General features: G+C 40.6%; 4 protein-coding genes across 16 annotated transcripts; 2 read left to right on the forward strand and 2 right to left on the reverse strand.

Moving 5' to 3' along the window:
* The first annotated feature begins 13,187 nt into the window (after window positions 1–13,187).
* On the forward strand, window positions 13,188–82,963 carry APBB1IP (amyloid beta precursor protein binding family B member 1 interacting protein). Of its 2 annotated transcripts, none has more exons than XM_082310406.1 (14): window positions 13,188–13,289; window positions 30,463–30,534; window positions 33,329–33,416; window positions 35,238–35,530; window positions 41,387–41,464; window positions 44,297–44,456; window positions 48,096–48,217; window positions 56,417–56,491; window positions 57,841–57,984; window positions 61,462–61,572; window positions 74,554–74,652; window positions 75,597–75,714; window positions 79,206–79,297; window positions 81,682–82,963. In XM_082310406.1, the coding sequence occupies exons 2-14, from the start codon at window positions 30,463–30,465 to the stop codon at window positions 82,213–82,215; spliced, it is 1,986 nt and encodes a 661-aa protein (XP_082166532.1). In that variant the 5' UTR covers window positions 13,188–13,289; the 3' UTR covers window positions 82,216–82,963. The 2 variants fall into 2 exon arrangements, with proteins under 2 accessions (XP_082166532.1, XP_082166531.1); XM_082310405.1 differs by having other exon boundaries at window positions 79,206–79,303; window positions 81,682–82,961.
* Window positions 82,964–88,528: 5,565 nt separating this feature from the next.
* On the reverse strand, window positions 88,529–115,307 carry LOC309586726 (protein adenylyltransferase SelO-like; the record flags this gene model as incomplete). Its single annotated transcript, XM_082304086.1, has 19 exons — window positions 88,529–89,152; window positions 89,489–89,568; window positions 95,379–95,422; window positions 96,293–96,372; window positions 99,332–99,424; window positions 99,515–99,596; window positions 99,684–99,728; window positions 100,396–100,525; window positions 102,531–102,614; window positions 103,385–103,457; window positions 104,086–104,155; window positions 105,980–106,067; window positions 106,773–106,840; window positions 112,193–112,291; window positions 112,391–112,447; window positions 112,551–112,615; window positions 113,370–113,498; window positions 113,745–113,863; window positions 115,103–115,307. 19 exons carry the CDS (start codon window positions 115,305–115,307, stop codon window positions 89,030–89,032), a joined length of 1,734 nt encoding a protein of 577 aa, XP_082160212.1. The 3' UTR covers window positions 88,529–89,029.
* Window positions 115,308–115,817: 510 nt separating this feature from the next.
* PDSS1 (decaprenyl diphosphate synthase subunit 1) lies at window positions 115,818–139,195 on the forward strand (the record flags this gene model as incomplete). The annotated part of the gene is made up of 11 exons (XM_082311325.1): window positions 115,818–115,949; window positions 117,656–117,720; window positions 118,609–118,732; window positions 119,099–119,229; window positions 126,101–126,242; window positions 127,027–127,138; window positions 127,227–127,336; window positions 134,086–134,166; window positions 134,360–134,473; window positions 138,030–138,110; window positions 138,860–139,195. The coding sequence occupies 11 exons, from the start codon at window positions 115,818–115,820 to the stop codon at window positions 138,998–139,000; spliced, it is 1,233 nt and encodes a 410-aa protein (XP_082167451.1). The 3' UTR covers window positions 139,001–139,195.
* A 758-nt stretch (window positions 139,196–139,953) lies between these two features.
* On the reverse strand, window positions 139,954–222,287 carry ABI1 (abl interactor 1). Of its 12 annotated transcripts, XM_082318747.1 has the most exons (12): window positions 222,007–222,272; window positions 198,023–198,190; window positions 169,787–169,963; window positions 159,838–159,852; window positions 159,015–159,115; window positions 155,638–155,778; window positions 153,322–153,422; window positions 152,037–152,117; window positions 150,204–150,380; window positions 147,234–147,320; window positions 142,842–143,027; window positions 139,954–141,144 (listed from the first exon to the last, which is right to left on the reverse strand). In XM_082318747.1, the coding sequence occupies exons 1-12, from the start codon at window positions 222,121–222,123 to the stop codon at window positions 140,969–140,971; spliced, it is 1,527 nt and encodes a 508-aa protein (XP_082174873.1). In that variant the 5' UTR covers window positions 222,124–222,272; the 3' UTR covers window positions 139,954–140,968. The 12 variants fall into 12 exon arrangements, with proteins under 12 accessions (XP_082174873.1, XP_082174869.1, XP_082174876.1 ...); XM_082318743.1 differs by lacking the exon at window positions 152,037–152,117 and having other exon boundaries at window positions 139,955–141,144; window positions 222,007–222,287; XM_082318750.1 differs by lacking the exon at window positions 147,234–147,320 and having other exon boundaries at window positions 139,955–141,144.
* Window positions 222,288–241,997: the final 19,710 nt, after the last annotated feature.

Consider the following 241,997-nt stretch of genomic DNA (forward strand, 5'->3'; position numbering starts at 1 on the left):
TTTCTGAGAAACTGCACCACTTTGAAGTCTTAATTTGTCCCAATTTAGAATGAAAACTGTTAAAACATTTCCTAGGAAATAGACATTCCAGTAACAACTTCATTTGGGAAACAAAGATCCACAGCAGTTCCAAAAAGCAACAATTTCTTCTAGAGCAGTGGAGCCCTGAATCCCAGGAGGTCCTTGTATTCCCTGGATCCCCGAGACAAGGAAGAGGCCACCGTACAGGAGTAGATCTGACTGAATGGAAAACTGGCAGCTGACCCGCCTAGCAGAGAACTACCAGAAGTTATCTGTATTCCATTATAAGGCTCGCTGAGATAAGCTTTCATGAAATGTTTCACTCTCAATGAACCAGCAACTTTTGACAGAACACATTCCAGCAGAATGGCGTTTCCAGAGATGCATCCATAGCTGGATGACACAATGATAAAAACATCTCAGTCTTGGCTACACTCGCTGATCAGCATCAGTTCAGTACTACAAGTCTCAGCCTCCTGAAGAAAGAACCTTTAGGTCACCTTCTTTTCTCCTAATGGCTGACTGCACTCCTTCAGTAATGCCACATGTGAGCACCAGTAGCGCAGCACAGAACCCTTGTCAATGTATTCATACTTGGATAGAGATAATCTCCTGGACAGAGATTTTTGCATTCTGCTTTGAAGGCTTGTAGGCAAATACAGATTAGCAGGCTGCCCAGAAATTCTCCTGATCAAACTGCCTTAACAAGGAGTCTGTCTTGTTCCGCAGGGTCCCTATATCATGGCAGTGGGAACAGCATGCAAGTGATGAGAAGAGATTTCTCTCAAGCAACTCTAGAGTTAAGTTTTGGAAGACCCTATTGTTTTCACAAGCCTTCATACAGAAGGTCTTCTACACACATCACAGTAATGTACATTTGGGCTACCGTGAACTGTGGAGCGGGGTCCCCTGCTGGACATAAATAATGTTTTTAAATGAATGTCATCTAGTGCAAGAGATACCTGACTTCCATATGAACTGCTACCTAGTTCCACATTAACTGCTCTATTTCCTTCCATATATTGTTTCTAATGGCTAGAGGGCAACCTCAAATCTAACCTGTTGTCTCTCTTTTTCACTACAGGTGTAGCAGAAACTATCACTTACTAGTAAAACTATCTCAGATTTTCCCATTACAAGATCTGGTTTGAGTTTTTTACACTTTTGCCAGTTTTCAACCGTGTGGACCGATACATACTCTGGTAGGTGTTTGCCTCTGGCAGTGGTCTATGGAAAAAAGCGTAAAGGCCATATAAAAAGCTATATACTGTATGCAAAGAATGTGACAGAAACTAATTTACATCAGCAGTCTTAATTCTGGCATTTCCTAAGTCATGAAAGTTTTATTTTGCAGCCTTAATAAAAGCTTTGGTATTGTATATGCTTATGTGTTAAATATTTGGTATAAAATAAATCACTGGCAGGTCACCACCTATCAAAACTCCATGGCCCCTGCAAAAGTAAACATATGTAAGTATGGTATAGGTTGGACTAAAATGTACCAACTAATTTTGGACCATCAAAGAGCCCTGAGGGAAAAGAGATGGGGGTTAAAGAAAATGTTTTTAAAAGCTAATACGAGTGAAAAATGAGGAAAAGGTCCTGGATCCACTAAAGTCAATGGTAAAGCACCCAGAGCTATAAATGGTGTCAGGATTTCGTGAAAAAAACAAAGCAGAAAAAAACCCCAAACGCTAGAAAATCTGGAGCTAGCTGGGTGCAAGACTGGATTCTTTATCTTTAAAAGTCTTCAGATCACAAAACAATGTTTTTCCAAAACAAAAAATATTTGGCTTAGTACAGAGTGTATGTGTAGAGGCTTTTGACTTGTGTTATAAAAAAGAACAGACTAAGAGATCTAACATTCACTTCCAAAACTTCTGATCCAGGACTTGTCAATATGGAAGTAAGACAAGATGGTCCTGTTCATATTTTACTTTAGTTGCTGGATTCTGTTAAGATTAATCTTCTTGAAACTTAAAAAAAAAAAAAAAGCAACTGTGTTTGAAATCATATACTTAACGTTTTGAGAAGCTTTTGGCAACGTTCCTTCTTATCAATTTATGTCTAGCAGTCAGAAACAATGACTATGTCAAGCACTGGCCAACAATGAAGAAATGAAATCTAACCAAGGAAAGTGATAGCTGTGAAATCTTCCAGTGAGCACTCCAGACCAGAGACACATCAGGTATGAATCTGATAATATTTCTCCATCGTTTTAGACAAGTGTACAATCACTGTTAAAAATGGGGGCTTGAACCTGGAATTCAAAATGACAAAATCGTGAGTGTTGTCTATATTTCACTAATGCTGAAAAATATCACCATTCAGTCTCGAGGCTGCCAAAGAGAACAAAAAAGAAGACAGCTAGATCCCAGATAATGTTTATGTACAGAACTTATAGCAGTGTAATTTCAAAAAAGCCAGGCTGCAGAGTTACAAGAGACATGGGAATACATCTTGGTGCCTTTTGCCTTCAGGGGGAAAATGGGAAGAAAACTCTAGTTGTAATAATTGCTACGGCCACTTTTTTCCTTTCTTTTAATTCATAAGAATTTCTTGCTTTCCAGACTAACGGGGAGAAACAGCACAGGAGTGATACCACGGAGCATTTATAGATTTCTAGCTCTTTATCTTCGTTCATCCAAGAACAACTGAGGTTTTTCATATACAGGAAAACGTTTTTCAGGTATACCCAAGGAAAGGACATTGCCACAAATGGCTTCTGCAAAGATAGGCAGCATTGTAGCAGCTGACACGTTAGACCTGTGCATTTCCATATGCAAGCTTAGAATTTTAAAAAAAGGGGAGTTATTCTCAGAAAGACGACTAAAATAAGACTGTTTAAGCTACTAAATACTGCAGACTTGATCCTCATTTACCCCATGTGAAGGAGCTTTACTACAGATGTGAATCAGGTGCTCTGTGTGTTTTCCAACCTGTTATGAAACCTCTTGCAACAAACTGTATATTAGCTTATCTTAGTGCCTTTCTACCAGTAAGAAGAATTCAGTTTTCTCCTTAAGAGAGGAACTACACTCTTGCTGTGTAAGAGAAAAGCAAATTAGCTCCCTCGGTTCCTAGTGCAGAATTCTGCACAGTAACTCACAAGGTTCTTCTCAATAATGCTCCAGTGTCTGGTGGTCTCTCAGATCCCCTCTGTAAACAGTTTACATTGATCTTTGCTCCAAGCTGTGAGATGTTTATGGATCTTTTTTCAGTATGGCTATTTGCCCACCATCAAGACCCAGGGCCTTATTTTGGTAATCCTAAAAATAGGCTAGCATCAATTACAAAGACTTTTCCTCAACAATGTACTTTTAAAATAAATTTAAAGCCTAAGGTTTTGGCAAAAAAACACATTAACAATCAAACTGGAAATGTTTCAAACACTGATTGATCAAGACCCAGCTGAGTTTATTCTACTCAAGATAGATTTTCATCAGATAGTCCAAGAAGAGTGTTTGTTTTGGCCTCTGTTTCTAGAAATAATATTAACCTGGCAAAAATGTTGTTTCTATAAAGAAAAAGGCCGTTTAGCAGGCTAAATATCTGTGTCTTTCTTCTCATGTACTATACTAGTTTCACTTACATCCTGTGTTTGCTCAGTGTTTTCAGGAGGTGTGTTAGAGTTTATGTGCTGTGGTTAAATCACCTACCTAGCTCTCTGACGTACTTACCTGGCCAGAGTTTGTGAGGAGGTCGCAGTCCTGCAGGTATGTTCAGAACGCATCTGAGACCAAAAGAAGTGTTTCCTCCCCATTCTTCACCCATAAGGATTTGATTCATAGATAGTTAAGGTGCAGATTTCCAGGCGTTTAGGCACAGTCACATGGACCCAAATATTTTTTACAATCTGAGGCGATATTTAGCTCTTTTGACATTTTTAGGTGGCTTTAAATGCCTTTAGCAACCTGGCTACAAATGTCCAGTTGCAGACTCGAGAAACCAACTCAGGCTTTCCAAACCCTCGTTTAGCTCCTTCACCTCACTCTCCCTTGCTTTATGACCAGTCTTCTGTGCTTTACGGGAAAGAGCAGGCTTCCTTACCCTCTAGAAATGTTTGAGGCAGATACATTGAAGAATGTGACACCCAGAGTTACTAGAGGAAAAGAAGCCCATAAGAGAGATTAAACCTATAGAAATTTTCATTTTTAGTTGAAGAAGATTACACTTTTCATTTCATATGACCCTTATAGAGGAAAAGCGGTATATAGCATTGTCAAGCAAGACTACCTTCACTTTATGAGACAAGAACATACTTGCAAAGTTGAAATGTTTAAGACTTTTTTTCTGGATATGTTCACTTAAATGAGACATTCCTGTTGTATGTCTGTATCATAAGGCAAGGAATTCTTTCTGCATAGGAAAGGAAAAGAAAACTGAATACAGAAAAGAATTATGACTAAACATGCTGCATTGGTCTCTGAAAGTCCTGTTACCGTTACAATACTCTGCCACCAGAGCAAAGTGCAGAATTTGCTTTTCACAGCCTTCACAAGTAACAAATCAAGTGTATACCATGTACGTGACAATACTGACTGCTTCAACAATCAGTGCATGCCAGTTGCTCAATTTACTTGGAATGCACATTTATATGTTCCAGGTTCACTTGCAATGTATGCTTTTCAACTTTTCTCTTTATCCAGCTATCAACTCAAGCTCAAGTTGAGCCAATGGAGAGATTTAAGAAAATATTTGCTTCCACATGCTTTCTGTCCATGCTGTAAACTGGGCATCATCTTTGACTCAGACATATAATCCAGATCCTCCCGGATCAGCTGTGTCTAGAGATTGCTGATTATTTCTTTGCAGCACTAAAATAGGTGCCCTCTTCCCATACGTCCAAGCTTGAAGCAAGGCTCTAGTTTCATATCCTTATCCTTGGTCTCCAGATGTGGTCTTTCCCTTCTCATTTATTCTTTCTTGCTCTGAATATTATTTTCCAGGCCCAATGCTTTTATTGTATCACTTAGTCTTTGCATTCCTTAGCTGGCACTGGCTTCCCACTTATATCAAACACGAGCTGCTGATCTTCACTTTCCAGTCCCTCTATGGACTCTCCACATTCCACACCACCTCTCTGTCACTACAGACTCATCAGCTCTCATCTCTCCTTTGCCCATTTATTAAAATTTACAAGAGGCTTCACATTTTATTCTTCACATCTGAAGCTTCTAAAAAGCCTCTTCAAAAGTTTTTTTGAAATCCAGGGACAATGTAGTACACATACTTGCTACTCTGCTTCTGCCACCAGTACTTAGCAAGGTCTCTGTTAGCTGGGGATGATCTAAATGCTGCTGCAAAGGGTTTTCATTTGAAAATGAGCAAAAATAATACTGAAGAGTGAAATGTGAAGAGTACACAAACAATTTGGACTATCTTCAGAGATAATCCAAGAGATGAGAATAGTGTTACTGAGGCAAAAAAGGAGCAGGAACAGAAACTTCAGCATGAATAAGAAAGCACAGAGTATAAACACCAAACATGGTGGACTGAACATGGGTATGGGACAAGCACTTCCTTGATTGCTTTGCTGAAATACAGCATAAACCAGAACATGCCCCTTTTCCATAAAATCCTAGACAAAATTGGTTAAGAGCTTGAAGTTATTTGTTAAGTCTATTTGAGAAAATAATCTGCTTACTTTCAGAGAAACATTATCAGCCAAAAGATCTTTCATGCCTATCATATTTTCAGAGCAGAAGGAACAGTTTTCTCAAAGGCAAGCTACATTATTTGAAATACCTTCCGGAAAAATTTTACCCAAAAACCAAAGCCACATCCTGCAAGAAACTCTTATAATTGCCACTGACATAGCTAGTACATAGCTCTCATCCCCAGGAACACGAAAGACTAGTAAAGCATATGATTCCGGCTGGAATACTTAAGCTGTATAATGATTTTAACTACTGTTGCTGGATCAAAGCTTGCTTTACCTTATTCTCACAGAAAGCTCTGTTGTGGTCAGCAGATGGTTGTGTCACTAGGCAAGAATACAAATGTTTGACAATTGGACACTTGAACTATCATATGAGGAAAATATGACTAAAGTATTAAAAGTATTTAAAGTATTTAAAATATTATTTATAACCATATTCTAAAAATAATACAAACCGTACATTGCAACTGGGCAGTGTAGAAACTTCAGTTATTAAATGGAAGAGGAAGTGAGAATTCACTTCCTCCTACTAAAATTAAAAAAAAAAAAGCTACCAAAGGAAGTACAATGCTATTGTCAAGTTCCTCTTTTACGTATTATTGATTCTACTAAATTCAAATAGAGCTCATATTCTACTTGTATTTTATGGAAAACTACATTGTCAACATCATCTGGAAAACACTGTTAGCTTATACATCTGTCTCAGTAAATCACTCATTGTCTTATGCTCTTGTGAATCATGTGAGATGCCAGTCTTGAGTAAAAGTGATGCAACTGGTCACAGGTGGGGTGATGTCATTTCTTTGCGCAGTGGCAGGAGGGTCTCACATTGACTCTTGCCTGGCTCACAGCACCAACTATAGGTCATGGAGAGCTGTAGAAGAAGAGAGGATAGAAAGGTCAAGGTCTCCAAATTCTTAATAGTAATATTCAGAGCTCAGCGGTACATTACCCAAGCAGGGTATGTACTACCCTTCAGATAATCTACAATTTTATGGAAGTGAATTTTAAAGGACTCGAGTGAAATAAAAAAGTTCCCTGGCAATCTTATTTATCAGCAGCAGTGCAAACCATCAAGCACGAGCTGAGACCACCGCTGCAGTGTGTTAAGCTGTAGCAAGTAGCTCTGCTAGCATTCACCATACAAGATTGTGGTAGGGTGGAAACTGATGATTATTTATTTGCTTAACAATTGTCCTGTATCTTACACAAATCTAACATAATGTTCTGAGGTGGCCGAGACAGGACAAAGCTGTCATGGTAGGACAAAGCTCTTAGCCTCAAATTTTTGTATTACGTGTACCTTTTCTGTAGACTTAACTTGCGCTGCTATGACATCACTTGGTCTGGCTCACTGGGACCTACCAGAAAGGATTGTCTGTGTACCCAAATTCCATCTATTAATTTCATATGCATGAGCTAATTTCATGCGCAGGTCCCTTCGAGGTGGGGCAAGAAGATGAAATTCTACCAGTTTTCCCCATCTGTTTCTATATTTAGTTCAAGGACTTGAGGCAAGTTCTGCTTCCCACTTTGGCCCCTTATGACCAGTAAGGGCCACACAGCTAAAACCTATTCTGCAGGTACTGTCAGGATCTTCTGCTGTAGAAAAAAATAGGTCTGAAGACTATTTCTGAAGGTTTCCTTCAGTTCCTTGCAGAGAGTGCTTACACTGATGGGAAACAAGTGATTGTGCAAAACCTCCACTTCTCACTTCTTCACATTAGAAAAGAAAATACAGCTAGTTTATAGTGCTACTTTCCTCATACTATCCCTCACCCTATACGCACAGTACGACTGGCCAAGTGCTACACACTGTACATATGCTCTAAGTGACAGGCATATTTACTATAAACAGCAGAGAACTTTGCAGCCTAATATTGACATGCAGCTACAGAAAATCACGTGCATGTGCAAAAAGATGTAACCTAGCATTTGGATTTGAAAACTACCCACTGAGATGGAAAGATGAGTAAATACATACTGAGATTTTGGGCATACTTTCTGACGAGCAAAAAATACTGTCAATTATTTCCATAAAGCTTTCTGTAAAACACTGTGAAAATTATGGGTGATGGGGGGGGGGGGTGATACAGGTTTATTCTGAACCCTGAATAACAGAAAAAAATCTCAAAATAAAATTGTGAAGTTGTTGTCGACTACTATTATGTAGTCAAAATAAGACCGTTAAGTGTTTCAAAGGCTTTCCATGGACCTCCAGGCAATGGGGTAAATTTTAATATTCATGTGAATGTAACCAAACGGTCAACAGGGAGCAAGTAAAGGAGAAAGTTTAACACTGGTGTGATCAGAGGACCAACTGCAGAGCTGGCTCTCACATGAGTTAACACAGGTTGACCTTTGGATGGAAGAAACTTCAAGTGAACATTCTACCTGTGTAAATCACGCTTTCAACATTTTAACCATCAGGAAAAAAGGTGCATAGGGAAATAAATCACAGAGGAAAGAAATGAGTAAGGAAAGGGTTGAACAGCTTGAAACGAGTAAAACACATCATTAATTTATTTCTATTAATGGAGCCAGGTAATGCCATCTTCTTTTGTCTTCAAATGCCTTTTATATTCACTTCAGTAAGAAGCTTCAAAACCTTGCTCATATCATGCTTAGTTTGTCATACATGTGAAATCTAACACATGGCATTAATAAAATCAAATGTCCAGTTTAAAATGATGCTTCTCATTAAGCTAACTTTTGTACACATTGCTCCGAGCAATAGCTAAAAGCCTATCTTGTAAAGCTAAAGAAATAATGTTGATAATAAATGCTGACATTTTCAAATGAAGACCCTCAGGTTACAATTTTCTAGTTAATAACAAGTAGCATTCTGAATAAGTTAGATGAGATTTCAGTATTCCATTTCACAACACTTACAGGTTTCCTTTTAGGGGTGCAGACAATTTCATTTTATCATAAGATTAATAAAGCTAATAAACAAGATACGGTAGTCAGGCTTTTCCTGCCTCAGCTGCAACATGTGTTAGATGCTCAGCTCTCACAGTGAAGAAGCGGGCTGACTTGAACAGATGGTCTTGAAGAACAGAAAGGGACATATATCCGCTATGTATAAACAGTCACAAGAAACACAGATGTACATGGAGTTGTATTTATATGTGAGAGCTGGGAAACTTAGGCTCTGATCAAAACTCACTGAACCCAGGGAAAAAAGCTCCCTCAGGCATCTCTGGCTTTTGAATCAAGGCCTTTGAAATTTTAACAGTGTAAACCCTGGACATGTAAATTGCTGCCTGAACATATTATGTAAGTAGAAATGGAAGCCATTGACTAACCTGAGGCTCTACCTATCATACACAGAGAAAAAAAAAGTGGAAATCCATCTTCAAATCATCATAGTGGGCAGAACTCTAGTAACTAAGCTTTGCTCATAAACTTTTCAAAAGTACTTCTGTCCTCACTTCCTGCAGTTAAAAGTGTGAATCTGCTAGCTTCACTGCTGACATTTTCAGATGGACTTCGAACCTTGTCTTCAGCTTTTCATCCAGGTAGAGGTTTTGGTTTGCTTTTGGTTTTCCACTGTAAGAACCAACACAAATAAGCTTTCCTATGAACAGTTATGGAGAAAGAATTATATTCTCAGGTCTGAGTTGCTTAAAGATGTCATCAAAAGCATGGAAGGACAGATGGGCAGAAATAAATTGATCTGGCCATATACCTGCTCTTTAGCACGTTGAGTTTTAGCTTCTTCATTTGTTCTAATTTTAAAGAATCATATGTGATGTGCTTGTTAACTAGCTTCTGTATTCAATGCGGTTGTACTTTGGTTTTCTGTGATTTTTCAAAAGCTATTTTTGGTAATTTCTTCCATACAAACTCTCAGATGACATCCTTCCATCCTTCTCATAAGAAGTTTTACAGTTTACAGGTCTTCCATAGTATTGCACAATCACAAAGGAATATAAAAAATCCCCAACCTTAAATAGAATTAATTCTTACTGGAAGAACACAAGACCTACAGTTGCTATTTGCTTATCCCTATACTTTCTGCTCTTGGCCTTATCATCTAGGAAGATGGCAAACAGAGATAAAAATTTTTCCAGAACGCCCTGACATCGCAGTGTGATGTGGTGCTGTGATTCACTTCGCACTAATTGCAACCACTTTAAGGTTTCTGGAAAAAACAGTGTCTGAGTGAAAGAAATTATCTGGTGTACCCCTGAGGATCATCCAGTCACCGTACCAAAGATTTTCACAGTGTCTGCAGAGTACCACTTGAAAAGAGGATAGTCCATTCTTTAGATATCACTTACCTTAAACTGGTACTTTTTCATCCTAGTTTGTAGCTTGTATCTATGCCTTTGCCCTCTATGATCAAAACCTTCATTCTTCCATCATTCTGAAAGTTGTTTTGTTTAAACAACAACAAAACAAACCAACCTTTCAACTGTATTTTATGTGTTTTGCTATGACAAAAGATCTAATTAATATACTGATTAACATTTATTTTCCTTTTGTTTACTGTTGGCCAGTGGCACAATGGCTTGGCAATATTTTACGTGTCTGCAGCCTTTCCATTCGTAACGCTGAGGGCTACAGGCTGATCCTGCGTTACTCTGGGCAGGTAAGATCCTAGTCAGCGTAGTGTCACGTTTACCCTGCAGAGAAAATGAAGGTCAGTCTCTAAAGTCATGTCATTATCAGTGTATGAAGTGATGTCAATGAAACTTAAGGGAGCACATATATGGCAAAACATTACTTTTTTGCCAATGAAGTGCTTGTTTTCTGAAACTAGAAATATATCTATTTGAATAATTTGTATAATATATCTATTTCAAAAACAGATGTGCTGCTTTAACTCTAAATTATCTGCTGCTTTATAGAAATTTACATTACAAGAAATGCAATCCACAAGGACAGTCGAGGTTAATAAAGCTCCCCCGCCCTGAACTGAGAGTGTATAATGACAGCATATCTTCCCAGTGATCTACTCTCCCATGATAAGAAAAGGAAAAGAGCGATTTGTAATTGCATGCGTTAGATCTTGAGTCATGCAACTGCTGTGAAACACACGTGGGTGGGGTGCATGTCTCTTCTTTCCATTAGAAAACGAAAAAGCTTTTGGAGACGAGCAGAATGGAGGGCTGGAATTCAGGGGAATGATTCTGCTGCACATTCATTTTAGCTGAGAGAGGAGAAAACGAATTAGGAAGCATTACATATTTCCACCTACTCTCGCCACAAACTTTGCTTCTCTCTAACATTAGGACACACACTGTTAATCAAGTCCATATCTGCCGCAGCGTTTCCCTCACCACATTTCTTCCTTATGAACACATGATGGCCTCCACCCATCCCACTGGAGCACAATGCTCAAGCTCCTGAATGCAGCCCAAAAACTTTTCAGATAGCATTCAAGATTTTCTGGGATTTCTATGATTTTATCCTTGCTTTCTAGAGATGTGCCGTTCTCATCTCCACTGTTCCTCTTAGAATGATGCCTATGTGTTACAGCCAGGTACAAGGAGAGCTGGAAAATACTGCCATTCAACTTTCTCAGCCTTGTTTCGGGATACTCGGAGAGGGCAGGAACAAATCTAGATACAGAGAAAACAAAGGCTCATGTGCACAAGCAGAGGAGATGTTTTCTACATTATCGTAAGAAATATCTTGGTCATGTATTTCAACAATAACAAAATAAGTGTGAAACCACTCGTCTAATCAGGGTGTGGCCATGTTACTGATAGGTCACATACAGAAGTGAAATAACGCTTTTTGACAACAAAATGCACCATCAAATATTATTCTTTTAATACATGCAAAGTGTTCACTGCAAAGTGCTGATTTGAACACTGACTTTAGGATAATTAAAAAAAAACTTAATTGCCAGTTGATCATTTGAAATTACCTCTTTGCTCGGTGCCATAATGATCCCAAAAGCCAAAAGGAGCAACTGCAAAGAAAGTCGGCAAAGGAAATATGCAGCATCCATGGAATCTCAATCTCCCATGCTGCTGAACTAATAACTGTTTATTAACTATATGCATGGTTTTTCAAATTCTAAGAAGTTTGCCAAATTTAGATGTATTTTCACGTGCCTGGCCAAAGATGCAGTTCTGACCTCAGCAAAATCTCTGGTAAATTTTAGCCAGCTTCTCAGTGAAATAACTTCGGGGTTTTTTACATAACATGAACAGAACAACGTACTATTCCCTAAATGCATTCTTAAATGTGGCTGAGCTGTCTCAGCTGGAATTTTTCAAAGCAATTACCCCTTAAAGCATTGAAACATATTTGCTGTGCAAAACATGGTGGCAATTTAAAATGCTACCATGCTTCTGCCATAATTATTTTATCTCCAGCAGTGCTGGAGGAATGGAACATGGGATTTCTTGACTGCTTTGAAGCAAAACCTGGTGTTTTAATATAAATTGTCTGTAAACACAAGATTAAGCTAAACTAGCTGATGACTTTTCTAAACTGAAGTAACAGAAGTAGGAGATGGTGACATCTTCACCTTCATTCACTACACTGTCTTGTCAGTGCCTTAGATATCTAAGAAAAATTTAGCTAAAAGCATTGGTTTGGCAAAGTTATGGACAATGAAAATAGGATTTTAAATCAAGAGAGGGGTCTATTTGCATGCCGCCTGCAGCACTTAGAATCTCATCTTTTTAACTTGATGACATTAACCCCACCAAGGCCGCACTGAATTTTCTGACTGATGTTTGCCTTTTTAACTTCAGATGGAAACACCTGAGATTTTATTTTTTTCTCCCTGTCTTTTTATGGAACTTAACATGTTATAAAATTATTTCTACTCAGTGAATAAAATCGAAGTACGCTTCAAAGCAGCACTTTGCAATGCTACAAAATGATGTAAAAATGCCATAAAAGCAATTTGCTGCCTTGCGGCAGCATTATTCAAAAGAGATGTAGAGTCACTAAACGGAGTGGAGAAAGAAACACGTTTCTGTCTGAAAACCAGAGAGTGCCTGGCAGCGCTGCCTCGCCGAAAGCCACCCAGCCCCGTTGCGGTGGCCCAGGAGAGGCTGCGGGAGAGGAGCGGTGGAGGCAGGGCTGGGCTGCCCAGGCCTGCCCGGGGCTCCTGCCTCCGCACCGGCCACCACCTCTCCACCTGGGCCTCCAGCCTCTCCGGCCTTCCCTGGGCGAGTCTCAGGCTCCATTTTGTGGGCAGCCCAGGTGCCCCTAAGGCTCCGGGGAGGAGGAGGCCTCTCCACAGCGCGAAGGGACGCGTCCGCCCCGGCTCTCCACAGCCCTCGGGTGGGCCTGGAGCGGCGCGTCCCCGCCAGGGGAAGTGGTGGCAGGGAGCGGGCCCGGCTCCTCCTGACCCCGCTGAGGGACCCTCAGGGCTCGGAGGCGCGGGTCGCCCGCCCGGGCTCCGCGGGGCGCCTGCCGCCGGGCCCACGGGGGAGGGCGGCGCTGCCTGCAGCGGGGCGGCTCCCGCGGAGGTGGCCGCTCCGGGGCGCCCGGCAGCCCGCGGGGCGGCCCCACTTCCCCACAGGCGGAGGGCGGGTGAGGTCCCGCCGCGCAGGGGTGTCGCAGAGCCGCCCCCCGCCTTCTGCTCGCAGCGCCTCTGGGAGCCGGCGGCCCCCGCTGCCCGCCCGCCAAGGTAAGCCGGGCAGGGAGGGATTAGCCGGACCCCCGAGGGCTCCCAGCGCCAGCCCGGGAGCCCGACGGGGCGGGAGGGCGGAGGCGCGGCCGCCGCGGGAAGCGTGAGGCGCCCGGCTGTGGCGTGGCGGGGGGCGCGGGGTGTCCTGCTCGCTGTGGTGGGAAATCATGCCGGCAAACACCGGTGCTCGGGGTGGGGAGTTGCGGCAAACCCCGCTCTGGGCACGGCTTCTGGTGCCCCTGGAGGGCGGCAGCCCGGGGTGGGCAGCCCGCCAGCCCCCGCCGTGCCGCCTCGCCGCCCGGGAAGCCTGTGGCGGGAGCCACCGCTCACACGCAGGCCTCCCCCCCGGGACAGGGAGCCTTCCGACGGCAAACGTGGCCTCGGCGGGCTTGAAATGGGATCATGGGGTTTAAGGTGCTGCGGTGCTGGGTCCCGGTGTCGGTTGTTCTCTTCGGTAGGGTTAACCTGAGTCAGACCTTCGCTGTGCCCAGACCCTGAGGGGGCGAGTAGGAGACCGATGGTTTGCAAGGCAGGATTGCAAAAGCTTCCCTGCAGCCTCGTGAGGCAGGTGGGATCCGGGGGACGCACAGTGCCCTGTTTTAGGTGGATGCGTTGGGAGAGTGAAGGCAGGCGGGAGAAACTGCAGACGAGCGGCCAAAAAATACAGCATGTGAATATGCTAATCCATCAGTCTTAAACTAAGCACATAAGAAGGTGGTGTGGTTGTGGCAAAACAGCCAGTACAGGCTTCCAAGGAACACAATTTACATCTCTCTGCTGGTGGTGTATTTGACTATGTGGTTTAGAGAAGAAATAGATGTGTCTCCTGACTTTGAGAAGACCCATCCTGCATGATACCCTCATCAGAATACCATGGAGAAGTAACATAAATACAGTTTCCACAAGCTTGGGGTGTTTTTTTCTATCCCTTGTGCACCATGCATTCATCCATGACACACCAAAAGAGAAGTTATTGAATCCATTCATTGTCACACTGGGAAGGTGTATCCGGTAGGGTCTTTAGGCAACGTTATCATCTAGCCTGTCTTAACTGTCATTGAAAATTTGGATGCAGGAATATAGCCTACAAACAAAATATGCAGGGTGCCACCAAACTGGCATAGACAGCTTGACTTTTTGAGGTCCCTTCCTGCCCCAGATTACTCTGATTCCGTGATTAGTGTGGCTCCAGCTTGACTCTACCCCTCAAAACTTCTGTTTGCAGGATTTTGGCAGTCATTTTTCCTCTTCAGTTCTAATTCTCCTTTGTGAATTACAGGACATGCACGTTTTGTCATCTGTTCCTGACTTGCTTCTAGAAAATACTCATTTCACATATGACTCTATTGATGTCACTGTTAATTAATTACCCCGCTGCTGCACTACAGTGGTGTAAATGTAGTGTTTCCAGGACTCAGTTTAGTTCATCTGTTTCGTTAGAGACAAATAGGTAAGCCCCAGTGCTTCGGAGGGCTATACTAGGTGACCTGCTCCACCTGTGTAGGCTCCTGCTCATTGTGTTCACTAACTTTCCAAAGTTTTTTTCTAGAAACTTTGTAAAGAATATGAACTTAGGTTAAAACTTTATGTTTAAAACAGAATGTTTAACTTTTTGCTCAACCTGTTCAGTTCTGTTTTCTCCTGTGGGCTTTCTAAGGAGACTATTACATTTAATTGTACTTCATGCTTCGTGCAAGCATTGCTTAAAAATGGAGATAATTTGGTTTGAAATATGGATTACAAATGTCTTTGGGAGGTTTAATCAATGGAGCATTACAGGTAGCTGAGTGATCTTTGTTTTATATTCTCGGAGAATTCTGATCCATCTGGGAGCACACATAACTGGAAAAATGTACTGTCTCTGAAAGGGTACTTTTAATCATTCCCTGTGTCTTCCCTTCCTTCTTTAAACGCCTCCTGTGGGTACTACAGACTCTTTCGGTGATTGGAGGCAAATATGACTGAAGGCTTAAAGTAATTATTGAGTAAATTGTGTTTTAATTGTTCATGCTGGAATTTGTGATTATTTGATGTGCAGTATCATCAAGCAGGGTATGATGCCTTTGAAGTGCTGGTTTGTTTTATTATCAAGTGTATTTATTCCAGCTAAGTTTGATTTTTACAGATTAAAAGTCTGATTCTCACTATACTTGAGCAGTGTCTCCTAGGTCACACACTATAACTCATGCACCTGTGAATCAGGCTGTAAAATTGATTTTTTTTTTTTTTTTTTTAAATTTGCAAAGCTTTAGAGACTAACACATTTGGGAGGGTAACATTTTGCACAAAGGGGGCAACAGTATGAACAGAGGGGCCTGCTGGATGTTGGAACAGCTTAACTCAGTACTGCAGCCTAAGATTTCTTAGGTAGTAAAGAATTTACCCAACCGACTAAGATTTTGCTTTTGCTGTGCTTCACCTTTCCTGTTAGAAGAAATGTCTTACAGCAATGAGAGGGATAAGAGGCAGAAAACTTTCCTTCTCTTGCTCTGCAGTATATGGTGAAGGGGGAGGTAGAACTCGGATAACCTGCCGATGGAGGGATCAGCTATTGCACCTCTTTGGCCCTACACAATGTCTGAGAAAACTACCAGTCTGGAATACTGCTGGGGCGGAGAGGAGGGGTTGCCTTGTTCAAGAAAGGACCTATCTTGTTTGCGGATTCATGAACATCTGTCCTTTGAGAAGATGATCTGGGAACGTGGATTTTCTTGAAAGAGTGTTTATGTTTCAGAGGTGGCTTTACAGGAATGTAGCTGAATTTGGTTTTCCTGCATATCATTCAGATATCAAGGCCCCTATCCTTTCCTGCTCTCTCTGCAAACTACATGTGTTTTTCTTTCCCACAGACCTTTTTTTCACCTTTCATTTCAGTATGTCTTGACTTGTTTTGTTGTAGGCCCATCTGACCTGTTGTGATCGTGACTTTGCGTGGTCAAAGTGGGTGAAAGTGAAAATGAGACCTCTTATTTGCCTGCAGCAATATAGAAGCTTTAGCTTGTTTCTTTTGGAAGGTCTCTAGTGACAATGGTAACTTGTATCCATGCGGATTTTCCAAAGCATTTCTTGGACTTTATAGGCAGGATCCTTCTCACCCAACCTTAGACATTAGCATTTTAGTTAGTCATCTGAGGTTCTGAGTCACCTTTACAGTCAATGGAGAGAGACAGATACTGCTAAAACTTGGTTCAGCTGCCCAGTTTTAGACAGCTACTGTGAATCATCCTCTATAAAATTGCCTTTCTTTCCCTTCATTGACTAAAAAGAGCCTGGGATGACCAGGTCAGATGCAGATGTCATAGAAACTCCACCATATGTCTTTTCATGATTAGGAGTGATCCATGATACAGTAAAATTGCTCTCAGAAAAGCAGGCATTTTAGGCAGCTTTCCTTATCATCCAACCTATTGATTCATGGCTACCCTAGATATTAACAGTATAGCTGCCAGCGTAGAAGATAGTATGTTGCACTGTGAAAGAAAGAAGCTAGGGTGCCACTTTCTTCTTAAGTTTCTTTGGGGAGACTTTTGAGCATCTACTTGAGCATACGTGAACATGTGTTCCTCACCACCCCTCAATATTGATTTATAGCATTGCTCCTGGGCTGTGAATGAAAAGGAAACACAAATTACTTTGATCTGACTTACAACTTTAATGTGGGAATTCACAAACTAGTTTGATAATGACTGTTTAAAAAGTTTAAGTCTGTCATTAGTTTCAAAGCCTTTCTTCCAATAAAGGGACCTTTTAGATCTGTGACTAGCTAATTGCTGTCATAATTTTTGCTACCAGAAGCTACGTCAGCCTGCACACAGCACTATTTCTTCTTGTTGAGCATAGATTCAGCAAGCCATGAGTTTAGGCTCAAATAAATTAGGGCTACAGTTATTAGGAGTATTGGGAGTATTTTGGGGAGTAGATGCATTATGAATCCTAGAAGAAAAAGAACTTTCAGTATGTATGAACCAAATTTTTCTGTGATACTCTGTTCAGAAATGCATACAGAGTATGCACATTTCTGATAGTTTTGCACTGGATGCATCTCCTCAGTCCATTTCCATTTTTACTTTCACTCTGTATTTGCTTGTAATCTAAAGCAGTGGGTGTAAAAGTGTGACACGTAACACTGATATTAAAGGATGAAACTTCCTGTGTATCTGCTGTCAGTGATGGGCAGACACTACATGGCTGATATCACTAACAACGGAAAGTTCTCAGTTGTCCTCAGACAATCCAACTGATATAATAAAAATTTTGGTGCAAATCTTGTCATTGTACCTACACCTCTCAGGGAGAGTGGAGATGTGTGGGGAGCAAATCTGCTGCAAACAGCATTGCTAGTCCATCAAGCATAGAGAGAACAGCTAGGAGCCAAAATCAGAGGCACTCACCACATGCTTTTGCTGATAAAAATTGCAAATGACCTTCTGAGTCTCCAGTTTTAGGCAAAATACTGTGTCTGCCTAGAAGGCAGCTCACCAAGAGAGTGGGCAAGCTCTGCAGAATTGTCATTTACCTACTGCATCAGGTCCGCATAGGCAGCAAATGAAAACTTGCTCCTCAGTGGCCTTAGTTGATCCATTTCGGTACTCTCACTGCAGCTTCAGCAGCCCAGACTGCAGATACATGATTACTTCTTCTGCTTCAGAGCAAGATTTTGATGTACTTCTGAAGATTTTCTAGTACTTTCTAACGGTACTAGAAGCCCCCATTCTCTCACTTGGTATGGGAATTGCATTGAAGCACAGAAATAAGAAGGATGCATCAGTCCAAAATGTGTTTTTGAAAGTTGATGTGTTTTTTTGTTTCTGATCGCAAATTTTAAAAAACAATCATTTAAATAACAGTCAAGTCTACATTACTGTTCTCTGTGCTTTTTGATGAAATCTTATATTTGGAAGATCTGCTGTACATGTAGCTTGGAGGGCCTAAGTTGCTGAGATAACCCTGAGCAAGTGAGAATACATGCTAAAAACCTGAACACAGATAACATTCCAAAATACTTGTTGTCTTTACATCTTAGTTTTATATTTTGGTGACCATGTCTTCATGACTGAGGGGAAGCCGGCAGACCTAATGTTTGAGAGAGCAAATACAAATGAGCCTGTGGTTTTGGGTGCCAGTCCTAGGAAGGGATTCAGCATAAACTTAATTGCAGTTTTGTCCCATGGGGGCCATGTTCTTCCATGAAATTCAGCAAAGCCTTTCTTATCTGTCACTAGACTGACCTCCTTTGTCTCCCCTGTGTCATGATGGAGTTGCTATCTCTGACCAAATCAGTTGTTCCATCCCTCCTCCACTTGGTAAGGAAAAAAGAGAGGGAGGCAGTGGCATTTCCATCTCATGGAAAACCTTACAGAAATGGAAGAATTACACTGGAAATGTCACAACGTCCTCCTTCTGCTGCGTTTTCTTATAACTGTTTCCTTTGTGCAGTTCAGGGCTTGCTGGCCTGTGGCAAAGCAGCCACAGCCATGCCAATATAACATCCCATCTGTGATGACTCCAGGCTTTCACTTTCCGTACAGATCTTCATCTGAAACCCACTGCTTATAGCTGTTTGTGATCACTGTGCGTGATATAGACTGAAAGAAACAGCCTCTCTAGGTGGAAAGGTAATAACGGGCCTTGAAATTGTACCTGACTCTTCAGTCAGTAGTAAAGCTGAGAAAAAGGTTTAGAAAAAAAAATCTTCATTTAATTTTGCTACCACTCACTATGGTACTGAGCACTGTACTTTGGTGAAATACCTATAAATTCATATTAAAGCATTACTTGCTTCATTTGATTTTAATACATGAACTGTGTATGAAACAAACAGATGAGTTCAATAAAATTTTTACAGTTTTGTTTTCACCCTTTTGCTTCACTCTTATCTGTTAGAGCGTTTTATGCTAGTGTCTTTTCCTCTTTCAGTCTTCCTTTCCCATACCGTGTGTGCTCTCCCTTAAACATTTCTGGCAGTAAGAAGAACATGTGATTATAAGAGATAAGATGGTGTCTTAGAGCTTTTGCCAATGACTAGGGCGTAGGAATGAGTTACTTGTATGGGTAGACAGTTCTGTCATGGAGTCTTATAGCGTATCTTGCACTTACTCTAATGGCTCATTGTGGGAGGGAGTGAATGTTGGGAAAGATGAGCCATTGATTATTCAGCATAGTAGCTCCTGCACTTAAATTTTGTACTGTGACTTTTCATGCCTTTTTTTCCCTCTTCCTAAGTTTGTGCCACTATTTTCATTATTCCACACTTAACAACTCTTGATTCTATAGGGAGTTGGGGAGGGGAAGGATCTTTCCCCATTGTGGATCCCTGTATGCCTTCCTCTCTCATCTGTGGGCTTCCTTGTCTACCGTTTTGTGCTCATTAGACAATCTATTCATGTGGGATCAGCCTACCTTACAGATTGTGAAGCTAAATATCAAAATCTTCATTTAGTAGAGCGCCACAAGACACACTTCCCATAGCTCAGTGACCTGAGGATAAGGGAATTCTGGGAGGAGTTCAAAAGTAGCAAATGGGAATGAAATGCTTATAGCCCATCTGCTTCATTGCAGGGTGGAGTTAGGCTGAGCATTCTGCTGGATCAAAAAATTGTTAATAATTGCACTATTCTCATTTACTGGCAATTTTTTTAAGTACCAGACAGTCTCTTGTTGTTATGTAAGTTCCGTACAGCAATGTTGGGTAACTGGAAAAAACAGGAAGGAAAACATTACACCAACATCAGAAAACTACAGATTATGGGAAGGAATGTGGAAACAGAACAAATTTGTGCTACTCAGACTTACATTACTCTTTCACTATTCTGCTCTTCCATCAAGGCAGGGAATGGGAGGAACCTGAAACTGTATATTTTCTGGTAACTTGTATGTCTGCAGTTGTTTATACATGAGTAGAGCTGAAGTAGACATGTCGTCAACACAAGAGAGATGAGCCTAGATCAGCTGGTGCTTCATGAGCTGAATCCAGCTCAGGGGACGCACTTCCATCCAGCTTTCTGCCTTTCCCAGGAGAAGATAAATTGGGGGAATGGAGATCTTGTTCCTATGTGCCAGTAATCTGGCACAGTATAGGGAATTGTTTATTCTACCAATCTGTGTGAAGACGTAGGACTGGAAATGCATCTCCTCGTACCATTTCATTCTACACAGAGAGTTTGTGCTGCCTGTATGGCTCATGGGGAGAAAGTCCCCAAACTGGACCATTCTGCAGTAAGTAATCTGTGACAAAGGAAAAAGAAGACCCAGTCTGTAGCTGTACAGTATTTCTATAATGTTCTTAGACCCACAGGCCAGACTGAAGCACATTGTATTCTGGGAGGATACTATATAAAAATGAACAGAAGTGGCACTGCTTTCGAGCTCCGTAAGAGCAGTCCCCTTTGGGAGGTGACAGGAGGCTACGAAGTGAAGTTCTGGTACATAGAAATTGCTCCCCAGCTTTCTCCTCCCCAAATTTGTGCTTTACACTGGGGTTTCTTTTTTCCCCTTGCATAAGGTGCTTTTGACTTACAGTCCCCAGCTGCTCAAGTACATTTGGGATACATTTTCTGGAGCCCAGGATCCAGACTGTGTGTGTGCCTGAGAGTGATTCTGAAGAGGAGCTTGGTGAATGAGATGTCTTGCACCCAGCCTGCGTGCCATATCCCTCTACACTCCTTTTCTGTAGCCATAGAATGTGCTGCCTGTCACTGGTTAAATGTTCTTTCTGTCCTCTCTCATCTTTGCATGAGAGCCCTTTGCTAACCCTCTCCTCTGGCTTTGAGTAACTTCCTCCTGCCATACTGGGGATAAGCTTTTAGGTAGTCCCTTGTTCCTCTCAGCCTGCCTTAACCGAGGCTCTGGGACCATTCAGTAATCTTGCCATCTTGCCTCACCCTAAGAACAGGACCCGCTGCTGCTTCTCCCAAACACCACGCTCAGCAAGTGGGATAAAGAAGAGAGTTTGTGTTTGGGGCAGTGCATGGGGGAGAGGGGAAGGCTGGGGAGCACAGAGGGGATGGATGCTGAGGCAGTGTCGTCTGAAGGATGGCCTCAGACTCAGTGTCCCGCGGTGCTTTACAAACATACTAAAACTCTCTCTCTCTTACTTTCAGCAATGGAAAATGAAGTGCTCAAATATATATCACTGAAAAAGATGGTGGTGTACTTGGGCTCACTTGGTGTACTCATGCACAGGAGTTCCTGTGGTGTTTAAATTATCATTATCAACTTGGCAAAAGAAGGGTAAAATACAACTGCTGTCATCATTGAAGTGCAGCAGTATAGTTTTCAGGTCTATGAAATCTGGGTCTTTTGGACTAATAAAGACTTCTTCCAAATTCAGTCCTAACTGCAGGTGTGTTTCTGTATTACAAGTGAGTTAACTGTGAATTTCCAAAACAGCAAAAAAGGGATCAAGCTTTCAAGAGGTTTAATTGTATAAATGGCATAGTTACAATTTCTGTGAAACAGAAGTAGGATCTGTGAGTTTGGGGTGCTCTGATCTAAAGATGTTTGTGCTTACATCTGGGTGGATGATTCTGGAGTTAGTAGAGTATGAGTTATAAGCTTAATTATCAGGTGTGCCTTTAGTCTTGCTAGAGTCAGTTTGAGCAATGTGATACAAGATAACAGGGCAACTGGAGTCAAAATCAGTTACACAGTGTATGCAAAAATGTGTCTGGAGCAATCAATAGAAAATGCTGGAAGTGTTTTTTGTGGCATGGTCACCTGAAGAGACTCGAGTGCCCCAGGTTCACATTAGAAAAGGATTCTCTCACATGATTATATTTATCTGCCATTTGTATTTTAATCCAAAGCCAAATGTGACTTTCAAACTAGGAAGGATACTTTGCAGTTGCATCAGTCTTCCTGCAGCTCCTAGTGTTTTAGTGTGTCGCTTTTATTCCATCATGAGCAGAGTTATGACGTGTCACACCCATCCCTGAGATAAATACACAATGTAATTTCAGCTGCAGATAAACCTACAGTCATTGACACACCAGAGTTCCCAGAAGAGTAGGTGATATGAGTAAGAAACTGCTTTCAGAGTTATCTATGTGTACAAGCTTTTTCTTGGAAAATGCCACACTTATCAATGTTAGGTAAGTGCAGTGCTGGAAGCGATCTATTGCTTTTGATCCATCCTTTTCAAAATATGAGTTAGTATTAAAACAGAAGAGAGTTACAGGGTCATTTTATGTAGGTAAGAAAGAGAAAAGTCAACATGCTAATTGCCAAATCTGATTGTGATTTTGAAAGCTTGGGGGCAGCTGCCATTTCTACTTCATCAGTCCAAAACTTCAATTTCCTTTCTTAGTATCTACTAGAATTAGTAACTAATTGGATTATTCTTCTAGCCTGAATTCTGGAGAGGTAGATGTTCTCTCGTATTCTACTTCATAAAAATTGACCTAGATGTCTGTTAGGGACTTTTTGCTAGACATGGTGCAATAGCTGGTTAAGAAATTTCCATCCTGCCTCACTTAAGTATATGAGACATTTGAATAGTCAGAGTTTTTCTTGACACCTTTACTGTAAAATCATTGTAAGAAACCTAGTTAGACCTATTTCAGACCTGCGGTCAACTTGGCCAGCAAGTTGTCCTCAACAGTGGCTAGCGTCATGTGCTTCAGAAGGAGGTATGAGAAATCCTGTGCTAGAAGGTATGGTGTAATCTGTCTATCATGAAAGCTTTACTCTGGTTCCAAACTGGTGGAGCCTTTGTTTTAGGTCTTGAAACATGAGGTTCACTGTCCTTGCCTGAAACTGTCTGAAATATTAGCACTTCTAGCTATAACTGCTAGTAGAGAAACCCAACTCCTCAGCTTGCTAACTCACCACTTTTGATGAGTTTCACAATTACACTGTGCACGTTTCCCTGGAACAGTTGTGCAGACTTTCATTTTCATGTATGATCCCATTGATTTTGTGTTATAAGCCAGGACAAAATGATACCTCAGTAACGTTCCTCTAGGTTTTGATGCATCTTTTTATCACACTACTTTCGCATCTGTTTTCTGTGACAATCAGTTACCCTCTTTCCAGCTTTGCTCTTTATGGTGGGGCTTCGGTCACTTTCATCTCTTTTCCCTAATTCTCTTTTTTTCTGTCTTTGATATGGGGTGAGCTACTTTGCATAGTCTGCCATAGGTAAGGGTGAATCTCTGATTTGAGTGATTTAATCATTGGGCTGCTGGTGGTTCTTTCTAAAACGTTAAAGATTTCTTCATTCCACGCCAGAAAGCATGTAAGGATTAAGTGTTAGCAGGAAGTTACAATGCTGGTAGTGGTCATCCGGGTAGTCAAACAGCTGGTGTTCATTTTGGTGGACCTGGTACTGCAACACTTACACGCTGTAGTGCAGGAACTAGGAGGTGAAGGTGCGCTTTTGATCTTTCTATGTGACTTGTAAAAAATATACTTCATGTATTTTTATCCTTGCTATTTGCATATGTAACAGTTTAAGAATAACAACAATGCTTTGAATTTAATGAATGGGTCTGTAACTGTTCACCAGATCACTAAGTGGACTGGTTCCTAATACTGTTCGTAGCATGAATCCACTGTATGTCTTTGTTCTACTGATACCATGCCGTTCCTCGTTCCTGTTTTGTTTGTAGCCCTTAGGTTGATTAAACTGCATCAACTCAACTGAGACTGAGTTGCAGAGATGGTAATCTCGTGTGCGCACCGTTGGTGTTTCCTGTTCGGTGTTGCACAAGGGCTTTGAGCTTGTTTTCAGATTGCAAGTGCAGAAGCTTTGTTACCACGTGGCTTAGACCGCTCTTCCTGTTGAAAGGGACTGGCTTTCAGTAGTTCTCAGAGCTATCGGATGCTAACAGTTCAAACCGTGCTTAGTATAGTACCATGCCTGGCTTTTTTGAGCTACATCATATGAGCACCCCGTCAGCTTTCATGATATTTTTTAACAGTTTATTTTTTAAGCAGGGTGAATTTTGCTGCATTGGTTCACTACTCGTTCTGTTAGCTTCCCGCCAAGTGATAATGATTCTGTCAAACAATTCCATTTCCTATGTATTGTTCATAGACATAGTGCTGTTGTCTTATGTAAGTGTGCAAATCACAAAACTTTCTTCATTCTTAAAAAAATAAAGTTGTTTTATTATTCTCTCTACTATCTTAACAAATCAAAATGTATGCAACCATGCAGAAATCATATCCTGATTTTAATTACAGAGTTCGTATTATAGACCAGGAAAGGCAGTTCCCTCTCCACCTGTCAGTGCATGACACCAAAGTGCAACAAGGTGGACCACAGAGGGTTTCCCGTCCACCTCTGTGGGCTAGCTTTCTTTCTGTGCATTTGCCAGATTTCTCTTGTGTTAGAAGTGAGATAACTTAATTCCAACTTCCTGGCCCATAGCTCAAAAAATGTAGAAATTTACATTTTAATTTCAAAATAAGGGTATATATCAAGTAGATATGTAGGAGAGGGAAGAATTTTTGTGTCTGTCTGTTGCCAAGTTTAGAAATACAGTGCACAGGAGTATTGTATTGTCATCCAGGGCAGCAGGGCTGGTTCTTGTGAAAACAAAATGGTTGGAGGCCTCCTGACAGGGGCACCTGAATGGATGTAAGTAGGTCTGTCGAAATGGCAACAAAGTGTGTGACGGAGAAAAGACAGACACTAACAGGTAAGGAGAAGTAGGAACACATATGCAGAAACCCTATTTTTTCATTGGGTGAGCTGAAATACAAAGATGCTAAAAGTACAAAGAGTACAATAAAATACAAGAGTTTTGTTATCCACATCTGAGATTTAAATTATTTTTATCAGCAAAGAGGCTGCTAAATCTGAAATTGGGAAGGTAAAAAAATAAAAGGTCTAGCAGGTCTGGGGAACTTCTGGTAAATGATGGGGTGAATAAATGTATCGATGAGTCAAAATACAATGAGTCGATATTTATGTATTATATAAACCTGTGAGAGTTTCATATGCATGAACTAAATAGTGAGACTTGGTGGTTAGAATAGCAAGCTGAAGAGAAAATGCCCCAACCCCTTAGATACACAGTATGAGAAATGTGGGAGTATTTAAAAAAAAAAAAAAAAAAAAAAAGTTTTTCATAAGAGAATCATAGAATCGTTAAGCTTGGAAAAGACCCTTAAGATCATCGAGTCCAACCATTAACCTATCACTGCCAAGCCCACCACTAAACCATGTCCTCAAGCACCACATCTACCCGTTTTTTAAATACCTCCAGGGATGGGGACTCCACTTCTCTGGGCAGCCTGTTCCAGTGCCTGACTGCCCTTTCGGTGAAGAAGTTTTTCCTAATATCCAACCTAAACTTCCCCTGGCGCAGCTTGAGGCTGTTTCCTCTCATCCTATCGCTTGTTACTTGGGAGAAGAGACCGACCCCCACCTCGCCACAACCTCCTTTCAAGTAGTTGTAAAGAGCAATAAGGTCTCCCCTCAGCCTTCTCTTCTCCGAACTAAACACCCCCAGAGCTCAATGAAGATTTGAGAATGTGAAATTTGGGGGAAATAAAATACAAGGAATACCTTTGCCTGTATGCTTGGTGTTACTTAAAAAGGGCGTCTAGAAGACATCGATTTGAAAATCAATCACTTTAAAAATAGATTAGGTTTCACATGTATGCCTTCCCACAAGCCCCTCCTTAGCATGTTTATTCTTGACAACCGCAATTTCCTCTTTTTATTTTAATTTTGATTTTTTTCTCTGCTTAAAATCTCAGGCATGACATGGGAAACATTGTAAAAGTACTGTCTTTTTTTTTTTCTCCTCAGTTTATCATAGTTGATAGTGATTTTAAGAGTTACTAGTATTAGTACTATATACAGAAAAAACTGACAGAAAAGTTACTGTTTAGTGGATATAGAGGAAGACTGAATATGAAACTCAGTATTCTTCTGGGGACTTCGGTAAATCTTTTCCCCTTTTTTGTTAATAATAGCTCATACACCTGCAGGTTTAACTTTGAGTTTCTCGTTTGATTACGTTCAAGGCTATTTATAAAAGTCAAAAGAATTTGCTGGTCCAAAATGCAGCAACATCTTTTGTGAATGGGATAGTTCCCAAATCTGCGTATTGTTTTGTCTGTTTGTTCCTCCTGTGGCAATCAAATAAAAGAAATGGAAATGATTGTGGAGAGGAGTCAAAGAGGAGGAAAGTGGATGGACACTCTTTTGCGGTTCCACATTTTGGGGACTCATTTTACTATCTTTTGCTTTTCTATCTCTTGACAAAATCCCTGATGAATTTGGAGAGTTCTCAGTTTAAGAGATCGTTCAGTGTGTTTTAACATAAAAATATTTTCAGGGTATGTGGTGATTATGATGGGAATTTTGTCTTCCTAAACCCAATCAATAAAAATGCAAGAGAAAAAAAAAAGCTACCAGTAGGGGCAATGGCTTGGTGACAGCATGGTTTTATCAGTCTGGTGATGATGATGGATGTCTGTTCATTGAAAGGGACACTTGAAAGGGACACTGACGTTATTTCCTTCTCAAAATACATGTTCAGGCCCTCTCCCTTCCCCCGTGTGCTTAAGGTCAAAAAAACCCCTGTTATTAAATGCCATTTATTTGAATTGATAAGGAAAAGTCATCAGTGACTAACTCAGCTCCAATTTACAGTGGAAATTCTTACAGAATTAAGCACATTGCTTTTTCACTTTATTTTCCTTATGAATCGAATGTATCTGAAGATTCAGAAAATCATATAATTGCAAAGAAAGAAGCTCTAAATTTACTAAAACCTGTAAAAATCCCATAATTTGGTGAAAGTGTTGTATAATCCAATATTCAGTTCTCTTGCCCTTTTTTTTTTTTTGTTAACTACTGAAGAGGGTTCTTAGGTTTGTTTTTTTTTTTTTTTTCCTTTTTAGACAGTTCTAACTCCTCCTCTTGATAAGGTCTCCTGGTTCTAACCCAAGAGTTTTGCCATTTTTATATTTCTATTCTGGAAAAATATAGCAAAGCAGGATTTCAGTTTGTCAAAGGAACCAGTATGAAGACTTTTTTCTGAAAGCAGATCTAGCCAGTGCTTAAAAAAAAAATCACAAAAACATACAAATGGCTAGAGCTAATAAGATTCCCCCAATAGATATTTTGTTCTCCTAAACCAGAAAACAGGAAAACATAAAATTATTCAGTATTATTTAAGCACTGATGAGATACTTGTCAGTATGAACTTCAGCTCCATTTTTTGTCACATAACAAATCTGACTTCACTCTGCCTGATCAAGTGAGTGCCATTTTATCTATCCTTTTCGTGCAAATTGATTCTCCAAGTGCCAGGTGTGTAGGAAGCTACACAGCTGTACATTCAAATAAATGAATTAAGATTCAGTAATCATTTACCCAACCAGTATACAGCTGAATCTACAGAAATGGAATTTTATATAAAAAGCTCTATATGATAACTGTGATACATACAGAGAGAGTGAGCCATCCAGTGTGGGGCTGTCAGCTGGAAATGAAGCAGATAAGATGACTTTAGCTCTCCATTCGCTCAGTCATGTGTGACGTGTGTTCCCTGTTGCATGGGCGTAGCTGTGCCGTCTCCGCCATCGGGCTAGGGTTACCCTCAGTCCTGCTAACCACATCCTATTAAAATGTCTTTAACAGCATCCAGTTCCCAGATCTTTAAGTCTTTGGTTTCTGGGATCTGAGAGAACTGTGGAAGTTCGAAGTGCAGTTCCTGGTTGCCTGTGCCTTATTTAGTTACACCAGCTACAAAAGAAGTCTAAAGCAGGTAGAATATGCCCTGAGCCTGACTGACGAAAGCTGTACAGGCCTACTCCTAATGAGTTCTGGTGTCGGGGATAACACAGGTGGTAAGAGGACAAGTGGAAATCAGGCCAGTCTTGCTTATGTAGATGCCAGAAAGACCAAGTCCAAAGGAGGCAGAGCAGCTCCGATTGCTCCAGTATTAACTATCGTATTAAAGACATGCTACCAAATAATTCTCAAACAATAGATATTGAGTTTAGTGGTTCGGTGGCCTTCATCATTTAACTACAGCGTAGTTATGTGGCTCTATTAAAGGAAAAGCATTAAGATTGAAGAACAGGATACTTGCTTGTCTTCTTTCCTTGCCAGTCTTTATAGTCATTAGAGTTTTTCCTATCCTCAGTTAATTGCTTTCTTGCATCAGGTTGGTCCTCATCCTGTAAGGTGCTCTGGTGGGTTGACCTTCGCTGGCTGCCAGGTGCCCACCAAGCTGATCTATCACTCCCCCTCCTCAGCAGAACAGGGGGAGAAAATATGATGGAAAAGCTCATGGGTCAGGGTAAGGACAGGGAGATCACTCACCTATTACCATCACAGGCAAAACAGACTCGACATAGGGAAATTAATTTAATTTATTGCCAATTAATAAGACAGTAGGATAATGAGAAATAAGAACAAAAATAAAAACATCTTCACCCCACCCCTCCCTTCTTCCCAGACTCAGCTTCACTCCCAACTCTTCTACCTCTTCCCCCTCAAGCGGCACAAGGGGATGGGGAATGGGGACTGTGGTCAGTTTGTAATGCTTTGTCTCTGCCACTCCTTCCTCCTCACACTGTTTCCCTGCTCCAGTGTGGAGGCCCTCCCATGGGAGACAGTCCTTCACAAACTGCTCCAACACAGGACCTTCCTACAGTCTACAGTTCTTCAAGAACTGCTCTAGCATGGGTCCTTTCCACGAGGTACAGTGCTTCAGGAACAGACTGCTCCAGTGTGGGTCCCCTGTGGGGTCACAGGTCCTGCCAGAAAACCTGCTCTGTGTGGGCTCCTCTCCATGGGCTGCAGCTGCTGCCAGGAGCCTGCTGCAGCGTGGGCACACCGTGGGCTGCAGCTTCCTTCAGGGCATGTCCGCCTGCTCTGGCACGGGGTCCTCCATGGACTGCAGTGTGGATATCTGCTCTGGCGTGGTCCTCTATCAGCTGCAGGGGAACAACCTGCTTCATCTTGGGCTTCACCATGGGCTGCAGAGGAATCTTTGCTCCAGCACCTGGAGCATCTCCTCCCCCTCCTTCTTCACTGACCTTGGTGTCTGCAGGGCTATTTCTCTCACATTTTCTCACTCTTCTTAGAGCTGCTGTGCAGCATTTTTTACCCTTTCTTAAATATGTTGTCTCTGAGGTCCCACCAGCATTGCTGATGGACTCAGCTTTGGCCACCACCAAGTCCATCTTGGAGCCAGATGGAACTACTGTCTCTGACATGGGGGCAGCTCTTGGTGTCTCCTCACAGAAGCCACCCCTGCAGCCCCGCCACTACCAGAACCTTGCCACATAAACCCAACACAGGTGCACACAAACCCAGTGAACACATAGGACTACTTACATGTTTAAAGTTTGACCCTAGGTTGAAGCCTGGTTTTATGTGATCAGTACCAGAGTTCTCAATCCCTTGCAGACTTGAGCCTCTTAAGAACATGATGTTTATAGTTCTTGTCTCTGGCAGTGTTGTATGTCAGACGTGCTTTTACACTACTTCTCTCCCTGCAGAGGAACAAATTTATGAGAAAGAGGAAGAGGATTATTACAGAAGCTGTATCTCCCCAGTATCTCAGCACCACCAGTGTGTGGTGCTTTCCTCATATCCCCCTCTTGCAACAAGAGCCACCATTTACTGTCGTGCAGCATGTACTTATTTTTCTTGTCTCGGTGCTCTCCCTCAGATGTCTTGAGGTTAGGTAAGACTGGAGTATTTGAAAGAAAATAGGGAGAAATATTGAGACAAAAAGTTGGTCATGTACCTAACCATAACCAGGTCCTGCACTAGATAACACCTAATAAACTCTTGTTGTAGTAGTTGTCCAAGCCAAAGAAAGAAGGCTTTCAAGATGAAGCATTCAGGAATTTCTCAACCTCAAGCTTTGTTTCCCTCTCCATCTCTCACTAGCTACATTTCTCTGATGTTTAAGATAAAACCATGGTTCATTAGCTAGTGACTTCCTATGAAATGTAAGTAATACAAGGACGTTACTGGAACTCCTAATGAGTGTAGAGCCCAAGTGTGTGTTTAAGCATATGTTAGTAGTTATTTCCAAACTACGGATAGAAGGTTTTGCAAGTCATGAACAGTTGTTTTAAAGTTAATTGGGAACGCAATATAAAAGAACGTTGCATATCCTCTGTTTTTGACCGTTGCTGGCTTTGAATTGAACTTGTGATGATTTCTTGTCTATGGATTTTTTTCTTTCAGATGGAGCAAACATGTGATGATATAGATGAAATGTTCAGCAATTTACTTGGGGAGATGGACATGCTGACCCAGGTACATAATTCTTTTTTTCCATCAAGATTAGAAACATAGCTATTATGTGTTAGAGGAAAGAGGGAACTTTTCTACGTTTTTCATGTACCTCAACTCTGAATAAATATAGATACATCATTTTGAAAAACCTTCAACTAAATTTCTCTGCTTGACATTTAAAACAAGTGGCCTGAAGAATAAGATAATATCAGTGCAGGCTAGATTGTTAAAGAGAGCTAACTGCTTATGAAAGACGCTTTCTCCAAAAAAACAAACAAGCAATTTAAATTCCTCTGGACTCAGTCCCAAGAAATTGAAAGATTCTGTCAAAACAGGAAGGGTTTGAGTCAGAATTTTCAGGTATGAATGCTTTGCATACATGGGTAAATGGGATGTAGCCTGAATGTCAAATGTAAGCTTTGGAAATGAAAGCAACATTTGAATACATGCATAAGAGTAATCTTTAGATGCGCTAAAATACTAAGTTACAGCTCGGGTGGCATTCAAGAATTTCTGGAGACATTATTGCCAGTGCAGAACATACTCTTGAGACAAAACTATAACACAGCATGAGCCTATTTCTAAACCTATAGTCATACTTCCTGCAAAACCTGATGAAAGGAGAATTTTTATTTCAAAAAAAAAACCCCATAAAGTCAATACATTTGTTGTATTTTAATAAATGTATGATTAAAACACTTAAGCTGTCATCTTAGATTCTGTGTGAGTTTGATTTCTTACAACCTCTGTTTTGAGGGGTCTTTCCTCTTGGTGAGTCCCAGTGCTTGCCAAATTAAATACCAATAATTCTGAGCCACAGAATAGGAACTATGCTTAAAGTGTGTGAAAGCCAAGACTTCACATGATGTTCTTAGCTGTCAAATCACAATACTTTGCCCCTTGGTAGCCTTTCTGCTTTTTAAGGGCTTTTTATAACCATGCATATTTATTTTATATATATCTGTATATAAAGAGGGAGGGGTTTAGGGTAATTTCATTTCATTATTATGCCTTGAAAATTAACAAAAGACTGCTTGTGATAAATTTTACCTCCTCAGATTGGACACAGCACTGTTATGAGTGCAGGTGATGGGAAGAGAGCAAGAGAGTGAGCCTCTTCTGTCTCTGCTCATTGGTGTAGTACTGGGTGGGATGGGATGTGTTCCTAAGATGGAGACTGACTCCTCCTCCTCTCTAAAGTGCTGGCATCACCTCTTACCTGAACACTGTATGGGAGAAGGAGACCGGCATGTCTGAAAGCCTGAAGACTTACAGTTAACACAGAAACAGTGTTTAGAGTTATCACTGCTTTGGTTTCCAGCTCAGTATAACTTCAGAAGAAACCAACATGTCCTGGGTGGGAAACAGGTGAAAAGAGCTGCCAAGAAAAACATTTGCATTAATTTTCGTGGAAAATGCCTGTCAGTTTCAGGCAACTCTGAGAAATGTAAATGCCTCTGGTATAAATTCAGTATGAACACCAGTAGACAAACATCTCACAGGGATGTATGAACAAGGGTATAGCTTGTGGGATATACGAAGTAATCCTTCCATTCTGCACACCATTGGTAAGACCTCAACAGGGAAACTATGTCGAGTGTTAGCACTGCATTTTGAGGAGAAGGAGGGTCGACTGGAGAAAATCCAGAGGAAAGCAATGAGAATGACGAGAAGGAAAAGAAACATGAGCTATAAGAAAAGATTACACAAGGTTGTTTAGTCTAGAGAAGAGGAGACTGATAACAATCTTAAAATTCATCAAAGGCAGCATAAGAACAGAAAGAAACACTTGGTTCCTCATGTCCATGGAGAGCAGGACAACAGGGAATGGTCTTCAGCTGCAGCAAAGGAAGTTTAGGATGAGCATCACAAGAAAGGTTTGATGGCAGGAATAGTGATCTCAATAGTGAAGCAGTGGAACAGATTGCCAGAGGTGATGATGGAATTTATCTAATAGGAAGCTTTTTAATCAGGTTAGGTATACATTTTTCAGGTATGACCCAGGTATAACTGACCTGCCTTAGGACAGGTGCATGGTCCAGACAGACTCTTGAAATTCCTTCCAGTCTCATCTACAGTGTTTGCTTATTAGAGCTATCACCTTTCTCACTGTGGAAGGGAGAATGTATCTTTTTCTGTCTCCACTGTATGCACTTTTCCTAACTTGTGAAGCAGTGGTTCCCTGCCTGCTTCCTAAACAACAAGCTGCAAACTAGGAATTCTCTATTTAACTATGTGGATTTGCAGTTTACATTGCAAACAGCAGCATGTTTTGTTATTTGTTGTGTTTGTTTTTTCTTTGCAAACATCATGAGAAAGTAACAGCTAGGTTACATTTATATCAGTAAATAAAGCACTCTGGAGCAAATGGCACTGCATAGCTCAAATATGTAGCTCACAGCTAAACTCTTTCAATGCTATCCTTCCGCCCCCCTTCAAAAAAAACACCAAAACCTAAAAATCAGTATGTCTTTATCCACTGTCTCTATTAGAAACAGCCCTAGCCTCTACTGTTCCCCACACCAAAGCTGGGTGTTGCCTGACAAGAGTTGCAGTTAGCATGGGTCAACATTGTATTGAGCAGCATGCAAACTATTAAACGCTTGACATGATTGTGAGACCGTGCTTGAACCCTTGTCCTGGCCCTATTTAGTTTACAAGTCTAGGCATAATCCCAGAAACTAGTGTGTGTCATTCTGTTCCTTGAAGAAGAATTTATTTCATTAGACAAATTCGCGTAATTGATTTACAAATGTTAATGTATGTAATAGTAATTATGTCATCAGATACCTGTTTTTTTCTTCTACCTTAACAGAGTTTAGGAGTGGAGACTGTACAACCTCCATCCCCCAAAGTATCCAACAATGAATGTAGCTTTACAGTTGGTTTTAAAGATTTAAACGGTAAGTAGCTGAATGGACTCTTTCATGCTTTTTATGCTTATTTAAAACACCTCACAGCAACAAATGAGAAGAAAAACTTCAAACACCCTTGATCAAAAAAACCAAACCAAAACAAAAAAATATTTTGCTGGAGTGGGAGGTATATTTGTGTGTCTCAATTTAGGAAACTTCAAAGGGGCCAAATTTTTTTTAAAGGGATATGCTCAGTCTTATATAGGAGTCAGACTTTTTAAAATGTCTTGAGTGTGGAGGAAAACAAAAATGAGAAGTCCCCCAAGTAACTTTCTAAGATGCAACCTTTTTTTTGTAAAGATTTAACTTAATAGAAGGCAAAATTCCTCAGTGTGAGGTCGGAGCTGCATAAGCATTTTTGTCCAGTGGAAGTATCGACTTCAACTGCTTCCGCTTTACATTGCTTATTCTCATTCTGGTTTGCACTGTCACTTTTGCATGTACAGCTGCTTGTTGAGGCTGTATGACAAACTAAATGAGGGAATTTATCCGAGTTTTAAAAAAGAACCCTCCCTTTGTTTTTGTTTGTGGTGTTTGTTTGTTTGTTTTACTGGGGGCTGGTTGGTTGCATTTGCCTGAGTTGGTTTTAACCTGTGTTTTTGTCCCAAAATCAGTTCACTATTAAGCTACCTAGTGCCTCTACCAGCAAATTGGGTATAGGTATGTAAATAGAGAGGATCATAAGCCACCTTTCCAACTGAAAAGAAAAGCTTATGAAAATACTCTATTAGCATAACAGGTAAAGCAGAGTAAACTGAGACAGTCTAGTGACATGTTCACACTTAGCCTGATGAATGATCTGTTCTTTGTTGGACTATATTAGCATTTTTGAGTATCTAGTTCAGCCCTCTCCATCCCTTTCCAAAATCCCATTTAAAGCTTTCCCAGTTTGTGATTATTTTTTTTTTTTAACTAGACTCTTCAAAGAGATTTAAACCACTGAATCTGTTGGTTCTTAAAGAACTCTTCTCTTCTAGAAAGCTAAATCATCCTACAGCATGTTATTCCACAGGATCTCTTATACCATGGCTAGTTCAAACAACCAAAGAAGAAATTGCATATGAAGTTCCAGTGTAGGATTTTGTCTTATACTCTGACAGAGTAGAAGACAGAAAGCAAAAGTTGTAATATTTCTATCTGGTTGATAAGATGCTTTTGAAAAGAGATTGTCTTGTCTGTTCTTTGCTTAAAGGATCCTCAAAACTCTGTATATTCCATGAGGCATGTCACAGATGTTGATTACACAATTACTGATATGCTACAAATGATACCATACAGTTTCTTGAGTCTTAGAGCTCTCTGATTCTGCTTCATGTTAATTTTAGAGTTGTAGAATAGTAGTAATACATGAAGATATTCTTGATCTAGGCCTGTTACACGGTTTGTTGTGTGCTATACCAAAACTTACTAGGCATTTATGTATGTACTTAACTTAAGTAAATAGCCTAATGGGAGCTAATGGAATTTCTTGCATCCATATCACTAAACACGTGCCCGGAAACCGGGCTGGATCAGGGCCAGGTTTTGTAACATCATAAGGGCCTGAGACTGTATCACTGAAAGTGAAGCTTCCTGTCCTGTTTAATTTGTATTCATAGAGTTCCTTGTACTCTGAACTTCAGTATGACCAGATTAATGGCTATTCCTGAAACATGTTTGTTTCTTGAACCCATTTAAAATGTTGTTTCCTTTCCCATAACCCTTATATCTTACAGTAACCATGCGTTCTGCAATTTAATCTCCACTGAACTGGAAACATAGTGTTTTGCAATGCACTCACTCTGACACATTTTGTGGTTTTCTTTACAGAATCCTTAAGTGCCCTAGAGGACAAAGACCTGGATGCTTTAATGGCTGATCTTGTAGCAGACATAAATGATGTTGAACAGAGAACTTTACAAGCACAGAAGACTTCCTCTGGCAACCAGCAAAGTACGGTCACTCAGCCTTCAACAGGCTTGGATAGTGACATTTATTGTAAATCAAGTCCCTATGTTACCATTACTGGACGGTTTGGGGATGATTTGCCCCCTCCACCTCCAGACCCTGATTTAGACCTTCCGCCACCACCACCACCACCTCCTCCTGAGCCACTCACCCAGGTAAGTCTGGGTGGAACCTTGTTCTAAGCGTTCCATAGTTCTTGTAATTTTGCAAATGGTATTTGGCATTGGAACAACAGTGGATATCCCAGGTAGAAACATCTTGGGGAAAGTTCTACAATGATGAAACATGCATGAACTGTTATTGTGGGCTCAGCAATTTCTGCCTGTTCCTTGACCTATTGCCAATTCCTTTGCCTTTCTAATCATTTTGATAGCCCAAGACGGGCATAAATCATTGCAAATGGTTTACTGTAATGGAAAACTTGTCACTGAATTTTTTTAATAAGCTCTGATCAGTTAATACCTTCTCATAGAGAACTTGGCTTTGGCATCAGTGCAAAGCATGGCCAAAGATCCCACCATTTTGTGAAGATGTCACTGTGTTTGTTCATTGCAGTTTGTGATATTGGTACCGATGAGATGGTTCTGTGGATGTTTCCCAGATCCATCCCTGGCCTAGCTGGTTTCTTGCAATAGGAAAAGCTGTTCAGTTGTGTAAAACTCACCATTTGCTAGGAGACTAGGTGCAAGGCTGAGCACAAGAAGTACCTCACCTAATCCCAACACAGAATCACTCTGCTCTTTTTGGTCTTGCCTTTGAAGGGAAGTAATGAAGACCATCTGCAATATGGGACAAATGCTCTGTACTTAGGAGGTGCCAAAGTTATCAGTAGGTACTATTTATAAACAATTGGCTTACCTGTACGCCACAGTTTCACAACCTCCTCCATATTTGTGTTTCTTGCAGAGCTGTTTTAACAACTGAAATCAAATGTGATATTTGTAGTAGAAGCATTAGAAGTTCATGTCTTTGACGTGAGATTGTGGAGAGGGAGATAATGTAAGAATTCTGCCCTGTCACAGCCCTATGGGGAACTACGTGCATTAGAAGAGTGATGTAGCCCAAAAAACATGAACCTGAAATCATGAAAGATCTAAAAGTATCTCTTTCAGTATTCATATGCATAGTAACTAGGACAGAGAGAAGATGTTTACATTTAGGGAATGGAAAGATTTTAGGGAACATGAAAAGTGTTCTGTCAGCCCATGCAGAACTGTACTGATCAGTTTTGCTCAGAACCATGGGCAATTCGTTTAAAAGTCCACACAAACTTGAATATGAATCATCTCAACATCACTGCTGCCCCTGTGTTTAGCATCATACAGCAGACATTTAGCAAAAGGAACAGAAAGTTTGGTAGGAAGAGGACCTTTCTGATTATACGGAAAGTGATTCACTAGATAAAGCTTCATTTGGTGCATAGGACCTTTCAGTGCTGTTTGAAGAGTGAAAGTCGTAAACATGTGGGAGGAACTTCACCATTTTTCTGTGTCTCAAAGATAATAGTTAACTTCCTATCTTAAAGAAATATCAACAGTTGCAAAACCAGCAGCTAGACAGCTTCAGAAGCCAAAGTCTTTCATTTAACTAGTATAATTGATATAGAAGAGATGCTATCAAGATAAGTTCTATCCATTGTCCTACAAACATGTCCCCATCTTGATTTAGACTCATGACCTTTAAGGAAGTATCAAGCTTCTAAATAGTCTGGTTTGGAAGCTGAGGAAGTATGGTCTGGAAGGGTAGCTGGTTACACAGGCTGAGATTGGCCAAACTGCCTGACTCAATGGTTTGCTGGCTGGTAACAAGTGGGATCAACGCTGGGGCTTGTATTCTCTAACGTTTTCATCTGTGACCTGAGTGATGACATAAAGAATCATCTGCAGATGTGCTGAAGATGCTTTTAATTAAGGGCACTGACTGACAAGATGAATGGCAGAACTTCAGTGCAGGGCGACCTTAAGAAACATGAGGACTGGGCCAGCAAAACCCTCAGAGACCCAGCAATGTACAAGATCCTGTACCTGGGGTGGAATAACTCCATGCATTTGTACAGTTTGGGAGATGACAGGCTGAGCAGCAGCCCTGATGAAAAGCAGATGGCATCCTGGTGGATGCCACATTGAATAAGAACCACGAGTCCAAGGTCATCTCAGTATGGGAAACTGGCCTGTGTTGGGAAGAGCATGGCCAGCAGACTGAGGGAGCCATTATTCCTTCCTCTTGGCACTGGTGAGGTTACACCTGGAATACTGCACCCCGTTCTGGATGTGGAGATCCTGGAGAGTGTCCAGCAGAGAGCTACTGGGATGGCCAGGGGCATGGAGTGATCAGGGGCTAGCGAGGACAGGCTGAGGGAGCTGGGCTTGTTTAGTCTGACAGAGGAGGCTGAGGTGTGATCTAATGACAGCCTAAAAATACCTGAAGGGTAGCTGCAGAGCTGGTGGAGCGAAATTCTTCCATGGTAGTGTTAGGTCATATAACAAGGGGCAACAGCTACATGTTGTAACTTTGTAGTTTCAGACAGGACATTAGGAAAACCTTTTCCATTTCAGGCAGTGGTGTAGCACTGGAACAGGTGACCCAGAGAGATCACAGATTCTCTTTCTTTGGAGATTTTCCAAACTTTGCCAGGCAACATCATGGCTGACCTGACCTAGTGTTGGTGACAGTCCTGCTTTGGGCAGGAAGCCAGACTATGGGCCTCCAGACCTCTCTTCCAACCAGCGCTTTTATGATGCTGTGATCTAAAGCTCACTGAAATCAACAGTGCTGCGCAGTTCTTTCTTGAGTCTTGTACTGAGCTAATTCTCCATGAGCTGGCATCCTGCATTACCGGGGTGTCAAACAAGATTTTGGAGTGAAAAGAGGACGTGCTTGCTAAACACAACTGGAATTCTATATGCAAAAACGTAGCTGGAAGTCACTTCTGTCTCCCTCAATTAAAGTGTTCCTCTGAGATTGTGTGCTGAGTTAAATCTCTAGCAGTATTCTCTGGTCTCTTTCCAGATACAGGGCGAGGGCAGAGAAGGATGGGAACAGGAGGTAGAGGCATTTCTAAGTAATTTGTCTGCAGTAGTTGAGTTCCTCATTAAGGCACTGGTTCTGCTTTCTCCCGCAGCCCTTGCCTCGTTTTCTGATACAGGTTGTTTTCAAGTACTGATGGCATACCCATTGTGTGGCTTGCTGTCCACAAAATTACTAGAGGGCTATTGCAGAAGTCGCAGTGTGAATGATGGAGATAATAATGATTTAAAATTAATATGGAAAGAACTGATTTCAAATTAATATTCACTGTCTTGGTTAGTATTGGATTTGACATGACATTTCTACTCAGTAAAATGAAATGCAGCTGTAAATGAAATGTATTTTGTTTCATCAAAATCCATGTTCCTATTAGCCAGGATTCTTGATAAGTGATTCTTGAGCCAATCAAGGCTGACATTTTGTTTAACACTTCTGGTTGTCTGTAGTCAAATAAGAACAGTGTTAATTATTCCCAATGCACCTGTGATAGTAAGACTCTATTCTCTAACCTTTAAGTGTGACAAAATTAAGAAGTACAGCCTTTCTTTCAGGGGAGCATAGATTTGTCTCATAAGTTTCCATCAACTCTGACGTTTCCTTTTAAAACTGTCCTTAAGCTAAATAAGGCTTCTACATTTTCTATGACATTATCTGGATGACTTTTACATGCTTCTGTTTGAAGATCCAGAAAACCTGGTGATGAGACTGTAGTGGGAGAACAAATCTTTTAGCCTGTCAAAGCATTTCTCTAGCAGTGCTAAAATTTTGCATCTGATAGCTTATTTACATTGCATCATTTCCTTTTTCTACATGAAGACACACAAAGGTTGTGAAAACATGAAGGCTCTCAGGTGAGAGCTCTGTCACACAGATTTGTACAATGTGTGAACTCCGTTCAATACAGGTCACATGCAGAAGTTATACATGCGTAAAATTTTCAGCAGAAAGCCTGCCTGCCCCACACTCAACCACTTTGGTTAAGATGCTTTTCCTGCTTCTTGCAGAGAGGTTTTTTGAGATGGTAAGGGGAGGGACATAGTGTGAGAGGCTGTGTGCTCTTCCCTCTGTAGGACAGGCAGCCTTACTGTGAAAGCCACCTTTTTCCAACAGCTTCTGTTCAACTACAGAAGCTATTTTTGGATTCTTGAAGTTAAGCATCTCTGAGCTGTAGCAATGCAAATTTCCATAGCCGTGGAGAAAAAAAAAAAGACATTTTTTAACTGATTGTCTGGTATTTATAGTGGAGAATTTGACAACAGCAAACATGCTTGAAGCCATCTCTTTCAGGTTACACACCTCACCTTGTATTTTTGACATCCTAAAGGATGCTAGTATCAAGGGGAAGCAGTGATAAAACAAAAGATGTTTAGTTCAGTGAGACGGATGTCAGTCGGGTACTTTAGTTATGGTTGAACCTGCCTCAAAGCTTGGGATGAATACGATAACCTTTTTAGCTCTTTTTTTGCTCTGATTCTGTGATATCTCTGTAAGAAGGAAGTGGTGGCAATGCTTAGTTAGGCCTAGTTTCTTGCAAGTGCATCTCCAATGAGTTACAGCCATCCTGGGTTTCTCTTAGTCTGAAGACCACTAAAATTATGCCTTTAGGGTAGAAAATGGAGGCTGAAGGTAACACAGAGAAAAATCTTGTGTGGAAGCAGGGCAGGAACTTTCTCTCACAGTCATTGACTGGAAGTTGGGTGTGCCTGTGAGTACCGTAGCACAAAATCCTACCCCTTTAAAACAAAGGAAACTGCGAACGTGGGAGAGAGCAATAGGGACAGTAAAAATCAGCAAAGAGGCAAGAAAGCAAAGACAAGGCAGTTTTCAGTAGGGGGAGCAAGATTTAAAGTTGGAAAGAAACCGAACCCTCCAGTAGTACTAACAGTCCAAGGCAGCCCCAGCAACGGCAGTTACTTGCTGTCCAAAATGTACTTTTCCAACTCTGTACGTGACGGGGAGACTACTGGAAGACACATGGCAAAAAGAAACGGTCACAATCTATACACCAGTCACAGAGGCAACAGTAGGCACTGGCATCTGGTATGTGTACCTAAAACTCTTAGCAGCTGGGGATCCAGAGTCTTCTTGGATCACAGACCTCACTGATATTAAGAGAGAGGCATGATATTTCAAGGCCAGGCTGGATGGGGCTTTGAGCAACCTGGTCTAGTGAAAGATGTCTCTGCCCGTGGCAGGGGTGTTGGAACTAGATGATCTCTGAAGTCCCTTCCAACCCAAACCATTCTATGATTTTATGATATTGATACAGCTGCTTTGTAAAAGAAGAGCCAGGTGATACTGAGATTTTTAGGAATCTTACTGTGGCATTCAGCAAAAGCTGAAATGAACTTGAGTGTTCTATCTAACTGTCTGTGTTAATATGAATAGGTCCATTTCTAGAATAAAAAGCCATGATATCATGCAATTTAAGGAGGTGTTCCTCTCAGTAAGTATGCGTGCAGTAAGATCTCATACGTGGCAAGTGAAAGAATTCAAGTGAATTAATGTACTTAACAGAAAGTGTAAAATTATAAGTGGCACAATTGCAAGCCAAGTTTTCAGTAAGATCCTAAAAACTCTAGTTCTCTTAACGCTATTGAGAGGTGAGCTTTCTTCCAAGCAGCTGCATCCACAGTGCTGTTTCATTCAGGCTAGATCTTCCTTCATCTTCTCTTTTGTATCAGCTGTAATCCATATGGAAACATAGAAAAGTCCAATTTTCAGACATTCCTGTAGCATTTGAGGAACAGATCATGTAAGAGCTCTATGACTGGGCAACAAAAGGAAGTGCTGGACTTCTAAATCAAAGCTTTGGCTGGAGGATATTAGCTCAAGGAAGGCTGGGTATTCCCTGTAACTATGAAGTTTCCCATGACAAGCCTTATGTTCTGGATATAAATAGCAAGAAACAACTCTTTTCAAGTAAACATAAATTGCTGGCCTTACTTTACAAGAACTATACCAAATATCTTGTCTCTTTTCAGGAAGAACGAGAGGCACAGGCTAAAGCTGACAAGATTAAACTTGCATTGGAGAAACTGAAGGAAGCCAAAGTTAAAAAGGTGAGCCTTAAAATAGTGAAATGCTACCATAAGAGCTACCAGCTAAGTATCTATTATCATTCTTCTCAATAATAAAGTTCTTACTATAATTACCAGGCTTTTTCATATTTTGTCTGTAACTTGAGACATCTAAAGATATTCTGTGGAGCTGTCTTGTCATCCGCCTGAAGAGAAGTCTCTGAGAGAATGCTGCCTCTGAAGGACTAATTTTTAAGAGGACTTGGAAGGCTCTGCCTCTATTTTTTCCAGTGTTGGGGCAAAGCCCACTGTTCTGATAGGTTGCTTTAGAGAAAGTGGAATGTACATAAAAATGTTGCTTACTTATGCTGTACTGATTCTAGACATATTAAAATTTTCTTCTACAGTCATGTGGATTTAGCTAATCCCAATTAAATTAATGAGGGTCTTCACGCTAAATCTTTTCACAGCAGTATAGCAATGTACAAGGATAATAGAAATTATTTTAGACCAACAAATTAGAAAGTTTCCAGTCAGTGTCTACACAGTGCTGCAGTGTGTCTTGTAATTATGCCCACTCATCCCAAGCTAGTGTTCCAACTGAACTCAACAGAAGCTGCAGATATTCAGTAACTCTGAAAAATGTATGTGAAGTAAAAACAGTCATGACCTCTCAGTCTGGCTCAAATAGGAGATGGAAAGTGCTGGAGATCAGAGCCTGCAGGGCTTCCGAGAAGAATCGAAGCTTCCAATAAACGTGGGGGTGTCCAGACGTGAGGTGATGCCCACAGAACACTTTACATTCATGTACAAATGCTACTTCTGAGAGAATGTGTTGGGAGGATTTCACCAATGTTGTCTTTGGAAAGCTCTAAACTTATGACTGCTCATTGGTCACCCTCTTTTCCTTGCAATGGTAGCAATTCTCCTTTGGGAGGAAACATTTATTTTGAAGACACTATTTTTTTTCCACCCTGAATATCTGGAACCATAGGGTAGAAGTAAGACTTAATCTTCTTGTGGCTATGTCACTGTAATGAAATTACTATGTCATTCTTGAATTCTAAATTGACTAAATAATTGTCAAAAAAACTGCTCTTCTCTCTTTTACCAAAAGCGGAGGGCAGAAGCCAGGGAGGACAGTGAAAAGCAAGCTCACAGCCCTGGACCACAGGAGAGCAGACTTTGGCTTCTTCAAAGATCTGCTTGTAAGAGTCCCATGTGATAAGGCCCTGGAGGGAAGAGGGGCCCAAGAAAGCTGGTTAATATTCAAGGTTCACCTCCTGCAAGCTCAAGAGAGTTCCATCCCAATGAATGAAGGGCCACGAAGATGATTAAGGAACTGGAGCATCTCTCCTATGAGGAAAGGCTGAGACAGCTGGGACTGCATAGCCCGGAGAAGAGAAGGCTCTGGGGGGGTCTTGTCAATCTATAGAAATACCTGAAGGGAGGGTGCAAAGAGGATGGAGCCAGGCTCTTTTCAGTGGTGCCCAGTGACAGGACCAGAGGCAATGGGCACAAACTGAAACACAGGAGATTCTATCTGAACATCAGGACGCACTTTTTCACTGTGAGGGTGGCTGAGCACTGGTATGGGTTTCCCAGGAAAGTTGTGGAGTCTTCTTCCTTGGAGATACAGACAAGCCATCTGGACAGGGTCCTGGACAATGGGCTGTAGGTGGCCCTGGTTGAGCAGGGAATTGGACCACATGACCTCCAGAGGTGCCTTCCAATCTCAACTATTCTGTGATTTTGTGAAGATAGAAGCTGCAGGCATGTTTCTGAGCAGTCAACTATAACCAGACAAAACCACCCTTTTTTCCCCAGACATGTTGTAGATTATGCATGTACAACATTTCTTTTTCTCTATAATCTACACTATGGCTCAGTTGCTTATTTTAGAGAGGAAGATACTTACAAGGGTTGGAATCAAAACAAGTTCAATTTTTTTGTTACATTTGCTTTTCCTTTTCGGAGATAGTGTAGATTTTCTCTTGGGGATCATCACACTCTGCTTCTACCTGGTCTTTAACAGAGATTGTTTCTATAGTACCAAAGCTGCTTATGCACACATTTTAAAATAAGGAGCTATTTAAACAAGGCTATATAGAGAAGTCCTCCCAACTCACCAGTTTAGTTCCAGTTTCCATGTACAGATCCTGTAGAAAATTTTTCTTCTGTTTTCAGTACTAATGGAGCATTTTAAGTACTTTTCCTTATAATCTATTTGCTGTTCTTTATTACATTTTATGTACTTCAGCATTTTCTTGCATTGTTCCTCTCTGGAAAAAAGTGCATACTGTTTCTCAATGAACAAATACTTCATAATATGAAGAAATGATGAGTGTCTTAGGTTAATTTGGTCAATATAAGTAAGTCATCCGTTTGCCTATTGATGAATGTTGGACTACTGCCCATCTTAGTACAATCTGATTTCAGGTTAGTCTGTTGGCATGGCAAGATTCTTCCATTCTTTTTCTCATTTAAAATTAAACTTTCCACATTTCTAGCTTGCATTAAGGACACTCTGTCCTTTTGTACTTGGTTTCCCTATCAAGCATTTCCTTAATTGCACATCCAGTAGATTTAGAGAAGAGATTAACTTCTGCTTTTTCTCCATAGCAATTTCACCTTTCCTGAAGTCATGCACAGGACAAGGTTCAATTTCCTTTTTTGAGAAAAGGTCTTTATTTTGGTGGCAATGTAATGTGAAAGCTTCCAAGCTGTTTTCTTCCCTCAGCTCACTGTGGGACAGGGTGCCTTTGAATCAGTAATAACCTTCAGCCTTAATCTTTCTTATCTGTGTTAGCAGATTCAGACTAGCCTTTTACTTGCTTCTGAAATTAACTGACTCTTCTGTGACTCTCTACTCAGCTTGTTGTCAAGGTGCACATGTACGATAACAGCACAAAGTCACTAATGGTGGATGAGCGTCAGGTGACACGGGATGTTTTAGACAATCTCTTTGAGAAAACCCATTGTGACTGCAACGTCGACTGGTGTCTGTATGAAATGTACCCAGAGCTGCAAATTGGTAAGTGACATAGTGACAGAGCATATAGCAAATAGATATAGTGCATCCTATGCTATTGGTAATCTTGAAAAGATAATTAATAACATTTCTTCTGCCCCTGTGTCCACTGGTGTTGTAACATTACAGTCTCTAAGCTGAGGCGTGCTGCAGGAATGTACTTGGGCTGTTCTTGCTGTAGAAGTGAGTCATCCGTTCATCTGTGCTGTGAGCTGCAGAAGTCTCCTTGCCCACCACCATTTCCATTATTCTATTTTACACAAAATGAAGGGGCCATGTGAATTTCACTATGTTTGTCAAGGCAGTGACAGACCCAAACACGGCAGTACTCAACTCTGCTCTTTGAAGAGAGGATGCAGTGCTGAAGTGCTGTCAGCAGGCTGTTACATACTGGTCAAACAAATGTTGTAATTAAACAAGACTGACTGAGAAGCGTTTCAGTCATTTCTAGTGCTTTTCACTTGTGATAGTCCTTTTCTTAAGTGTAGTTGTGAACAGGATATTGCTCTCTGACAGGGCTGCAGCTCTGCTGGTGGTACCTTATGATTTAGGAAGTAACTAACCTGGCCTCCAGGTCCCTAGGAAACAGCTGTGCAAAACTTATGTATTGTTCGGTGTAACTTAATGAGTTTTGTTTCAAAAAGGCTTCAAGACCTGATTAAGAATGGGGTATTCTCTGATCCACAGTTGTTTCAGAATCTTTTTATTGTCCAGGCTGCAAAGGTATTCACATCAAAAGGAAAAGGAAAATTGCCACAATTTTCTTCCAGGGTAGCATTTGACCTAGAGAAACGGGAAATTGTCAAACAGCCTTTAGTATTCTCAGTTTACAGACTCCCAGCAGAGATTTAAAAATGCACAAAGAAAGTTAAATATCAATGTTGCACTTTAAAAGAGCACCAGGAATAATCATCGTGCTAAACTAAAACAAAGAAATGTAAAAATAGCGGAAAAAGCCTGACTGCTCATGAGCAAGGAGATACTCATCTGCTTGTAAGAATGGCAGAGACATTAACTGCCAATCTGTTCTTTCTACTCCATTAAGATGATACATGAAGCAATGTTGCTGCATTCTTTTGTACCTACTTATCTTAACTAAGGAAAGACTGGAAATGTCATTAGACCCTAGAAATGTCACAGATGTCACTTTTTGAATAATTTTAGAGTGTTTTCTTGTCTTGAAAAGTTGCTCCCTCTGGTCTACTGTGACTTGGATAAACATTTCTGAGTGTTGGGATGACAGCATATAAACAGATTGTTTTCTGTATCTCCATAATCATTAAAAAGAATGTACTTGTGTTTCTTCATAATCTGGATAGACATTTTTAATTCCCCATCACACAATTAAAACTGAAGGCATCAGGGAGATCGTGTGCTACAAACATCGGGGTTAATGGTTAGACTGGGTTTTTTTGGTAAGTAAAAATAACTCGTTACTTTAGTCCCAGCTAATGCTAGATGCTTTGGGTTAGGGTATTGGTATAGTAAGGAATTACTCTCATAATGAATAAAAACTATTTTAAAAGCCAGGACAGAAGAAGAGCAGGAAAGGGAATAAGTAAGTAATTGGTTCAGGAAAAAAGGAAAAGTCTATGCACTCCTGATGCAGAGGTCTATCACCAGGTCCAAATCAGCTGGGAATGGAGCCTTTTTGTTTGAAGAAGGGAATTTCGATATGAATGGAATGGTACATATTCTTTCTTCTGCTTCCAGTGCATAGCAACACGCAGTTAATTTTATTCAAAATCAAAACAATGTGAACTATTCTTTATTCTTGTCAGTATACTTCTTGGCAGTTCTAGATAGCTCTATTACTATCAGCATGCTTAGAAGACAGGCTTTCCTGCACTTTCCCTTTCTGCCTGCTTTCCCTATTGGTAATTTTATTCTCTTGAATACTTTTACTTTAAGAAGCAAATCTGAGCAGCAAATATTTCAGGCTGAACTGAGGGTCCAAGGTAGTTTTGTATCAGAAGATCCTTGACAGAGTATCCTATACATACTGTTATTTTGAAAGACTATCATTGCAAATAAAATAAACTACAGTTTTAGATTAATTGCATGTTAAATATCACAAATAATCTCAGTAGTGAGATGGTGATATAACACTGGGCTGCACATACCAGCATGTATTTTGCAATAAAGAGTATTGCCTTATAATAGGCATCCGGATTTGACTTTTTTTTTTAACAATAATTATAAAAAAGACCCTCCTGAAGGTGGTAAAATCATACCTTTTATACAAGAAAAGCCAAATGAACAAACGAAAGTATACGTGGCAAAACCTAGTGTTAAATAAGTAGTGTTACGACCTGAGAACTATTTTACGGCTATCCTGGACTATAAGATAGTGTATACCCTTCAAACCATTACTTGGGTTTTATATAGTGCTTTGTATTTCCAGTGCATTGCAGGAGTATCAGTTGCTAAATGAAAAGCGTTATGTAGCTTGTGTTGTTAAAAGTTACTGTGTACATGTGAACTGGCCCTGAAGCTCATCTCATTTTGTGAATTTAATTAATTCACAAAATTTAGTTTTGGTGGGACACACTTAATCCTCGTCAAAAGTAGCAAGAAGTGTTAAAGAAAACAGAGCATTGATTTTGTAGGCTATCTCCTTTTATACTAGGCCAATCTAGGCCATTGAAAGATGTGATCACCACAGACCACTGAAATGGGAGTACAGCTGTTCCCAGGGAACTGCCAAAATCATACTGAAAATTGGAGCAGGGTGAATTCCCTGCCCCCGTACTGAATTTGTAGAAAAACGTAGTTTGTGTCCTTCTAAAATTACCTGTCAAATTATGCTCGATTCCTTTTCCTTCCAAACGGGGTTTATGTGACTGTTCAGCTACTTTATACAAGTGAAACCGCAGAAGAAGAGATTGGAGTTACCTAACCTCAGCATACCCTGTGGCTTTCCTGGGTGGAGGATCTGGGTTAGATCAGCTCAGGAAGGGAGAGGACTGACACTAGGTCTCCCACATCTCTGGTGAGGTTTTTAACTGCAGAGATGCTGGGTGAAACAGCGTATCTTCACATCAGTTCTCAGTCTGTCTTCCCGTTCCCTCTGTTTTGCTATTTCTGCTTTTAAATACAGTTGCTTGAAACAAAACATTTTCTTTTCAGTGCATAGAATTCTTTCTGCTGACAAAAAGCAATTTTTCATTTGTTCCAATAAGTAAAAAGACAAGGAAATAAATTTTTACTATTTTTCTTCAATTCAGTAGCCAAAGTGAATCTATAACCCCCCCAGTCATGCTACAAACCTTAAAAAACAAAAGCAAATAAAAGCAGAAAGCCATTGAGAGACATGGGTGTAACCATGTGGGTCACTGTTTCCCACTCCTAGTGGGTCGCTGTTTCCATCCTTTGCAGTCTTTGGGCAACAGCATAGAGATGCAGGAGGAATCCAGGAGCATGCCAGAGCTACATAAGGCATCTTCTGTAGCTGATTTGCCCTTCCACATGACATATTTTCATGTGGTTTTGCTCCCTTCTGTGCAGTGGAAAAAAGTCCTGGGCTGTCCAGCTCTAAGCGAACATCAGATAATGATTATACTCTTACACAGGAATTTCTGCAGCCTCAGGAGAGGGGAGAGAGAGTTTGAGTGCCTTACATTACCTTTTCTGTCTCTCCAGAAAGGTTTTTTGAAGACCATGAAAATGTTGTTGAAGTGTTATCGGACTGGACTCGAGACACTGAGAATAAGATTCTGTTTTTGGAAAAAAGTGAAAAATATGCTTTATTTAAAAATCCCCAGGTAAGCTAACATGGTATTTGGATAAGAGTCTAAAATTATGTCATTAGGCTGTATGCTGCCTTTTGCGTTATTAATTTTCTTTCAGCTCTGTCAGTTTGGAATTAGAGAAAGCGAAACTTTCAACAAAAAAAACCCCAGAATGTTGATTGCAAGGATTTGAAAATTAGTGCTTTCTGTTCTTTTCTGATACTATTTTAAAGTCCCATCTGCAGTGGTAAAAAATGAACTTTGTAGTTCTCCAGTGGTACAAGCTGTTGCTTAGGCACAGCTCTCAGAACAGGGGTGAGATGGCACAGCTGTAAAAACTTTGCCTTTGTCATTACTGCAGTTTCGCCACTATTTCTATTGATGAAAATCAACATTTCCTTGAAGATCTACTTTCTGCCAGTTGTACATGAAACTTCATAAAGAGTGTGCTGAGTACTACAGAGTTTATCTGGATTTCATTTAGACTGGGGAGAAGAATTGGGTGAACAGTAACTTGTGCACACTAACTGTAAAAAGAGGGCCTGCGTACTGAATTGCATCAATTTATTCAGGATAGGTGTATGCACAAATGATTTATTTCTTGTGATATGTTGTCAAAACCATATTTACAAAACACCCTAGCACAGAACAGTTGATGGATTCTGGAGCACTAGATCTTTTCCCCTTGTCAGCAGTCTGTTAGCTCATTGAGCATCTGGTTTGTTCCTGAGGGCAGCAAGAGAAAAAGGAGCAATTCGGCATTGCCAAAAAAATGAGTCAAATATGTAATTTGGCAGGAAATCTCACCAAGCTGCTCATTAGGTTTGTTTTGTTTTTTTGAATGAGCCAGTGTTTCAAATAAAACCTGCAGAGAGGGAGTTTCCTTCATTGACATAACAAGTATCCACAGTCAGGGAAAGAAAACTTATCCTGCGGTGTACATGGATTGATGTTGATATTTAATGTGAAACAGCAAAGCCAAGTTTGGAAGTAAAACATACATGATAGCTCAAGATGTCATGCTCTCTAATGCACATAAACATACTTAGCAGCAGAGGTTTGACTGTACATTTGATTCGTATGATAGTAGTGTTATTTGGGCAAGTGGCTTAGGGCAAGTCTGTGAACCTCCCACAGGACATAAATCTTTGATGAAGAGTCTGGGCATTTAGATTGCAATGAACTTTAGAAATAAACGTGACCTAAACCCAAACCAGAATAAGAGTGTAGCTCTGTCCTCTCATTTCAGGACATGCTGAGCTTGATTTGGACATGTCTGCAGTCCTTGAGCTTCAGCCCCTCTGTGATAAGCTCTAAAATGAACAGCCTAAGGAAACTGGATCAGTTGCAGCTATCACACTATTGAAATATTTTGCCAGTAATAAAGTCTAACCATCTGTCAGGCTTAGTACAGATTGTGAGATAGGCAGAGTAGTACAGGCATATCAGCGGTTTGTCTTTTTGGCAGAAAATAACCAGTATTGTACAGGGAGAGCTCACACTAGATAATGAAACATGGTAAAATACATGATCTGGAGTAAGTCCCTGAAAAGGTAAACCAAGCAGAAATGCTGAGTTGGTGGGGGGCAGGGTGTGTGATTACCTAACCAACGGAAATTATGGTGTAACCAATGGGAAACTGAAATCCAGTGCTCTGATACTGTATTCTCAGTATAGTCAGCCGCCACCTCCTAGTTCAGTCAAGGTTGCCTCATAAACTCATTTTGTGAGTACAGAAATTGCAGAATACTTTTTTTGATGCAGCCAGTGCTGGTAATGCAGCATCAGTTGGATTCCTTGTTGGTCTTATTTAGTGCTCATTCTGTCGGAGGCTGACTGTGGAGATCTTGCAGTTTTGTAACTTGCAGATATTTTTCTGGAAAAAGAGAGGCAAATTCCAAAGGTGGCCAGGTGCGTATAATTTATTCTTAGAGAAATTAGTGATACAAAATTTTCATTACAGAGGTTTGATGCAATTAAGTGCTTTAAAAAAATCTTATTATAAAGATGTCCAGATGCGTTGCTAGAACAAATGGACCTCTGGAGAAGGTCTGTGACCTGTGCCACTATACATTGTTTCTTTCTGTGAACTAGCTATATACCTGGTATAGATTAAACAACAATTAATTGAATGTGTTTCATTTTCTAAGGAGGAACTGAGGTTTTGAAATGCAAGATTTATCCTCTATGTCTGTGCTAGCAACATGCTGCTCAGCTAATGCCAGTGGCTTTTTTTGAAGATTGTCATTCTTGTCATGCAATACTCTCTTAATATTTTTCTGCAGCTTTGTTTCTGAAAACAACTTTTTAAAGTATTTGGAACACGTTTTAGAAAAAGCATCTGCAAAATCCTCAGGTGTCCCCCTCTTCACAAAGACAGACATACTTTTGCCCTTTCCTCGCTGTGATATAATTTACCCTGCAGGGAACTCACAGTAAAAGACTGTTCAATGAATGGCATCAGTGACTCATCTACAGAGATGCAGCATCACAAGTCTATGACTAAAGAGTGAAACAAAAATACATATTGGTACATGTGCAAATAAAGAAAACCTTTATAACATAGAAAGGTGATGCTTTGTAATGTGGTTGAGTGATGCTGTGCTTGACTCTTGAAAGGAAATGTCATCAGGTCTCAACATCTCTTTCCAAAAAGCTCAAAGAATAATTGTCAGCTAAAAGAGACTCTTAAAAAAAAGGAAAAATGTAGGAAATGCTTTTGCTTCATTTAAACAGGGTTATTTGTAAGAGGCAGCTGAATCTAAACTCCTGACTGTAAATGCTGGTCACACTCTTAGAACACTATATTTGATTTTTGCTTACATGGATTTTGGTTTCCTGTCTTTTTTGCTGATACAAGCACACAGAATAAATTCAAACAGTGGAGGTGATACCATATGCACGTGGGTTTTTTTGGTTTTTTTTAATAATTTTTGGACAGTATTTATGAAAATCTGTACGGTGAGTACTTTATGCTTCTGCTCCCTCATATGTAAGCCAAAAGCAAGAGCTATACCCTCCAATGGAGAACCCATACACTGAATTGACATTTTTTTCCTTCTGAAAAGCAAGAGTACTATACCGTGTGAGAAGGAAGTGCAGCAAGAATTTGTAATGTCTTTCGTAACAGTACAGCTATAGTGAGTTTCATGCTTGAATATTTATTTTGAAGTCAGTGAAACTGGGCTGGTATCCACCAGGTAATACTTTTGTTTTTCACCACTTTGGCCACCTTTATGAATCAACGTTTTTCTTTGTCTCCACTGTTACCCAGTGAAGGAAACATAGAAGGGTGGCAGGGAACCTGATCATTGAGTGCTGGCAAGTGCACAGAGAAATAGGAGTGAGAAAAGGGAAGCATTTTTCACTGTACTCCCACTGTTGAGTAATCTTAATTTCTCTCTCTATTAGTGTATCTAAGACCATGGTTTAGTTTCAAGTTGAAGATGCTAGTTCAATAAATATTTTTATTTTTCTGCCTTGGAACTGTAACACAGAAGCAGTCTTTACACATTTGAACCATTTTGCAGGTGGCTTTTAATCAGCTTATTAAGTGCTTTGCTGTTAGCTGCATCCTAGCTTGTGTACATCTTTCATTTGTTCCATGTTCCCCCCTCTTGGATGATCAAGACTGTCATCCTCAAGGCGTGAAAAGTCAGCTGTAGCGATTTCTTCAAACATTATAAAATCAAGTAAACAGAGTTGAAAATCATTTTTGGGGGGCTTCAAAAGAGCTTTACCTTTAGCTTCATTTATTTATTTACATTTGTGATCTTCAGAGGTATCTTCTAATATTTTTAATGTGCATTTTTTTAGGGGACACATCATGATACGGGTTGCAGATATGACCGTGTTCTGTTTTATTTTTTCTGCACAAACCATGCTGCATTCAGTACGCAGTTGCAGTGGGCTGAAATGGGATGTGAGCTGGCCAGTTCTTGCCTCATTCCAGGTGTAGTTTGGATGAGCGTAAACAGGCGGCTCATTGCACAAAGAAAATAGTCATGAGTATGGAGCAGCTGCCTTGTTTGCTGCACGCTGTCTGATCTGTGCTGTTGCAGACCTTGCAGATCTTCTGGAAAAACAGTTTCAATATCTTGAAAGTAAAAATACAACCTAAGCAGAAGGGGAAGCAGAGGGAGGATGCTGCCTTGAACACCTATTTTTTGCTATATACTGACAAGTAGCTGCTGCATTCCAGCTTGGATGGGACTGTGTATGGAAAAAGATGAAAGGTATAAGAGGGGTGCTGTTTCATTTAGGAAATTCTTTTTTACAAATATAGAGACATGGAACATCGATCAGAGAGCTTGGCAGTGCAGTAGTTAAGGCTACTGTTTCTACCATGATCCAGGTTTGGATTGCTTCCATGCCACCAGAGATTTTCTTTGAAACTATTGAAAACACCTTCTGTCTTCCACTGTTTGAGGGTTATACAGTGGAGAGAGATACAGCCTTAGTATCCCTAAGTGGAAAGGCTGTATGCATAGACTAGTGGTTCTTTACAGTACAAAGTACAAAATTAACTTAAGCTGGCTGTAAAATCTTTACAGGATTTTCTTTTATGCATATGGAATTTCCTGCTAATGTAAAGCCATGGATGGGTTGTCAACTAGTTTTGCTGCTGTCCTGCATAAGCACGGGGAAATTCTGGTGTAATGTCTCTTAAGGATGTCATACCTGGCTAGCAGTACATGTCAAAACTGCCACTGTAACTCTGCATTAGTCTGAGTCAGGCAGAATGGCATGGGAGACCAAGTGGCTTTGTGTCAGCTTCAGCTGGCCTGGGGTGTGTAGGCACAGGGAATAATTCAGCAAAAACGCTTGACTGCTCATCTGCAGCAAATAACCCAAACCGTGCAAACAAAGGAAACCCAATGACGAAGTGTACCAACATACTTTGTTTGTTAAAATAACCCTTTATGTTTGCTTTCTTGTGTTATCAGCCCAAGAGGATGAATCCATCCTGTTAAGTAAGCTCAGCTCTCTATCAAGAGAAAGACATTGTCTTTTGAACATAAAAAATAGTTAATTCTCAAACCTGTAGACATATGCAGAGAGCTGCCCTGTAGCCACATCGTGTCCCGTTAGTGACCTGACGTCCCAAACCAAACATGCGTTTCCCAGTGGTGTCCTCAGACAGGAAAGAGCTTGCCTTTTATCATGACCTTTGACTACTGGACTTGGAATGGCCTCTTGAGGACACATGTCGTTTGCCTCCTATAGGATGAATGCTTCTGATCAAAAATAGGAGACCACACAGTGATAAAACAAGTACAGTGTACAGTCTGCTCCCCAGGTTTTTAGCCACTGACAAATAATAAGTACCATGTACTTCCAGATTTCAGGGCAGAGACATAAAGGAGGTAATCAGTAATAAATATGTGTTGACAGGTGAAAGATGACAGTGTACATCTGTGTAACGTTGGTTTAGGTGACAGAGCCCTGCTTCCCTAATGAAAAAGCTGCGCTGTTACAGATCCAGCATGGATATCATTACAAACTTTCTCTCTTTACCATTGATTATGTCAGTACAGGGTGGTCTGTGTTTCTGCTAAATAAATGCCAGATGCCTGAATGTGAATCAGTTGTAATCAGAGGAGCTTTGTTTTACTATCAGTGCACTGAAGGCTGACTGAGCCAGATGAATGCTCTCCCCACCGGTAGTGAAGCTGATGAGCCAAGCCTTGTTGAGACAGCGATAAGGTGTACTTACCTTGATAAATCTTCATTGTGTATTTTAGGGGTTGTACTATGTCTTTATAATGATCTATGGAAGAAGAAGGCTTAAAGCTTGCATGTCCCTCTACTTTCTAAATCCATCCCAAAGTCTGGAGGCCCAACCCAGCCTAACAGTGCCCTCTGAGGTTTCTCTTCATACCTTCATCAATGCAGAAGTCGGCGTGCCAACATCAAGCCAGCAGTGCTGTGGCAGTGCTCCCTGTCAAGACAAGCTGTTGCACATGTACAGAGGACTTGGCTGCAGCTGCTCAGAACAATATCTTTTTTTCCAGTGGGATGAATGGAGCATTGTCACTCAGTCAGAGCTATGGTTTTGGACTGCATAGGCAGGCATTGCTGTATGGGTTGTACTGAGAACACACTTCTAAGCGGGTTTTGTTTTGAGCTGGTTTGGTTTTTTTGCGCTATGAATACTGTCTTCAGATGTAGTCACGAAGCTGTGGTCCTTAGTGTTTGCTTACCTTCATCCATGGACTAAAAATGTGCCCAGGCAGTCTGGAGCCAGCTATGTGCTGCTGCATATCCTAGAGAACATTGCTGCATTTTCTAGCATAACTGTCTATCGTATTGACTGTTCAAGTTTCTTTTCTTTTGTTCATACCACAGACATGGCATCAGCATAAGCCAAATTGCAGGTGGCTGTTTCTGATGTCCCCTGTCTAATTTAATGTGAACCTTTAAGAAAGCGGTTTTTAAAGAACATCCACATCTCTTCCCCTTCCTCTCCTGGTGCCCCTCCAACAACTGCCTGCTATGAGGCTAGCGTTCTGGCAGACAGCTGTTCACAGCACTGCTTGAAAAAGAAGATGTGGTTGTGGGGAAGAGGAGGGTTTCACTTCAGATAAACCTCATTGCTGTAAACATGGTATGCTGGCAGGGCAGATTTGCTGCTTCTTTGTTTCTTTCTTATACTGTAGCAATAGCGTGTTCCTTCATTTACACACTTCTCATTTGTCTTTTGGTAATGTTTGCATTTGTGTTGCAGTTTAGTCTTTGTGGAGTTCAAGGCATGTAAATGTGTCGCCATGTTCTCGCAGTCTTGAGACATAAAAAAATGGAGAGAGATGAAAAGTCAGATAAACTCTTAGCTTTCTTCCTACAGAATTGCTGAGGAATTACAGAATTGGGAGTAATTTTTAAGTAGCTAGCTTTCAAAATTTGTCGTGCTTTTACAATTTTGTCTACGTCCTAGACAGTGGTGTTTGTTTTATGCCCTTTGTTCTGCAAACTTAGCTTTTTGACTAATTCCAGGGAAATCGGTAAGACTGTCCCATGCATCAGGTATTTTCCAAACCCAAGCTCCTCTTCTACATGTACTTTTGTTTAGAAAATGATAAAACACGAGAACTTTGGGTGTTATCATTCTGGCCTGAAGCCCATGGATCCAAATGCTACTTGATGCATGGCATAGCTCCTTGATCTACCTGCCTCCTTCAAGCCCAGCTGCCTTACTGTCTGCAGGCAGCCAGGCTCTGCTGTCTGGCCATGCTTGCTGTTGAGCAAAGCCACTGCACATGCTCGGGCACACAAGTCCTAGCATGGTCCTGAGCTACCTTCCCACTGCCTGAATTTGCACGTATGTCCAAGTGCTGTCCTCTTGTCCATCTGTACAATGCAGATGGATGCAAAATTGGTTTTGCTGTTTAACAGTGGGTGAATTTATTTTTACCGGTAACCGTGTGCATGAGGCGCTGTGCTTCCTTGTTTGCAGGGGCAGGCAGGCACTGGGTCCTTTGAGGGCGGCTGCAGCTTCACAGTCCTCTGTCAGAGAAGTGGAGGGTCATTTCAAGTGTAGGCTTTTGTTTCAGTAGGCTGCAGCACACGTGCCAAGATATCATGGTGATCATTTCTTCTGATTTCTTCTAGATTTTTTAATACCTTCTTCATTGCATAAAAATACTTGGCAGAGCATAAGAAGGGGTTTAAAAGTAGAAAGTAGAAACTTTGGATAAAGGCTTTGGCATATAAGCACTTTTATTAAAATTTAAGAGCTGATTTGTATCCAGAGTGTCAGATATGAAGTGTGCAAATTACCAAACTGGGTTGTTAGGAAAAATGCTTTCTAGCCTATTGATACTGCATTGTATTCATTGTATATCAGCATGCAATAAAATGTTATGTTTTCTACTGCCTCTAATAATATAGGAAGCGATGAAAATTGGAATAATAAAATCAAACCCATTGATCCAGAAAAACAGCCAAAACCATAAGTCAGTGTTTTTAAAATTTTGGGAGGCTGTATATACATAGGCAAAATTAATTTTGTATTACTTTTGAATTAGATTCAAAATAAAGAATTAAAACTCATGAGCAGGCAGCTGTGATTAAAGTTTTCTATAAGAAGAGTCCATAAACATCTGTCTCTTGCATCTGCTGGCTTGGATACTCAATATTGAAAGACTGAATAACTATTGAATGGGTTTGCAGTGATCTAGTTACTTGTATTGCTGTCTTTGTAATGAACATCAATTTCTTTTGTGTCTTAATCAGAATTTTTACCTGGCAAACAAAGGGAAGAATGAAAGCAAAGAAATGAATGATAAAAACAAAGAAGCTTTACTGGAGGTAAGCCAGCTTTCTAGGTAGATGATGCAAACATCACCAGAACTCTGCCACCATCTGCATCTGCTCTGCAACAACAGCATTAGTTCTTTGCGGGCAAATGGGTAGCAACAGGAAGTTCTGTGATGGTTCGTGTCTTTGTGTCTAAGATTTCATATGTGGGTTTTCTTCTGCAGCTGCTGCTCAACATTAAAAATGTAGATTGTATCCCCTATCAGAGAAATTAAATGATGGAGAATTATTTTGTTGTTATAGACCGCAATGCCATGAAACGTTTTTACTTAGTGTTTCTATGAAGAGTAATGCCATGATAACAATAAAAGCAGTGTTAGACAAATATGAATAAAAGAAGCAGGTGTGCTGTGCTGCACCCTTAGGCCGGCCCTTGTGACTTTATATTGTTAGTAAGGTTGATCAGCAGCAAACAATTATCTTTTGGGTTAGAAGTAGATGTACTTCTCACTACCTCAAATTATTACCTGTGCTACAACAGAAAAAGAACCTTTGCACTTTTCCAGAAAGTCTGTTCAGCCTCTTGCCTTTCCTGCTGAAGTTTTACTTCAGTTGTATGTTTGAGAGAGAAAAATCCAGAGCTATATGAAAGAGAAGATTACCACAGTTCTCCTCGCAAGCATTTTGACTTTGGTAAAAGTTCACAAAGGAAATGCTGTTCTCAGGTGACTGAGGATTCCCATCTCAAAATTAGTGCATCTCATGAAGGCACCAGATGTCAGCCAGCAGAAGTCCTGGCAAATTCTAAATGAAAACATTCGGTGATAAGCATGTTGGCATTAAAAATTACCCGACAGTAGGTCCTTCAAGCAAACAGTGAAGTATATTTGTTTAAACAGTGTTATAAATGCTAACATGTATTTCAAAGTGAAAGCAGAGATTGAGGGGGATTTTTTCTTCAGCTGTTTTTAGAGCTCTAAGCAGTCTCTAAAGATTCTCTCTACAGAAGCATTTCTCTACAGAACCTATAGATACAGCAACAGAGAAAAAACAACAGCAGCAGTACCAACCATTCTGTTTTATTGCCTTCACTGAGCACATCTATGTCTATTTAAAACCTTTTGTAGGTTTTTGCTTGACCCTTTAGAGAATGGAGGTTTTGCAAGCCGCCTTTTCCAGTGCGAGCACCCAGCTTGCATGGCCGCGTTCCCGCATTAGCTTGGGAAAGTTTCTTTTGCCTGTCTAAGGTGTTCATCTCCCTGGTAACTGCATTCCCCATGTTCGGATGTTCACTGTCACAGGAATTGTCTTTATTTTTCAAGGGAGCATTTTTCTGCTATTTATTAATAGGGTTGTGCTTAAATCAATTTATTTTGTGTATTATTATTCTTGTTGCACAGGAAAGCTTCTGTGGGACATCTGTCATTGTGCCAGAGCTTGAAGGGGCCCTTTATTTAAAAGAAGATGGAAAAAAGTCCTGGAAGAGGCGTTATTTTCTTCTACGAGCTTCTGGAATTTATTATGTACCCAAAGGAAAAACCAAGGTCAGGAAGCCAAATAATCCTTTTAGCAATAAAACAATTCATGGAGGTGAAAGTGAAGAACTCCCAAGGTGACACTTTAAGAGTGCTGTCTGGTGCATCTGTGAGGGTTGGGGTTTTTTTGGTTTAACTTTGACTACACCACTTGTGCAAATATTAGAATGTAGTCACTTAATCCTGTCATGTTTCTCTCCTTTTGATTTCTATGGATAGATAAAAGCATTAATGAAATAGCGCTCCTCCGGAAGTCAGTAGGGGAAAGAAAAACAGTACAGCACCCTTCAGCTGGTGTTATGCTGCCAAAATGCTTCACTGTTATATGGGTTCCCTTTGGAAGAATATTTTAAAAGTTCTCAAGTAAACTAATTTCTTATCACAAAAAAGGTGGAATTTTACTTTGTTTGATACTGACTTTCTGCACAACTAACCAGCATGCAGAAATGCTATACATTTTTTCCTACAGTGATCTTTACCTAGAGAATGCATTGTGCCTTTTAAGGCTTTTTAAGACTGCCCTTTGTGTAGAAAGAAGTGAGACAGAACCATCCACCTGGCCGAATCAAATGCACTGACATTTAGTATTGCAAAATATTTAGAGTCTGAATTGCCAGCACTGGAGAAGCAAAGGGGTCCTGGACATTTTGCAAGTAAGGCCGGCTGGCTTCTCGTTTCCACAGTGATGAGGTAGAATGATGGCTTCTGGGACTGGTGGTATTTTTTTTTAATTTGGAAACTCACTTCTGTTACCACTTACAGCTCTGCTAATGCTCCATATTTGAAAATTCTGGTGCTGATGATGGAGTTCTACTGTTATGATTTGTGCTGTGAAATTTAACTGTTCTGCTATTCCCTGACTAAGTTATAGAGGAAAAAAAAAAAGAAATTGATGGCTTGTCTAGGAATGCCATGCTGCTGCTCCAGTGACCTGTGTTTATAACCAAATCTCAGTGAAACACAGACCTAGATTACCTTGCTGCTTTCACAGCAATTTATTTTGACTTTACCTGACCCTGAGATAATGGCTTTCAGTCCTCAAATCATGTTGCACACACACAACATCTTATCAATTAGGAGCTAGAATGCTATTTGGAAGGCACTTAAGGTGGAAAGAGTATAAGAATAGTCAGTTGAAAAGTCCATCTTTGACATTTGCTTGTTGCCTGCCTCCAACGATGGCTGGTAGCACAGTGCCAAAGCATGGCAAGCATATACTGATAGTTACCCAGTCTTTTTTCATCATCCAGTGATACCCATTTCAGTGACTTTCCATCATAGTGCAAATGAGGAGAGTGCTTTCTTTTTTCAGGTGACAGACTGCAAACATAGGCTCAGGTTGGAGCCATGCAGTCACCTTCTAACAGCTGTTTTAGTTTAACGCTTTATTGCCTGTTAGTCGTTACAGCCTGTGTACCACCATGCCTATAACTCAAGCCATTTTAAGGAACTGCATGAGTGCTTCAAACTCACTATATTACCAATCACCCACTCACAGGGATTAAGGATCTTGAATCTAGTTCTTTAGGAGATAGTCACAGCTATCTTTAAAATGGTACCACAATCAACTGTTTGCTTCTGCTTCTGTTACAGCCTTCAGCAAAAGGATGCATATGTCCATGCCTCAGCCATTCCAGAGAAAGTCAAGTCTCTTAGCTCAAATCTGTATTTAATGGTGATTTGAGTTAGTTACTGTACTCTGTATTGGAACAGCTGAGGCTCAGGTACACATGTCTCTCGTGGAGACAGTAATCTCTGGTAGAAGAGCAGAATGCAGTGAGGGTGCTAAAATGTCTTAAAGCACTGCAGCAGAATTCAGTAGAACTCTTAAATTATGAGAGTTCATCCCATGTCAGGGTGGTATGAAGAGTGCTGCATGTGCGCCTTGCTGCAGTCATTCAGTTGTGGGTAGAGCGATCGTTCATTGAGGTACAGAAACAAACCGTTGGTGGACAATAATATCTTCAGCTGCTGCAGCTGTTTTGAAATTCATCATGTAATCATGTTTTCACTTGTTATAAAAAAGCAAAGTCTGGCATACCTTTGGCACTTCATGTTGGCTGTAAAATACATTGCAAACGTGAAAATACAGGAACACGTTCAGATAATTTTACACACACACCCCTTTGGTGTTTTTTGTTGTTTGGGTTTTTTTTGTTAACAAACCAGGCACCAGTCAGCACTGCTGTCTTAATTTCTTTCTTCAGCATTACTCTGCTTCTATCCCATTCAAAAACATGCTATTAATGGACAGGGTCACAAAACAACAGAATCAGAATTGCAAATACAATTTTAAAATTTGTTTCTGTTAATTGTGTTGCATTGTCATGTTAACATTGCAGTAATACTAGCAATAAGTGCCTTTGTCCCTTGCATAAAAATTTGTTCCTTACTTAGAAGAAAATAACTACTGCATTCGTATTGGTCCTAATTGCCACTACCTGGTTTGTAAAGGAAAGGAGCAACTCATTATACTGCATGGATTTGAGCACATTTAGGAACTTACAGTGTTGGAAAATCCTAGGTCCACACAGTCAATGACAAAATCCCTGACATCAGCTTCAGGGGAGACAGGGGAGAGAGAGAAGCCCTGTCTACATACAGTATGGAGTGCTTCCTCTCCCCACGAATCTTACTTGCAAACTCAATTTGTAAAGAAATCCAACTCAAGGGCATATTGTAATGAAAGTATCAGTAAGAATGAGAACAGCATAGAAGAGCCATCATATGTGGAAACAGAACCCCATTCTTAGGGGTAGAGAGGGTTCATTTTTTTTCTTTTTTCTTTTTTTCACAATTTCCTAATTTCTCAGTTTAGCCAACAGTGACCATATGACACGGCCATTTTTGCATTTCCACTCAAAGGATTGCAAAAGTTATGCTTTGTATGCAGAATTCTGCACTGAGAAGTGTGCCAGCAACAGAAACCTTGCTACTTTAGCAACATATTGTGAACAAGCAAATATTATCATAAACAGAAAAGGAACGATGCCAGGAAATTTGAGAAAATTCAAAGCAAAACAGATGAAACGTGTGCTTATTTCCTGATGAGAGTTTCTTACATATACCAAAGAAAAACAAGCTCCCAAAGCAATTTAGAACCCCAAACCTTTCTCCACTCAGAATTGTAAGTGTGTGGTTGCAAGGCCTATATCTGTTTTACTAAAGTTATTTCTTACTATGGTGTTCTATTCGGTCTTATTAGTCATGAGCCAAAATCTCCACACAAAGCAATAAAGCACAGCAAAACCAGAACAGCAGCAAAATGTTGCACTGTGTTATATATTATTCCTAGTATGTACTGACCCTCTTCCAATTGTTAGTTAAGGAATGCACACACTTAAAATTAATCTTTCTTTAGTCAACTTCATGACAGTTGAAAAAATAAAAAGCATTTGCATTCATACACTTGAAAAGTCATATTAACAAGTTTCACATCAAAATTCAGTTTGTTCTAACAATGATGTGCTTGGTTTTCATTTGTAGACATCACGGGATCTGGCATGCTTCATTCAATTTGAGAATATGAACGTTTATTATGGTTCTCAACACAAAGTGAAATATAAGGCACCTACAGATCACTGCTTTGTCTTAAAGGTAATGTACAAGAAAAACAAGTTCTGCAAATATCATACACAGTTTCTTTTATATGTAAATACGTTTAAGTTTGAAGCTCCAGGGATCTGAGAACTGGAGATAGATGAGATAGAATACCTCGTGCAAAATCATGTGTTTTCTTCTTCGCTTCATTGTTGATCAGCGACATACCTTTAGAATCTTTATTTTAAGGACTGGTAGTCCTATGATACACGTCTACACTGCATCTATAAAGTCGTCTTCAAAACAAGGCTGAATATGCCTCCAGTGACTGACTGTTCAGGTGACTGGACACGTCTGGACAAATGGCACACAAGCCAGATGCGTGATGAGAAGACCAGCAGTCCCTAATGTTGATGTTATGAGCGCTATGGACTATACACTAAAAAGTATGTCTACTTTTTATTTGCAGTGTAGTCATACCTGTTGAGTGGTTTGTTGAACTGAGATGCAAAATGTTGCAGGAATAGACATCTCAGATGGCATTTTATTGCACAACTATTTGTGGCAGGAGGGTAAAAGACATTGTTCACCCATTCATGCAAATCAGCGCTTGCTGTTGAAGTATCTCATTGCTGCCTCTCCAGGTAATAGCACTGCAAATAAGCTGGGAATTCTGCATTCCTCTCAGGAAAGGAAAAGAAGCCCATGCTTTTCACATAGTTCAGATAGCAGAAATGAAGCTCTGAGTTGCAGTAATTAGGCCTTGCTTGCTATCTGTTATTAATACAGATTTTGGAATACAGTGTGATTACTGTGTACAAGACGAGATAATCTGGTTGCTGCTTCTGTATTTAAAGGCCTGCAGTGCAAACAAGATATTAGAAAACACATTATCTTGCCATCTCAGAAAAAAAGTATGGGAAACATTCACATCAGAGGTCACTTATAATGCCACATTTCTGGCTGTAGCTGCACACTTACAGCACTTTTTTATTCAGTTTCAAAATGTCTGCTAGCCTAATTTACACATGGCCAAGCAGAAGTGGTTTATAGACCCAGACTTATTTTCTGAAGCAGATGTATTTAATTAACACAGATGAGCAGTTTTAATACTATAGTTCTCCGCAAAATGCTCTGCAAAAAACACTTCATCCTTTTTTGTAAAACAGAGGTGAGCCTTCTGAAGTTAACAGGTAAGGATTATTTCTGAAAAATACAACTTCTAATGAGAAAAGAAAAAAGGAAAAGGGGAGCTGTTTTAAAAAATAAGGGGAAATTGATTTTCTAAACAGATGACTGGTCCAAGAAGTATCTGCCTAATTTAATAACAGTTATTCACAATCTGTTCAGATCAAAATAAAAGCATGATTTTTGAAGTGTGTGTAGCAATGTGTTCAACTATTCACAATGATTAGGAAAACTTTCTGGACTTACTGCCATCTTTTGTGAAAAGAGGTATGCTATAAATAAGAACTTCCACAAAAAAGTCACAACTCAACTAAAATACTTGCCGTATTGGATGTGTGATGTTAGCACTGTACCTTCCACGTAAAATGTGACGAACAAGATCAAAAGCTCACTAGGGAAAGCTTTATGTGTAATAGGCTTATAAATGTATGAGACCTACTTAGCAAAACTGTTTGCTCTGATGCTTCTAAAATGTTTGTGGTATACTAGAATAAACATCATATTGATAAGATCGTTATATCCGAGCAACACTGCTTAGTGATGAATCGATTATGTTACAGTGATTGTTCTTCATTTTAATTCCCACAAATCGGCATTTGGTAGATTCCCGAGCAGCTCAGTTTCAGACTTGGCTTCTTTAACAGCTGTCTCTTGCAGTGACTGGAGTTGGTCAGGAAGTATGGGCAAGTATTGGTATCTTCAAACCTTCTCGCTTCAAAAGTGGAAGCCTTCCACTTAGGGTGGCTTTCTGAGGGTGATGCAATGGAGAGTTTCATATTTATTATAATTTCTGTACATAAATTTGAATTCTATATATACCTTTTTGACAGCATGCAACTGAGATGAGTTCTGTCATATCCTTCTCTTACCTTTGGAAGTTGGAGCTGAGGATGTAATACATTTTGAGATCTGTGGGCTGAGGGAAAGAACAAAGTTAAATGTTGGTCTCTCTGATTGGATGCTCGGTGACACAGAATTGTGTGGACAGGAGCATAGAGCCATTTATTACACTTAGACACATTTTGTTCCTGTCTGTTTTTATATGGAAGTCTCCCAGAAGAAAACACCTCTCTTGCTGGGAGAGACTTGTCCTGAGATACCGAAGGAAAACAAACCATCATCCTTGAGATATTTCTCATCCTGCCATATTTTGAGAATAAAGTCCTCAAGATGAAATGACGGTACTTTTGCAGACAGGTGCAGTGAGCAAATGACAATAGATTTAACAGGTAAACATTTGTCTTTATTATACTGGTAACCTAGTCATTTTGAAGGAATTTGGATGCCCAGCTCAGTCCAAGCCTGTTGGAAATTTCTCCGCAGCCGAGGCTGCACTGCTGGTCTTCACAGCTCTTCCATTCCCCTGTGTATGTCTTGGGACAGTGAGCTCTGCCGAGGTTCTCTTCCAACACTTGTTTGTGTTGGCTGCAGCAGAAGATTATCTGTCTTTAAAGCAAATGGGGGAAAGTAACTGGAAGAGTAGCAGCCATAGCGCATGCGAGCTGTTCACTGAGGATGGCTGTAAATCAAAGGAGATTTTCACGGTTTGGAAAATAGGTTAGTCTGCAGCCCTTAGTAGCTCCACCAAGCTGTAACGCCACTTGGAAAGTTTTTGAATAATAGCATACCACTACATTTTTTTAAAGAATTGTTGCTTTCTGAGGCCCTGCTTAGGAACCACTGTCTCAAAGCAGTGAGCAGTCATCAGCCAAGTTACTTGCTCTGCTGTGTTTGAAACTTAACAAAAGAAACTATCCAGCTCAGAGGCAAGAGACCAGCTTGTACTTTATAGTGCAAGAGAAATGCAAGGACTTAGCAGCTTCAGCAATATCTTGCTTCTGTGCTAGGTGGCAAATCCTGCTGAATTCAGAACCATACATAATTTCCCAGCATTGAGTTGTATTTATTTCTGACTGGTTAAGCTAATTGGCATCCTTACTTCACGAACAGGGGAAATGCCCTTTGTGCATTCAAACGGCAGCAAATGGCCAGTGAGGTGGGCTGATTTGGAGTTGAATATGGCCTCATGCTTGAAGGAAGCATCCCTTCTTTTCCTCCAGTACCTATTTGAATGATGAGCTTTCTAAACAAACAACTAGGCTAAAACCAGTAACGTTTGTACTTGCCTTCAAAGGTCCTGTCTCATATTAGGAGAGAGAAAAGATAGAACATTTCTTTTTGCCTCTCCCTAACCTTGGTCGTCATTATGGTGTGTCTTTATGGAGGGAAGAGCCCTCAAGAGATATTACAAGAATGAGCACAACATTCCTGCCATTTTTGCATCTATGTGCCAGGCATCGCCAAGAACTTTCGGGAAAGAGGAACCCTATAACTGATGTTAATCACAACGCTGGTGACTTGGTTTTAGCTAGAACAATGAGATTTCTCAGGTTGTCTGACACTGCCCTGATCTATATGGACTTTTGTCTCAAAGGCTTCATGATGTTTCTTTGAATGTTGCTTCACCTTGATCTCTCTAAATGGGATGTGGGCTTTTTCTCCAGTTTCTTCTCTTAGGCTACAGTCAAGTGAGGGGCTTGCAGAGACAGTGAGCCTTTGGTCCTAGTGCCTGTCCTAGCTAACATGCTTCCAGTCACCGGGAGCTGGAAGCTCCCTCTGTCCTGTTTCTTTTTTAATCTAGCCATTTAATTTCAACTTCAGTGGTCATACCTGGGTTACTTAGCTGATGCTGGCTTGGGTACTGGTGTTAATGTAGCAAAAACAAATCATGCACATCATGGGCAGATTGCTTGATAGTTAGCCAGAAGCTGGGGTAGGTTTTGCAGCCTGTGATGTTGGAGCTGCACCTAGGCTAGCTGTTTTAAACTAGCTCAAATATAAATGTTCTCAGCTGCAGATCTGTCCTGTAGGATGTTCCTCTTACAGCTAGAGAAGCATGATGTGTTTTGAGTGCTCCTTGCCTATCTTTTCTTCCCATTACATCAGCACCCCGTCGTATATACTGTAGCGCAGATCAAAAATGGGGAGTTTTTTGCTTATTTGTTAACCATCAAGACACTGAGGAGATAATGGGGAAGAGGGTGGTGTGCCAGAAACAGTTCAAAAGCACATCACAGTGTCTGCCAGCAAAAGAGAGAGCACTTTGCTGAGCGTATGCAGGAGTTTTCTTTCAGGATGATTCAGGAGACAACTGCAGTAACTGAACAAAGCAGCTGCTTCCTCATATCAGCTCCTCTCAGGCAGCAGAAGGCCCAGCTGGGACCAACCGAAAAGAGCATAGCTGGCTGGTCGGTGTCGGAGAGCGGGATCACCTTTAGCTGACCCTGTGCAGCAAACCAGAACCGATGTGGCTGGGTCCTGAGGATGAGAGTGCAGCCTGGCTCAGCGGCTCTGATGTGGCTGGCTTTCAGGAGTCCTTAGCTTTGGGGCAACTATAAAGCTTGAAGAACTGTTTTATTTCCCAGTAGCTACTTGGTCTGTGCTGAGCTATAACCTTCTTAAATTGAACTGTTCTATACCAGTGCTAAACAAGCCTTCCTCCCTCAAAGGAAGTCCCACATTTAAAAAACAAAAAAACAACACAAAGAACCCTCAACATATTAAAAATAGAGCCTCTGAATAAAATAAATACTTTTGGGGGCATCTGCTCTTGTAAACATGCAGATTCTTCCTATTTTCTCCTCAGCCTAAAGGTAACGCTTACAAAAATTTAAAGATCCCAGCCTTTACTTTGACATCAGATAAAGTGAGTCTTTTCTTAATAGAGACCTCCATATGCAGAAAAGAGGAAAGGAAAGGGCAGCTAAGTGTGAAAGAAGACCCTCAGCAAACCTGCATCTGTCAAGGTCAGATCTGCCCCTCTGTTCCAGGCAGAGGGGGTGGGAGAGGGTAGCACCACAGCTCTCCCCACCACCCTGCGGAGAGCGCTGGCCACTCCTCGGAGATGAACTCCTGGGAGACGAACAGCAAGGGAACAAAAATCTCTCTCCTTCACGGAAAAAGTAGTATCACACACCGCACACAGCGAGTGCACAAGTTGGAGTGGTTTGGTTCCTCGCAGTCGCCTTTGCATTTACAAATGCAAATTTTTATGCATAGGTTCCCTGTCGATCTTCTCTTTCACCATCTGCTACGTTACATGGGGAATGCTGTAGAAATGGGTGAGACCTTTTGTGATTTATTTCATATTCTGAAGCTGAAAGCCCTCAAAACCAAGAGATTCCGCCATGGAGGAAGGGGTCTGTTCATCGTGCTAGTGATAGCATCCATTGCGCTGAGCAGAAATTGTGAACATAATGGGGTTTTTATGCATTAAGAGTGTGTGTGTGTGCGCGCGAATACGCGCATGCTAGTCCAAGAGCTGGTTTTGTCACACCATGTTGAAAAATCTTTCAAAGCAGACAAATAGCAAGGTAATCTATATGCAAATTTGCTGGTTTAGTCAGTCTGATCTGCCTGTGACAAAGAGTGGATTTAATTATAGTTTATTGGTGCTGGTTGTGCTTGAGTAATCTGGAGGTAATGGTGCATAATGCTGAATTAATCTAGGATGAAAAAAATGGTTTCCTGGGGATAAACTGAGACAAAGGCAAATCATCGTCTATTTCCACAGCTGGGTACATTTTCCTGTGCAGTCTAAACAGCTAAGTTTTCCTGGTGTCATTTGGAAACTGTGATTTTTTTAAAAAAATTTCTAATGATCCAAAGAATTTTGGAAGTAAATTTTCAAGAAGAATAGCTTCTGCTTGCAACAGTGGCGTCATTCTAGAAGGTAATTTGGTATTTAGTTGCTCTGCTCCTGATGCCCTCCTCCCTCACACCCAGTATGCTCCGTCGCAGACTGAGTCATATACATAATGCATTCAACACAATGACAGTTAAGAAGGTAGAAGGTGAGAATTAGCAGTGTTTGAGATAGAAAATGGTAGGAAAAAGATGTAGGACAAATGGCTAGTGCAGGAAACAAAGATAGAAAACAGGAGATTTTCTGTTTCTTTATGTGAAAGATTTGAAAACCGTTGTGTTAGCTGAATGCTTCAGATAAATATTTCAGAGTAAAATTCATTGCTAGATAAACTGAAAAAGCAAAAGCAGAAATACAGAACACTTTCAGATATGTGGGATTACAGTCATAGTACATGCACACAGTTGTGCAAGATTAATGCATAAACAATGGGGAGAAGAAGGACAGAGAATGGACAGTGAGAAATGGAATATAATAGCTTTGGAAAATATTATTTGCTGCATAAAGCAGTCCTCTTTGGTTACAATGGCTATTACATATATTTTTAATGGCCTAAAAATTTTGCCTCACTCATTAGAGAAATGTAGGTCAAAAGAATAATTTCCTTATAATAGGACAGTTACTGTTTTGTCTGTACAGTTCACACATGTCTTCAAAAGATCAGTTAAGCCTGGTCATCTTAATGCAAGGAATGTCTAGCATAAGAATTTGACCACGTTTAATAGTAGACGGCAAATTTGAACCAATTCAGAGTGATTTTTTTGAAAGGCGATGAGTATTAATTCTGCTTGCAGTCATGGGAGCTGAAAGAGTCTCAGCTTTTCTGAGAAGCTAGCTCAACATAGCACAAGTTCATCAGTAGACGATAAGGTATCCAAAAACATTGACCATTTTGTGAAAATCTGGCCTAAAGCCACAGCTTTTGATCTAAAGTTAGTCACTCTTTTTTTGCTTCTGGCTATTGTTTCTGCCTCAGAGACTGAGCAATGATCCATATATTTTGGGGCAAGGAATCCAATGAGATGCCTGAATAACTTCAGTTTACTTTTCATCTTCAGTGTTGGAAGAAGGCAAAGCAAAAGAGTGTTTTATTGGGATAATCTCTAATTTCATGCACACATGGGCTTTAGTCATTTGCTTTGGCACAAACCATAGAAACCACATCGTTCAGTTCCCATTTCTTCAGGTTTTCGATGTTTTCTAACTTTTTTTCCTTAGGCAAAGAGTTTACTTTATATCTGAAAATGTAATCTGTGCACAAATATTTTTTTAAACCTCTCCAGAAAATAAGCTCTTTATATTCAAGTGCTTCTGCGTTCTTTATCTCTAGACAGTTGATACTTGTAGAGGAGACAGTGGGTCAGAGGAGAACACTAGATTCTGTTCCAAACCTTTGCAGTGCTTTCCAGGTGGAACATGGCACATCCTTTTGCAGCCTGATGTTTGAGGTGCTCAGGCCTTAATAAGTAAGTGGACAAGTGTCCAACACTTCCAAAAATCAGGCCCGATGATGCTTCTAATTCATCATTATTAAGAGTTTTGACATCAACAGAGAAAAAAGTTCACTGTAGTGAAATTATGTTGCAATTTAAATCATCGTGTTATTTTCAAAGCACATGGGAATTTTTGTTCTGTGATAAAAATTCTGGAGTCCCTGTCTATTTGCATATTACCACTTTTCATTCCAATTATGAATTCTGTGGTAGTTGCTTTTTAAACAGTTGTCTTTCATAATTCAGTTTGGTGCTGCATGTTTCAGAGCCAAAGGTGATAATCCTTTCCAGAGGAGATGTTTTCACTTTGCTGTCAGATGATTTTAATGACCTTTTCAGGACACAGTATGCACCATGTAACAAAATAATTTATCTGTCTCTATGTGTGAGATGTGTAAGCCGTGTCATACTGAGGTTAGTGTTACTTTGCCTAAAAATACAGTATTTCTCACATGACTGTCATGATTGATATTGTTATGACCTCTGTTAGTCTCACAGAGTGGTTATTACAGGGACTATGAATCTAGCTTAGCAAAAACAGACTTGCGTAGTGACTACAGCTCCTTAGGCCTGTGTGCTGTACTAAACAACAATCCTGAGATGCAGGAGCTGTGAAAGGAGGAAATTGGTTCACATGGATCTTCACACCAAGTCATCATTTCCAGGGACTTTCAGCTGTCCAGATTCTTCTCTGAATTGATTATCCTGAGTCGGCATTTTTATGTACTATCTAATAGATTTTGCATGTGACCTGAAGTTTTTAGTGGAGAGTCAAGCTTGTAAAGGTCACAGTAGACAGCAGAGACTTCTGCCATTTGTACTGCCAAAGTAATTTCACTACGGTACAGTTCTTCACAAGTGAGCAAGCTGCTGGGGTGGGGTGTGACAGTTTTTGGCTGGAACGTTATGTCTTCCTATCCAAAGTAGCATGCTTTATGCATCTAAAAACCACAGGAAGCCAAATGCCTCCATCTGGGCCACTTTCTAATAATCTTTTACAGGTATAAACCTTCAGTATGAAGCTTGGTGCTGCTGGTGTTTGGTCCTGTGGTCTGGCCTTGCACACAGCTGCAGTAGGCAGCCTCTGCACCGGCAGCATGCAACAGTCCTCCTTAGACCTGATCCAAAGCCCAGGAAAGGCAATGGGGATATTTCCAGCCAGCCTCAGTGGGCTATGGGTCCAGTACAATTACGTTTTATGTGTCATTGGTAAATTAAAGAGAGCCAGTGCTGCTGCTGCCGCTTCTCAGAAAGCGAGAGACAATACAGTTCTTAGCTGTTACGAAGCGAAGATACAGACTGCCTGCACGGCTTTGAGGTGCTTAACCTTCCTCGTGAGAGCTGGGTGTTCAGCAGCTTGCTAGTTTGGACCCTAATTGACAGAATATACTTGTGACTCTGCATTTAATCATGGTTGCTGATTGATTGGAGTAATTTAATCAAGGAATTGATTGGGGTAATTTGGAATAGGCCCCACTGGTGAATGTCAGTAGTTAAGATGGATTGCCCAGTGGAGACAATAGCTGGTAAAAGATAGGGTAGAGGGTAGGCAGTAAATAACTCCCATGTTGTCTGGCACGGGACACTCTAACCTTGTTCACTGACAGTTCCCTCTCAACTTCTCAGGATGGTGAGAACCCCACAGTCTCAAAATAGTCATAGACAGGGTAAGCAGTGAGGTGAGGAAGCTTGCCAATGATGCTACATTATTCAGATCATTGAGGAAAGAGCAGACTGAAGAATTCTGGAAGGGCCTTGTGAGGCTGAGGTTCTGGACAATAAAAACATAAACAACATACAGTCTCGGTAGACACACAGTAATGTGCATAGCGATCAGAACTTCACCTATGAAATTACTAACTTTGAACTGACCTATACCATTCAGGAGCAAGATGCTGATATGGTATATAACTTGATGAAAGCTTTGTTTCAGTGCTCAGTAGTGGTCAGATGTGTAAATCAAGCATTAGGAATGATTAGGAAAGGCATAGATGATAAAACAGTGAGTGTTGCCATACCATGGCACAAGTCCATGGTTTCCTCTCATCTCCAGTTCTGGTCCACTCATCTCAAAGAGGATATAATAAACTTGGAAAAGGATCAAGAAGGAGCAACAAGGATAAACAAAGGTAAGGAACAACTTTGACTTGAAGAATGACTGCAGAGACTAGAAGCCTGTAGGCTGGAAAAGAGACAACTTGCCAGGAATATGATGCAGATCTCTAGGCTCAGGAGTGGCATGCAGAGGTGTGGATAGGGGTCAGCCATTCAGTGGCTCTTCCAAAACAAGAACGTTACACAAAGCCTAGCAGCAGTCAGGTTCAGAGCAAAAGGAGGTGGTTCTTCGTAGAGTGTGTAGCAGACCTGAGAGAATTGTTGCTGAAAGATGTTGTGGGTGCCAGAACTCTCTCTGGGCTCAATAAAAAGCTGAAGAAGTACCTGGAGGAGAAATCCATTGAAGAACCTAAATATGGAGAAACCCCATCCGGCTTAGAAAATCCCCTGACCTGAAAATAGTTGCAGACAAGGAAAGTACAGAGAAGGAAGTATCATATATGCTTGTCTTGTTCTTTCTCTTCCCTTGGTGTCCATTTGTGGCCACTGTCAAAGTCCAGATACTGGGTTCAGGGACCTTTGATCTGACACAGTATGGGTGTTCTTGTGAAACTGGTATTTCTGTGGGGTGCCCCAGAGGAGAGGTCTGCAGGAGCCCCTCTGAGCTCCCCAGCGCCAGATCCCCGTGGCAGGGCCGTGTCTATGTGCAGCACCATTACCTAGCTTGCTCTATGCCATGTCCTCCTCTGCCTTGTTTATGCAGTGTGCACTTTCTTCCAGATGTTTGCATGCATTATCTGTTAAATTATAGAAGTCTTTTTTTTTTTTTTTTAATTGTAATAAGGAACTGTTGGTAGGTGTGGTGTTTGAAAATGAGGGGAGATACGTAGACTCATTGGACTTGATTGTCATGAAAAAGGAGGGGGGAAAAAAAATCCTTGCTTTTTTCAGTTTTGAAAGCTTTGGGTGCCATCTGCTGGGTTCAGTAGAACCGTACACACTGGAGCAAAAGTGCTAGTCACTCATTTAAAAGTGCTTGAAGAATTGAATTTACCCAGGGTTGCAGTGTCTTTGTTTGCACCTCCTGGTTCTTTTGGCTCCGTTGGTGATAACGGAACCCAGGTCTATGGGATGTACTCTGCCACACAGAGACGTGCCTGCTTACAGTTTCCTTTTAAAGATACCATTCAGACTGAATTCTCTATATGGTTTTCACTGTGTTTGGTCACATAATGGAGAAATGGTGGAAGGAAATAAGGATTGTCAGGCATTGTGTCCTGGCCACGCATTGCAGTAGCAGAGCCCACTCTGAGCAGCATTCAGGCTGTCTGAGGCTGCCGGAGGCAGGGACAGGCAGACGCTGGGAGCTGGAGAAGGCTGTTTGTCCAGGGGCCCTGGCTACTGCCTCTGTTCAATATGTGGCACAGGTGTATAGCAGCAAGATACAGCCCTGTACGTTGAACCGTGTGAAGGGGTGGTGTGTGAGTGTACCAGGTGGGCGAGGCACAGGTCCATGGGATGGGCATGGTGCCTGCTCTGCAGTTAAGGCACCTGGTGACAGTGAGCTGGCATCTGTGGGCTTGCAATGTGAGATGCCCCTAGCTCTCATCTTGGGAGTGCCCAAGAGCGAGGTAATAGAATAAGATAGCCATGGGCCCTTCCAGAGGGCTGAAGCAGACTTTGCATATTCATCATCCAGGGGAGATGGCCAGCTATGTGTTTGCAGAAAAATGGTGAACAGTATGACCTGTGTGAGCAGCTGAGTTCAAACACGCAGGGAGCTGTAACGCAGTTACCCACAGCATTGCCTTGGGACACATCTGTCACTGTGAGACCCCTCGAGTTACAGCCTTTTGTTTTTTTCTTCCTCACAGTTATCTCCCTGGTGTGTTCACTCTTGCTCCGTAATTTGATGATACAGGGCTTTGGCAGCAATACTGGCTTGTGCGGTCCCCATCCTTTCATCCGTCCCTTGCTACTTGTTCTCTCCCCAAGCCATGGTGCCCCTTATCCCCATGCTGTATGTGAGGCCATGCAGTGTACTGCTGGGTTTAAAAAATAAACCAAAACTACAGCATGATGAAATGGGTTATATTTAACCTAGACCAGTTCCTTTTTTTTTTCCCGAATCACAGTGTGGCCTCATAAACGGTTCAGCACAAGCAAGGGAAGCCTGGTGTCTGCAGTGCTGAGGGAGTAGCAGGGACATGTGGCTGAGGAGCAAGACCTCTGTATTCAGCTCTGCTTTTGAACCCCTGGATCACCCAGCTGTGGCCAGGGTTTGGCCTCCGTGCTGAGGACGTCCTAGCCACCAGCAGGCATCTGCGAGGACACGTCTGGCACCTACATCAGCCCTGGGCTGGCAGGCTGCTCACAGCACTCTGTGCTCCAAGGGATCCTGCTGAGTTCCCCATGTCCAGCACTGCTTTGCTTTGGGGGCTTAGCAATATGTATAAAACGAGGGTCCTTGCTGCTAGGTGGAGATACGCTTCGAATTTTCAACTGTGCAGGCTGAAAAGAGAGTGGTTTGACAATAGTGAATCCTTGGAGCAGATTTGGCTGCTCTTTTGTACATTCACAATATTTCCCTAACTGTGGACCTGTAATTCATAAAAATATAAATAGAAATGAACACATAAATGAGGGATAATGAAGCCTTTTCCTTTGGTTTCATTCTTTTCCTTGCATATCAAGAGATGGCAGTATATTATTCCATCCAAGCTACTAAAGACTTACAGCCTTCTCTGCTGTAGCAGGGGAACCAAATTCCTTCAGAGTCTTAGAGAGGATGTTCAGTCTCAGGCAAGTAGCCAGCCTGGTGTTTTGGTGATCTTTGAGTTGCAATGGTATGTCACCACGTACCAGTACTACATTGACCAGTAAGGGGAAGAGATCCAAAATTTTGTCCAAAAGAACAAAAAAAGTTTAAAAATTGTAAAGGTTTCTGGTACAAACAAATGAGAGTACTTCTGGTGGTGTTGCATTTTGAATGATCCTCTATCTAGAACATGTGGCAGTTCTACATAACTGTTGGCAAACAACAATAAGAGTAAAGCAGAATAAAAATGTATAGGAAGAAAGCTAGAACTCAGCCCAAAGAAAGGCAGTCAGTTAGAATGAAAAATCTGTTTCAGCTGGGAGTTCATGCTTAAACAAATTTAACATACTCTTTGAAAACTAATCATGTTCAGCATTCAGTCTGGATGCCTTACATATGACAAACCACAATGAGAAACAGACTTCCTTCCAGTGTTTATACGTTGAGTGTTAGACCTTGAACCGTAGCATTTGTAGACTTCATTGAACTCTAGATCACTATTAGATTTCTGTAGCCCTTGGATTCATATTACAAGGCATTAAAATTATTTCAAGCAAATGCTGCCAGTGGCAACTCATGTATAGTTCATAATCACCATCTTTTTATATTTTCTTATACTCTGATTTTGCAGCTTTTTTTTTTTTTTTTTAAATCATCTTCATGTTAACATGATACCTATAGGCAGTGTTCTCACCAAGGTCACTCTGCGGTGTCTTCATACTTTTGTGTAGTGATTTGATTTCTGTGTTTGTCTTATTTTATGAATTAATATCTTTCAGCACCCCCAGATTCAAAAGGAGTCACAATATATCAAGTACTTATGCTGTGATGATCAAGCAACCCTGCATCAGTGGGTAACAGGAATAAGAATTGCCAAGGTGAGATTAAAAGTAAATTTAGTTAAATATGTTTTCTGTAAAATCCTGTCTTCCTCAGGTTAGTGACTGTCATCACCTCAACTGGAAATACTGTGACAAGAATGGACATTCATGCTAATTTTACTGTAGAAAGAAAGATCAGAAGGGCATGACCCAGATGGATTTGCTGAATGTTCCTGTACCCTAGTTATCAGTGTGTTTTTCTCATTAACATGGGGGGTGAATTCTGTAGCTATAAAACTCACGTAGTCATAAAACTTACTCCACAGTTATCTGGCACAATAACAACACCCTGTTGGCTAAAGATGTGCAAGCTCTGGTCAGTCCAGCTGTGACATTTTTCAGACAGTTCTGCCCACATTGTCTGCCTCACCCTCTTCAAAAAGATCCTAATTTACAGCCCATTTTGTTTTGCACAAAACATTAAGGGAGGTGGATTTATACATAGCCGAGTGTACTGGCTGTACGTGGCTATACAGACCTACTCCTGTTAGGTGTATATTCTTTTCTGACAGTTCTGCTGCAGAGTGACATCCAACAAAGATGTGGGGTGAACATCAAATTACTTTGTGTCTTACACTGACAGAGCTGTTTGCTCTAGAGCCAAGGATTCAGCGTCCCAAGTCTCCAGTCTGAAAATTTAGTACTTGGAAAGCATTAGAAAGTTTCAAGATGTTTACAGATACTGAAACGAACATAAAATGTGAGAATGATATCAGTAGGACTGTGTTTGGTCACGGGGATTCATGTTTTATTGTGCTGTTACTGAGGTGCTTTCCATCTGGCCCTATACAGAAATAGGCACACCACTTGTAGAAAGCTACTTTTTAACAAAACTGGGTATGAAGGAATGGGGTCAGAAAAGTTGTCCAAGAGCAAAATGAATGCTTGGCCTATGTCAAGCTTAACACCATGCTTATTGTATTGTTTTGATTGTTTTACAGTATGGCAAGACACTATATGATAATTACAAATGCGCAGTGAAGAAAGCTGGCTTGTCCTCTCGGTGGGCAAATCAAGGAACAGTGGAACCAGCTGCGCCCACAGGATCCTTATCAGCAGGTACCGATGCTGTTGCAGCAGCTGAAATCACATTTATTGCCCTCTTCTGTCATTATTTTCTAGCTTTACTTTTCCAGTAGCTTCATCATACTGCTGTTACCTATTTTATCATTGTACAGATACAACAGTGCATGATACTAGCTGCAACTTGCATGAATGTTTTTAGTTTACATGCTTAAGATATGCTTTATTTATGAGGAAGGACATGCTGGCCAAGTACTTACTGTCATAAGCCAGGCAAAGTCAAAATCAACGTTGGCAGTTAGTATTCTGACTTACCACATAGACAACTCGAAATCCTCCAAACACCTTCCAAGGCTTCAGTTTGCCTTTTTTCAGTACATGTGAGAAGAGGGTGGTCTTTCTACTATTCATTGGAGTCAAATAATGGTAATAAATGCACATTTGGGGTGGGGAGACTGTTTCAAGGTCAGGGGATTTTCTGATAGTTGTGCGTGGGGGTACTTCAGCGAGGGTGGATGGGACAGTCATGGAGCATTTTGTGTTCTGGTGTTGATGGCAGTAGAGAGGTGGCTGGCCAGGAGGGCTTCATGCTGGTGCTGCAGTCTGTACTGGATATCGGCAGGATCGAGGCCTTATGAAGTACATATACATCTGTATAACTTCAGCTCCTGACCAGAATCCAGGAACACTGCATGTGATCATAAAATACACTGTTAATCTTAACTAATGGATCCCATTAAATGGTTAAGTAGCCTGGAAAGATTTTAGTCATGTGTGTTGTCTCTATGGAAATATCTCTGAAGGATCATTAGCATTCTAATTGAGGCAAGTCACTGTGATTCTTGCTGTTCTTACAGTTATCGTTACTGCCCTATATAAAACTTGGGGCCCGACTATAATGCTATAACCTGAACTGCCTGACTGTGAGCAGTTGTTGGCTCGTGTTTTGGAAATGGAACATAGCCTGTTTTCTTCTGTTCTGTTTTCAAATGGCTGTAGAGCTATTTGTATGGGCTGACTTCAGTATAGGCTAAAATCTGCTATAGAAAACTACAGTCCTGTGTGAGCTTAGCAGGGGCTGTACTCTTATTAACTTCAGTGGCAGCCAAAAGCAACGCTCAGGAAGGCAGGTGGAACTTCTCCCATCTCATGTAGCCTGTATTCTCTGGTCACGCCGCTGTAGCCTACATTTGTGTGTTCGCGTATACCCCCCCACACTGTGGTTCTGAAGTGTCCCAAGTGCTAGGCGCATCTCAGGCAAAATACGTTGTTTGCCCCTCTGCCTCACTATGTGTGTCTTTGGACACTAAAGAAAAGAGTGTATGTTGTGTGCCAGCACAATATCGTGATGCTTGAAAGATGAAGGATGTTGCTTTATTCAGATGTTCCATATCACTACAAGGTTCAATATTTTGCATTATATGTTTTGGGTATCTATATTTTGCATTATACTTGGACTACTTTTTTTGTGCTTAAAAAAATATTAATTTAACATAAAATTTTGGAGAAATTGACTTGGAAAGAATACTATAACATTTAAATTAAAAATAAATCTTGAGAATAGAATGCGTGAACTCGCATATTGGATTGACTGGGGGTCCTTTAGCTGGCTTGATTTTGTGTATAGCATATGTGCAGGTATGTGGCAGGAATTGATATATCAAATGTTGCTTTCAAGTCTTGCATAGTTTATGAAATCCATTAACAGAAGAAGAAACAGATTACCATTTAGCCATGTCCCAACTTTCTGGTATAGCATACTTGCCAAGTAGACCACTATACCTTGCACTACATAGAGTGGATCTCTGTCTGCTCTCTTTCAGTTAGTTAAATCTCAGCATGACTGAGGGCAGCAACGTCTTTGAGCCGTGTGAAGCCCAAACTCCTGCTCTGCTTTGGGCAGCAGACAAAGTGAGGAGAGACAATAACTTGCTCCACTTGAGGGCATGGCCACAGAACCCAGGGATTTACATCTCTCTCCACTGAGCGCTTACAGCCACAAGATTGGTCTTATCTCTTCATTGAACTTCCATGTTAGTCCTTCAACAAACACAGACTGTAGTTTGAATGATCAAAACAGTACTTTGGGTTCAATATGCTGAACGACATGCAGGCACAGGCATAAAACACAAGGATTTCAGACCATCTTCTGTCATCCCTGGAAGCCTAAATAGCCCTAGTAAATTCAGTACACTGCAGAGTTTGTCTTACTTCTCCATCATTTGTGTGATGTGCAGGCATGGCAATAAAAATAATTTATTCTATTTGTTATAATCTTCATGGAACCTCTTTGCTAATCAGAAAAGTACAGGTTAATATTAAAACCATCTTTGTGCTTAGACTTATATTGTAGACAGCTAAGGTTTCACTAGCACCCAATAAGCACGAGTGGAACTTTACTGGATCTCAGAACTGTAAATTATAATGGAGCTAAGGCAGTCAGTAAGGTTTACAAATGTATGTATCTAGGCACCAAACACTATCAACTACTTTGACATGTACAGCTTCCAAAAACCCTAGACTAAACTGGAGAGTTTATTTAATCCTCATCAGACTATACAGGGGCTGGGGATTTTATCCTAATTAAACCCACAAATTTGTCCTTTGATCTCACGTTCATTTACTCCATTTGACAGTACTGGGTTATTTATGTATATCCCTTACAAACACAGTAATGGTGGGCAAATGTTTTGCAGAGCTGTAACTTAACCAGCTAGCAGATCTTCACTAATCTGAGAATACAGTGAGGTTCACAAATCTTCCGTGATTCCAGATGGGGGAGAAGTTTCAGAGCTGTTAGCTCATTTACTAAAGAAAATGGATCAGCCCCTCTGTAGGATTTCAAACCTTCAGTTCTCATGACTGTTACTGATACGAAACTATGGTGCTTTCAGTCTTTAGGCTAAAGTAAAGGAAAAAAACATGCAATAAAAACTGAGAATGTAGTAATACTACAGCACACTACAAACTTAAATGCTGTTATGAAAGACAAGTATTTAAACAATGGAAGGCCAGAGGGACGGCTTAACTGTGCCAGTTTGATTTCTGCTTAGCTCCCCTGCCAAAGCCAGCTCCCCACCTCTATTCCCATGTCAACCTTAACGGTCCCCTTCTGTAATCACCGTTTACAATAGTCAGAAGAAAAAGCTCTTCGTTTGTCACCACCTTTACACACACTGATCATTTCTGTCATATGTCTTCATAATTCTGCCACTTGCACTTCCTGTAGGATTGTCAGCTACAGCCATGGAGACATGTGGACAGGTATTAGTTTTAATGTAAGGTATTGTGTTTATTTTCCTTATGTAATGAACCGAATATGAAAAGTCACAAAACAAGCCTGAAGTAGAAAACAGACATCCTCGTGGATTTTACTGAATTATGTATAAAACCTGTAACGAGTGGTTCCTTGGTGGAAGTTGCAAAGACGTTTTTATAGCCTTATTCTTAGTTTGCTATTCCCTTATATTGGTTAATATCACAAAACTGTAACACTCTCTTCCCTCTGTCTCCTCTCCTTGTCACAGGTGCTGTTCAGGCAAATGGACAGATTCCCCAGATTGTTCGTCGTTCCAGCGCAGAGTTTCCAGAGGCTCAGAAGAAAGTGGATGCATCGGAGGTACAGGTCAGCAGTTACTGGCAGTGCACTAGTTAAACGTTACCTGTAAACCAGTTCTCCAGGTTTGCTTTTTGTCACTCACTGTCTTCCTGCCTCAAAGTGCCAGTGTACAGGATTTGGCTCCTGGGCAGAGTGGCTGGTTCCTTGCTGCCCCTCCTCATGCTTTACACACTGCAAACAGTGTGCCCATTGCACAGAAGCAAGGAGGCACCGATGGGAGGTGAAGGCACAGCCGTCTGCCACTTTCATTCTTCAGAACAAATAGGTGTGAGTTCAAGTAGCAGAAATAGGAATGTGCCTCCTGGGACAGTCTCAAAGAGTCTGTGCTGCCAGAACCTCAGTGCCGTTTTCTGTCTCTGCCAGAAAACGGGTCTTGCCTTAGTAACACAAAGGATACAGTAGTGGTTTTGGCAGGGAGCACTGTGTACAGCTCAAGATGAGTGTCTAAGAAAGGAAAAACTGTGAAGAAGTAAGGGAAAACATTACATGTTTTCATGAGCCTCTAAATTCATTCCTTGGTTAAGCTCCAAATTTTGTCTACTTGCTCCGTCTCTGGCTGTAAAAATATCAGCAGGGTACAGTATGAGGACTTCAAAATCATCCTACAGAAAAAAACCCTGCATTGCTTTGCAGTTCACTATTCAATCTCTCCATTATGCATAAAGTGCACAGGACAAGAGAAATTAAATTCCTAGGATTTTTCTGTCACCTGCATTACGTGTCCTATGCTTCTTGTTTCTGTCTTTGAGTTCCTCCTTTAAAAAGGTCTGTTTCTCTGTTCTGAACCTCACTTCCTCTGGAATCGATCACGTTCTCAGAACTCAGCCAGTGGTTCCCTCCTGCTGTGTCTTGTTCACTTCCATCTTTGTAGGCAAGGAGGGTGAAGAAGAGAAGGCAAGCACGTTATACTTTGCTAACGCCAGAATTAGTACTGCTGACTGCAGGGCTGCAGAGCACTTTTCTCTAGCAGAAGCAAACACGTTGCTGCCTTCATCTCGCAGCTTCTACAAGCCTGGGATGAAAGGATCAAGCTGAAGTCTTTCAGGGTGCACTGTGCTACAGTTAGAGCGCTAAGCTAGCTGCATATAAACTGATAGATTAGCATAACTGGAAATGAATGTGTTACAAAGCTTTGTTTTCAGGACAGCAGACTTCACAGGTTTACAAGAATAGATAGCATGCTTGTGTAGTAATTGTCAACAGCTACCAGTTGCTACCTGAAAAAAAAAGAAGGGCAAATTATATTCAGATACCACCAAATGGGCTTTATTTATCTTCAGAGTGTCGACTAGCAAACACAATTTAAAAGAAAAGTCATCTAAAATACAGCCAAAGTAAACATGTCCATAATGAACTGCTATCCTACATTTTGTTTTTCTTAACTTGTATGATGGATGCTTTGATTAATTTTTCCTTCAAAAAAGTTGTCAGAGGATTTGAACATCTCATGACCTTGCAGACACGGCTAGGACTTGGTGGCTTCAAGGACCTGTTTGTCGCACTATTGATTCGAAAGCGGAGGAGGCGCGTGCATGTGCCTTGCCCAGCAGGCAGAAGACACCCTTCCCCAGGCTCCTCAGCGGCCCTTGCCAGGTCACCGGTGCAGTGTCTTTCCCCTGCTGTGCACCGCACAGAGCCGTGGCAGACGGCTTTCCCCAGAGCCTCTCTTCCCAGTGCTTTGCAGTGCTCTCCCTCCCGCGCAGAGGGGCCCGGCGCGCTACCCTGCGGGTGAATGCATGTCACGCCATGCTGCAGAGCTGAGGACAGTGAATCCAGACACGTAACCTTTAAATTCCCAAATCTCTCCACCTTCTGCCCAGCTCACTGCTGTTGTGTCTAATGAGTTTGGCAGAGACAGGTGGCTTCATTATTTTAGCTTTATCCAGAGATCCAGCAGTCATAGCTAGAATAGAAGACAGAGATACAATGGGGATGAGAGCCAAAATTACATCTGCTTTTTATGTTCTCAAATCTTGCTCAGTATTTTTTGATGTAAAAACACAGCACAGATTTTTTTTTTTTAAGTCTTCATGTTCTCAGGGAATGAACAGCAGGGTGGAACATCAAAGTATCTTTATATGTCTTGCTAACTGCAATTCTTTGAAATTTTAAAAGCGCTCATTTTCTGAGGACAGCACTAGAAGCAGCACTATGAACACTGTCAACAGGGATATTTCCACTGTCAAAGCTCTGTGGGCAGCTCCAGAAAGAAAACAAAACACTATTTGCACTCTTCAGGCAAAATGTACTCTGCTTCATTTCACTGTCTGTCTACTGCACTCTTCTCATATATTTTCACATCTTTTCACTGTTCTTCAGCAGTGGCATTAGTTTACATGTGCACTGACTGTGTCCTGTCCTTTTATTTCTTCTGCTTATTAAAGGCTAAGTCAAATAACATCAGTGCGCCTGGCCTGGCACAGTCAGTGATGAGGCCACAGAAATACCAGAGTAAGAGGAACTCACTGCAGCCTCCTCCTCCACCTGAAAGGCGGTCATCTGCTATTTCTGTTTCACCAATTCTACCCTCCAAAGTCAAACGAGACAGCGGCGTTTTCCTAACAGATCCAGACAGCTTTCCAGCACCGCCACCTACATTGAAGATTGATTTTCCACCACCACCATCTGATTTCTGCGAACCTCCTCCTGATTTTGTGCCTCCGCCACCACCAGCCTCCAGCAGCGGTAATGGAGACCTGCCATTACCCCCTCCACCTCCACCTCCACCTCTCTCCAATAAGCCACCACCTCCCACAAAGAAACCTGTGCCACTTCCTTCAAAAAGGCCAGAAAACACAGGACAAGCTGGAGAGCCACGGTCAGCTGGGCCACCTCCGATTGGGGGTGGAGGCAGGCAAGCAGATTTCATGTCTGACCTAATGAAAGCTCTTGAGAAGAAAAGGGGCAGCAGCTCCTGAACTCTGGGAGCAGGTGGACTTTAAGTCATAGCTGGTTTCGTGCATCATGGCAGGTCGTGCTGGATCAGGCTCCACCAGGAGGAATTCTCCTTCAGAGTTCCCTTTTCTCAGAATTCTCCTTTTCTCAGAGTTCCGCTTAAAGATTCTTTATCAGAAAACCCCAAATTGTGGTGTTTGTTTTGTTTTTTTTTTTTTTAATAAAAGGACCCCAGTTTTTTGTTTTTTCAAAAATAGCCTACTGTTACTGTTGCGGTTACTATTCAAAAATAGTAAAACTTCAGCTAGATTATTCTGAGATGCAAGGCAGGACCAGGGCCCTTTCCGGAGAGTCTCACGTTGTAGAAGTCACTTTCTAGCTCAGACAGAATCCAATACCTAACAGCAGGAGCGAGGCCTGTTGGAACCTTAGACTGCAAGCTGTGAACTTCCACCTAGATACGCTGACCGTACGCTGAACTCTTACTTAGCTACGTGAAGGAAGGCCCTGAAACCGGTGCAAACCAGGAAGATAAGGTAGCCGAAACTGCAACTATTCGAGATAAGAAAAGGAATGTCCTGCCTGGAGACAAGGAAAGGATCCAGTAAGGAACAAGAAGACCCAGACCCAAATATCACTATTGGACCGAACCGTCGCATGAGGGGAGGGGAGCGTAGACTGTAAGGGTATAAATGCCCAGGGATTCCTTTGTTCGAGGTCCCTCTCTGGAGGCACCCAGCTCGAGCTGCCCTTCACCGCTGTACTGCTCAATAAATTCACCTGGCGTACCTCGTGTCGGAGACTCTGCTTCGGGGAAACCCAGGGTGGAGCCTGAAGGGAGAGGGAGCGCCCGAGGGCGAGCGTGTGCTTGTGTGAGCGAGGAGTCGGAAAGGGGCCCCCGCCCGCTGCGAGGGGACGCTGGTCCGAGCAGTTAAAGTCTCGGGTGCTGTGCGTGCCACTCCCTGGATGGTGCGTGAATGCTCGGGCGGCTGCTGCTCCCGTAACAGTCACCCCAAATGTTATACAGGCCCGTTTCCATACGCAACTCCAGTCATACCTGTCAGCACTCACAGTTGCTGCCTTTAAATCTCGTTTATTTGTTTAATCTTAGACAAAGAAAAATTTTCATTTCAAAATGTTGTATGCTTCCCTTGGTACGCATGGATTTTTTTTTTTTTTCTGTTGGTGAACATTTGTCTTCAAACTGCACCTAAAATAGTCTGTCTTCTGAAAGACTTCGTAATTCCTTTGTACCTGAGATGAATCTCTCCTACATTTTTTTTTTTCATTTGTTCTCCCATTTTAATTCTCCATTGTTCATTTAGGCAGCATTATTAGTTGCCAAATAAAAATAGCTTCTATTTTATATCTGCACAGAGTGTCACAGTTAGTTAATGAACAGGCATTTTACTGGCAATTGGTACCACTTCAAATATTTTAAAGAGTTTTTGCCTCTACCTTTTAAATTCTTTATTTCTTCCAGTCTTTGTCTCTTCTCATGCACATGATCTTCTAAGATCCATAAATAATATATTTCTGTATTTTATCCAAGTACGGACAGCAGTGCTGGCTGGCCCCTCTCTCATTTGTTCAGATGGTTGCTGCTATATTTGCACACTTCGGTGGCTGCACGAGCATATTCCTCCACAAGACAGCAAAGACCAGGACTTTGCTACGATAAAGCACAGGCCAGGAGCACTCAGGATGGGGGGCCAGACCCCTGACAAGTGGGAGCAATGCAAGGCAAAACGTGTCTGCGTTGGCACTAGGAGGGGCGGGCAGCACCTGGTCAAAGCAGTGGGAGCGAAAGGACAGGCGCGGAAGGAGCCGGCGCGGAGGGCGGCGATGGGCACAAGAGGAACTTGGGGACGCGCAGAAGGTGTTTCAGAACAGGGATGCTTCAGCCTGGGAAGTGCCAGATGAGTCGCTAAAAGAAGTTTATGTGACATCCCGCAACTTAATCTGTTGAAACTGTGTTGAAACTATGAAAACTTAAACTTTTCACTTGAGACGAGCTGAAGCTAAGGGATGTTTTTCCTGCAGTAATCGTGCCCATCCCCAGAGTTACTCAGGTGTAGCCATGGGACAGCTACTCCCCGGTTCCTCCCTCCTTTGGTTTGTCAGCAGTGTAAGCATTGGGAGAGTAAGTAAAGCTCGCATCAGGGATATGGGGATGAGGGGATGTCCTATGAGTGCTGTTACCCGTTTCTTTGCTCTGCAGCCTGTGGCTGGGGAGCTAGCACTGCTAGCAAGAAGCTACAGCTTGTACACCTGTGTCTCTACTGCCGAATAAAAGAGGACGAGGATGAAAGCTTGAGCAGTGGCCTAGTGCTCACCCATGCTGCCCGACTGGGCCGAAGCATGGTCCCAGGCGTCATTCAAGGAACTGCCCAGGCCAGGCACCGTTCCCAAAAGACAACATGGACAAGTTTAAAAGCAGGCTTCGCTCCCCTGTGGTGCGGATATGGCCAAATAGGGTACCAGTTCATGGGCCAAGGGACTCGTTCCTGGCCCTCTTACTTACCAATACAGACAGAGCCCATGCAACTCTTAGTGGTCTTCTAGCTCCCGTGCTTTCACTGAACTGAGCAAAAAGCTCTCGCCAAGAGAACTATGATGTTCACCAAACCCACACGTGTTACCTAGAAGTTTTGAATCAACACGCTAGAGCATTCAAAAGGTGTCTCATCATCTCCAAACAGCCAAACTGAGACATGCTCTCAAGACCCCTGCAAGGCTCATAAGCTTAGTACAAGCTTTAGTTCCAAGTGCAGGAGGAAAAATGCTAACCAGCTAAAAGTAGGTGGGTTAAAAAAAAAAAAGGGGGATTAATATTTCCCAATTGCTTTCCATATGTAACTGATGTAAGCGTTATTCAAATCATTGAATGCTAAAGAGCTGGGTGTCATTTTCTGACAAGGTATTGGGAGTGCACATCTTCAAGACACTTAGGTAACAACAGCTGTCTGCTATCCAAGTATTTTTAAACCAAATGAATTTTCTTTTATGATGAAGTGTACACCCAGCATCAAAAATAAAGCAGAACATGTCCTTAGAAAAATGTCGCACAATAAGCTAATTTCCCTGAATTCACAAAGCACTAAGGCTTCTGCATGGCCTTCCTAGCATTCACGCTTCTCACCAGAACACTCAGCCTCCTGCCCTATTTCCTCCCTTCTCTTTTGTTACAGCACAATAAACTCAATTTTATACATTTTACATCTGCAGTCAATCATAACTCATGCACTTAATCTTACACAAAAGAAAAAGTTGAGCTTTCTTCGAAACAAAAAAGAATCAAAGCCTACAGAAAACTCCAGAAATCAATTAAAATGCTGTGATGATTAGACCTCTATCAACTATTTTGTGTATGTACGTGGTTGCATTGAATTTCTGCAATGTAAGTATTCAAACTCTCCATTCAAAGACCAGAGCTACCATCTTAATGATACACAATTATCTGGCTTTATTTGGTACAAAAAAGATGCTGCAAAATACAAAAAGATCGTCCTTTCTGAGACTGTAAATCAAAGCATCTGTAAAAAATAGAAATTAATCCTTCCACCTCTAACCTATTGCCATATGAATTTGTCTTACTCCTGTAGATTGCGGTAGTCTGTACGTTACTAGAGATTACAGTATTTTAGTCTGAAAAGATCTGAAATGGCAGCATGTTATTTTTAACCTCTCTCCATACCTCAAATGGAAGCCGTCTCAGCAGCTGTTGTCTTCTTTGGGCTCTTTGACACAGCAGAAGGAGCCTCTGCAAGCGCCCCGTTTTCCATCAGTCCTTGGGGTTAGCAAGGTGGAGTCACGTGGAGAAGTCCCCATGTGGGGGATCGCCACTGCTGACCCTCGCAACTGTCCTCTGCTGCAGAAAGAGAACAGCAGCACAAATAAGCACCTCTTCGATTACCAGCCACCGAATTTTTATTCCCCATCCGCTCTTGCATCACTGCTGTGTTTATATACCGTGAAGGAAAAGGCAGCTCCAGAATCGCAGGTGGAGGCCAAGGATTTTAGGAAATACACCATGAAACACTGTATTAATGCTTACGTTGTCATAATAAACCCTGATGATTAAAATCTAGAAGTGGAAAGGGAGGTGGTACAAAATGCTGAGCACAATGTGGGCTCCCTTCTCGACTTTTACAAAACGCGGTTAAAAGGCAGTGTTGAGATCACTGTATTCTTCATGTGTTTTTCACGCACTCTTTGTCAGGCACCTTGCGGGTGGAAAAGTAGAAACTTAACTGGATCATGTGGCAAAACTACAGGACAGAACTGTTATTTAGGGGTTATCATTGACAGTCTCACCGCGACTGGGACACATGCACATTCTGTTTGAGGGAGAAACGCACAACGGAAGAGGTTTGGTATCGTTAAGACTTAGGAATTCTTAGGGTCTTGCAGAATATTGTGAGGCAGTTTGATCGCCATTAACAGTCAGTGCTGACTATTATGAAATCAGAATAGTTACTAAAAACAGGTGACGTAAACTGCACGGTAAAACTAGGGACAAAAAACAGATTTGCTTTCCCATAGATGAAGGAAAGAGGACATGACTGAGTCCGTGAATGAACCCCTGGAGAAGAGAATTAGCTGACCTACGCTCTGCATCCGGAGGAATACGTGAAACCAGTTTTCAGGGCTTGCTTCACTCTTACAGATGTTTTTCAAGAACCTGAGAAAGCCTCGCCACGGGCACAGCGGGCGGTACATATCCCTGCTTGTACAACAGCTCCCGTTGGGGATGGTCGTTATACCGCGATTCTGAAGGGTTTCTTTACCTGTAACCAAGGGTGAAGCAGAGGCCCACTTGCTACTGTTACTAATAGGTTTTAACATTTATAAAACACTTTTTGAAGAAAAAAAAGCACTAAAAAATGCTTTGTATTTATCCAGTTATTCCATGAGGTAAGGATGTACAGGCAGCCGTGTTTGGCCCCCACACAAAAGAAACTTACCGCTGTTCGGTCCAACATAAATCAGCGTTCTTTCTTTTCACCTAACTGGAAACCAGGATCCAAGCTGCAGCACTTCTCTATTTACCCTCTGGGCACAAATACGTTCATCTTCAACTCATCGCTTATTTGCAGTGTACCTCATTCCACTGCAGCTGGTAATGCTGATGTTCACACATTGCATGACAACATGCTATTTTGCTTGTAATTATCTGAGAAGAGACATCGATGCCCATGTTTCAATAGGCTGGGAACGTGGCCCGCAGCTGAGGGGCTGTTACGGGCACCCCCAGCCGCCCTCTCCTCTCACCTGGAGGCGTTGCCAGCTCAAACACTAATCCCAAGGGTTGCACTTCTACCTGCACAAGGAATGTTAACCCAGGCTGAACTTGTGTAAGTTGCTTGAACTTCAGACTGGACTTCCCGAAAACTGTAGTTAAATATCTGTATTGTTCCTCACGTTATGGTACTAATAGTTACATTTGAACAACCGTATTTATATTTGAACAGCTGTATATCTGAGGGGAAACCATCCTGAATAATCGTGTTGATTATAGGTAAGAAGTAAAGGCATTCAAATATTTTTTAGTTACTGAAAGATTTCTAATAATATAATCTTTTTTTCTACACTAATTATATTTCTAGAAATAGATTTATTAAATGTTAATTATAACACTTAATAGCCTCTATTTCAGAATCAAGTGGCACTGAAGAAATTTGGAGATCCTCAAACAATCCATTTTGGATTTGGAAAGAGACAAGGTAATGGCAAGAAGTAACAAAGCCCCCAAATAAGTGATTTTTGTTGTAAATATTCTAGCATAACATTGGACCTGATTGATTGCTTATGTATTAGTTTTGGCTTAATTATACACTAAGTTTTGTGATGTGGAACCGGAGTATCAAACAAGGACAAATAACAAGACCCAGGACTCAAAAGACTAGTCTCTCTCTGTTACTCAAAGGACTTCTATGTAACAGCTTCAGCTGAATTTTAAATACTTTCCTTGTGAGATTTTTGTTAGTCCCTTACAGCCTCAGGTGGCTGGATACAAAAGGTACATTGACCTGACTACACATGCAGTGAGATACTTCCAAGAAAGTCCTTTTCCATGTCCAACCAGGGAAGATTTCCTGAGGCGTTCTATCCATGCACCAGCAGTCTTTCTACTACTATCAAAAGATACACTTTCAAAGAGCAGTGGGCCAGACGTGATAGGCACCTGACACCAGCAAAGACACCAAAATTTATTTTTGGGCAAGTCACTCCCAAGACAGACATCTTTGCTCACTATTTAACTGAATTTCCTTTAAATCTTTGTTGGCAGTTTAATGGGACAAAACAAGGTCAAAACGAGAAAAGGTGGCAAGGTCTAAGTGTACAATGATCCTCTGTTCCAACTCTGCAAAAGATGTAAGAACATTTATGTCTTCAGAATACAATTATATTTGAAGAGCGTGTAACAGCAAGAACATTCATCAAAATACTGTATGATTAAAACGAGCTTAGATGGATTTTAAATTGACCAGCCATTAAAAGTTAGAGACCCACCTGATCAGCCATGAATTCTGAGAGGTTAACCGTGACAGTTTGGCAGAACTTAAATATTGGGACTAAAATTAATGCACAGCTGAATATGAAGGGCAGAGTTATAAATGCCAATATAATTTGCTGATGCAACCATACATAGTGGTCCATTTCTTTAATCTTTAGACTTTATAAAGTTAGTCAAGACCTTGTCTTGCCTAGCAGAGTAGCAGATTCCATTCCACAAAGTGTAAGGGAGAGAAGCTCCTGTGGCTTGATCCATTAATCCCATTTGAAGGCCTGAGCTTCGACCTTGATCGTTTTTCTTGCTTGTTCGAATTTCTCTCAGGATGAGCAGCTTACTTTAAGATCCTTGGCCCAAGCTGGGGGGCGCAGGGAGTAGCCTGCTTTCTCTGCAGCCTGCTGTCTCCGGAAGGGATGTTGTAGAATCTGCTGTAGGAGATGAACCTGGAAGCAATTAAAATGGGTAAGTTTTTATACAAAATATTTTCCTGCAAACAAGAAAAAGTCTCTGCCACTTCATATTATGCACTGCCCTGGCTCCAGAAACTATTCCATGAGTTGCTTACTATTATTAGTACTACTATTAATACAGTCACTACTATTTATGTTATAATTAATCCTATTAATAGTTTTGCTAATATTTTTAATAGTAATTGGTATTAGATAGTACAATGTTGGTCAAAATGTAATACAGGTTCAAAGTGTAAATGCAACAACTCTTTCATTAACAATTATGCCAAATATTAATAAATATGCCAAGAAAGAAAGAAATAATTTTACCTCTGAGAAATCATTCAAATTAGCTTTTTGCACTGCTGATTCTGCCATCCAATTCCTAAGTATGTATCTAGGATTAACAGCTGAAACCAAAAGTAAATTGAGTTAAATTTAGTTAGACATATTCAACAAAAGCAAACCACAGTCATTGAAATGTGTCATTGAAATCTTCAAGAAGGTTTAATTTTCAGATCAAGAAAAAAAATGCATAAAAAGGAAAAGGAATGAATCAATCTATTTATTTTTATGAGCTGCTAAAAGGATTTTTTTAAACTTGCACGATCAGTAATGCCAAAGTGCCAAACAAAAATCAGAACAGTATAGAGCATCACATTGATACACAAAGGACTGCCTGTTAGGAACACCAGCAGACTTTTCAAATGTGATGAGTTTACCATGGCCTAGGTTCCTGCTACGTTGTTGGAAAGCGTATTTCAATGTTGTCAATACATTCCTGGAGATCATAAAAATGAATATAATATTATTTAATGTAAAAAGGAATTATTCAGATATTCATTAAAGTATATGTACTTAGATATTCCTTCTTCTATATCATATATCAAAAGTTTGGCCATAAAAGCCTTTAATGTTGGATTTCAGCTGTACTTTTTAGAAACTACTTTTTCAACTTTGTCATTCCTTTTAGTTTCCTGGAAGTGGGGTCCACAGTTTTTCCCACAACTGACTGCTGTGTCTTCTTGGAAATACCCATGACAGCTGCACTGCTTCTCTGGCATCCTCCAGGCTGATTGTGCCTGATTAGTGGCAGGGAGATTGTAAGGACATTGAAAATGCAACTGCTGAATTAGTAACCCAGGCTGTATCTTACAGGACAGCAACTACCGACTCATAAAAGGAGTTCTGTCAAACTGTATGCTGAGGACAATTCTCATAAGCACACGTGGCTTTTATTATCAATTTTTTAGCAGATAATGTCAACACAACTCTGATTTTTGCTCTGCAATTAAAGCTTAGGATTCTGCTTCAGAAAGTTTTCCCTTTAATTAGTGATCAAAACAATGTTACAGATTAATTGTAACAAAACATTTCAAGCTTGCATTGTAAGTCTTAATTTGACATTGGTCTGCATATTTTCCCAAATACAGTAGCTGACATTACCTGAAGAGATTAATCAGATACCAGAGGCACTATCACCCATGGACTTGAAACCAAAAGCCTGAGATTTATGGACATACACAAACTTCATCTGTTCCTTCCCTTTCCCTTGATGTCCCAGTAGATTTTGTATGAATGAATGTTAGATCAAACCTCATATTTTATATAATACATTTCTTTCAAAAAAATCCATGTAGCTTTATAAAATATTCTTATGAATACTCTTACAGCATATTTGAAAGAGGGTATTAGAGAAAGCAGAGTATTCATGAAAATCACCATCCCAAATTTCCCTCTACTCAATTCCTCTAATTAATTAGTTATGATATTATTTTATTTACAAATAATAAATTATATTAGGAGGGGGATGATCAGAAACAATATTTTTGGATAAAAGGATTAAACTTAATCTATTTCCATTTCCCAGTTCACTGTGTTCTTGCATCTCCTTGTACTGCTGCTTCGGCTTGCAAACATAACTTGTTTATCCTAGCTGACTACCAAGACAATTGATGTCTTTGAGAAAAGCTATGAGTGCCTCCTCCTAAGGTTCTGTGGTCAGACAATCGCAGGACTTCATTCATATTTAATAGCTCCCCATACAGAAATAGTGCCTAGTGCAGTGAACGGACTTCTCTGTAAGAAGCACTGCTTCTAAAAAGCACCATTTAACCAGCTAACAAGCTAGAATTTACCGAAGCTATGCAATCAGTGAAACAACACTTGCATGATTATTTTATGTATCAATCACAATACATGAACTGAATGATAGCCATTTTAAGCCACAAGATTTGACATACAGCAGCATTACACAAAGGGTCTTTTATGTTCTTTAGAAAAGTAAAGGACAAAAAAAGAAAAAAAAAAAACCACTCTCTGCTCTAAGCGCTGCACTCTGACCACTCATGTTCCTGCCAGAAGAGAGAAGGTGAAACCCTCTTAAGAGATCAGAACATGGGCTGAAACCAGAAGCATCTCAGGTGGCACTGCCACCCCCTCCTTTATAAAAGCTGCCCGGGTAATAGAACAACATTCCGGCACAGTGTCCGGGAGCTGACTTCCATGAGAACGAGGAGTGAGATGCAATCCACACAGATACAGACATTCTTCTTTTTCATATTACCGCTGTTCTGTATGTACTTACATATATTAAACAAAAGCCAATAAATAGGACTAGCTATTTGGAACCCTGATAACCTCTACATAGTCATAACAACACCCTCCCCTAACTGCTGAAAACTAGTGTTTTCCCACTGGGCAAAATAATTTGCCCTGGCCAAGTATTTGATTTAATCCAGTAAATAGGTTTTCAGTAGTAAAGTGTGGTAACAATATAAAAAGAATATTTAAAAGGTGGAGAAGTTAACATATGACTCATACAAAAAATTATAATTCCCATTAAAACCATGACTCATACTAGCAGGAGAATATTTGTCCCAGAAATATATTCTTAACAATTGCAAACTGACAAGTTTCACAGTGGCGTTAAAAATATCTGTAATTAACACAAGTGACAAGATAATTACGAAAGAGTAAGACAAGCCAGAGAAGAAAAGGACAAAGCAGAAGAAATTCTGTGCCCTTATGAGCATTTTATGATCTGGTCTACAGTTTTTTTTTTTACATGTTTAATTTGTAAAGAAGTACAATTATAGACTTGTATTGGGATTTGGATTGTCAAAACTTTTTGATCAACTCCTAAGGAACTAGGTTTAGGCAGTACAAGATAAAGTGCTACTAAAAACTAAAGGAAGAGAGAAAAAAAATCATTAATAAATGATCAACTTCAAATGTAATGATGTACTTTGAGAAGTGAGATATTTTACTACACTTACTAATGATGAGGGAAAGGTGATGAATAATGAGCTGTTAATGGCGATATACTCAAGGTCAGTCGATACTAAAGACAGCAATACGAAATTTAGTGGGACTCACCAACCCATATAAAAATCTAGAGGGCCACGACAGTTTTGTCTTTAACATGAAATGCTGGGTAAAAATGCACAGGTGACTGAGTTGAACCAGATTTCTGCTGCAAGTTGTACTGACAAGGGAGAGCTGTTACAAGTAAATACTTAAACAACAACAAAAAAAAATTTAAAGAGACCACAAGGGGCATCTACGAGATCTATTTAAATGTGTAGATGTAAAAGAGAGTAACAACAACAAAAAAAAACTATGTAAGAAACTTCAGTCACGCTATAATATGGAGCAGCTAGCAAAAATGTAACAAGATTTGTTGATTTTAAAAGGAAAATTAAATTTTAAATAAAACAATAACAAATTAACATCAGTAGCCTGTTAGAAACTGCAGCTCTCCTGTATGAATAGAGAGTGATGACCAATCACAGGGAAGAAAACGTAACTAACTTAACCATGAATCTTTGTGTATCAAGTTTTGGACTGCTACCAAAACTGAGACCACTAGCACAAGTGTGATCCTGGAGGCAAAACCTTTTCCTCGTTTCCTCTGTCTTCTGTATTATAAGATCCTCCAAGGTGCGTGTGGAAAAACACGATGCTGGTTTGCAGAAGATCATCCCCAAACTAGGATCTTTTCTGATTTGGAATAAAAACTCAGAATGTCATGATCTTCTCTAAAAGTGTATTCACAAAAAATAGAAAAATAAAGTGTGTTTAGACAGTTTTCAGCATTACATTTTAGCTGAGGAAACCAGGGGAGGTCGAAACCTCAAAAGAGTAGTTGAGCTAAGAGCCTCAGAGTCCCACAGTTGAAACTTCTTAACCCTACCAAAATACAAATAATAAACCAAACTTTTCTTCTTGGTAACTGTCTAAAAATTAACTTTCTAAAAATACATGTAAAATTGTAATTAGTGTTCTTAAAAATGGATACAGCCTTGGTTAGAAAATCTGGATGCAAGCTTGAAGGTCCATGGGATGATAAATTGTGCCCTATGTAGTTTTTACTGTCTATCTTACTACTGAAAGTCAGTGCTATCTCCTGCCTTTTCCTACTAAATCACTTAAAGGTTTTGAAGAAAGCAGCCGATCAATATCTAACAAAAGAGTACAGCCATTTCTGTTAGAAATGAGAATAAAACACCCTGCAAAGCAGCGTAACATTGAACCTTATAATACCTCTTGTGCAGAATTTGATCAGATCCTGCATTTCCTTCATTCTCTTTTGGCCAGAGATTTTCAGTTGCTCATTGTCTTTTATAGGCAAGTTTCACAAATTTACCACAGCTTACTGCAGATCCAAAAAAATCTCTCCCTGAATAATTCTTACAATTTCATATCCACTGTTTCTGCTGTGACAGACAGTTAAATGTAGTACCTCTACCATTTTATATTTAGAATAACCTGGAGAATTAAAGTACCTTTGACTTCCATGACTAGATAGTCCTCTCACAAGTAAGGAGTTTTTTCTCTAGGTGCAGAAAAAAAAAAGTGAGTGCCTACCAGAAACCTGAATTCTTTTTAACATATAGAAAGGATTTGGACATATTTGAACACTCAGACACATCTTAGTCCATTGAGCCAGTACAGGATGCCTACCAGCATCTTTCCTGATGTTATCAAAAAAGGTTCATCACTGGAGAAGAACAATGTTCTTCTGAGCAATGCAAACTGACACATTCACAGACTGCTAAAGGAAGAAAGTACAGATCAAGGAAAAGATGCTGCTTGCACTCAGGAAAAGCAGATACAGCAGAAGAGGAAGGGCATTTCTCACAAGGAAATCAAATCCTAGGGGCCCTTTCAGGGAGCACCCTACTTTGCAATGAAGAGTTCCAACTTGGGGAGCAGCCAGAGCACATCCACCATTTCAAGACACTAAGGTAAAGCCCCACTTGAGACATAACAAGATACAGACAACCATGTTCCCACGGGCCAATAATTCTTAAGTTCTTAAAGGGAATCAACAGGGGGAAAAAAAAAAATGAATCAAGTCCACAAGCACCAAAGCATGGAACAAGCTGGAGGCCTGGCATCTCCTGAACCCCCAAATGGAAACTGTAAAAAAGGGGCTAAAAAAAATTGAGGGAAAAAAGAAATAGAAAAAGGTAAATAAAAATAAAGAAAAATAAACAAGTAGGTAAATGAGGATTGATATGGAATAGACCATAGCTGGACAGCTGAGTTGGATTGCTTCAATGCCTATATTCACATATGGTGTGACACAGGTGAGAGCAGCCTTTGTGGATACTGACAGGAAAAGCCTTCTTCATGAGGTCTTCATCACTTGTGATTTCAGTCACCCAAAATATGAACGGACATGTGCTCTGTCATTCCAAACCAGCGGAATCTAAAGAAGAGCAACTTGGACTAGTAGTTCCGGTGCATTTCCATGATCTCACACTCTTAGGCCTCAGTCAACTGGTATCACTACGACTGTATTCACAACAGAAGGGGTTTGGGCCAGACCAATTGCTTCATAAACACAGACAATTAAATTAAGGATTCATTTTTTTTTTAAGGGAAAGGGAAGATTCCTAAGGCGGAAGCAAGCCTCATGGTAGCCAAGGAACTTCTTGATCATTAACTTATGTAAAAAGTAGATATATATTCACAGGTCTAGCCATACACACATGGCTAGATTCTAATCACAAGAGTGGGCGAAACCAGAGATAGCCACAGTGGATGTATAGTATTACAAGATTTGCAGCAGCATAATGAGAGTTTCTCCTCTTCAGAAAAACAGTATATTTTAGTTCTCCTCAAAAGGAAAAATAACTAACACTAAAGAAACCTATGTAAATAGATAGTTGCCATCTCCAAGCATATGATTCCTTTGGATTGTTTTACTCACTTGTCATTCTTGTTCTTCTCTTGGTGTCTGAATCACCCTTGTTACTAACATGAAAAACAAACCAAAAGAAGAAATAAGAAAGTGCTTTAGCTAATAAGGGTTATGCTTATTTTTTAGAAATATTGTATTTGACTTTTATTAAAATCATTGTGTTCTGCTTTTGTGTTCAGTGGAAGCAGGTGTGAATCTCTAAGAATGATTAGACTTGAAAAAAACTGCACACTTTCCTGTAGGTTTTGTATCTTGTATTGATTCTTTGAAGAATTTTATTTACTGACTAAAATTTTCAAGTACCTGATATGTACTTCTTTTCACTACTATCAGCCATGCATACCATATATGACTAAGGAAAACACGTTACATTCTTTTTTTATTTAAGACAAAAGAATTGGTAGAAGCTCTAACATGCATGTCCCTACCTAGGCAGTACCAGCGGGTGCCAAACACAGTCTGTGTATTCACAACTGTTCAACTTCCACCCCCTGTCATACTAAAGCAATATTATTACACAGTAAAAAATATATGTATTACCAGTAATGAAACACTATTCATTCCTATGTATTTGCAAAGCCTGTTTGTGATTCTTGGACTGAATCTGTAGGACCAGTATTTTAACAAAAATTATTAACCAAAAAAAATCTGATCAGTTGCTCAATGAAGGACAAAAAACACAGACCACTCCTCCCATGTCATTTTTATGTACCTGTGTGTCAAAACAGAACTACAATAGTAACTATTATGGAATCTAGCACAATCCAGAACCATAAAGACAAAAAAAGGCAAATGAAACCATGTTTGGGCCAGTTTACCAGACCTGCTAAAGGTTATGGAAAATCACTGCAGATTAAAGTTGCCTGCTTCTGGCCAATACACATCTGGTGTTATCTTTACACTTGAAACTGCATCAGACTTACCGATTTAATCTCAAGAGGTACATAGTAACCCATTCTGAAAATAACTTGTGTTTACCCAGATCCTGGAGAGCCCAGAACTCCTAAAGAGAAAGAAACAGTTAATGGTGGGTAATCAGAATTTTGTTCCTATTAAGCAAAAGCAAAGTAAGCAAATTAGTATTAAAAGTATTTAAGAGGGAAACATATGACGACCCTTCAAGGAATTTTCTGCCCCAAAATTCTACTAGTATTTTCCCTCTGTATTTAAATTATTTCTTTTTGCTAGCATGATACATCCATATTAACCCATCTCTGTTATGGCAAATTCTACCTAAACACCTCCAGCACTTCGCCCCTATTTTTCCTTGGCTTATTGTCTGACCTATTTTATTTTTTAGGCTACATAACTACAGGTTTTACTCTCTTCTGAGTTTTGTATGTGGATCAGATCTATTTGTAGAGACTTTTTTTTCCCAAAAAATTGTGGAATAAGGAAAATTTACTGATAAAGAAAGATAAGGTGTGGAGAAAAAGGGAAACTTAAGGCTACAGGGATAGGAGAAGACTGAAGAGAAGAATAGAGACAGTAGGACAGGAAGAAGGGTGAGGAGACAGAACTTGGAAAAGGCAAACAGAGAGAAACCAGAGCTTGGGGTTACTGCTTCCAGTGTTGGACAACCACCACAGACTAGGCTTCCCTGGCTGCCTACACTGAGCTAACAGCTGCTTCATATTGCTCAGTTGAGAGAAAGTAGCCAAAGCTCACAGACAAAAAATGAACTTTAGAGAAAGAACAGATTAGAAAGAAATGGACACAGATAAAAGCAGGTAAACAGCAGATATTAAAAAAAAAAAGAAGGGCAAAAGTTAGGTAAGGGAAATTAAAAACAAGAACAAAACAAAGTTTTGATCACATCTGTGGTTTTTTTAAAGGAATGGGAGTCAAGAAGTATGAAAACCACATTTGAGTATAAAAATGAGTTAAAATTACAGAAGTGTGTAAGAGCTGAGGGTCAGGCAGGTGGATAACAGGTTAGTGTGGGAGTCAAGCATTTGTTCAAAGGTGTGCAGGGTTGGGCTGCTTTAGGAGGAATTTCAGAATGTTTCCAGTTAATACTAAATGTAAGGACTCCCGCAGTGTTCCCAAAGGATTCTGGCATTTTTAGGTCAAGTTTGGTGTGCAGCTGAAAAAAATATAAGTGATCTACAAACCAATACAGGAACTTACTTTGCTGCTGGCAAAGTATTAGTGTGTGAATAAACAGCAGGTGAAATTACTCTAATATAAAAAAAAAAAAATCTTTAAAAAAAATAAAACTTTTTACCAGCATAAAATTGTACCTGCTTTACCACATCAGTTTTGGGACTCAGAACTTATGGGCTCAATCATTTAACTGTGGGGAAAAAAAGGTCAGCTGCTACCAAGTGAAGGCTGGAAATGACCCTCGGTGTAGTAGCAGGGTCACAACTACACCACGATCGTTAGTTCCTCAGCCTGCACCTTCGAAGAAGGGGAGATGGAGGTGCCATAAATGCCACTACTGCAGTAGGCTGGGAGCAGCTCCATACTGCATGAGGGTGGCTTCCGTTCTTCCTGTCACACGTAGGCCACTAAGAAATGGAAAAATCCCTTGTATTCTACAACAAAAATACCTGCTCTTACAAACACACCCATCCTCTTTTCACCCCCTCTGTACAAATGATTAAATCCAAAGCTACAGCTCTTTGTATTTTTGTTGTTTACCACAAGAAAATCTCAACTTTTTAACTATTAATGGCTTCAAGCTCATAGAAAAGGTCAGGTTAGACCTCTTACTTAACAGAAGAAAACAAGGAAAACCAGAGAATTTGGTCAAAATCACTTAATGATCTAGGACACAACTGGAAAAAGAGACATTAACTCCTCATTTTCATTCTATGCTTTACATACAGTCATTCCGCTCCCTAAAACATCCACCTGCTCTCATTTTAAATTAGATTCAAAGACAAACAGAAATAAGTCAGAAGTTAGGGAGAGGCAATGAAGTTTCCCAGGCAAAGCGAACAATATTCCTCACATGGAAAAGGCACTGTATTGAAGAAAAAAAGAAAAAAATAATTTTGGCTCTTGCAAAAAGGCTTCCTATTTTTCTTTCCAGATCAGGTACTTACAAGCTTTCTCTTCACAATTTCCCCTCTGCATTTTTATCCAATTATTACGTGCCTAGCATCTCACTCCAGTTTAAACATTTCAGCTATATTTCTACTTCTAAAGATTGCACTATATCCAGGTAAGAAGTTAATATCTCTTTTATTTTAATACTCTCATCTCTTTTATGGTTATACTTGGTCCTGAAGAATAAGTTTATGCTGAGTTAGCAGCAACACAAGATGAGATAGCAGGCTGAGCAGGATGCAATAACAAAATGTATTCTTAGGCTTTAAGCTACGTTTAGAACCAATCTTGTGCCCAAGGAAGGGCAGAGGCCACTATGGGCTGAGATTCTAGCAAGAGTTTATGACGAGATGGGATCTCACTTTCTCTCTTACCATTAGATACAGAGACAAGCTGATGGGCCCAACAGCAGAGGTTTAGGCCACCTAGTAAACCCATGTTAGGAATAGTTTGATTGACCCGAGGTTGAAATTTTCCTTATGAGCACTGTCCAACTTCACTTGTGTCTTACAAAATACTATCAGAAGGTATTCTTAAGCAAAACAAAAAAAAAAGGAGGGGGGGAGGGGGAGGAAAGTTCTTCCTAGCAGACCCATCTTAAATGTGAAGACAATCACATTCCCACCTGTGTATGAATATTTATGACTACTCATATTGGACCTGTACCAGAGGCTGAAAATCTGACTTCAGCACTCTTCATTAATGTATCTTTCATTAGCACTCTTCGTTAATGTATCCTTTGTCACCGGACACAGGCTTAACATGGGGTAGTAGCACGACATGGGTATATTAGTCTCCCTGTCCCTTAATAATGCTACAATGACACATTTCCCAGACAAATCATGGTTTGAGACATCCTCTATTATACCAGGGTTATGTCCAACTTGATTTACTTGTATTAATACCTCAGGAATATGGAGCTCCTTTAACTGGTCTTCAGTAATTTCACTGAGCTGTCGAAATGTCATTGTAAAATCAGCCTTTGTATCTTCCATAAGCTAGTGAAGTAAAGATACTTCTCTCAGTGTTTTTAAAGTATGGGGTATCAGTTCAGATGTTCGCCAACAAAATTAGCAAAGCAAACTCACTTTTAGGAGGAAAGCAATCAAATAGTTATCATCCTCATTCTCCCCAAGAAGACCCAATTTTGTTTTGAATAGTTCTGTGAAACTGAAAATAGTCACAAAGTAAGGAAAGTGTTACATAATATAATTTATAGTATTGGGACTAGAAGGTTTGACTTCTGGAACTGCATACCGGATGTAATAGCGCTCACTGTACCCCTCCAAAATCTGTGAAGCTCTGCAAAAACAAAAGAAATGTCACATTCTATGGAATTAAAATACTACTGTGGGTACAATCCTACTGTACACTAAACAATGAAAACTTCCATCTGATATCTCAGAAACATTGATATTCTGAATCAACTGGGATCTGTAGCGGGAAAAAGACTGACGGGAAACATTTTAACAGGCTTCAAATACATAAATAGCTGCTGCAAAGAAGAAAAATACAATGATGTTCTTCGTTTTCACACTGAGGAAGAAGTCATGAGTTTAAACCACAGAAAAGAAGATTCATATTAGGAATCTTTAAAACAGGATATTAAAATACTACCTCCTTACTTCAGGAGGATGTATGGTCTTCACAAGTGAGCATCTTAAGGAACAAGCTAGACAAACTTAGAATAGAAAACTACAGGCAAAGGTCCTACCTTAGTGAAAGGAGAATGGACCACACAACGTCTAGGACCTCTTTCCAGTCATATTTTGCTATTATTTATGACCAATGAAAACCTTTCTCTCCTCCCTCCAACCTTATTCTGGCAAATAATTAATTCAGAATCAATTTCCACTTAGAAAAATAGATTTTAAAGGCTAATCCCTTTCTTTCCTATGCATATGGTGAAGAGAGGGTCTCCCATCTCACTAGCTCTTTTAAACATTAAGATATTTTAAGGATTACTTACAGCTGCTTTTGCCTGGGATCCAATAAAGGTTTTAGAGCTTGTAACAGCTTGCTCAGATTAAACAGCCCAACATTTGCCTGGTTTCCTATTTTATACCTCCTTTCATCATCAGATGTGTTTGGAACAAAATCTGTTTCAAACAAAACATTACTTTTCCACAACAGAGTAATTACAATAAACAATCAATGTTAAAATATTGAAATGCATTCATTTTTATACTTACACAGCAAACTAATAAAAGCCCTAAAATTACTAAATATTTAAAATCAGATCACAAGGATACTTATTTACGGTGAATTGACTCAAGATCTATCATTTGCAAATCTAAGGAATACATCCTTCACAGACAAGTTCCCATGTGTCACAAGTGACATTTTCCTACTTGAAGATACAAAATAAATTCAGATGTTTAAACAGAAAAAGACCATTTTTACACTAAAACCAGTCTTATTCAATGTTTTTACTACATATAGTGCTGCTATTTAGCACACAGACTAAACAAACAACTGTACAACCAGATTCAGGATTTATAAATATTTCTGGAAAAGTAACATGTACAAACATGTATTTAAATAAATAGGCCACCTAAGCAAGATTTGTTTCAGTTGCACAAGCAAGCTTTATGTATTTACATAAAAATTAGGACTAATATGTTCCAGTAAGCAAATCTATTATTTGGGAGATAATAAGTATCCACTATGCAAGTTACAGGTATCCAGAAGTAAAATGTATAAATGTACGCATATCTACAGCACCAGTCTCTGAATGGCTGCAGTATGAACCCCTTGCTCAGATCAAATGCAGATAAGCTGATCAACGCACACAGCATTGCCCAAGTCCTCAGAGGACATTAATAACAAACGGAGCATTAAGGAGGAGACCTGTGACACACCTGTCAGATCTGGTGATTGGTTCAAATCTGAATTTTAACTCTAAAGCATTTCACCTGGTTCTAGCATGTACTGGCTCTGGCTGGGACGGAGTTAATTTTCTTCATAGCAGCCTGTATGGCACTGTGTTTTAGACTTGTGACTAAAACAGTGTTGATAACACACCAATGTTTTAGCTATTACTGAGCAGTGCTTGCACAGCATCAAGGCCTTCTCTGTTCTCACTCTGCAACCCCAGCGAGTTAGGCTAGGGGTGGGCAAGGGGCTGGGAGGGGACACGGTTGGGACAGCTGACCTCAACTGACCAAAGGGATAGCCCACACCATATGATGTCATGCTCAGCAGTAAAAACTGGGGGCAGTTTTTCCAAGGCAGTTGTTGCTTGGGGACTGACTGGGCATCAGCCTGGTCGTGGGAGGTGGGGAGTGATTGCCTTTGCATCACTTGTTGGTCGCCCCTTTTTTTTTCCCTTCACTTACTCAGCTGTCTTTATCTTGACCCATGAGCTTTTCCTCATCTTTGCTCTTCCAGTTCTCTCCCTGAGCCCGCAGCAGGGGAGAGTAAACGAGTGGCCGGTGGGTCCTTAATTGCTGGCTTGCGTCAACCCACCATATAGAGAAAGATCTAAAACCAGAAAAGCCCTGTTTTTTCAATACAATAGAAACAATATGACATTTATTCTCATGAGATTTCCTTAATTTGAGGCTCATGAAAACAGATAGCAAGATAACCACTGCTGTTCTGAAGCTTACTCAGATGTAACCTCTCTGACTGAGTTCATACTTTCAAAGAAAGGTTGCCGTGACAGGGTAGGTTTGATTTGGTTTCTTCCAACATGTAATTAGCTGCTGTGACTATAAAGCTAGAGCATGATGCATGCAAAGTTACTGTATACCACTTTTGCTTTTGGCTTCTTACAGCAATATGCAATTTTTAGTTTTCTAGATTTCTGTTGTAGCATCTGTTCAATTGATGAGGTTCAACTGGAAACATTCTCATGAAAATGGGTTTAATAGTAATATTTCATTAACAAGACTTTTAGCACTTGAAATGCAACCTGTATAGTATATCATAACACTGGTGTCTGATACAATTTTTTTCCTAAAACTCTTCAAACAATACACACGCTTGGGATTTTTCTGCTAATAATGTTAGGAGTTTTCATGCACACAGAAACTACATAAATTAATATAAAGAATTTATTTTAAGTAAAAAATTATATTTAAAAACAGGTGCTACACTCACTTGGGTCATAGGAGTCCATAAATCCAAATGGACCATAATCTATTGTTATGGACAGTAAACTGAAGTTATCTGTATTGCACACACCTACAATTAAGCAACAAGGAGAAACAAAAGTTAAAATTTCACCTGAACCCTGTAGTCTCTAGAAAATTTTCTGTGAAATAGACAGACTGAATCTAGAGAACTTCAGAGCAGTTACCTTTCAGAAATCAGACTCTGGAAAATAAACTTGTCTCTCTTACTCTTGACCTGGCATGCATTTTAAGTATGAAAATGAGAAACTGTTCACGACATTGTCTTGCAACTGGTTTCTATACCTAGGTGGCACTGTTTCCTTTTCCTTTCAGTGCTACACAGTATTGAAACAGCATCTTGCAAACTGGTCATTAGCTGCTTTCTTGCAAGTTGACTGGGTGCTGTATTAGCAAGACAGCGCTATTTTATTTTTCATAATATAAATCTGAAACAAAGGTGGACAGTACTGTATCCTATACACTATAAAAGGCCAGGGTTTTATGTAGATGCATCAAATTCACAGCAATTAAACTTATATATGACATCAATACATGGTCTTTGTACATCAGACTATTACAACAATTCTGAGAATTCTTGCTCCCATAATCTTGCTATTCTTACTTCTGTCACATACAGTCATGCTTTGAAAGATCAGAAAGTGTTCCTAACACTGTTACGAAAAAAATTGTATATTAATGCATAACAGATACTGCTGTAGGCAAAGACGTCAGAAGAACTGAAGAACAAAGAGAGAAAAGACAAAGAGACAAAAGCCATCTTTAAGTATAGGACTATAAAGAGTCACTCCTGTAAAGCCAATGCCACCCACTGCAGCTTACCATGTGCAAACCCCACAGACATCCACAATGCAATCAGATTTGCAGTCTCTGATACGACCGTAGAGAAAAATTCCTAAAATCAAACACATCTTTTACTTCAAGTCCTCTGAATCAAAAATATGGAATACAATAAATAACATAAACATTTGATTCACTTTAGAAATATGTCATACATTCTATTTGTAAATGTATCTCTGTCAGGACTTTTCATTCACATTCTAAATGATGTAACTGCACAATAACCTTATCCAGCAAAGACTATAGTTAAACAAGTACATACAGATGCCCTAAAAGAAATTAAAAAGTCAAAAGAAGAAACAAAGACACTATATATACTAGTGTATATACTAGTATATACTATATATACTACATTTATACTAGAAAAAGCATAATTCATCACTTCATGACCACTGCTCACTTCAAATCTGAACAGTAAGAGAACAAAAAATAACTGAAAATGGAAGCTTCCCAATAAACATTTCCATAATGAAAATGGTGAAGAATGTTAATATTTGACTTCGAGAAAAAAACTTCAAGAAGCAGGTTTTTACTGAAGAGAATTAACAAACTTGCGCTGATAAAACCTGGAAGCTTACTTCAAATTTTAAAACGTTTTAAAACTTGAAACTTTGAAAAGCTTGGTATAATTTTTGTTCACTTGTTTGTGGAAAATAAAAATGACTTTTTTAAAAAAGACTTACCAGATATCTATTTGAATCATTTATGGCTATTGATGGAAAATGTTCCTGGATGATAAAGTCTAGCAATCTTCTGTAATAGGAGAGGCAGAATTCTTTAAACAAAACTGGTACTTTAGAACTGATCATTCAAAATTCTTGTTTGCAAACAGCTAAGTGCTGATCTACAGCTTGCTGCAAACAGTTATTAGAAAACTTAATCTATTTATTCCAATGACTCTTGGATTAAGCCTTTCCAAATGCTTCGAGATAAAACCTAAGGTTCCAGTCATAAATATGGCTGGACACTGCCACGTAGAGTTAAAATTATTCCCATGTGTTAAACTTCCAGAGCACACCAGGATCTGGTTTTGCATGCAGTAATATCAATTTTTTAGGGAAAAAAAGTTTGCATATCCAAAAAAAAAGTATGCGATTACAAGGAATAATTCTACATCAGAATTCTCACGAAGAAAATTTTATGGCTGAATTCTTATGGAGAAGGGTTACTTGCCATAGTGACTGGCTATTCCCAAGACAGTGCTGCATAGTCCTACAACACAGGCTCAGGAAATTGGGATACATGCACTAAAAGTTGCAATGCCTGTCAGATGCATATCTTTCTTTACAGATGTAAAGCTTTAAAGTAGAGCAGCTGGCATTTAGAACATTTAGGAGCTCCCTGTAGGACCCTCTTGTGGTCAGAGCCAGCCAGGGCCACTGGCACGGGAAGCTGTAAGCACAACATACTGGTGGGGTAGGTGACCTGGGCGAGGGTTGGACCTGGGCGAGGGTTGGACCTGGGCGAGGGTTGTGCAGCTATGCAAACAAGTACCTAGATTTTACCTTCTAGTCAGGCTGTTGGAGCAAATCACTGAACTCTCCTCAAACTGTGATGAATTCATCACAGTACCTAGCAACCTGACCTTTAGGAGGGTGTCCAACCTATTGCCTCTGAACTTTAGCTGGTTGCTCCAGGACATCCTCTTTCAGGACTTTCTCTGAGGAGGAAGCACAGACAGTCACACTGGCCTTGGCCTGCTCTTGGCCACTCTTTCTGAGGCTCCCTCCAAAACAGGCAGGACAGTCTCATCTATTTTGTATTAGTACAAGTGATCTTTACATGCTCCTTAAATCCAATGGGTCACAAATACTTTAACCAAAAAAAATCAAAACAAAACTTAAAATCAGTTCCTTAATTCAGTATTTTTAGTTTTACAACTAAAACCTGCTGTGAGATTTTAAAAAAAGGAAAGAAAGACAGCATAGAGTGATGTGGGAAGTTAAATTGAATTATCAGTTACTACAATGTACAACTGCTGCTATGAGCTCTTCGCCATTTTTAAGCACCCCAGAACAATTTCTATTGCTCCTGGGAAGAAATTACCAACTTCTAAATATTTACAGTAGACCTAAAAATTTGTCATGCTAATTGCTTGACGCACAATATTGCTAAGAGGCTTAAAACTGCAATAATTTCTTACCTAGTATACTTCCCTGGTTCTGCATGTTTCTGGAGAGCATACTTCATGCAACATACTTATGCTAGTGATTTATTCAGTATTTCTGTTAATTTAGCTTCACAGACAACTATAAGAAATGTAGGAACTTATACTTTAAATTTACAAATCTTTCCAAAACAAACAACTCCTCCCTAGTGCTTAGTTACCAGAACTATTTCAGCTATAAAACCTTTCTCATTTTGTAAGATCCAGGCCTTCAAAAACATCTAGGGGTTTTACCCTTATGAGGTAAGATCTTTTGTATGCTTGTATAATAATAGCAGGTTATCTTTCTAAACTATACAGTCTTCCTATCCAAATAATTTATGTCTAAATTCCAACTGCATATATGCATTCTAATATATATTTGATTATTAAGAAAAATAACATTGTTACTATGAAGATTAAATTCAAACCTTTGTAAGTCCAGTTCCCCAGAATGAGCTAAGATTTCTAAGGATCCTATACGAAACCATGATTTGGCAAGACGTAGCACTATTGCACCTTAAATATAGACACATGTTTAAATGTAAACAGAGTATCAGGAAAATAAAATAGTTCCATAGTAACAGCTGTCATGTGTTGTTTCTATAGACACAGAATTTATATATGCATAGTTAAACTGGTATTTTTGTAAGCAAGCTCAACGCATAAGAGATGAATATGTATATTACTTTATTATACACACATTTTAATGATAAAGCTTAATTTGCTATACCAGCAAACACAGGCAAAATTCCAGTACTGCATTAATACTAGAATTACTCCAGAGATGCTAGGAACAAAGAAAGAACCAACATAAATAGGTTTTTCCCCATGCTGTGCCATCCCATTCTTTTTCAGAGCAGGTGTAGATGATGTAGCAATGGCACAGCCACAGTAGCGTTCCCACTGTCCTAGTATTCCTATCGGAACAATGGAAAATTTTCCTAGTTTTCAATATCATTTTTGTAATGGCAGGTGACAATAAAAATTATACCCCTACAACACATATGCCACAATCATAGCAGACCTGTTCATAAGGCTTCATTTCTTTAACTAAGATATATTTGAGACTGATTTTCTCAGGACAGGTTTTATATCTTAATAAATGAAATGAAGCCTATTTAGTACTTTTTATTACACATATGTGACATATTAAAATTCATTTTTGCAATGGATAATTAAGTTATAGTGTTGCAACATATTATTTTGAAATGTGTTCATTACCTCTTTCTTTCTTAATATTTCCATTGTAAAACTGGTCTCTCCACACATCATCATCACTTACAACTAAGCTGTAACAAACAAGAAATGAACATTAAAAAGTTATCTCAGGAAAAATAATTTACAATGAAGATCAAGTCATATTTTAAATAACGTTATTTCTTTCAAAAAAGAAAGATCTTTTTGCTGGCATAGCTTGGTATTTACAAATGACACAGGAAAACAGTAAGCTGAGTCTTACCAAGCTTCACTAGCAAGATGCATTTATTTTGTATTTCTACAATGTTGTCCAATTTCCATTACTTACACTCTTCTTGGGGAGGGGATTGCATTCAAATAAAGTACTGCACTCATTTGGAACCTCAGTGACTGATTAGTGTGATGATAACATGAAATAAGTCACAATTTCCATGAGGACAACAGCGAAATTAGAAGGACAGAGAAATTAGGAACCAAATTGTTGCATCATGGAGGTTGCCTTTTACATGAGCCAAAACTGTTGTCTCAGGAACTTCGGCGACAGATCTGGGACCCTTAGCAATCGAGAACTCTTCAAATAGTATCAACACACAAAAAAGGCATAATTTTGATTATACATTATAATTATCCCTTCTTCACTGCCAGTCGTACTTGGATTTTTAAAAACAATCTCTTCCTTTCATTTGCCTTAAAATTCTGCACATCCTATAAATTTCCATGGTTATCCAAATATTGAGATTTGTGAGTGCTTGGAACAACTTTGCTTACTCTAAAATATTTCATAACTTACATTCATTTTACAAAATAAAATAAGTGATTTCGCTGTATTTTCTGTTATATCAGGGAAAAATAAAATTGGATCAATCCTCACAAAATATGCAAAGTGTCATGAATGAGTGGTTAGGTTGCTTAAAGAATCACCTTCAAAGATATTTGCAAAACTGATTTTAATAGGAATTTATAAAAGTGTGATTTAACGAAGTTCAATGGCAAGGTTCACTCTGTTACTTATTAAATGAATGAAAGAGAGAGAGAAAGGGAAATTTGAGATAGAAGGAAATACAACGGGGGTAAAGGAGGCCCTCCTCTTGAGTCACAAGGTTCAGAATGGACCCCCTTGCTTTCTAAGCTCCTTCTCAGAGAGGAGCCTAGGTGCGGCTGGACCCAAACCTAGTTTCAGACTTGTCAACGGTTTATGTCTAAGGATTATATATGTTTGCACAATTAAGAGAGAATCACAGGAATTTAACAGTAATTAATTATTGGTTAATTTAGCATTTACAAAGTGATTAAATAGGGTTTACTACAATATTTGAATCGATTCACACACACACACAATAGGCGTAATAAAGGTACCTAGTAACTTATCGCAAATTTAGTGAAATACACACAATATGGATAAATAAAGGTACCTTATAGTGTAGGTATAGATTTTCTTATTCATATTTTCTTCTATCTCAATTTTCCCTTTCTCTCTCTCTCTCTCTCTCTCTCTCTCTCTCTTCCATTCATTTATCAAGAGAGTGAACCTTGCCATTGAACTTTGTTAAATCACACTTTTATAAATTCCTATTAAAATCACTTTTGCAAATATCTTTGACAGTGATTCCTTAAGTGACCTAAACACTCATCTGTGACACAAGGGCATCATATTCCCCTAAGGTTAACACGTAGGAAGTTTTCTCTCCAAAGCAACTGGGATTACACTGACAATCCAGCAGAAGTAATGCTTGGTGCTATCTTCTGAAAGAGGTGTTGTCCCCTCGATAGGCACAAACGACTTCTTGTTCAAGAGTCTAGCAGCAGGAAAATGTAGCTCATTTTGTACAATTCTCCTTTATCTTTGCTCGCTGATAACTGGAAAACATTCTTCTACTCAGAAGAGACATGGACCTGTTGGAGTGGATCCAGAGGAGGGCCACAAAAATGATCAGAGGGATGGAGCACCTCTGCTATGAAGAAAGGCCGAGAGAGTTGGGGTTGTTCAGCGTGGAGAAGAGAAGGCTGCAGGGAGACCTTATTGCAGCCTTCCAGTTCTTAAAGGGGGCTTATAAGAAAGATGGGGACAGACTTTTGAGCAGGGCCTGTTGCATTAGCACAAGGGGAAATGGTTTTAAACTAAAAGAGGGTAGATTCAGACTAGATATAAGGAAGAAATTTTTTACAATGAGGGTGGTGAAACACTGGAACAGGTTGCCCAGAGAGGTGGTAGATGCCCCATCCCTGGAAACATCCAAGGTCAGGCTGGACAGGACTCTGAGCAACCTGATCGAGTTGTAGATGTCCCTGCTCGTTGCGGGGTGGTTGGACTAGATGACTTTTAAAGGTCCCTTCCATCCCAAACTATTCTATGATTCTATAATTCAAAATAGTTGGGTGGCATGCTATTTGAAATTTAATGCAGTTACTTATAGCTGCTATCTATTAGGTAGTTGAAGACTGCACAGAAGACAGAACCAAACTTTCCTTGGAGGTACACAGAAAAGGACAAGAGGCAAACCTAATATTCCATTCATAAATATGACTGAAGACAGTCACAGAGTTAAAAACTCCCAAGTGTTAAATTTTGAGAGTACATTAGATTCTGGTTTTACATACTTTAGCATCAAAATCTTAGAAAAAATTTACTTGGACCAAAAATGTGGGTTATGCATATAAACATAAATATGTACAAAAAATAATGAAAAGGAATGATTTGTCTGAATTCTTACACAGTGCAGTTGCTTGCAACAGTAACTGTGGCTTTGAACCTAAATTATTATTACTATATTCAGTATTTTTGAAGGTATCTAGTAGCTATCCAAACTGAACATTCTCTATTAACTGCAAAGAACTGGCAGTGAATTGTTCCAGAAGGAGGGAAAAAGTATCTAGAAATCAATCTGCTCCTGTTACTGGAGCTGTACTGACACAAGCAACATTAGGAATTTTTTTCAAAAAAAGACTCTTTTGGAAACAATCATATATGATTGTTATGTCTGTAGGCAAAAGTACAAAAAGTGCTGACATAAATGAGATGGAAGAAGAAAATCTTAATCCTTCAAGAAGAACAAAAATTTTCAAAAACAGGGAATGAACCCCAGACACTTAATGAAATATTGTGTGCATCAGAGCACTAGGGGACAGGAGTCAGAATAATAATGCTACTAAATTTTACTGTTTTGAACAGACCTCTGCCAGAAGGGTTGTTTCTTTTTGACTATGTAACTCTTAGCAGACCCTCTGCAAAATTCCTGCAGAATACCAGCACTTCTCATTACTGACAAAAAAATCCACGGGGGCATCAACATTTGGTTAGTTACTAATACAAGTTAATGGACGTGCAACACTTAAGAGCTGGCCAGGTAGCTGAGCAGCCACATGAAGATACCTACATTCCCACTATAAAAGTAGTTTTCAAATGGTCCCTGTAGTTGGTAAGTACCATTACGTGAGAGAAGGCAGCAGGAGACCAGATGTACACACACACACACACACACACACACACACAGGAAACGGAGCACTGAAATTGCTCTTACACCAGAGAAGCTGGAACAGCACTCACAGAAGGACGGATGGATTGTATCCCTCCCTACCCCTGGCTCTAGTTTAAGGGCTGGACTTTACACTCCCAAGTGCTCTGCTTGTTGTTTTGCATGAACATCAAGCCCTATGCAAGTAAGAGCCACTCTGAAAACTATGCATATTGGCTCACTTTTTTGACCTAATGCATAACACTGCTCACTGGTAGTCCCAGTATGTGACTGAAATGGCACCATATGAAGTGTTCTTTATCTGGCAGTACAGTCAAAAGCTGTAGCACCCCATTGGGAACACAGTACTTAAAATTAATAGAGCAAACAAACCTGCTGGGTGTTCTGGGATAAGCCGTACGGTTTTTCCCCACACTTCTGCCAAGACTTGACAAGACCTCTGTAAGTGCATCCCACCAGCCTCAGTACTACAGCTCCCCATCGGGAAGAATACGGATATCAGCTGGGGTTTTTCCAAATGAAGTCTTGCAAACAGTCTGGAGAGCTTGTACAGCAGTTAAGAGAGCCAGGCATTTAACCAATTTGCCAGCAGAGAACTAAAGCACACTGTGTACTCAATAGAATTTGTGCACAGTTAAGGAGTAATTTCATATTGGTTTTGCACTGAACAATTTGTTGAGACGACAGCAAAGAAAGGCTACAACCTTGCCAGATGCTTTCTGGCTGATATTCAGACAGATTTGAAGTTTTGCATTAACAGCCAACAGCAAAGGGTCTCAAGGTGAAGTCAGTGAATAAACCATCAAAAATGTCCTTTACAAACACTGCAGTTCAACAGAGCAAATGGGTTAGAATTAATGACAGAGAGATTTGCAGACACTTTGCAAATACAGACACCTAGCCATGTGGCAGCTCGGTACAGGCCTTTTCTGCAGAACATTTACTTTCTTTAAAGCCTGAAATGCCAGAGTACAGACGTGAGGCTACTTGGAACACAAAATGAACTTGACATTTTAAACATGATCATCTGAAAAATTCAGTTTACTTAATTCTGAGAAAATCATCCAAATGAGTGAATGTATTAGTCTTCTTTGGTTCAAACAGAATTAGTTTTAAATTATTTTTTTACGAAATATCTCTCTCTGCTCATGAGTGTTTGCACAAACAAGGAACTGAGAGCGATTACCTACATTTAGCACTACCTCCAATACCCATCTGATTGAAAACTTTTCCTACCAATCTTAAAAATTGCAGCTAGGTGACTATGACAATACAGAAATAGCCACTTTCAACATTTTCCTACTTGGCCTGATTCCAGAAAAATTAATCCAAATGCTTAACTTCAGTGTAATAAAAGACTCGCTTATTAGCCACGTAAAATGTATTAATAGACTCATTGATTATCCACACACTAAAGGTATTATTATTATTATTATTTACAGGCCGGGAATCTAGTCCTGCTGTTTTTGCAAGTTTTTTGGTGAGCAACAAAGAAGAGAACAATTTTATTTTTTTTAAAGAGAAGAAACTCTTGATTGCAGTATCATAGAAGCTGGAGAGGGGAGTTAGTGTCAGATATAATCACTGAATCTAATTTCCATTTTTTACTTTCTTTACAAAATTAAGCAGATTTCAAATTAAGGTAATTCAGTTAAGACAGTCTTACAAGTGAACAACAGCTGTTCACCACAAGACACAGACAGTACACAATACCGTATTTAAACGAAGTAGTACTTTAAAGCATACCAAAGACAAAAGTGAATGGATTAATTGCTGGAGCTCACTATTACTGGAAAGTTTTATCCAAATATCTATGAAACTGGAGAGATATATTTTGTTCTGATTGCATACATATGAAAAGAAAGATCTATCCTCTTGGAAACTAACAGTCCTGCTTTACTGATGCTCAATGGAACTCAGCCATAAAATTACCCTTAAATTAGGATGCTGTGAAAAAGAAAAGAAAAATACCTAGCAGCTCTGCTTGTAGGAATTCCAAGATAGTGCATGGCCTCACTACACAAAAATTCTCGCACAGAAGAGCGAAGCACAGCTCTTCCATCACCGTTCCTATGGAGAACAGAGAAATAAGGAATAGGTCATAAAATCTAAGCAAATTTCAAAACGAAAACGTCCAGTTTTGGTGTACATAGATTAACTGCAACTTACCTGGAGTATGGGGTCTTTCCTGACCCTTTTAACTGTAGTTCCCACCTCTCACCATGCCTGCAAAAATACCATTAGCATTTCTAACAGTACACCTCGGGCTATGCATTAAACAGCTAAATAGAATACAGAGTTGAATCAGTCACTTAAAAAAATGTCACACCTGTTTGTATATACTCCGACCAAGTGGGCTCTTCCATCACCCAGCTGACCTGCCCAGCTACCAAACTGACAAAAGATGAAAATCAAGTTATTTTCTTCTATCATTTATAGCAGTTACACTTGAAAGAGTACAAATTACATGTAGGTTCTCTGTGATCTACACAACATAATGACACATTTGCTCAGGTAGTCATTAAGATATTGCTCCCTAAAGCTGTATTTACACACTCACACTAATAATGAATCAGAAAACCACAGAAAAAGAGTAATGCCAGTAATCCCCATTTTTTTTTTCTACCTTCCAGCTATGACGTACAGCTACAGCCCTGTCTCTTTTGTATAATGAGCCTTTAAACTGACACAGCTTGTAATTTTTTTTAACTGGAAATTACAAATCAAATTCTACCATTTTTTTCGATGAATAATCTTACCCATTTCAATGAAACTTAACTCTTAGTAATCACAGTACTGCAGTGAGGCTCTGTCCTTCTTCACTCCTCTGAGCTGATAATACCTATCGTGAATCAGAGCTTGTCAGGCTGCAGGGGTGCTAAGCAGACTCCGCAGCTAACGGAAGTTAAAAGGATAATTTGCTTCTGGCATAAACAGAAGCAGAGAAAATAGACATGGTACCGTGAAAAAATATTATAGTTCTCTTCCATCTGCAGTCCCTTATGAAGAAAAAAATCTACAGTCAAAATGTTCATAGGTGTTCATATACTTACAGGCATATACTTATATACTTACAGGTATTATCAAGGTATAATTCACATGAAACGACCTACATAATTCCACCTGGAAGAATGAGCGCTGTAGTTACCTGATGACCTCCATACCTATGGGCCAATGGAACAGACCCAAGTATCACTTTCCCACCACTGACGAACTGAAGAAAATCAGATGTTCCTTTGACAGATATATCAAGATCCAATATATTTTCAAGAACCTCCTGGAGAAAAAAATAATACAGATGGTACTTGAATATGATCAAATTTTCAGTGGTAATGAATATGTTTTCTCTACAGACTTTGTTATTAAAAGACATCTCACAATATGTTTTAAATGTTCTTTTTGTTTAAAGCATATATTGATAAGATGCTTTCACAATAAATAGCATATGAATATTAAAATGTATTTTAGTACATGTATTAACAATCTCCACTAATTAGAAAGGAACAAAAAAATAATAGCTAACCTTTGAAACAGCTACAAGACGAACTCTAGATTTAAAAGGTGTAGGATAGACAATTGAAAAAATGCAGTTTCTCACATTACGGACATAATTTTCCTGGATCACATCAATTGGAAACGGATCTGTAAACATGAAACAGACAAGAAATTAAAAAAAACCAATCAATCATATTATTCTTAATACCTTTCCTCTTAAATTCAATCAAAATATTTCAGAAACAATTAAAACCCGACTCTTTACCACAATGTATATTAAACCTGCATGAAAAGCAAGCCCAAATAAGTTCAGGATTTTATTCTCTTTGGGATTTTTTAAAAGGATTGAATTCTGCAGTTAAAGAAACTGCCACGGCATGCTAGTTTTGAGATCTAAAACATATTTAAGCGTAGACTCAATTAACTGTGATTAGAACAGTCTCAGGGCAGTTTTATATTGCACTCAGTGATATGCAACCCTGAAAGATATTTGCATGAGACAGAAAAGTTCAGCTGTCCCCACAGCTGAATGATGTAGTGCAACAGATTAAGTCACTGTGCACCAGTAACTGTGGCACACAGTCCGCATGGAGCGACGATCACCAAGTAACCTAAGAAACCAGCTTGAAGTCTTCTCTGAGTAATGTGAACAGCAAACGAAAGGGTCGGCAGATGCAGTTCTTGCTGTAGCAAAACATATGCACTCAAAAGATGTGCTTCATTCTTCCTTCAGACCTCCTCTGCGCTCTGAGCCGTGGTAACAGAGGACAAATATTGTTTTAAAACACTAGACTGTATGTTTTAACATCTTTATGGATTTTTGCTTGCAACAATCTCATGATTCCATGTTAATTATAAAATCCCAGTACCTCATAGTCACTGTTTTGTAAAAATTGTAAGTTAGCTAGCCTCTCTGGAGACTTGCCGTTAGCCATGTTTCTCAATACCTCTAACGACAAATCCTGCTACAGCCAGCTGCCACAAGATCTATCACTGATTATTCTTTCTTAATGCTCACAAGTAACTGTACCCCTCGAAGAAATTATTTCTGTAATGTTATCATATAAATTATCTTTATTATTACAGGCAATTCTGTATGCCCGAGAGCTATACAGCTTTGTGTACTTCAAATCAGGCGTCAGGCTATGAATTTTGCATTAATGCATAATTCGGACTTCTGAGTCTCTCCATTACGATAAATTGCCTATATATATATATATATGTATAAGCTCCTTATGGCCAATCTAGCTTTAATTTTAGAAGTAGTAAGTATTCAGCTGTGAATGCAAAGTCTTCACTTAGTTACTGCTTTAGCAGCTGCCACAACCCGCAGGCAGAGCGGCGGGCAGGGCCGGGCGCAGGGAGGCGCGGGGGGGCAGGGCGCACCTAGGAGGCTGTCGGCGGAGAGGGGCCAAGCGCAGAGGTCCGCCGCCCCCCGCCGCCGCTGGCAGCGAGCCGGCTCGGGCTGCGAGGCGTTGGGGCCGAGCGGGGCCGGGCAGAGCCCGCGGGCGGCGCAGAGCGGGGCCGGCCGCCCGGCCCCGGCCCCGCAGGCCCACGCCAGCCAGGCGGCCACCCAGGGCGGCCACCACATGTCCCCCACACCGCCTAAGAAACGGGCTTGAAGCCTCCCTCCCCTCAGAAAAAGCCCTCCTCTCCTGTCTCTTCACAGAGGTTGCAGGGGAGAGCTGGTGCCTCCTCCGAGCGGGACGGGCAGAGCGGCTGCCGCTGAAGCCGCTCTCCCCGCACTGACGGGGCCGGGGGGGCCACCCCCACACGGCCGGCAGGCGGGCTGGCAGAGCCGGGTCCCCGGTGAAGGGCGGCGGCGGCAGCCCCAGCCCCAGCCCCGTCCCACGGCCGGGCGCGGGGGCCGGGCCGGGCCCTGCCAGGTGGCGCCGCTCCCGCGCCCGGCCCTCAGCCGCGCTGGGCGCCGCGAGGGAGCGGCGGGAGGCGCGGTGAGGGCGGGCGAGACGCAGCGGGGCCCGCCGCCCGCCCGGATGTCCTCCCGGCGCCCTGCGAGGGGCTGGCGGCGGCGCCGGGCTTCCGCGTCCGGGTCGCGGCGGTGCCGGAAGGCGGTGCCGGCGCGGCGGGGCTGGGGGACACCATGGCCTTGCGGTGGTGGTGGCGGTGCGGCGCCTCCTCCCGCCGGGCGCCGCCGCTCGGCTCCCTGCCGCGCCTCCGCCCGCCGGGGCCCGGCTCCCGCTCCCCGGCGCCGCCGCCGGCCCCCAGCGCGGCGGTGAGTGCGGCGCGGCGGCGGGCGCCTGGAGGTCACCGGGAATGAATGGGGCGGCGGGGCGGGGGCCCGGGCGGGGCCTAGGGGTCGGGGCCGCCGCTCCTTCGGCCTTTCTCAGCCCCCGTCTTCCCTCCCGCCCGCCCGGGCAGCGCGAAGGCCCGAGGGCCGTTCCGGTGTGCGAGGGGCGGCGGGCGGGCGGGCAGCTCCCTGCCCGGGGCGGGGGAGGCCTTGCGGGGGGCAGGAGCGCTCTCGGTGCAAGGTTAAATACTGGCTTAAGGGTGTTGAGGGCAGGATTGGTTACTGTCGTGGGGAAGAACCTCTCGGACCCCTCTCTAGGTGGGAGCAGGAAAGCGATGCTCGTTAGCGCGACATTTCCAACGTGTTTGCGCGTAAGTTAGCGTTATGGGTTGTAACGGGGGGCAGTTCTGTCGCTGCGTTCGTTTACACCTTCCCACAAGGCCAAGCTGCTGCTCTGACCTGCAGTAAAGTGTTCTGACTGTGAGGTGCCCTCCGTCGTGCATGACCCGGGCTTACAGTGTTAAGCAGCAGCGTAAAGGAGAGAGTCTGTGTCCTCACCGAAGGAAGAATAGGAAGAGATCAGCTATTTTTTAACAACAGAAAATGGTGAGAGGTAGCAGAGAGTGAATTTATGAAGGTCTTGGCCATAGGGCTGGGCACTGAAGTCAGACAGCAGTGACTTTGATAAAATCTTTGATAAATTAGGGTTCCTCTTTTTCCTCTCTTTCCTGTGTCTCCTTGCCTGCCCTTTTTTCATCCTGTGCACAGGGAGGATGGAAGGGTGCCCTGGAGCCTGTGCGTTGCTCTTGTTTCTCTCCCTGCCTCCAAGGAGAGAGACTTCAAGTCGCTTACAAGGAGGCACTGAGGCATGAGGAGCAAGTTGGGGGAACTCTTCTCCAGTTCTAGGTCTCCTTGAGCATTTCTGCGCGAGCTTTTGGAGAGGAAGTTTAGTGAACGTGTGGATTGCAATGAGTTCAGGCTGGGTCAGCCCGCCCGGGCCCCTGAGTCAGCGTGCACTCCAGGGCAGGGCTGGGTAGTACTTGGCAGCGATGCCAGGAGCAGAGCAAAAGCTGCGTTTCCTTTCTCAGCTTATCTCTGCTGGAATCGTGTACCTGGGACTGTGCCTTCCCCCAGACTCCTGGGCTCAGTCTGCAGGGAGAGATCATTGGAGAGATTGCTGGGTTTAGAGGTTAGGTTCTTGACAGCTAGCAGGGAAGTTGTAGGTGTAAATTACCATAAGAATCAAGCTGAATTAAAATTACTTCAGGGGAAAACAAGGACATGTTCTTCTTCTGTTAGCGTAGTAGTTTACAGAAAGAACTCTTGTCCTTTCCTCTGTGCCTTGACTGGTGCAGTCCAGATTTATCTGCAAGACAGGGAACGTTTGAAAATTGCACCTCCCACAAGTGCAAAAGCAAGGTTTCATTAAGGAAGTGAACTGACACACCTTCTGGGCTGGTCCTGCAAGGGGAGAAACTGATTGGAAGAGTCAGTTTAAGTCAGAAGTTAATATACATATCAGCAGTTATGTCTCTGGTGATATGGAAGGAGATTATGAGATGCCCTTTGCTACTGGGTTGTTAAAATGGAGAAATAGAGCAGTGCTGATGAACAGACACTTGGTTTTGTAGGCAAATGTTTTCTGTCCGTTTGAAGTTCTATTAAATTAACCCTGATTTTTCTTTGTGCAGATGTGTCACTTTACCCAAAGAAGTTCAACTTTGTCATTTCCAAAAATATGTAACATATTTTGGCGGTAAGCTGGAGATTCATCTTGTTGTGTAATGGGTAAAGACATAGGTACTGGGTGAACTGGGTAGTCACACCTGCGAGCTGTAAACTTTGAAAATAAGGTTATGCACTCTAGTACGTAGTTGGATAATTCTGTGTAGACTGCTGCTGTGGTACTGAGTCTGAATCTAAGTCCTCCATCCTGGAGAGCAACTGGCAAAGCAAGAATGCCCCAAGAAAACCCATATGGTTCACTTTGAAAAAGGAAACATAGCAAGAGGCATATACTTCAACTTCAGGGAACATAAAAAAAAATCAGGCCTAAGCCTAATGCGTGTTAATGCATCCAGGTGGAGCTTTCACCCTTTACAAATGAACTTTGATAGCATCATCATGCTACCTGGAAGTATTGATTTAATTTATAATTTACAACGTAGCCGGCTGTGTAACGGAGAATTTTCAAATCCAAGTCAGGAATATTTTTCCAGGAGTATACAGGAGAAGGAAGAAAGTAACAGAATAATTGTGTTACTGGAAGATGAAGGCTTCATCTCCAAATGTATGCTATGCTATCGATAGCGTACTCAAAAGGAATACATTGAGAGCAATGTAATTTTATGTGTCTCAGACTTCTGTAATCTGTTAAGGGCAGGGGTTATTGTTTGCCAAATGCTGCACTTTGCCAACTCCTAAAAGTCTACGATAATCAATATGTAGCTGTGCTGTCCTTGCACCTTATTAGCTGGCTGAAAAGAGTGTTTTGATGCCTTCTGTTTATATTTTAGCAATTTGGTTAAATTTTGTGTGAGGGGAAAAGAGGAGGAGGAGGAAATGCTTTGAAATGTTTTTGTTTGAGGAATCAGGGAAAGTTTGCTTTTAACAGTGTTACTCTCTTGAAAAACACTGTCACCAGGTTTCATCATACAAGTATACCCCACTTGTGCAGCTGCAGTAAGACAGTTAGTGATGAAAAATACCAAGACCCTTTTCAACTTGGTAGAAAAGACTTGAAGAATCTCTATGAAGATATTAAAAAGGTAAGGGATTTTGGTGACTATTCTGGGATGTTGTGATGATTCTGATTTTAATAGCAACCATCACGTTGGAGGATAGTTACTGAAAGAATATTCTTTATGAACAGCTGTCTGAAACTTAAACTGAAGGCAAAGAGAGCATTTCTACATATCTTACAGAACCAGAATGCAATTTTTTTTCTCCTGATTTACATTCCCAGAATACATCATTTATGTTTCAGGTTACTCATAGTAATTTTAAAAACAGCTTCAGCTTACATTGCGTGGAGTGAATACAGGCAGTAACCTTATACATACATACTGTTTTGTTCACACTAAACAGATGGGCTTTGTGACTTTTATGCTGATATGTTCTTTTCCTTTTTATAGGAATTACTTGTATCTACAGCAGAACTTAAGGAAATGTGTGATTATTACTTTGATGGGAAAGGAAAGGCCTTTCGACCAATGATTGTGGTGCTAATGGCAAGGGCTTGCAACATTCACCATAATAATTCCAGGTGAGTCAGTCACTTTTAGTTAGATGGACATATATCGTACTTGAAATTTATCATTCATGTGTTCGCGAAAAATGTGTCTAGTAACTTTATGAAAATAAAAAGCTCCTCAGTAAAACCTGAATTTAAGTTCCATCGTGAAGCTGTATTTTTGTAGTTAGTGGTGCAAAAGGAACTACTGGGTTTATTACATGCTTCCATGTATAAAATTGTGGACTATACTGCAGTTGTAACTGGTGATGGGTAAATAATATTGCCAAATTCTGATATTTGTAAGGCTTTTAGTCAATTTTAGCTTCTTACATAAATGCTTTATTGGAACCTGTAATACTCCTTGAAACTATATGAACTTAATTAAAAGTATTTTTCATTTGTAGCCACTCCTGTAGCTATTAAACTCTTGTCACAGGTAAGAACTTTGCTGCAAGAAGAGACTTTCAGAGCTTATTTTTTGTTTTGTAATTATGCAGAAAAGCCTTTAAGTGGGTGGTGTTATTATATTCAAAGCTGTGAGACATTCAAAACGGTCAGAGATTACCTCTCCCTCCCCTCCAGGAGTGAGTTTCTACACTTTAATGTAAGATTCTAAGCTTAGAGGTGGTGTAGTCCTCATGTTCTTCAGGTTACTTGTCTTTTGAAAGCAGTTTTACCTGAGCAGAACATCATGCTCGACCTCTGCTCTCTGTCACTCCTTGCTCTGGCTGATTGCAAACGCTTCTCTCCACACATTCCTATCAGTTGCTAAGTTTGCATTTTGAGGAAAGATGTTGGCTGGAGTGTTCTCTGCCTTCCAGCTACGCTTCCAGTCTTCCCTAGTATCGAATTTCAAATATGAAACCTTTGCTCCCTTCCCAGAAGTGTTTCTAGACTAATTTATCAGCCTTAAGAGATTTCTCTCAGCTCTTGCATAATTTTTTCCTTAGCAGTAGGTTAATGCCTTGTTGGACTTGATTTCTACCTCAGAGCATAGCATATATTTTGCTGCTTGATATGGCACCTCTCCCGGTGCACCCCCTCCTACGTGAATATAATTTCGAAGGAGAAAGCAAAACCTACTTGGCAGTGTCCTGTCCTGTGTGTGCCAATTCTTCTTGTTTTAGGAAAACATTGTCTAGGGTTAATGAACTTCACTCCAGCCTGATTCTGTTCTCCATTCAGTACTGTTCCTTGTCATTGTCTTAGAGGTAGCAAAAGGAAAAATATTTGTTGTGAAACTCCTCAAGGATGTCCTTTGTCACAGCACTGATTGGCTTAATATTTTCATGAGTGATCTTGACATGAAAAACAGGAGCGTGATGATGGTACTTTTTGATGACAAAATCATTCTTGCTGACTGGCCATCCATGGTGTTATGAAAGGAAGCACAATAAAACAAAAATCTCTGCTTGAGCTTGGAGGCTCATGAGTGTCCTGTTAGGGTGTAACGCCAATGTGATTTGCAGCCACCTTCTCTATAAAAAACCTTGAAGTAATCCTAGCATGCATCAACCATAGTATATCCAGCTCAGCTACGAGAGTGCTGATACCCCTGTACAGCGCTTTGTGAGATCATCAGCATATGTGTGTTGTGTTCAAAAAAATATAAGTCCAGCTAGCTTCAGGGATGGACTGCAAAGATAATCAGGGAGAATGAAGGACTTGTGGTCTACAAATTTATTGGGAACAGCAGTGAAAGAGCTATTTAAGACAAAGGGTGATGTTGCCAAGAGGATGGAAACTTAGGAGGAGACTTTAACAACTGGGGCAGTGAGTTTTTGGAGCATCCTTCTAGTCAGAATAACGGGAAAAATGGTTTTATCTCATTCTAGGGTGTAGCATGAGAAGCTTATGAATGAAATTATGTAGTGTACATGCAATACTGAGAAGGCTGGAATTGATGTCATACAGTATAGGAGGTGAGCAGTGAATCAAAGACAAGAAGTAGCTGTAGAAAGAACTGAATTTGCCTTTGTATCCTCTAAGCATATTTGCTGTCTTTTGAAATATGTGTATGCTCATGGACATATTCACGTCCATGCGTTATGCTGTCTTGAAACCAGTTTTGAGACCTGCACTACGCCAGTGAGAAAGTGTTATCTCAGAGTTCAAGTGCCACATATGGCTGAGGCAAGTGTTTGCTTCGCGGTAGCCAGCCCTCAGCATAAGCACTCTGGTTTATAGATACCCGTGTCATTTGGCAGCTTTTGTGCATCTGTAGTAGTTTTTGTCAGCACGTCCAAACTATGTCTGATGTTTAAAAGCCTCTTCATTAATCTGAATGTTCCTTGTACAAGGACAGACCGAGTCACTATCTCTGTCATGTTGTTAATTCTGAGTAGGGAGAACAGAAATGTTTCAGCAAAGGAAGAGAATGAAATCCCAGGGTATTTACCTTCCTCTTCATTGCCTCATGCCACTTTTCTCTAAGCCTATGATTGTAATTAAAATTCGCATATGTTTATACAAGTCTTCAGTGATGACCGGCATCTTTTGAGGGTTGAATAGGCCATGCCAAAAGAATATGCTTTCATATTTTGGATACCCATTTACTGTGAGTTCGTGAAGTTTTACGGGCATTTTCTTCTCTTTTGCTTTTAAGCTTCTTGATGCAGGCTGTGTTACACCTGCTTTATATATACATATATTTCTAGTTCACACTGATACTGGTTTCATTATTGTTGCTTCTTAAAGCAGCATTGCTTCCAGGTGACAAATTGTTCTTCCAACGTTTTACTGTTTGTGAGGAAAATTGTATATGTAGAGAAAGAAACATTTCATATTTGTAACTCACTGCTCTGCTATAGACCTGAGGGGAAAAAAAACCTTGCTTCCATTCTGCTTCTCCTGATATTTTTTTTAAGATGTTTTTCCTCTTTCAACTTGTCATTTTCCTTAAAGCATTTTATTGTTCTTTCCCTCAGTTAATATTGATTCTTCTCCCAGACTTGTTTTTCTTTGTCAAAGCTTTAGTTCCCACACATGTAATCAAAAACACTGGCCAGAACATCTATAGACCTGTGGGGTGAGCCAATATCCTGTGCTGTTCATCCCTAGCATTTTTTTTTTTTATTCTGCCTCTGGGTTTTGTGTTACTGATGTTGAGTTTCTGCTTCATCTTGCTGCCGTTCTCAATGGTCACATAACTTGCAGGACGCAGAATGCTTTGGCCTGTTCTTTTGTTTTGATTTTTTTTTTTTTTTGGTGCAATACTAGTAGAAAAGGTAATACTCTTCCTTGTTTGGCAGTTAAAATAACAGGACACAACTTTGTAAGGTTATAGGTCCTGATCTTACGAGGCAGTCCACAGAGACCTCTTTGTCATCACAGAGCCCCACCAGAATAGCTGAGACTTCTCAAGGGAATGGAGGGGAACACCTAGGTAGCTCTGCTTACAGTTTAGGTGGCATGATCGTTTATGTTTAGATTTGAGGAAGGCTAGGTATTTAGAATGTCCTCGGCAGGTTAACTGTCTTTCTAGAGTGAGGTCACTTTATTGTAGTCATAATGAGGAGAATGACAGTTGTATAAAGAATCTGAACTATTATCAAAAAGATAAATGTCTGAGGCATTCCAATTGTTCTGTATTATGTTGGTTTTTTTCCCTTGAAGATCCAAGTGTCAGAAGTCGAACCCTGAGTCCTTAGGTCCCTTAGGCAATGGCTTTTTGCTTAATGATAGCAACTTAACTTTGTGCGAGAGGGAGAATTGTTGTAGAGTTTAAGCTGAAGTCATGCAAACCCTCAATTTCACACATCCTTGGCATTTCTTCACATACCTGTGTGCAGAATTTCACAGAATTATCACTTAGCCTGCCTGGACCTAATGTTTCTGTTTAGGGTGTATTCTCCAGAGGTGTTTGCAAATAGAAGTTTTTATTTCTATTTCTGCAACCAAAGTGAGAGAGACAAACAAATAAGAGAAGGCCAAAGAAGTACAGAGGCATCTCAATAGAGAAAATAGTGAGCACAAAGGATTTAGGGGGAAAAAGAGAAATAAATCCATCAAAATAGTGCAAGAAATACTTAAATATAATGACCTGGCTAAACTCAATAGAATAATATTTCCTAAAGATATGAGGACCTGCCAGCAACCTTAGTCCTCTTTTCTTTCACTCCTCCAAACCATGGTTGTCAGATGCATGTACTGTACGCTGTTTTTCAGCTCTTCTGTAATTTGCTCCTGTGTTAACACATTCCTTCTCTATGCTTCCCCTAGTTTGCAGTGCCTTTCTGTGTCACAGACTGTGTTTCTGAAATGGTCGTTTCTTTCAGCCACAGGGACTTAACAGCAAAAGCCTACTTTGAGGAGTGTGGTCATAACACAGAAATTGTGCAGGTTCTTTTCCATGTTTTCTGTCTTTAAATTGGCAATATTTACTTACTGCAAACACATTGCAAAGCTCTTTGTTGCTGAGTGTAAATACTTTTTTGTGTTGTTTTGAGTTCTATGACCCTGTCCCCGCCCCCTTTTTTTTTTTTTGAAGAGGGATATCTGGAGGGAGAAGTGTGTTTGGTTGTTTTTTTAACCTGTAAGATCAACCTTGGTCTTGTTCACTGTCCACGAAACAAGTTCTGTAATGGAAAAGGCCTCAGGATACCGTAGGTCTATAAAAGCTTATCACAGAATCAAGCAGGGCATCCTACTGAAAAACAGAACATGAGCAAGGACTTATACATGCATTATATTGATTTTTAAAAAGATAAATTTACGATTGTATCAAAATTTTGTGTAAATCTGTATCATCTTGGGATGTCTTCACTTTGAGAATGACCTAAAAATGGCATCTTTCCACTTACTGGACTTGTGGGGACCCAGTTATCTATTGACTTGAGTTACTGCTACTTTTTGCTTTTGTTTTGCAGGCGAAGCAGAATGAAAAATGGCAGGGAATGAGAAGGATCCTGTTTCTTGTGTGTTTTCCCTAAAATAGGCATGTTCTGAGTCAGAATTACTCTCACAAGATGTTCGTAGGAAACTATTGCAAAATTTTTTGCCAGCGGTGGGAAGAACTTTGCTTGAGACCTTGCAGAAACAGTAGTTTAAAAAAAAACCCCTCAGGTTAAATTATCATGTTTGATATAGCATTCTGGGGACCAGACACATGAACCATGAGCATTCCTATGCCATTTTTAGTCATTGTCAGAGATGAAATGCACTATAATGCAGAACTTTTCAAAACTTGCTTTTGAAATGTCTGTCCTTGTGCTGTCTTCATACTACTAAAAGATTTTGGTGTGTTGGTGAGTGTTGCCATTTACTGCTACTTCCCAGCAGGAAGTCCAGTCTGCTGACATAATTAATGAAAAGGGGAGTCCCCAAAAGGAGACCAGTGCATGAAAGAGGCTGGAGACCTTTACAGTTATTTGAAGGTAAGTTCTCCTACTTAGTAACAATAGTTTATTTTGGAAAACTACTTACACTGAACTAGCATTTGACTAAATTACTAGTCCGCAGTAGAACTTACCTCCAAACAACCGTGAAGGTTTCCAGCTCTTATTTTCTGTTGTTTAAAAACCACATTTTCACAGCCTGTGAGCCACACATCCTGCTATTGTTCAGGATGTAGAACTCCCACTGACAGCAATGCAGAGTTCTGCATAGAGGTAGGTGTCAGAACGCAGTGTTATGTCAGCAGACTGCAAGATGTTCTTTCATTTTGTGATTAATCACTAGATTTTAATAGACATAGGCAATGCAAGAAGATTTTAAATGCCCTTCAGCTGAGCTGAAATTATTATCTTCTGTTTCTCTCAGTTCTTTTTCTGTTCTGCTGGAAAATAGGGTGATTTGCTCTGTTATCTGTATACCAGAAGTAAGGTATCTATATATCAGAAATAATTTTTTCTTTTGTTGGTGGGTTTTTTTGGTAATTGGTTTGAGGTCTTTTCTTTTGTTGGGTTTGGTTTGGTTTGTTTTAACGACCATGTGGGCTTGTTACAGCTATAAGGCAAGGCTGACTGGGATAGGCATTTCTGGGATCCTGCATGCAACTCATGATGAAAACAGGTAGAAAAAGATAGATAGAACAAGGTAGTGGCAGTTGGATACTAGGGTAGATGGTCCTTTGTGTGAGGTAGGTTGGCTTTTTTTATGTTCATTTTTCTAACCTTGATCCCTAGATAATTGTTTCTATGTTCTTCCATTACCTTCTTTTCACCTAGTTTAAAACATAAAGTAGGTGTGAACTACTGAGAGTTGAATCATCAGTGTTAGATTTTTCCCAAAGGCTGAATTTCAGGCCAGGTAGTTAGTGTTTACAGTCCTAAAGTGGTTGCAGGATAACTCCAGTTAATTCCTCAGGATTTTGAAGAACCTCTGAAGTCTTAAGGTAATCGGATAAGATAAAGGATAAGATCCATGAGTTATGTCTTTCAAATGTAGAACACAGGTTTCCCTGCCGCTCATCTCTCCAGCTTGCTGGTTAGTAGAGTTAGCCAGCTTTGGAGAGTTTGTGATGCCGAGTCTTATAGGTAGAGCAACACAGAGATAAGGAAAACTTAAAACTCTTCTACAAAGCTATCTGTCATTCTTTTCTCTGCCATTTTCCAGATTTCCATCTCCTTGGAACCAAGCATGCTGTGCTATTTATTGCAGTCTGGATTTAGAGGGATTAGAGTCAATAACTCAGGAGTTTTGCAGTACTGTTAATGCGGCAAGGCAGAAGCAGACCTAATAAGGATGGATCGTCCCATTGCACTTACTGTACTAATGTGATCTTACTTTCTCTTGTCTTCCTAATTCCAGGTTTGAAAGATGGGGTTCAGACCATGGAAAAGCTGCGACAGCTGTTTTCAGAGAAACATTATTTTGTTTGGTTTTAGTAGAGATTTCTTTTAGTGTATTGCAGCACATGTAATTGATTTAATTATTTGACAGTTCTTGTTTTTTATTTCAGGGAGGTGCAAGCAAGCCAGCGTTCTGTGGCCATAATTGCTGAGATGATCCACACAGCTAGCCTAGTTCATGATGATGTTATTGATGATGCAAATTCTCGCAGAGGAAAAATGACAGTCAATCAAATTTGGGGAGAGAGGAAGGTGAGTTTGCTATTATGTGTAAGACTTGCCTTTGAGTTTCAGCAGAGCACAAATACCTAGGGTTTTTGTCACATTACTATGCTTAGGCACAGTCTTGGGATATGCCAGAAAAAGTATAAAGAAGTGTGTACAGATTGTGGCTAAGACAAATGTGTGTTCCTTTTCTGAACTGTTGGAAGTATTAGATAATGTATGCTTGTGGTGTGATTCTTGCTGATTTTACATGCCCTATGCCATTCTCTGCAGTGCTGTTGGAATACTTTGAACTTGTCTCTCATCCAGAACACTATAGGTTACCCTGATTCAGTAATAAACACAAAAAAGTTTTCTGTCAGCATGAACATTTTTTTGAGGTGTTTTTTCATAAAGCATTAAAAGGAAGGTCTTAATCAGAAAATGCAAGGAAAGAAGTACGCTGCTGACGCATCAGAACTTATCATGGCAATTCAGAGCTGACATGGCGTAAGAGTCACAACAGAATGGTCAAATAGAGAAGTAATGTTCAGAAAAACTTCACAAGCAAACACGTATTCAGATATTGCATACAGGGAGGACAGTGCTTATACAGAAAATGATAAACGGCACTATAAGATAGGGATTCAAAAATGGTTCCAATTTTAATATTTGGTTATCTTCTGTTTTCTCACTGTTGCAATGAGATATGTGTGCTTTATGTAGGAAAATGATGTGATGTGAGTAGACAGGCCAAATAAAGGAAATTGTATTGTCTGTACTAACACTTACAGGAAAAGACTTAAAAGATGAATTTTTTTTTTATTCTTAGGCTGTTCTAGCTGGTGACTTCATCCTCTCAGCTGCTTCCGTAGCTTTAGCACGAATTGGAAACACTACTATCATCTCTGTTCTAACTCAGGTGATTGAAGATCTGGTGCGTGGTAAGGTCTTTTTCTATTTTTATCTTCAGATTTGCTTGCCTAAGCAGTAAACCCACAAATAAAACCTCCCATCTGTGCAACTTTTCAGGTGAATTCCTCCAGTTGGGTTCCAAGGAAAATGAGAATGAGAGATTTGCTCACTACCTCGAGAAGACTTTTAAGAAGACTGCGAGTCTTATAGCAAACAGTTGTAAAGCAGTATGTACGTCTGTCTCTTCTAAAGTTAACATACCATACTGTGAGCTTCACAGCTAAACTTCTAGTTATTGCTGTTTTCTCTGGAGACCCTCCAAAGCAAACCCTTTAAGTGGTATTCTGCCAAAATGTGAATGGGTTTGAGATTGTGCGTTTTATCACAGTTCAGCTGTGTAGCCTCCAATATTGGTTTTTCACTCTTTCTTTTCTGTTTTATATTCATACACAGATCTATTGTTATCCTCACTTGAATCAAAATAAGGTTCACAGTGGCAGCCTTTAATTTATGAAATTCTGCAACTTTGAGACAGTGTTTTTAATCTCGGTGGATAATTCTTGAGCCTATAATTTGATTTTGTCTTCTTTGACATCTGGTCCCACTCATTGGTGCTGAGTGGGACCTTAAATGATAACAGTTGGAGGAAACAACTAATTGTGTATCCTCTACATTACTTTGTAAAAGAACAGAAGCATGTACTTCTTGATTTGTTTGGGGTTTTTAATTATCAAGTGCTGTATCCAACCCTATCTGTCATTCAGTTCTGTTACTTCATTACAAAAAGATCTGATTCAAGATGATGTTCTTATTCAAAAAAACATGTTTAGTTTTAGTGCAGAAAATGGAGAAGGTGAGCAATATCTCACCCCAAAAGAGTTATACATTTATTTATTTATTTATTTATTTATTTATTATTAAAGGCGGTATAGCTGGTGTATGCTATAGCAAGAGGGAGTTCTAAGAGAATTAGACTAAAAATCATTGCTAGTGTTAGTCATCCTCCTTTGTTCTCAGAGAACTGGTACATTTGTGCAATAGACAGCAGTAGAAAATTGCTTAAATCAAAAGGATAGAATGAGAGACACAGATTTTGTGGGGAGGGAAAACATCTTTCATTCTAGTTGGAGGAAAGAAATTAAGTCTTCTGGATTGTTCATGGTAATGGCAATATGACCCTGGCAAGAATTTCCCTTTGCAAGTCTTCATTTATATTAGTGGGCAATTGGACTAGTAAGGAGCATCACGTTATTCTGCTACTGCAGTAAAAACATACAAGTTTTTATATTCACTTTGACAATCTTCCTAAAAGAACCTTCACAGATAGAAGAAGAAACCAGCTTCCCACTGGGTGGATTCTCCTTACAAATGTGCTATTTTTAGCTTTTTCCTTTTCATAACTCACAAGAGTTAGGGATTTAAGCACTTCCCTCCAGATTGTGGCTGTGATGCTGGTGAAGGGGGTGTTTGTCTGCTTTTCTTCTAGTGGTTGTTCTGAGTTGTTCCATTGCCGAATTGCTGGAATTTTATATGCAGTAAAATTTATGTTATAAAGGAAAAACAAGAGGGAGGTCTGTCTTTACGGCAAAACCATACTTGTTGCACACAGTAGCAATGACTTGTATATATATGTCTCCTTCAGTTTCTTTCTGCATGGATTAGGAGAACTCTACTGAGAGCAGTGAAAAGGGCATTTGGGGGGGGGATTTGGGGGGTTTTCTGAGGGTGGGTGTTGGAGTTTTGTTTAGGTGGTTTTGGCTACTAAGGAAAAGGATGGAATTGGAAGGGAGTTCTGTTTTCTGTAGCGAAAATGATAAGCAGGATCATCAGTTTTAGCTTGAAAAGAAATTCAGTTGGGGAATCAAGAGTATTCGCATCTTGTTTTCAGGGACAAAGCTAAGGAGAGAGATTATTGATTTTCAGAACATCAGTTAGAAGCAGGCTTGTGTGTCGCTAGAAGCAGTTCAGTTCCTGTTAATGGTAGGAAAAAACAGTCGTTTGTTTCTGTGCATAAATAAGATAAAAGTATTAACTGGAAATAAGATGTCAAACAAGTTCAGGTGGCATCTTGGAATTCTACAGTGTTGTACCTTAGAGATGTAAGAGTAGAGTATTCCTGGAAAAATCTCTGAAGAAGATAAGATAGTCTGTCAACACTGGTCTAGTCGCTGTACTAGATACCTTCTGCATCGCCAAAGCATTACTGCATTTAAATCAAAAGTCCTTTAAGTTAGCAAAATAATTTTTTTATGGACAGAACAGTCTGTTCAAGATGCTAGAGCCATCCTAGTATCCAGTTTATTTCTACAATAGTTCTGCATGGGGGAATGTTACCGAAGTTGCAGTCGAAGTAATACATTGCAAAAGGAAATGGTGGCAGGCGGCCCAGAGAGTCACTGAAGCTTTAGTTACTGAAAGGCATTTTTCAGAGAAACACAAGAGGTGACTTTGGTTCAAGAATTCAGAAACAATAAAGCTGAAGTGGAATTTCTATTAGTCATCAAGCAAGCTGGAGATGGCGAAATAAGCTGAGCAGGTTCTCTTCCTGTCTTTTTTTTTATCCTGCTGTAATGTGAATTCCTAACCCTCATAAAGCTGTTTATATTTTGCATAGCTGTTTATATTTTGCATAGCATACTTTCAGAAGAGGGATTAAATCACGCTTGTTTTGAGATAAGTGTGAAGTTGCACTAGAGATTCTTGATTTCTCTATTAAGAGAAAGCATGCAGCCTCCACAAGTAAGGCAAGGCTGTGTATGGGAGGTCTGCCTTAGGGACCAAAGAAAAGGAAGAGTCTGCAGCTCTGGATCTACCTGTGAGCTCCTGCTTTAACTAGTTCATAGTTTGGCGTGTGCACAGGGCTCCATCAGAAGAACCTACCAGGGTGTGGAACTGGTGTCTAGGAAAATAAGACCTCTGACCACCACCAGCAAAATTGATCCCCCCAGTCCAACTAGGCATGCAGACTACAATAAAGTCCAATGACAGATGTAGAGTAATATCATCAGTAGCATCAGATATTATGGTCAGCTGGTATATTTCCTTACTTATTATTTAAAATACAGTAACTCCTTTGGGAGTATTTCTTCTTTGTAATGTTTGCTATGAAAAAGATTAGCATAAATATATCACAGATATTCAGGCAGATAATCACCACTTCTGTAAAAGTACAATTCTTCATAAACAATTACTTGGTTAACATGTTAAAATATTAATAATAATTTGAGAAAAGGTCAAATGCATGAAAATGCAGACTCAGGACAAGATAGTTGTCTGCTGTGTGGGGTGGCTCCTGCTGGGTAGATATCTTCCTCTCCTACATAGGCCTTCATAGCCCCCTTCCTAAGAGTAGTTACCAAAAAGGATTTGAAGAGCCTGGAGGAAAAGTCAGTGGCGTGCCCTGCAGCAGTGAAGCATAAGCACACACCAGGCTGCATCGCTACCAGCGTAGCCAGCACATCAAGGGAAGTGACTGTTTTCCTCTGTTCAGCACACGTGAGACCTCGAGGCTGGGCTCCCTCGTACAAGACAGACATTCACATTGTGGAGTGAGTTCAGTGAAGGGCCACCGTGATGGCTGGGGGCTGGAGCAAGTGATATGGCAAGAGCTGGTTTTAGTCTGGAGTAGAGAAGCCTCGGGGGGAATCCTCTTGGTGTCTCCAGCTGTGTAATGGGAGAGTGTAGAGAGGATGGAGAGATGCTCGGTGAAAGGACAAGTTGTACCATGGAAAAATTCCATTAGCTATTAGGAAAAATTTGTCCATGAGGTTGGTCAAACGCTGGAACAGGTTGCCCAGACAGCGTGGGATCTTCATCCTTGGAGATGCTCCAAACTCAACTGGACACAGCCCTGAACAACCTGATCTAACTGTGAAGTAAGCTCTGCTTTGAGGAGATGACTGGACCAAATAACTGTCAGAGTTCCTTTCCAACCTAAACTATGCTGTGATTCCACTGGAAAGAGGAACAGTGCTCCTGCCTGGAAAAACAGCAGTGGATGAGCCATGAATGAGAAGGCAGGATCCTAACTGCCTCAGAAGATGGGCGTGGAGGAGAAAGGCTGGAAAAGGGGAAGATTTTAGAGCCTTTTCCTTTCCATGGTGCCCACAAATGTAGGAGTGTGAGAGCAAGCATCTCTTGTACTGTTTATACGAGCGTATCCCTGCCCAGCAGCCTGTTTTCCTCTCTGACTTACAGGACACTGGTAGATGTGCAAGTGCTTTCAACTCCAGCTGCCGTATTCTCACATGATAAATAACAGAGCAGGATATATCTACCCAGAGCTGATGATAGAATATTTTATGGATGTGAAATTCAGTAAAGAGGCAGAGAGTGGTTTATAGTCTCTCATGTAACATAAAAGAATAGAAACAATTTTTTATTTTAAAAAGTGCGTTTGAAATAATGCCAAGCAGATTGACTAGCTTTACTGAATTCAAAGAACCTTTCTAAAGAATTTGTTCCACTTGGTATTAGGAAGGATTTTTCATCATGATTTAGTGGAGGACTAGTCTGAATTCTTGCAACATTAAATTTGTAATTAGCCAGTCATATCAGGGGAACTATAGGATGTTTTCAAAGGGTGAGCTTTATCATTTAAACATATATCATTATATTGACATTGTTATCCTGATTCGTATTTTTAAATGCGTGTTATTACCCCAGTGTGGCTTCAGTTAAACTTCATCACTCGGAGCGATGGGCTGCCTGCGCCAAGGCTGCCTGCGTGTCAGTGAGTGTCCAGGTGGGGGCAATAACCCGCAAGAGCAGTTTGGGACATTGGCTCCTGAAGGAAGGAGCTCCTTGGTAGACAAGCCCCAGTCATGTTGCAGGTTTATGATGTCGTCATGGTCAGAGAGTTGCCCACCTGAGGTGTGATAGGCATATCAATCTCTGGGATATTTTTTTTTTTTTTTGTCTTCAGAAATGTTCATAACCTGACTAAGAGCTATGAAGGTCTTCTCTTGCAAAGATGCAAGAATTAATTTTGCATTGATGAATTTTTGCTTGTGTTACATTCTGTAACTCATGCTTCTGTTTTTTAAATGTACATATACTGCTGTGATTCTTTAGGTAATGTCTGCGTTCCCAGAAAACTGTCCACTTACAGGAATAGCTCTGCCCTGACCTTCCAGGTTAAATGAGAAAGCTCCTCTCCTTACACGGCACTTCCCCTCCCCATCTACCAACTTGTGCCCACTCTGACCCTTTGCCATTAACCAGGATTTTGTCACTGTTCTACTGAATTCCAGATTTTAATTCTTCACATGAAATGTGGTGGTAGGTAAAGATTTCGTTGAAGCAGCGTAGATGCAGTCCCCCTGCCTTGCTGATATTTGATTTATATTACAGAAGCAACCAAAAGTTTGCTGGGCCTGGTACAGCAGTAGAAGATGTTAGCTCTTTGGGGCAAATACTGCTATTTAACAGACAAGCATCAAAAGGAGGATAAAAGGGCAAAATGTTCTAGTTTGATAGTCCCTAGCAACGTCTATTTAAATATCTCATATTTGCAGTTCACTCTGTTTTAATAGCCTTCAGGATGTTGTATGATTAGACATAAGTAGCATTATTTTCCTGCTATACTATCCTCCTCTTTTAAATAAAATTGGGAAATGTGAGATGCTGTTAATGCCTCAGGCATCCAGATTCCTCTGGGTTTTAACTATTATCCACGGATGCAGGTTATGACTGGGAAGTGCTCTGACGCTCAGTTACGAAATGCACTGATGCATGAAATAGTCTCTAATCTTCTGCGAGTTGCATTGCATTTATTAGGATGTAATGTTGTTTCTTATTTCCATCTTCATGTTCACCTTCAAAGCTACTACTTTCGTTTGGGGTTGGGTTTTTTTGTTTGTTTTTTTTTTTTAATGATCCTACCTTACATAGTCTTAAAGAGGAATTTTTATATATATATATATATATATATACACACACACACACACACACATATTTTTAGGTCGTGTGGTTTTCCTAGCATGTATTTTTAGTCTTACATTAAGTAAAATGTTTCGTCACTCCTTCCGTTAGTCACAGCAGATTTGGAATGTCTGCAGTAAACCAGGATGGATTTTTGCCCCCTGCTCCTAATTGCTTTATTGAAGGCTGAAATAAATCTGAGTATTTAAATATAACCAACCTCATTTTGCAAATCAATACGTAAACGCAAAAGCGCCCTTACTTTGAAGCAAGATATTAATTCTCAAATCTTAGTTTGTGTCCTATATTTTTGCTTTGTGGAGTTTATTCAGCAAAATTTCTGTCTCTCAAGTAGTCGATTCCTTTATCTGTACTCAATTAAAATGTTTTATTTGTTTATCTCAGTTTAGTGATACTTTTGTCTAGCTTGGTGTACTTTCTTCATTCACTGTCTTTTCTTTGCCACTAATTATCCCTTGGTACCTTTGTCTGCAAGCTAATCAGCTCATCTTCCTGAGCAATTCAGTTATAGTTAACATCACCCTTAAAAATAGCCCTCCTTATCTCAACTGTCCATCCTATGCTGGGTGCAACACGTCCAGTTTTGTGGATCTTTTATGAGGCATGTAATGTCCATTTATCTGTTGTCTGACCTCCAGTTATCCCCTGGCTGATTTATATATGTAATAAATTTAATTCCCCTGTCACTGGACTGTATGTGACTACTAGCCTGCATGTGCAGTGCATCCACATTTCTTCTCTCTTCATCCTTGCATTATAATTTCTAAGTCTGATAAATATTTAATAAAGCTAATCTCTTTCCAGACCTGAATATATTTTTAATACTGCACTGCTGTTCAGCCTTGTTTTCTAATAAGCTTGGCTGTTTGTGTGTATCCATGATCGGAGATAAGCAAGAATGTGATACTGAATCAGCTTTTTTTCCTTTCCCAGATCCCTGCTGTCTGTGCTTGCTGTGTCACACCTATGGTCAGAGACTCAGAGTGGATGCTAACTAAAGCTTTCTATTGACTTGGGTTTTCTTTCTTTTCAGGTTTCAATTCTAGGCTGCCCTGATCCCAAAGTTCATGAGATTGCATACCAGTATGGAAAAAATGTTGGCATAGCTTTTCAGGTAGTGCTTTTGTTGAACTAAAGGGAATCTAAAATCTAAACTTTTCCAAGCTGCCTTAGAAATCAAAAAGTGGGCTGTCCTAATCCTTTCTATAAATCTTCTCTTAACAAGGATTAATCTGTATTTAGTTCTCATTTAAAAAAAACATAAGTAAGTTAGTTTTAAAATAATCTGTATGTTTATCTCTTTCCAGCTAATAGATGATGTGCTGGATTTTACATCGTGTGCCGACCGTCTGGGGAAACCAGCAGCAGCAGATCTCAAGCTTGGATTGGCCACAGGCCCTGTCTTGTTTGCTTGTCGACAGGTAAGTCAACGGGAATCTATGTCCCCAAAACAAAAAGCGTCCACTGCTCTTCACAGCACACACAGAGGCCCAGCTCCAACACATCAAGTCTACAGCGTAAGTGATGGGCATGGCCTGGGCACGTGTGAAAAATCAGTGTGTTCAAGATCAGCTGGATTTAGTGTGCACACGCATGTTCTTTCAGACTGAGAAACACCTTCCTACACAACTCCTCTTCCCATTAGGCCCTTGTATGAAAAGCAGCACTAGTCTTTTGCTGCCCCAGTTCAAATGCTTAACCTTTGCAAAGGGGCAGGTATTCAGGGAGTTTTTGCACGTTTTCTGCAGGTTATTCCTAAGTAGCTTCTTGCTTATGTTCTTTCCCGAGACATCTTGTTCTCCCCAGGCACGACTACATATGTAGACTTTTTGCCACGTTCTGGGCTTTGTATCTACCCTGGGGCCAAGAACTTAAATCTCTGCCTAGCTTTTAGGTGGGCACCTCTATTTATTGGATTTGATCTCTTCATCTCTTTGTCCTCCAGTCTTATCCAGTTATAAATGTGGGAAGCTCTCCCTTCTGGAGGTAAATGTAATAGTAGTTCCAATAAGAGAAAAAGGAGTATCATAAATAAAATAAGCTTAAAACTGGTCAAGATTTTTAGTGGCTTAAAAATGGTTTGGAGGAGTACAAGGAAAACAGAAGTGCCAGCAGCACCGAAAGAAACACTAAAATTGGTGCTAATCCATAAAAGAGGAAGAAACTGGTTTAACGCACCTTGCTCAAGCTTCTGGTTCACCTGAGGAAAGAAGATTTGGGACTTAGGAAGCAGTCCTTCCTACCAGACTTCACAGCATGATATAAAAACTGGCACAACTAGTTCCAGTAGAGCTCTAGTCTGTGCTCTCTCACTGGAATTGAAATCTCAGAGCTTGACATGGGAGGTTTTAAATCATTTTAAAAAATATACAAATTTATGACATTTCCCTCCCACTCTTTCTTAAAGAGCCCGGGGAGGGAGGAGGTGGAACATACGCATGTGTTTGTTTCCTCATCCTTTGGGCATTTACAAGGACATATATCTCAGAAAAGGCAGGAAAGCAAAGAGTATCAGCCACTTAAGAATGCAGACGAATGCATGCTGAGAACAACCTCCTCCATATTCTCAGTTCCTCCCCACAGCCTCATCTGGAGGATTCACAAACTTGTTCTTGAATCATTATTTCAGAATTGGTTGATAAGCAGCAGGATCTTGTTAGTCATCAGCAACCGGAGTTGTCTAAAGAAAGGCGAGAGACTCATGTACAGAAAGAGGATGCAACTGTGAAATGGTTTGTTTGTTTGTGTGTTAAAGCTACTTGTACAGAGAAACAAGGACATGTTGCAAATACTCTGGTTTTGGCAGAGAATGGGTGACACTGATTCTCTTGTGGGTGTTGAATTTTCCATTTTTTTTAATTAAAGCTATTATTTATTTGTTTGGGTTGGCTGTCTCTGACTTTCAACTTCATCTATCATTTAATTAGGTTTGTAAGATAAATGAGTTCATAATACGGAAATACAAGACAAGAAAAATCTGTCAGTTCTGTTTTAAAATCTCACTTGTTCTTTGTAGGTCGCTTTTAAACGCTTTTCCTCATTTATATCTTTGATAGATGGGAAGCGTACGTTTTTGCATTGAAAGATAACTTGACCATCTTGCAAAGTTTTCCGCATTAACCGGAAGGCTTCTTTGCTGAAAATTTCCTGCTGTTTTCAAGAAACTGGAAGAACAGCACTACAGACTTACTTAAGTGATATATAAACAAAGTATAAGTGCTAAAAAAATTTGGAGCTTCAACAGACACTTATCTGTGCTGCTACTAGAAGATGTTTCATCTATTTGTATCTGAGAATAAAAACTCCTGAGCCAGGACTTGAAGATAGTCCAAAATGTAACCGTTAGTTATAGGCTGTCTTTTCTCTTGAAATTAATATTACTGCTGTGCTGCACACCATTTAATATATCTGGTAATCCTCATGTTGTCTTCTTGACAAACATACTTTTAGTTCTTGATGTGCTCTGGATCTTCAGTGACAGCGTTCTTTTCTTCTTGTCCTGTTCTCTCCCCTCCCTCTGAAATACATCTTTGTGCATTAGAATATTAAGGAGAGGCCTTTATAAAAAAAATATTTAGCTTGATGTGAGACCTATTTATTCAGTATTTAAATTAGTTCACTCAGTAAAAAAACAAACAAACAAAACACCCAGTATTTTTTAAGGAACTACACTAGTATACGCTAAGTCTAAAGCCACTCTTAAACTAGTACGGGTGAAGGATGAGGGTTTATTTTTATTATAAGCATTCCTGTCAAATGGTTATATACTGCCTGTTAAATCTGCAGAACTGCAGGTTTAGTGCTTTAGATCCTTCAGTGCTTAAACATAAAAAGTGAAAGCGTATGCATCCTATATCATTGTAAATATGAATAATATGAAAATGGATTATATGAAGATTGCAATTAAATTGTCATTACATGGGAAGAAAGCTAGGATCTAGAGAAAGCTAAGTATGAGTCACCAATAAACTTCTAAATGTATCTTCCAAGAAGACTACCTATGAGTAACAGGGAAATGTCACAACAGTGAGGGATGCTACACGTTTGTTCCCTAACAAGTTTGCAGATCTACGGTTTCAGGACCAAAGGTGTGCAAGGAAAGCAGATCATTGTTTACAAGTGTACGGTAATAAAATCATCTTTGTTTGACTGTAAGCCTTTCAGACAAGATGAACAAATGCCTCTTCCCTTTAAAAAAGAATTCTTCTGCAGAGTAGCTGCCTTGAGTTGTGGCTTTAGTTTGTTAAGCACCAGGTTTTTCTATTTCTGGACTGTCTGAAGAAAGTGCCTGCATGTTTGGATAACTGATGCAGTGACTTTCTCGGATAACTGACTTCAGTTATCATCTACCTGATTTGTAGGGAACTGAGTGTGCAGTACTAACTACACATTCTATGTGACTGAAAACAAAACATATTATAGTTGTCATTTTTCTCTTAGAAAAATTTGTCCTGAGCTTTCCACCTGTGTATATAAAATACCAGAGCAATAGAAAACGTAATTGACTGTTAACAGTCAAAGGTATCATGAAGGGTTTTACAGGTTGAACTGTGCGATATAACAAACCGCCTGGGTTCTCTGTTGTACTGTGGGGGAAGAGGTGCTGCTTCTAGGTGTGCCGACACTAACCACCATTTGTGATATAAGAATACCTGAACCAGATCGTACACCTGGAAGTAGCCGCATCAGAAACTACCCCACTGGATCAGCTGCCTAACATGATGAAATGGCAGGTGCTAACTTTCGCTACCAACTGGCTGCAGCTAACAGAGCCAGCCAGTTTAAGTTTTACATGCTTGGGCTTTGCTGTACTACACTCTGATGCAGATTGCAGGTATTAACCTACAGCTATACCTGTAGCAACGACAGCGGCAGGGGAAGAGGTCTGTACTTTGGGTTTTTTTGACCTTAGCATGGCAGGCAGCTACATGGAAAACAACTCATAAGCAGTACAAAACCTTCTCCCTTTGTGCTTAGTTTCCAGAAATGAATGCTATGATAATGAGACGATTCAGTAAGCCAGGAGACGTTGAACGTGCTCGGAGATATGTGTTGCAGGTAGGCCTGATGCCAAGTATTTCATTCCTGAAGTGCTGTCCCTGCTGAAGTCAGTCTGAAATTAATTGCCTCTGAAGTAAAACGGCAGGGCTGCATTTTCAAATGCATGTGAAATAGCGCGCTACATACAGCACCAAGTTAGTACTCCTCTGCTGTCTTACCAGCACAGCGTTTTAGCAGAAATGCTAGGTACTGAAGAGCTGCTTTTTTTCCCTCCCATAGCATAAAATCCACATAATAAAAGTAAAAAGCTTGTGCATGAAGTCAGTTCCTTCAGCTGGAGAGTAGCTGTATCCAACACCTGGTGTAAGCGGCACGTAATTACCAGTCAGTCTTGTAACTCCAGTGCATGCTGTGTTATCAGTTTTAATTGACTCTGGACTGAAAAGACTGAGTAATTGTCTGTGCAAAATTAATACCTATTTTTTCAGGATAGCATGGTTTTTTGTACATCTCTATTTAGGGCAGGAGGGGAGGGGTTAAACCATTAGTTTCTAATCCTACTGAATAGTACGTTATTAATACCAGTGTTGTTTTGTAAGTATACTTCAGTTTAGCATGGATGAGTTTCAATATTTTGACGCTTTGGGCAAGAAATGTAGGATTCAACAAGTACAGAATAAATTTCCCCTTCAGGATGTAACGAAGGGTTCGGGTCCTTACTGACCTTAAAACTTCCCCCTGTAACTGAAGAGGCAAAAGGCAGGCTGACCAGTTCTCCATTACCTTTAACTGTCTTCTTGCATAAGAGTGACGGCGTGCAGCAAACAACCTACCTCGCCCAGCGCTACTGCCACGAAGCTACAAGAGAGATCAGTAAACTGCGGCCATCCCCTGAAAGAGAAGCCCTCATTCAGCTGACGGAAATGGTACTCATGCGAGACAAGTGAGAGAACTCCTTCCACTCGTTCTGGCAGCTACTTACCAGACTGTGCCTAAATTTACTTCAAAAATTATTTGCTTCCAACACAGGCTACCAAAAATTATTTTTTTAAAAAACTTTTTTTGGGGGGGGAAGTTCTACCTTTTTTTAAAAACAAAAGTTTAAAGTGTTTTATTGTGGGAAGCCATACAATTCAGAGCAAATCAAACTGTGCTGTACAATTGTTTTAGTGGGGGCTATTAATTGCGGGGGCTGGGGAAGATGTTTACATGTTGATGCACACACAGTGAGAATAAATATAAATCAATGTATGAGAACTGAAGTTGTTCCAAATATCACTTGTTCACATTAATAAACAGAGCGTGCATGTTACTACCTGGTAAACTCCTGTGAAGAGAGATGGCTTGAATGCTTTCCTGACTGTTAAACTACAGAAGTACCTGGAGTTGTATATATGGAAATTGGTTTATTATAAAAGACTCTACGTAGACTTTAATTGGTTATATACATCAATGAGAAGTTTTCCAATTCATAATGAAATACAGGTCTGCTACTGGTTGCTACTTGCTAGCAGTTAACAAGATGCAGAATTTGAGATTGCTACAGTTAAGAAAACGAAACGCTCAGTATTTCTAACTCACACTGAAAATGAATGATTCAACAGCCAGTAGAAGCTTCAACCCCATCACTCATTTACGGAGTATATTCAAAACCCTCCTAGAATTCCGCTTCGAAGTCCCAGACACATTCCTCTTACACTAATTATCCAGTACTACCGCATTCCTTTTCAGGTTATTTAAGCCACAGAATTTGGAGAACAGGGACGTACATCATCTCTAACTATCTCTGCCTGTGATCCCTTACCACAATGGCCAAGTTCCTGTCATGTCTGTTCCCCCTTTGTCATATCTCGAGGACAGGCTGCCGTCTGCCCAGCTGGGCACAGCACCAAGCCAGATACAATTTCCACTGAGAAATGTCAGTTCCAGAGGGTGTCCAACTTCCTGCATCTAGATAACTAGATTCAATCAAGAATCCTCACTAAAATTAATTTTGGAAGAAAAGAACTTCTAAGAGTATGTATAAATGTGTAATTCAGGTTTCATATCTAATTTATTTGCCCTCTGTCAGTGATAAAGTCACATTACAAACATTTGCTTTTTAGTACATTGCCTGGGATAACACAGCCACGATTTTGCTAAGTTAGTATTCCAAACTTCTTTGCCAAGCCAACCAACAAAGTAATGGACAAGACCTTTGGTTCACTTATATATTTATGAATGGAAAAAGTCATAATGTAAATTTACTCATTAAAAAAACTTGGGTACAAATTACACATACATAAGACCACCCATTTTTTGATTCACATGGACACCTTAGACCCAAACAACTCATTGTAATAGACTTTAGTGAGAATACTCCAGGTAAAGATTACAACAATTGGAAGCATCTTGGATTTTTAAAAAAGTATATTTCAATACATAAGTTTGTATGCATGCTTTAAACAAATATAGTTCAAGAATGAGCAAAGAGTCTAAACAAAAAGTAATATGACCAGCACTAACATTAAACTTCTCATCCAGATTTTAATATGTTAGTCTAACGTAGTGTTAGTTACCATGCTGTACTGAAAAATGTAATGGCACAATCTGATCATGGTTCATTAAATATTATACCCTACTTCCCCAGAATATTTAGGCTGGTCATAAAATTAACAATGCATAAGTAAATAAGTATAACCAGTTATAGACAGTTGCTTGTTTTACAAATTGCCATCAGGTAAGACATACTGTCTCCAGAGACTTAAGAGAGATGGACATTCAATCATACCATTAAAACAGTATGGCCTGAAGAAATGGGCGCATTTTTTTTCTTTTGAAAGTATATTAAGACAATTCTGTTAGCTTTTAGTTACCCCTTGTAAATAATCATGGTATGACTGAATACAAGACCCAACTTTGAAAAGCAAAGGATTTTAATCGGCATAGTGCATGATTGATTCAACATAATTCCCAGGAAACAAGCCAGTTACTCGATTGCAAACTCCTTCATACCAGCCGTCATCATTCTTCTTTATCACATAAATGATTGCACCCTCCATGAACGACAGCTCATCGTCTTTGTCCTTTGTATAGTCATATATAGCAACAACTGTGGATTGAACGAGGACACGTTTAGCATCTTATTAATAGCACCAGTATTAACATTTTTTGAAGTACAATTATTTTCTGAAGGACTAGTTTGCTATCCTGGAATTTTCCATAATGAATTCACATGCTTTCCCGGTTGAACATTAAGTCCAGAAAATGAAACTTCACTTTTCCTGCAACATTAGCTACCAGTAAGAAGTGGGTGGTGACTACACCGAACGCTCAGTTAAACTATTGACAGAGACGTACAGTCGACAGCGACACAGTAAAGCAGAGCATATGGACACTTAAAAGCTGAACTATGAAATAACCGGCTCCATGAGTGTGGCGGTCATTTCTGGTCAGATTACCTCAAAAGCATATGGATCCCTGTATGGGGATCTCTTGATTAGAAAAAGCCTTAAAAAAAATTTTTTTTTTTTTTAAATCATTCTGTAGAAACGGACCAACAGACAAAAAATTCTACACTATGGCCCCTGCAGCTATACAGCCCGTACTTCAGTGTATGATCCTGCAAACACAGCTGCTTAAAGCCACTGTACGGAAAGGGATGGTCTTTGCTACAGAGCCTCTACGGGATGAGAAGTTTCGGCATTACTTTTCAAGGAGCAGCGATGAGTGCAAGTATAAAAATTACTGTAGGAAAAAGCAGAAGCAAATTCACAGCAACATCAGCTATTTTTCAGTCCCTGCTTGGTGAATACGTTACTCTTGCCAACCTCCAATTCATTGCATGCAATTAACAAAGCAGAAATCTCCCCAAGGAAAGTAAATGTCGCCACCAATAATACTGAATTGAAAACTACCACTATGAATACACAAACTTTGGACATCCCAGCCTTACCCTTCAAAAGAGTTAACATGGATTTATGCAATTGATCAGTTTTATGAATTCCAAGAACCTACTATTTTACATATATATTTTATGAGAAATTAATGCCTAGCAAATAATGATGCAGTGTATCGGTTATTTTCATCCCGTGGGTACGTCCTGCACACAGTCCAGCTAGGAGTGAAAATGGGACACGGCAGTTCTGCCAAGCTGGGTATCGCAGGTACCCTACCCCATCTCGTACGCGCTGCAGTACCAGGCAGATCACGAGAAAACTTGCAGTGTTGCTGTGGACAAACTGGTCGTTGTCAGAACACAGACAACTCCACAGGCAGGAAATCAGCATCTCAATTATTCATGGGAAGAGACATTCACTGTGTGAGTTCATACCTAAGCAGTTTATAGTCTGCTGATCTAGAGTCACTGGTAAGTCTCCAAGGAAGCCTCACTACATTTGATAGTTGAAAGTCTAATGATCTGCTCTAGCTATCTAGTTTGATGGGATAAATAGGGCTTGGACTTTTTGGCCTTTTTGCAACACTATTTCTAGATGATTGCCCAGCAATCCTGAGGTAGCTACACAGTCCAGCTCAGTACAGATGAAAGCCATCCAATTTACATCTGCTTCTCGTAACGAAGGATTTTTTTTATCCATTCTAGAATGCTTGAAGGTATTTTACAATACTTCCAAAGAAGGATTATATTTTATCACGTTAGGTGTAGCCACAAAGAAAAGAATGGTTCGAGTTCTGACGTAGCAGGGACAATGATTGTTTTCATCAGACCCAAGCTAAGTCCTTCATTCCCTTCGGCTACCGTTAATCCTCTGATACTGCAGTAACACAGAGTGGCAACGCTTCTCTTACCTTTCTCTATATAGTTTTTAGGTGCCCAAGCAGGATCTCCATCTGCATAGGGATCGCTGTACTGCACCACAGCAGCCTCCTCATCCTCATAATCCACGGGGGGTGGGGGTGGAGGAGGAGGAGAGTCATCGAACATCGGCATCTCATCCGGAGGCGGTGGGGGGGGAGGAGTCGGGCTATCAGCAACTAGAAACGTTTGGAGATTTTTTTTTTTTTTTCTTACATCAAAACAGCGTGGAGATGCAAACAAACCTGAGGCTGTTCACTGTAAATAAAAGGGGTGGGGGGACAACACACATAGCATGCACTAGAATACCATGCACTGATTAGAAACAGAGGCTTTGTATTAACAGCTACAACATACAACTACATTTGTTATTAGTGGTCAAATCTATGTGTAAATGCTACTAGAGTCAAAGCACATGCTGCGGGGCGTAAGCTGAACACCAGCAGAGAGGAAAGCTCCCTGCTCCGACGTCCATGCGCTGAGGGGCTAGCTGCAGCGGGTAGCTATGGGAGGACTCCGAGCAGCACTCTCTGAGCCAGGCAGCAACAGGCCTCCGGACTGGACCAGCAGCTCGATTATTTTTTAACAAATCCTTTGCCTATCACAATCACTTTAATTTATTTCTCAACACTGCTTCCTTGGACTCCTTTTCTCTCAGAGCTAGTATTAAGGGGACAAAAAGATCTGGTGCGGATCATAAAAAAGGGAAGAGACTAGTGTTTAAGATTTAACCAGGTAAGGGAAGGCCAAATAATCCTTCTGCAGAAGAAAAGCTTTTTACTGATCCTTATCTTGCAGACTAGCTTGTGTGTGTGCACATATCCAGGATTCAATTAATAAATGGAAAACTACAACAGGCAGCTGCTGCTCTTGGGGAAAAAGTGCTCAAGGAATTAAGCGTATAATCCAAAATGTGAAATCCCTGCCCTGAGATTCTCCAATCAGCACAATTACAAGTTGCTTTAGGAAAGGGAAAAAGAGAAAGGCATTATGGTACAAATCACTCTGAAAATCAGTTAATCAAATTAGTTTTCAGTAACGTTCATAGCAGCTGGCAGCAAAGGAGAGAGAGCACACTCAGATGCAAGACATCAAGTCACTTATCGTGTTCCTTGGGAACTGTGGTCCACTACACACGGACCTAGGTGTAAGCACTATGGACCCAGAAGTTACTGAAAGGAAGCTACTGTCACTAAACTCAAGTTTTTTACATAGCAATACAGATTTAATTACAAGAGATTTGGGAGTCTGCACACTGAAAACACAGGCTGAAAACCACTGCTCTAGAAAGGGTTTGACTGGAAGGAGCCATGGGCTGGGCCTGTGCTGCAGCACACTACACTGATTTTGAGAAGAAAGCCAAGCTGCAGGGCAAGGAAAGAACAACACTGAGTGAAGCTTTAGCTACTGCTAGTTATAATGGCACTGGAGATTAGAAACAGGGTTTCTGTTTGCTTTAATGATCTTTACTTTTGCCTGGCCACTACTCCAGCGGTGACTAACTTTAACTCTTCAGCTACATGCCCCTGAGAAGGGGCTTGAGCACAGCTGCCGTGTCCTAGCTGTCAGAGCGAAGCCCAATCTGCTGCTGCGAGGGGGCAGAAGCCAGCAGGAGCTGCGGGGGCAGAGGCTGCGGCAGCCCCAGCACCCAGCCTGCCCCCTGCCCCTTCAAGAGCTAATACTATTGACTTCACCTGCGAGCTCAGCTCCTCTTCAACTTGACCAGCTGAGCTGTATACCCCACAGCTCTCTCCATCAGTAAGACTGGCTGCCACTGTATTAGTGACTCCTCTCCCATACAGAGGCCCATTTATGTCACTTGGAGACAAACTAACAAAGCCTTTGGCCAAGTGAACGCTACGTCTTGCCCGTGTTACTGAATAGCACTCACAGGCAGGCTTCATTAATCCACCACAGACACATGACAACACTGTTTATGAATGGATTGGTTTTGTGCAGTAGTTTCAGCACATCTTTCACAAAATGTATTTCTCCCCTTAATTTTGGTCTGCAGCCAGGAAAAAAAAACAAACAGTATTGAAACAACAATCCTTTGAGATCTTGAGAAATCCTTACCTTAATAAATGCAAAAAGTTGTATTTATTCAACAATGAAGTTGCTTATTTGAAAAGACAAAAAGAGGGCAGGAAATGCAAGTGCGAAAGCGCCAACACAGACCCTAACTGGGATGCAGTGCAGAAACTGCATGCTTTATGGAAACATTTAAAACAATTCCACTTCACATTTAAACAAGGGGAGAGAATGGAACAGAAATTAGACAAGTGCCACCCCATGGAAGTATCTCCCCGCCTCTTGGATTTTAACCTAGACTTTTCCTGGTCCTGAACTTAAAACAGGCAGACTCTGGAATAGCAATACTTTTCCTAGGGGTGTGTGTGTGTGTGGGAAGCATACAGAAAACCGCACTAAATGAGAAAGGGTAAAAGGACCAGTATTTATACAGCTCCAAACTGAGACATCCTCTCTTGTATGTATTCACATCCCTGTTCTTTAAATGGGGACCCGCAGACTCCTCTTGAAAGGACTGGGTGTGACAGCACCGCAATTTACATCCAATCAGTTGTCCCTGGGCACCGGACACACTGGAAAACCTCTCTGAAGGAGGTACCCACAGTTTGGGCACAGGGCGCAGGAAAAAACAATAGGCATTGCATAGTTTCTAAGCCCTCTGTCCTTGTCCTCTGAAAGGAGTCCACAGAGCAGAGGAAGTTGCTTTCCAAACCCACAGATGTTTATGATAAGGAAAATACGAGCCTACCCACATGTCTCCCTAATGCCACTCCCCCGCAGACTTCTTGCAGAAAATGAGGCAGATGAAAGTCTAGCACACAATGCCAAAACCCAACAACAGCCTCCACAGCCAGTTTTGCTGAGCGTATGCGCAGACTGCCACACGCACCCCTGCCTCCGGAATGAGGCAGCAGCAGCTCAAAGCCATACTCGTTAGATAACTCTCAAACCCAAGGGACTGTTAAAAGAAAGAAAATAAAAAGAACAATTCCTAAGACCAGATTTCAAGCTTCAGCTATTTTTGCTGCAATCTCATTCACAAGTCAGCTTGCATTTTGTTGTTGCACACACGAATAAGTCTGTCCCTTTCACCTCTGCTCTCCCAAGGGCTGTGTTATCTCCAGGAGGACAACACTTGGAACAATTCAGAAGCAGGTGTCAATTTTCTCAAGTTTATCTGCAAGTGAAGACATTCTGTAACCCTCATCTTCAGTAGGTTTACCTCTACACTTTGAATTTTGGAAAGGTTGGTCAACACAATTTTGCAGCATACTATTCTACATCAACATGATTCTTACTATTTACCTAGCACAACACAAAAATACCTTCTTTTCAAACAAGAACCAGCGAGATGCCTCCTATCTCTAGAGGAATGCTCAGAGTGTGACCACTTAAAAGCTCTAATGGGAAGCTGAACAGCAGCACTAGTCAAATGTGGGGCCCCTAAATGTATGCTGGAGCTATGTAGCTGCTATGTAGTAGTAGCCCCTGAGATCCTAGCAGACTTTGCTACGGCTCCCAAACACTTTAAAAACATTTTATACTTACTTCATGCCCTATCTACATTTCATTCATTCTGTTGTTTACAGAACTGCAATATACTCCTACAGCAAATATGTCCCTGGATCAGGAACACGACTTCACACCTGCACTAGCCTTTGGGACAGTAACACTCACCTGAAATGAATCAAGGAGTAATGGTAAAAGCAGAGTATAAAACACCTTGCAGCACAGATCATAGCCAGGGAGCATCTCTCTCGCAAACCTAACAAGCAGAGCTATGCTGCAAGAAGCTCAGTAGCGAAATCTGGCTAGAGAACACAAAGAAATGGAGAATGAAAAGCTGACAAGAGGAGAAATACCTTACAAGCTCCTTTGTAATGGCATTAGATCATACGACTACACGTTTTCAATTAGCTGTACAGCTTCCTGAAAACTACTACAGTATTAGAGTCAATGGTTACACAGTACATATTTTGACAGTCTACATAAGCCTTTCTAATAAAAACTAATCAATTATCCCTAGTGAAAGAGCCTCAGGCAGGATGATTCAACATGAAATTAATATTTTTAATTAAGATACATTTCTAAATTCACACCAAGCAGATGCCACATATTTCGCACTGTATTACTATAATAAATTTGCAGTTCAGAACTTAAATGGGTCAGTAATAATCATGCACGTTATAAAATATTGAAGAGTGTGCCCTTCAGCTCCAATAGCATATTGAGACTAGAATGCAAGATGGTATTAGCTTCTGGAAAAGGAAACAAAATAGAGTCTGACTTGCCAGCCATGCATGCTAGAAGAAAGTAGGCTCTACCCTTTAACAGCTCAGCTTGTCCAAACTTACTGTTTTCCTGCACCCTGGCCACGAAGCCTGTGAGAGGTATCTGTGGAGTCAACTGAGGCATAGGGGGAGGGGGTGGAGCAATAGAAACTGGCAGCAACACACACACACACACACACATACATACATACACCATATGGGGAAGTCAAACAGACAAAGGGGGGAAAAAAAAAAGGAAACAAACAAAAGCAGCCGTCAGTAACGAGGACCACAAAACAAAGTATGTAAAGAACAACAAAAACACACACACGGAAGAACCTTCTTCAAGCTTGTGTTTCCAACAGGGCTGAATTCATGGTTAGCCAACCGAGGATCCAAAAGCAAAGCATGCCCCTCTGTTTGGCTGAACAAAAAGCCGAGCGCAGGCTGCGTGGCTGGAAGCTCACAGGGTGCGCGTGTGAAGGGACTTGCTTCGCTTCACCTGGGGAGCACACAAAACTGAGCTTTTCGTCTTGATGCCAGATAAGGATTACTCAAATTTAGTAGTTAACTTTTAAAAGTACTGCACTAGAAGTAGAGGTGATGTTTTGCAGGATTCCGGACTCCCCCTCTAAAATAAGAGCAGGGCGCTACCTCAAGTGCAGCAGAGCAGCACCGACGCAGAGCAAAGACAACTACTTTACAAGGGGAACAATGCTGCAACGTCCATACTTCATACAGAGAGCACCTCCTGTAATTTTGTTCTACTGGGGCGGGAGGCAGTGCATTGGCTTACTATGGTTTTGTTTTACATAGAAAAAGGGACCTCATTGCTTGTTGGTAGGAAAAACAGATGGGTTTTGAGCAGAATGGAGCTTTATTTTAAATTATTGAGTCTTCTGTGGTTAGAGGCACTCAGCAACCTAAGAGGCCAGCAAAGGCTTCAACAGCTACAGCTGGCCACACTAGTGCACAGAGGTCCCCAGAAAGCACTTGCAAGCTCGTCTTCTCTGAAGTATGTACCTATATGGTGAGTAATGAGCTACGAGACACAGTGCTCAGAGATGCTGGGCTGACAGCTGAGATGTTCAACTCTTCCCTCTACAGGAAGGAAAGAGGCATGGTAGCAGCGGGGCACGCCATTCAAAGTATCAGCTCTGGCAGGACCTCTCCCCACAAAGAGGGGGGAAAGAAAAAAAGAAAAATAAAAACCCCAACAAAACATCAACTCATTTGTTTATACCGTGCCCCTTCCTCAGTGGAATTTCTCTTGCACTGAAACAGAGAAATTCCTGTGAAGGTGGGAATTCAGCAGGGTAACCCAGTTGGAACCAAATTTGAAAGAGGTTCTGTACTTCCAAGTAAGCAACAGTTTTAAATAAAGCCATAATTAATATTAATGTTTGATGAATAAAAATGGAACATTTAGTTCATTACAAAACCAATAATCAAATAAACGGTATGGGAGAAATGATCAATAAAAGAGGGAGAACAAACAGGTTTCTCACAAAATTGAAGTAAACATCTAAGAAAAAACAGAGTATTTGTTAGCATGAAAAGCAAAACCTTAAGGAAACGTGGGACCTGGATTTAATGTCAAGACAGTAGCATTAAAAAATAAAAAAAATCACCAGTTATAGAAACAGAGGAAAACAGTTTAAAGTAGAAAAACACACCCATCAAAATACTGTTTAAAAAATGTTGACAATCAGTATTTTGAAAACACCAGAGAGGCCAGATTAAGGAACAGCACCTGCATTTGAGCAAAAAATTGCTTTGGACAAATGTAAATGTTCAGAAACAGTGGTGTGCACAGCATTCGAGACAAATGAACTATTTCCAGAAGTAAAGCCCTGTTTATTCAACAGAAGATGACTGTTCAAACAGGAAGGAGTTTCTGTTGTTACAGTGAATTAATTTGGGGGAACAAGAGTGTGGAGGAAACCAGTATGGGTGAGAGAGAGTGGGAGGAAAATCAGGATTGAAGGGGTGGGGGGGGAAGCTTGGTTCTTTGTCTGCATATAAAAATGCTTTCTGATAAGTGTAATACTTCTAAACCACTGAGAAAACTCTTCACCTCAGTGTCTCAAACATTTTATATGCATTCTTTCCTTAAGAGTAAGTACACAACAGCAAACACTAGTCCACCAAAGTGATCTTCAGCCCAAACATCAACATTTCTTTTGAAAACAAAAATATCTCTGAAGTTTAAAGAGCTGGCACGCTGAAGAACACTACCAGAAACCATTAGAGGACTATCACTCCTCTGTGTGTATCTGGTAAAAATTTATGGAAACGGCAAGGAAGAAGTTTCCTTACAGAAACAGTTTTCTACCAACGTTCAAGCAGATCCTTGTTTTGCAGATCCTTCTGCAGCGAACCTCGTTTGCCCTGTTGGGTAGGTAGGCAGGATGCTGCTGACTAAAACCTGCTCACTTGCCCATGGCATCCGCCCCTTCCCTCATTCATCTCCATCTCTACTACTACTAGTGTGGAAGCACAGAGGAGGAGTCTGCTAAAAAAAGAGAGACTGAGCTCTTCTTTAACAATCAAGCTTAAAACTAAGAACAAAGGAGAAACTTGGAATCAGGAAAAGATTTGGGAAAGAGACAGAGACAGGGAGGAACTGTGAAATGGGAAGAGTTTGTTACATGAGCACTATGCTCTGACAGTACTCTCTTGCCACTAGCCCAGTATTGGAGGGGCTGTACTACAACCATATTAGGTCTCCTGCAAAAAAAAATCTGGTTTTAGTTTATGTTCTCCAAGCACACCTGAAATGCTAAGTATAATATGCCTATAATTAGATAGGCAATCATAATAATTTCTTGTCATGAGTAACAGCAAACAAGTCAGAGGGGAAAACAGTATAATTGCATATAGTGCAATCACTGTACAACTTCAATATGGTTTTTCTTGTTTGTTTTTCCTTCTATTTTAGGAAAGAAAGCAGTAATTTGATTGATGCTCTTCATAAATGAATTAAAATGCCATGCATGCTTTTACAATCATTTTGCTCAAAACAGTTTGTGATTTCAGAGCTCAGAAGCTTACTTGAATTTTGAGAATAAAGAGGCCCGCCATTAACATGAGGTTGAGCAGAAAATGGGGCAGTCACAGAAGGATTCCGTCTGTATCCACCAGAAGATGCTGAAGAAGTGGTAGAGTTGTGTCGTGAGATTTGCCTGGTCATTGTGCCATACTGGGAACCAGGAGCTGAACCCGGAGCAGCTGAAAAGCATTAGCCAGAGGAACCAAGGAAAAGACTTAAGCAGAGCATTACTTGGGATAGAATGCAGAAAACAGAAAAAAGCCCAGAACATGGGAAATACTTGATTACAGGTCTCCAATAATTTAAGGCCAGTAACAGGAGATTAACAGAAAACAAACATCCCTGTTATAGTCAATAATGAGAAAAAACACACAGAACATAAACCAACACTCATATAAAGGGCATTTGAGAAATGCTGAGAACTACTTTGAGAGACTGGATTGGACTGGAACATTGAATCAGCTTCCAACTCCTAAGCATATCTCAATTATTCTACATGCAATACCCTTTATTAAAAAGCACACAGAAAAAAATCTGCATTCTGCTCAAAGCAAATGTTTTCCATTGTGAACCAGAACTTGTCTCCAATCTAATATAAAGACACTCTAACAAAACAGTAAAACAAATGTCATGAGCTTCAGACACTTCGCACATTTATCTATCGTATTTGCTAGCTGTGCTTTTACACTGATGGAATTTGCACTAACAAATCAGAATCAGCAATGCCAACTGGCAGAAAGACACGTCACTCATTCTTCAGGATGAACACCCATTTTTACCTTCCACATGCTTGCTGCTCAAACTTCAAGGTTAATAAAACAATTTAGGTTCTCTTTTGGATTAACCTCTAACAGAGAAAATAATCACACCTTGCAAGTTAACGAATCTCACACGTTGAGGTCACATGGATCAAGGCAATTTTTAAATGCAAAAATTGTTTTGCAATAGAATGTTTTGTGCTTTTATATACGTATGTATATATCTTATATGAATATATATAAATATATACAAAAATGCACACACAGACACATAGACACACAAACAGTGTGCAATCAGAAGTTTGCAGTCCTGTAATACTGTCCAAAGTCACTTTCGCTTAACACTTCAGTAAAGGAAAGTGCAAAGGGTTACGTGGGTCAAAGCCTCCAAAGCTAGTTTCATAACACAATCAATGAATTTTGTCATCAGCCTGTGATAGGAAAGGGTGGGGTATTTTTTCCTGCCTGTTTTGAAAAGTACTACTTTTAGATCCCATCCTACAGCTATATGCAATGCTTGAAGCAATTTTTTAAGAACTGTTAGTTCATATCCTCAAGTCTTCCAGTTTGCCACCCGCCTGCAGCATTACAGAATCAAACCCAAGCCACTGTGACAGACACTTCTGCTTTTCAGTTGCTTTACGCCCACAGGATAGAATATGTACATCACCCTACACATCAGCTACCATTTTTAAGCCAGAGTGCAACTGTTGTGGCTTAGTTTCAGCTGCAGGAGTGATACAGCAGAATACCAATATTCAGGCTGATTTTGAGTTCTTATAGATCAAACTAATTGGATCTTAGCTTTATTGGGAACAGAGATTTTAAGCAATCGGCAGCCTTTTCCCCGTACCTTGTGCATTTACCTTCAGAGGCTTTAACCACAGGAAATTAGTGGAGATTAGATTTGTTTAAAAACAAACAAACAAACAAAAAATCCCAGAACTGATTTTTATACTAAAATCATGTAGACCCCACTACAGAAGAAAAAAAACCCCTCACTAAGTCCATTAGGAAGAGATGATTATTGATTATGCAGCATGACTGCAATCACTTCAGCATTGACACAAGTCTCACCTATCAGACTGCCCATCGGGAGAGGTGGTGGCAGTGGTGGTGCTGGCGGGGCTCCAGGAGGAGGAGGAACAGAAATGTGTGCTAATAAAATAGTTTATATTCCCAATTAGGCCATATATTTATAAAAACAAATAAAAAACCACGGGCATTTGATAGGCTTCCCAAATAAATACAGAAATTCAATTTCGGTCAACTGATACAAACTCAGGCCCTGATCCTACACAGGGTTCTGTACCTGCAGATCTTTATTTCCATTGATTTTTATGGGATGCCAGACGACAGTAAGATTTCGTGCCTATTTGTACCACTGTATCAGAAACACCTGGGAAAGGAAAGCCTACATGTGCATAAGAAAGTGAAGACTTGTCATCTGAGGAACAGAGATTTAAGAGGTGCAACAGCAAAATTACGTTACACCAAAACTCCACTGTTTTCTTCTGCAAATTAGATTTATGTGCTTACAAAATACACAGATGGTAAACAAGTGACTGAGTTGGTTTATTACCAAGATAATAATCCTGCTGGCTTATAATAAAGAAGGACTGTACACATTCTCACCATTCATCATTCTTAAAGACAAGGCAGTATGCTTTCAATGCCGAGATTAAAGACAAGGCAGTATGCTTTTGATGCCGAGAGATCCTGCATGGTTCTCTTTTATTGCTGTGCTATCTTACACACACTAGTTCTCCTGACTCTCTCAATGATCTCCATCATAGCTTAGCAACTTCAGACTGTAATCGTAGCATAACAATGCTGGTGGATAAGCCTGAATTCTGCTACTAGCACTGTTTTTGTAGGTCATCTTCTGTGTTTTATTTGAAGCAAAGACTTTAATTAAAAAAGAATATGTACATACCATCACTAGCAGATGGTAAAGTTAGCAGGCTATTTGAGAAGACAGCATTTCCCATTGAACATGTACATAGTTGCTGCTGCTTCTCAGGGCATCCAGAAATGCCAAATTGTAGATAGGCATTTAAAAATATACCTAAGCTTTAAAAGGATACACCTCTCTCCTTCTACCTCCCCGCCTTGATTATCTTGTAAAAACATGGACCAACAAAGGTGTTTTAACCATCTGCTATTCTGTAAGTGATTGTTCTGCAAGTACTTTTCATAAAGAATTAAAATGTTAGATGTCCCTCAGCACTCATATGAGACTTCCTGACTAGGACTGTGCTTCAGGACAGTTTCTACCGCATCTTATTCAGTCAAAACCCCTCTGCAAACACAAGCGACTGACGTTACAGCCTTAAGTTAACATGGGAAGAGTCCCACATACCTGGTCCAATGGTTGGCGGTGAAGGTGTAGGCACGGCAATGGGAATGCCAATACTGCTGCTTCCACTATTCTCTCGACTGCCACTTCCTCCACTACTACCGCTATGAAAGAAAAACACAAGTATCAGCACAGCATCTCCTACAAAGGCCTATCAACAGTCACACTTCTTGTGCGAGCTCTGCTAGCCTAATTCAATTATAGATTGTTGAAAAATCCCCTATAAAATGCCTCTATTTCTACCCTCAATTGCATACAGCTAATCAAGTCTGGATGCATTACACTCCTAATAAATGGAATTAGCTAAGCTGATAAACATCACTATGTGTAAAATGTCTAATTAAATGCTTTAAAAAATAAAAAGGTAAGCAACCGTACTAGTTCTAGGCAGTGGAGTAACAACTGCAGGAATAGTTCAGAGGCCTTGTAATAATTGAAAGTAATAAGCTGGGGCTGGAAGAGTTCATGCCTAAACTATAAATAATTATTTAAGATTATTTATGCTGTCGGCTGAAGGAACATTTCCTCTACTCAGAACAGAAGTTTAGACTGAGAACTTTTTAACTGAGAATAGCCATGATAAACCAATTGGGGTGGGGTGTGGGGTGGGGTATGGTGTGGATAATTTTCTGTATATCTAACACTCCCCCCAGCCCATGTATACGCTTTTTGTGTATTAAAATTTTGTTTCTAAGATAGTCTGAAAGGCAACAGTACAGCCAGGTAACAATTTGTCTAAGTACTGTTATATGGTATACAAATTAAGGCCAGCAACACAGATTTTTACAGAACGTACTTCTAGTGAACTACTGTATAACATTTCTACACATGCCTTTGGAGGCCATAACACTCACTTCTTTTCATTGAGGGAGCTGAAAAAGAATCAAGATTCAGGCAGAATCTGTCCTTATTCTTATCCAAGAGCACTCCTTAGGCCAAGGCTTGAATTTACATGAATTAAATGGATAATATAGGGGGAACTAAGTAGTCAAGATGTTTTGAAGCCAAAACACCACTTTAACCCATCCATGCTAATTAAAGAGTACTCGGTAGTCAGTGATGTTATAGTTTATTTACCATTGCTGGGTAGCTACAAATCAGTGCTGTCACGAGTCAAGTGCAAATCATTCAAATATATCTTAAGAAAATAACACTGTTACAAAAAAGAAAATCAGTGATCTGAAATGGAAGCCAAAATAATTTCTTCAAAATTAGTGTTATGTCTGCTGAAGACCTTGATCTTGTCACCATGGTTGCGGCTGAATTTCTAACTGCAGTCTACATAAAAGATCTTCTGAGACAAGAGTAGGGACCATTCACAGTAGCCAGCTAAACAGATTAACAAGATCTTCATTGCAGCCAGATTTATAAGTTATTTCATTCTGACAGTATTTAATGATCAACTCTGTCCAAAATACTCAATCCCCATTAGTGACCTACTGTGTTTAACTGGGAAGTTTAAAAAAAGAAAATTAAGAAAGAAGCTCTCTAAAAAACAAGCCAACATTTTACTTCTAACTACATTGAATTCTTTCATCTGTTTTTCCCTACAGTGTGAAATGACAAAAATCAAATTGAAAAAACTGAACTCACTCAAGAGGCTCAGAGAAAGATCTAACCTTGCAATTTGAGAAAAAAATTACATTAAAAAAAAAAACAAACAAGGTGCACTCAGAACACCCTTCTCACCCAAAATACACACTAATCTTTCATCAAAGCCCTTAAGCGTGTGGAAACAACCGGCTGATGCCAATATCTGCCCTGTGAATAGGTTTTATTTTCTACTTCTATCATGCTAGCACTGATTACGAGCATCAAGTTTTAGCCAAAAGAAAGCAATCAGGTCTTTCAGACTACCTTCATCACAGTGTTTCTAATCAACAGAAACTTCCCTTTGCAATTAGCGGTCTTGAAAACAGAAAAAAAAAGCCTAAGTGCATTTTAGGCTAAGGTTAATAATGCAGCTTTAAACCCATTAGGACCCATCACTACCCTACCTTGCAACTGCATAAATTTTGAAGTTTTGCTTATTCTTGGGAAACAAATACCATAGAATTAAATAAATTGATTATATGAAACGAGGCCTGTGGTTATCAAAGTAAGTTGCCAGATACAATGAAGCTTCTATAGAGTATGAAGACACTTCTATGTGTTAGAGAAGTCAACAATACAGCGAAGTTCTGTTAATGCAGAGTGGTAGAATAACTCACCTTTTTTTCAACAAAAAGCCAACAGGCACAAAGCTTCAAAGCTTTTCTGTGACTCTAGTAAGCATCAGCATGCCAGGCAGGAAAGAGTTACAGTGAGAAGATGCTCTACCTGTGTGTTCTTGGTCTCTGGTTCAAGGAAGCTGTCCTTCCTGGACTGTGCTGACTGCCCAGTCTGGCAGGACTGGTCATGTAATCATTGGGGACCGTTGGCGGTTTGACTGGCTCCAGGGTTTTGTAAGGAGTATTTCGTCTGGTCAAGGAAAAAAAGATTTGAAGACAGAAAGATAAAGGATCAGAAGATCAAAAGGATAAATGAATGAGGTAGTGAAGCCATTTGTTTTCTTAAGTTTTCATGAGAGATCACTGCACAGTGACCCACATTACAGTATATTAAACAGATTCCACTGGGCAGGGTAGACAGGTCACATTCAACTCTCTGAAGTGCTCTTATGTAGATAGATCCATAAAAGTTAGCCTAAGCACATAAACTGATTAAAAAAGCCTAAACTAGATTTACCACCCAAAGTATATTCTTTGAACTACATAACATACAATAGTTACCGCTGCGTAGCATTCTGGGGTTACCTTTCAGCACACTGCACATGACAAACTCTTCCACCGTAACAATTTCCTCTTTCCCCCCTTCCCCTCCCCTCCAAATGCTTAACTGTCCTAAAAGCCTTCTTGGCTAAAGGTATTCAACTCATTAAGACAGGAGTAAGGCTGAAAGATTCACAGAACAAGTAACATTTGCAATCACCAGTGCTCTTCCTAGTAGCATTGTTTCACACAATAATCAAGCAATCTCATATCGCTTAAGCAGATCTTAAAGTGCTTCACAGATGAGCTTCATTGTCTCCATTTTGCGGCCCAAGAAAGTGAAGCCCAGAGACTTCCAAGGTCACCTAGCAGACTGCATCAAGTCAGAAATATGACACAGATCTTTCGAGCTCTATCTACCAGATGCATTACTGCCTTAAGAACAGTTCGTTTATTGTACTGAATTGCAGAGCTCTTCAGTTCTCACCAGTAACGAAGAGATCCCTTGCAAGCCATGGAATTTGGCAATGCACCAGCTAAGCAAAAACAAAAATACTAAACTACTGGCATTTAATCGCTTGTGCAATTACTGGTTATAACTGAGTTGGTAAGTTATACAGCTTCCTGGTATTTTAAGAAACTTCTTGACTTCCTTTTTTACAATATGGAATGCAACAGTACTAGATTTTAAACTATAACGTTTTATTATTAAAACCCCTCAAAAAGAAAAGCAGAAATACTATAATTGTTTGCATGCACTGTGGTGTTTGTAAATTAGTTTGTCTATATAAAGAACTCAGATGATTTTAATATGCAGACTGCCACCACCTATAGATCTGCCAAAAGAGATCAGTCGTGGGAAAAATAAAGAAACTTTGTATTCCAGTTGTAAGAGAGAGAGCTCTAAATATTGCCAAATAAAATGATAAACAGGGAAGATTTTAAATGTGCTTCCAACAGAAATAACCTTGAAAACTAATGTTTTAAAATATTCTATACCTTGGAACTGGCTGGCGATAGGAACTACTACACAGCTCTGTAGGACTATTTATTTTGCCTGTACAATTTAAAAATACTGTCAAAAACAAACCCTGACTACATCCTCGGGTTCAGCCATGCCTCAGTTTCTCCTTTGCTCTTCTCAGCTTCATTGAAGAACTCAAACTCCTAAGTGCCAGAGACGTAAAAACCAATTTCTTTCCATCACTCAAGTCCAATCCTTCCCTCTGCTTTTCTGCCAGCCTTACTCAAAGGAGGAGAACACTCTTTCCTGCTTCCTTCCAGTCCCTTTCCCTTTTCAGCCTGAGCGATTTCTGTGCAGGACTCCCTCCCCACCATACTCGTTTAGGTAGTCCTGCCTTGGAGGGACAAGCTGCACAATAGGCAGCACGTACTTAAAGGTCTGCGTTACACACCAAGCTCATTCTGATTTTACACACTTATCTCTGTCTTCTGGATCAAAGGGAGAAGAGTAGTATCCTTGTGGTTTCTAGCAATTTTTTCTGCATATATTAGGGAAACAGTCACGCCTATATTTTATGCTTTGGCAGAACACGGCTGCTCAAGACAAGAGCTGTACTTCCTGAACAAGAAGGGCAGATAGAAATCTGTTACGAACCCACATTATTCCTCCCCCTCAGCCAACTGCTGCCTCTTGTCAAGCTCATCTGGAAATGACGTTCAGCTGATTAATCCTTATCAGGCATCAGCTAAGGCAACCAAACAGCTCTGGCTTGTTCAGGGGGGAGCGTTAGAGAGAGGCAGCTCACCAGCACATCAACGCTGCTGTTTCACTAGAAAACGTCCAGGAGGACATGAAAGCGCTATGCAGCTTTCCAGCGCTTATAAACAACTCTTTCTCTGCTGGGATAAGAGAGACAATTGGAATACTGATTGCATGCCCTTGAGCAATGGGAATTTTCACAAAACATGCTGGGGAAACCTCTAGGGTAATTTCTCTGCAAAATAAACAACAAACACTGCCCTCCTGAAGCAACAAAGCATCAAATTAGGATTAAAAATCAGTCTTTGACAAAAGGAGTCGCTGCTCCTTGATTTTCCTTGACCATTGCTCCTGATCCCCATCCTGTTCTGTCTCATTATTCGTCATTTTTCCAGCTCACCACATCTCCCAGACAACATACCTGAAGCCAACACAACCATGCCAGCCAGCTTTACAGTGCCTCAGTCCTCCCCCAGCATAAAGGAAAGACTGAGAGTGACAAATAGGCAAAGGTCCTGTTTAGGATGTCTTTTGGAAGATATTGCACAGACAAAACCATATGGCATGTGCTCTGAGCTTCTCAAGTATTAATGTTTTGGTCCCTAAGCAACAACTACTTGCTGGCACATCAAGATAAGCAGATTTCACTCCCCACAGGTCCACAGCAGCAAAACAGATGCTATGTCAGGGAACTCTGGTCACAGTAGGACTCAGGAATAGCAAAATCCTTCCTCATTTAAGCATAAAAATAAAAATGCACAAGCCTGCGAGAACCAGTGTTGCCCATGTGTTCACAATGCCACAAATTTTGCTTAGATAATGCAACAAATACGGCACCAACAGCCATTTCATACCTCTTATAATACTGAGAAATGAGTAGACAAAAACTTTAACAATGAAGTCTTTCCCCTACTGAAGTTAAAACCTTATTGATATTCTTTGGTGTCACTAAGGATTTCTCTCCAAAAATCAGGAATAACAATAGCCTTCTCATTTACCCATATCTATAATGAATCCATCCCCCATGAAAAAACATTTTTTCCAAAAGGTCATAATGAAAATAAGAGTCAGAGGAGCTGAAAGAGTTTATCCAGAAAAGGTAATTGTGTTTTTCGCTAAATGCAATCAGAATTGCCATGTATCCACGTATTTAAGAAACACCAACACTGGCACAATTAAAACCTTCTATTACACAGGCAGGACCAAGCAGTCTTCATTCTTACCCCAGAGTTCCCCGGCCTGACATGGGAGGACTTGGTGGTTTTTGTGTAGGCGGATTTGTTCTTGACAAGGTGCCAGTTCTTGCAGGCTGGTTATTTCCATGCTGAAATAAGGCAAAACATGATTTTATTTTTATAACAGAGCAGCTCTATTATTGACAGCTTTTTTTTTTTTAAGTGTAAGAATATGAAGTGAGAATTCCCAGACAGCTGTCAAACAGCAAGTTTTCAGCTACACACAAGACAGACACCAGTAAATACAAAGAGTCTAAATACAAGCTTAATGTTATTTTTGCTATTAATTTACAAAAGACATCAGAAAGGTAGGCAATTGACAGGTTCATGCACAAATCTCTTATATCCTCTTTAAAGGGAAGCCACATTTGTGTTCATCTCCATTCGGCTGTTAATAATTTAAATCAAACTTTAACACTGACAGTACAATACAGTCAGCATGGGCCCAGAATTTCTCAATTTGCCCCTGCTATTTGACTAGCAGAGTCATTCAGGTTGTCTGGGAAGTCTCCTGCAAAAAAATGTCAGTGAAGGGAATCAAGGCATCTACTGAATTCAGAGCAAAGCACTACACGGGTTAGAGAAATTAATGTATCTATGTATAAATGCAGATGTCAATGTATCGCAGATACATTGACACACACTAAACGCTGTAAATAAAAAAATCAAGTATAGCATGTTTAATCTAAATATCCTATGGAAAGCAGAGGAGAGCGTAAGAGAGCGCTAGTTTTCAGTTTTAATGGCTCTGCAGCCTCTACTATCAGTCACATGAGGTACTGTGGGTCAAAGGAGAAATAACACTTCTTACCTTGGCTTTTAGCCACTTAACGTTGGCAAAAAAAGGGGGGAAAAAGGTAGAAATTAATGGCAGATCCATCACAACTGATAGGACAGGTTAAACTACAGATAATCACATTTTAAAAAAAGATCATTTGTGTCTACTGATAATTAGCTACATCCCAGTACACTAACAGAGATTTTACTGGCTCACTTAGTCATTGGAAGTTCTGTGTCTGACTAAGTGACCACAGGAAAAACACTTGTGTCAAAATTAAGTTTAGCTAAGCTTTGCCAGATTTGTTTGCCAGGCTTCTCATGGGCGGTAAAGGGTTGAAAAGCTCTTTGCTGACCATTCAACTCCAAACCCAAATCAATGCTATTTCAGTGGCAACATGCACTTAAGAATTCGTTCACAAAACCACAGTTTCAGCTATACGGTGCAGAATAGACTTGCCTGTTGCTTTGACACTTAACCTTCATGTGTTTTGAAGAAATCCTAGCTGCTGCATTGAATGGTAAATAAAGAAAAGGGAGCTCTCAAACAGGATGAGCAGCAGCTCCTTTCACCTCTGGTTTATTGATTGAAATCTGATTCAAGCCAGCACAGCGCTGGCTGCTCAAAACTGTGTTGGCAGTACTCTAAAGATTGTTATTCTGAAATTTTAGCTCTTAAATCAAGTCATTATATGACTCCACTGTATCACTTTTACAGCCCTCGTGATTGCAGAGGAAAAAAAGAATTATGAAAACTTGGCCCCATAAGGAAATTGAATGCAAAATTTTAAATAAATTCAAGCTGAGTTCTCTAATTTTATTTGGGGGGGAGGACTCATGTTTTTGAATGGGGAAAAGGGTTAGTTTCACTGATTTAAAAAAACCAAGCAAACATAAACCCCCAAAACTTAAAATAATCCCAATACTATTTTTGAGGTTGTTTGGAAATAAACTGTCATTTCCAGAACAAGCCTCCTAATGCACAGCTTTTCAAACTGCAGTTTGCACCTCCTCCTCCTCCTCCAAGAAACATAGACCAGTTTAAAGGCATCCATGAACTGAGAAAAAAATAATTAAAACATGCTATATGGCAATGTGCGTATGTGAGATTTCTGACAGGGTCTGCAAAACCACTGAAAAACAGCTGGGATTTACAAATCAAGAGAGGTTGAAAGCCACTGCCCTTAAGTTATTCATATTACAAGAACAGAAACACAAAACCCACTCCAAAAATTCAAATGAAAAAGTTTAGCTGGGGTAAGTGAATTTGAAGGTCATCCTGTTCACTCCCAGTCTAGGCAGAGGTTCATCAGCAGAGTAGCAGAATTAAGGCATTTAAACCGCTTCTGTCCCTACATGCTTATTTTGTGGATAAACACGAAGGCTCGGTTTCCAGGATGCCAGCATAGTCTCCCAAGTATATTTTTAAAACAGGCTTCTAGTAATGAAATTTGCTATCCCCTCTCACAGGAACATGTGACCCTTCCCCTTACTTCACCAGTTGCCAAGGGCAATGGCGTAATACAAGGAATTTGTTAAAAGAGACCAAAAAGTGAACCTCTTGGCCCTGTCCTTCCTCAGCAGCCATAGATAGAAACCTTTTAAAGGCTTAAAAGGAAGGGTGGCATGGTTTCTTACCCAGCCTTTACTACTAAATTTGCCTGCCTCAAAAATATAAAACCAAAAAGCTTCCTCTCTTTCCTTCCCTTATGCAGTGTCACTCAGCACTTATGGTGAGTCTTTCCACCTCCTCTTTAATCACTGTTACATTCTGCCTCCGCTGCAGCGACAATATGAATATCAACATCTAGCAATGATTCAGGAACCTTCATCTTATTTCAAACCTTTCTACTGCTAAATACTGTTTAACATACTAACCATGTATCTGAAGTCCAACAGCTCTTGACCTTTATTCCTATCTCTGCCTCTACATCAGGTGAGCTTCATCTCTTTTGCTACCAGTTAAACAATATACAGACAGATACACACACTTCTTTATTGTGCAGAAGGATTAGTAACTGTTGTCATACTGCTTTCTAGAGGTAGAAAGCTCTCTATGTGTCCTTTCCGCTGCTGTCAATATAAACAAGAGTCATAAGGGCAGGAAAACACAGAAGGAAGGAACACAAAGGGAACAGGGATTCTTATGGGGGAGGAACTCCTGATCCAAAAGTCAAAAATAAGGGAGGAAAGCAAATTAATCGAAGCAAGATAAACCATATGGCTATTTAATCATGGTTAATAAGCTAATTAATTAGGAGGAGACATTTTCTTCTATTTATTGGCTGAGCTTATGAGGTCAACCTTGCTGCATTTCTTGGTCTGAAAATCAAATGTAGTGCTTTCTAAGCAATTAAAAATATCGCTTGGAACTGGGAACAGTTTAGGCAGCAGGGTCTAGACTCATTATGATTTTAAGAAAAATGGGAAAAAAGACAGCAGAAAACCAAAAGGAAAAGCAGGTACATGTTTAATGTAGGTTCAAGCATCTCTCTACAAATGCTTCTAGGCCAGCCAGCCAGTTGGCAGAACATGACCATCACCAACTGCCTGATCAGCACTGAGAAGGTCGGAGTCAGGAAGGAAGGAAGCAAGCGCAGGGCATGAGGAAGAGAAGCAGCAGCGTGCATAAGGTTCACAGCTTGAAGAGGGAAGAGACTGTTCTGAGAGGGATCTATAAAGTAAGAGATAGGAGGTGCAAAAGGAAAAAAACTTAGTCAAATGAAGAGCAGCACTGAGAACTCCCGCAGAAGCTCTAAGGAACACGATTCCCTTCTCCTCCTGTTAGTTGTATTACTGTACACACAGGAGATGGTTTTCAGCCAGATACCAGCATCCTGGATGACGTACACATCAGAACAAAAACACAGTGTGTAGGCTTGCTAGGGATGTTTGTGATGCCAAGGCAAAGAACTAAACAGATCAGGATGTTCCCAGAAACAAGACAGCATGGTAAGCAGCAGTATTGGTTGGGGTTTCTTGCAAGCGTCATAGAAGAGAGATGTTTTAAAGAAGCAAGCAGAACCATTTTGCCTTTCCAGGGAAAACCCACCAAGCATGTGGCAGTCCTGGTTGAAGTTTTAAGGGTTGTGACAAAATTAAGAGAAAGAAATCGGTCTCAGGTTCAAGAAATAGGAGTCAACCTTGCTGTGTTTCCAAAAGATGACAGCTAAGGCAGTGGCACATCTGCAGAGTTTTGACAGTGTGGGAGAGAAGGCTGGCCAAGGACTGAGAGCCAGCAGTGGGCTGGAAAGGAGTAATGCAGTTAAGGCAATGGGCAGAACAGGTGTTTGCAACAGCCATGCAAGGCATTTATCAAAGCCAAAAGTGAGGTTGCTTCTGTAACTGATGCCAGGAATCCAGAGCACCTGGACTGAGAACTTTAGCTGTGGGTTTGGACAGGACAAGCAATGTTTTGGGACAGTCAAGCATTGACTGTGAGTACCAAGTAAGAGACTTACTTGCTTAAGGCAACTATTTCGGCAATTCCAGCGTGCTCAGTTATGGTAGCCTAAACAGTACAAAAATACCTGTCGACAAAGGTATTCCATTTCTGTAACTGAGGCCGCCAAAGGGACACGACCAAGAACGGCATGAAAGGGTAGAGTGGGAGGCAATCAGAAGTATCTAGCCAAAGGATGTCCATACATTTGAGGGACTCTGCTGGCTGGCCTCAGGAGGCAGCCATCTAGCTGTTTTTAATAGTTTCCATGCCAAGTAACAAGTCATGGGGGAACATTAGTCATGATTCAGGGAACCAGAAAGCTATTGAGTTATAAAGTGTGTTTGGAAAACTACGGCTAGGGACACTGCACACATTTATATGAGCAAATGTATCTATAAGCACAGAAATACAAAAGGCCACTTGCACGCAGGAGCAAAATCCTTATCACACTGACATCCAGCAAGTTTCTCCTGCATAGTTCAGCTATGAACTCTCCAATTTCAGAGTGCAGGAATTTCAAATCCCTGTGCAGGTGAGTTGTACTTCCCCTGCTGTATGTTGCTCACTATTGCTCCAACTCCTGAATTTAGAGAGCCAATTTCACTCCATATCCTGCCATACCTACGATCACTGAAAGCCGTCATTAAAGATCATCCAATATAAATGCTGATCAATAAAAACAAAGGTTTAAAAACTGCCAGTCTAATCTGCATTAATAGGAAGTGTCTGGCAAACTTCAGAATTTTAGTATGTATGCTCTGTAAAAGCAATAACCACCCTTAGATCCGTTACCTTTGACCAGTAATCAGAGTCATCAACCGCAATAGAAAAAAACATGATTGCTTTTGATGACTCTTTAGTCAACCTCCCCTTTTACTTAAAAAGGTATTTCCTTTATTAGTCAAGGAGGAATTACCTGAGACATCCCTACAGAAAGGCAGCTGGCCATAAGACCTTTTGAAGGGCTATTATGTATCTGCAGCTAGGCAATTCAGTTGCCCCACAGGCATCGTCATAGATTTTTGCACAAGATTGCCTCCTGTCTCATCGGTGGAGCAGTTTTGGAGTACCACAAGATGACACAGTCAGAGCAGGAAAAGCAGCTGGAAGGGTACTTGTACATGAAGGTATGGGATGGCTGAGGAAAGGATACCAACATAAAGCACCAAGTCTAGAACATGGTTTCCTTACAGAAATCAAGATACGGACTTAGGGAGAATGTGTAATCAAAGATGTTTTTCAGAAGGCAGACTGTACGTGGGTGTCAGACACTCAGGGTAACACACTTCTGCCAGTAGTTCTCTGCAGTTTTAAAGAAATCATTCCTGTGTCTCAATTTCCTTATCAGAAAGCGTCAGAAGCCTTTTTTTGTTCTCTATTTCCTTATAGTCTATCGTAAGGCAGATTATTTTGAGAAAATTTAGGTTCCAAATCAATTTTTCTTTCAAAATTGAACCTGAGTAAAAAAGTCTCTCTTCAGTGAAATTTTACCTTCATCTTTTAACTATAAACTCTCCCACTATTACTTGCAACCTAGTAATTACATAGTCTTCTGTTAACGGTAACCACATATATCTTCTTTTTTATGTTTCCAAACTGAGCAGGCAAAAATTTTCAAGTCACATTTGACCTTAAAATGTTTTTACATATTAAACTGCTCTCAACATACAAAACCCTGCTTGTGGATGATAGACAAACTTAATACTGTTCCCTCAGCACTCAGCAGTCTTGTTCAGAGAAAGATACCTAGATTCCTGCCTTTAAATACTTCAAGCTTTTTGAATTCTTTGAGTTGGTAACTTTGAATCTAGCTACAATAAAATAAGATTAACGTAAAAAAAATTTCTTTTCAAAATCAGAAAATAAAGAGACATCATAGTTTTGAGTTTTCTTTCCAAGCAGAAAGGCTTGAAACCTGCATTGTATCAGATGACACGATGTGCACTTCTGAATTTCCACTAGCAAGTGCCCTATGAAAAGCACAGTGTCAACACTCACAAGAGTCATTAGAGTTGGCAACAGGAAGAGTTACTTTTTCCCCTCAGAGAAGCATTCTTTACCCTACAGCAATATTTACTGTTTGGCCATGACCCCAGTGGGATGATGTGACATTAATGAAACGGGCAAAATGACATCCTTTGAAGTGTGAGTGTCTGGCAGAGGCTAATACAGGGACAAAGGCAGCAGAGGCTCAGGTTCAGGATCCCTGGCTCACTTTGTTTTTATTACAGTGAATTATTTAAAAGTTAATACTCAAGTGGCTAATGCATAAAAGGTCTTATCCTAAAGGGGAAGCAGGCATGATTAGGTAGCCTTCCACTGTCCCATCAGCACCTCATCTGCATTTTTGTTTTACACTGACACAGATGTAAGCATGAGGACTGCAGGTGAGTAGGGCAGGTTGAGAAGTGTAAGGGTGAGAGCAAGGCTCTCTTCTCTAAGCTTAGCATTTGCAAAGTTTTAGCCCAATCCCTGCTTTAAGGAGTCCTTCCAGCTTCCATTTGCTTGAGAAAGATTTCTGAATGCTTAACTCCTGTTTGACTTCCTGGGCTAGAAAGCTTCTTACAGTCTTAATGCACTGAAATGCAAGTATTTTACAGTGATGAAATTCCGAATTTTTTCTTAAAACAAAGCTGAAAAGTGATCGATCTTCATATACAATTCAACTTTGGTTTTGAAGAACTATTAGTTCCATAAAACAAACTCAATCCAATTACAGCTATTAGGCATTTCAATTTAGCATGTATTCAACATTTTATCTGCCTTTACCATAAGGCATCATTTCCATTTCCTACTTAGCTGCCATTTTACAAATTGCTGCAATTCCACCTGGCTCCTATTTGAAAAAAGAAGATTATAATAAATTCAAAGGCCAACTTCAGGGCTTTTAAGGCAGCTTCCAAGCTTCCTCCTCCTTCTCCCCCCTCTTAAACTGAGGATTTTCTGTATGAGTAATTGTATTTGACCTATTTATTTGCTGGCACACTACTTTTTTTTTTTTTTTTCCTTTCACAAAAGAAAGGGAAGAGAAGGAAGGAAATGTTAAAGTAGCCTCTGCCTAATAATTTTAAACCAAGCTCTACACAGGAAGGTAGGCTCTCACATCACGACAGTTACTCTTATTTACCAAGAATGACTTCAGCTACATTCCCCTATCCCCAGCGGGTGACAGCTGAACAACTACTTAACAGACCGGCAAAAATGCTTGCCTGTGTGTTTCTTGGAGCCATCTACACATAATATTTGTGTTGCAAGGGAAAGCCTTCTCAGTAGCAAACCAACTTTAAAAGCCCTCCTGATTTTGACTGATGCTAGCTTTGGCTTCATAGGCATGTATATAAAAAAAGACAACTTTACTACTTTTGGAGACTTCGTGTTTATCTGCCCCTGCAAAGGGAAGGGGCAGGGAATGGAGCAGCTGAGGCAGCTTGGGGCTGCCATGGAGCTTTCAGGATGAAGGCGAAAGCACCTCTGTGATGCTAGGGTGCTCTACAAAAGCTTTTCTACCAAGAAGCTGCTGGAGGAGGAAACAGCACTGCCTTCCAAGGAGGTGTCTCCCATCAGGGAGGAAGCCTGCTATCAAGAGCAGCTGCTTACCATCACTGCCACACACACCCTCATCACCTGCCCCCACAAAAATTGCTGCATACATGTGAGACAGAGGGGGCACGTAGAGCCCCTCTCCAAGCCCCTCTCCATGCCCCAAACATAGGCATCTGCTTTTGCATCCCCTCTACACAGCCATGAGAAGCATCAGAGACACACGCAAAGAAAATGAGCTATGAGTATGCATAGAAAATGTTTCTGCATTTGCTCAGATGGAAGATGTACAGTGAAAGACAGTATTTACCCTTTTTTTTTTTTAAGTTCTATGAGACAGTATTTTTATTTACACTTTTTATATAAATCAATTCAGTATCACCCCTTAAAATACACTGCGTATTTCAATGACATTTTTCCTAGGATCAGTATTTCATGAAATAAATTAAAGCAGCAAGAGGCTATAATCCAGCCTGTATCTTTGATTTCTCTTCCCTGTATTCTTCCTTTCTGTTTCTTTATCAAATCCTGCACCAGAATATAACATAGAGTCCCATTAACAGCAATAAATTGTCATCTACAGATTTCAAAGTGTTGCATAATTTTTACTTAATACTTAAATGTCAATGTGTGTGTTGTACTGTATTTTATTGACAGTTGCCACAGCAGAAGACATTCAAGGACCTGCAAGTTAGTCAAATTGACAATTGCTCTAGGCAGAACTCAAACTTCTTTTCCTCTAGTAAAACATGGTTTCTAAGGCCTTATCGGACATGTTGCTGTCCAACTTGGGGTGAAATCTTTGGTCGAGAAAATAAGACTTAACCGAGTCTGAAGCATTTTCTAAGACCATTCTGGACAAGACAAAGTTTGTAATTCAATTTATTGTATGCTTCCCCCTAATTTGTATGTTCAAGAGACAACTCAGATTCTCAGCATCATCAGTTATTTGTGCTGACTTCCAACAGGACATGATCCAGTTTCTTATGTTGTTTTGGTTTGATTTTCTTGTAACAGCACTAGCTACATCTAGGTTTGCAGACAACATAAGCTACTTCCATCAGAGCTATGATCCGTGTCACACTCTCGGAATCCCAGTCATATGAAGGCTAAAAACGTGTAATTATGTTATCCACTACCTCAGCCCACTCTTCTCAACAGCGTGTCCAGTGAATTTCAACACTGGTGAAGGTGTCAAATGCATGACAGCCATCTTGAACTATACACCTGAGGCCTGGCTGGCAGTTCATTTCATTTGTGTAACAAGTCTACATAGAAAATACCAGCATCATTTTTCTACTAAGCGTTTCATGCCTTCCACAGTCATAAAACAGACTTAGGCAAATCACTCAATAAAGAAACAATAGCAAGATATAATTTGTAGCTGATTATAATAAGTTGCTAATTTGGTTATTACTGGAAGCTATTTTACCTCTGAACAGACCAAGTTTTTAATACAGAATTAAGCCACTAACAGTTAAAAAACCCTTTATTCAGAATGTTCCCTAACAGCACCTCATTTCCACTCTCTAAACAATAGGGGGTCAATAAAAATAAAGACACCAGTACCCCTAAAAGCAAACAGTCATATTGGAAAAATGCAAGCGCTACACCTTAACAATTTCACTGTTTATGGATCAAGCAATCTGTTTTGAGCCTGCACAATACAAGTAGTTCAGCAAAGCATTAACTTCAGAGACTAACAGTAATTATTCTACCTTTAAAAAGTCTTCTACAGCACTTGATCCCTGGAGCACTTAAATGCAGAAACCAATATACTGACATTGAATTTGTGGATTTCTGTATTCTCTATTCATTGAGCTCTCTCCTTGAATGCAGAGACTGTACTGAAAAATTATCAATTTCTCTGACCCCAGTGTTTCTATTTTACAGCAATTCAGGGCATGTCTTTCAGGCTTCTACATAGGATTGTGCTTGGTCTATCCTGGCTTAAATTAGTAGTGTAAAACCCTAAGAGTTACAGGTTTAGCTACAAACAAAATGAAAAAATCAGGTAGTCCAAAGTCACTATGTTAATTCATAGCCTAGAGCTGTCCTGGTATAGAACTGCTTTCTAACTTGTGCTGGAATTAAGACTCCTCTAAGCTTTCAAAAGGTTACTACAAAGCAGGAGGTACCCTGGCACTCTTGTGTCAAGTGATTCTGAAAGATCTGTTCCTCAAGAGCTTGGTAATTCAAAGGGCACATGATGGGCTGATCTAGCTGCACAACTGACTGACCAGAGCACATGAAGCTTTAGAGGATACACGGGTGTTGAATAAAAGCTTTTTAATGCCATTCAAGGGAAGATTGTTGTGAAGTGAATATACCTGGAAGGCCTGCTCTAGGGGAATACAAAGCTATTTTTTGTAAAAAGATGTCCAGGGAGCAAAGGGTGTTATACTAATTCACTTCAACTATGACCATTTCAAGAGAGGTAGACATTAATTTATGATGGCTTTTATTTAGAGAAAAGGAAAATGAGGTTGTCTGAAAGCACAAGTGGAAGTGAGACATCAGATGTCACCGAGATTTAAATGCCAACTAGCTGACCCCCTTTCTCCTGACCACCCTCCAAAAAACCCCAACAAAAAACCCCACCCCACCCGCCAGTCTCCCTGTAACAGATGACTTAATTTTTGTCAATAACAAAAGAAATAAAGGGAGTGGCAGAGACAATTTAATCAGAGGAGGAAGGAGTGATAATTTTAAGTCAGTCATGGCTTTTTGACAAGTCATTAACCTAAGATCATGAGCCATTATTTCCAGACACTGCGACTATCACTGACAGTCACAATATTACGGCAAACATTGCTCAAAAAATCCTCACTGTAAAACAATCCATTTCCTTATTGAAATGTTTGTATGTGGGAGCATATCAAACCCATATTCCTCCTACCATAAATGAACTAAACATTTTAATGTCAGTAATATTCTACTCCGACCCTATGTCCTGGTCTGTGTTACTTGGAGTCCTCAAGTGTCCAGGTATTCTTACCTTTACGCCATGGCCAACATCATCCAGCACCGTGTAGTCTATAGGTTTTCGAATATACCTTACAGGACGTTCCATGTTCGCTGGCGCTATAATTTTGTGAGTTCTCGATGTGTTCTTATTGGTCGTCAAAATGCCTATCTCTCTGCGAGCGACCTTTTCTTTATGGATGTCCACAGTCTAGATTAAAAACAAGAAAGTATGGGTTTCTTTAGGCATTTGCTGTTTTCTTTACAGAGGTATCCACATGTTCAGGCTTCACTGTAAGACAAAGAGTCTGAACCGAGTTAACACTGCAGGAAGGATGCCAGTTTATTGACGAAATGAGTTTAATCTACATGAACATTGTTTGAAAATTACACTTTAATGAAATAACCAATATTAATAATAAAATTAAAATTATATATTGCTGCTTTGACACTCCAAAGACACTATGTAGATACAGTACTCGCAGATTAACCCTCAATGTTCTTATGACTGACACTAATAATAAATTACTCCAACTCCACAGCTGGGAAACCAGGACAGACAAGCTAAGCAATTTTCCCGCAGCCCCAGAGGGGGACTAAGCTTGGGAAGTCTGTGCGGTGATTTCTTTCAGCAAAGCCATCAGTGCATATCAGAGTAAGAGTCTGCATAGAGAAGGACTAATTTCAGCACTGAGGCTAGTTTCAGACATACTGTTTATAGCAGCTTTACTAAAAGAATAAAACAGAGTCTTAACGATGCAAGTAAAAGAATATAAAAATATGCTGAGCTTCATCATTTTATTAGGAAATACCTAAAGAGACAAAGAAAGGTCACTCCAGCAGTTCGTGAAGGATCAAACTAAGCTTCACATAACAGACACATGATTCTACATGCACTATAACCACCACTTAAACCCTAGCTGAAGGCGAACAAGTACAAATCAAGCACCAGATGCCACAGGAAGTCTCACTTCTAGGAAGCCTATTTCAAGTTTCAGGGATTGAATTTACTGGTTTAAGTACCTACTAGAACCTCAGGATCTCATTGCAGGAGACGGCATCTGACAAAAAACACCACTCTAAGTGACTCTGAACAAAACCTATCAAGCCACCACTTTTTCCACTAAGGAAAATAATTCTCAGCCTGTAAGCATCAATTCCTCCTGGAGAGACTGTCATAGCAACAGAGAGTCAAGGTTCAGAAAGAAAGAACAATCCTCGTCCATCAGTACTCGTTTAGGTATGTCTCTAGAAATGGCCCAATCTAAAGTGGATATTGTGATGTGCGAGGTTTTGTTCAGTGAAGCAGAGTCAAAGATGAAGCACAAAATTATTTTATATTTCACGCTACTTCTATACGAGGCAAGATGAAAAAATCAAGGTAAGCATCCAGGAAATGGCCATTTCTGGGAAAGCCAGCATTCAGTGTTCAGAGTTCACTATGAAATGCCTTCAATTGAACTGTTTTTTTCATTAACTGGTGCACATGCTCAAATAATCTTAAATTCTCCGAAGTACAGAAAGAAATAAAATCCTCCTTAACAGCTTTGATAGATGGCATTGCAGATTACAAGTGGGAACAAAAGTGGAGAAGCACCTAAAAGCAGTGATATCAAGCAAGCTTGTTTTCACAGCTTAAAGCTAAATAACAGACAACTTGTAACATCGCAAAAGGTTCTTTTACTTTGGAAGCATGCAGAATCTTAATAGAAATAAGATTTGTGATTTTCCAGAGCAATGCAAGACATTAAATGTGTATGTCTGCATTAGCTTATTTGGAATAAGTTAATTAAATATCCCAATAAAGCTTTGGAGCAAGCTTTATTGTTCTAAATACTCATGCTCTGAAAAATCCCAAAGTCAGGAATAAAAAGCACCTTTCCAAATGAGACAATCCTAAACATCAAGCGTTTACCCCTACATCAGTATCAGATATCAGCCACTGACCCACCCCCACTGGCAGCCAATTTCACAGACACAGAGCGAAGACTGAAGAACAAGACTACCCGTATTTCTTCAACTCCAGGTATTATTTGTTCTTTTCCTTTTAATGACTAAGATATACATGTTAGTTCTGCCTTTCAGCTTGCTTTCAGCAAGATCAAGAACCATTATAAGTGCTGTGCTACATGTTCTTAGATCATCTCTCTTCCAATTCCTCTGTACAACCTGAACTCTTCTGTTCAATGATACTACCAGGTCTCAAACTATCTTATAGAACTCTTTAATAATACACAACTCTTCATATTTTGTAATACATGAACACTGCAGAGGTGAAAAAAACTTTATTTAGAGTCAACAACATAGCAACATGGGAGGCTGAGGAGAACGTCAATTTAAGGCACATAACACAATGTTTTAAAAGAGGGTATTTTAAAATACTACTAAGCCCCTTGAAATAAATCCATGTTTCTACTTCATTCTCACAAACAGAATCTGTTGTTACTCATAAATTCATTTTTTGTTCAGTAGATGGACAAAAATGCATCTTTACACTAACAGTTCTCTTAACGTTGATGTCAAAAGAAAAAAGAAACAAAGCAAAACAAAGCCCTTCACAGTACAAAAAGATTATTCTTCTCTTAGCAGGTAGTCCATGAAGACTGACTTTTCCTCCCTGCAATGAACAATGAAAATTCCATAAATGACTAGAGCAGAGGATAAGAAATTCCAGGAACAGATGCTGTACCATACATGCTTTGGAAAATGACTTGAGTAATCTTGCAACAAATCCGTGTTAACAGAAAAAAAAACCCTCAGAACAGGAAAAGAGCATATATTAATTATATCAGACAGTTTATCCAAAATTAAATATTGAGCAGTGATTTGTAAAGTCTTTCCAAGGTTTTCAGTCATGTAAACCAAGCAAAGAGAAGACTATCTGTATAACAGTGCAGGGCCAGCAATTTCTGGCACAGATGTAAATCTTGAACGGCATGCAGACAGGCCTGTGCAAGAGACTAATTTGCTGTTCAAAGCAAATGAGATTGCAACTCTTACCACATCTGGTGCACTGGAAAAGCAAGGCGGTATTTTGCCCCTATGCAAAGCAAAGGCTCCCAACATATGCTTCACCCAGAGCAATATGCTGCCCATCAGCTATTAGACAGCATCTTGCTTCTTCAAGAAGGAATGACTTTTTCTAGATCTATAAAGACTGCATGTTATTAATTGTTATGTGATCATTATGCAAAACAAAGCACATAACAGTTGTTCATTTTTGTATTTTTATTTATATCTATTTGCTTGATGTTGATGTGGAAGTTTATTGTTTAGTCATAGGCAATGTTTTTCACTTCCAAATGAGGAAAAACCTAAAATACATGCAATTTTTAGCAGGATAGCATAGCTATCCAGCTAGACAACAGTTAATTCCCAAGAGAGACAAGCCACATATACCAGGTAACTGCTAAACTAGACCATTCTCAAAGCTCTGGCCACACTTGGCACCTGTCGCTATGAGAAAGTGTCTGCTCTGATATGGTAACAAGACAGCTGAACAGTAGTTAGCTTGTGATTTCACGCACAAAACCTACTTTTAAATATCAAAGATGGAGAGGAGCAAAGTATGGCAAACCGGCTTGGGTTAACACAGGTTAACAAGCACTAGCAAACAGTCAGACCAGATTCAAGTATGCATGTCCTATGCTGAAACATAAATATGAAGCATAATTTAAAATTTGGGGAATAGATTCTCACTCCTAGACAACATAATCCAGCAGGAAAAAGTCCAGCATTGTACTGAATTGGAGAAGAGTGAGAAGACAGCCCTTCCAAAAGCACAACATGTTTCCTTTGGGAAGCAAATTTAAACTAAACCATCAAACAAACCCCTTTGCCATTATAACTGGGTGCTAGGGACCATGCCAGCTATTCCCAGAAGCAAAATTAAGCTTGGAGGTTGAAAGAACTGTTAATGATTAGCTGCCTCCACTATCTGTCTGCTTCAAACCATATGAAAAAAAAAAACAAAAACCAACAGTTGATCAACAGGATGTAGAGTTAAAATTTAACTGTGCTTCCTCAGAAGTAGCCTCAAGGCCAAGTGCAGCACAGCAATGATACAGCAAATAGTTGTTCTTTTCTCTTCTTTTTCTGTGCTGCAGATACCGCTCTACCCGTATGCTACAGTGTGCAATCCCAGGACAAACACTTTACAAGGAATAGAGACTGCAGTACATTTGGCCAAGCTAATTTGAGGATATCTAAATATTTTAATAAAGCCTGCTTATATAGGGATATTTAAAAAAAAAAAAAAAAGAAAAACAACTTCAAGCTTTGACAATCTTTTTAATCCTGAACCGCTGCAACTCAAATTTATGAGCCAGATACTCACACAGCCACTGCTTCTCTCACTAAATGCACGCACAGCTGGTGAAGAGCAGGGGAAAAAAAAGAAAAAAAAAAAGGTCTATCAAATCAACTCAGCTAACCAGGTACTGCCAACTTCAGGCTGTCCTGAAGGACAAGACAACTCACTACACTAATAGCACAGACTTACACCAAGCAAATACCCTTTAGATTTGTGTTAAATTAACTGACACTCCTGAAGCGTTGTGCAGGAAAACTCCACTTCAGGTTTCCTACTCTGCTCCTCCCCAGTTCCTCAAGAATGAAGCTGTAACAGCACACTCACTCCCCTGGCAGAGGGGACAGGAGAAGCGCTGCGTGGTGCTGCACAGCCATCTTACCAGCAAACTGGAAAAAAGGTGCCAGGCTTTTGGGAAGCGTGAAGTAACAGTTAGGGGAGAGAAGAACAGCTGCCCAGACCTCAGCAGTGAAAATGGTAGCTATCAGGTAAAAACAGCAGACAAACAAAGCCCCCCCCCCGCAAAAGAGTCTAGGATACAGTGTAGGAAGCTACAAATGAAAAAATACATCACCACCCGCCAAAAAAAAAAAAAAAAAAAATCTAACACTTTCATCCATGAATTTGAGGATGAGTGAAAAGTCACTTCAAGGGCATTTCCTTGATTTAAAAATCTAAAACACATTAGACAAAAAAAAAAAAAATCTTAAAATTACACCGCCATTTTTACTGACAGTTTTTCAGGCCACTTAAAGCAACAGTTTTAAGCACTTTTATTTTCACATCATGAATGTCCTTCAAACAAACGTTCTGTGCTGCATAGAGCTGCAAGTCAGGAACTTTTCAATTTCTCCCTAGGCTCACTCAGACAGGAAGGAACATAGGCTCAAACTCCACAGGCTTCCCCGAGCTGCTACTTTAGAGAAAGCGAGGAGAAAAGGAAGGCTGAACAACTTGTTATTAGCAACAGCCTTCTGTAATTTTGACATTGTTTCCGTTTTTCACTTTTTGAGTGTGTGATTGAATATAGGGTTGGGTCTGTTACTAACACTTTATTTCAAAAAAATAAAGCCCTGGTTACAGAGTAGTCAGTGTTCTACGTATCTAAATGTTAGCAGAATACATCAGATTTACTTTATACAAGCAAAACCACAGACTTATCAGCCACGCACGCAGCATGACCTGCTACCACTTCCCACCACCATCTTCCTGGCATACTTGGTGTGATCACACTTACTGAGTGTCAGTAACCTGTTCTGCACAAAGTTGATGCAGTACTTCCCAAAAGTAATCTGTTCCATAGCTCAAGTATTGTGTGCAGTTTGAGGTGCCTCAATATAAGAAGGACATCAAACTATTAGGGTGTGTCCAGAGGAGGGTGACCAAGGTGGTGAAAGGTCTCAAGGGCAAGACTTATGAGGAGCCGCTGAGGTCACTTGGTTTGTTCAGCTTGGAGAAGAGGGGGCTGAGGTGTGACCTCATCACAGTCTACAGCTTCCTCAAGGTGGGCAGCAGAGAGGGAGGTGCTGATCTCCTGTCTCTGGTGACCAGCGATAGGACATGAAATGGAATGAAGCTGCATCAGGGGAAGTTCAGATTGGGCATTAGGAAAAGGTTCTTCACTGAGAAGGTGGTTGGTCACTGGAACAGGCTCCCCAGGGAAGTGGTCATGGCACCAAGCCTGTCAGAGTTCAAGGAGCTCCTGGATGATGTTCTTAGCCATATGGTTTAGTTTTAGGTAGTCCTGCAAGGAGCAGGGAGTTGGACTCGATGATCCTTATGGGTCCCTTCCAACTTGAGATTATTCTATGTTAAAGCCAGCATTATTGAAAGGCAAGTTAATGGAAAGAACAGTATTTAATTCATTCTATATCTGAGAGCAGTGAAATTCCTTTAACCAAAGGGCATTGCTGGCAGTGTAAGAGAAAAGAATGGCATAAGAAAAAAAAAAAGTAAAATTTCTAGACAAAGACAAGCCAATTGGAACACTAGATTTGATGTATCAAATTAGGCTAGCAATTCATCAAATATGGTATCTCCTTTCAGCAGAAACTGTGCCTGATGCTACACAAAACACTGGGCAAAGACACAGGTTTCAGACTGAACCTAGTCAGTAAAACTGTGCAATACATGGGACAGTGAGTGGTGTAGAGAAAGGAGTTTAGTTTCCTTCCTCGACCTCTGGGACAGTTGTCTGGATTCAAAGCTTACTTGTTTAGGTTTTAATACGAAAGGTAAGATCTATTCTACTACCTGTAAAAATGAGCCACAGCTTCAGATTTAGTTGCTCATAGCAGTAAAATACATAGATAGTTGAATGTTACAAACATTATAACAAACACCAACAAACATTTTCTAGTAAATACACATGTTCTATTAAGTACTACAAGCTCATACACCCAGACCATAAATTGTATTGTTAACCAAAGGAAACAAACACTAAGGTGCTTTCAACATCCTTTAATAAAGAAAAAACCCCAAACTCTCACTCTTTGCAATTTGTTCCTAGACCCAGCTTTAATACTAGCCCTTACTGTCATTCTCTAAAACTGCAGATTTCACTGTCTTGCTATACAGCTTACACAATAAGCCTCCCTGAAATAAAAAAAAATCTGATGAGACTAAGAACATTAACCTGTTCTGTTTTAGAAATACAGATTTATCCCACTGCTACTTCCATAAAGAAACCATATTTAATAAGACTTTTTAAATAAATGAGTTATGGTTAATTGAATAACAGCACTGAAGAGATCCTGGGCAATGCACATGGTACAGGCTACCTGCAAGGAAGCCAGTCTGACCTACAAAAAGGACAATAAAATCCCCAGCTTTAATGAGCTCAGCCAGCTCTAGCTAGCTTCTTCAGGGAGAGCACCATTTTATGCTGTTATTTTGTGAAGGAAATTGAAAAGAAAATTTAGTATATTCAACACAGGGAAACATGAACATATTTACACTGCAAGAGAAATATTCTACAGAAAAAGATCAATTACAGGTTCAAGGCACATCAGGCAAGAAAAAGCATAAGTGAGTAACTTGAGTTTTTTAAGATATCACGTACAATCAGATGTCTACACAATGTTATAAATTATATCTTTCATTAAGTTTTGATGAAAGTGCAAGTAACTTAAGTATTTGACTTGATTACTATTGCTTATATATTGTCTGATCGCCATCAAGTTAGTGTTCAAGAAACTGAAGAATTTACCTACAGAGATAAAATAATTTATTTCCATCTCTCATCCAGGAGAGTCCAAGTGCTAAGCAAGCCTCACTGGAGATGCAGAGAGCAGAGCACCAGTGCAACTGGCACCATTCACCCTTGTTTATCCGTCATGCACACACTCATTTATCCCATGGGGATCTTCTCCAAGGTATGAGGCTCTGCTGGCATTGGGAATTATAACTGTCAATTCCATTGACCAGAAGTTGTTTGAATACCCCAGTTGTGTCTGCACCAACTCAGTTATAGGCTAAACCCAGGCAGTTTTGTGGGCATCTGCCTCTTGCCAGTTCTTCAGCACAGACGTCTGGTTTAGTTAACCAACATCTGAGAAGCATACAAAAAACCTGAAATAAACTTTGACAGAAGCACTGCCCTGTTATCAGTGGCTGGTGGGACCAATCCTATCTCTAAGGTAGAAGACTGATGCAACCTTTTATCATGCCCAGTTAGCCATCAGTTGTGTGAAATTCAAGTCCCTAGTTAGCTTAGAACTAATCTTCATCTGAAGGTACCATACTAGAAGCTTTATACTGGTTATCTTTCACAGCAAAAAGGGGAAAGGTCCTCCTTACCATCCCCCCTCAAGAGATGAATTCAAGACATCTTTAACAGCCCCTTGGATAATCAGCAGAATCAAGTCTGCTAAAGTACTGTCAACTTCTCAGTCAATCCACAGAAGAAAGCTAGCAACAAGCAAGAGTTGCTAGAGGAGAAGAAAAAAAAAAAGGTACTTTTTTTCAGTTCCTCAAATTCTTTTAAGAGTATAAGGATTTCAAGGCTTTATTATTTCACATATACAGTCCTTCAATTCAATTTTCACTAAGGCTAAAAGTCAGTTGCCTGAACACCAGTGTCTAATGTCGTCTGAGAAGCCTCAGAATATCCTGCCATGCCTTCTGAAGCTGCACCATGAAAGACAGGTCTCCTGTCACCTCTGAAGCATTTAGACATTTAAGTTTCACCTTGTGTGTTTGCTTGGTATGTGGTGCTGGCAATGTAGGAGGCAACTGAAATAGATTTAAGAGTTGTATTTTCAGAGCTGCAAATCCAGCAATGTTTTCTTGTAGGTTCTTAGATGGAAGTTTCTCACACATTCCCTTCAGCATACAGACAAGTTACAATAGTAGGACAGGCTCTCCAGAAAGTTTCATCTCCTGAAGTCCTGGTAAATCCAGGCCTCTTAAGGTAAAAGGCTAGAGGAGCCAGATAAGCCATGTCTCATGTAATCTGATACGTCACCTTCCTTTTCCTGCAGAGAGGGCTCACAGTCAAGAGCTTTGATAGATTAACACAATGAACTAAGGCCATCCATCAACACATATACAGCAACTTGCACAGTCTATATAAAATGTTCGCCATCATTAGAGGGGGAAAGGCACAAGACGGAACAAAGGAAAAATAATGAAAGAAAGACTAAGTCCCATTTCCAGAGGTAACATGTATGTAAATGCACACATTTTATATACATAAACCATATATATTTTTAATATATCTATAAAAACAGAATGCTAACAATGCATTTTACTAGTATCATCCAATGTTGGGGGAGTTGAAAAGTAGTGGTTGTGTTTTTTATTTTGACAGTTTGTCTCTGGACTTCTTCAATTATGTCTGGACGCAGATTATATGCCAGTTAAGTCAAGGGCTAGCTCCATAGGATTAAAGAATTTAAATCTTTTTCTTTAGTAGATTTTCTCAGATTCTCCTAGTAATCGCCTTCAGCATGAAGCAGGCCAGATTTCAGCAAAGGTTTGGAGATATTTTCTACCTTTACATAAGTATTTTTCCTTGGATATCAGGACAGTTGGGGGGGAGGCATGTCAGGGAGGGAAGTATACCATTGGCATCCCATTTACTGAGGACAGTTTGCTTCCTGTATGGTTTTAGAATTCAGAAGCACAGAACGTAAAACAATAATGCACATAGTCCATAGCATATCCTGCTCCAGAATTCTGTTTCTTAAGCTGTACTAATTTCCATGCAAGGCATACTTAACAGAAAATTGATTCCTGACCAACAGAACACGTGCTTGCAAGTGTTAAAATACTCACATGACTTTAAAAAAAAAAAAAAAAAAGAGTGGGGGCATTGATAAGGCTCGTTAAAATCAAGAAGCTGAAAACAAGAGCTATAGAAACAGGCTTAAAGCTTACTGGCCATAGACAAATAGTCTCACCTTTAGCCCGCTTGCTTTTATGAAACTGGAAGACTTCCAAAAGGAAGACTAGGATTCACTGAGAACTGGATTCAAAGACCCCAATTTCCAAAACACAATCTGTGAAGTGGCACATACACCTATACAACTGCACTGAAAAGGACAGGGAAGAGAGGTCTGTTTAGCTAAAGGATTATTTATATAGATGTTTTTCGGAGTACCCTATTGGCAAATCTAGTCACACATTCTCCTGGAGAAACTGAGCAGAAAGGGGCCATGCACAAAGGGGACATGGGGCAAGGACAGACCAGAGGCGCTGGGAGCAGGTGCGTGATATTCTAGGACAAGAATCAGAGCAAAGAAACCAGCCCACTCGTCCAAGAGCCAGACTTTAGTTCATGCCTGATTTTTCTTTCCTGGTGCCAAGTGGAAACGGGAGGACTGCTATGGAGGACACGTATTCATCCTTCAGACAGGACAGAAGGAAAAAAGCTTCTCACATTATTCTGCAACGGCTACCTCAGAGCGTGTTCATGCAAGATGCTGAGAACATAAAATGGAGCAGCTGAGGAAATCAGTAAGTCTTGCCTGTGAAATGCCACCTCACAGAATTAGGCTCTATAAATGAGGAGTATCTATGGAGAGATACAAGGGCATCTCACCTCCTGCCCCCCACCTTCTCCAACCGAAAGGAAGATGATGTCAACACAGAGCATAAGGAAGGGAGGTCTGCAGCAGTATCTTTGGGAACAGGGAGAGGGGTGTGGAAAGGAAGACTGGCAGATGGCAACTGAAGGCAAATGGAGTGTAAGTCCTACAGAGGAAGAGATTTTTAGCAGCTCTGCAGAGGTCCTCATTATGGAAAGAAAACAGTTAAGACAACAGTCATCCCTCCTCCCCGTTGCATTGGTGAAATGCCAGAAGCACTTTGCTAAAGTTCACATAAGCATGGGGGAAATGGAACTTCAAACATCTGGAGTATGGAGGTCAGACAGTGCTGCAGAAGCAGCTGGCCCTGCACGCAGGAGGCGGTTGTCTGCTGGGATGTCAGTCGAGTGAAGGGAAGAGGTGGGATGGCTCTGTGGCTAAGAGCAAGAGCCTGGAAAACGGCAGATTGAAGCTCTATTCCTGGCTCTGCCAGACTTCCTGTGCGACGCCAAGCAAGTCGCTTTGCTGCTTGGGCCAGCTTCTCAGAGCTGCCCACCTGCAGCAGCTTTGAGAATAGACATAGACAGAGCGTAGGTGGGCACAGGTATAGGCAACACTGCCATAGCTGTCTGCTCTGAGCACAGTGAAACACAGCGACAAAGATACCCAAGACTTCTCTGTAGAACAGCTTCCACCAATGTTTTTAGTGCGACTGAAAATGCAGAAGTGAGTTACGGATCATACTTCCTGTGCTTTGGCAAACCCTACTGCATATTTTAACCATTTGAGCAAACCAAACGTATATACACTTCAAAAAGAACTGTGTTGTGAACATGACTCATTTAAAAAAAAAAAAGACAAGCCCTCCAATGACCTCTGATGCATGTTCTTGGGGAGTACAAAATGAATTTTTGCACTCTAGCTAACTTTTCTTTTGGTCTTTCAAATTTAGCTGCTAGTTCAATTCCCTCTTCAAGAGTCTGAGTATAATAAACAGGTAGAAAAAAAATGTATCACTAATGTAGATCTCTGTGGGAGGACACAGAGAAGGGGAGATGGGGAAATTATTTGCAATTATCTTCCACCTGCCTCCTAAAGTCTGTGGCTTTTCAGCATCAAAAGCTGGGAGCATGGGGAGAGAAGTAGCTTGCACAGTGTTATTCCCTGTTCTAACACAAATACCCCATCACTCCAGAATACGCTTTCCAGTATTTGACGGAGATTCAGCTGTGGTCGAACACCACACACCGCCACTTCTCAACCACTGTACGACGGGAAGTACAGCCCCAGCTCTGCATCAGATCAAAACCACAGCGCGTGGCAAATTCATGATTGCTAACCATCCACTTGAGTTTCATGCTGTGTAACAAACACCTTTTTGAAGGACAGTTCTCTTACTCAGTCCTCCCTCTGCCCCCCCCATCTTCCCTTCACCAAGACAGGATTCTGACAAGGGAACTACCAAGGTACTTTCCCTCTCCTCTAGTGAGCTGTAGATGTTCTACACAGTGAACTCAATAGACATTTCAATGATTAACTAACACCAGTTGCATTGCTAATACAAGTTTCCAGAGGAAAAAACTATCTAAATGGAACCAAAGGCTTATTAATTATACTTGAACACAAGCCAGAAATGCAAAAATCTGCTGATTAAAAACAGTCTTTAAAATAGAAGACACTTCAAAAGAGAAGTGTTTCAAGTGTACAATCCTACTGATTGATTTTGACAGAACAACATTTGGGATGTGCAGTCATAACATGTTACGTTTGTATCCAGTCTTAAAAAGCACAAAAAGCAGATAAATGCTTTCGATTATGCAAAGTCAAAATCCCAACTGTATGTGTGAGTATTTTAGTACCTGAAATTAGATTTTAGTCATTTCAGATTTCTTTTTTGCTGGGTATTCCTCAAGATATGAATGCATGAGCAGGCTCATTAAAAAAAAAAAAAAAAAAAAAAAAGAAGAAGAAGAAGAAACAAAATATGCTTATGCAAGCTCCCACATGAGAGTTTCAGCATTTTTAAGTGGCTGAATGAGTCCCTCTCTTCCTTACTGGAAGCAATGCACTTGTCTAGAATTAAACAAAACATACAAATCTAAATATATTCTTGACTGAAGGAAAGCACAAAGACAGAAAGGAAAAATTAAACGGCTTCTTCAGTAGTTTGGACTCACTAAAGAACCACCATGGGAGCAGAACAAAACTGTATGTCGAACGAAAAGCATTTTGTGTGCCAAAAAAAGCAACTTCATAGGAGATGAACATGTGCAATTGCAAAGAGCACTGCAGGTGGCTGAAAAGGAAACCATCTAAAAAAAGCCTATAAAAAAATAAACTCAACAGAGTAAGTTTGAACTTTCTGAAAGTTTGTCTGAGGTAAGAAACTGATAAAGCTGGAATAATGACAAGCCAGAATGCTCATGCCTGAACAAAAAAACAAAAAAAAACAAACAAAAAAACCCAAAGCCAAACCCCTCACATTTAGTTGTAACTTGGGGGGTGAGGGGAGAACACACCAAAAGAAGTGAGCTAACATAGCCTTAGCTTTAATTTATCACCTCTTTAGTGCTTTAGTTTATCACCTCTATAGCAAAAATTAAAATATTTTCCAACAATAAAGGTTTTGTTACATGGTTGGGATAGTGGTTTTATTGCATATCTCAAAATAATCATTATGCTAAAGAGTAACAAAACTCGCACATAAAGCCTATTCTGATTTGTCACATGATGTACTTACTTGAAAGTTTTCTAAATTAATTTCCAGGCATATACTTTTCTTAAAAACAAACAAACAAAAAACCAACAAACAACCCAAACCCAACAAAACACACAAGCAAAAGCCACACACACACACACACAAAAATTCCTCTCCCAAGCAGCCCCTTTCTCCATGTGAACTCAGGGCCTGTGAGGTGTCTGAGATTGACAGTCCTGGGACAGATTGTTTCCCTAAGACATAAAACAAGGACAATATATGTGGAAATGATGCTGAGTATCCTTTAGCCACCTGCCAACACAGTTTTGATTACAAAGTATCCAAGGCACAATGTTGGTTCTATACCTCTTTGATCATATCTCATTTGATGGCAGTGATATAAGCTAGTGGGAAATCTGCTGGTTTTCAGTTGGGTCAGCACTGCACAGAGAGTAACTCATGAGTATTAATTGAACAGCCATCAGATAGCTAAAGGCTATACTATCTACACCACAAACCCTCTTGGCTTAGTGCCACAAACACATCTTACCACACATGAAATTTCTTTTTCTCTTCTTTTGTTTCCTAAATGTTCAAAGGTTGAAGATTAATAGTTCTCTTCTGGAGAAAATGCAAAGTTCTGGATTTTGTCAAGATTTTGTACCAAGCGAACAAGCCTCTATGGCAAATAACTTTGTTGCAACACTGTGAGGTGCTACTCCAATGGGAAGAAAACCAGCAATGGCCAGTTTTTTCCTCTTGTCCCCATTCCCAGTGAGTCTTACCAGTAAATAAGATGGCAGGAACAACCCTTAGCCACTATAGATCCCACTTAAAAGTTTTCAGTATACTTATTCCACTCTGCAGTTAACTTACTACCCATACTACTACAGTCAGCATATTATTGCAGCAAAGAACTCTTCCACATCACTTTACTATCAAAACAACTAGGATCTGACAAGCTCCTCACTTTGTTTTCAAAGACAAATATAGAACAAGACAGTTCAACTTTCTGACCCAGTCTTCCCTTTCTCGAACCCCCTTCAGTAACCAGCTATCCCTCCTGAAGGCACATCAACAGAGGACAAGCTCAGAAGCATCATGAACTTCACTCAGCTCAAACTTCTGAAATCCCAGTTTCCACTGCATTGCACATGGAAGCCTATCAAGATACTCTTGTAAAAAAGGAGAGTTAACTAAGAATTCCCTCACATGTTTCCTCAGACTGCGTTACTATTTTGGACTGAGTCATACAGACTTCTTGTAATTTGGGATATATTAAGTAAAAGCAGAAGACAGATAACCAAATCACAAGTATGTATGACGTTTACCAGTTTAACAGGGTGGGGGGGAAGGGACAGAGCAGAGATGGAATTACTAAGGCTGCTCTACTTCTCCATTGCCATTTTAATTTCTACACACAACCGAAACAGGAAGTTGCACATTGTTTCTGTAAATGGATTTCCCTCAGCCTCCTACTCTTGGCCACAACTGATATGAAATACTGCAGTTATATCTGCTGGGAACACCCACATGGCCTCAACAGTTCTAGCAGCACTTGCTCCATACTGAGCCACAACCTTGCCCAGCCAAAACTTTTCCAGACTAAGGCTGGGCACTCTGGCAGAGCACCCTGGCCCAAGAAGAAACCATGCCACCAGTCAACCCCTCCTCCAGGGCCACCTCTCAGCCTTGTACATGCACGCACCCCAGCAGCGAGTTCTTGGCTCTGTCCTGTGCCAGTGCACCTGAACACAAACACTGCAGGTTGAAAGGCAGTATGAGTCTTGAAGAGAAGTCTTGTGCATAGGCACAGAGAGGAGGCCATCACTATGTCCCTGCTGCTGAATGCATTATCCCACTACCGTTACAGTAAATTCATTAGTCAGACTGATCATGTGTTCAGAAATTAGACATTTCCACTGTGCAGTTATTAGCATAATGATTAAACTTGATTGCAAACGCTTAGGGAGAAGAGGAGTGTCAGCCATTGGGGATGACACACGGAAAGAAGTCTGTAGAACGAAGCAGCCAGAAGTCTGTAGTTTTCAAGATCTTGTCTCCAGGATAATTGAGCCCACAATTGGGGGGGGCGGGGGCAGGCAGAGAACAAAACACTGTCTGGCACAAGAGAATGGCAGGAAAAAAAAGAGACTAGCCATCTCTTAATGTTGCTTTAGGCAAAAGTTAGACATACACTACACAAATACTGACCAGTGAAGCGTTTAAAGCTAACTGAGGAAGGTACACTGGTGCTCTGGTAAAGGTGCTCCAAACGGCATGGTGGGTTACAAGCCTCTGAACTGCACCACAGCATTTCAAGAAAAGGCCTTACAGCTCCACAGTAACAACCACCATGGACTCATGCATGACTGGCCACTGACCCGTGCAATACTGGACAGCTAAACACAGGCTGAAGAGTCATTGAACTTCTACAAAAAACCTGGCTACGTGGGAAAGTGGCTGGGATCAATATACTGCTACAGTTACCTTAATCAGGGAGGGAAGTGTTGGTGAGCAGCAAAATACTTCCCTGAGAGATAAAGGGGTATGTCAGGACACAATTTAACAGACTACAAAAAGACCGCTGTGCAAACTTCTGTGGCCTGCCTCCTCCCCACTGCTTCGGTAAAGCCTGGTTTTGCTAAGTGAGGTCAATGTACTTTTTGGATTTAAATTGTGTATATCCATTCAGCAATACAGACAGTGTTTACTCCCAGAAGTATATATCTAATGTAAACAACAACTATGCATTTGTTTTAGGAACTGCCATGATGAAGAAATCCAGGCAAATGGGCAGGACAGTACACAGGAAAAGTATCTTTATTCAAATAAGATCTGCAGACTGCTCACAATCTGTTTTTCCAGGATGTTTGCTTAAGTCACATAATTGTTTGCAGAACCTCTGCTTTCTAAAAATGCATTTGGAAAAATTCACACCACGTTTTCTTTATTCTGTTTCTACTGATTGGATGATGCTTTTAAACATTATTGAACTAGGTGACCTGTCATTATCCAATAATGACCAGTCAGCAGCACTCTCTCAATCTTATTTCAGGCAAACATTTCACATGGAAAACAGTCTTGAAAAAGTTTTTCAAATAATTTCCAAAAGAATAAATGCATTAGATACATTTATTCTAAGTAATTCAGCCAGCTTCAGTATTCTGAAGAGTTTCTGCATGGACTGAAGGACTACACACTCAATGCAGCCAGGGAAATACAGCTTCATAAAGATGCTGAGTTTAAAATAAGATGCAAGTAACTTGGAGTTCTGGTCCCATCAAGCCCCTTTTGCTCCCAGGTCTGGAGATCTAGAAGGAAGAAGCTAACTGAGATTGAAGCTTGATATTCTCTCTGCCAGCCAAGAGGCACACTGCACTGCAGGAGGAATGCTTAAAGAAGCAAAATCCCAAGTGATTGAACTTGAATTTCTCTCAGTGAGAGCTTATGGAAACCATCCCCCACTTCCTGAAGTTTCATTATTTGTTAATGTGCCACAGCCTGTACTAAGAAAAGGGAAAAACATAGCATTTTAATCAAAACACCATAAATACCCACCCAGAAGTTTTCTCCTCCCGTTTTAGCATCCAGATGCCCAAGTAGCACCAAATGCTACCGCTACACCAGGGATGTTTCAAAACTGTAAGATATGAAGGACAAGCACTTCTATGGTCAGCTGTCATGCTACTGTCAAAATAAGGCACTAACAGACATATGTCTACAGGTCATGTGGATGAAAATCATTCATATAGCACAGAAACAGATATGCTTAATTGCACATCAATTTAAGAGGAGACTAAACCAGGGATACATAAGTGGCAAGCAGACCATCCTCAGTGTGCAGAGAGGAACAAATAACATAAAGGATGGTCTAGCTCCTATCAGCTTACAGGCTTATAACCCTGTCAGTGCTGTCTCTTAACATGAGAGTTAGGGTGTACGAGGAAACTAAATCCAAACACAGTGGCACAGGTAAGAGACTAGATAGCTGAGAAAGTCTGATTTGTTTCAGGCTGTTTGACTGGACTTCTCTCTTTACCTTAATGACCCATAATTACATGAAGATAGCACGTTTCTGGTATGATTTACAGATTTCACCTCCCAAATGGAGATTGTCCTCAGTTACTTCAATGTCTCACTCATCACCACGGCAGGCAAAAAGTGCCCTGAGTTGGAACACTGGAATAACATAATATTTCTACCATTCATCCACTCTCAAATGCCATGTTTCATCTGCCAAGACACACATGCAGATCAACTGCATAATTTCAAGCTAAGTTTTTTTTTTAAAAAAAAATCCAAGTTTAAGTAGTACTCAAATTTCTTTTAATTAAGAGGAATAAACAATTTGCTAGTCCACACAAGCTGGCATGTTATTAGTTTACCATACACTACCTATCAGCTATTAGAGAGCAAAAATATGCACACTGCTCAAAAACTTCAGTAACACCTTTTCCAGCCTAGTTTAGGAGACAAGCCTTATCCACAGTACAACTCATCTCTCTCAGTACTGTACTACATCTGGCCATTGCTGCATCTTGCCCAATACTTGACTTAACACACGTAAGAAAATCCTATAAATGGACAAAGAAGGATCAGCTTCCCAAAGACAATGTTTATACCCTTTCCAGTCAGATAAAGGTTGATTTGTGGTTTGAAGGCTTATCCTGCAACCTTATACAGCCTAGTTTTGAACACAGTTCAAAAATACAACTTAAAAAGAAAAAAAAAAAAACCAAACCCATAAGACACCAAGTTCAACAAGAAAGCAGAATTTCCTATGATCAAATCAAGCCTTTCAGTCATTATTCAGTATTTCCTTGTTCTTCTGTTTTCAAAAGATGGCCCAACTGACCTTTCCTGAAGCAATGATATGTTCTGTTATTTCCACCATGACCCCTTTTAACTCTAAGGTCCCCATCCTACTTGTTCTCTCTTTGTATAGAAGCCTGATAGCTTTTAATCACACCCTTGTTGCTCCTGGTTTTGCCACATATAGGAATTTGAGATAGCATGACAAGATCATGTTGACATCACTAAGATATTATTTTTCTCTTGCAAGAAAGGAACAGGGAAGCCAGTTAGAAGAATGGCAAGCTCTGCTTCAGTCCCCATGTGACACCACACTGAATTGTACTGATGGATCCATTGTAAATAAGCATCCCAGGACAACATGTGAGGGGAAAAAGCAAGTGCTTTTAGGCATGAACAGGTGAAGTTACAAAACGACTGCACATTAGCATTCATACAAGAGTACATTCAGGAAAAAGTCATAGCGATTTAGCAGATTTTCAAAGAGGAAGCAAACAAAATATAAGATCTGTGACATGGCAAGCGAACACATAACAAGTGTTCGATAAGATTAACACAGTTGGATAGATTTTCACACTTCATACACACTTTCTCAAAGTTACAATAAAACAACAGAAGTTGTCCCAGCTTTAGAAGAGCAGCTAATAAGTCATTCATGTACCTCCCATGAACTAATAAAAGAGTTTCCTCACTGCATATATATAACCTGTAAGGGGCCTTTTACAAGATGTGCATTAACAGATACCAACGGGTCCCAAAAGGCTGCTAGTAAAGAGAACAAAGTCAAACCAGCACCAGTACAAAGAGTGGCAGAATGTCACTGCTGCCTTATAAAACACTCATGTTAATCATTACTTAGTTTTCCATCTGCAGATCAACATTAACTAAGCACTTACGTGCCCCCCAGTAAAACCAGGCAGCAGAAAGCACTAAGCAATTCCCTTCTGAACAGCACAAGAAGTCCAGCCACAAGCACCCAGCAGCACGTGTTCATGTGCTTGAGTGGCAGATTATGAAGAGGGGTAGCTTCAGCGATGCGGTACAACCAAGACTCATCTGCTCCACAATAAGCTGCTTGTACTTGCTTTTCCCCTCCTTTTCCCCAAATATAGTCAGCTCAAGCATAACACTACCCAGGTACCATGAAAACCAACATCCCAAATAGCTGCATTGGATGCCGTGGATACGGTGACTGACTTAACGCTTTGGTAGCTGGTTACCTGCTGCTGTATTAGACACAATGTTCTTATAACCATCACCTCGTGCAGAGCAAAAAGGAAATGCAGTGTCCTTATGCCACTAAAACATTGTCTGAGATAAGAAAACCCTAATTCAACATAAACCAGGAGCTATTCACATGTGAAGACTGCCGGTTTACTGAGACTTGAAATAGAAGGAAAATTAATTTCAGGCAACAATCTAATCAGATGCATCTGAAGGAAAAAAGAAAAAGACTCCTTGAAAAATCCAATATGTGACTTTACAGCAGGCTAGTGACACATTTCATTTATGTGGTCTATCTTCCAGATATGAGAGGTTTTCATTAAAAAAAGAAAGATTGCACAAACACCTTTGACTCCTTTGTTGCACAAAATTATCAAAAAGGCCCTTCAGAGTAATGTTCACAGTCCTGAGATTTTTTGGCTTTGAATTCAGAAAACAAGAAGCTGCATCAGGCCTCTTAATTTATTATTTAATGAGGTATCTAGAGCTTACAGCGAAATACCCATTCAGCAGAAAGAAGGTTTTAATGGTCTAAAACACATTGAAAACTATGCATTCAGACTGCCCTTCTACCAGACTGTGGAATGGGAATAAGCATATGGAGGAATTCATTACAGTCAACAGCTATTAAAGTTAGCAAACTTCCCCCATTCCCCAAAAACACGTTCGAACCCTGCATTCACAAAAAAAAGTGGGAATAAAGAATGACAGGAAACAAAAGTTTCTGGCTCAGTTTCTTCTTCTCCACCAAAGCAACTGCCCTTCCCCATCACAGAAAGGCTGATAGTCGTGGTTGCTCTCTCATAGGTGTACGTAACTAAGTATCACGAAGGCGTTTTTTGTTTGTTTTAGTTTTGATTTTCTTTGTTGGTCATGTGTTGGGTTTTTTTGACTGCACCAGCTGAACTGTACAGGAATTACAGACAGATCCTATGCGTATTCATTTGTCGTCATGAAGGGAATTTCTCAACAGAACAGCTGACGAGGCAACCCTTACTCATTATAATACATTCTGAGCAATTTATGAATATCATGTAGAAGCTGATATACACAAAGTTAACAACAATTTTCATAAGCAGACAGATAACCAGAGCAAGCACAGTACAACTTCTTGGATCCTTGGTTTCTCTCACAGAGAGTACAGGAAGAACAGGATGTAAAGCAAAGGCCACAGAGATAACTGTCAGCACTTTATTAGGAGAGGGAACATCACGCAAGGCAAGGTTAATCTAAACAAAAGGTGCAAGTTTCTTTACCATTATTTAGAATATGTGTGCCTGCTGACAGGCAAGGGCAGTCCAAGAGAACAGACATTATCTTTCTGATGTATACAACATTAGACAATGCTCTAGTTCCTGCAGAAATACTTGGTCTCTTCACACACTTTTGCATGTGCAGAAAGGAAAGTTTGTATAGAAATGGAGCTTACAAGGATTTGTAAACATGGAGTGGCAGTTTCTCCCCTGACTTTGTAATTGTCTCCCCCCTCACCATCTAGTTCCTATAGCTTATGATGTGCCTTGCAAGGATACAAAGTCAGCTTTTAGGATATATCCAGCTACTGCAGTGCAACACTGAGGAGAGTCACACCACAGGGTAACCTGTTCCAGTGCTGCACCACGCTCCAAAATAAAAAGGATTTTCCCAACTCCATGTGCTAACCTACCGAGCTTCAACCTGTGGCTAACCATTCAACATTACACTACCACTACTGAGAGAAAGACTAACTGCAAAGATGACAGAGCCAAACTTAAGTAGCTCCATGCCCCGACCATCCCAGTATCCCGCTCTGTTGTACTATCTCCACTTTCCCTAAATCACTCTTGAGCAAGGCAGGGGTGACACAAAAAAATGGACACAGTGCTCCAGGTGAAGCCTCATCACTGCAGAGCAGACGATAGTCACTGTCCTTCCTCTGCCAGCCACACTCTTCCCAGCGCAGACCTGCCACGCTGTTTCACTTATTCAGACGGCCTTGTGTTGTTGGCTTGTGCTCAGCACAGCATCCACTAGCACACCAGCTCCGTTTCAGCAGGACAGTTACTCGCAGAGTCACCTCCCAGCACATACAAATGCATGGGGTTATTCCACCTCAGGTGTAGGGCCTTGCCCAGTTTCCCAAGGTTTTTGCTGGCTCGGTCCTCAAGTTTCTCAAGGTTCCTCTGCACTGAAGCTCTGCCATTCAGCATATGAATCACCTTTCCTAATTTAGAGTTATCCTTGGATTTGCTGAGGACATGCTTCATGTCCTGAATGGTCTCCAAAGAATATGCTGAACAGTGGGGGCTCCAGTATCAACCCTGCTTGTTAGCAGCCATCAACCATTTGCTAGTTCTGGCTTATTTTCTTTCCAGTTAACAGTCCTTTTGTCCAGCCAATATGTTCTTCATGTCAGAGAAGAAGATCAGAGTTTTAAGCATCCTCTTCTTTCTAAAGAGGCAACTTCAGGGTAAAAGCACCTGGACAGCTGTCCTTTGGAAGCACAGCCAAGAGGATGTGGAGAGGTCTTTTGCTCCCATTCATAAGTGTACTAAAGTATATAATTGCTTGTTCCTAGGCATGACCACCCGCATTCAGATTGATGATTGCAGGTGATTTATCACATTTTCCACCCTCTTTCTACTTCTTGGCTTTCAAACATGAATTTGAACTGTGTTATGATCATATACCACAATCCATTAATGCAATATCACATTAATCCAAAGGACAGACAGACGCACGCACTCTGAAAGAAAGCTCTTTCCCACAAACTCAGACAGAGAGTCCTCACTGTACGTGCTCTGCCTTATACCTCTTCAAACATCAGAGACCTGCTGAGTACCGAACAGCTCTTGTGCTCTTCTTCCCTAGCATCAAACACCAGTCATTGTGTTCTCAACTTGCTACTTCTTAGGAGCCCACCCCTTCGAGCCCCAGAATATCTTCAGCAGAGCTTCTCTGAAACCTAATCCACATCAGTCCTGACTGGTTGCTCACCCAATGGAAAAGGCGGTGTGTGTGTGTAATTCAACACAGGCTACAGCTGTAAGTTTCAGAATTTCTACAAGAAGAGATAACATCTATGTATTTCATTATTGCCTCTGACTTTAGCTAGACAACCATACCGCAGAAACAGAAGGCATTTGGCTTTCTGCTTGCATACAGTATTTGAATTACACATGCAGTTAGACATGGATGGTGACAGGCAAGATTCTTCTAAACTAATTCAGGGATTTTTTTTTTTTTTTAAGTTCTAAAAGCTTCTAACTTTTAATGGTTACAAAAGATGCACTTTTTTTTTTTTTTTTTTTTTGCTGAGAGTTATGCTCTCAGAACATATTGTTTTGAAGAAGAGAGCTTCAGATGCAGAAGAAAATCTTAACACTGAATGTTTAAGGGGTACAGTGTTTCCTGGTCCAAATCATCGTTTCTTAAAAGGGAGTCTATTGCTTGCTTCATGCTTCAAGAGGCATGGATTTAAATACTGAGCTATTTAAAAACTGTTTATGTCCAGAAAAAAAAAAAAAAGGAATAGTTGCTACACCCAGTACTGCAGCTGCTCTGACATAAATGTGAGCGCTGGTCTGTTACGTTTTTCAGTTTTGACACAGTAAGCAAGGATGTCCTTGTCAACCTCTCTTCTCTGACAAATCTGGCTGTTCCATCTTCATTCTCTTGAAGTTTGTGGAAGTGAAGCAGCAAAAAATTTATCTTAAAGTACACGTTTAAGTCAGCTCTTGTTTCCAAGAGGAGGAGGGGAAGAGGTGAGAACAACCAAGAAACAGTAGGTTGAAAGAGCAAAAGAACATAGGTTCAAATTTCTAGAGAAGCAGTTTTCCCTTGTCAAATATTCAAGCTACAAGAGCTGAATTTTAACTCCTCTACTAAAAGACACTGATTTTCAGAATGAAGGGAGGGATACGAGAGGATTTTTTAATTTTATTTTTTAAAGAATTAACTCATTGGCTCAGGGACCCATGCAAGAATGGCACAAATGAACAACAGGAGTTTAAACAGCAAACTAGAATTTCATTTAATACACATAGGAAATAAACATAACAAAGCATAAACTGCATTCAGAGCACAAATATACAGTCTTGCTTAATTCATCACCAGGGTACATGAAAAAAAATCCCAAGTTTATTTAGTTGCAGCACACCTTAAGAAACATCATATGCTGAATGTTGAGGTGGGGAAGGAATGACGACCTTAATGTCCACGGTCCTTCCTGGTGTCTTCCATTCCAGGCTGATCCTCAGCTTCTCCTTTCCCCTTTCACTGCCCAGTTCATCCATTGACTCATTTTCCCTAAAATTGCTACAAAAGAAAATACTACCTATTCCAGACACCTTACACTTCATATGCTATGAAGAAAGCAAAACACCTGGCTATTGCTGTTCAATCTTCTTCAAAGAAAATTTCTTTTTGGTCACTGCAACTGAAGGCAACCTATACCATAGCACAATTGCTGCTCTGCTACTACCTAGCATTTGGGGATGGACAGGTCAGCAGTGATTGCTAGGAACCACATGGGGCTCAAGTCCTTCCTCCATTGCCTTTTTACACCAGTGTCCCATAGGGAATGTCGAGATGGCACACCGTAACAGGGCAGCACTCAGGCTGGCTCTGCTTTCACACCTTAGATCAAAACTAGCTCAACTCCTACCTGAAATTTCCCTTCTAAGTATGGCCATTCTCAAGGCAAATAAAAACAAACTAAAGCACCAAACAGGAACTGACAGAAATAGGCAATGTAACCATGACCGCAACAGATAGCTTGTAGTAGGGAGTCTAGAGGTGTATATATAGAACCATTTAAGGTGGAAAAGACCTTTAAGGTCGAGTCAAACTGTTAGGATACTGCCAAGTCCACTACTAAACCATGTCCCTAAGCACCACATCTACACCTCTTTTAAATACCTCCAGGGATGGGCACTCAACCACTGCCCTGGGCAGCCTGTTCCAGTGCCTGACTACCCTTTCGGTGAAGAAGTTTTTCCTAATATCCAATCTAAACTACCCCTGGTGCAACTTTGGGCCATTTCCTCTCATCCTATCGCTTGTTACTTGGGAGAAGAGACCGACCCCCACCTCACCACAACCTCCTTTCAGGTAGTTGTAGAGAGCGATAAGGTCTCCCCTCAGCCTCCTCTTCTCCAAACTAAACAACCCCAGCTCCCTCAGCCACTCCTCACCAGACTTGTGCTCCAGACCCTTCACCAGCTTCGTTGCCCTTCTCTGGACACGCTCCAGCATCTCAATGTCCTTGTAGTGAGGGGCCCAAAACCAAACACAGTACTCGAGGTGCAGCCTCACCAGTGCCAAGTACAGGGGGACAATCACTTCCCTAGTCCTGCTGGCCACACTATTCCTGATCCAAGCCAGGATGCCATTGGCCTTGGCCACCTGAGCACACTGCTGGCTCATATTCAGGCAGCTGTCAGTCAGCACCCCCAGGTCCTTTTCTGCCAGGCAGCTCTCCAGCCACTCCTCCCCAAGCCTGGAGCGTTGCATGGGGTTGTTGTGAGCCAAGTGCAGGACCCGGCACTGAGCCTTGTTGAACCTCATACAGTTGGCCTCGACCCATCGATCCAGCCTGTCCAGATCCCTCTGTAGGGCCTTCCCACCCCCAAGGAGATCAACACTCCCATCCAACTTGGTGTCATCTGCAAACTTACTGAGGGTGCAAGGGTGCACTCGATCCCCTCATCCAGATCTTTGATAAAGATATTGAACAGACTGGCCCCAATACTAAGCCCTGGGGAACACCACTTGTGACCGGCCGCCAACTGTATTTAACTCCATTCACCACAACTCTTTGGGCCTGCCCATCCAGCCAGTATTTTACCCAGGGAAGAATATGCCCGTCCAAGCCATGAGCAGCCAGTTTCTCTGGGAGAATGCTGTGGGAAATGGTGTCAAAGGCTTTACTAAAGTCTAGATAGACAACATCCACAGCCTTTCCCTCACCTGCTAAGTGGGCCACCCTGTCATAGAAGGAGATCAGGTTAGGCAAGCAGGACCTGTCTTTCATAAACCCATGCTGACTAGGCCTGATTGGCTGGTTGTCCTGTACGTGCCGTGTGATGACACTTAAGATGATCTGCTCCATAACCTTCGCCAGCACCGAGGTCAGACTGACAGGCTTGTAGTTCCCCGGATCCTCCTTCCGGCCCTTCTTCTATATGGGCATCACATTTGCTAACCTTAACACCTTTAGTGAAGCACTGACATTCACGTTGGTCCAAAGTATAGACTTGCTATCTTCTTCCCCCAAATCTTGCCTAACAGGATGAGTAGGATCTCTTATATTGGAAGGGTTTGCAAACTTCTCCAGAACAGTGATCAAGTCTCTGCTCTGCCATATCAAGGCAGTTTGGAAAGGTCAAGTCAGCTTGGCAAAGCTCAAAGTCAATATCAAGGGTTTAAGCCAAAGAGCTGAGCTGCATGTGCACAGCTCTGTATATTGGGTGTAGTAAATAATTATGTTGCAGGTCACTCCAGACCAACACATTACAGCTGAAAGACAACTATGACTGCAGAAAATATAGATGCAGCTGGGCAGGTTTTTGCTCTGGCTGCTATGTGAAAGCCATTCCTGGAGCTGTTCACTGCCTCCGTGTGCTCAGAGCAGTGCTCCCTCACCACAATGTGATTACTCGTGTGAAGCCTCTCTCTTGCTCTCAACAAGAAACCGAAGTTGAATTAATTTTTTCCTATAAAAGCAAGAACACTTTCCATCTGTAAAATTAAGCTCCAGTAACAAGAATATAACACACCACTCCATCACCTAACTTTTCAGGAGTGCTTTTTCCAGTGAAGAAGGTACATAGCTAGGAAAAATACCGAGTGGCTACTAATCAAGATTAGCTATCCAGGCATTTAGCTCAGAGTCATTCTGGAAAACATGCATAGAGAACTGAAACGCAGTAGGGGAACAGAAACTGCCTGCAGGTCAGAAAAGCCACAGGATTTTTTTTTCTGTAGAAAGAAGAAAGGTATTTTAACCAGAAAAACTATTAAATTGTACCTTATTTCACAGATATGTCCTCTATGTCGCAAAACCCAGAATTGAGTAATCGACTGGCGATGTCTAAGATCTGTGTTTCTAGGTAATACTTCTTTTATTTTGAGAATATGTTCATCCCCATGCTTTAGTGGCATGAAAATATTCACGACTGATACAAGCACAGGAAAAGACACTCTGGAGACCTCGGAGAATTTAGAAACAGTCTATCAAAGCAACTGCACAGCAGATTTAAGATAGCAGTTGAAGCATTTGAGCAGAAACATTTCAAAGCAAATAGCTGAGCTGGGATGTGTGCATTATCTGTATCCAGTTTAATTCTACAAAATTAGTCTGCAGAGGTTCATTTATAAGCAAGGATTAGTTTCAGGAAAGACCAACCAGGACAGAAACTACAAGCAAGTGACCTTGCTAAACAGTCCTCAAAAGCTCTACAAAGCACTGATTGTTCACAGTCTTTAGCAAACAGTTCATGTATCAGGTGACTCAATAGCTTTCAGCATAGTGCCTTCAATTCAAGCAGCAAACAGTACAGAGGGTTAACACCTTTTGTGCTAGTATCAAACATTTTGGCTTTTTCCATGGTTAGTCATATCAGTGGGCCAATGAGAATTTAACAATAATCACTTCACACACATTGCAGCTCTGAAACACATAAGAAAAGATGTGCTCAGTATAAAAGGGCATCGAATGCTCGGGAAAGCCCATAGGTTCAGTCCTTTATCCAGCCATTTCTTCAGAGGTAGTCATAATCCTAGCATCAAGAAATCTCTGAATACTTGACAGAACAAGAAACTTATCTACAGCAATTGTACTTCCTCATACTTGCCTGTTTCAGTGGCAGGTACTTTTTAAATATTTGACACAGCTTTTAACACTGTGTAGTTCTTAACACATACTAACTTGACAAGCCTTTTCGAAAGGTTTGTTACTAGGAGGGCCCTTCCACATGCACTGGAATCTTCTCCCTGCTGACATGCTTTCAGTGAACCACTGTGCTGCCATTTAACAGAAAGATTTTTAGAAACCAGAGTTACTCTAAAAGAACAGTAAACAGAGGTTAGCAGGGCCTACAGGGAGACAGACAGCAGAGGCCATGAGAAGCATTTTCTTTCGAGTATTTCGCCTAAGGTGTACCACTAACAGGGTACTGGTTGACCAACAAAGGTTTTAAATTCACAGGCTGCACCGAAGAATATTTTAGGCTGAATCCTCTGAGATTTGTTTATGAAAATGTCTTAAATAGCCATAGGACATAAAGCCCAGCAAAGATCCAACTGAATTTCAGTAAGAGCGTATGATGGAGTGGACACTGGGCCCTCAACAACTCACTCAAGCCCACTTCAGAACAGCAATGTAAGAGTGAAATAACTGAGTGGATCCTGTCCCTCTCTTCCTTGGCATTAGCATGGCACACATCTGATTATGCAATAAGCCACTTCCAGGTTAAACACAGCAGACTTATTTTTTGGCTGAGTTACCATACAATCAGGTCAGTGCCAGATCAGGTACAAGGCAGGCAGTAGCAGCAGCTCTACCCGCTCAGCAGTGGCCAGCTGGGGTGAAGCTTCAGCCAAGGGAACACAGGCTGCCGCTGACAGGGACAGGCCTGCTCTTTCCTGTTATCTATTTCCATGTCCTCCCTGCATCAACTCTAGCAATACTGCAGTCACAGTACAAGTCAGGTCAGCTCACTCATCCAACTGCCTTGGCTTGGAAAGAGTTTGGCTTCAGCAGGTGAAGCAGCATGTGAACCCCTCTCCCCCTCCACACAGCTCATGAAATTACATCCTACAGGGTATGAAAACAAATGAGATTACTGCACATGTTGCGACATTAAATAAAATGCCACCGCTCAAATGGTACTTCTATCTGGATTTCCTTCAGAAACAATCTTCCTCTCTACCCCTCCCTCAAGTACAGCTTCAGATCTTGGAATCTTAATAATTAACTCCTGCTTTAAACCAAACATAATCCCAGCACTTCTTGATAAAGGAACTGTTTTATTTCAGTCATCATCTCCATCACAACGTGGCTTTCATAAATATTAAAAGAAAAAAGCCTTACCATTTTCTATCATGTTACTCAGAGAATTCAAAAAAGTCAACAAACTATCCAGGTCAATAATATAAGAGACAAGATAATGCCTCTTCCAATGTTGTCAGTCTTCTATTAAAAAAAAAGATTACCTGGGAGATATGGTTGATGGAGGACTCCATCCTCCGTAGCTGGGATGCTTGGATGTCCAGCAGTTGTAATACATTGTTGGCCAGTGCATTGATCTGATAAGCAACACTGGCTAGAGATTGAGTTGTGTAGGCTTTGGTCTCTTCTAATGCTTTCCTTTTATCTGGAGCCTGTAAAGCAAAAGAACAAGACGTTTGCTTAAGGCCAGGAAAAGGGTGGGGGAAAAGGACAGGAACAAAAAACACAACCTATATTTAGAAGAATCTGTAAGCAAGAAGATCTGATTGTGCAGTCAAAGTACTCCATCTGCATCTACATTTTAAAAAATGCTCAATAATAAGGAGCAGATAAAGAATGTGAAAAATATTTAACCATAATAAAATTACATGCCAAGGAACAATTCATTCAGTAGAAAAACCAACACTATCGTGATTTGTTGGAGTTGAGTTTCTAAAGCCTGTCCAATCCTTCATTTTCCAAAAAGCCTCCAATTCCCCAGGAACACTGAAACGCAGCTTTTGCCATCTCTTATGAGGTCACACAGCCCAGGCCAATTAAAGATAGAGGAAAACTATTTTCCCACAGCTGAGTGTCCCCTACTGCACATGCCACCTACAGAGCCAACCCTCCAGTTATGCTGGCTACTACTCCCACAGTCCAGGAGAAGGGCGAGCAGAGCATCAGGATGGCACGCACAGAGGGCTCCTGCATACAGGAGTATTTGTGAAATTAGCCCTCCTCACACAAAAGCTTAATAAACTTTCCTTGAAAGCTGAGAAAGCTCGTCATTGATAGAGAAAACACACATATTTTGAGGTGTCAGAAAGGAGCACAGCTTCCCCCCAAAGGGCAAAAACTAAGGAAAGGATCACTTTCCCACTGAAATCACACCTTGCTAAGGTAAAGTCCTCAACCTGTCCTGAGGCATTGCTCCCTAGTCAGAGGGCAGGTTACTGTCCCAGATCAGCAACTGCCTACATGAATTGCACAGCCCAAGAAAGTCCCTTCTCACTGGCAGGATGGGAGCTACCAACACCGCCTCCACCAGGAAAATACACACGCATCCCACACTGAACTGCTCCCAGCTCGGGAGCTGGCAGTGGAGGCCATGTACTTCATCTGTTACCCAACTCGCAAACTGCGGCTATCCAGAATTCTCTTTTATTCCCTTTGTAGGAAAGGTGCACTGCATAAGGAAGGATTTACAGTACACAATGACTCAGTGCTAGCATAGTTTCTTCCTCATTTTATTTATTTGTGGAATAGTCAGTCTCAGCAACCAAAAGGTTGTTCATATTAACAGTCCCTTCCAACTAGATTTCTGTCTATTTTTATCGTTTATTTCTTTGAACACTCAACACACATTGTATGCAACAGTTACAATATTAAGCACAAAGTCAGGAAACAAAGAAATTCCGTTTGCATTCAACTGAGCCCTGTGTTTTCCAGTTTCCACGCACTCATTCATTCTTAAATCCTGCCTCTTATTTCTTCACCTCCATATTTCAGTTTAACATCCACAAGTGTTAAATCTGCCCCTGAGTTAAAGTATGAAAAGATGCAACAGCTAATAAGGAATCCTTCTTGTCTCTCTTCCTTTAAGGAGAAAACCAGAAGGCAAGCTGTTCGTATACATTATAAAGTTGCAGCATGACCCAAATACTGCAACACAAGCTATGCTAGGCTACCTTTTAAAGATGTTTTTAAACAAGGGTGAATTCCCCCCCAATCCAGGAAATTTGTTCATATTCATGATTAACATTCCTAGCAGTGTTTTGACACTTATTAGAACACTTGGTTAATGCCATCCTTCAAACAGATTCACATACAGATGCCTTCTACAATGTGAAAGAGCAAGAACAGTTTAATGCAATCTGTTGCCAAAAGGTAAAACAGCTGTTGCATGTACCAAGGTCACACCACGCAAAACTCCATTTTTTAGTATTTCCAAATGCAAACAAAGCTACCTTTCACCTAAAGAGAATATTGACATTTTTGGCTGTCAGAAAACATTAGTAAGAGTCATTTTGCTTCTTTAGAAAACAAACTTTGACAGTGAAGGATCTGTAAAACAACTACTAAAGGTTCAAGAAGCAAGTTTCCCAAACCACCCTGGCTTTCCAGAGAGGCATTTTAAAACTTCAAACTATCACTAGCTGTGACTTTAAAAAACACTGTCCTACTGAGCTGGAGCCTAAAGAAAACAACTGATGATTTATACTTGAACTTCTACCACGCTGGATGATGGTGAAAATGCAGGTAGCAGCTTCAGTGATATCTGAAATAAAAGGTTTACTGAACTAGACACAGCCAATAAGGTGTCAGTCAACACAATTCTAACTTTATATAAACTCAGGTGTAGATCTGTAGCCTTTACTCAAGCAGTTTTCTTATTACAAAGTTTCAACTAAATAATGTTAGGCTGAACACTAACAGGTTACAAAGCCACAGCACTCAATTACTGAGTGTTGTCAAATGAGAAAACTTCAGTGTATAAAAAGTTTCTCCTCTAATGATTTGTTGATCAAATGCCTTGCCCTCATTTGCCTAAGCACCTCACGTTTTAGTTATTTGCTCAAATGACTAGTTTGGCAGTAGGATTAGATGAACATAGTTGTGATGTGGAGCATATTTCATGTCCTAGCAGAATTAGGTTAGAAACATTTTCAAGCTTTGCAGATAATTCAGGCAATTTCAGCTTGCAGTTTAACAGTTTAGATTGAACTAACTTGACGTATAGTCTTTTGCATTTTTTAATTACAACTGCTGGCATCCACAAGATATAAGCTAAAAGCTTCACAGCCAGCAAAAGGGGGAGGGGAGAGGCAGAAGCCAAGAGCTGGGTGGCAGCAACAGGAGGGAGCTGGGATTTCCAGTGTTCTTCAACTGTTACTTTCATCTCCCTCTTTAAGCAAAAACTAAAAGCAGCATAGAATATAATGCACATGTTTACATGCCTTCAGATACTTTAGTACAATCCTTGAGCACCAGTTAACTATTCAAATTTAAAGACAACACAATACAAAGGCTGTCAACTGACTTGTTTTCTTAATAGTTCAGAATTACTTTATGATCTCATACTAAAAGCTTCAAAGATATTGTTGTTTCTCTAGTAGTCCTTGATATAAACAGAAGTTTGAGTGTCCTTTAGTAGCAAAATGAATATTCTTTAAATCCAGAACATCACAGCTTTTGAAGTTTCCCTCTTAAAGTAAGCTCCCACCTGTATCCCCAGTTCACCCTTAACAGTCACGTTACTATGGCAAAATTGCAGTTTGAAATTGCTTTCGCATAAGTAGGTTTAATACTAAAGAAAAAAAGAAAACCTCTCCTATAATCCAAGCGGATATATAAAGAGACAGTTAAACTTGCATGGCATTCCACACTGCATATCATGTATTTTTAATCAAATGCAAACTTCTATCATAAAGCTTCCTTAAAAGGTTTACATAATTACTATAGCCAAGTCAAAACTGATTCTGCACCCAAGCAATTGCCACAGTAAAAATAGAGTAGGAGCTTATTTACTGACTCTCCAATTCAGTGACTCGTCAAGGTCAAATGATGAGGAACCTGTCCATCACTCAGCAGCTGATCTTTACAAGTCGCATAGTCAGTCAATTTTTTCTTCCCCTCTCCAAACTGCCACCCACATAGGCACGTCCCCACAACAGTGTTTGCGCAGTGTTCAAACCATCTGCCCTCCCAGCTCTCTCTCTCTCTCTGCTAATTCCCACCATCTTCTGGTTCATACAGCACACAACTACATGTACAAGCTTCCTCCAAAAATCACATCAGCTCACACTGCAAAGCATCTTCAGAAGCCAAACTTTCTGTTGCAAGCACACCGGTCCATACCCTCATTACCTGTTCTCCGACCTCCGTTTTCCCTCTTTTCACTTCAGTTCCATTCACTGTGCTTGAAACTCCCTGTAAGACAAATGCCCCACCAGAAGAACTGGCTCCATTTGACAAAGGTCAGAAAGCAGCTCATCAGATCACACCAAGACTGTCTGTCCTAGCAGAAACAAATTAATTTGCCTCCTCAGTATGTGGCATGTGCTGCTCCACATTTTTTATCTTCAGCTCTTGGAATATGTGCAAACTCAAGCACAGAAAAACCCATCCAGGATAAACTACTAATAGAGCACTGGCCTAAAGCAGCCCAATAATCACTAAGCTACACAGACCTGTTAATTATTCAGTACCCAATACCTGTTCAGATGCTTGGCATTCTGTTCAAGGGCTTGATCACTCTCAGCAATCAAGCTACAGAACAGTTTTACACTCAGTTTTATATGCCTTTGCTGTTATTGTTCATGAACATTTAATGAATTCAACAGTGCAGTACATTTGTGTTCACTTCACACAAGATAATTGTTTAGTTTTACATCTTGGTTGTCTTTTTGAAAAAAACCTTCCACCTTTCATTAATTGATTAAAGAGAAAATTAGGATTACTACAATCAGTTACCACATGGATTTAGCAACTCTATCACATACAGCATTCACAGAATGCAACTATGCCAAAGTCTTCAATACGCCCATTTGTATTATCTTTTGTTCGCGTTGTCATTTATCTATCATTGGCATTTACAGAATGCATTCTTCCTGATAAGACAGATACTACAGTTGAGGTTTCAAAGTTCTGCTTCCTTCAGTAAGGTCTTTCCATTTTAGCTCAGAGACCTGTTCCCAACAAACCCAGGAAGGAAATTTTACTAAAAAAGCCCAAAACCCAGCCAAAACTTTTAGGTTAAGTTAGCTACAATCTACAGCACCTCATTTTTCCAAGTCAACTGGAAATTCTTTTATAGAATGGTGAAGATGTACATCCAGGCAGTGGTTTGGAGACTCCTAGATATCTGTACTTAACCTCCCTGAGAACTAGCTGGGGACACTCCAAGGTGGAAGGAACGTATTTCTGAAAAATGGCTTCCCCCACTCATGAAACAGGAGCACTCAAATCTCCCTAAAGAAAGAGCTTGTAACATTATGTGGTACTTCTGGATGCATCTATGACTTTGAAGTTGCAGCTTCACTGATCTGATAAGGCTTTTAATAACTCAAAGCTGGCCTTAAGGGTTTATTTGTTACTTCTGACTGCTAATGGCAAAAGGCTTGAGCATTTCTAAACCATTCACAATGTATGTTCAGCTTAGACCAAGTACTTCACATCCAAGCTGCAGTAATGTGTTTCAAAGGTTTAAATATGCCATACATGCTAGATAATGTTTACCTATGAGTCAAAAGTCTAATTTACATTGAATATTAAGAACTGTAAATCCAGAGATCACTGTAAATAACTGAGGAGCTACGTACTGAAATAAGCAGGTAGTCCATGGATACAGGTTCCCCTTTATCCATAGTTCATGGAGCTTGTTAGACTGCTTTGTAAACGTGCTGCACCACGGTCAACTTTTTGGCTGTTACTGATAGTTATTACCTCAGAATATCAGTTATAAATGCGAGAAGAAAGTCAAACTGGCAAGTCACAGCAGCAAGTGCCACAAGTTTCTATATTCTGAAAAACTTTCAGGAGCCAACTACCTACCTGGAAGCCATCTAAGGAGATCTAAACAGATTATGGTTATTACTAGCAGGTGCTCAGCAGGGAGCATTCAGGGTTTCTCTCATCACAGATATAGCCTTAAGGGATATATATCATTCCAGGGTGGCAGGAGAAACTAAGGCTTCAGAATTTACAAATAGGGGTTGTTTACGCTATGTATGCCATCCAGGCAAGGACAGAGTATGAATCAGATGGGTCAGTTGCCTCCTGGAAGAGGCTTACTGTGCTCATGCCATACAGCAGTCTCATTGAAGAAATTCGCTCTGCAATGCAATAGGCTAGCATTTACTTCAAGGGGATGATGCACTGCTTCCCAATATCCACAGACCTATACTAGGCCTGGTATTTACCTGCCTACAAGTTACAGACTGTTCCTCACTGATCAGCACCTCAATGGCCCCAATGGAAAGTAAAGTAAGCCATCAGGGAGAGGTAGTTCAGAAGTTTAAGCTCAACCTTTGCCCAACATACTAGCACAAGAGACATCCTCCCATAGCACCACAGGTAAGACTTCAGAGGGTCACCAGTACACTTCTTTACTGTCTTTCTTCAACATAATCAGTCCCAGATCAGCCACCATCAGTAGTCTTGTTGCTGGAACCACCTGCTTTGCCATTCATATCATTACTATTATCAGTAAAAACAACTGTGGGAAATATAAAAAGAAAGCATTTACACGGGGACAAGGAACAGGAAGGGACTTAGTACAAGCACAGCCTGATAAAACGACAGGGCAAACCCAGCCTCCATACAAAGGGGAACTAAAGCCAAAAAGCCACATGTTCCAGAGTGCAGGCAAATCTCAACTAAGATTCTGCATCATGAAGATCAGTACTACAACATGTGCAGTAGAAAAATGTTCAAGTGCTTTACTGAAGTGATTTGCCATAACTTGTCATTTATTCGTACTTTTCTACCATTCCTGAATTTGTGTGGGAGGTTGAAAGCTCAAGATTTTAATTACCCAATAGCTTGCAAGCTATTAAAAGCAGCATATTGCAGTCACTGAACATGTCCACCTCCTGTCCAAGGCCTTCTCTCCAGGGGACTGGCAGTCAATCCTTCACTAACAGTGAAAACAAGAAATAGAACAGACTATCCAACACACCTCTCCCTACACATAGTGAGAAGTGGTGTCAAATAAAAGTATCAAAGCTCTCAACCACTTAAATAACTGGTTGTTCCAGAAGTACAAAGCAATTTAAAGATGGGGGAGGCACAGAAGCATGCCTAACCATCCAGAAGAGTTCTAAAACCCAAGATCCCTCTCACTACCATAACCCCCAAATTAAAACCAAGATGATGAAATTCTTTCAAGTCCATTCAGTAAACAGTAATTCTTCCCATCTACTGAGGCAGAAATCCTCCATAAACACAGCCAGGCTAGCATCTACAATTCAAGTCAAGTGAACTTCCTTCCAGCATCCACAACAAAAAGGCCCATTGGTATGAAATAATACCATGCCTGTTGAGTTTTTCCAAGATAAGATGCAGTAACTCAGCTATACCAAACACAGAGGAACTGGTAGAACTTGAAATCTCTTCTCCCCAGGTAAAGACCTTGCACAATAAAGCTGGCATTCATTCAAGGCACCAGACGATAAGGTGATCACCACCACAGCAACAACCACACCACAGCCCACAAGCAAGATTTCACTCTGTATCTTTTTAGAAACACTATCTTGACAAAAATCATTGACTAGTCAGCTATTTCATCTCAAGGATCAAGACACATACCAAATTATTGTAGTTTAACGAACATGTAGGACAGTGGAACAAGCACTGCCTATAATTCACAAGCTCTGTTTCAGACAGGCCCTTCCCCCAAATCCTGTATATGTTAGACAATCAGCTAGAAGCAAATCCTTCATTTCCATCAATAATATTCCCCTGACCAGTCCTGAATAGCCTTGATAGCAAATTAGCATTTCTATGGGCCGAGACCAATTTAGCCAATGTGCCTGTGTCCTTGCAGATTTTCTTTTACTTGAAAGTTGCTTTTCATTCTGTTGATTAACTGTAAAAAAACTGTCTCAATTTTTCTTATCATTCTCTCTTTCGGGGGAGGTAAAGGGAGAAAAGTTTCTTCATTAAGGGGAGAAGTTCATTCCAAAGGAGAGTTTAAGGGACATGCCTATATTTTATATACACACACATATACCCCACAGCGGTAAAAGTGTATGAGTCTCGGTAACAAAAAATACAAGATGAATATGTATATTGATGTTTCAAAAAAAACAAATTAATGTTTAACTTTCTCAGATACACTGACACGGGTTATCATCAGACCCCAGCGCATTCTGACCTGTGTGTACACAGCAGAGAACCATGGTCTTTGAGATTAAGCTTCCAATTATTACCTTACCCTCATACGTGTTTTTTTACTTAAACTAAGACAAGTCCACAAGACATAGCATTCACAACACTCTGACACAGACTTTAATAGGTCTGTAAAGGAGGGCAGAAGTAGCCTACAAAACCTTTTTTTTTTAAAATAGTAAATAACTTAAAAAAAACCACCCCAACACTTAGGAATTCCATTTTAATCCAGGCTGCGAACATTACAGCAAGAAACGAATCTATCCAATAGGAGAGCGATTTACAAAGCAATGCTGACTCTGACAGATGGAGCCTGGGAAGATATGTGCCAGCTGCTCTGTTAACAGCATTTTCTGCCCAATGCAGCAAACAGTGTTCATGTTGGCTCTAGACTAAACCACTCCCCCTATTAAAAACCAAAATATATATAAAAATATTGTTGAAAGCACAATTTTCAATCCTCCTGCCAAATCCAATAGAGCAGATGTCATAGTAAACATATATGTTGGCACAACACATTGTTAATGTCAGTTGTTATAGTCTGTGTATACAACCAAAATAGCATGCAACACTGAACTAAAATGACAGAAGCAGACATGCCCATGTGTCATTTTCACACAACCCTTGCACACTGAATTAGTAAGACTTCAAGACTGCACATGCAGCAAGCTTAAGAAATTTGATCCGAGTCTTATTTTCTGTGTTTAACATGATTTGGACAACACAAGCTCCAAGACAGAAATCACATCTTCCACCCCTGTAAAGCACTGCACACGTACATTAGCATGTACAGTTGCTTCAAAATTATGCTTTTAACTTCCTTGCAGTGCCTGTGATTTGCCTTATGACACCAAACACACAAATTTCTTCAGAGCTGACACAAAGCAGGCTCTGACATCAGCCAGAGCTCCAAATACAGACTAATGCCACCCTTAGATTGTCAGTCAGAAAGAGAAACCTTTGGCACTTCCATAGCAGTCTTCCTTCTTCAACACTAAGAAAGCTACCCAAGGCTTTGGAGCGTATTATTATTTCAGCACGCTAGACAGCAGATAATAGGGAATTAGAGAACTTACGTTCCATTTGTTTCCTTATATACTGTCTCTCAAATATTGATCTTTTGTTTTCTGTTTGTAATGGGGCTTGAAATTAAAATGGCTTTCTGTTTACTTTCTTAAGTGCCAGCACCCACCCACAAGTTTTAGCTCATCTAGCAAGGACATGCTCACTGATAAGTCAAAGACTTATTTTTCCCTTTTTTTTTGTGGGAATAGGAAGGAGGCACTTTAGCATTTATTACTTACCTTAATATCCTCTTTGTAACATAGTGGCAGCAACACAGAACCTAACTGGAGTAAAAAATCAGAACTGGGTAAATTTTCATGCCATGCAAGCCTTTGAATTGAGACAGCTTGGAGTACCTGTTTTGGGTCAAAGCTCTTCAGCTCATACTGTGTAAAAAAAGTTCCTTTTCATAATATCGACATCAGTGGTTCCTTCTATGGATTTTATTTACCTCTTCAGTTTAGTCTCAAGGACTGGTGAGTGCTCACACAGTCAAAAGGTTTTTATCTGAGTTTTGACAAATTAAACTGGAGGAATAAGCCCAGAATACTACAATAAATCTATATCTGAAGACAAGCAACATGCTAAAATTCGATGACCTTTATAGGTAAGCTTCCAAGACTACCTTTCTTTCCAGATCCTCACTCTCTAGTCCTCCCTACCCTCTAGGCAGGCCTGGAATCATACCACACAGCATTGAGCAAGCAAGGTTAAGACAACAAGATTTAGCATAAATGATCAAATTACAGCGTCACCTCAGCATGTCCTGGTATCACAGATTATATGCCAACAGTGCTCTGAACCCATACAACAGGGTAACCTCAACTGCTGTTTGCAAGACCGCTACATACTGAACGTCAGCATCTGCAAAAGGGTTGGTCCAAAAGCAAGCAGGCTCAAAGCTACGCTCTGCACCGCAACAAGTTTCTCCCACATGGAAATGTCAGAGATGTTGCAGGACAACAAAACAGGGAGGGAAGTGGGGAAGGAGAGCATGGAAAGTCATTAGCAGGCCTGTCCAGCTCCAGGAAGAATCTCAAGGCACTAAAATGTAGAGCCAAGAGTTACACAGGCCTTCTGACATCCAGCAAATGGCTGGACTGCAAGTGTTCCTAATTCAGGAAGAGTTCTCATGTTTAAGAAAGTCACTTTCAACACGCAGCCACTGCCCAGATTTTACAGTTCAGGCAGTCCCCAAGCATCACAGTATTTTTAAAACAAAGAAAACAAGAAAACAATGGTCATTACAGGGTCAAATTCTCTTCTCATACTTTGTAGCACTACACTGCTGACTGTTCAGTGTCTTGAAGACCAATATATTCACTCCAGCAGGAAACCAGCCAAGGGCTTGCATGTATCTCACAACACTGGTACAACGTGCTTAGACCAGAAACCAGTGGATCCCCAGTTTCGTAGTAGCTTGCTTCCCAGCACAAGGCATACTCTCACATAGCACAGAGGCTATGCAGTGATCTCATGGTAATAAAGTAATGGACTGCAATACAAGGACTGATTGTTTTTACAAGAACTTGCATGTAAGTCGAGAAAAATCAAACTAGTTTCTGTTTCTATCTGATCACATAAACAGCTGCTAATATTGCTTAGACTTTTCCATACTCCTGGACCTGACAGTACAATTTTTATCTGATAGTGGTTGTAAGCATGCTACATTCAGTTTCTTTTTGAAGAATTACTTTTTATTACGTTAAAATTTGAGCCTGTGGTTAGCAACAGCATTCCAAAACCTGACATACATAAGCTCATTTGAATACCGGGTTATTTCAATGGCAGCAAGTAGGAATTTAGCTCCTCAGAAAAACCCAAACACACACAACAGAACAAAACAGGTAGCTCAAGAGACTGGAGAAGAGAAGGAGAGGGAGAGAGGAATGGCTGGTCAATAATATACCACTGTTTCTTTCCCGCAAAAAACATGAACAGGACAGTAGGTAACAAAAAGTAAATGAATACCCATCAACGGATAAAACTTAACTTACAGAAACCAACAGGAGACAGAAAGCAACTTCTTCAATAGGAAATAGAGTGTCAAATTCAGGAGTGAGGGGGTTGATTTGTTTTTTTAAACAAAGTCCATGGAGAGACAGTTGCTGTGGTGTTAATTAGCACAGCGGCAATTCAAGTGAGTAACTCTTCCTAGAAATACAGTGCAATGCCTCTGGCAGACACAATTACAGCAAAGTTTTCTAATGCATATTGAAGTTCCACTGGTGTCTTGATGCTGCTCCTTCACATCATTTTAAAGACTGCTTCCCCTTCATGTACAATGTAGAGGAGGGCAGCTTTAGGCAGATGCAGGAGGTGCAGAGTGTCATACAGATGACAGCAGTGCTCGCGCTTCCAAAAAACCAGATGCATAAGAATAGTCAGATCCACATCACTCCCCGTCCCCGCCTTCAGTAGTAACATAACCCCTGAACTATTCTATTTCAGCACTTGTAGTAGGGCCACCAGGACACCTTGCTACTATCTCATCTGTAATCAGCTTGACAGATGAGTGGCCTTATTACAGCCACAGAGGAGCTGTGCTCAGAGAAACAGTCCTTTCACAACAGGAACATGTCAGCCACAGTTGCGTATCCACCCATACCCACACTGCCGTCTATCTGCACATCTGTGCGCCCCAGAGGAAGATGAGCACCTGCCCCCATCTAGTTAAAACAGAGGGGAGGCCAAGGGAGGACATGCGCAAGCGCGGCGCAGCATGTGGGACAGTATCTAGCATATCCAACTGCTTCAAAGCCTGGGATGGCCTCTCTATGCTGCAAGAGAGGCAGAAGTCGTCGTCCAAGTAAATTATATGCCAATTAAGTCTGCTGGCAAGGCTTAGCTACCAGAGATGAGATTCCTACTATGATGCGAGCAGATGCAAGCAAGCCCAGGACTGGAACAATTACATTTCATAAGCTCTTTTCAAAACTCTTTAAATTAAAACAGCAAGAAGTGGCTGTGTCGGTAGCAAAAAAGTTACATCCTAAAAACATGCTCTCAATTTTACCAAATAATATACAGTATTTACATGTAAATAAAATCCTGCATGAATAGGGGGATGGAAAAGGAAAGAATTTTTATACAAAAACAGCCTAAACACTGAAGATAAGTCTAAAGCAAAACTGGAGACTTGTCTTTTTACCACCTCCCCTCCTAACCAGCTCTTACAAGACGAACTGCTTTTCAGCTTCCCACCTTGTCATTTTTTTTTTTAAAAGGAAAATTGGAAAGGGAAAAAAACCCCACACTTTTCTATTCAACAGCTACAGAAGTTCGTTTTCCTAGTCACAAAAAGAGAATTTTCTTATCATCATGAATGGCCACATTTTTGCACCCATTATACTTAATGATGATGCATTTTTCTTAACTTTTGCAGTGGTTAGTTTGCATTTAGTCATTTTCTGAGGAGGCAAGAAGCTTGAATAATGAGCAAAAGATACTCACTTATGTTCTCTATTTGCATAACTCCTTCACAACTGCTCCATTAAACACCTCTTCCCCTCCAAGGCCAATTTTAAAAAGCGTCCTGCTTTATGAGACTGACAAGCATGACTCACAGTATTCCCCGCATTTATTCCCTCCGGCCTCGTGGGATGTTATACAGCCAGTAAGTACCTGCTTCAGTTCATACTCCCCCACTCCCAGTGCTGCTGCAGTAACCCCTTACAGCAATCTGGGAAAAAGTAAAACTACCTCTCTAGCTGTCTGCTGTAGATAGGAAGCAAATAGTAACAGTATTTACTTTTAATGTTGTCCTTCTACCATGCCACAGTTAGCAAGACAGAGTGGCTGAAGAGAGGCACACAGCAAAGGAGGGTTACACGCTCAACCTCCATTCCTCCTGTCCTTTTACTCTTACCAGAAACTTAAGAGTTGCTCAAGACCCTCAACTTGCTTTTCAGTCATCCTTCATACCATTCCCATCTTCTGTCAGCAAGGCAGAAAGTTATTCAACACAGATTATTTTATCAACTCTTAAGCCCTTCCCATGCCCAAGGAAGGCTCTCAAATCCCTCACATGTCCCACATTCAGGACCAAAACCAGCAACTTTTCTCCCCTCGGCAGAGGGTTAGCAGCCCACAGGTACCATATCCCTGCATACTTGGCTCCTACCCCCAGTATATGAACCTCTCTCATAATTACAACAAATACCTCCCTCTGCCTCTGGGCAGTGAATATTCACTGCAGAGTACTGACACGAGCTGCTTTTACAGTTCTTGTTCATGGATAGTAGGTTTCCAAAGAGTGAACATGTGCTAGAAAGACTTCGATTGACTGTTATCCTTCTCCATTGGTTTAAAGGACAGACTGCTAAAGAGGAATTAAATACACATCTAGAAATGACACTGCACTACTCAAGTGATACAAGACTTCTTACAAAGTAAGCAGCATTGTATAAGCCCAAGCTTCAATTACATCTATGGCAACAACAATTTTCTCTAACATTCAAAGCTAAAGACACCTTACAAATTAGATACAAAAATCTGTTGCCATTTGAGACAACATGTACTTGCAATGCTCCAAGACAAGTCTCAGGACTACTGCGGCAACTAGATCATTTCAGTGCTGGGAGAACATACGGTATGCTGCAGCAGGAAACACGCCCACGGTATTTGAAGAGAGCCCTTGTAGAGCCAAGCACTTCAAAACCAGACGCATGTTTTATCTAACACAGCTAAAGCCAGGAGTTTGCATCACAAAAACAACAGCTCCTCCCAGAGATTTAGAAATCCTGCAAGTCAGCCAGCAAATCAAGAGCCGAACAATCCCCAGCCAGGTCTCCAAGGATCTTGCCAACCTAAGCGCACTGATCCATCATATCTCTATTCGTTAGTCTGATACTCTCTGGACCGTGATTGAAGCATCATCCAAGCCACCTGCCACAAGGCCGCAGAGTGGGAACCCTGGAGGTTATAATCATATTTTATAAAAACCCTTCAGGATCAGGTCCAGCTCTGTTTTGTGGATACATACCTACTAACGTATGTTAACAGAACACCATTCCCCAGACACGTCCACCTTTCCCTCACTGTTAAGAAATCCAAAGCCCTCCAAGCAGAGACATTTTATTAAGCCCTTTCCACTCCTTGGTCTCAAAGTAACAAAAGGAACAGCTTCCTGAACAAGACAGATTTCTTATAAAGGAAAGGCCTGGCCGCATATATCTGAAAGGCCTCCTAAGAATTTAACTAGTAGGCAGAATCATGTCAGTCCCATTGCATACCGTGTCTCCCCAGCTGCCTTGTTTCCTCTATATCCTGCTCATCATGGCTTCCCTAAGTGGTTACAGACCAATTCACAGCCAAGGCCCTAGCTTCAACTCTGTGCCAATAAAGATAATCTAAAAAAGTAGTGTATATAAATGCCTTCAATAGCTGCAGGTTTCAAATTATTCAAACCCATGCTAGAAGAAGCTGTTTGTCTGAAAGGTATCATGAAAAACAGCTGCATAATTTAAGCTGCAAGGCAGTAAAATATGCAGTTAAATAACAGAAAGAGATTAATTAAAAGAAATAGGCAAGGGAGAAGAGGTTTTCAGACGAGATCTGAAACGAGACTGAAAGTCAATGAGGTAAAGAGCAAGCATGTGAGTCTTTGAGGCAGATGCTGTGATAAGAGCACTCTTGCATCAATGGCACCAAAAGACAAAGTCCACACTATTTTGCAGCAGGAGAAGAGTGAGACAACAGGTCTAGGAAAAGGCCTGGAGCACACAGACAGGAGACTTCAACAATGAGAGAGAAATGAGCAAAATGACATTAAGATCACGGGCTAGGAGAAGCACCTGTGAGAGAAAGAGAGAAATGTTGTCACTAGTAACATTTAGTGACATAGTAGTGACTGACATTATTAGATGTATGAATGTGAAAAGACAAGCCATAGGATGGCATTCTGCAGCTTACACGTTACTGCAGCAGTCTGATGCAAATGCCTGGACACCTTGTTCTTCTCTTGTCTATTTGTTTTATGCAGACGTTTTCTTATCTTAGGCTCCAGAAAACACAGAATTATTGCATGGGGACCACAGCGCAAGTATTAATTTGTAGCAGGCTTGCTGCAATAAAGTCAAGTAAGATGCTCAACTGACAGTGATTGCTGCAGAACAAATACTGGTTGGCGGATTTGCTGACCCCAAAGTACAACAAGGAGATCAGCAGATGAAAGTGAAGATATGCATCTGATGAAAGATTAGCTGGGGGAAAAAAGCCAACAAAAAAACCATGCTTAACTGATAAAGTATAGCTTACAAAAAACATTATCTTGTGAAACACTGGGGTGAAAGTAGCCAGAAGAGTCTGCACTCCAATTTTTTTCCCAGGGATATCAAAGAATTGTTATGCTTCAGGTAGTAAACAAGCTTTTTTTTTTTCTTGGAACTATTTATAACCTTAAGACCACCCAGTAAGAACATTACGTTCAACTCTAAGGATGTCAAACCAGCATTTGTTTTAGTAAGCCTCCTTTGCCCGAGTTCTGACAGGCCCCCCTGCTTTCTTAACAAAAGTAGGAACAGTACCACGTTTTACTCCTATTTGTCTTTGAGGTTACAATAAAATTAGGAAAGCAACGTGGAGCCTCTTCCCCATGAGTTCTTTAACTCCCCATCACTACAGTATCAGAGCCTCCTTGCACACAGAGCAGCGTGCTTGCTCTTTAACTTCTGCCATAGAAAGAGTTCACAGAGTTGATTATTTTGGGCTCTTTGGAGAGGGAGGAAGGAAGAGGGAGGGAAGACGCTATCACAAATATATCTGCTGTCTTAACATAAGAAAGCTGTACCTCATTGCAGAAGAGACAACCTTTACTGTTCTTTTAGAATATCCCACCATGGCAGAAGATATAGTACAGCACACATCATCTGCAGCTGTTATGAAGAGAATTTATCATAGGAGAGGCCCAAACCAAGAGAATTTTTGAATTTGAGAGCCTTTTTCACTTTGCCAAACCCAGCACTTACTAAACATATTTGATTGGGAATCTTAGACAAGAATATTATTAAAAATAAACTCACCTTGTAAGTAGTCAATCTTTTTCAGAGTAAAACTAATTTGTTTTGTCAGCTAAGCCAGCAGGTTGGCTACCAATTTCATCTCATGTTAATACAGATCATTGAATTTTACAAGTTGTATCTGAAAATGCTGCACTCATGTTTCGCTCCAAGCTGAAATTCTCCTGCATAGTCCCCCCACCTTTTCTTCTAAAATATCAGCATCATAGTAACAAATCTACACTCTGCAAAGCGCACATGGCTCCTGTTAACAGCATTAAGAGCTTGCATAAGTAATGAGTAACACTATTTGCATTCAAGCAAAGGTGGCATCTACACTCTTATTAATTAACCCAAGGAAAAAAAGCATTCCCTCTAATACCAAGAGGAGGAGTTGAGAGTTCTGCTTTCATTTGCTGTACAATAAATGGATTCCTCAAAGAACCCACCTGTTAGAAGTGCTGTATCTTTTATTTCACTACCTGGCCCTAAGCCGATGAAATGCTTGACTGAGCCCCTCCGGCGCAGTCAGATGGGCATGCTGACAGGCTGGAGGTGAAGGAGGAAAGGCACCTGCAGATAGCATCTTGCCCACAGAAGTCTGTTCAGGAGCACATCGTGATCTATTCTCCATAGCACCCTGGTCTTGGCCCCCAAGGGCTCTGTGCAAGTTTTGAGCTGCAAAGGGTTATTTCTACAACCCACAGGAGACATCAAGTCTCTCTCTGCAGCAGCTGCCTCACCAGCAAGGTCAGGAAAAGGGAGGAACCACACTGAGGCACCGTATCTACTATTACAAATTCAGCAGTTACTTCCCTTTACTTAGAGGTGAAGGGAAGGGAGGATCCCTGTGACCAAGCCCACTCGCCTCTGTCACCAGTGCTCATATTTAGTGGGGGTGGGGGGCAGGGTGTGATGGGTGGTGGTGGAAGGAAGAGCATCAGAGGAACACCGCTCTGGGTAGCACAAATACTAAAGAGAGCAAGAACGCTTGGGTAATTATGAACAAGCCTGGACACTGAATAACTGGGGGCCCACAAGTTATTTCCTACCAAGTAACAACAAATAAAAACCACAACATGCTCTTTTCGACTCCAAGTTACTAATTAAGGACCAAACAGGCACAGAGAGAGCAAGATACCCCCTTATCCCTCAAGGACGTCTTGCTACACCAGAACTGACACTTCATCCACACAGCTGCCGCCCTGTTGTTCTGAGGATAAATAAGATTTCAGTCACCAGAACTATCAACACAGACTGCTTTCACTAACGAGAAAGAGAACGGTATCTTCTAGTGCCTTTTCCAAGACAGACAGACCCACCAACATGCAGACAGACACGACTGTGAGCATTACGTAGCTGCAGAAGTTTGCAAAGCCAAAAATTAAAATCTCAAGGTTCTTATGAGAGGACATATGTAAAACCCTTAAAAAGTAATTGCTGCTAATGAGTTCAATGATGGTTTCAGGTGCACCTTTTCCCAAGGGATTCATTGCATTGTCTCTGTGGACACTGTCTGCATTTCTGCAAATACGCGCTTTTTCCTGTGTTGTAGTATAACAGAGGCAATTTGGAAAGGGGGGTGGGAAGGAACCCTTGTGCACAGCACTGGAAGTCCAAACAATCAGGTTCTGTTCCCAAATCTGACAGCACGTCCCTATATGACCTTCCTCAAGTCAGTTATGAATTCTATGCCTCCATTTATGCCTCTGTAAAATGAAGACAGTTCAAAATACTAAACAAAGATATTGGGAAGTTGCATCATTTTTTTTTGTTTCAGAGTTCGGGGTTTTTAGTTGTTAAACCTAGATCAGTAGCACAGATACTAACAGGAACTTTGCCCTCAGAGGTACAATGCTTCCTACTCGTACACAGCCTACTCCTGTACTCTTACCTTCATTACAATGCGATCCACTTTACGAGCCCCCCACAAGGCCCATCTAGTTTCTCTTAACCGTAAGAGCTACTTACTGCAACAAGCTCCCAGAGACCCAGAGGGAGGTAAGTATTAGACAGTTGCCCCTCCTACTCATGTCTTCTTTCCTCTTCCCAACAATTCCACAGGGCTGGGCACAGCGAGGGCAGCATGGAGAGCAAGGATCATGCTTAACATGCACTGACAACAGACAACGTGCAAGCTTCTTCCTTCCAACGTACGTGCAAGCAGAAGGGAGCGGACAGCGCTGCCTTTGTGGAAGCAGCAGTACGCACCTGTAAAAGCTTATCCCAATCCACTTTACTCTGCCTGATTAACACAGGCTGACACAATCATCCGCTGAAATACTAATGAAAAATGGAGCAGGAAGAGCAGCTGACATCTTGCTGGCTTCTTAAACCAAATGTACCAAAATTAATGGAAACATTTCAAATTTGGAAAGCTCGTCTTATAGAATCATAGAACGTCCTGATTTGGAAGGGACCCACAAGGATCCTCGAGTCCAACTCCTGTCCCTGTCTTCTATCATCTACCTCCTTTGGACACAAAACAGACATACAACACTCTAGGATCCATCTCCTGTATATACAGGGTAATCACTTCTCGATTCAGTGAAGTTGCACTATTGTCCTACTGCTGCTTTTGAGCTAAATATACAGCTGTATTTTCCAAAACACAGACAACGCACTGGCACAGAAGACCTACACAAGGCACAGAAGAGCTACAAGCTTAGCCCACCAACCTGTACCCAAATTATTATTGTTATTATTTAAAGAAAAAAAAAAAACAAACACACACACAGAACAGCCAGTGCCTTTTATACTGATGGTGAACATTTGCTCAAACTACCTTAAAAAAGAACAGTGTTTAAAAGTATAAGCTAACACCTTGTCTTAAAGAATATGATTTAAGCCTACAAAGGATAGTGGATGCTACAGCCATAATTTATCTTATTGCTCTCAAGCTCTCCAATTCTGAATTATATTTTGGTGTTAGAGAAAGTGAACTGGCTTAATTTGCTTTTTGTGTAATATGTTCCAAATTTAGCAATGAAACTAGAAAAAAAAATTCACCGTATTTACTCTCAATACAAACTAATTAACCTACGAACATAAAAGCATGCAAGATCTCACAGCACATAAAAGATTTGTGTTAGTGACAATTTAAGAAGTTTATCCTTTTAAAGCAGGTCATTTCCTGAATTAGACATTCCGAGTGAACTTCTTTGTACTGAACTAACCTAAGCCACTTTCCATACACCAGGCAACAAAACTGAGTGTCACATCAGTTACCAACATTTAAGGAAAAAGAAACACCACAAAAAAAAAGTTATTTCCTCTCAAATACATACTATCCACTGTACAGGAAGCGCAGAACATGCAACCTATCAAACAGAAAGGATTTCTATACGCATACGGGAAGATAACATAGGGATTTGTGAAACTTCTTGCAAGCAACACTCCTGCTCAATCCCACACATTTATTTTTCTACCAACTGGGAAGAGACTTCACATTTTCTGTAACAGGAATCAAACTGAAATCTGTCCCTGCTTTTGTCTGGTTTACCCAGAACAGCTTGTTCACTCACCGTTCAGTTTCCACATACCAGTTGGAAGCTACAAAAGGAAATAACATGACAACAAAAAAACCCCCACGCATTTAGGCAACACAGCACTTACTTCCTTAAAAGGTCTTTCACTTAATTTATTTTCTAAAGCTGCTAAATCTATCCACTAGAGACCATCAAGATCAGAATTTACACAAGTAGTACGTATTCCAAGCTATTCATTTAGAGGCTCTCACAGCCATATCAAAAATCATATTTGAGCTTAGGAAAAAAAAAATTACAAATGGATCTTCCCAAGTGGTCTAGAAGCAAAGAGACTAAAGAAATCTACATATTTGCCTATGCATAAACAAGCCTATAAGAAACATCCAATTTAGACAGTAAGGGAGAGTTGTAAGTACTGTTTTATACACCAGTCAACTGAAGTTGTTCAAAAGGAAGTCATCAGTGCAGCAACACTGGAGACACTGGTTTCCTGTGTCATTCTAATGCTTCATAAGCTAGTTATTGTAAATAAATTCATTAAAAACTGAAAATAATTCAATTCAGCCAGGAAACTGGCTGAAGAATCTCTCTGGAAGTTAATATTTTCAGCTGAAGAATCATAATTAGAACTCTAAGTGCTTTAACTCCATATTCGTACTGATAAAGTTCATACTGTTTAGGATACTGATGAAATTCCTCAGTAGTATCTTCAGCTTTATGCTACAGAATTTCAGATAATCTTTCATGGTTACGCATACACTGAAAGGGGCTAGTCCCAGATTTTATTTGCAGGCAAAAGGATTTGGGGAAGGCATTAGGTACTGGAACTTAGATTTATATGGCATCTATGAAGGAGTTTCACTGATTTCCATTATAAGACAGTTTCACCAGTCCTCCCCTCACTTAATCTCAGTGTACATTATTATAAAGGCATACCAATTCACAGGCAAACATCTCCATCAAGAGAGCAGAGTCATACCAGTATTCTAAAGAGTGGCAGAAAAAAACATCTAGAAATATTAAGAAAAATGTAATTTCTCTATATTTAAGAAAACTTACTTCAGGAGACAAAAAAGAGTTCCAGTTAAAGAGTCAAGGTTCAAAACCTACTCTTAAAACTGTTCATCTAAGTCTCTGATCTAAAAGAAAACAGGAATCTAATTTTCTACCTGCTTGTCACTGAAGCTTCCAACCAGAAACATAACAGATTTTAAATCTTGTCACAGATTAAATACAGTAATGTACTTATAATGCCTTTTTCCTTCTAGTTAAAGCCAAAATCCCCACCAATAACATCACAACTTCCTTCAATTACTACTTCTACATTTGGTTTCCTTTCCCTTTTTTCTGTCTCCCTCTCTCTTCCATCCCTCCCAAGACTGCCACCATACCATACTTTCCTTTTAGCACTGCAGATCTTCCTTAGAAACTTATTTGCTCTGCTTCTCCTGAATTCTGTTCCCTTCCTATCAGATAAACCTTCTAGATAACCAAAATACACATGGTCTGGGGGGCACACTGTGTTACTGCCTGGCATTCTGATTTATTCATGATTTGCCTTAGTAAGAAACTCCTTCCCACTTTTCTAAGAACAGCAATTTTCAACTTGAGAGTTGCAAATACTGTCATCTTTCCTAAATGCTTCAATAAAAGGATGCTTACTGTCAACAGAGCTACATTCACTGTTAAGGAGTAGAGTTCCACCCAGGTGAGGATTTTTCCCTTTCCTCCCCCCACTCCCCCTTTTTCTTTTTTAAGGAATCCCAAAAGGCATTGAAGACATATTCTCTTAAAAAAAAAAAAATCAATGCAACTTAAATTTTACCAGAATTATTCCCAGATTAAGTGAAAGAGACAAAACAAGATTTTCATGTTTTCAGATCAAAAAATATAGATAGTTTGAATACGGCAATGTTGGGGGTGGGAAATGACTTTCCTGCTTAAGTGAGCAAAGAATATAAGACTGAGAATATCAAGAGTTCTTAATATCTGGGTGCTATTACAATTACTGTAAATTGTTAGCACCAGCACTCAGAATAGTCAGACAAACTTGTTCCACCTCAGTGCCACAATGCGGAGTGGGTGACAGCACGCACCAAGTTTTCCTACTAAGGAGCACATAGCCTTTCCCACAGAAAGAGAGAAAGCTCTCCAAATTCAAAGCTATCCAAACTCAGAGAGGCCAGATTGAATCAGTTACATACTACGGGATACGCTACAATGCGTAGCCACTTCTGAACTATTTTAACACTCACTTCATGGCCAGGTTCTCTGTTCTAGCCTGCCTTTTTTATAAAATGCTCAATTACATTAAATACAAACACTTTGCATTATGTGTTGTTTAAGCCTCTTCCTCTCCTTTCCTTCCCATCCCACAATACACACACACTCCCAAATCTCATAACCCAGTGCCCTGTGTCATATTGCCTAATCCTGCAGTCGCCCCACCACAGGCACTGGAAGTATAATCTGTTCAGTAGTCCAACTGGAGAGCAGATGGCTTTGTATGAAGTGCTGATTAAAAAAAAACACCTCCATCACACATTAAAAAAAAAATATGTAATTTTATCAATATATTTGCCATTTTTACAGAGTGAATGTACAATGCGTGTACAATACAAGCGAGGTATACATTTTTCAAAGCTACTGCGCAAGTCCTCATCAGGAATTTTAGAACTCCAGCTTCCTTTCAAAAGGGGTAAACACAGCTGTACACAGATAAAACAGACCATACCAATCCCACACCCAGATGACCTTGATACTTGAAGTGAAAATGAGCTACCAAATTAAAAAAGAAAAAAAAAAAAGAAAAAGAAAACCCACCCCACATGACTGGATGGGAACTAGCTCAAGTGTTGGGATTTTTGGTTTGTTTGCTTGAAGAAAGAAAAGAGAAGATTTAGGACTCTGAAGAAAATGATGTAACTGAAGATTCTCTGTAACTTTCTGACACAGGGAAAAAGTCAGAAGCAGGAGACAGGTCAAAACTTGTGCCGCAATTACTATGCTCATGTATTTGTCATATTTCCCATGAGTAAAACCAAATGAACCTCGCCTCTTCGAAGCATTTATATCAGCAGCTTTCTTTGGGTGGAGCAAACAACTCGGAAGAGTAAATAGACATTAACTCATACTACCTCACATACCACAAGAAAAAAAAAAAGAAAATCTTAAAAATATGGCTTGTTAGGGCAGTTTTAACCCAAGTAGCTCATTAAAAAAAAAAAAAATTCACTTCATATTATTAAAGCTGCGTTTTCAAATTTGCTACTCCACTGCTAAAAACAGTAAGACAGCTTACCAACAATGATGGATGCCAGAGAATTTAATAACCTGTATTAAATACTCAGCAGAGATAGTCTAGCATTAGGTTCAACAAGTTCACTTTACAAGCTGCCTAGTAAGTAAAGGGGAGCTTATTTGCTTTTCCCTTTCAATTTTTTTAATTAAAAAAAAAAAAAAGTTGAATTTGAGCATCTGTGGATGGTTCTGTACCCATATCAGTATGACTACACATACAGAGTTATGTGCCGCAAATCCTGAAAAAATAATAATAGTAAATTGTGCTTAAAGTAGCTCCACAAAAATAGACTTAAAGCAAGGCCAAGGAGCACCGGCAGTCTAGGGGGGAAAAAAAAAAAAATCCACACCGACTGGCGGAGACACGCTACACCCCACGGAGCCTCTCCCAGCACGGGAGCCCCGCTCTGAAATTATCGTTGCAGGGCGTCTGAATGCGGAGCCGGCGAGAGGCACCGATTGCCATTTTGAATCCCCACCTCCCGCTCGCACGCCAGTGCCTGTGCACGGGCAGCCTCCTGCCCCCGCAAACCGCTCCTCGCGGCCCCGGCCTGGCCGCGGCCCCGGCGCACGGCTCCCGCCGCCGATCCCCCGCGACGACCGAACGACGTGATGTCACCCGCGTGCGGGGCCCCTTCCGCCCCCCGCGCGCCCGCCGCGGATGGCGGCCCCGGCGGAGCGCGGCGGAGGGGCCGCCCGGCACCCGCGCTCCACGTGAGGCGCGGGGGTTGCGCGGCGCGGCGCTGCCCGCCTCAGCAACCGTCACCAACCGCCGCCCCGGGGCCCGCCGGCTGCCCCCGCAGGGAGCCGCGCCGCCGGGGAGCCGGGGGGAAACCCGAGATACCGGGTCTGAGCCGGCCGCACGGAGAGGCTCACCGGCCCTCACGCCCCACTCGCCCCCCACCCCAGCCCGGGGAGGTCTCCGGGATGTGACTCATAATAAATAAATACAGAGGAAAAAAAAGGGGGGGGGGGGGACACACCCTCGGAGCCGGACTGACATAATACCCCCCTCCCTTCCCCTCCGGAGCGGGGGGAGGGAAGCCCCGCCGCTCGGCTGGAAAAGTTGAAAGAAAAGGCAAACCCGGGGGAAGGGCTGCGGGGCGGGGAGGCGCGGCGGGGGCAGCCGGCCGCCGCGCTGCCCCTCAGGCGGCTCCGGCCCCGCCGCCCGCACCGGCGAGCCGAGCCCAGCCGAGCCTCCCCGCCCCACCGGCGGCCCCGGTGCGCTGCCCCGCCGCCCCTCACCTGGATGTAGTTGTTTTCGCAGTAGTCGGCGACTCGAGTGAGGTTCTGGTAGCTCTCGAGCAGAGCCCGCTTGCCAGAAGGGATTTCCTCCTCTAGCAACATCTGCAACTCTGCCATTTTCCACCCCTCCGCATCGCTTCCTCTTGCATTAAAGAGACAGCGGCAGCGCCGGGCTCGCAACCCGCCTGGTATTGTGGGATTCCTCCTCGCCTCGCTTTCGTGAGCTCGCGCTTTCCCCACCCATCCTTCCCCCTCCGAGGGGAGGGGGGGAAATAATTAAAAAAAAAAAAAAAAAAAAAAAAGAGAGAGACGAAAAACCCCACCCCCGCGCTGCACAGCAAGCCGGGAGCTGTAGGCAGCGCCGCGCCCTGCAGGGCGCATGCGCGGGGTGCGGCGGGGCGGGCGCCGCTCATGGCCGCCGCCCGCCGCCGCCGCCGCGGGGAGATGGCGGTGCCCGGGGGCCGCGCGCCCCGCCCGGCTCCTGCGGAGGGCGGCGGTCGGGCTGTCGGGCAGTCGGACCGTCCGACCGTCCTTCTGGGCGGCTGGAGACGAGGGGAGACGCTTCTGTCCTTCCCCCGCTCCCCTCAAAAAAAGCCCCAGCCCCGGTGCTGCCTCAGGGCAGCACCTCTCTTCGGGAGAAGCCACAAGGGTGCGGGAGGGAAGCGCTGCCCTGGTGATCCGGCCTCCTGTCAGGCTAGAAATTTGTAAGATGACAACAAAGTTGTTAAAACGATAGAAGCATCGAGATTAGGGGTAATTCGTCCCTTCCCAGGGGGTTATCCCGAGGAGGAGGGAGAAATACTGAATCTAAGCTGTGTAGGCCTTTGTGAAGGCCTGCCCAGGAAATAACGGACAATTAGCACTTTTCTGGTCTCAGTTTCATAAGAAGAACCTAAATATTTGGCTGAGGTAAATACATTATTCCTGCCACGCTTTTACCTCAGTTAGTCATCGTTCAGGGCCGCCTCTGGTTGTTGCAAAGCTATGGAAGATAAGGGTCTAGTGATTATTTAGAACAATCTTTCTTGCATGTGTTTTTTTTGTAAGCAAAATCCTGTTTCTGTGATCATACCAGAAGGAAAGCCAATAACAGCAGGTGGCTTCTGTGCTGGGATGTCCAAGCCTGCCTTTGCAATGAGGAACAGGCCCAGAAGAAGCTGTCTCCGAGGCCCGTTACTCATGTCTTGGCTTTGTGCGCTCTGTGTACGCAGTTGCAAACGCCATGGGTATTAGTCCTTGCATTTTAGTAGTTGTCACAGAGAAACCACAGCGGTGAAAAGTGTGCACGTTTCAGAAAAAAATATTCTCAAACACATAAGAGCAGACTGCCTCATCTCTGCATGATCACCTGGTATTTCGCACGTCCTCTGGAGTCTATCTTCTGTTCGCAGCACTGAAAACCATTCTGGTCAGGATCCTTTGGTATACCAGTCTCTAAATCAAGGTAGAGAGAGGAAAAATAGATCTCCCTTCCCCTCTGAGGTCAGCAAAGTCCAGCATCTCAGTCTAGAATCGTGGAAGTGAGGATGAATGGTAGGGAGCCTGGGAAGGACTGGTGGGCCTGGGAAGGTCTTTGCAGCTGGAGTTACAAAAAAACATCCCCTGACTGGGAATGGCTAAACAGGCGCTGAGGGAGATATTTGAGTGCTGTCTGGGACAGCAGAGAAAGGAGCTGGTATGTTAGCAGCACTTGCTGTGGGGTAGAAATGCACCTACATTGCTATCTTCTGATGGTTAATTCATTTGGCAGCTTAGCAAAATTGTTTCCGACGTGGCTTCAATAACTCTCTTTAGGACAGCATGTAATTTCCAATAAAACATTTTATTTTGGATTCCAAGTACCCTTTTAATGTAAAATAATTAAATTTAATCTGCAACAGTATTGAGATAGAGACAAGCTTTTAATGGGTCCCAGGGCAAGTGTGATCAGAAACCATCTTGGGCACTGGCTTCTTGTTTCCAGCTGTCATAATACAAAGACAAATTTGATTTCTCTATTTTGTCTGGTTGCAAATTGTTTAACACCCATTGGCTTGGATGAGCCTGTAATTACCTACAGATCACAGATTGACTTCATGGAAGCTGTTAACATCCTCAAATGTAGCACAACTGTTGTCGGCTCTTCTTGAAATGTTATTGCTGCCCCTGTACCAAGAGACGGCAGATGTGTGGAGCCTTGCATGTCAACCTTTTTCAATATGAGAAAAATCAGTGGTGTGTGTTTTGCTAAATATATTGTGCTTCAGTTCGTCCGGCAAGCTAGTCCTACAAGCAGATGGCAGGACAGCAGCTGAGCGGACAGTGCTGGCTCCCAGGAAGGACACCCGCCTCCAGCAGTAGAGCAGAGGCTCCAGGAGGGCTTACAGCCCCTTTCCTTGCAACGGATCTCGACCCAAAAGGCCTGGCACAAACCAAAAAGCCCACTAACTGTACCTCAAAATGTGCTCGCAGCTCAGGAAGACCTTGGAGGACGGCGTCAGAGAGCGCCACCTGGTGACATCGGCGTTGTGACTTTTCTTAGCCTCGCTGGCACAGCCGGGCGTTATCCAGATGCCTGGTAGATTGACCTGCTGTAGATACAGAAACACCCAAACTCGCTCCACGCTGAGCTAGGTCAACTCCAGCAGGACTTTTTAACTTAGTGCCATACAACCAGTACTTCTGCGAGGGCCAAGCAATGCAAGACGTGCTGGGAATCGTAGTGTGGACATGCTCAATGTGGCCTTATTAGCTCCTACCCTATGCTAGCGCTCCTGCTTTCAAAATTACTCTCTGCAGGGTCACTTGAGTGTCTTTGCAGTGTGTTCCTCATGTCTGAGGTTCTTGGAGGGTTTATTGACTCAGATGGAATAGACCCAAGCTGGCTCCATTAGCATGCATGGTGTGTACACCGAGCGATTCCAAAGCACCTGAAAGCACAGAGACATTTGGGTAGCTATGCAAGTGTTAGCCAAATCTAGCAGAACCAGCACTGAGCCAGAGCCAATAAACCTTGGACTTGAGCTGGCCTTTGCTGAAGACACTAGTGTGCATCTGAACTGCATTCATTGGGTTTTTCTTTAGAAACTATTTTATTCTGGTTTTGTGTTGGTTTTGTGTGTTTTTTTTTAATTATCATCACACTTACCCATTGTTCCAGACAATAAACTGCTGATTAGAAGGAACAGTTAACAAACGTACTCAAGATACTTCAAGTATGCAAGAGAGCTGGGAATGAAAATTTTCCTGACTGGGGCAGCTGGACTGGTAGAGGAAAAATGTAATGATGCTCTTCAACCTCCACCCAAACGATCACCTGAATGGGATCCCATCCAGAGTAAAATGTGCTTGTGTACCTCTCAGTGTCTCAACTGTCTGTCTGAGATTTGCTCCTCCTCAGTGGGGCATGATAATCTGCAGGGGCAATACTGTCCTTCTGGGACATACACCATTTTCGACCAAAAGAGAAAAATGCATCTATATTCTAAACGCACCTGTTTAGAACAGCATCAAAGTAGCAGCATCAAAGCAAGTTCTCCTGCACTGTAATTTGTGTAGCTCTGTAACTATCTATTCCCTTTTCTAGGCCATGGATTGACAAGTGTCTTTGTTTTTCCCTTGGGAACATTGCTTGCTTTGGTAGTGTTGATTGCAAAATAACCCTTTATTTTTTGTTGGACTGTTTCTCATCAGGATCAATTCCTGATTTGGTTGTTAGGCTGCACAAGCACTTTTGACAGTGGAAAGGAAAGGGAGAGGAGGGGGCAGCTGGAAGCACAGAGGACATAGGAGCTGTTTAGATCAGCCACATCAGCTCTACTGCCAAATGCCAAGTCTTATGTTCTTGTAAGAAAATTTTTGTTGATTACAGTGATATATGTACAAAAGCGTGGCTGTACTGGGACAATCCTGCGTGAATACTTAATGCTATTTTTTTTTTTTTCCTGGGAGCAAAAGTCATCTTTTTGCTATTTCCTATACCAAAATAGAATTAGCTGCCCAAGAAGCTACATAGCTGTGTTGGTTTGCCTTCCTGTGCTTTAGATCTAGCCCACAGAGATCTAGCCCTTACTTAAGAACCAGAATAATTAACCATATTGATATTTGAGTTATCATCACGGGGTGCCTGAGTATTGCAGAGATGAATGGGACTGTTCCCACTTCTCAGAGACAATTTGTCAGGCTCTCTGCACTCTCGTGGGCACCTCTGCATGCCCTTTTTTCCAATTAATATTTTTAAGGTTTTCATCACAGCTGTAACAACTGGAGATGCTCCCTCCCGCCTCTCCGCAGGAGCAGGGGTGCTTGGGGTAGGGCTGCATCCCCAGCCTGGTCCGGGGACCCCATCGCACCCCCTGCCAGTTGCTAGGCAGCCGGTGAGCTCTGCGTGGTGAGCCAGCACACGCCAGCCAGGCATTGCTAGGCAGCCTGTGCTGCTGGAGAGCACAAAAATAATAAGATTAAAAATTGCGGCTTTGAGAATGCACAAGGTAAGAGTGGCACAAAAATAAATAGTTCTACTGTATTTTGACATGACCTTTCTCCTCTAATGTATTTTCACTTGCAGGATTTGCCTTCTGTCTCAACCTCATTTTTCATAAAACTCTCTCCTCTTCATCCCTCCTGTGTGCTTATCTTTGCTCCTCAGCAGTGCTGTGGTGTCGACAGTCCTTCCTTTTCTCTCCCCTCCACAACCCTTTTCTCAATCCGTCATCTTGGTTGTTCCCCTCCCATGTTCCACTGGATCCCCTGTTCCTTTGGCCTCTTTCATTTTGGTCTTCATTCTTTCAACTTTCTCAGCTTAGCCTCCGGCCACCAGGCTGCCTCCTGACTTTGCCTTTCCATTTTCACTGCATCAAAGAATTTCTCCCATATCTTCTGTTCCCAGCTCCTGATCTAGGTCTCTTCTGCTGCCGTCACTTCCAGCTGCCCATCACAAGGTAGGCTTATCTTCTGAATCCCTCAAATACTGGCAAGGCAGAGGAGGCATCCACTGCCCTAAGAGCATGGGAAAAGTGGAGTATCCAGACCCTGGTGATGCAGCCATACCTATGCAGAACCTCAAGAAAGCCCATTTCTTTCTTCCTAGACCTAAGCCAGGTAACCTGGGTATTGTGTGACAAATGACAAGATGGTTTGCTTCTTACACTAGTAACAAATGAGGCTAAACTATTTGTTATAAAAACATTTTGAGGAAGGGCTGGCTTTAAAGCAACCACTTAAAGCAGGAGGTGGATTTCTGGCAGTAATCCTTTTTATTAGCATATGTTTTTTGGCCTTCTTTTATTTAATGGCTGGGGGGAGGTAATTTAAATGTGAAAAGAATCAATCCCATTGCAAGGGGTAGGCACTGAGTGAAAGTCAGCTTTCTGAATAGACCCATGCAGGTTTGGCCCACTCATTAGAAGGCAGGTTGGAATTTCCTGATGAAATAGCTGTTTGTTGGAGGATGCCAATCCTTTAAAATGGAAGACTTTCTTTGATATGTATATATGAAATAAAACTTTCCCTGGGAAAGGTTTTTTACCCTGCATAGAGCTTCTGGTCAAAAGCAGAGAGACACCTTGCCCAGGAAAAAGTAGTATTTGGATAATTAGCAGTGAAAGGGAATATAGCAGATCCAAAGGCAAGTCTCCCGTGTCCCTGACTGGAAAGCAGGCACTGAAAGGTGGATGCGTCATGTCAGCAGTGTCCTACTCGCTTAGCTCTTTGGAGTGAGCATCCCTAGCAGGAAAAAACACTGCTCAAGGTCTTGAGAAATGTTTTGAAGTCTGAAAATGCCATTAGCACCATTTCTGTTCTGATTTGCACTGCTTGATGAAGGCTCTGAGAATAACACAAACCAAAATGTTCCAGAGTGAATGCATACACCTGTAGAGCCACCCCAGGCTTAGTGGGGCTTATTGGCTCAGACATTATTTGCAGGGTCATCAGGAATATAACTGCTTCCTTGAGATACAGAGCCTAAGATGGCTTTGCAAATTCATGCAACACTGCAAATGATGCCTTGAGACCACTGGCTAGTGCTGAACCCAGAGTTAATAAGCTCTTCTGGACTATATTTACTATATACAGAACTGAAGTGTCTCTGGTGTTCCTTGGAGCATCTCTAATATCCAGGTTTTTCTGTTCTCCATCAGTTCCCAGTCTCCTATGATCCCAGATAATGGAGAGTTGACTGTAATAATACCATCATCTAGTTTATACGCACCTCAAAATTGATTAGTCCACGCTCATGGCTGTGCCTAACTGCAATCTCTAGCCTAATTTATTTCCTATCTTCAGTACTAAGTTTCTGTACATTAATTGGATGCGTAAAAAGCAGAGAGCAGTAAACATCTATGTTTCAGTTCTCAGTGTTTCAGAGCTAACATGTGATCTATCTCTATGGATTTTTGACTTTTTTATCAGTTGAAATTATTTATGTATGTCCATTTTTATGCTAAATAAAAAGAAATCAAAGACTCATTAAAATGTTCTTAGCATAATGCAAAGCCTTAAAAGAATATATTATTGCGAAGATAATTTAATTGCAATTTTTCATTGTATTTGAGGAAATGTGAGCATGGATAGGAATTACTTTTTTGTACTTTCTATTTAAAAGATTGGTGGTTTTCTAAGCCCCACAGTTTTTTTGATGCAGATTAAAAGCATTTGTATTCTGTACTGATTAATTGGTATGCCTCTTTTGCATTTAAATATATACTTCATTGAATTGCAGCTTTCCATCATAAAGCAGAAAAGAAAAAATAATTAAATGATAACATCATGCTACTACAGAAAGAGTGCTGTTTTCCCAATAAAAACAAATATTTGACAGCAAGTCTGCAGTGATAGTATTTCTCAGCACAATATTTGGATGGCAAAATAAGGCACAGTATAATAGTGTTTTTTTTCAGCAAGTAAAAACACATTACAGTTCTTGGGTCTGTTCCAGCTCCCAGTGAAACAGCAAAGCTTCAACTGGAAGCAATATTGAGTCTATGGGGTTGAGCGGTGTTTGAAAAGGAGTATCTTCAATAGACACTGAAGGCAAAAGGAATGGGATTGGATGCACAGCAACCCTCAGATGCAGTTGTCCACCAGAAAATCATTTCCACGCTAAGATAACATTGACATCCTCCTTGGTATTGTCCCAGTCAGAGCCCAGACACAGACTGTGCAGATAATGAGGGTAAAAAGTCATTACACATAGACTGAGGCTATTCTCTGTTGGGAACATGTAAAAATAAATCAGGCCATTTAGTGCAATCCAACGGAATTTAAAGGGTAAGCATTGGCTGTTCAGAATAAATAGGGGTTTTCTTTCCTGTTACTTTTCATTACATAACAGGAACAATCTCTTGTGCACATGAGATTGATTACATGTCTCAAACTTAGTTTAGATATTGATCAATCCCGGCAACCACTTATTGTTTCCTGTAGCATAATGCAGTAAAAATTGTCCTTTAATTACCACTAATGAAAGTCACCTGCAGTGAAAGTGAATATATGCCACTGGAAAATGACTTGGTTCAGAGGGCAGCAAATGCAAATATGAACAATCTTTATGATGCACAGGCACAATTAGAAGTGAATATGTAAATTACCAGTGGCAGCTTCCTGCAATGCTCAACTATTTGATGTCAGCATTAGCTGTGAATGTTTCAATTTATTTGGTCATAACCATAATAATCCCACAGTATTTTTCTAGCCAGTGTGTTTCCTAAAGGGTTGGGGACTTTTAAACACTGTCATGTAATAAATACGTACTTACTCAGTGTTAAAAATGTTTCTAATGTTCTTTAAAATAATCCTGAGTGTGAAGCGGGTTAATTATGCCTGCCATCACTTCTCTTTAAATATCTGACCCTTCACTCTGTATCTGACATGTTTGTACTTCTCAAAATTTCTTCGGTGGATAAGGTGGAGCCTATCTATGTTTTTACATTGATTGGAAGACATCTTATAACTAGATATCTTTGCTTATACACTAAGGAAAAAAAAAAGATTTATTTAATACTGTTCTGACTGCGAAAGAGATGAAGATGCTGTTTTACATGGAAGATACAGTGTAGACATCTCACTGTACTGTATGTGAAATTTGTAGTGAAGTTTCCCTTTGTAATGCTTTGCTTTCAGTTGCTTATACCTTTGTCAGTCTTAATTTAGCCCTAGTAGCACATATTTCTATTTCAGACTTTATTTTTCCCCTTCAGGGAATTTATGAGATGGAAACAAGAAGAAATGCTTTCTATTGATTCCATTACCAATATTTCAGCCAAGAGGTTAAACCCCCAGCAGCTCTATATTTTGAATGAGGATTTTCAAATTTGGCAGAAAGTAGTTTCAGGACCGTACCTCCTGCTCTTCCTGAGACAACCCGACAACATTTGGTTAATTCCTAAGTTTCTAAAAGCAATATATTTGCATACTCTCAGTAAAGTTTTTAACAGTTAAGATACATCCACTGAGGAACTGGGCTGCGCTGACGATGTTTCACTATGCACTGCAAGGGTTTCTCTGGATTTTTTTTTTTTTGAACACACGATATCACTGTGATGGCTAATGGTATAGAGGGATTGTATCCCCTGGCCCCTGCAATGTAACAGTATGGTGAATTCTGGGACAAGAGAGAGTGGAGGGGTTTGCAGGGGCCAGAAAGAACAGGGCATGTACAGGTGTGAAAGAGGAGGAGAACAGGTCAAGAGGAGCTATGACGAGACGCAGGTTGTTTAGGTATGCGGTGTCACAGGATCATGGCAGAGAACAGGCGGGCTGAGGAGAGCACTAAAAAACTAGAAGCCCCTCCCACCCAGGACATAGACTTGGACTCAGGAACTTATTTTCTCTTGTTTTCTCACAATAGCCAAAAAATTCACAGAAAACTGTGGACTACAGTCTACAATCATTGCCAGTTCCTCCTGCTCTGTAAAGGTCATTTGCTGTAGATCTCAAAAATCAAATCCTGACCACACACTTAACTCTTAGCAGGTTGAACCGATATATTGACCACTGCCATCATCTTATCATCTTGTAGAAATGGGATACTTGGCTGGGTATCATCATACAGGCTAATAAAGGGGGCAGGTCTTTTTTATCCTAGAAATTTGTTGAAACAGGTTCTCTTTTGAAAATTCTTTTGGTTTCCAGTGGAAGAAAAAACGTTTTGTCAAAAAAAATCGTGCTGAATATCTTTGCTCAAATGGCTAATATACATAATTTTTAATTATTTTCCTTGTGTGGCCTGAAAGGTTCCTTATCTCATTTCAGATAAAAGAATTCAGTATTCAAATGCTTTCTTGTTCTGCATTAGGCAAAGAGCAGCAAATCTGACATATGGTGCCTCATTCAAAGATATTATGTCTTCCTACTGAAAAAGCCTCATTTCAGTTACCTCTTTAAGTGTTATTTACAATAGCCTCATGCTATAATAGTCTATGAGAACAATAAAATTGCTATAAAGTGATTTTCCATTACAGTTCTGTGATGAATATAAACTACATCAACCTGTAACACAAGCCTATAGCTGAAGTTACTCCGTTGCTGCAGTCCAACGGAAAGCCAGGCGGTGCTGGTTCAAGTAGCAGCGAGTCAGTCACAACCCTGCTGCCTTCTGGCACGGTCACCACTGGCCATCACGCACTAGTGTTAGGCTGGTGGCTACTAGCCATTCCCTTGGCACATGGCAGACACCTGCATTTTCTGGATCAGAGTATCACTTATTTTACCCCTTAAGCAATATTAATAAGAGTTAGCGAATGACTATGAGAATATTGTGTATATCAGTAGAAGATATTAATAGGAAGGCCTAGCAGGTCATCCAGTCCATCTCTTGAAGATGGCAAAATTGTCCTGTGTACTTCATAGTTCAGCTTTTTATGCTCTCTAATTTTAAATGTCCCTATTGAAAACGGCCTCTAGCTTCTAATACATCAGCTGTCAGACTGTTCCACAGTCCGCTATGGTACTGCACAACTTGTGCAACGCTACGGGTGACATTGCCATATGACTTTTCACAGATTTGCATACAAATGTGCTTTTCAAAGGTTTACTGAAGCCACAGGGGAATATATTTATTTATAAGTGCCCAGGAATAAGGGTCACAGCAACAATCTAACAATTCATGTTTAATCCATTGCTAGGGCTTATTCACAAAATAGATTGTATAAATTATGTTGTCCGATGCATAACCATTTTTGTGTGAAAGTTTTTAATCAAATAAAAGGAAGTATTTTGTCTCAAAGTAGCTCACAAGCTACAAAAGATAAAATAAGCAAAAAGGCTTATTCATCATGGAATACGGGTTTTTCTGTTCAGGGTAATACCAAAACAATTATATCAGTTTCAAATTCATGCCTTAATGTATGTCAGCAATCTCACAATAGCAGGTTGGTTTTGTGTGTCTGCCCCCCCCGCCAAAGCAGATCTCTCATATCATTTGCCTTTTGAATTTGTGTAGGAAAACTTCAAAATAATGAAAGAACAAGTTTTGCCCTCAGATGGCATGTATTTATTTATTAAAGCGATACACTAGTTGTTTTACATGGTAGTGGCTAACACTGCAAACTGTATTTGATATAACTTATATTTCTTAACCTTCTCTGTTGGTTAGTTGGAAGAGCTTTAGTCACAAGAGCGTTTGTTTTCATATAAATCAGTAATGTGAAAGCTAAATTCAGGACACAAAGTCTCTGATTCTTCTGGGAAGTTGGTATGAAGAGTATTTCTTCCTTCTCACTATTCCTGACATTTAGAAATCTGTTTTGATATTTGATTATATTACTCAATAATTAATCCAGGATAATTTAGCACATCTTCTACCAATTAAAGTTATTTGATTTTGCTCAACCGTTTCTCAACATCATACCTGTAGAAAGGAAAGGACAGAAATCTGTTTACTATAAAACATACCGCCACGTCTATTATACAGGGAGGGCCACATTATATAAATGAAATCATGTCACAGCACAGTGAAAGAATTGATCCTGTTTACCTACCTAATCCAGATGTTTAGGACACACCTCACTTCTCTGTGCGTGTGAATGAATGAGCGTGTCTACCTCATAAACACAAAAGCACCAATAAAACAAAAAAGGGTACTGCAGCAGGACAGAAATACCTGTTACTGTATTGCCACAGGGCTTCTGCTCAGCTGCGGGAGCCTGGTTCATCACTACGGGACGGTGTAACGAACCCCGGTGACAATACCAACTGTGCCGTGACCATGGAGGTTTGCTAAAACATCTGCATCCATGCAAGAGGCTTGTGCTGGCACAGTTTTGTAGCCAAGGCTTGGCTATCCTCACACAGCCCCAAGACAAATCTGTAGCAAGGACTTGGTCAGCACCTGTAAACTGTTTAACTGAACCTGGTTTACTCTGGCTGAAATGAGTAGAGGAGCATTTATGAGAGCAGCTCCAGGGGCAGGGCAGAGGGCAGCTGTGGATGTGCCGAAGATGGTCACCTCTTCAGCCGTCTTGGAAGGAGCTGGCAGGGAATGTGTGAATGCAGCCTGTGTTCATGGAAAGAGGTTTAAAAATGTATTTACTTTATTAAAATGTCATTTAACTCTGTCAATTAAAAGGGAGTAAAACTTGAAAATTAGTAATTTGTGTCTGTTTTGCTTTTAATTCCCAGCCTTTGACTAAAGGGGGGATTCAGTTTCACTACAGAATGAGCTGACACCCTTGTTCTAGCACCATTCTGCTCTTTTGAATAGTGCCTGATCTGTAAGCTAATCTGATAAATGAAGACATTCTGTGCACACATGGTATGCATTTTAAAGAGCTTTAGCATGTTAACAAACTGCTCTGAATATGGTGGGCCCCACCAGGAAGCACATAATCTGAGGCACATGAGAAGGAGGTGCAGACCCGAGGAAGTAAAGATGGCCCATTTGGAATGACTGAGCAGGCACCATAGCGCTGCTTTCTAGGGTGGGCATGAGCCTTCGTTTACTTTTAATACAACTGTTTTAAATGTGTTTTCTCAAGGCATTCCCAACCCCTTTTCTATACCTCTTTTCAATAATGTGAAATATCCAGATTCATTGATTTGGGGACTTATCCTGCTTCTGTGTAGCCCCAAATTTCCCACTTCAAAACATGTAAGACAACTTCGTATTTTCAATATCTGAGGTCAAAAATGTAATCATTTTATCATTTTTGTGCATATTTATTCTGTTATCACAGAGATTCTTTAATGAAATACACCACAATGATGTTTTAGTGATGCAGATGACAGCATCCAGCAATCATGAAACTCCTTCACAATGATTTGGAAAATATCCATCTGTTAGTCCTACTGTGAATGCAAATCTGAGTCAAGAAATAAGGCTAATGGCAGGTGGCAGAAGAAAAACACAGGGCCAGAATTCTTGACAGTCAAGGGCTCCACCTTGTAAATGTACACAGGATTTGATTTTACTACTGCGAAATCAGTGGGATGCTCAGGATGTTGAGCTTGAACATGTGCATAATCACAGACTTAGTGCAACCGCTATTTTGTCTTCAAAAGACACGTATTTGGCCTGTGGTTACAGTGGTTTAGTCTCTGTATTGTGAATGTCTCTCGTTCCTTCCTCTGCCCCCCACGCAGTTTTGGATTTGTTTATGCAGAAGGAAGGGGAGCTGTGGCGGGAGCGGGGTCAGGCGGCTTGTGCAGCCGGGAGAGCACCCTGCTGCCACGTGAGCACAACCCACCTAATCCAGGGAGGAACGGGCTCTCCCAGTCTCTGCCTTTGACCTGTTTAAAACTAACATATTGCTTTTACCAACAGCTCATAATATATTCATCAATTTCATATATAACCACTACTTTATATATCATGTGTGTACAAATATATGTGTATATAGTTGGTCGTTGCATTGTTTCCTCTATTATAAACCAGAAATACACGTGTACTTTCTCCAAAGTTGATTTAACTATTTTTAAAACTTTTGAAAAAGGAATTCAGTAGATAGTGTCCACAGTACAGTTATCATGACATATAAATTTAGACTTTGGGATAGACAACCCTACTAATCAAAAGCTTTAGTTTTTAAGACTTTTTTGGTTTTTTTAGAACTACCATGCAAAAGAATGAGAAAGCACACCGAAAGCTAGCTGAAAAACGAACAACAACCTCCTCCTGCAAAGGTCAGAAACAGGATTGAGCTGCTTATAATGCATGATTTGCTAAGGTAGCTGACAGACATTTATCCCAAGGGTTCATACAAGTCGAAGGTAATCTGCAAAGAAATGTGTAGCTCCCTTTTTAAAAAAATCTTTAGAATTTCAGAGGCCCTTCCACCTGCAGGATTTTGAACAGTGAAACAATAAAATACCAGGAGAGTGAACAGAGCAACAAAAAGAGGTCTTTAATCACAGTGTTTAAAACCCATTTTTTTATTTACATTAAAAGGAAAATCAAGGGAAATCTAGTTATCTGCAGGTTCTAAATTTAGATCTTCTTAAATCAGCATGTACAGATTAATCACATCCAAGAGTTTTAAATGAGCCAGCAAAGAGCATTATGGACTGTTAATATTCATTCTCAGTCAGTTTTCAAACATTGGAGAAGTTCCAGAGCACTGAAAGAAAGCAAAGGTTGTGCCAATATTGAAAAAAGATATATAGGTATTGTAGTCCTATTAACTTAATATTGATCCCAAGTATATGACAGAATGACTGATAGGAGATTCCATTAAGAAAGAATTAAAGAAGGATGATTTAATTAATGCAAATCAATAGGAATGTATGGAGAAGTATACATATATTCAGGATAACTCAATATCCTTTTCTGTGTGAATACGAGTTTGATAGATAAATGTAACTGTGTTGTAGAAATGTATTTATACTTCTGTAAAATATCTGACTGCATAAAATTTTGATTAAGAAACTACAATAAAAATTTTTAAAATAAATTATTATTGTAACAGAAAATCATTATGGTGCATATTGAATAAAAAAATGGCTGCCAGACTTCAAATGCGGTCATAAAGGGTGTACCGACCTTGACTCCTTGTTGTTTAATTTATTTTGAGTAACCTACAAGAAAACAATAAAATCACTGCTGATAAAATTTGCAGAGAGCACAGTGATTAGGAGAGTGACAAATAATTAAAAGAACAGACTGACATGATAGAATAATCTGATAAACTAGTTGCAAAACCAGCATAACTGAATACAACCAAATATTGTTCCATCACTCTGAACAAAAGCTTTAAGAGTACACACTTATTATGTGGGTACTTAGCTGCAAGTAGGGTATGAGGATCCTGGGCTTTGAGGCCTTCATCCACCTCTACATCCAAAAGGGTCAATGAGTTCTGGACATACGAGTGAGAATATTGAGTTTGGAGAAGGCAATATCTCAGTCCTCTATTGCCTCTGACGTTAATACAAGTATTACTGCACCATTGTACCTAGCAGTAGTATCCATGATTCAAGAAAGATGTTAAAATATTGGCAAGACAGAAGAATGAAAGAATGAATTCACTGGAGTGAAAGCATCAGTGAACTGAATTCTAAGTAAAAGAAATCAAAAGGTTGCTTGATTTCTGTTTATAAGAATTTGTAGGATTGTTGGAGAACCCTTCAGGAGGATAATAGCTCTCTAATCCAGCAAACAAAGCGACAGAGAGGTTAAAAACTGATAATAAAAGCTAGGCAAACAAATAGAAGAAATAGAGCATATTTTCTTGTTCTGTTTCTTTTGTATGGCAAATTTGTTGTACTAACTTCTGATTTCAGGATGTTTTAAAGCAATCTACATGACACTGAAGACCTGGGCTCTTCAATGGGTACATCTTTGGTTAAAGATTTATAATGCCTTCCGAAACTGCGCTCTGCCCTCTATTACATTACTCAATGTGACAAACAGACTCCAACGTAACTGTTGTCACAGTGATGCGGCTGCCCAGCTCCCCGCTTAGTTCAGGGCTGCATTTCTATCTTTATCTGCAGCAGAGTGGCTTGACCTTTAAACACTTTTGTTTAGGTGCACACAAAGACTTCTGTGGATTCAATGATCATTTTTTATTTCATACAGCTTAATTCTCTGTTTCTCGGGTTTTTTTAGAAACCAAAGGTAATTTACTTTGAAAGCTATTCAGCAGGTTCTTTGATTTTTTTTTTTTCTACTTTTTTGGGGAACAAGAACTGACAGCTGTCTTTCCTCATTAACCTTTCTGGCATTTACAGAAGCTTTGATATTAAGCTTCTCATGCTGAACATATGTTACAGTAACCAGAACATTTTAGTGCAAAGGAAAGTAAAAAAACACTTAAGACAATTTCCTAAGTTTTCATCCATCTCATTTATTCATCCAGTAATTTTCTGCTTAAGAATTCTCAGCCTAAGAATGGCAAAAATGGCAAAACCCGGGAGGTTCTAATCTCGAGATGCTGTACGTTGCTGTGGTTCACCCGTTTCCCTCACCTGAATGAAATGGACAGGCCTTATCACCCCAAAACTCTGAAGCAGAGATGACTCCTGTATTTCAGTCGAGAAGAAATGATCTAACAGTACAAACTGAAACAGTTCCTGAATGTCAAATTTTTTCTCAGTAAAGCTTCCCAGATAAACTTCCTTGGATAATGTCCAGTACCAGACCTGACCTGAATAAGAGAGCAAAAAAGCTGTGGTTTATAGCTGGAAAAAGTGTCTAGCTGGCACTGACTTCTAAGGAAGTCTGATTTTTTTACTAAGACTCATACAGCAACAGAGCTGGGTACTTATGGGGATTGTAATGAAGTGGTGGTCCTGTGCTGAGACAACCAATTAAACTCAGTCTTAAATCCTTCTGAGAGCTTGTTTTTTGGAGGACTCACTCCAGTAAATCACGCCTAATCTGTCAGATTAGGTTGTTGAAACCCATTGACCAAAACCACAGTGGTATATTTTCTGCCTGAATAAATATCCAAAATGACAGACATGGGCCTGAAAACGCTTGAGTTCAGTTATCTTTGCCAGTTATATTCCAGGTTTTGCACACTGGTAAACATGTGTTATGAAAACATGTCCACAAAGTTATTTTTCAGAGTTGTTAGAAAGAATAATAACCTTCTTTTGCTAGAATTTTAAAAAAACACGCATAAACTAAGGGTGTTTTGGCTTTTCCCTTCCACATATTGAAAAAAAAGAAATCACAGGAGCTGACTGGCTATAAATATGCCATTGCATAAGCACATTAATATGATACAGTCACAGTATTTTGTTTGCTATTCCCAAGAGGCAAATTACACAAGGACAGGCTTCTAAAACTTTAGTGGCAGTAGTTGTGAAGATAAGAAACACAAATGTCAAAACAGAAATAATATACCAGACATTGTTAGATTTTTCAGAGTCAAATTCTATTCATTTGCGTTATGAAAATGTCTAACACCATAAATATCCCCAAATCAACCAAGCAACTCCAAATTTATATCGCTGTAAATGACAGCACAATTTGACCTCCAGATACTGTATTTTTTACTGAAGGGAAAAGAATAAGTATTTGTTACCAGCTGTCTGCTGCTGTTTTTATAATAAGACACAGTTTCCCATTGCTGCGAGATGAAACTACAAACTTTTCAAAGCTCAGTGCACGGCTGTGTAAGGGAACAGGAGTTTTTAAATGTTCTTTCTAGAATATGCGAAGTCTGAACAATTCTGTTACAACTATCTGCTGGCTCTACAAGAATAATACCTTAAGGAAATAAGGAAAACTGAACTTTATTACAAATTTCATAAAAGAAATGAATAGTAAGCTTGGAGGAAAAAAGAGGGGCTTAAGGCACAATATGGCACTGCATTATACTTTAGACCTACAAAGATAGGAACCTGTAAAAGGTTTTGACTTCATTAAGTACTGTATAGTTCAATGCAAAGTCAAATGCTGCTAAATGTCTTTGGAAGTATGATCATATTTTGTTCTTCAAAGAGCATTTTATGAAACGGATCTAAGCTTGTACTTTTGTTACTGCATCCTCTTTTTTGAAATATGTGAGAAGTGGGGAGGCATGGGGGGGGAATAAAAAATACGGCTCAAAATATTGATTACTGAATGACCTGAGATACCTTAATTGAATAGCTCAAAAGAGATTTGAAATGGGATATGTTACCTTTAATGCCTTTCACAACATGGAGCCTAATCCTTAGGCAAAGCAGCTGCCATTGATAATGGTTAAAAATAATCCATTACTTAATCCCCAGCTGTGAAATGAATCGGTATTTCTAGTTGAGTTATTAAGGGGTGTATCTGTTTTCCTCACAAGGAAACTTCCATCACCAAAATCATTCTTGCTTGTGTCAAACTAGTCCTTTGCCCAAAGGGCTTTTTGTGAAGAACGGGGATTGGCCTACACAGGTGGACAAACTTCAACTGCTGGTTTTGCCATATTCATGGTAGGCAAATAGTTCTCTTTCTCTGGGGCTGTTGATTTGGACACAAATATCCTTCATTATTTCATTAAAATCCTGTAAGCAAATCTCATTTGATACATTAACCTTTCTACTGTAGAAAACTACTCCTTATGAGAAGCTCTACCCTTCTTAGACAACATCTTTCCATTCTTCATCGGCATGTAGATTTGACTTAGAAATTGTAATGCTAATTTAGTTCTTCATAATTATGACTATTAGGTTTTAAATAATTCATCCTCCCTCTTTACTGGATTATATACTTCAAAAAGTAAGCTTTGCTAAAATTACATGCTCTTGGATCTGGTAGCTTACAGAATTTGCTCATAATGCATATGAGACTACAGTCTACTTTCTTAAGAATCGTTTAAGAATATTTCTGTAAAATGCACTGCTATGATTCAGATCCTTGAGGGAGCAATAGGCATAATTGGTTCCAGTTTCTGCTTTTCCCTTGCATAATTTAACTGACTCATTTGTCCCTCAAGAAAAATGAAGGTGCTCTTCGAGCTGGACTGGTGTGTGGCTTGGCACTGGAAGCAACTGCTAGAAAACTAAGGCAGATCTGGGATACAAATGAGAACAACATGAAGAGACAGTAGCAGCTTACACACAGCACAAAATGAGGATTGTAAGGTAGCTCAACACATCAGACTTCGATAGACTATCCTATGCCGTAACACCACTGGACTCGATAACCATCCCTAATCCATCTGTGAAGCATAGGTCCAAGATTGCACTCAGGACCTCGCTTGTCTGTCTTTTCTCCAGACATCCCCTAAGTGTACTCCTTCAGGGACTAAAACAGCATGCTTTCATAACATTTCCAGGAATGCCTCATATTAGCAATTCACAGGCTCTCCATAAGTAGTTTGTGAAACACCAAGTGAAGAGAAGTGTGAGGATGGCAAAGCACCCAGACGTGTTAGTGTCACAGATTCCACTCTGCCAAATCACACTGGTAGCAGAGTACCATGGCGTCTCCTCTCTCGCACCTCAACTGATGGGCATCACCAGGCAGTCTTTCTGTCACCATTCCCAATGTTTAGCTTCTCATACCTGGGATCAAAAAAAGAACAAGAGCTGGTCATACTTATGATTGCTTTGGAGACTGCTGTTGCAGAGCAATAGAAACGCAGCCCAGCTCAACACATAGATTATAATTAGATTTTACAAGCATGTGGCCATTCCCAATAGGTACTCAGCAGACGACAGAGAAACGTCATATAATTTTGTTCCCTAAAGAATGGAGTCTAGATCCTCAGCTTGAGATAAAGCTGCAGATCCATTCCTGGATCTCTGCAACAGATGAGAGGGTCTCCTTTATTACCAGTACTCCACTTTGATTATTGTTAACCCTACATGGAAATCACTGCAATGAGAATGCAAAATGTATACACAGGGACAGCTAATAGCCATGTTAATTAGTATTATATATGAGCATTTAAATTAACTAGTCATCTGTGATGTGTTCTCACAAGCTCACCGTGCTCAAAATTTGCCTCATTTACTGTTTCATCCTTGTCTCGGGGCATGATGGTACTGATTATTTTGGGTTACTTCAAGTGCCTCATTCTGGATCTGCAGATCTCACACTCTCACACATCTTCAGTGCAAAGAGGGCAGCTTCTGTTTCTGCGCACAGCCATTAAATAGGTTGTCATTTGCATCTCTTTTAAAGCCTACTTCCAGTGAAAGTCTGGGAACAGTCATTATAAAAACGCAGACTGCATTTCTCTTAAATCAATTAAAATAGCAAACGTCATTATAGATTTTCTCAGGTAACTAGAATTTACGCATCAGATGGCCTCACAAGAGGCCCTTAATTTTTTTATTACTTTTTTGCAATTAACTCCTTGCATGCTCAAAGAATCCATATTTATACAGAGACCCACTTGTCTTCAAACAAACACTTCCCTTTGATCTGAGCTTCTGTCATTCCTACCTTCATGGATAAAAAACCCAAGATAGATCTTAGTACATAGCTCACAAGAGCTTTAGAAATCTAGCACTCGAAATGAAAAATTCAGAGAAATTCATCTGTAGCATTCACGTGAGTGGAGCAGTGGTGTTCATAACATGGGCTGATCGTTTGCCCATGTGCAGGGCATCCTATTTGAACACCTCTGGAAGTGTCCGCTTCTCTCCAGCAAAGCTCTCCCCTGGCCAGCTGGCTGCTGACCTTGTGGAATGTACTAGCTCAGCAGAGCAGGGGCTGATCTGCTCTAATTCCCTCTCTCTGGAGCTTTTCTTTCCCACCAGAGGGCATATACTGTGAGCACACAACGGCCTTCAGAGGAATTTGAAATATATATTGTGTACTAGATAAATGAACTGACTTGAACGCCAAGATTTTGTACTCAATTCTATTCAAAGGGGCTATTAATTCATCCTGTTGCTCACTGGGTAAATTATTCCACTTGCTACAAAAGCAGTTGGTTTAGCATACTTTTGTTTGACTTCGTAGAGCGCTGGATGCACAGCGCTTTTGAATAAGGCCATTCATTTATTTAGCTACTGAGCTAGCTGGTGGTACTGTACTGGCATTCACCCTCATCGCCGAATACCATGGAAATAGTTACTCCCCGGCTTCTAGGCTTTTAAAATCTCATGCCTAAAATTTTAATGTAAGTAGAAATCATTAAAGC

This window comes from Platalea leucorodia, assembly GCF_965183815.1.
Source record: "Platalea leucorodia genome assembly, chromosome: 1".
NCBI lineage: Eukaryota > Metazoa > Chordata > Aves > Pelecaniformes > Threskiornithidae > Platalea > Platalea leucorodia.

Coding starts and splice junctions, on each gene's coding strand:
- APBB1IP (XM_082310405.1), top strand. CDS start 30,463: ATGGAGCAAACATGTGATGATATAGATGAAATGTTCAGCAATTTACTT. Junction 30,535..33,328: donor AGATGGACATGCTGACCCAG/GTACATAATTCT, acceptor CTACCTTAACAG/AGTTTAGGAGTGGAGACTGT. Junction 56,492..57,840: donor ACAAAGAAGCTTTACTGGAG/GTAAGCCAGCTT, acceptor CTTGTTGCACAG/GAAAGCTTCTGTGGGACATC.
- ABI1 (XM_082318747.1), bottom strand. CDS start 222,123: ATGGCAGAGTTGCAGATGTTGCTAGAGGAGGAAATCCCTTCTGGCAAG. Junction 153,423..155,637: donor CAGAGACCAAGAACACACAG/GTAGAGCATCTT, acceptor TTTCTTTCATAG/CGGTAGTAGTGGAGGAAGTG. Junction 141,145..142,841: donor TAAAAACTATATAGAGAAAG/GTAAGAGAAGCG, acceptor TTCAATCCACAG/TTGTTGCTATATATGACTAT.